Source organism: Rhinolophus hipposideros (assembly GCF_964194185.1).
Source record: "Rhinolophus hipposideros genome assembly, chromosome: 16".
Taxonomy (NCBI): Eukaryota; Metazoa; Chordata; class Mammalia; order Chiroptera; family Rhinolophidae; genus Rhinolophus; species Rhinolophus hipposideros.
Genome location: NC_138062.1, coordinates 4,871,871 through 5,160,228, shown reverse-complemented (window position 1 = coordinate 5,160,228; position 288,358 = coordinate 4,871,871). Strand labels below are relative to the sequence as shown.

Here is a 288,358-nt window from a genome sequence, read left to right as displayed (position 1 = left end):
GTACTCATTCTCTAAAATGCTGTATTTTCTTTATTCTGTTCTCCTTAATCCTTAAAGGGCTAACTCATACACTTCTAAGAAAACCACCCAGCTCAGGCGTCTTTACCTTCTCTAAAATCCTCGGTCACAACAATTTATTACTGTTTCTCATTGTTTCAAGCATTTCCTTTATCTTATTGGCTACTTTTAAGGCATAGACTTCCCTCTGTATCGCCCACATGGTACAGAGTGGATATTAGACAAATCAGAGAGCACCGGAATTCTTCTTGGCTTCTGTGGCTACTTGCTCTAACCGCCTACAGTGATACACTCATTTATTTACCAAACATGAATTTTTCTCCAGTTTCAATGAAGTTATAATTGACAAATAAAAATCACGTATATGAGTATTTAAGGTGAACGTGATGTTTTCACATGCATAATTAGGAATGATCAAGCTAATTTACATACTCATCACTTCACATAGATACAATTGTTTGCCAGTGTGAACTGACCCTTTATTTTGTACGAGTCATTATGTGTAAGAATTTTGCTCTAATATATTTGAAGGTGTTACTGGTCTTGCCTGAACATTTGTCATGACAAAAAGCTTAGTTCTTTACAAGGAGGTTTATCTTTATTTTTGGACAACTGTGCAAGTTTTTCTTTATGACGATCTGAAATCTGTTTTTCTGATCTTAGTTGTCCTTCTGAAACAATGTAGAATGAATCCAGTACCTCTTCACGGTAACAGCACTTTGAAGTTCATCTCATTCTATTTTTTATGGTTCTATCCCCAGCTGACATTAAAATCCTTGCCTTCTGTTCCCCTTCTCTGTGCAGCCTCTTCTACAACTTCCTGCTTTCCAGACCCTTCCTGATCCTACTTGTCTTCTTCTGAACATGCTCGAGTTTGCCACAGTCCTGGAAACTGAATGTGAAAGTATCTGCTGATTAACGAGGGCACGTGAACAGTTTAGCCTGGAGACCAGTCTCAAGCGCACGCAGGTAAGTCTGAGGTACCTAGAGCACCAGTCAGTCTTGGCTGTCGTCCTAAAGTCAAGCTGGGTGACAACAATCAGATTCAAACTAGTCTATTATTATCAAAACAAAAAACAGATGACTAGCAAAAATGCATTGCAGTTGCTCTTTGGAACACGTGGAAATCAGTATGTAGCAGAACCCACTGTGTTCCTAGCATGGTGCCAGGTGCCAGGTGTACATATGGTAGCGAACAGAGATGGCCTTTGCTATCAAAGAGAATTCAGTGTTTCTAGAAAGAAAAAACAAATAATAAAAAGGAAACAAACAAATAAATCAATGGAATTGCTAGAAAAGAAACAAACAGGACAAAGAAACGGAGTAAAAATGGTGGGCCCACTTAGCTAGGGTGGTGAGTGAGGGAAGGCGTCCTGGTTTCCTGTGATGCTGACACAAGCTGAGATCTAAAGAGGAGAAAGAGACCGCCACACCAAGTGAGAGGGCGGTCTTCCAGGAAGAGGAAGCCAGCTGTGCACCAGCCTTAGGGAGGGAGACTTTGGTTCGGTTTTACAATAAAACGGAGGCCAGAGGGCGGGAGCAAGAGTAAGACAAGAGCGGAGAGGTAGGCTCCTGTGGGGTCTGCTAGGTCATGGGAGGTTCTGAGCAGGACAGAACTCAGAAGTGTCTTTGGATTTAAAAGTTTTCTGGCTGCTAGAAACCAAGCTAGGTGGCCAGTGCAGTGGTCCAGGCAAGAGAGGATAGTGAGTGGCTTGGACCTGGGTAGCTGCACGGGGGCTGAACACAAGCTGACAAATCTAAGATATACTATCGAGGTACTAACAATAGTTTGCTGATATATCATCTACCAAAAAAAATGCATATATTGATGAATTTTTACAAACTAAAAAGAGGTATTTTCATGCTAACCATAGGCACATCAAATAAATGGACTTTTTTGTTATCTTAAAAAAATACCCAGAAAACAATACGCAGCAGAGTTTCTATTGCACTGGCAGGAAGTGGCTGTTCCTATTCCAGATTTGAAACATTTGGCATTATCTATTCTGAACACATGAATGAAAAGGGAGATAATCTCATCCCTGAGGCTATCCTCCTTGGAGCAGAACAGTGGGTCCCAGGCGCATTCTGGGGTCACATTATCAAACACTAGTTGGTTTAGCCTTGGATTGGTGGGTTGATAGTCTAGGAAAACATATTTCTGCTCATTGGATAAAAGAACTTTCCCATAACTGTCTTTTGAGGAGGTAAGCGTCAGGACAAATTCTCTGTCAGAACACCTGTCTTCCCCACTTCTTGCCCGGTGGCCATTTAACTGGCCTAAGGTATCCGGAGAATGACCTGCTTTGCTTTTAGGGTCTTTAGAAATAAAAGATGGATGTAGTGGTTCTCAGGAAGGAAATCAACACAAAATGCAAGAATCTGAGGCTTAAACTGTGCCCATGAAATAAAGACTCAAAGAAGAAGGTGAAGACATTTTAATCCTATTGCGAACAGAGACTGATGGTGGTCTTGGACAAGATTCTTGATTACAAATAGTCTGTGACTTGGTTTACCTAAATGTTCAATAGTCATAAAAGTCAATGATTCCCTCTCCCCCTGTGACTTACTCACAAATTAAAATCTGAAAAATCCCCAAAACCGAAAAGGAGAAGTGAGAGAAAGTACCTAATAGTCAAAAAAGGAAAGAGGGAATTATTCAAGACCCTGGCAGCATTAAACAATCATGACTCAATGAGCCGAGAAAATCCATGAGTCAAAAATGAAGAGTTTCTCACCAGAGAAAGTCTTTTCTCTGCTCTGTGAGCCTTGCTGTTTCACTAATTTCTAATCCTCTGAAAGGTTGGATATCAGCACACAGTGAAGGTACAATGTCACAGAGACATTGTGACCCCATCCTCATCTTACCTATTGACCTATATCCTAAGGTGCCTTCGAAAGAGGGTGAGAGCTTGGCATCTGTCCTTTGAAATGCGGCCTCTGGATTGATTTCATGAGTGGCTTTTCTGAAAAAGACCTTTAGTGTTGTTGGGGGCATCTCTTCTGAGCAAGTCTCTTACCCTCTCTACACCTCAATGTTTTCATCTGTAAAATGAGAATAATAGCACCAAGAGTATTCCAGTTGCAATGTTTAAGTGGTAAGATAGGCTTAAATGATGGGACAAAAATTCTTGAAACTATGTTTCATATTAGTGTCATATTATTATAATATTAGTTATAACACATCCTAGCTATTATTAATTACACATCCTCATCCATGGTCAGTTTCAGCTTCCGTGTAAATGCCGGTACTTCCAGGTCACTGATCGGCCTTATTATCCGACTCTGCAGCCATGCACTCCTGTACCTCGCCCCCCAAAGTACTCAGACCACAACTGTCACCCTCTGTCATGCTTCAATGTGCAGCCCTGCATGTTCCCATAACCCTGCCCGGGCCACGTCCCTTCCTCTCTGTCCCCACTCACAACCACTCTCCACTCCACCAACATCTGCCGTGAAGTACAATGACACACATGTCTGTGTCTCTGTTCATGCCTTTTTCCACACCTGGAATGCCCTTTTCTCCACACAAACAAATCCTTTGCGTTTTCAAGGCCGTCAGTTCCATCCCCCTTACAACTTCATTTTCTTGAGCTAAAATATATCTCATCTATATTAATTTGGTACTTAATTATAGCATCCTTATTTGTGTTTCCGTTTGTTTGCTGAATGAAAATCTAATTTTCCAAATGAAATTGGAGACTTCCTGTGCGTACCAACTGTCTAATGCCTCCCGCAGATCTCCTACAGAGTCCATCACCACTGAATCACACAAACTGGGGACCCATTGGCAATACTGGATATTAATGGAATCTCCATTGCAGTCAGTTCTTTCTGAAACAATCTTAGGATATGCTATGAAGGTGGCTACAGGAGTAGTACAGACCATATCTGTCATTCACTAAACATCTCATAATAACTACCACTTAATCACGTATGCCATGTGCCAGACCCCTTACAAGGCCAAAATATAATTAACGCTGCCTGAAACCTGTTACTGTATCTGTTTTACAGATGAGAAAACAGAGAGGTTAAGTGATTTCCTCAGGAGTTAGAGCTGGAAGGTTATTACCCTCAACAGGTATTAGCTTACTGCAAAAGTAATTGTGGTTTTTGCAATTATTTTTAACCTTTTAAACCACAACTACTTTTGCACCAACCTAATAGTCATACACTTTCCCTGTTGAATAGCACTGCCTGGTACTCCTTTTATCCAGCAGCAGTGCAACAGAAACAGTCTGGTCTTATTTAATTTCTTATGTGGAATCTTTGTAACTAGAAGTTACAAACTGGCAGTCCATGGCCGAATCTGGCCACCAGGTTTGTTTTATTTGGCTCACACATTAAAATATATATATATATATATATATATATATATATATATATATATACACATGTATATATATATATATATTTATAAGTATATATATGTATATATATGTGTGTGTGTATATATATATATTTAAAAGCAGACATTTTAAAGCAGATGATTTTACATGAAAACTTGTATACCTCGCTAAATTTGAATGAATTCAAGTTTTGAAATAGATCAAATAATTGAGTGAGAAAAAAATAAAGTACTAGAAGAAAACACTGGTACTTGAAAGGCCTTTCTAATAAATATATGAAGTTCAAAGGCCATAAAAACGTTTTGACATTAAAATCAAAAACATCTATATAGCAGAGAGAAGGAGAGGGAGGGGGAGAAGAAAAGAAGGAAGGGGAAAATATGAGAAGTCAAAAGACAAATGAGGAAACAACATTTGTAATATGTAAGGAGACAAATGCCAAACTATCCCTAATATAAAAGAAAGTCATCGAAATCAATAAGAAAGTGATTATACTCCCAATTCAAAATGAAGAGAGAATTAGGAATTCACAGAAGGAAAATACAAGTGGTCAAATATATAAAAAGATGCTGTAACTTAATAATAATGAAAGAAATTCCAATCAAAATAAAATACAATTTTCACCCATCACACTGGCAAACATTAAAAAGATAACTATAGCAATATCCAGTATTGGCAAAAGTGTAGGGGCATAGCGCTGTCATACTGATGGTGGAAATTTTTTGTAATGGGGGGTTTTAAAAAATTAAATTATTGGGGTGACATTGGTTAATACAATTAATTATACAGGTTTCAAATCTACATTTCTATAATACATCATCTATGTACTGCATTGTGTGTTCACCACCCAGAGCCAGCTTAATGTTTCTTCACTTCAGTTACCTTGTTCATAAAAGTTATAATAATATCTAATTATTAGAGTGGCTGTAGGGATCAAATGAGAATAAAATGCCATCATAAGATAAGTACCTGCTAAGAGGTAGTTGTCAGTACCATCACTAATTGTCATCAACTGTGCCCTTGAGGGGGAGGATTCTGCCTCTGGAATCACGGCACGTTTTACTCAGTTCAGTTTTACATATAAATAGGCATCAAATAAATATTACTCGATAGTTATGGCCACATGATTCCTGTTCATATGAAGTTGAATGAATAGTGAGTCTTGTTCCATTGTTTCAGTTTAGAGACTCTGCTTTTTACTGGCTAATCCTAAGAAATGTTGACCTTGTTCATTTAATCGAAGACTTTATATGTGAAATGCTAGAATTGCCCAGGACTGAGTAGCAGTGCTCTGAGATTGAAGGGGTGGAATACACAAATGCAATGGTAAATCTCTCTGCAGGCAAAGCAGGGCAGAAAGGTAGAGAAGAAGAAACTGTGTTTGCATAAACCCCAACCCAATCTTCCTTTCAGTTTACTCATCGTGATTCTACTACAGATAAAAAGCAGACCTGTCTACTAACCACCCTCCTTAAAAAAAAAAAAAAAAAAAAAAATTTAAACACAATCTTTTCAGGTTTGAAATCTTAGAAAGTTTTTGTAGTTTGACAATTCTTGTCAAAACAACCTCAAAGGAAAATACAAGCAGTCCTAACTTAACGAGTCTCTTAAGAATTTGATTATAAAAATCTCTTCCTGACTGTGAGCATGAGATACACGTTGTGTGACGAAAAAGATCTTTTACAGGGAAAAGAGATTCTTTTTGAGAATGGGCAGAGGATTCCTGATATGTCCAACCATCAGACCATGTTTTCTCCGGTTTGTGATTTCAGAAGGAATTTCATTTCCTCCACAGTAAGTTTCCTCGCCTTTGTTGATTGCTTTTAATTCTTTTTTTATTGCCTTTAATCTTAATGCCATTAAAACTTGAGCTTTTAAAAACTATAACTTCTGAATGTGGAAAAACAAATTGCTTGCTCATTCTCATTTTCAGTGATGGAAGGTATGAGTGCAGTCTGAGGTGCACACACCTCCCTGCCTTTCAGTTTTTCCCTTGTTAAGATGTGGAAAGTAATAAAGACAGTAATTTGAATAAAGGTGGGAAGACCAAGCCTTGGTCAAATTTCTCCATTGTTTTTACTTAGATTACCAAGTTGATGTGAATAAAAACTCCAGATTTTTAAGGTAAAATTAATGCCAGGATTTCAGCATTTTTTTTTCCGTTATATCAACTCTCTAATCAACTTCCATCTTTCCCTCTTCTAAAGGGGAAATACGTACCAATGTTTGATACAATGGTTTGTAATTTGTTGAAGTTTTACATTGTTTTCAAGGGTTTATCTTTTTAAAAAGTCCTCATCACTATGACCCTGTCAAAAACTGAGAGCTGTGAATGTACTATATATACTCCAGGGCAGAAGTTCATATTTGATTGGAAAGAAATGCTTGTTTGTTTTTTCGTTTCTTTAGTTTTGTTTTTGTATGTGCATCTCAGTTATTACAAACCATCAGAAAACACTGTTTGTTCCTTAATTCATTAGGCACAGTAGGACCATCTAATTGAGTCCCCACATTTCACAGGTGAAGCAGCAGAGTGTGAAAGAGACACATGGCCTCTTGTTGGAATGAATCCTGGCCTCTATTTCCCGGGGTTTCCCTGAGCTGCAAGGAGGCAGCTCAGGAGTGGGAGCTGAGGGCAGGAGGAAGTGGGCATCTGCCAAAGGCCTGGCTGGACAAAGAGAAAATCCCTGCCCACCTAGAAAATCTAGCCCAGAAGAGACTATCAGCCCAGGAGGGCTGGGCAGACTGGGAGAGCTGAGGTCTGGAGATGGACTCAAATCAAAAAACCAGGAATCACAGGGCAAGAACTGGGGAGTGGCACCAGCCAGAGAGGGGGCATCTGGATTAATTCCAATGCCTATGTGCTCAGGTCCAGCTTACTAACTAGATCAGGGGAAAACAAACAGTCATAGTAACTTCTACTTTTACAACCTAGAGTCATGGACTATTTTGGAAATTAAAGTTAAAAGTATAAATCGGCAGCCTCATTTGAGCCCTAAATTACAGTGGACAATCACCTTAAAACTAACAAAAGGTGAGTGAGCTCTTTTTCTTCTGTTCATGTAACCCAAATGGCTGGCTTTAGCAGTGTAGAGGCTCAAAAGCAGTCACGGTGCTCTCATGTTAGCAGTTAACTGGTTTAGCCTCAACAAGTCAGGTGTCTCAATCCCCTCTCACTCCCTCAGTCCCCAACCCACATGGATTGTCAGGAAAGCCAGATGCGACTCAGCCCATCTTAGTTCTAAGCACCAGATGAAGACACCTTGCTTTGGTCGCTGCCGTGGGTCCCCCACAGGCCAAAGGACATTATCTCCCAGTGAACAGGTTCTTGCTGCTCCAGACCATACCCAGGCCTGGGCATTGCCCCACTAGGCTTTCGGGAGACAGCAGCCAGTCCACATATTCATAAGTTGAGCACCAGGCCAGAGCCGCTTGCTGGGGAGGCCCTCCAGCCTCAGCCCCAGACACCACCCCCTCCACCCCCAGCAGACCAGGCTCCTCAGGCCTCCTTGTGCCACCGCTCTCCTCTGGGCCCTGTCAGCCTTTCGCACTGCGGGAAAGTCTCGGTCACAACCATCCACATCCATCAGAAAAGGTTCGAATAAATGGAACTGTAGCCTTCCACCATGCCCTTTTCTTCTAGGAGGCTGCTTGGCATCTATGCCAATTAACTCCCTCCGGTCCAGCAACAACCATGCACACTGAGGGCTCTTGAAGAGGTCTTCCGGTCAAGCCATGTCACGATTCTGTTTCACCCTTCGTTTCTTGGGGCACTGTGTTATACCTGGAACCCCGAATCTAAAGTCATGGAAAGCAGAGTGGTTTGGTACCTTACCCCACATTCATCTTGGAATTCAGACATATCTGAGCGTGCCCAGAAGGCCAGCAGGAAGGCACACAACGGGCTTCTTTGCCTAAAGGACTTCCAAGCCTTCTGGGAAGAGAGCGCTCATCCAAACATACACGAGAGTCCAGATCCTCAAGTCTGGTCCAAGAATGAGGACTAGACTGGGTTTGGGGAGGGAGACAGAGCAGGGAGGGAGCAGACCAAAGTGCTCACTGCTCAGACTGTCTGTCGGGCTAAAGCCACAGACTTAACTCCTGTGTGCAAGGTGGAAGGGGGACAGGAAAGTGTGCGTAAAATCTAAAGGAGCTTTTCACTAACAGCATCTGTACACCTTAAGAAACCCCCGGCAGTGCTTTCCGGAGGAGAACCAAGAGAGAGTTTTCCAGCTTTGGACAGACTGGAGTTTGTGGAGAAGACTACAGGGCCTGACAGCATTGGCAACCTCAGGATGTCACACAGTGAGGAGCTGGGAAGAGAGCAGGAACGGAAAGTGCTACGTGGGAGTGTGGGAGCCCCAGTGAGTGAGCAAACACAAGGGACCTCCCACTGGGCCTTTCAGAATTAGCTGGGAGGAATTTCTGCAAAGCAGGAAGAAGCACAGCAAGAGAAACACTGTTTTGTAACTGTCTCTCTGACTCCTTTGTCCCCATTCTGGTCTAGGGACATATGCATCTGAATGTAGTGGAAGCTCAGATGCTTCTGCATGCCATCGGTGTTCCCTAGATAAAAAGATTCCAAGAACTACATGACAGGAGTCCTTATAAACGGTAGCAGAGGCTTGGGGGCTACAGGGAGGAGAAATCCATCTGGGCAATGGGTCTATCCTGCTGGGTGAAAATCAGCCGTCAGGAACCGAACTGTGAACGAAGATCGCTTTGTCTTGCCCACGGTAACCTGTGTCCAGCCTGAGCCTCGAGGTTCTAACAGGTGCTCTGTGCCCCAGAGTTCCTTACCCCAAGGAAACCTCAACAGCTGGAATGCTGCTTGCAAATTTCTCTTGAAAAGAGTCTGTCTATCAAATCCTGAGCTTATATGTTTTCATAGCTTATAATTTAAACCTGTTTCTTTGTGAAGATTTGACCAATATTATAGTTTCCTTTTTTTAAGAGTTGTTTGCTTTGATTTTTTTTTTTTTGGCCGTTTTATTGAATAATCTTTTAGGAGATTCTCTCCTTTTTCTTTATCTTATTTCTCTTGTTTTTCTTTTGTAAGTGCAGAAGAGCAAGAAGAAACAGAAGAGTTTCACATATGAAGACAACCCAAGGCCTGTAAGGGGATGGCTTCACTGTTTTTCTCTCCTAAAGAGAGTAGTCTTGTTATTATTATTATAAAGGTAATGCTGCTTATGTCAGAAAATTTTTAAAAATATATAGAAAAATATAAAGGAAAAGTAAAAATAATTCCCAAATTCCACTATTCAGAAGATAATTACTATTAATTCCTAGTAGACACTTCCATGTCTCTCCATGTACATACACACACCTGCCTACATACCTACCTACCTACATACATACACACATACCTACATACCTACCTACATACCTGCCTACATACGTTCCTGCCTACATACATACATGCCTCCCTACCTATATACCTACCTACATACATACACATATACCTACATACCTGCCTACATAGTACCTGCCTACCTACCTATCTACCTACATACATACATACATACTTACACACATACCTACATATCTACCTACCTACATACATATTTACATACATGCATGCATGCATGCATAAATACCTACATGCATACCTACCTACCTACATATCTACATACATAAAGAGAGGGAGAGAGAGCCTTTGTAGATCCTTCGAGAAAAGCTGGTACTACCCCTTGAACCAGTGCCTAAACATTGTCACCAAGGGAAGACACAGATAAGCAAACCCTGTGTTTCAAAATTACCCATAACGCAGCAACTCCTCAGATCAAATTAACCACACAGGACAGCCCTACAGATCGCTCAGGAAAATTGCTAGACCCACACTGTTATCTTGTTTCCAGAACAATTCAGAACATCAGTGAGGAAACTCAAACTCTAAAGCACTATCTTTGACGTACAGTCATCTGATAGGGGCCACAGCTCCTGAGTGGCTTGAAATACCACAGACGTGGGTGGGGAGCAGTCCCCCCAGGGAGAGTCCTCTGGCTCATTTCCCTGGTGACATCACACAGCATCCCAGTGCTGTTGGGTTACCCCAGGGTTTGCAGAAGGCCCCAGAAGGACGCTAACAAAACTTCTGGAACCCGTTATAGCTGGTCTGCATTGAGGATAAACTGACTGACTTTCCATCAAGGCAGGAATTGAAAAAAAAACCCATAAAGTGAAACAGAACCAAACCCTCTGCTAAGGGGGAGGATCAGCCCCTAATACGACTCTCCGTGTAGGAGTGCTGTTTTCTCTTGGTGGCAGATAGGGGGTATGGACGCTGGGGTCACACACCACTCACTCAGGATGTGTAAGTAGATCCCATGCAACTTTTGAGACACATTTACACCAAAGAAGTATGTGTTGTTTTTACCTGGGCGTCCTGATTTTATGTGATAAACCCTGTATCCCTATGCTCCTTCGGCGTGTGACCACACACGGGTACTTTCTTCTCAGACGCCCAGCCCTGCGTGTGTGAGGTGCGGGTAACAGTACCTAACCCTTAGGTCACTGAGAAGCACCTGGGCTTTGTTCAATAGACACTTACTGATGCCTGCTGCGCAGACAGGGAAATAGAGCCTGTCCTCCTGACAACTACATTAAACAGTTAACCACACAACTGGTTACTGCCCCTGTACTGTGGTTAGCACAACAGAGAAGTATAGCATGTTATGAGTTGGGCCTATACCCTGTAACTGGTCAGAGAAGCTTTCTTTGCAGAAATGACATTTGAACTTTGAGGTATGTATCCAAATGTGTGTACCCGGAGTACCTGAAACTCAAAATGTCTAAAATTGAACTCAGTACCTCTCATCTCCTCCCCCAAAACCTATCCTAAGTCCTTCAACTTAGGTTAAAGGGACACCACTCCTAGGTTGCCCAGGCCAGAAACCTGAGGCTCATTCTGAACTCACTGCTGATACGCACTCTCTGTATCAATTCAATTATTGAGTGTTAGCTTTCAGACATTACTCACATCTGTACCCTGGTCTCTACCTGCACCACCACTGCCCTCACTGTCTCTTGCACCGATATTTAATAGCTTCCTAACCAGTGAATATGCTGCTAGGTCTGCTCCCTTTCAACCTATATTTTGCAGTTAAACTAAAAAAAGCTATTATATGTCCCTGCTTAAAACATTTCAGTGACTTCCTCTTACCAAAACTCCAAGCTCTGTAACTTGGCAAATAGGGTTTTCATACAGTGGTTCCGACGCAGACTACACCATCTTGCCACAACACTTATATTCTGGCAACACTGCATGACTTGTAGTTTCCTGCACGTAGCACAATGTTTCATGTGTCTATGCCCTTACTCTGTCTATAACCTCTGCTGGGATTCTCTTCCCTCCTTATTTAACCCCTTTTATCCTCTAAAGCTCTATTCCATTGTCATCTCTTCCAGGAAGTCTTCTCCTGGCAGAGCTGCGTGCTGCAAATGGACAGACCATGCCATTGCTAGTTGCAGTGACCCTTAGGAAAGCCTCAGAGTGTCTGGTACCCATTCTGAGAGAGGCTTCTTGGCCAGAGAGGCCACATTTATTAACGTGGTCATAGTTGATTACACCAAGGACAGCCAGCAGATCAGACAGTCATCAACAGACTGGCCCTTACCCATGAGGCCTGTCACAAGAGCTCTGCTTTACCTAGTACTGGGCGCAGAGCGATGAGGATGGGCCAGTCTAGTCTGAACCCCCCTCTTGGGGAGTTTGAAGTCAGAACACTCAGCATCAGAACCAGCAACAAGAGCATGGATGGAAGCCACGAGACATCCAGTGGGCAAACAGAAGCCATAGTAGAGAAGGCAAGACTATACAGAAGCTGTAAGGATATTAAGGTCTGTTAATTGTGAGCAACAGGAAGCAGACAAGAAACAGCCTACTAGGTGGAGCTTAGTCTCCTACACAGCAGCCGACACCGGCTACTGAAAGCAAAATAAACTTGCCGGATACTGGAGCAAGCACTGTGCTGAGTGAGCTTCCCAGACCTGTTCTCCGGGTTGGACTGAACAACTGCAGCTGCTTTCAGAACGATGTGCAAGCTGTTGTTACACTGCTATGCCCAATACTCCTGATCTGCTGCATGCCCCTCGGAAGAGTCCCTTACCCCCTGAGGTAACCTACACACGTTCCTTGCAACCTGTAAGGACTAGAGTAACGCAACGCCCTTCGGCTGGCCGTCCAGGCACTCTGAATATAAAGAGCCTCTACAAGAACACTCTCAACAGTGCCGGTCCCAGCCAAAGAGACTTACTTGAGAGAAAGGGCGTCATCACAACATGATAAGAGAGTCAAGTCATCAGGAAGCTGTACAGGCATATCTGGTTTTCTTGCCCTTCGCTCCACTGCACTTCGCAGATACCGCACTTTTGACACATTGAAGGTCTGTGGCAACCCTGCACTGAGCAAGTCTATCCGTGCCGTTTTTTCAACAGCATTTGCTACTTTGTGTCTCTGTGTCACATTTTGGTAATTCAAACTTTTTCATTATTATTACGTTTGTTATGGCGATTGAAATTAATAACCTGACAATGGCCTCTAAGAGAAAGCAAGAGTCAGTAGCACATCTTTCACTTCAAATCAAAAGCTAGAAATGATTAAGCTTAGTGAGGAAGGCGTGTCGAAAGCCGCGACAGGCCGAAAGCCAGGCTTCTTGCACCACAGTTAGCTAAGTTGTGAATGCAAAGGAACAGTTCTTGAAAGAAATTAAAAGTGCTACTCCAGTGAATGCACGAATGATAGAAGGCAAAGCAGCCTTATTCTGATATGAAGAAAGTTTTACTTGTCTGGACAGAACAGCAAACCAGCCGCAACATCCCCTTAAGCCAAAGCCTCATCCAGAGCAAGACCCCAACTCTCTTCAATTCTATGAAGGCTGAGAGAGGTGAGGAAGCTGCAGAAGAAAACTCTGAAGCTGGCAGAGGTTGTTTCATGAGGTTTAAGGAAAGAGGCCATCTCCGTAACAGAAGTACAAGGCAAAGCAGCAAGTGCAGATGGAGAAGCTGCAGCAAGTCATCCAGAAGTACTAAGATCATTATTGAAGGTGGCTACATTAAACCACAGGTATTCAATGTAGATGAAACAGCCTTCTGTTGGAAGAAGATGCCATCTAGAACTTTCATAGCTAGAGAGAAGTCAGTGCCTGGCCTCAAAGTTTCAAAGGACAGGCTGACTCTCTTGTTAGGAGCTAATGCAGATGGTGACTTTAAGTTAAAACCAACGCTCATTGTACTATTCTGAAAATCCTAGGGCTCTTAGGAATTATGCTAAATTACTCTGCCTGTGCTCTGTAAATAGAGCTACAAAGCCTGGCTGACAGTACATCTGCTCATAATGTGGTTTACCAAATATTTTAAGTCCACTGTTGAGATTTATTGCTCAGAAAAAAAGATTCCTTTCAAAATATTACTGCTTGTTGACAATGCACCTGGTCACCAAAAAGCTCTGACGGAGCTGGACGACAAGTTTAATGTTGTTTTCAGGACTGCCAACACAACATCTGTTCTGCAGCCCATGGATGAGTAATTTTGACTTTCAAGTCTTATTACTTAAGAAACACAGTTAGTAAGGCTTTAGCTGCCATAGACAGTGATTCCTCTGATGGATATGAGCAAAGCAAATTGAAAACCTTTTGGAAAGATTTACCATTCTAGATGACCTGAAGAACATTAATAATTCATGAGAAGAGGTCAAAATACCAGCATTAACAGGACTTTGGAAGAAATTGCTTCCAACCCTCATGGATGACTTTGGAGGAAGTCACTGCAGATGTAGTGGAAATAGCAAGAGAAGTAGAACTAGAAGTGGGGTCTGAAGATGTCACTGAATTTCTGCATTCTCATGATCAAATTTGAACCGATGAGGAGTTGCTTCTTACAGATGTGCAAAGAAAGTGGTTTCTTGAGATGGGGTGCAATGATGAATATGGAGATTGATGATGTCAGGGGACGTAGGGGTTCCTTGGTGAACAGTTTGATGGCGTCAGCAATTGGTTGGAGAAGTCCGTATGGGCCTACAACGTTTAGTCCTTTGCGGAATTGTATATAGCCTAGTACTCTTTGTTCAATGAGAGTTAGAAATGCTACAGCTAACAGGATGGGGACGATCAGTAGTAGGAGGTTAATTATAAACATATTGTTAGAGAGAGGAGTTGAACCTCTGGCTATAAAAGTTTAAGTTTTATGCAATTACCGGGCTCTGCCACTCTAACGGGCCCTGTTTCTTGGGCAGGGTTATTTGTAGTTATTAGATTAAGATTAAATCATCTATTAGCTAAAAGGCGCTTTGGTGAAGTGGGCCTTGCTTCTCTTGTGCTTTTGTACTGGTAAAGGCTTAGAACAGATAGAAACCGACCTGGATTACTCCAGTCTGAACTCAGATCACGTAGGACTTTAATCATGGAACAAACGAACTGTTAATAGCTGTTGCACCATTGGGATGTCCTGATCCAACATCGAGGTCGTAAACCCTAATTGTCGATATGGACTCTTAAATAGGATTGCGCTGTTATCCCTAGGGTAACTTGTTCCGTTGATCAAATTTTTAGATCAATGAGTGATGTTATGTTTTGACTGGTTAGTCTAGATTTTTATCACTTGGAGGGTTTTTTGTGCTCCGAGGTCACCCCAATCAAAATTGCTAACCCATATAAAGGGGAGTTGGGCCCTGGATGGGTAATGGTTCATTTTTATTGGGCTAGTTAATTAAAGCTCCATAGGGTCTTCTCATCTTGTTAAAATATTCCCGCCTCTTCACGGGAAGGTCAATTTCACTGATTGGAAGTAAGACAGTAAAATCCTCGTGTGGCCATTCCTACAAGTCCCTATTTAGGGAACAAGTGATTATGCTACCTTTGCACAGTCAGGATACCGCGGCCGTTGAACAGATGTCACCGGGCAGGCAGTGCCTCTAATACTTAAGATGCTAGAGGTGATGTTTTTGGTAAACAGGCAGGATTTGTGTTTTCCGAGTTCCTTTTACTTCTTTTAATCTTTCCTTATTGCACTCCTGTGTTGGGTTAACAACTTATTTTATGGCTTGGTCTTGGCTTTGGGCTGTGCGTGTGTCTGTTGTTAGCTATCAGTGGGGCATCCGTTCTGATACAGACTTGTGCTGGGACAACTAGTTCTTGTTCCTCATATTAACAGTGTTGCTTCTATTTGACAATAGAATAGTCCGGTTGTGTATATTAGGAGTTAGTTTATTATTTTAGGAATTAAGGTTGTGGGCTTGTTGAGCTTTAACGCTTTTTTTTTTTTTTTAGTTTTATTTTATTTTATTTTTACATCCCTCACACCGTGAACCCCCCTCCCCCCATCCACCACCACCCCGACCTCACACCGAGCCATCACATTATACACATAAAATTATAGTTGGCATTCATTAATGTCCAGCCTCTGGTGTACAATGCCATGACCAGGCATCCACAGCATCCCTGAGGTGGTCTCCCAAACAGGACACATGTCCATCGGACACCCAACAAAATCCCCAAACACTATTGAATAAGTTCCCCAAAGTAATTCTCAAAAAACCCTGAGGCCATCCTGTGGTCACCAGCCGCCCCCCAATCCCTTCACCCTTCCCCCTATCTCCAACCCCCTCCCCCCAACCCATCTAACAACTCTCGGTTTTTTGTGGTGGCTGCTTTTAGGCCAACTATGGTGTTGGTTACGACTTACTCTCTAATAAAGGTGTATCCTGTGTCTAGAGGGCTGTACCCCTTCAGACTATTATTTAAACTTGCATTGGAATTGATGGTTTTTCAGGCAAGATTTAAATTTGAACTAAGATTCTGTTCTGGACAACCAGCTATCACCAGGCTCGGTAGGCTTCTCACCTCTAACTACAAATCTTCCCACTATTTTGCCACATAGATGGGTTTGCTCTGTGAAGCTGTTCGTAGGTAGCTCGTCTGGTTTCGGGGTAATTAACTTAAGGTCTCTTTGCTAGTTTGTTCTAGTTAAATCATTATGCAAAAGGTAAAAGGGGTAAGCTTTGCTGTTTTATACTTTTAGCTATCTTTCATCATTCCCTTACAGTACTCTCCCTACAGCGCCAAGTGAGTTTTCTATCTCCTATACTTTCATGGAAGTAAATGTTTTGATTTAGTTGATTGTGTGGATTGAATTGAGTTGTGGTTGGGCTAGCGCTTGTTCAAAGTGTTCATTGTACGTGAAGTCTCCCGGGTGTAAGCCAGGTGCTTTGGCTTAAGCTACACTTTGGTATATCCAAGCGCACTTTCCAGTAGGCTTACCTTGTTACGAATGATCTCCTCTCATGTTGCAGGTATGTGGTAATAGGTTTGGGTAGTACCCTTATATTTGGGGAGGGTGACGGACGGTGTGTGCGTGCTTCTTGGCCTGGTTCAATCAAGCTCTTTGTTCTTGGTTTACTGCTCAATCCACCTTCCGCTCCTTATTTCATGGGAGTTTCTGTATATAATTTTGAATGTTCTTTGAGAAGAAAATGTAGCCCATCTCTTCCCAGCTCACAGGCTACACCTTGACCTAACATTTTTATGTCTTATGTTTGTGCTTACTACAGTTCCCTTTTAGGGTTTGCTGAGGCTGGCGGTATATAAGCTGAGTTGGCAGGAGCTGGTGAGGTTTATCGATTATAGGACAGGCTCCTCTAGGGGGGTGTAAAGCACCGCCCAGTCCTGTGAGTTTTAAGCTGTTGCTAGTAGTTCTCTGGCAAATAATGTTGTTGGGTTGATTGTTTAGGTTTAGGGCTAAGCATAGTGGGATATTTAATCCCAGTTTGGGTCTTAGCTATCGTGTATTCAGAATTTGTAAAGTCACTTTCGTGGTTTATTTTTGTTTTCGCTATGGCTTTTTACGGCTTAGCTAGAATTTAACTTTATTTTTTGTACTCTTAAGCACGCTTTACACCGTATTTCTGTTGATTTGGGTTAATCGTGTGACCGCAGTGGCTGGCACGAAATTTAACAACCCTGAGGAATACGTATAACTTAGTCAAACTTTTGTTCATGGCTTAATTCTTATCACTGCTATTTCCCGTGGTGGTGTGGTTAAGCAAGGTGTTATGAGCCACTTTGTAGTGTGCTTGATGCCCGCTCCTTTTAATTAGGTGTGATTTAGAGGGCATTCTCACTGGGTGCGGATACTTGCATGTGTAGTTTTACCTAGAACCAACAAGTAATGAAGTTAATTGCCCCTAAGATAGAAGACACCCCTGCTAAATGAAGGGAGAAGATGGCTAGGTCTACAGAAGCCCCTGCGTGGGCCAGGTTTCCTGCTAGAGGGGGTAGACGGTTCAGCCGGTTCCGGCGCCAGCTTCAACTATAGATGAGGCCAATAGAAGTAGGAAGGAGGGGGGCAAGAGTCAGAAGCTTATGTTGTTTATACGTGGGAATGCTATGTCAGGTGCTATGTCGCTGAGGGCTCAGTTGATGGTTAGCATTTTTAACAATAAAGTATTTTTAATTAAGATATGTGTATTGTTTTTCCAGACATAATACTATTGCACACTTAACACACTACAGTAGAGTGTAAATGTAACTTTTGTATGCACTGGGAAACCAGAAAATTCACATGAAGTCATTTGTGTGATATTCACTTTACTGCAATATTTACTTCATTGTGGTGGTCTGGCACTAAAACCACAATATCTCCAAGGCATGCCTCTAACTATTTTAAGAATACAAGACACATGAAAGAAACCTCAACCCCTACTGGCATATTTCAAATGCAGGCCTTTTATAATACAGTGTGACAGTGTCTATCAGGAATAGCCAGATACCCTGCAATGGGTTGCACTGTCCCTAAAACGACATGTTGAAATCCTAACCTCTGGTACCTGTCAATGTGATCTTATTTGGAAACAGGGTCTTTGAAGATGGAATTATTTAAGACAAGGTCATACTGGATTAGGGTGGGCCCCAAATGCAATGACTGTTGTCCTATAAAAAGGACATGGACGGTACAAAGAAAGCACCACGTGAATACAGAGACACAGACTGCAGTGATATATCCATAAGCCAAGGAATGCCAAAACTTGCCAACCACTACCAGAAGCGAGGAGAGAGGAAAGGAAAAGATTCTTCCTCAGACCCAATTCCACTGAAATCTTGATTCTAGATTCCAGAACTGTGAGATGATAAATTTTGTTTTAAGTCAGACAGTGGGTAGTATGTTCTTACAGCAGCCCTAGGAAATTGAACACACCACCCAACTCTCAAACAAATACAGCTGGGGGAGCTATTCCAAAGGTATAGTTTGAAATAGGGAAATATTCATATCATGAACATGTCCACCATGGTGTTATTTGTAAGTAGAAAAAAATAGAAAACAATAAAAAATACAGTAATCTGAAATGGCTACATAAATTATGCTCACGAAGACTATCTATCATGAAAAATGCTTCTGATGGTTAGTTTTATGTGTCCACTTGACTGGGTCGTGGGGTGCCCAAATATGTGGTCCAGCATTATTCTGGGTGTGTTTGAGAGGGTGTTTCTGGATGAAATTAATATTTGAATTGTAGACTGAGTTATACAGTTTGCCGTGCCTAATGTGAATGGGGCTTATCCAATCAACTGAAGACCTAAATAGAACAAAAAAGGCTGAGGAAAATGTTCCCCTCATCCTGCCTGACCGCCTGAGTGGAACATTGGTGTCTGGACCATAACATTGGTCCTTCTTGAGTCTGAAGCCTGTAGCTTTCAGACTGGAACGACACATTGGTCTCTGAGGTCTCCTGCTTGCTGTCCACACATCTTGGGACTTCACAGCCTCCATAGTTAGGTAAAAATATATATGCTGGTGATTCAGTGATTTGTGAAAATAATTCAAGGACAATTTTCTCTGTAAGGTATGATTACCAGTATGTAAAATATGGCAATCTAAACGGCTGGAAAGCTATATAAATGTTATTAGTAGTTAGGTCAGGTCGAGGCCTTAGGAAGAATTTTCTTTCTTTTTCAAAATCTTAGTAATGTGTTCATATTTCTTAGATAATTAAAAAATTGAAACATTTAAAAATGGTCAACTGTATTATCAAAGGAGTAGCTAGGATAATTAATATGCATGTGGACTTTCATAAAGAACGTGCTAAACATTCCTATTGCTCGACTCTCTAAGCTTTGTCTTCTCTATTTCAAATCCTACATTGATGGACTAAAATTTTTAAACGTATGCTGAATTCTGTGACTTAACATAGTGTCCATGGTTTCTTTTGAGAACCTACAGGAGATGAAGACGTGTAGAAGACCTCTGAATTTTCCACTGATGATACCATCACTCAGAGCTAGAAGAAATTTTGTCTCTCTTTACGAAATCTAGGTTCTGTGAGAACACATGTATTTTGTTCATCATTGTTTCCCAGCCCCTAACTCCGTGCCTGGCACATGGGAAATGCTCGATAGATACCCGTGGTCTGAAAGAAGAAATGAATAACTAAAGGAATGGACTTGAGCTAAGAAAGCTGTGTACCTCTCAGCCCATGCAGGAGTTTTTCTTAGGTTAGCTTTTCTGGTTTCATTGGTATCGTTCTCCTTTCTTCCTATACCCTTGATCATTTGGCACCTAGGTTTTCTTTCAGTTTTTTCTATTATGGTAAGTTGTCTCATATGGTTTTGTAAAGTAGAAGAAATGGAAAATGAATCATATTTTAAAATAATTAAATGTAAGTACTAGTTAATTTAAATTATAAGCTATATGTTTTAAGTATTAAACTATATGGTTTTGGTTGTTTTTTTAAAAACCCACCATAACAAATCTGAAATCTCTTTGAGATCAGAGAATTAACTGGCCTTACAATTTTTATATGCTTTATATCATTTAGCACAGGTCACTGAACATTTCATATGTTTAATTAATTCTTAATTGATTTTATTTTAATATAGCTGCTATATGAAAAAGCTATAAATACTGTTAAAATTTGCTCAGAAAAGATGATTATGATCAAAAGATGACTAAATAAAATACGGTGCCTTCATTTGATGAGATATTATAATTTTTAAAGATGCTTTTAAAAAATATTTATTTGCCTGAGTAGTCCAGATAAAATCTTAGGTGAAAAAAGAAGAATACAAAATCACGTATATGGTAAATACCCCAATTTTGGAAGAGCATGAACACACATAAATTGAAAAAGACAGAGCAAGCAAGAAAGAAATGTATCAAGTTGTTAGGGGTGATTACACAGGACATATGGGACTATAGATATATTTTGTGTTCTTTGTACTTTTTATACGTTTCAAAATCTCTACAACGAACTTGCAGTTATTTTTTAATGAAGGAAAAAACCCACATCACCTGAAAAACGAAAGCTCTGGACCCTACTGCTGGATACATGGGATCCAGTCAGAGGTCCATTTGTGTGCAAAGATCTGGGTCAGGCTCCTTCAGGCGACGGGACAATAAACGACTTTCAAGATTGCCTTCCCTTTTCCCTTAGTAGCATCTTTAAGATTCACTACTGAGCAGCCAATAACCTATTCAGGAAATCAGAGATTGTTTTAAAACCAAGGACACTCCGTAGCTCCCAACAATACGCAGCACAGAGAGACTACCAGCACGCCAATAGCTGCTGAAGGATCTAGAAAACACAGGACTGCCTTCGAGTAAAACAAACAGCAACATGCCCAGCACTGGGATGAACAGAAAAACGCTTATAAAATTCTGCCCTTCCAAACAGTCCATGCCTATTGTAAACGTAAGCCTATTGCCCAAATCTGAAGTGTCTGGAGAACAAGAACACGGAGAGCTGGATACGAGTAAAAGGCTGTCATCACGTAGCTTCTTTGGATCTGGACACTTCCTGCTACCTCATCCTCACTGCATTGGAAGCTACATCTGTGCATAAGAGCTATGTGTGGATTTAGGGTGTTGACTTCCTACTTCTCTGTATGAATGTCCGGTTTCCAGCAAAAAATGAAAATACATACCATTTTCCCTCCAACTCCAATTGTGCAAAACCATTAGGCAGTTCCTTAAGACTCTGGAATCTAGAGTAACTGTCTCCTTCTCTTGGCCTCAGAACAGAACCACTAGCGCGTGCAAGGTGGGGTTCTGGGGGGCTGATCCATGGCGGGATTTTAGAAGCAGGCTCAGAGGGAAATGCACGTAGAAGAGAGGGGCAGCCCTGTTCTGACGGAGAAGAGAATGGGAACTGAGGGCAACAGGAGACAATTACCTCCAATTTGCTGCCTTGGTTCTGAGTAGCTCTGAGAGCCCAAGGAGGTTGGACTATTTTTGAGTCATCGGGACGGCTTCAGGCTTTTCTCTGTTCAGAGCAGGCCTAGCCTGGGAAGAGTGGAGGTGTGGGAAGTAGATCCTCTCGTCTTGCCCTCTTCTGCACCCAGCTCCTAGATGCTATGGGAACAAAGCAGGCTTAGTGCATGCTGAAGTAAAGGCCCCTTTGCTGTAGCCCTTTCTCCTTCTACTGCAGCCTCTTCACACCCACTGTCCAGTGAGCTGTTCAGATGACAAGAGAGAAGATAAGGGAGTTGAAGCAAAGAAGGGGACAGCTCTTGAGGCTCAGGCAAGGAGGTAATGTTCTCTCCATCGTTTGTCAGAGTCTGCCAACCCTAAAACAACGAAAGCCAATTTTAGGGACAGAGGAGGAAAAGGACTCAGGAATCTCTTATTCCTCACACAGACAGGGGTTATTAGAATCAGACCGTGTAGGCTGTGTGGAGTAACAAGAAATCAGGCCAACCACAGCTTCCTGTGGCCTCAATGGCAACTCAGTTCTCCAAACCAAGTGGACACTCTGCACAGGAAATCAAGACATTATCTGAAAACCACAAGACAGCAGGTAGCCCTGGGTAGCATACAATCTCCCAAGTCCAGGAGAGCTGTCACAAGTAGGCACCCAAACCACTCCTACAGGATGGGGCATTTGGATTGGGCATATCTAGATTCTAATGCCTATCGCCACCTATAAATTCATTTCCAGCTTCTGGAAGAAGGTGAATTATTCTGCACTGAACTGCATGTGCTCACATACTGTATCCGGTTTGCAGTGTGCAGTAGACATTGTGTTTGGTTTACCCAGACTCCTTCTCCACAGTCACCTACCAGCTAGGGTGGCCATGGGTCATGGACGATAAATCCATGCTTGAAATATGAACTTGATGTCTGGAATTGCAGCAGTCATTTTGTCACCATGAGATGACAGACATATGTATACATAAGGCTGAGAATCACAGACATGAGCCTTGACATTGCAAAGCCACTAAACCAACATAAGCAAGCACATATGGCCAGCTTTCTTATGTGACACAAATAAAACCTTATATTAGGCTTGTTACTGTCAACCTTAAAGCTTTCCTAAAGGATGCAGGGGATCCAGTTAGCTTTACTGAATTATTACAGGGTAGGCTGACAAGGTCTTAAACCAAAAGTGAAATAATAAATGCATCGCTTGGTCAAATAGTTTCTTCTGCCAACATCAACTCATGCATGTAATAGAGTCCTCACTCTGAAGATGTATGTGTAGGAGAGCACAGGGAAAAACTTAGCTAGTGTTGAGAGAAGAGGTAGTATTAGGAAGTCGTGACCCTCATTTGCATATGACAGCACAATGGAATAGGATTGGCTACCGAGGAGATCGGAGCTAATGCGCCAACATCCATTCTAGTTCAGACCAGTGTAAACTGATCATGACAAGGCTGTCCCCCTTGGAACTGGTTAATTAGGGGATGTGCAGTAGTTAAGGACCTACTTAAATTTCTGGGGAAAGAAGCTAGTTTCACTCTCCCCTGTTGGCTATGAACAAGGAAGTACATTTTCTGTAGTTGCTGCTGGCAACCATATTATGACCACGACAGTAACCAGTCTTAGCAGGAAACCAACTCTGCAGCAGCAGAGAAAATGTCCTTGATGATGTCTCAAAGCTGCCGAATCAATTGGCTCTGGAATCTACCCTACTTCTAGATTTCCTAATATATGAAATAAATGCTCTTGGTGTTCAGGCCAATTCAAAGCTGGGCTTCCGTCTCTCATGGCTGGGGGATATGGTATTTGATACATAGTTTGGTACCTGAAACTTAAATGCTGCAAGTCTCAGACCCTAACACATAATGTGAAATTTATTGAGTGAAAAAGTAGAACCAATGGCATTGGATACTCTGCTATTATTCCTGGTTGAAAGGTTCTAGAAACTTGCTTGGGAAACAGTTGGTAAAACTGTTTTACCTTGGGGTACAGACATATGCCTACTAAAGCTGTAGTATTCTGGGAAATAATAGAAAAAACTAGGGGTATTAGAATAGATCAGCTGCTTCTTGCTACCTTAGTAAAAGTTTACAAGACAGAGAGCCTCAAAATGGTCAACCTGATAGCAGAGAAGGAAGAAAATATAGATTTTTTCCAACAGAGGTCATTTCTTTCTATGGCCTATAATCTAAGTTTGGTGAGAGTCCAATAATTTTGAGCTTTGCAGGTTGGAAACAAACAGACAAACCAAAACAGAGGAAAACAGAGAAATGGAGTGTGCACGTGCATAGATAAGATTCAAGAGGCTCCGAGAAACTCTAGCCAGGATGACAGGTGAGGAGCTTTCCTTGTCGAAGCCCATCCGTAAAGAGTAGGAGAGCTGGCTCTAGAGACTACCCCATTTTGAGATTTCCTAATATATGAAATAAATGCCCTTGGTGTTCAGGCCAATTCAAAGCAGGGCTTCTGTTACTTATGACTGGGGATATACAGTTGATACAAAATCTGTATCTTCAAATTTCTTTCTATGATCCAGCAATTTATGGGTATATCTTGCAGAGATTATCTGCATTCCCATGTTCACTGCAGCACTACTCACAATAGCTAAGATATGGAAACAACCTAAACAACCATCAACAGATGAATGGATAAAGAAAACGTGGTATATACTCATACATAATGTAATATTATTCAGCCTTTAAAAAGAAGGAAATCCTGCCATATGCTTTGGATGAAACCTGAAGGACATTATGCTAAGTGAAATAACCAGTCACAGAGGGATAAATACCACATTATTCCATTTATATGAGGTATCAAAAATACTCAAACTCATAGAAACAGAGAGGAGAACGGTGCCAGGGGCTGGGGGGAGGAGGAAATGGGAAGTTGTTCAATAGGTATAAAATTTCATTTGTGGGAGACAAGTTCTAGAACTCTCCTGTACAACACAATGTCTATTGTCAGCAATACTGTATTGTGTGCTTAAAACATTTGCTAACAGAGTAGATCTCATGTTAAGTGTTATTACACAAAAAAGGGGGTATAGATATGGTTATTAGCTTGATTATGGTGATGGTTTCATGGGAAAGTGTTTGTCCAAACTCATCAATTTGTATACATTAAAAATGTGCAGGTTTTGTGTATCAATTATACCTCAATAAAGCTGTGAGAAAAAAAAAAGTAATGCCAGAAAGCATCTGTATTCTTAGAAATTAGGTTCAGATAGAGTTGAACTATCTCTTTACTGTGGTCAATAATAAAATGTAAAATAAATTTTCCTATTTAATAAAGTATCCATGAAACATCATCACTAGTGATGGAAAATTTTTGAGTCGCACACATATTGTAGACAGAATTAAAAGATAATGCCTATTTCTATGACTGCTCATTCATGGAATATCTAAGCCTCTCTTGTATGCTATTAATTTGTGGTTTCATCACTGTTTTTTGTGTTTTTTTTTATCCCCCATCTTAGATCTCGTACTAACTTAAAAATTGGGGAAAGAGTTCCTTTTTCTCAGAAAGCGAATCTCTCTGAGGATGAACACTGGAGAAGGAGGAAATGGGTTTACTTCCAAGCTCACTAATGCCCATTTCCCCCAAACCCTCCTGCTGTCTATCTGGAGAAACAAAAGAAATGTCATGTTGGATAATTTGGATTGAATAGTAAACTAAATTTTGAGATAGTGGGAGGTTAACCATTTTTCACTAACTTAATAAATTTACTGTTTTACCTTCTCTGTTTTCTGGTTACTGACTTCTGTTTTGGATAAAAATTTTAAGCTTAATATATATAGCCAAGCAACATTAAAATCCCACTGACAAGAACAGAGAAGACCATGGAACCATCTTTTTCTGAAGCCATTTCCACATTTCTATAGTATTTGTTAGTACAATTATTTATCTTAAAATATATTTTTCAAACATTCAAAAATGGCAGGATGCCATTTTCATTTACTACTTGGAGAAAAAGCATTACCACTTCTTCAATGTTTGGGACTTAATTAGGTGATGACAATAAGAACAATGATTGAATGTCATGTGGTATCTTAAAATTTAACGATAAAGACAATTATAAATTTTAATTCATTTAGCTCATTCTTCCTATTTGTAATAATACAGTTGTTTTATACATGCTGGTTATATACACAACTCTTAGAGATAAATATGGGGTCATTACTTATTTCAGTATTGCCACAAACCAAAAGCACACTGTGTATGTTTCAACCACAACTGTGAAGCTAGCAAAAAAATTTCAACAGCTTTGAGATTTATATGTACGTGTGTAATTTAGTGGTTTTCAGTATATTCACCAAGCTGTGCTACCATCATCACCATCTTATTTTAGAACGTTTGCATCACCCCAATAAGAAACCCCAGGCACATGAGCGGTCCTTCTCCTTTCTCCCTTATCCCAGCCCCTGGAAACCACTAGTCTACATTCTGCGATGATAGATTTTCTTTTCTTAACATTTCATAAATAGAATCAAACAATATTTGGCCTTTTGTAACCAAGTTCTTTTTTTTTTTTTAAAGATTTTATTGGGGAAGGGGAACAGGACTTTATTGGGGAACAGTGTGTACTTCCAGGCCTTTTTTCCAAGTCAAGTTGTCCTTTCAATCTTAGTGGTGGAGGGTGCCGTTCAGCTTCAAGTTGTTGTCCTTTCAGCCTTAGTTGTGGAGGGCACAGCTCAGCTCCAGGTCCAGTTGCCGTTGCTAGTTGCAGGGGGCGCAGCCCACCATCCCTTGGAGGGAGTCGAACCGGCAACCTTGCGGTTGAGAGGACACGCTCCAACCAACTGAGCCATCTGGTAGCTCAGTGGCAGCTCAGCTCAAGGTGCCGTGTTCAGTCTTAGTTGCAGGGGGCGCAGCCCACCATCCATTGCAGGACTTGAGTTGAACTGACAACCTTGTGGTTGAGAGCCCACTGGCCCATGTGGGAATCGAACCGGCAGCCTTCGGAGTTCGGAGCACGGAGCTCTAACTGCCTGAGCCACCGGGCCAGCCTGTAACCAAATTCTTGAAATTAGTTTGTTTACAAGGTTCATCTGTGTCGTAAAAATATCTGCGCTTCAGTATTTTTATTGCCAAATAACATGGCCTTAAATGGATATGCCGTATTTCATTGATCCAGGCGTCAGTTGATGAGCATTTGGGTTGCTTCCACTTTTTGCCTATTTTGATTAATCAATTAATGCTACTATGAACATTTGTGTACCAGTTTTTGTGTGGCTATGTTTTCATTTCTCTTGGGTATACACCTAGGAGTGGAATTGCTGGGTCATATGGGACTCAAATGTTAAGATTATTAAAACTGCCAAACTTTTCCAAAGCATCTGTACTATTATTTTACATTCCCATCAGCAATGCATCGTGGTTCCAATTTCTTCACATCCTGACCAATACTTGTTATTGCCTTTTTCATTTTAGTTATCCTACTGGGTATGAAGAGGCATCTCATTGTGGGTTTGGTTCACTTTTCCCTAATGATTAATGATAATGAGCATCTTTTTTATGTGCTTTTTGATCATATGCACATCTTTTTTGAAGAAATGTCTATTCAAATCATTTGGCCATTTTTAAGTTGGGTCATTTGTCCTTTTATTGTTGAGTTGCAAGTGTTCTTCATACATTTTGGATACAAATCACTTACAAGATACATGATTTGCAAATATTCTTTCCCATTCTGTGGGTTATCTTTTCACTTTCTTTATGAAGTCTCTCAAAGCATATAAATTTTAAATTCTGATGAAGTCTAATTTTTTCTTTTTGTTATTTCACTTTTAGTGACATACTTAAGAAACCATTGCCTAACTCAAAGTAAAAGGATATTTACTCCTTTGTTTTATTCTAAGTCATGTAATTTTAGCTCAAAAATTTATGTCTATGATCCATTTTGAGTTAACGTTTATATGTTGTATGAAGGCTTAACTTCATTTTTTTAAAAAGACTTTTTTTTTATTGGGGAAGAGGAACAGGACTTTATTGGGGAACAGTGTGTGCTTCCAGGACTGTTTTCCAAGTCAAGTTGTTGTCCTTTCAATCTTAGCTGTGGAGGGTGCCGTTCAGCTTCAAGTTGTCCTTTCAGTCTTAGTTGTGCAGGGAGCAGCTCAGCTCCAGGTCCAGTTGTTGTTTTCTAGTTGCAGGGGGCGCAGCCCACCATCCCTTGCAGGAGTCAAACCGGCAACCTTGTGGTTGAGAGGACGCGCTCCAACCAACTGAGCCATCCAGGAGGCAGCTCAGCTCAAGGGGCCGTGTTCAATCTTAGTTGCAGGGGGCGCTGCCCACCATCCCTTGCGGGACTCGAGGAGTTGAACCTGCAACAATGTGGTTGAGAGCCCACTGGCCCATGTGGGAATCGAACCGGCAGCCTTCGGAGTTAGGAGCACGGAGCTCCAACTGCCTGAGTCACCGGGCCGGCCCCAACTTCATTCTTTTACATGTAGATATCCAATTGTCTCAGCATCAACTGTTGAAAAGAATATTCTTACTCCACTGAGGTGTCTTGGTGCCCTTGTCAAAAACCTATTGACTACACATAAATGTAAGGGTCTATATCTGGACTCTGAATTTTATTCCATTGATCTGTATGTCTATACTTATTGCAACAGAAGCTAGCAAACTCTACCCTTAGCAAATTAACTGCCTACCATCCCCCTTGCAGTCACTGTCTTATATTAAAGCATGCCTATGCATGTCTGTTTTACAGATCAAGATAGGTCAGTTCTGATGTGAAGTATAGCAGAATATACCACCTCAAAATATGCCTCTTTGACACAAGGATTATATTATTCAGTTGATTATTTTGAAAAATTGTCAACACAGGAGAAATTCTGAAAACAGAATAGAAGTTAACCCTTTTATAAGGGAAACCTACATTTATAAAGGACATTTACACTGAAAACGGGGTCTGTACCAGGAAGAGAACTAGCACCAGAGATAACTTTGTCACCTGAGAGACTTATCTACAGGGCAAGACAACCTTCGTTTACCAAACTTGTCAACCTCTCACCTTCCCACAATTGCCTTTCCTGTTTGGAAGGCCCAGACAGACCCCTATCCTTTTCTTTAGCTCCAGGATAACGTATAAGCCTCAAGTCTGGCTGCCTTTTAAATCTCACATCTTTGTGGGGCTCCCATAGGTACATATATAGGTATTTAAAGTTGTTTCTTTATTCTCCTATTGATCTTTTATTACAGTGGGGGCAGAGGGTTAGTCTCAGATAAGCACCTAGAAGGGTAGAGGGAAAACGACGTTTCCTGCCCTACAATGGACAGGGATCCTGTTAGATAGGGCCGATATATTATGGAATGATACCGCTGTTCTACCTTACATCTGGTAACCACATAGAAGGATTAAAATTATTTGATTAATTAATTAGATTTTCTCTGAGTTGAATCTGGCCAACGCTGGCGTGGTAAAATTTTCCACCTGCCTCCTACTCAACTCTCAGATTAGGACACATTGGTAAGCCTGGATGATATCAAGGAATTATGTAAAGCAAATGCCACCACTTAAAAAATATATATATTATAGAAAAGGGGGAGGGTGCTGCATATCAGAAACAGGTTATGGGATCACTCATTCATTCAAAACAGATTAGTGTTGTGTGCTTTAATTTATGCTTAAATTATTTCATAAGAGTCTTATTTCATAAGAGTCCAGGGAGATCCATATTGTCATTTCAGAAATAAACAGGCTCAGGGAGGATAAGTAATTTTGTTCAAAGTCACACAGCCAGTGAGTGATAAATAGGACTCGGACCCAGTTCTGAATGACTCCCAATTCCAAACGTGGACCTGGGTGTCTTAGTATAACTGCCACACGACAGTTATACTAAGACATACATTTCACCTTTCCCTCTTGCCCCTTTCTTATTTATTAGGTTGGTGCAAAAGTAATTGCAGTTTTTGCAATTATTTAACCTTTTAAACCTCAATTACTTTTGTACCAATTTAATAGTAATTTGGAAACTGTGTAGGTGGTATAGAAAAATAGGCTCATGCCACCGATAAGGAGTGTAAAGCTGTTATAAAATTTCTGAATAAGCATCAAAAACCTTAAAATGTTCATGTTCTTTGACCCAGTGATTCCATTCCTAGGATTTTACCCTAAGAGGATAATCAGAAACTTGCACCAATATTTATATGCAACAGATTTTAGTGAATCACAGCACTATTCATAATTGTGAATGATGAGAATTCATGTAAATTCCAATAAAAGAGTACAGTCACACAACAGACTTCCATTAAAACTAATGTTTTAGAAGATTACTTAATATATGAGATATTTATAACATATTATTAAGGGGAAAAAAGCATGTAAAATTGTACCACACTAAAAGTACTAGATAGGCATATGGGATAACAATAGTTATCTCTACCCCGTAAGACTACAGTTGATTTTCATTTAATTCTTTTTTTAGCCACTTTGTATTTTCCAAATTTTCTATAATGAATATGTATTATTTTATAATTAGATAATGTTACAATTTTTAAACAGAAAATAAGGCTATATTCTTTAAAAATATATACCGGTGTAAAAACAAGACAACAGGCCCAAAATGGAGTCAGTTAGGCTAAGCCCCACATCAATAATTAGTGCCTTAATTACAGTTGTGGCTCTCCCAGAAATGGAATCTTACACCAGTTAATCAGGAAAATGTCAAATTATTATATTGTACACCTGAAACAAATATAACCAATATAAGACTATATACCAACTATACTTACATAAATTTACATATAAAAGAATCACTTGATCAGCACGAGGGAGATCACCTGCTATCCCCTAAAGACAGTTACCGTGCAGGAACCAACCTGCTTTTTTCGCCCAGTCTAACTTCCTTGTCCCTGCTCCCTTCTGCCTATAAAAGTCTTTCATTCTGTACAGCTCCTCAGAGCTCCCTTTTATCTGCTAGATTGGGTGCTGCCCTATTACAATCCATTTTTGCCCAAATAAACTCTTAAAATTTTTAACATGGTTCAACTTATCTTTTACCATTCAGAGTGATGGAAGAGTGGAATGTCAATACATCCAAAGCTGGTGTGCAAGAGGAAAGAACGGAGGGTTAACAGGACTTAACAAAGTAAGGCAGGAAAAGCAATTAGGGAATGATAAGAGTAAGTGTAAATAACTTTATCTTCACAAGACTTGAATGAGGCATTTGACCTGGCAGAGAAAGCTAGTATTTATCTTGTAAGTTGCATAGCTTAATTCTTAAAGTATGAAGAAGATAAAATTTTGTCATGAAATACCTCCAATAAGAAAACTTGTTTCTTTAACTATTTTGCCATAAAACGAGATAAACTGGTGTGAAAGTGCTTTATGAACTTGAAGTGCTTTGCCAATCTACCGCTATTGCTGTCAAAAGATGATCACATTCTACCTCTACTCACTGCTGTGCGACTCGTCACGGGGGTTTTATATTGACGCAAAAAGTACATTTACACAGGTTTGAAGGTATCCCCACTCTCTTCACGCAAGTAGCAAGGTATCTCTTGGTTGCCAAATGCAGACAACTGTCTAGTGCAATGGCCCCATGTCGGCCCTCACAACACTGTACTCCTCAAAGTATGATACAGCTTTGATCCACATGGATACAGCCATTCCCTTACTTGAGAGCGGGGAGAAGTGTTAGGAAACATCAAGTGACTCCAGAGAGACAGATCCAAACCCTGAGCCAAAGGCCACCTTGGCAGCTGCTGTGTGAAGCCAGCTGCTCTAAGGTCTTGGAAATCTTAAAGCTGCCCAGACAAAGTGTGGGCGAGGGGAAGGTGGGCGGTGCTGACACAGTGAAGTGACATGGGACAGCAGGCACAATCGACTCCAGCCTTCTCGAAGGCGCATGATGGGCCTAGACTTCGGGCATCGCTATTTTTCCCAGGAAATCCATGAGGTCACCAGGGGCCAGGAAGTCTTGGGGTTTTGCTCTAACGTCCTCTAATTTAAGAGTATAATCTTGGGCAAGTAACTCAAGCTCTACAAACATCAAGTTTCTTATCAGTAAAATGTGACTCAATGAGAGAATGAATTTGAAAACACTTGCAAAATTACAAGTATCAAGGAAACAATTCTTCTATCCCAAAAGGTTGGGAACATCCTTCAAATTTACCCCAAAGAAGAAGAGCCCACACGAGCGCGACCTCACTGCGATCCACGGAGATTTACCCCCGTGGGATCACGTGACAGAGGAAGGGCTGAGGAAGACATTCACAGGGCACCTATGCCTGAGGAAATTCAGATTGTCATGGGAAACAGAGCTCCGAGCTGAATTCTCTCTGGCGCTAAGGGGATTACCCAACAATGCGTCCTAATGTTGAAGGCAGAGGACTGTGTTTTGAGAAGAGACCTTCAGAGAAACTGATAAGAGATACATTGATACAGCCGTCAAGATCCAGAGCAAATTAAAGTTTTACAAAGCTGTGAAAGAGGGTCGGGAGGAAGGAAGTCCTGCAGGAGGCAGAGGCCTGGAAAGTCAGCTTTGATGGATGGACGAAGTGTGCAACTCACTGATCAGCCCCTTGCTCTGCAGCTCCAGAGACTGGGGCTTCCCTTTTTATAGTACAGGGGCTTCTTCAGTCTAAGAGGCTGAGTCACAAACAATGCTAATAAGCAACAGAAAAATGTTATTTTCAAAGGGGAAGCAGGGGATGTGACACATGTGGTAGTAAGCAGTCTACTACTGACTTTTATCACCGCTGGAGCCAGAAAAGCCAGCTGATGTGTCAGACATGTTAAAAAGTGAAAGTATGCCACTGCGTATGGGAGCTTTCTCCCCAAGCATTTCAAGAAAGAAATGATAGGGCCAGTTTCCATAATGGTGCCTGTTATGCAATAGTATTTCTATGGGGTCCCCAAACAGGAGCCATACACTGACCTATTCTCTAACGGAAATAGCCGGAGAAATAGAAATATCAAGACTACAGCAACATGAAAGGCCTCATGGGAAAAGCCCCCACACGGAGAAATGCGTGGGCCTGAATCCTTCCACTCTGGAAGGGTACAGGCCTGAGCCGATGATGCTGGGATGAGACACTGAAGTCTTCAGAGAAGAGAAACGAGATCACTAAATAGCCTTTCCCTTAGAACTAATGCTCTTTGTGGTTTTGACTTGAAAGGGACAGATAACTGTTTTGCATTTTGCAGTAATAAAAAGATCACAATCGTTTGTCTCTATCCTGTCCCTACTCTTTTCTAAAAGAAAAGATTATCTGTCTCTATTCTGGCTTTTCCTTCATTTTTTTGCCATCTGAAAAACTATAATGCTAACTTTTACATTTTATTAAGATGATTAGTCTTCTTCAGAATGTTGCCTAATGCACAGATAAATAGCACCTAATCATTTTCCTGTTTTCCAAGTACACATATTGAATGTTCCTTAGAACACTTAACCTTGCCTGCCTACCCACCCTCCTCCTGATCCTAACATTGCGTATCTACAGTTCAACCATGTTGTCAAAATCCAGCTTAAAGGCTGTTCCTTCTTCAATATTCCTTATAACCCCCTCTCTCCGGGCTGCCATCACCTTTTGCCTCAGATTACCCTTGTCTGAGTACGTGTCTTCCCTGCCACTCGTCCAGTTGTTTGGGAAAGAATACAATGGTGAGAGACCAGACTCTGGAGTCAGAACATTCTGGCTTGAAATTATCGTTCTGCCCTTCCTGGAAGTAAGGGCTGAGACACCTAGAACAAATTACCTAACTCTCGGAGCTTCAGTTTTCTAATCTGCACATTGGGAAGCATGACTTCACAGGTTCCTTGTGAGGCTCAAACCAGATGGGGTGCCTACGCATTGTGCTTTTCTCTCCCTTTTTACATGCTCGTGGACATTACAGGGACTACATAAACATCTGTTCAAAGACTAGAAAAGAAATGAATTAGGTAGTAAAAATGGAGGAGTTACAAGCAATCTCTGTGAGAAAGGATTTCCCCAATTGTCCAAGGTTTAAATTAGAAGTATGTGCCTATTCCATCATTCAGGCAGTTAGTATATTACTCGGAGGACAAGTTTGTACACATCTAAATGCGCTCTCTAGTCTACCGACTAAAACAAAGTAGTGATCGTATTTCATAGCTATTATTGTTACATTCATAGTGGCCCAGGTGCTTTAGAGGATAAATGTAAATCTACTAAAGAGGTGAAGAGATAAAAACTGGAAACCTATAGACTGGTTTATATACGACACATATAATTATAAAACTAGCATCAACACCCTTGAATGCAAACCCTTCTCTGAGTATTTGTTTGTCACAAGCTGCTTGTCACACTTTATTCATTTGTTCATGCAGGCGCTCAAGGAGAGGTAACAGACATAACTCCTAGGAGCTTCTGTATTACGTTCTGGCTTCTGTATTGTAAGTGTCATCTTGGAATAAAGGAGCCCAGGTACCCCCGCTCTAGGACTGCTCTCACTCCACACACACACCCCTCCCCGGGGCCCACCATTTCCTTCTGGGCTACTTCCTACCATGCCTTGCTCACCCCCCACCACACTAATTGGGTCCTTTTGGGGCTATCACCTGCTGGCCAGAGGACACCTTTCTCCTAAAGAATGTACAAATGGTATCCAGAAATTCTGGTTAGTAAGCTTCCTACAGACAGACAGACAGACTTTGGGATACCTATTGTTATGCTTGTTTTTTGCCTTATATTTAAAGGAACATAGGCAATCTGTTCAATAGGCAGAAAAATGAAATGTACGTGGAGGTGGGGGATCTAATCGCTCAGCTGGTCCCTGAGAAACCAAGAGTAAGAAAAGCATCTTTGGGTCTGGCGACATTTCAGCTCTCATGATGTCCCCTTTGATGCTCACCCAAAATAACCAGAGCAAAAGTAAATTTGTCACACACACACACACACACACACACACACACACACACACACACACACTAGCATCAGGACCCTTAGATGCAAAAGCTTTTCTGAGCATTTGTTTGTTAAATAAACACCATACCTTTTTTTAAAAAGCACAACAGACACTGATGTAAACAAAGACAAGAAACATGTTAAAATTAAAACACTGCCTGAAGCTCAACGAACATTTTATGCATTCTGATCTTAGTATTTCTCTGGCTCATTATGTAAGAAGTGATCTATCATGTTGCATGCATTCGCTCAGTCATTGTGTAGAGAAAAAGATAAACGCATCCTGAAACAGGAAACCAATATTCTTCCTGTTTAATCAACAAATCTAAAAATTTATTCTTTTCAACTCTTTACGTTGGCTCTGGTCCAGCAGAGGAGGGTACTCCACACGTTTAGCATAGTTTTATGACAAAGAGAAAATTTTCATGAGCCACTTCTGTATCCCCACCCCCTTAAAGAAAGACGGAGGAAAAACTGTTTCATACAGAAGGCGTTGGGCGTATGAATTGGAACCGTCACCTAAGTGTGGGCTAAAGTAACCCAGAGGGATTTCACCTACATCCATTCAGGCAGCTTCTGGGGGTTTAAAGAAATTCCAAAGAGTCATCAGAAGAGGAAAAATAAAGGTAATGCTTTTTGCCACACAGGTACAATCTTTGAAAATATGTGTAATATGTAAAACATTTTGACACCCCCATAATATTTTTCCAGAATTAAGGGTATAAATTGCTTCTCTTGCTCAAGAGCTTCTATCAGCCTCTCTAATCACTACTCCCAGTAAGCTCAGCACCTACCACGATGTACAAGATGCATTTCTTGTCTTGCATTGCACTAACTCTTGCACTCGTCGCAGACAGTGCACCTATTTCAAGCTCTAGGAAGGAAACACAGCAGCAGCTGGTGCATTTACTGAAGGATTTAGAGCTGCTTTTGAAGAGAGTTAACGTAAGTATGGCCCCCTTCTACTGAAAGCATTCTATTTAAGTTTTCTAACTCAAGTGCGCTTTTTAATAATAATGCATTATGCTTTCTCAGAATTACGAGAACTCCAAACTCTCCATGATGCTCACATTTAAATTTTACATGCCCAAGAAGGTAAGTACAACTTTCTAAGTTCCATTTTATATTTTCATATTTGGTGCTAATATGAAAAATTGCACACTGATTGTAATAATGGCATCTCATCTGAGAAAAAGAATTAGTAACTTGAATATGTTTTTTTCTAAAACCCAAGTTTGATAATGGGGCTTTTGTAAAATGGCTTTGCCTACATATATTTTTATATGTGCTTGTCTGTGTTTGGGGCGAGAGGGAGTGGAAAGAATAACATTCTCACTTTATTGCTGGGACAGTTTAAAGCAAGATTATGTTGAGTTACTGTTGTACCTGAAAATGTAAAACTCTAGACATATTTGATTACTTTTACCATGCAAATTGTCACATTTCAGAGGAACCCACTTTTAAAAACTCCTGTTTTCAGGCAAGATTCCTACGGGTCTGTTTTTGAGGCAGCACAGCACTTGTCCCAGCACAGACCTAGGGTTAGACTGTCTGAACTGAGAGCTCTGCCATGTCCTATCTAGCTTTTGTGAACTTGGGCAAGTTACCCATCTCTCTCTGACTGTTTCTTACCTACCTCTGTGAATAACTGTATATACTTCAGATAGTTCTGTGAGGATTAATGAGTAAACGTGAAGTACTCATAACAATACCTGGCATGTGACAAACACCGTGTAAGCATTAGCTATTAGTAGTAAAGATAAAATTCTGCCTGGGGAAGCTCAAGTAAAGTTTGGGACTTCCACATCTTTCATGTCAATAGACCTATAGGCATGCCATAGGACTTATTTTTCAAGTTTAAAAGCTCAAATTGTTTGTTTTGGGATTCTGATAGTTAGATAAGCTTCGATCATCCAAGCTCCTAAATCTATGCTAGGGGTACATTTCCTAGTAGTTGTACCAGTCAACTGACAATGGACAAAATTTTGGTGCTAGAAAGAACTTGTTTCCTGGTGAATCCAAGCCCAGGGGGGAAAAAGGGATTTAAAGGGTCATAGGTGCAGTTCTGTTGATCTATGTCTTATTTTTTCAAGGAAGTTATGCTTCAAACTACCCTTTTGAAAAATGAAAGGAAATAGAAATGCTCTTCTAGTTTAATCAGAGCCACAAATTCTTACCTCCAGCAACTTAGACAATAGACTGTTTTCTGAGGGAAATAGCTCAACTTGCTCATGCCAAAAAATTAAGCCCTGAACTTGTAGAACTTGCAGTAGCAAGCTGAGAGGCCAGTAAATGAAAATGTCATGAGGTGTGTATGGTGCAGTCCTACCTGTCCCTCTAAACATTGTTAGAAAGATAACATAAGATTATATGCATAATTTAGAGGGTGGTAGATTCTTTGAAATCTCAGTTTCTAAATGACAACTCAAAATCTATTTGAAACCAAAAGTAATGTGATAAACTCCACTCATTTGCTCATTTTACCACCATTCCGTGTTTCTAAAAGATTGAAGAAAACTATTTAATAGAAAGGATGCTATGTTAGTGCAATGAAGAAAAAGAACTGAAATTTAACCTTGACTCCACCTAGTTATGTGACCTTAGGGAAAACACTTACATTCTGAAATTTAATTTCCTTATTTATAAAATGGAGATCGCAAAAGGTGGCTGTGAGACTTCAATGGCTTTGTTTTGGAGAAAACACTTTGAAATTATAATGTACCATGTAAATTTGAAATACTATTGTGTGTGTGTGTGTGTGTGTGTGTGTGTGTGTAAATCAGGAGGCCCATCCAACAGTCCTTCAAATATTGTAACGTTTTACTTGGTTGGGACAATTTTTTAACGTGCACCTTACTGTACTTATCGAATGGTAAAAAATGAAGATGCAGCTATGTGACGTGGCATACTGAGGCATTACTATACAGTTACAATTGCCTAATCTGTGAGATGTTGGGACTGTGGCAGATGGCATCCAAAAGCTCCTTCTGTCCCGATCATTCTATGATTGTCAACTCTTAAATCATTAAACATTAGAATCACAGAATGTGATCCCATAATGCCACATTCTGACTAGCGTGGTTCTAATAATTTCTACGCAGACTGGGAAAGAATTCAGCCTGTTACCTGTGATTCGTAATTGGGTGTACAAATACTGACTTTTTACAAAGCCAAATTAAGCTGAAATTAATGGCTTATTTGTTAACTAACAGTTAATGCTCATGATGAGTAGATGAACTCCAGTTTTTCCAGTCTTATAATGTACACTGTATAGGTCCATCATTACAGTAATGCTGAGAACAGGGACAATGGTAGAAACCAGATTCTGTTACTCTTAATAAAAAAAAAATTTGAGATGACTGATTCTGATCTTTAGTCAGGACAAGCTGACCTCGTAATTATTTTGATTCTTCAAGGCCACAAAACTTCAACATCTGCAGTGCCTAGAAGAAGAACTCAAACCCCTGAAGGAAGTGCTGCCTTTAGCTCAAAGCAAAAACTTTCCTTTGAATGAAATCGAGGACTTAATGATCAATATCAACGTAACAGTTCAGGTACTAAAGGTAAGGCATGACTTCATTTGCTCTTCTGGCAATATAATCAATGGAGGCGCATTTTAATGTGGTAAAACATTGTTGGTATTTGTGAAGGACCCCAGCACTTTAAGTGCACTGTGAACATGAATGATTTTTATGTTAGATGATACATTGTGGAGTTGGGAAGTTTGAGGTCTTAGAGTGGGACGGTTTCCACCTTCCATGCACTCAGGGACAAGTCCCGACCTCTGCATGTCACGGCTCACATTAACACAAAACTGGGAGTAGGAAAAGACACTAGTTGAATTTCACAGAAAGCAGCCAGGTTTTATTACATTATTTTTAATTCCTTCAGATCATTTTGCAGAATAGCCAATACTGATTACCTTAAAGACCCTTTAAATGGTAGGTTTCCCTATCATTTGTGGAAGGACTAAGAGATTTTTCTAAATCTCTTAAACATTCAAATGGCAATGGACAGGTTTATGTTTCAAATCTGGAAAGCCTTCTCTTTTATCTCACTATGTATCAAAGTATTTTCTTCTTGTCAGCTAGAGGCAGAGTTGAAATAGCCCCTATGAGCAAAGGAGGTTAATTTTCAGTAAGCCAGTCCACAGAACAAAATTTCTAATGTTTAGACTTCCAAAAGTTGGTGTTTGATTGACACTGAGGTGGGGTGGAGTGGATATGAGCATGAATGTGTTCTTCACACAAATTTCACCCAAACAAAAACTTGTCCTAACTTACTGTTGGCTAGTTCTATCTTGTTTGGGGGAAAATATGAAGAGATTCATGCAAGTAGGATAACAGGAGGCTTAAGGTTTAGAAAAGCAAGTGTAATGGACATATCACTGCATACACGTAACCTATGCAGATAAATAACAGATACCGTGTTTCCCCCAAAATAAGACCTAGCCGGACCATCAGCTCTAACGTGTCTTTTGGAGCAAACATTAATATAAGACCGGGTCGTATAGTGAAATAGAGCAAAAGAGGGCTAACTTTATTTTGCATGCATAATTTAATGAAATATTTGTAGAGAACTGGTTTTTTGTGTTTTTTTTTTAATGTTCACTTGCATATAATTTCGGGTAAAAAATCTTGTGTTCATTGAGATCGACAGAATAACAAATGAGGAAGACCTCAGCTTATGTTACCATCACTTGGGATCAGAACAATTACAGCACATCATTTCAATCATTTCAAGAAAATGTGATTAATATGTGTAGCCTACTAGAAAATAAAGGCCATAAGCCTGTAATACGTACTTCGATTGAGAATAATTACATGTAAGGTATAAGCTACACTGAACTAAAAAGAATTTAAAATTTTCTTTTATAGGGACCTGAAACAAGATTCCCATGTGAATATGATGATGAGACAGCAACCATTGTAGAATTTCTGAACCAATGGATTACCTTTTGTCAAAACATCTTCTCAACACTGACTTAACTGCCTCCCATTTAAAATGTATCAGGCTTTCTATTTATTTAAATATTTAAAAATTATATTTATTTTTTGATGTACGGTTTACTATCTTTTGTAACTATTATTATTTGTCTTTAGATGATAAATATGGATCTTTTAAGATTCTTTTTGTAAGCCCTAGGGGCTCTAAAAATGTACGTAAATTATTTATCCCAAAGTATTTATTTTTATATTGAATTGTTAAATATAATGTATATGTAGATCAATTAATAAAATTATTTAACAAAGTTGATGAACAACAAGCCCAGATATTTGTTATTCTGAGAATAGTACAGAGCCATCACTGAAATATTTCCAAATTACTCATATGAGCTCACAAGATGGTGAAGATGCTTACGAAAGTCGCTCTTTTCCTGGAGAGGTATGTGAAGTAGGGAAATGGGCTTCTCATAGCTCTTGCTTTCTCCTTCTACAAGCTGATCAGTTCCTTAGTTCTAGTCTGAGAAAACCTCATCAAATTATACTATTTTCCTTCTCCAGGTCAAGCCTTAAATTTAAACAAGATGCCAGACACAAACATTCTTGAAACTCCTCACATTAACTGGCGTGCCTCTCTATTCATTCACCAACATCTTACAGCTTGATGTCTGCCCTCGGGAGGCTCACCTCGGGGGCCTCCATCAAAGGCCCACTCTGCTCGGGCTTCCCAGTGGGTCATGCCACAAGGGAGCCCTGGGAGGCCTGAGGGGTCGAGGAGATTCCTGACTACACAGCCTCTGATGGCTGTGCCTCTCAACCAAGGTGGCTCCCGAGAGACTGTTCCTTCTGGGTTCTGCTACCTTCTCCTTCCACTCCTCCCTTCAAGCCAGGGATGATAACACTTCTGTTAACAGCCCCAGGGTACTCTATCGCTTACAGTTTCCCTCCATGCTGACCAGAGCCTTATAATTCATCTCTTTATTAGGTCTTCCGTGAATTATTCTGAGTATGCCATCTGTTTCCTGATTCAGACACAGTCATTGTACCAGAAATAGCACCAAGGAATAGACTTTCAAATAGGATCCTGGGACTGGGTTGTCATATATTCAAGGAAGACAGACAATAGGCCATGAAACATCTATGGGATGTAGTAGTATCCTGATTAAATTATCATCAGTGATAGCACAGGATGAAATGCAGATGGAGGGCAAGTTGTTGTGAGATCAAAGGCCGGGACATTTAATTGCTACAGAAACAATTATAAAAATTGTGATTATCACCTAGACTCTTCTGATGGTCCCAGACAGAGAACAAAGGGAAGAAATAAAGTGATGAATATACAATTAAAAACGTGCATGGAAGTCCATCCTCACTGGTAATTTTGAAATAGTCCATCTCTGTCTGTAGTCAGAGGGCACGCATAGCAGAGACAAAGCCCAGAGCCTGAGGTAAGGTCAGCGAAGACGTAGTGCCAATGAAACGTTTAAGCCTCTAGGTCTCTTACACTAAAGATGGGGAAGGAGTGGGACCAAGACGTGAAATGTGGACAGAGGCTGAGAACATCCACCGGTCCTGTTGCCAGAGGCAGCCCCTTTTCTCTAGCAGCGTCCCTCCTGAGGAAAAACTACTCCTCTACTTAAAAACTTTCCAATGACTCAAGCTGAGGGCAATTTTCCTCAGAACTCACTTATACCACCTTTCATTACCGTTTCTCCAAAAATAAAACCTAGCCGGACAATCAGTTCTAATGCGTCTTTTGGAGCAAAAATTAATATAAGATCAGGTCTTATTTTACTATAATATAAGACCGGGTCTTTTCTTAATTTTTGCTCCAAAAGATGCATTAGAGCTAGGTCTAATATTCAGGAAAACACGGTACCTCCAGGCCTAAAATGGGAGTTAAGACCGCAACATCACTGGGGCAGTGATATATGAAGGGTTGAGACCAAGGAGGTGAAAAATAAGTCAAGTTTGGGTTGATTTAATCAAGATGATTGCAACTTCCTGGAATTCAGAATTTAATGTGAACTTGCAAATGGCATTAATAGTTGGTTGAGTAAATGCTTGGATTCCATGTGGCCTCTTTTTAAGCATGCTGAAGCACCAGAGATTCCCCACAGAAGAACAAGTCCAAAGGACCAGGGGAAGGGAAGTGCTGGGATGTGTGTATCATGCGCGGTCTTCTCACCTGGTGCAGGAAGACACTAAGAAAAGCACAGGTCAGGGGATGCTGGCATCCCACAGAGTTCTGGGTTTCCTTCATTAGACAGAAATGAGATGGCGCTCCTTTGGTCCTACTAAAACTATAAACTAAACAAAAGCAAATATATTTGACGTCTATTACAACACAAGAAGTGACAGAGTAGTAAGTAACATTATAAGTCAACTTAATTTATAAGATGTATCAGGATCAAAAGACTTCTAAAGAGGAAATTTTCACACTTCCTGTTTACTTAACAATAATCTTTCTCCTTTCTCACATCAAAGAACAATTCCCTTTATCTAGGAACTATCAATTTCAGCTCATTTTCAAAGAAAATAAACTTGCATTTGAAAGTCACAGTGAACCTTCATTAACTAAAGTTATGAAGCTCGACAACATTCACATCCAGTCACTACCAACATTTTCTAAGAATTTGTACATATTTCATGTACACATTATACATAATGCTTACTTCGTGTGCAAAATGAAATATAATGATCTAAAATTACCTCCCAATCTTGTGGTTACTGACTGTGCTTTCTAATCCCCTCACCTTTCCCCTTATTTTCACCCCCCTTCCATCTAGCAACCGTCAGTTTTTCCTCTATGTCTCTGAGACTGTTTCTGATTAGTTCATTCATTTATTGTTTTCTTCAGATTCCACATATAAGTGAGATCATATGCTATTTGTCTTTCTCTGTCTGACTTACTTCACTTAACATAATGTTCTCTAGGCCCATCCATGTTGTTGCAAATGGTGAGATTTCATTCTTCTTTATGGCTACGTAATACTCCATTGTATAAATGTACCTCTAAAGCTGAAACTGAACAATAATGAATGTCAACTACAATTTTATATACATATATATAGTTACAAGAAGCAGAGTACAGCATTAGGAATAGAGACAGTGGAAATGCAATGGCTGTATGCAATGTCAGAGGGATAGTGGATGGTGGAGGGGGTTGTCACTGTGTGAGGGGTATAAATGATAAACATCTAAGTATTACATTGTTTTGTGCACCTGAAACTAATAAAAAAATGTTAAAATAAAGTAAAATAACCTCCCAACTAAAAACTCCTAAGTTTCTGTAATGGATATAATTAAAGGTCTATCGTACCCCATATAGACACTACCTTAATACATGATGCACACGTTTTTTTTTATTGAAATGTTTAGAATACTGCTCTCTAACCCTTTTTATACTATGGCACACATTAAAAAAATGGGTCACTGAACATGGGGGTAAAAACAGACCACCTCACCCCAGAGTTACTGTCCAGGGCTCCAGCTGTCCCTAGTCCACAGAGTCCCATCAAAGGCTGAGGGGACTGAACACTAAATCCTCGTTCATAAGCTATCCTTTACGCCAATAGTTTAATATTGTATTATTTCTAATAACTGAGCTAGACTGAGAATGAGGGAAGCATGATAAAATATAGGCTGGGGTTAAATCTCTAAGAATTCACATTTTGGAAATACCCTGAACACAATCTCCTGTTCTCCTATCTGCCCCTTTCTCAATGCAACTGCTTCCACTCTATTATTTTCTTTCCTCGTACTGTGTTTCCCTGAAAATAAGACCTAGCCAGACAACCAGCTCTAATGCATCTTTTAGAGCAAAATTATTAATATAAGACCCAGTCTTGTTTTTTTTTTTTAATTTATTGGGGTGACAATTGTTAGTGAAATTACATCATTTCAGGGGTACAATTCTGTATTACATCATCTATAAATCCCATTGTGTGTTCTCCACCCAGAGTCAGTTCTCCTTCCATCACCATATATTTGATCCCCCTTACCCTCATCTCCCTCCCCCCACCTCCTTACCCTCTGGTAACCACTAAACTATTGTCTGTGTCTATGACAGTCTTCTTTTACTATAAGACCTGGTATAATATATATAATATAATGTAATATAATATAACATAACATAATATCAGGTCTTATTTTACTATAAGACCTAATATTATGTTATGTTACATTATTCTTATATAATACTTATTATATTATAATTATATAAGACCAGGTCTTATATTAAATTTTGCTCCAAAAGACGCCTTAGATCTGATTGCCTTAGGTCTTATTTTCGGGGAAACCGGGTAGTTGATTTCCCCCATTTTGGCTTTAGCCATTTCAGTAATGCGTTCACATCGCCTAAGACTCCATAAGCAGAGCTGACTCAGTAGCAGTTGGGCCAATTCTCTAAACATCCAGGATCCCCCAAACAAGTCACACACATCACATTAGGTGGCTCCGCTATGAAGTCATGCACGTGGATGAAATCGCCCCACTCTTACAACAAACAAACGTAACCACAGCCATATTGTTCTCACCATCAAGACACTAGAAAGAACACGGTTCACTCTTTGCCCCCATATCCTCATCTCTCATGCACACCTTAACCATGGCCAATTTTACTTCTACCAACACCAGCTTTTTATTATTGTGTATGGTGGTATTTTTCAAAGGGTGGATGAAGTCCTCCTACCTGCCTCAAATCATCTGTAGTAACTTGTTAAAATGCAGATTTGGGGCCTTTCCCAGATCTGCCTAATCAGAATATCTGGGACTGGTGCCTCTCCTCAGCAGCAGGTTGGGGAACCAGTTTCTGTCACCAAAGGGCTCCTGGGTGCCAAATCCAGTGGTATTTCTGGGGCCTCCTTCGCCTTGGCCTCTGTGCAGCACTTGAGAATGCTCATCCTATGCTTCTTGGAATTCCGCTTTCTGCTACCCTCACTCTTCAGCTACCTGCCAAACACGTCCATGCTTCCTCTTATTTTTCCAGATTCAAAATGTTAAGTGTTCCTTGATGTTCTAGTCCTAATGTTCTTCTTTTTATGCTCTGAGATGAGGCAAACACCTTTTCTCACAATTTGATTAACTCTCTGCAAGTGATTCCTGATTTTTTACCTTTACTGCAAAATTTTCGAAGTCTCTATCACTGTATTTCCAACTGCTGAATGTCTCCACTTGACAATCTTGTTACCACCTTAAATATTTATGTCAAAACTTCAAATCTTTGCAGCCAAATCAGATTCCGTGCTTCACTTCCCTGCGTCCGTTTACAGCACCCTCAGTTACCCGACTCTCACCATGGGGTCATCTCTGCCTGTCCATCCCCTTGGTCTCAAATAGTCTGCTTGCAGGTCTTATCTCCCGACTCGTGCATGAATTTATCTTCTTAATAATTGGTCACAACCCTGGTATGGGTCACTATTTCCTCTTACTCAGGCTGTATTGTAACCTCCTGACTTTCAAGTCTCTTCTCTAAACAGCCTAAAAAATAAAAAAAATAAAAACCCAAAAACAACAACTGCTGCTAAAAACCACTTATAATAGCAACCAAAATGTTTATCCATATGTGCCTTTCTGTGTGCATGGTTACATTAAAATACTGAAAGGATAAATAAAAACCTAAATGATAGTTTTCTATACATATCGGTACTACATATTTATTTGTGTTGTGTGTGTGTGTGTGCGCGCACGCATGTGTGTAAAGAAAAGAAAGAGTGCACATACACACACACTCTTGGGATAGAACAGAGATAAAAGATAGACTTCCCTGCATTCACCATGTATTATAGCTTTGTTGTAATTTTACATAATTTAAAATCTCAGTTTCTAAATATCAAGAGCCAAATTAATCTTAACTTTGTGTTGAGTTGGAGGTCTAACTCACAGAGAAAAGTTATTTTAAGTTACTTTAAAACCCATTAATTTGATTGTACCTATGTGATAGGATATGTCCTAAGGATGAAAACAATTTGTTTTCAGTAATCGATTACTGATATGATGGCACTGTTATTCTGAGAGCACTATGTGTATTGTGGAAAAAAGTAAGTAAGAAATTATGTTGGTATCAATAGGAGAGCAGGTTTTTGGTGTGAGAGAAAGGAGATACAAATGTAAGATTTAAGAGGTTAACTAAAAACCCTGTGGACCTGAATTTGAAATGAAAGTATCAATATAAACTAAATATATTATTTCATCTTAAATTAATATACGTATTTCCAAGCTCTCTTCTCTGAAAAGACCTATGGAAAAATAACCAATCCAGTATTAACAGGTATCCTTAGCATCCAGACTATGGTTTCTAAATACAACTTTCCATGAAAAGGAACTGAAGCCATTTAGGTAAAGGGCCAATTCCAAGTGCGGGGCAACAAATGCACAAGACAAGGCAGAAACATTCTGTTGTAAGAAATGAAGGTAATGAAGACACAGGCACCAACATGACAAGGTCCCCATATGAGACCAGGACACCACTCACTATGATTCGCATTGTGCTGGGAAGTTGTAGCCAGTGGAAAAAAATAAAAAGAAATTAGAAGAGTGGAACGGAAGAACTAAGCCTCCCATTATTCACATATGACATGACTGTATGAAGAAAACCCAAAAAGCTCTACAGATAAACTATTAGAATTAATTTAGCAAGGTCACCAGATATAACGCCAACATAAAAAAATCAGTTGTATGTCTACATACCAGCAACAAGCAGAAAATAGACAAAATGATATCATTTAAAATAACATCAGAAACATCAACTAGAACAAAAATACTAAGAGATGCTTAGCAAAGACTCCTATTGAAAGAAAAAAGAGAACCTGGATATAAATTGTAATGACTAAAATAAGTATGTTTAAATTTTAGTAATATTTTTAAAAGTCTCATTGATCAGTGACATCACAGGAATGGGGGCAGCGATGCGGACATTTTGAGTTCTCCTCTGGATCTTATCACAAACAGGACATCTATAACCCATTAAAGGACTCTGCAAATCACACTGAACAGCTAAGAGACTCGTGGCAAGGATTACTTGAAGGTGGGCAAATTGGGCGAGCAGGGGAGAAGGTGGGCAAATTGGGCGAGCAGGGGAATCTGGAAGGAAGCGGAGTGGAGACACAGCCTCATTCACAGCTGTGAATGCAGCCGGCATCCACAGCTACAAAGACGCAGGGGATTCCAGGATGGAACACAGAACACAAAAGCCAGGAGGTGGGCTCTTTCCTTGTGTCCCACAGCTGACCTCTCCCGCCGAGGGGGCAGTATATCTAGCATTTGAGGCAGTAACCTTAGCTGAGACCTCCAGTTGGACCCTAGGTCAGACAAAGGACACAAACTCCATACTTGGGCCCCTCCCCGCCCTTCCAATCCTGCCCCCACCCTTCCAGGCCCCTGAACTGAAGAGTAGTGTCAGATTAGAGGAGCTGTAGTGCTCAGGCTCTGGGAAGACTGGCAGGCAGCTCTGACCCAGGGAAGAGACTAGAAGAGTGTGATTTTTGCTGGGCTGGGAGAGAAGACTCCTCCACCCTCAGCCAGCACCTTTTCTGGTCTGTGGGAAGAGTGTGACACGGCTGGGCTGGGAGACAGAAGACCCCTCCATCCTCAGCCCCCACCCTTTCTGGCCTGCCTAGGGGGGGGCAATTACAACTGCGGAGGCACTCCCAGGGATCAGCAGTAAGCGGCAGACGCAGCTCCGGGCTTTCAGCAGCTCAGAAATCTCCTTCCCGCCACACACACACACACAGAAGAAGTGCCCTAAGACTCAGGAGAACTGGGCACAGGGCTGGTGGTGCTACTTGCAGTGCGTATATGTGCAGGCAAGGGCAGAAACTGCACTGACTTTGTAGAAACTACCATCCAGACCCCTCAGCCCCACTCATCTAAATATGCAGTCCCAAGGTCACTCTGGGCACCAGGTGACCGGCTCGGCTTGCACAATACACACAGGACTCTTTGGTACCGCAAAGGACGACCTGGAGATTACTTGGTGGGCTTAAGCCAAGACTGGCACTGCTATTTTTTGTTTTGTTTTTATATTTTTGGTATCTTTGCCTGTGTTAAGTGTGGGTTATCGGTTGTTTATACATGTGAATGTATTTGTTTTTTCTTTGTTGTTGTTGTTGTGCTTGGTGATTTGCTTTGTTCTGAAATTGCCCTACCAGGGCCAGCTTAAGAGACACAAGATTCAACATACCCAGAGGCCAACTCCGGACCAAACCAGAGTACTACCCAGTTTGACCTACAAGTGACACACCCAGAGGGAATTCTCTACAGGCACAAGAGCCCATAGAGGCCAAACCTCATTTAAGCGGTCAACCCTCATGCAGCAAAACATCCTGCTGTGGGCAGAACCAAGTCTCACAACTAGTCAGCCTAGGAGTCAACCTCACCTACTCATAAGCCAAAAGCAATTAAAGATCAACTTTAACAGGACAATATACACAACACAAGAGTCAACTTTGGAGCACACGCAGAGGAGAAGAAGGAAGTGGTGCAAGTCAAATATAAAGGACACATACTACATAAGATAACCCAGCAAGAACTAAGAACTCTAGGGGATCTACCTAATACATCGAAGCAAACACATAGAGTCAGCCAGAATGGGGAAACAAAGAAACATGTCCCAAATAAAAGAACAGGAGAAACCTCCAGAATTGGAACCAAATGAAATAGAGGTAACCAACTTATCAGAGACAGAGTTCAGAACACTGGTGATAAGAATGTTTAAGGAGCTTAGAGACGACATAAAGAAGGATGTAGAAATCATAACGAACAACCAGTTAGAACTAAAGAACACAATTACCGAAATTAAGAACTCACTTGAAGGAAATAACAGCAGGTTAGATGAAGCAGAGGATCGAATCAGCGACTTAGAAGACAAGTTAGCAGAGATCACCCAAACAGAACAACAGAAAGAAAAAAGAATAAAAAACAATGAAGATGGTATAAGAGACCTCTGGGATAACATCAAGTGCAAAAACATGCGCATCATAGGAATACCAGAAGGTGAAGAGAGGAAGCAAGGGTTGAGAATATATTTGAAGTAATAATGTCCGAAAACTTCCCTAACCTGGTGAAGGAAACCAACATACAAGCCCAGGAAGTGCAGAGAATTCCAACCAGAATAAACCCAAACAGATCCACACCAAGATATATTATAGTTAAAATGGCAAAGGTTAAAGACAAAGAGAGAATCCTAAAAACAGCAAGAGAAAGATAGAGGGTTACATACAAGGGAACTCCTGTAAGACTATCAAATAACTTTTCTACAGAAATATTGCAGGCCAGGAGGAAGTGGCAGGAGATACTCAAAGTGATAGAAAACAAAGGCCTATAAGCTGGATTGCTTTATCCAGCAAAGCTATCATTTAAAATTGAAGGAGAGATAAAGAGCTTTCCAGAAAATAAGCTAAAGAAATTTGTTACCACCAAACCAGCATTGCAGGAAATATTAAAAGGACTTCTGTAAACAGAAGAAAGATGAAAACTGTCTAACTAAAAATTTTAAAAATGGCAATAACTATGTACCTATCAATAATCTCTTTAAATGCAAATGGATTGAATTCTCCAATCAAGAGACATAGGGTGGCTGACTGGACAAGAAAGCAAGACCCTTCCATATGCTGTATACAAGAGACTCACCTCAAATCAAGATATACACAGGCTGAAAGTGAAGGGTTGGAGTAAGATATTTCATGCAAATGGAAATGAGAAAAAAGCTGGAGTTGCAATACTTATATCTGACAAAATAGACTTTAAAATGAAGAACATATTAAAAGACAAAGATGGGCACTATATAATAATAAAGGGATTGATCCGACAAGAGGACATAACCCTACTAAACATCTACGCACCCAACATAGGAGCACCTAAATATTTGAAACAGATATTGACTGACATAAAGACAGAGATCAACAGTAACACTATCATAGTAGGGGACTTCAACACACCTCTGACAAGGGACAGGTCTTCCAGACAGAAAATCAATATGGAAACGGCCTTAAATGACATATTGCACCACTTGGATTTAATCGATATTTTCAGAGCATTTCAGCCCAAAGCTGCAGAATACACGTTCTTCTCAAGCGCACATAGAACATTTTCCAAGGTAGACCACATGTTAGGCCATAAAACAAGTCTTGATAAATTTAAGAAAATTGAAATCATACCAATTGTCTTCTCTGACCACAGTGCTATGAAATTAGAAATCAACTACAGGAAAAAAACTAGAAGACACACCAACTCATGGAGGCTGAATAACATGTTACTAAATAATGAATGGGTCAACCATGAGATCAAGGAATAAATCAAAAAGATATCTCGAGACAAATGAAAATGAAAACACGATGACCCAAAATCTATGGGATGCCATGAAAGCAGTCCTAAGAGGGAAATTCATAGCACTGCAGGCCTTCCTAAAGAAACAAGAAACATCACTAATCAACGGTTTATCTTCACACTTAAGGGATCTGAAAAAAGAACAGCAAAATAAGCCCAAAGGGAATACAAGGCAGGAGATGATAAAGATCAGAGCGGAAATAAATGAAATAGAAACCAGAAAAACAATACAAAAGATCAATGAATCCAAGAGTTGGTTTTTAGAGAACATAAACAAAATCGACAAACCTTTAACCAGACTAATTAAAAAAAAAAGAGAGAACCCAAATCAATAAAATCAGAAATGAAAGAGGAGAAGTGACAACAGATACCACAGAAATACAAAAAAAGTTAAGAAATTACTATAAGCAACTATATGCCAACAAATTTGACAATCTGGAAGAAATGGACAATTTTCTAGAAGCATACAACCTTCCAAGGCTAACTCAAGAAGAAATAAAAAACCTGAATAGACTGATTACCACCAAGGAAGTTGAATCAGTACTCAACTATCTCCCAACAAACAAAAGCCCTGGACCAGATGGCTTTACAGGTGAATTTTATAAAACATTCAAAAAAGAATTATCACCTATTCTCCTCAAGCTCTTCCAAAAAATCCAGAACGAGGGAAGACTCCCAAACACTTTTTACGAGGCGACAATCACTCTGATCCCAAAATCAGACAATGACACCACAAAAAATGAAAACTACAGGCTGCTATCTCTAATGAACATAGACGCAAAAATCCTCAACAAAATATTAGCAAACAGAATTCAGCAATACATTAAAAAGATCATACACCATGATCAAGTGGGATTCATTCCTGGTATGCAAGGGTGGTTCAACATCTGCAAATCAATTAATGTGATACACCACATTAACAAAATGAAAAATAAAAAATCACATGATCAGATCAATAGATGCAGAAAAAGCATTTGACAAAATCCAGCAGCCATTTATGATAAACACCCTTAAGAAAGTGGGAATAGAGGGATCATATCTCAATATAATAAAGGCCATATATGATAAACCCACAGCTAACATCATACTCAATGGGAAAAAGCTAAAACCCTGAAGATCAGGAATAAGGCAAGGTTGCCCACTTTCTCCACTTCTATTCAACATAGTGCTGGAAGTTCTAGCCACAGCAATCAGACAAGAAAAAGAAATAAAGGCATCCAAATTGGTAAGAAGGAAGTAAAATTGTCATTACGTGTAGAGGACATGATACCACATATAGAGAACCTTAAAGACTCCACCAAGAAACTATTAGAGCTGATAGATGAATTTAGTAAAGTAGCAGGATACTAAATTAATATTCAGAAATCAGTTGCAATTGTACATACCAATAATAAAACATCAGAAGGAGAAATTGAAAAAACAATCCCATTTACAATTGCTTCAAAGACTATAAAATACCTGGGAATAAATTTAACCAAAGAAGTAAAAGATCTGTACTCAGAAAATTATAAGACACTGAAGAAAGAAATGAAAGAAGATACAAATAGATGGAAACACATAACATATTCATGGATAGGAAGAATTAATATCATTAAAATGTCCATACTGCCTAAGGCAATATACATATTCAACGCAATTCCTATCAAACTACCAGCGACGTTTCTCACAGAAATAGAATATATAATCCTAACATTTATATGGAACCATAAAACACCCCGGATAACCTCAGCAATCTTGAGAAATAAGAACACAGTGGGAAGTATAATGATACCTGACATCAAATTATACTACAAGGCTACAGTAATCAAAACAGCACGGTACTGGCATAAAAACAGACACATAGATCAATGGAAAAGAACAGAGAGTCCAGAAATAAATCCATGCCTATATGGCCAATCTACGACAATGGAAGCAAGAATTTACAGTGGGGTAAAGACAGTCTATTCAATAAATGATGCCGGGAAACCTGCAAAAAAATGAAGCTGGACCACCTCCTTACATCATATACAAAAATAAATTCAAAATGGCTTAAAGACTTAAATGAAGATCTGAAACCATAAAATTCCTAGAAGAAAATATAGGAAGAAACTTTACAGACATTACCCAGAGTAAGATTTTTACTGATATATCCCCTCATGCAAGGGAAGCAGGAGAAAAAATAAACGTGGGATTTCATCAAAGTAAAACGTTTTTTCACAGCAAAGGAAAACATCAATAAAACAAAAAGGGATCCCAATGAATGGGAAAAGATATTTGCCAATGACATATCTGATAAGGGGTTAATGTCACAAATTTATAAAAACTCACTCAACTCCAAAAGAACAAACAATCCAATTAAAAAATGGGCAGAGGACATGAAGAGATATTTTTCTAAAAAGGACATACAGATGACAAGCAGACATATGAAAAAATGCTCAACCCCACTAACCTTCAGAGAAATGCAAATAAAAACCACAATGAGATACCACCTCACCCCAGTCAAAATGGCTATCATCAATAAAACAACAAACAACAAGTGCTGGTGAGAATGTGGAGAAAAGGGAACCCTTGTGCACTGTTGGTGGGATTGCAAATTGGTGCAGCCACTATGGAAAACAGTATAGAGGTATCTCAAAAATCTGAAAATGGAACTACCTTATGATCTAGCAATTCCACTCCTAGGTATCTATCTGGAGAAATACAAAACTCTAATTCAAAAAAATTTATGCACTCCTATGCTTATTGCAGCACTATACACAATAGCCAAGACATGGAAACAACCGAAATGCCCATCGGTAGACAACTGGATTAAGAAACTGTGGTTCATTTACACAACGGAGTATTACGCAGCCATAAAGAAGAAAGAAATCTTTCCATTTGCAAGAACACGAATGGACCTAGAGAATATTATGTTAAGTGAAATAAGTCAGACAGAGAAAGACAAATACCATATAATCTCGCTTATATGTGGAATCTAAAGAAAAGAATAAGTGAATGAACTAATCAGAAACAGTTTCGGAGACATAGAGGAAAAACCGAGGGTTGCTAGATGGGAGGGGGTTGGGAATAAGGGGGAAGGTGAGGGGATTAGAAAGCACTCAGTAACCACAAGATTGCCACGGGTTACGAAAGTTCATTTGGGGAATGTAATCAAAAATGTTGAAAAGATTTTGTAGGGTATCCGATGGACACTTGTCTCATTAGGGAGACCACCTCAGGGATGATGTAGATGCCTGATCACTGCACTGTACACCTGAAGCTGAAGCTGAACAATAATGAATGTCAACTACAAGTTCACATATATAGTTACAAGAAGCGGAGTACAGCATTAGGAACAGAGACAGTGGAAATGTATTGGCTGTGTTCGATGTCAGAGTGACAGTGGATGGGGGAGGGGGGTTGACACAGTGTGAGGGATATAAATGATAAACATCTATTACTTTGGTGCACTTAAAATAAAATTAAAAAAAGAAAAGAAATATAAATTTTAAAAAATCTCATTGGTCAACTTGAAAAGATGACAGGGAACCAACTACTTTTTTCAAAAACGTAAGAAACAATCCAGACTTTTCTGTCACCAGCTATATCCCAGTTATCAAATAATATGTAAGTGGATATTCTTTTAATGGGAGCATTCCAGATGAGAAAATCTGAGTATGACCTGCAACCCCAAATCAAATCATGGATTTAGGTGATGATTATAAATGACTACTAACATTACAAAAAGACAGACAACCTAGCCATTGTGTCTTCCGATAAAAGTAGACATATTGCCTATGATGTATTCTTGCTAAAAAAAATAAAAATAAAAATAACGAACCTGAATCTGACAGCCTTTAGATTTTTAGATTTAATTGTTTGTTTCAGGAAATACAGAGGACAGAGGAACATGTTACATGACATCATGGAGCTGTAAGCAACAAAATGAGTTTGTGGGAAATGGCAAATAAGGGACCCAGTTTTTTTCAATAAAAGAATAAAACAGAGATGAAATCTATAGATTAAGAGATAATTAACATATAAATTCCAATATATGACATCATTTTGATCTTGGGTCGAATAATCTATATAACATTTATTAGATAAGGGGAGAACTATTAATTTTCAAGTTGTGCTGACTAAATTGTGGTTATGTGTGTTCATGTGTGTGTATATGAGTCCTCATATTTTACAGATACATATCAATGTATTTTCAGATGAAGTAACATCTGATATTTGCTTTAACATAACCCAGTTTGGGGAGATACATGTCAACAAGATTGCTATGTTTTCATAATTCTTGAAGCTCAGTGATGGGTACATGGGGATTCATCTACTATTTTCTGTTTTTGTATGTTTGCAAATTTCCCTAGTAAGTAAATAAAAAAGTTGTGGAACGGTGTTTCAATGTCAGTCAGTCACCTCCCTACACAAAACCCTTCCAGAGCTCCCCTGTGCGCCCAAACTGAGAACGTCTGCTAGACTCAACACTCAGCATTTCCATCAAGAGCTCCAGAGCCTCAAACACTGTGATGTGTGCCCTCTAATCTGTTTTATCACTTCCAGTTGAAATGGAGTCTCTCTCCCATTGTTGCATTCTAAATTTCACACAGCCTTCAGTGCTTGCCTCATGTAACAGAACCTTAGAGCTGAAAGAGGGCTTAGATGCAATTAGTTTAGTGGTTTTCGAACAATTTTACAAGTTTAGAAGTCTATATTTAGAAGTTTACTTTGCTTCAAGAAAAGTATCTTGTACAACCCAATACATAATAAATAAAAGAAAATAAGCATTGCTGCTTTTGACAAAGGGTAGCCTGGAGCCCTTTCTATCAGGCTCCATCCCTGAAAAAGAATGACAACCACTAGTATCAATTTCATCCTTGCAAAGATAAAAAACTGAGTTGAGAGATTAAATAACTTATAACGGTCATCAAGGTCAATACTGGGTTTCACGGCCATCCCCCCATCTATAAATGCCTTACTCCTTTATCCTTCACTTATTGTCTCGATAGCCCGCTCTAGATACCCTCTCTCTCTACACCAAAACACTACATATAATTGACATAACATAGAGAAAAACTCAGTGATGTTGAATAAACACATTGCACTTACTAGATTCTGTCTGTAAAACAGTTGGTATATTTGCTTTACCTTACCATTAAAACTGTAAATTTCTTGAGAATATAAATAGTCTTTTACTGATTCTCATGGAAGTGTCTAACACAAGGGCCTTCACCAGTTAGGCAAAACTTTCAGAGGCAAATATTAGGCAGTTGGTGCTCTGCCTAGTATTAAGCGTTAGTCCAAAGCAAAGCACCCACAAATGTAAAGAGCCAAGAGCAGGTGAAAGATCTTGCATTTTCAAAGGCAAATACACTATCAAAAAAATAATAGAAATATAAGCTGGAAAAATCAGCTGTGGAAGGAAACAATATAGGAAAGAGACTACAAACTTTTAACAAAGAAACACCAGTTTGGAGAAATAAGCAATAAATATTTACTTGATGAAAATAGAACTTAATAATAGAATATTTATGCTGATTCCTATGAAAGTGCTCATATTGGACCCTTTTAACCAACCCCCCAAAAAAAGGCAATTTCACCTGGTTCAACCTGGTATTAGTAAGTGTAGAGTCTAGTCCACTCAAAGACAGGCATGTCTTTCTAGGATGACCCCGATATTCAAGTAAACTCTGCCATACTTTGAGAACAGACAAACAAAAACCCTGCCTCAACCTCATCAGAGATTACAATGGTTCATGTGGGGTAGCATGAAACTAATAAATTTAACAAAGAGCCAAGCTAAGCGGGACAAAGTCTGAGAAGCAATAATGTCTAATTCACTGTGACTGGAGCTAAGACACAGGTTGAAGATGCTCAAGTAGGGAACAAACTCACAATTTCACTAAAGATGCACATCCCTTTTTAATCATGGTATAAACAAATAATACAGCTAAACAATCCTTTATAATCCAAGTTATAAAGGATTAACATTTGGCTGGATCTTAAAGGACACTTGAAAATGGGCAACCTTAAAGCACTTATGATATTCATCAATTAATCAGAATAACTCACTTATCAAATCGTTCCCTAACATGGTTAACACTTTTCTGCATTTGCATGTGCATTCAGGAACTTCTCTGGCAAGAGAAATCACATGTTTAGTCACTGCTTTTTACTATATTATGTAGCATGGTGATTGCAAATATTAGGCACTCGAATGTCTGTTGAATTAATCAACAAATGATTAAGAATTATTATTTGTATTCTTGGATTTTAATTTTTAACAAAAATAAATGGGTGAGATACTAGGACACAATGTTGAATATCTTTGCTATATGGATAGCTTTAAAACAACATCTTAAAAGAATAAATTTTCTTTTAAACTCCAAAAGGGTAGTGGCTTTATAACGTCTGTAAAAATAAATATAAAATGGCTAATGAATAAGGTAATTATTTTTCCAAAAAATAAAATTTCAAAACCCTAATGTTTCAATGAAATTTGACATGGATATTTCCAAATTTTCAGCAATCTCTGGACACTGCTGTTGCAAGATTCTGATTTTGAAAGCTGAAAACCACCAATATTAAAAATAAAATTTACTAGTCAAAACACACCAAAAAATAAAAGATTTTTAATGTGACAATAGATTGCCTAACTCACATACTAAATTGCTCTATACAGGGAGATTTCACAATCCAGGAGCCATAGCCATGTTGCTTTAAGTAGGATTTCAACAAAGTTTTAGCTTCTTGATAGGATCCAGACATACACTATAGAAAGAAAAAAAAATTGAATTATAGAGTATAGGCAGAATTTGGCTTATGAAAAGTGTGTAGCCCTAATCTTGTTTCTTTAGCTTGACATCTTAAAAATTAATGAAAAAATTTTTGAATTGCTATTTTTTTCTCACCACTATTTTTGAAACTAAATTTTCTTTCCCAACACTCCTAAAAGAATTTCTTCTTTTTTAACATTTTTAATTAAGAGTAATCATACTCATTATAGAAAACTTGAAAAATAGAGGAAACATAGAGAAGGAAATAAAAAATCACCTGTAATCCCCAAACTACAGACAACCACTATTCATATTTTGGTTTATTTCACTTTTTTAATAAATGAACACACAGATGAACTAAAAATAAAGCTTTATTGAGGTATAATTTATATACCATAAATTCCCCACTGTAAGTACACAGTTGGATTTTTTCCCCAGTAAATTATACAGATATGCTACCACAGTCCAGTTTTAAAACAATTCCATCATCTGCAAAGAGTTCATTTTCAGTCGGTATTCCTGGCCCTAGCCCCAGGCAACCACGAAGCTACTTACTTTCTCTAGAGTTTTGGTTTTTCTAGAAATTTCACAAAAAATGACGACCACAGGACGGAGTCTATTGTGTCAGGCATCTTTCAGCAAGCACGTTTTCCGATTCCTTCGTGTTGTTTCATGTCTCAGTAGTTTGATCCCTTTTATTGCTGACTAGTGCTCCACTGCATGGGTACATCCCACAGCTCGTGCGTTCACCAGCTGCTGAACATCTGAACTGTTTCCAGTTTGGGGCTACTATGAATAACGCTGCTGGAAACATGTATGAATGCGTCTTGGGGGGATATGAGTTTATGCTTCTCCCGTGAAAGTGCTGGGTCACATGGTAAGGATATGTTTACCGCTGTAAGTAACTGCCCAACTGTTTTCCAGAGTGATGGCATCATTTGACACTCCTGTCAACAGTGCAAGAGCTTTCCAGTTCTTCCGCCACGACACCTGGATAGTCACTCTTCTGGGTTGTAATGCGTGTGCGGCAGTATCTCACTGTGGTTTGATTTTGCATTTCCCTAACAACTAATGAGGCTGAACACCATTTATACGTATGTTTGCCATTTGTATATAGTCTTTGCCCCCTTTAGAGACTGGCTTGTTTGCCCTCTTGAGTTTTAAGAATTCATAGTATGTTCTAGATTCAAGACCTTTACCAGATGTATGATTTGCGAGTATTTTTTTTTCCAGTCTGTGGCTTGTATTTTCATTTTCTTAATGATGACTTTTGAAATCAAGTTTTAAATTCTGGAGTCTAAATGGCCAATGTTTTCTTTTATGGATTGTGCTTTTGGTGTCATATCTAAGAAAATTTCCCCTAACCTAAGAATATAAATATTTTCTCATGTTTTCTTTGGAAGTTTAATAGTGTAGCTCTTTAGATCTACAATTCGTTTTTTTTTTTTTTTTTTTTGCATGACTGATACGTCAAATTAATTTTTTGTTTTGCCCACAGATCTCCAACTGTCCCAGTGCCATTTGTCGAAAAGACTATTCTTTCTCCCATTAAATTACCTTGGCACCTTTGTATAAAATCAATTGACTATAACCATGTGGGTTTATTACTCTTCCATTGATCTATATGGCTAGCATTACATCAATACACTGACTCGATAACTGTGCCTTTATGACAGATTTGTAACTGGGTAGATGAGTCTACCAATTTTACTCTTTCTAAAAATGTTTTAGTTCTTCTATGTCTTTTGGATTTATATACCAATTTTAGAATCAGCTTGCCAATTTCTATACAAAAGTTTCCTGTGATTTTGATGGAGTTTGCATTGAATCCACACATTAATTTGGACAGAACTGACATTCTAACAATACTAAGTTTTCCAATCCCTGAAATGGTACATCTCTCCATGTATTTAGGTCTTCTTTAATTTCTCTCAGCAATGTTTCATTATTTTCAGTATGTAGGTTTTGCACTTATTTTTATTCCTAAGTATTTTTCTTAGTCTTTTTACAAATACATTTTAGTACAGAGGACCTGGAATATACATAGTATTCAACATTTGGACCCATTCAGCACCAGTGTCTAGTGATTGTTAAGGCATTACACTACTGTTTTTTACATATCCCATTATTTTTGTTTGAAACTTGTTTCAGTAACATATTGCAGCAACTCTGTAGACTGTTTTATTGTTTAAAGGTTTTACATTTTTAAAATTGTATAAATTGTTCGATTCTAGCTTGTTTAAATTGTGAGGTCTGTTTTCCGCATGGTGTGCAGCTGCTGTTGTCTCTTCCATGTTTTGTTTTCTTATTTTTATGTCTTAGCCTTGCCTGCTAGTGGTTACCCTGTATCTGCATAGCGTATTGATAGGCAGATGATTTCAGCAGACATTGTACTCAAACACCTTAAACCCGTGAGGCCTGCACCTTCTTCTGATCCATTTGTGAGTGAGTGTGTGTGTATGTGTGTGGGGGGGGATTTCACGTTGTAGCCAGTTCTGTTTCAGTTTCTTTACTGGGTTCTCTTGGGTCTACCAGCACCTGAGTGTAGTTTCTCATTCTCAGTCAGCCAGGGTATAGAGATACCCAAGGAAAGGGTATAGAGATCACCTCAGGCCTTCTATGGCTCTCTCATTACCAAAATCCACCCAAGTTACTAGTTGGTCCACCATTTGCCCCAACCAGGACCAGCAAAGTAACCTTGGGCCAGCAAAGTAACTGATTTTCCCCATTTGTTTCCTACCAGGTTTGGCGCTTTTCACTGACAAAGCCACAGAGTTGGGTCACCCCCTACCCCAAATCAAGTCTACCCCCTCTAGCAGCAAGCCTACTGCTTTTGGTGGCATTCTCACCGGTAAAACTACATTCAAACTAGAAGAGAGGAAGAGAACAGGAATAGCCTTGAGCAAAGGCGACACAAACTCCTACTGCTCTTATCCAAAGTTCTAGCAATTTTTCAAGAACATACACTTTTCAATATGTTTTCTGTCTTTAGTCAATTTCCAAGGATGTGAAAACTGTTTTTTTGGCCTAGTTTTATACTTGTTTTTATAGAGATGATCTGCAACCTCTTTATGCCGCCAAAACCAGAAACTGACAAAACTTTTATACTTAAAAATATATGTGTACATATACACAAACCTGTAGTTATTAATATAAATGCACTAAAGATTGGGCTTATACAGTTTGAGCACTAAGGTATTGGTGAAATGAAGAGCCTTTCACATATACTATCTCATTACTGACACTGATATTAGATATCAGAAACAGTTTATATATGCACATATGTACAGTTAATAACTTGGTAACACAGGTAAGTTATATTATGAGCATGTCTCATATCATTTGATGTTGAATGAAAAACGCAGATTAGAAAGATCATTATCCACTATGACCTCAATATTTTAAGATCATACACAAAAATATGTGTCATGACAAGAAAGTAAAATAAAATGCTTACAAGTTAAGAGTATCATGTTTGAATACTTGATGGTATTACAAGTAATATTTTTTCCTCTGTGCCTTGAAAAAAACTGCAGAATTCTCTACTCAAACATGCATTATGTATGTTAATACTAAAAAAAGAATAAATATTTTTAAAGAGAGAAAATGACTATCTACATCGCCTACTGAGGCCCAAATCACATGCGGAAATTACAGTTGTTTCACAACTTTAAGATAGGAAAACTAATTTATTTGGATATCTTAATGTATTATTTTAGAATACTTAACTTGTATGGTTAGCACAGTTAATATATATAGAACAAATGTGATTATCATTTTGTTTCTCTGGATATGACAGGTTTTGAGCAATACTGTCAAAGCACATACCATACTGAGGTCGCTATTTTAAGTGGCAACACATATCCAATTTCTAGCATGTTCATTTAAAAATTAATTTTACCACTACATGGTAATACCTTATATTCAATAACTATATTCAGTCAAGCTTTGCTACTATCATCACCCCAAAGTCACCACTCTGTTGCTGTCTTCAATTACATTTCTATGATTAACTGCATTTCTTTAAGGACTTACCTTAGCTGCGTGGTATGTACTAGCTTCAAGTACATCGTCTTTCTTAGCTTCACTGGCAAGCAGGTTAAATCGACTTAACATTGCAGCCTTACAAAGCCGACTTGCCATGGACACACCACTTTTAAATGGGGAACTAAGAAAGGAACAAAATAATCACAGTCAGTATTCAACGATTTATGCTGGCAATTGTAGGGATTAAAATCAACATAGAGTAAACAGATATTTATCTTAATTATGTGCAATGCATATAGTGAAATTTTTTACATATTCTGAATACTTACTTTATGAAGTTAATTTAATTAAATTACAATTTAAGTTATATAGTGTTGCATTAAAATTAAAGCAGGAGATGGCTATTTGGAACCTTTCTATTGTTTCAAGCAAAATTAATCTACAGTGATCCAAATTAAAACAGTGGGTCTACCAGGGACGACTGGAAGAGGGCACAGAAATATTTCCCAGGATGATAAAAATGTCCTGCATTTTGAGTACGGTGATTGTTACACAGAGATACACAACACATACATCAAAACTCACGAAACTGTACAGTGCCTGTCAGTGTATGTAAACTTTAACTCAGCAAAAAAGGTAGAATGCACACGCGCATTTCACAATCCTCCAGATATATGTGTGCCTGTATGCACATACAGGTATAGATTTTGTCTATGTTTTTAATAAAAGTGATTCCACACATCATGAACTTTTTGGCTAGTGTCACTCTTTCCCTTCACATCTTCTCATTAGTTGCTCTTGTGATAGATTACAAAAATTACACAAATCCTTCATTCCTCTCTCCACACATTTTACAACACGATTTTTCAAAATCTCCCATCAATAAGCTGTGTTTGATTTCCTCTCCCCTTGAATTTGGGCTCACTTTGTGACTTGTTTTAGTGAACAGAAGAGATGATGTTCCAAGCCTGGGCCTCAGGAGGCTTTGTCCTCATTCTCTTGGGACTGCTCTCTGGCCATGTAAGCCATCTGGGACTAGTCTCCCAGAGTGGGAGGGAACACAGGGCCAGTAGCCCAGCTGTCCCTCTAAGATCAGCCAAGTTGACCTTCAATTAACTTAGAGCTGACCCTAGGTGCATGGGACGGCCCAACCAAATCAGCTCCGTTGACTTAAGGATTTGTGAGCAGTAATAAATGGTGATTGTTTTAATCCACAAAGTTTTGAGGTAGTTTATATTCAACAGTAGCTAACATATGCTCCTGTGTATTAAATCTATTGATCTCTATACATTAATTTTCCACCATGATACTTTGTGTTGTGGTAGGTTTCCAGATGGTTCCCGTGGGCTTTTAAAGTAGAAAGATACCATATGCAAAGAGCAGTAATTTTACCTTCTCCTTTCCAGTATTTTATATCTTATTTCTTTTCATGTCCAAATACATTAAGTAAAATGTTAAATTAATAGCAATAACAGTAAACAGTCAAGTTTGTTCTGGATGTTAGTGAAAAATGCCTCTGAGTTTTCCTTATCAATTGTGATACTTTTGGACTAATACATTTTATCCTTAACAAAATTATCTATTCCTTTTTTTATTGAGTATCTTTTTCTAATTATTCTGCAGTTTCATTTTATATTTCCTCTTTGAGATAAAAGTTACAGAACTTCTTTCTCACCAAAAGGAGTTTCTAGTATTATGATTTTGTCATTTATAGTTTTATTACATCACAGTCAGAGAATATTATCTACTGACTGCTTCTACGTTTTAGAATTTGAGATTTTCTTTGTGGCCTAACATACGGCCAATTTTTGTCAGTGTTCTGTAGGTTCTTAAATGTGTATTTTGTATTTTTATGGTGTTTTTAAATAAGTTAATGAAATCGACCTTGTTCTTTAAAACTACTATATCTTTGCTTAGTGTTTCGTCAACTTGATCTACCACAAACTAAAAGAAGTTAATTATTGTCTCAACTAGTAGTGTGTTTCCATTTTTCTTCTCCCATAATTTCTGCATTTATAAATGTTGATATTATGCTATTGGCTGCATAGATATTCATAACTGTCTGCCTTCCCTGTAAATTAACTTTATATTATTAAAATGTCCTTGGCTTTATGTAATGCTTTGGTGCTGAATTACACTGTCTAATATTTAGATCACATCTGCTTTATTTGTGTTTGTAATCACCGGGCAAGCATTTAACCATAATAAACGAGTTAAGTTCATTTTACGTTTATTAATTTCATCTCTATTATGCTATTAGAGGCGGGATCAAAAACTGTGGTGAATGCTGCACCAAGTGCCATCCAACAAAACGCAGGGATCTTCAATAAGGGAAGTGACGTGTTGAATCTTAGTAACAGTGTGTGACATGTTTCAATTTGTTCGGTGCAGTCAGTCGGGTGTGAGCTATAGTTGAGAGAAGGTGTGTTTTAAAGTGTGCTGTAAACCATCCTCCATCATGACAGAGCTCTGTGTCATACATCGCTTCTGGTATGGCAATTTCTGTCAAATAAAAACATTACTGTGTGTCTTCATCCACTTTATTCACTGGATCTGGTACTGTGGACTCTGGTTCTTCCCCAAAGTCAAAATAATTCAGGACATCGAGGCAGCCATGATAGCACAAAAGACACTCATGAAAATTCTTCCAGAACTGCTTCAGAAAGTGGCAAGAATGATGGGATAAGTGTGTTCGAAGTGAGGGGGAGTATTTTGAGAGGGAATTAATGGCAATGTGTCTTTTACTGTAATAAGTTTTTTATTTAAACATTCACTGTATTTTCTGATCACACGTCACATATGTTTGTAGTTTTTTAAACTTTCATAAAAGACCTGTTTTGTTTGCATGTGTGTAGTTTGTTATTAACGGTCATACACTTCTTTATGCTGATTCAAAGCATAAATAGCATAATTCATTCAAGCTGAAATAATCAATAGTGTGCTTGAGTTTGTACCAAGAAACATTTGTATGTGGTCGCAATATGTCTTTCACAAAGAAAGCAAATTTAGGCACTTAAACTTTTAACATTATTCACTACCTCACACTAAAAGAAGGGTTTAGGTTTTACTTCATAATCAACGGTAGGAGTATCACAAAGAAATGTCTAAAACACAGTGTATCACGTGTAAGAACAAAGGCTTTGGAAATAGAATGTCCAGATCAGATTCCCAGTTATGTCACTTACTACTTGGGTGACTTTAAGCAAGATATTTAACCTAGCTTGAATCTCAGTGTCTTTAACTGTAAAAGAACAACAATACACCTAATCGACAGGGTTATTACAAGAAGGCAGTATACCACAGTACAACAGTTCTCACACTTAACTGCACACAAGTAATACTTGGGAGCGCATGTCAAAAATACCGTTTCCTGAGCCCTAAATCCAGAAATTCAGATTCAGAAGGAGAAATTTTAAAGCAAATAGATCGTATGGTTCTAATGCAAATGGTCACAAAATGATACTTGGAGAATATTAGGTTCTGGAAACTGATTCTGAATTCTGGCTCTATAACTTACTTAGGAACTTCAGTAAATTATGTAACTTCTCCAGGCCTGTCTTCTCATCAGAAAAAAAAATTTGAATTGTACAATGCCTGCAACATAGTCACGCTCAATTAATGAAACTATTATTACTGTTATTGAGAATTTTTTAAAAATGTATCAAAAAAAGTTAGAATAAAAATTGTATTAAATGTGGTCTTTCACTTAAGTAACATGTGATTTTCCAAGGAAGTCGTTGTGCTAACCTTTCAGTGATCTTCCCACTTCGGCCATCCACAATCTCCAAAGACTTGTCCCCTTGTGCCCAATTCAGACTCAACGATCTATATTCCACATTTGTTTGGAGGAGATATGCAGAAGGTACTAAAACTATTTGAGGTCGGTTGACCAAGTAAAATATTGGAAGTTTGGAAGTGAGTGCATCATCAACACGTTGTTTGATAGCAATTTCTAAGCCTCTGGTATCACTGCAATTCGCATCTCCTACAAAGCAAAAACAGGACACAACCACATCAATATCAAAGACTATACAGGAAAAAATAACAGGAAAGACTTTGAAGTCTATTTTGTTATCCTTCGTGTTGTGACCTTCCCTTTCCTACTTTCACTCTTAGCAGCTACTTCTCTACTCTTTACCAGAACCAGGACATGGTGACAGCAGTCAGAATGTCCATTCAAAAAAGACTCTTCTACAGAAAATGATGAACGAACATTCCACTGAATAAAAGCAAAGGGCCACAACTGACTCAGAAAGAACATGGCACGTTTTCCAGGCTCTGCCGGAAAGAACAGGCTCATTCTGTCTTGAGTGCTCAGATCACAGCATAAAATCAGCACATAATGCAGTGGATAAATATGGCTGAGAAAAAGTGGGTGAAAGTCAGCCATTTTTCCATATGTAAGCGCCACAAGTTACAACCGTCATAGTATCACAATGTTCTCGTTTCCCAACACACAGTTTTTTACACACTGACCATTTCTGGTTAAAACTGTGGGCAATACCATGCAAAAGCTTGGAGTTCTCAAGTTAAAATAATTGTTGAAGAAGAGACCTCAAGCAGATGCAATGTTATTAGTATAAAATAGTGTGATGCCTCAAATTTAGAACAGAAGTTAGGGAACAGCCATTCCTATTTAAGTTAGTGATTCTGAAGCAGACCTCCCTCCTTCTTTTTGTGTCCACATCATTGAAATTGTTGAGATAGCTACTGGACTTACATTATTATGACTATTTAGGAACTAGAAGATCTAGAACTAGAAGATGTAAAAAGAATATGAGTTGCTTTTGACACCTTTTTTCTAAGCACTCCTCTGAATGTTCCAAAGCAAGAGATACTGACAAATGAAAGCTAACAATATGCTTGTGCACAGAAAAAACATTGGGAAGAAATAAGGTCTGCGGAATAGTTTCCATTATCTATAATGAAGACATGAGTTCAAAAGAAAATGTTATATATTTATTACACACTGTCCTCCAGACTAAATGTGTCCCCACAAAGTTCATACCCTGCAACCTAACCCCCAATGTGATGGTATTTGGAGGTGGGGCTTTGGGAGGTGATTAGGTCATGAGGGTGGGGCCGTCACAAATGCGATGGGCACCCTGATACAAGAGGCCCTTCCCCTTCTACCATATGAGGACACAGTGAGAAGACGGCCATCTGTGAACCAGGGAGTGGGCCTTCACCACACACTGCACCTGACAGCGCCTTGATCTAGGACTTCCCAGCCTCCACAACTGTGAGAAACAAATGTTTGCTGCTTAAGCCACCGAACCATGGCATTTCTTTGTAGCATCCCAAACAGACTAAGGCATACTATAATGTGATGATGACACTGGTTGTGTCTAAAATAGCAAGATGTGTTTGGAAAAAGAAAAAAAATTCTACAAGTCAAACTCTGTGTTAAGCCTACTTAAACATCAAATTGTTTCACCTAGATGTTTTAGTGGGGTGGGATAAAAGCTAATTTAATAGAACAAAATCAAGGATATTAATATTTTATTAGAAATTTTACTTTTCCCTTCTACATGTAACTTTTATCATGAACTACATCTGAGGTATGAGTTTGGTTATATCTTGAGACCAAGTCTTGTTTCTGAAAAAATGTGTCTCTAAAATTACATCCCTTAATTGGAAAATTTGTATTTCATGCACATGAAATGATCTGAAATAACAACATGAAACTCAGGTTAAAATCAAGGGTAAATCTTTTAAAGACTATGGCAGACCTGACCTGACAGCTTTCACGCAGAGAATGTCTCAGGAGCTTAGTCTACCCTAAGTAAAGCCAACAGAAATGGCTGCTGAAACAGCTAATACAAACTGAAGCTGCGTTAATTAGAACACAGGTTTAGAACACAACACAACATCACTAAAGAACGATGCCCTGGTCATACCACATCTGGAACAGCATATTTAGTCTGAGGCATTACATTGTAACACGGTCACTCATGTATTACAGAACATCTGGAGAAGACAAACCATGTTCCTGTGAAACACAAACGATGTCTGGATAGGTGAAGACAGAAAGGCTGGAAGCCTTGTCTTTGTATTTCTAATGCTCATCTGTATTTTATGTGGATGGTGCCCCGAGAAGGGTCGGCAGGTGTGCACAGCACCTAGCACGTAGTAGGTGGCTCAATAAATGGCACCTGAGAAAGGAGTATAAGAGGTTAAGGCACAGAGAGCAGGGCTCATCAACCCTGGATGCACGTCAGAATCACTGGGGACGAGGACAGTACTGCACTGCCTGTCGCCTACTGTAAAAGCTTCCCGGAGAGCCTGAAGGGCAGCAAGAAGAGTAAAAAGTGACAGATCAAATTTACTTTTCAAGTGTTCCAGGCAGCAGAGTTAGCATTAAGTAGAAAAATAAAAGCTCTTTCAAAAATAAAACCGGCTGACTCAAAGCATGTATTCCTGAAATGTTTCCTGACCTCCTAATATATTCCAGGCCAAGGTCAGTGTGGCACAGCACCTGCATTCAAGAGCGTCAGGCTTAGCAGAACAGGAGTGAGATTCCAGGTACTGGCTACGCTCAGATATGGCTGTCAGAGCTGAACCTAATCCCAAAAGCTCAGGCTCTGCTCACTAGCAAACTGAATGATTCAAATATTTTAGGAACATTCTGGACTGCATATTACTGATCTGACAAAGAGACAAGAATCCACACCAGAACCTCTAAGGTTATCAAATACTTCTTAAAAGTCCATGAACTGTGTTTAAAACAGACTCCTTCACTAGGAGGGAATCAGCACTTAGTATTCTCTACAATTCAATTGTACAATTCAAATCAACACATGAAAAGGACTCCTGGGTGGAAATAATGTCAGGACACACATTCTTGAAGTCTTTAGACAGATGATCTTATCTTAATAGGATATCGAAGGCAAAATATACCTTTAAAAGCTGGAAAAATATAAATCCAACTATTTTTAAATATCTAAGCAAAGTGATTTTTTCCATATTACTATGAAATTATTTTCTGTTGAATTAATAGTAAATGCCTTTTTAAATGCAAGCCTAAGATTTTTTCTTAAAAAAGAAAAATATTACCATAAAATGACAAAAGGAACATCTGCAACATAAAATATATTGCTGCCAACTTTTTGAAAAGTTAAATGAAGTCTTAAAATATAATACTCTCTCCATTTGTAAATGATCCATTAAATTAGGTTTCTAAGAATCAAAATGAAGAACTGCAAAGGAATTTGTACAGCTTCAGAGAAAAGAGGACAAGGTATTATAAAAACAGATTCAATCTATATTGTCACTTGGTACAGAATGAAGGGGAAGCAAATTTCAATTCTAAATAAGAAGGAATTTTGTTTTAAACAATTGGAGCTATTTAATTAATGGAGTAGACTGATTAAATCCCACATCCAACATTACCGGATGCTTTTAAACCAGGGTTAGATGATCCTGTACCAGGAATGGCATAAAAAGAGTTCACAGTGAGAAGCTGTACCAGATGACTAACAAAGTTCAATGAACTCTTAAGGTTCTTTTAGTTATCCAAATCACACTGTTTGGGTGTACTCATACTTTAAATGCATATTTTTCAAAGCGAGCCATCACACCCTCTGAATCAAAATCATGGCAGTGCTTTTACAATGTATATTCTTTAGCCTTGAAACTCCTCCCCCTCCCCAACCCCCACATAGAGATAAGAGGTTCAGAAATCTGCATTTTTTACAAACAATTGAAAAACACTAAAATCATTTACATTACAATAGACAGAACAACAACAAATTAGTTTTCAATGTGTCCCACAATATGCCAAGAAAGAAGGAAGAAGCAATTTTACAGACTTCGAGTGTTTTTACAGCTACCTGGTGACAGTCAAAATAACGAGATCTAATTGTTAATAAGTCCACGTTCCAAACTATTAATACTAAATAATTTTTCAAAGAATCTGTATCCACCCTTTTAAAAAACAAAATAAGCAGAGTTACATCATACCAATAACAAATTCTAAAAGATTTTTCTTCACAAAAGTCAAAGAAAGCCTTAAAAGCTAAATCTGTGATTCTAGACAAATCACAGACATTTCTTGGATAATTTAGAGATATTTATCAAGAAAAAGAGTCTTTCCTAAAAGTTGACACAAGTTTGAAGTGCCTGAGAAAGTATGCAGAGGGTGCCAAAACAATGTATACACATTTTAAGAAAGGGAAAAAAACTGTATTAAAATTGTAATACTCAATATATAGCAATAACAAAAGATGAATACAAGTCAGTGTATACATTGTTTAGGCAGCCCCGTTATGAATTGACTAAAAGAAAACATGGTAAAGACGAACTTTAGCAACCAAATTAAATCTAAGAAAAAAAGCAATTAGAGAAAACCACTTTTAAGGGTGTGAATAAACAGGCACTCTCATGTAAAACTGCCAGTAGGAATGTGATCTGGAGGGTAACTTGGTAACATTTTCTAAAATTGCATACATTTTTGACCTGCAATTCTTCCAGGAATTCACCTTACAAATATACTTTAAAATGTGTAAAAAAGCAATGTAAAAAGGTCATTCACTATAGCACTTTGGTAGCTGTAAAAGACCAGAGACAATCTAACATTCCATCAAGCTACAACTGGTTAAATAAATGGTACACTTATGGTACACTTATACAAAGAAATACCATACAGCAAGCCATGAATAATAATGAGGGAATTCTTTACTCATAGGGAAAACTTTCCAAGATATATTGTTAAATGAACAAAGATGGAGAAGAGTATTAAATTGCATGATCCCATTCACGTAAAATAAAATAAAAAATTGTGCACTTCTTCTATAAGCATAGACTATATTTGGAAAGAAAAGCAACAAACTATGTTGTAATCACGGATGCCACAAAGGTAAAATGGGTGCCTGGGCACTGCAATGGGAGGGAGGCTTTTCACTGAATACCCTTTTGAATCTATTGAATTATGAACCAAGCAATGTATTTCCTATACAAAGAAAATAAGTTTAATATTAGAAAACTAAACAAACAATAACCATTTTCCTACTTAAAACTCATTAAAGCCAAACCAAACAATAGTGGCAAGAAAACACAACAGTCTGTACACTCGTACATACTCAACTGAAAAAGTATTACCTACAAGAAAAATTCCTTTAAAAATGGGTATAAATAGACACACACACACACACACACACACACACACACACACACACACACAGGAACAGAAACAGCACCACCTATAAACAAAGACATTAGCCATGTGAGGATCTAAAGCTTGCATGTGTAACTGCTACCAAAATATAAGCAAAAAAGAGCCACATGACGGTAGTATTCGTTTCACCAGAGTAACTAAAACTTTGAAATACCTAGGGCTTCATGAAAACTACAGAAAATGAGCCCCAGAATTGTTTGTCAATGAGATAATGTCTGGAAAACCACTCAAATATAAATACTGCATTCTGTAATATCCCCCATCAAAGTAAGAGATAATTTACTAATTCACATTATTTATTTTTGTATTCTAGTTACTTCCTACTCAGACGGATTGAGATCATAAAGAAATGCATGAAAACACATAAGGGTAGGAAAGAATCAAAATGGGTATTTAGTATCTTTCTTATTTCGGGGATAACTAAATATTAGCTATTATATTTGAGAAGTTCAAGGAAACATCTTCTAAAAGAAAGGGGAAAAACTGAATATTGTGCAAACTAAAGTTTAAGACAGAATACATATAACTGGCTAATGTAAAAATATTAATTCTTGGCCTCCTGATCAGATGACAAAAGTCACATTATATACTAAGTGTGATTACAAGTTACCATAAAATGAGAAGCTCAACAAAACAGTGAATCTGGTTTTTTACCTTAAAGCGTCCCATATGCAAACACTGACTTTTTACTGATTAAAAAAATACAGCGTGTTTATGCGTAAAAGAGCCAGGAGGTCCTGGAAGCCCACTCACCAACAAGTATGCTGCTGATATAAACTGGCTGTATAAAGTGACTCAGCAACGCTCCCTGTACACCAAGCACTTCCCACTTTGTCAGTTTGTCACTAGAGGACATACTGCTTACTCTATTAACAACATCTTCAGGACAGTAGACAGTCAGATAAATTTTGCCTTCAACAGCCACATGGAGACTCAGTTCTTCATTGGCTTCAAACGCAGATATGGAATGTGGGTTAAGACGCCTAGAGAAAGAAGAGAAAGTTTCTTCCTTTAAAAAACAAAGCTGACAAAGTAAAATCTATTAATATATCCACCGAAAAACTGTTCTCAAACATGCTTAATTTACAATTCCAGTAACAGAGACAGATGTAAACCCGAAGCAAGGTTAAGATGAATGTCAAACAGAAAGTAACCAGATTTAGCCCTTCCAACAAAGATAAATTTCATATTATTGCCATTCTTTATGTCCCTTAAAAGCAAACAAAACTCTAATTGTTCTCCCTACCATAGTTTGTGAGTTATTTTCTCTGTATGAAAATTTTTAAAAACTGCAAAATGAGGGAATGAAAAAAAGTGACAATTTGCATTCAAGATTCATCTTCAATAAAATATGTTAAAACAATAAAATCTAAAATTATTTTTCTTGAAGTTTCTCTCCAGGAACTCTCATTGGTCTCATTTTCAAAGGTGTTACTGGAAGGATTTTTAATAAAATATTACCCACCATTATCTCTAGATGGTCAGACTTGAAGTGAATTTTACTTTATCCTTTGTGCTTGTCTGTATTGAAATTTCATGCTGAATCTACCCATTCATCAAGATAATGAAGTTATGGCCATACACTGACCAGAAAAACAAACTATATTCCTTAACTCCTGTATGAATATGTGAACAGTGCATAAATCCACTCTTTCCTAAAGTTTAAACTAGAAGTCTTAAAGCTAGAAAGGAAATCTGCAATAGCAATGGAAAGTAAGTGCAAAAGTATATGGAATATTTAAGTAGTAGTAACAGGTAAGACTGAGGGAGAGGGAGGGGGAAAGAATTTGTGGCCTCCTGTAGTCTACAAATAACATATCAAAGTTGGAGGGAGATGATGGATACGATGGATACGTATAAATTTACTTGCCAAAGGGATAGAGAATGCCTGATAAATGGCCACCGCGTTGCTTTTAAAAACAACTTCCATAATACTTACAACTGTGACTTAATCTGGGCTGATCCTTTAGGCAGCTGGTTCATATAGAAGTAAATGTGGACGTTCTGTTTGAGAGTGAGTAAATTAGAGGCTGGTTCTGTGCAAAATATTGATTTGTCCATCATAGCAGGATTTTTGCTGTAGAAGAGTAGAAGTTGTCTATAAAAGTACCTAAAATAAATAGGTTATTTAAAAATATATTAATTTAAAAATATATCTTAATGAGCATCATATTCCTAGGTGTCATGAGCAATGTGCCTGTTCTGTCAGAAGTTCTGATACTGACAAGAACTCCTAAAATACTCTGAGCCTTCTTTAATGAAGTCCCTTTGAGGCGTCCTCAGGCTCACGGAGCCCCATCTGCCCCGTGACTTGCCTGAAATCACCAGTTCTTGACCACTCCACTCCCATCTCACATTTGAGTCCTCAACTCTCATCTCCTGCAAAAGATGTGCTTCCCTACTCATTCTTCCCTTTTCTTTCTCAGACAATCCTCCTCCCACCCTGCCTCCTGGTAAAGTGTCAGTTGGCTGCCTCACTTCTGTTTCCCCTTCCCTGCCAAGACAGACAGACAGACAGACAACAGCCGTTCCTGCTCCTTAGCGGTTCTGAAGACAAAACCACAAGAGCACAGAAAGGATACGGTGACGATCGTTGGCTGCATTAAGAACTACAGCAGACCTCCTGAAAGGCACTACTAATCAAATCAGGGACAAATACTATTTTGCTTATTAAAAAAAAATCATGATGCTTTTAATCCTATCATCAGAAATATGTACATCATAAAAAATGTAAGCACCAGTCTACAACAGTGCCAAGCACGGGAAGAAATAAACCTACAAGAGGTTATCTTTAAAGAGGTCAAATAATTGAATAAGCACCAAGGAGGACAGTAGGACAATGAGTTGCATTAGCTTCATGGACTTGTCCCAAACCTCCCTTCTAAGGTTATAGGATTCTTTCCTTATTATTACAGATACATACTTAAGTTTTTCAGGTAAAGTAGTATGTCTAAATTTGTTTTAAAATACTCCAGCCAAGAAAACACCACCAACAAAAAGTGAGGGTGCATAGATTAGATAAGAACGGAAGAATGTTCATAACTAGATATGCTGATAATGGATATTGGTATCAGAATGGCATCAGAATGCTGATAACTGAGTGACAAAATTCATTATCCTATTCACTCACAAGTGACAACTTATGACAACTTGTGAGTATGTGAAAATTTCCACTAAAAGTTTTATAAAAAGTAAGTTCAATGGGGTAAGAGAACCAAAAACTGGGATACTGAGGGAGGTAGCACCCATTTCCCACGTCTCATGTTTTCATGGGAAGGGCCTTGCAGAGTAACATTCCCAACTGTTCTCTCCATCTGCTGTTCAATCCCGCATGGAGCAAAGCGACAGATGAGTTTGGATAAAGAGAAACTAGGTAGGCTCACCTCAGCCTTTTCCTTCTCTTTGAGATCTGCCAGCATGAAAGTCACCTTATGTGCACTGGGCTACATGGTAAACTTCGCACAGACCTCATGGGTGGAAACCCATCGGTTTCTGGTGCTGCCTTTGGACAAACATGGCTAATTCAGGGAGAAGTATTACCTAGCCTATCTGGTGCAGAGCTGAAGCTATGCTCTCCAATTACTTTCATCGGTAATAAAGATGGTAATTTTATCTAAAAAAGGTTGTAGGACTCTTAAAACCTGATTCGTAAGATATTGATAATAAATCCACTAAAATCCAGACTACACACTGCAGTTCCTACGGTAAGGTTTCCAAAAGTGACATGGAAATAACAGATGGCCTGGATACGTAAGAGACTGTCACATCGTTGGCTCCAAGATCAGTAAAACTGCATTTGTAAATAAAGGCACGTATATGTAGTTCCTCTGAGCTGAGAGCATTAATAATCGGTGGCATTAAACAGACGTGTGGCCTTACCTAAGGAGAGATCTTCTTGCTGTGACGGCGGCGTGCGCGTCGTGCAACACCCTGCCATCCGGCTTAATGCCCTGGCTGTAATTGTATTCCCCTGTGCCGATGGCTACGACTTCGTACCGTCCAGCTGAAAAGAAAGTTAATAGTAGCAGCTTATTCTGACCCCTTCCCTATGGTCAACCATTTTAAAGTTAGTAAAATATACTGACCAAAAAGATGGAAAAATAATTCTACAATTTCATCAAATAAGAGTTTGATTCTAAGAAGCAAAAATTCTTAAATACTTCAGGAATATCTCAATTAAAAAGGCAGATGTTTACACTTATGATACTTCATTTATATTTTTACTACAAGTAGAATCACCAGATAGACTTGGTTTTCAAATATGCATTTGATTTCTTTACATCTTCATTTATTTGGCTGCTAAGAGCCTTCATTTGCCATTTTACTTCTGTACGGAAAAAATTATATATAATGCCTCTAATTTTTCTTAATCCAAACTCTCCACAAACCAAATTATAGTTTCTTCCTTTGTACTACTGTAACTGCTTTTTTGAAGAAACTAGCACCTTACGTTTTTTCCAATAGTTTTCTCCATTTACTTATCACTATGTCCTATTTGAGATTTCCTTGAAACTACACTCGGAAGAGAAACAATTTTCTCCTTTCACCTCCTAACTATGCGGTCTTTCTACAGCCTAATCACTAGCTCACTGCACTTTTTCTGTAAATATTCTCCTCTGAATATCTTGCTCATTCTTTTATTTCACTGTTGACGAGTTCATAAAATTTTTAGTCTTAGTCTTTCAAAGTTCAGCTTCACATTTGCAACAACCTAAAGGACTTTCATTAACTCAACAAAAATTATTGAGGTCCCACAAGTACCCGGCAGACACTAGGAGTGAAATGTTAAGCAGGCACGCTCCCATGATGCTTCTGATAGGAGAGGCACAAAAAAGACTAAACAAACCACAAACTGTGATAAGGCCTTGAAGGAAAAACTATGGCGCTAATGGAAAGCATAAGGGGGGTCGGGGGGGTTTCCTCATGCAGACTAGTTGCAGAATCCCTACGAAACTGCAATTTAAGTTTCAGGATGAGGACAAAGCGGCACAAGTTGTGAGGTAAAGGGTATTTCAGTGAAAAGAAATAGCTTGTGTGGACCCTGGTTTGAGATCAGTATAGGTGCTTCAGAAAGAGGCGGGGGGCTTGGGATGAAGGGAATGAATTACGACGAGGTTAGAGAAAGAGGCATCAGAAACCACACTAAGAAGCTGTGGCTTTTACCCAGGAACTGTGGCAAAGCTACTAAAGGTAGGGAGAAGGCACACTGGGTTACCTTTTAGGATCACTTCTCTACGGGGGAATGTCGTACATGGGTCCAAGGAGCTGAGTTAGGGGCCCATTAGTCCAGGTAAGAGATGATGAGTGAAGTCTCAAATGATGGTTAAATGGAAAAGCATGATCAGAGAGTTTGGGGACGTAATCAAAAGGACTTAGACATAAATTGTAGGGTATTAGGGAAAAGGATAAATCATGGATGATTTAAGATTTTTAGTCTGTCTGAGCCACTGGGTGAATGCCATTTACTGAGATGGAAAAAGCTAGAGGAGTAGATGGGAAAAATAAAGTTCCATTATCTCTAGTGCAGCTGCTTCAGCAAGGGTGGGAGTGGGGGTGGTAAGAGGGAATTATAGTGTCAATGTAAGTTCTGACTTACAAAGGACAATGGTGTAGCTAATTCAGCTTCTTCCTCAACTTTGTAACTTGACCTCCAAAGTCTCATGAAGATTTTAAAGTCTGATAATGCAGGAAAAAGGGGATAACCAAAAGAAGGAATTCACTGAGCTGGGAGAAGGAATGGAAATCAAAATGTAAGTGGACGGGCTAGTCTTTAGGAGAGAGCCTTCCTCCACTTTTACTGCAGAGAAGATGGACACAAGTGCAGGAAAGCACAGAGATTTGGTGGCAGAGGACAGAAGGAAGTTAGGATTTGTCAAACTTCTTACCCAATTAAAATGATGAGGCAAGGCCATTCATTGACAGCAAGGATGGGAGAGAGTTGTGGGAGGTTTAAGAACCAAGGAAAAGTACGAAATGGCCACCCCAGGGACTGTGTGACTAACCTTACTGGAGACAGGCTGGTTGGGCAGTACCCATCAGGGGTTTCTCATAATCCATCTGACGTGTGTATCGATTGTGTGAGTTACTCCAGGAATGTGTACTTGATTTTACTCAGGCTTTCCCCACCCCATTCACAAGCATGTTTCTAAAGCCAGATTTATTATTCTCACCCATGCCCTTCTCCACACAACTTCACATCAGCTTCCAGATTCCCGTATGTATGGAAACACCATTTTCCTATGAAACTGTGACATGATGTTATTTTCTAAACGTATTTTCTCTCTTCCTTTTCATGGCTATCTCAGCTCTAACGTTGGTACTCCAACACAGCCATCTTAGCTGTGAGTTCCTAATTCAGATTCCATGCCTGTAATATTTTTAAAATTGTTTGTTGTCCATTATTGCTTAACCGTCAATTATCCTAATCATCACAAATATAAATTAAGCTCTTACTAAACACCAAGTACTATGCAAAATACTTTACATAATCATATTGAATCCTAACAACTCTATGAAGTAGAGGTTATTATTGCCATTTTTCAGAAACGAGAAGAAAATTGAAGCAGGGAGAGAAGTATTTAACTTGCCCAAAGTGATTTAAGGAGGAGAGCTGAGTCTGACGCTAATGTTTCCGACAAGGATGGTACATTATCAATCCCTGTTCAAAAATCTCTCACTGCTTAGTATCAACCTCACTAAATCCATCGTTTGACTGGTTGTATAATCCATAATCTGGTAATATTTTATCAACATAATTACATTTTGTATTCCTCCCGATTATATACTTTTCTACACTACAAAGTTCTCTCTCTCCCATAAACAATTTTCTCACTGCTGCTCTCTTCCCTTAGGTCTTTCTCTAAGACTGTCTTCTTTTCCTCTATTTATCCAAACCTCACTAACCCTTCAAGTTCCATCCTCTATTTATCCAAACCTCACTAACCCTTCAAGTTCCATCCAGCTTAAGTCTCATCTGTTACCAGATTTTAACCCTATAGGTTCTCTCCAATCTATGAACTCTCATGCATTTTTGGATTACAGAAAACAATTTTTAACTTGTATCTTAGACTTTCAACAGTATCTTCTCTTCCCACCTAGATCTTAAAACTCCTTAAGAATAGGAACCAAATCTCATATTGTTTTTATATAATCTTTAATATCTTATTCAGAGATGAACATGAAATTCAAGTTCTTTTAAGTAGTGATCAATCTAGATTATTAAAGAGTAAATAGAAAATAAACCGTAGTTGGAATCACAATATCCAGTAGAAAAATCAAAGGTTCATGATTTTTCCTATTTTAATCTTTTCTTACTTGAAAATGAAAAAAATATGTTACTTTTTATAGAGTACTTCTCAATGTTTGCTATAATGGGGATTCGATTTCAGGTTGGTAGTGGTTCCAACAGAGTTATTATTGAAAATGTTAGGCGTTTTGCCATTCTGTAGTTCTCTATTGGTTCTTGGTCGGTATACTTTATCCCTACCTTTGAGAACCTTTGTGTTTAATGACCCGTACCTAGTAGAAAAGGCCACTTCAAATTAATCAAACAACATTATCAACAGGGGCAAAGATAGTTAATTAAAATACTACTATACAGTACGGTTAAGATCATTAAGATATTTAATAGTTTTTCTACAAACTAACACATCCCAAATATTTGGACTTACCTCTTTCAATTATAAAAGCAGCCAGTGAATTGCTACATTTCAGATATTCTGAATGATTACAAATTAGTTGATTAAATGTTTCTTTAACAATCTGTGAAATCTTTGCATACTGTGTGTGTCTCCCTTCTAGAAAAAACAAATGCATTAGGAATTTGAACATTGTGCTTTCTCCCAGGGGCCTGCATTATTTCTATTATAATCTCACAATTGAATGAGTTAATAATTTATCAAGATATGTAAGCAAGTTTATAACTTTGCCATGATTGGGATTTTAAAGTATTCAATTCTAAACACAAGTTATTGAGCTTTAAAGATAACTTCTTGTAAAAAATACTACATATTACAAAATTACTGACTTAAATTTGATGAAATATCCTGAATTCATAAAGAACACTAAACAATTCTGCATTGTACAGGAGTGTCCCACACTGCCAGACAACCGACACCTCATTGAATGCCAGCAGTCTTCCCCAATCACTGTGATAATCAGTAAAACTCACTCGTCCCTAGACACCTGACATAGTTCCAAGTCCCCACTAAAAATGTTCCAAACTTTGAAAGGGTTAAAGATAGTTTTAAGTAACTAGGGTTACTATAGAACACTTTATAAGGACGGATATACATCAGAAGTCACCCACTGATTTTTACACAAACATGACAGAGTTTGAAGTGTGGGGCAGGCCGTGGCCACCTGCTGCGCTGCACACAGATGCTGTGGATCCCTGGTGAAGAGCCACTGTTCCAGAGACGGAGTGGTTGCAGCATCACTTAACAGCGCATTTCTGGACATTCTGCTGTGAACCACAGCTAGTTCCTGAGGTTTCAAGTGGTTCACAGGCTATGCAACTTTTTCAGAGCAGAAAAGCGATGAAACCGTTTTGCTCTCACGCAGCGGATATATATGAAATATGTAATTCATCATCATTGTCACAGAAGTTCTTTATATCTGCTTCATAATTACTACATTAAAAGGCGCACAATCAATAGAAGTCCGATGTTAGCACCTCAGCTAATAGTCTGCACACAACTCAGTTCACGCAATCCATTTACATGTTTTGTTAATATTTGTTAAACTTGCAACTTTTCTTTGTTAATATTGTCAATGCTGTCTTCTTGGCAAAACCAGATAAAGTCACATTATCAAAGAGTGAAAGGACAGTCCCAAAGTCAACGACAACATGAAGCTCTGGGGGAAAACATGATGACCTACTGGCTACGTTCTCTTATGTAATCATAAAGCATAAAATGTGGAGGTGGAGATTATTATTACAACTGCACGTTAGCACATGCTTCCTCAAATCGGTCAAAGCATCATAAGTGGTGTATAAATTAGTTTTGGTCCTTCTGTAGTAAAAATACGAATGAGGAGTACTCAGTAACTTGGCTCCTCTTAGCACCCTAAACTCATGATATAAGAGAAGCAGTATTCAATTTAGTGGTATCTTAAATCCTTTTTTTTCTTTTTTTTACTGAAACAGCAATACAAGAGATATATATTCAGAAGTCTCCCTTTCCAAATGCAACCACTATTACCAGTTTCTTATGAATATTTTTGAAAAACAATCTATAAGTATTTGTCAATTTAAGAAATAAAAGCTGGGGAATGCTAAAACCCACTTTTTGCATTTTCTTGGTATTGGACATCATTCAAGGGTAGGTATTAGTGCTACCTCATTCTTCTTAATGGTTCTGTAGAATAAATGTACTCTACTACAATTTATTTAATCCTGTCCTATACAGTTATTTTGTTATGAGATAGAATAGAAAAATATGCTGCAATTAGTACTGACAGAACAAGAATTATGTGTTTGGCAAGAGAATGTTTCACTGTATATTAAAAAGATTCGATATCAAAGAACGTTATTTAACGATGTACCAAAATATCTCTTGATCTTAACTGAGTGTTGAAAGAACTAATCAATATTGTGAAAATAATCAAATCTTAGTTACTAACTGTATTTTTTATTAGCATGTGTGTGAATGAAAAGGAGCAAGTGAAATATTGTCCCCGCAAATGTGTGCTGGCTACTGAGGAAATAAAATGTTCTTACAAATTATTGGAAATGAAGGATGAGATAAACACATGACATACATAAAGCCAATTAACACAATTCTTTGATTTTGAGTTGCTAATTTCAAGTGATCTTCAGTGTCATGAGTAACTTGAATCTACCTTCAGAGCCAAAATATCATTTTTTAATGAAGATACAGTCCAGTTAGAAATATGGCAAAGTAGACAAGCTGGGAAACAGTGACACCCTCTATAACTGGCCCGACAGGAGCTGTTCAGATTTTTGTGGGTGTGAATCTCTTTTCTTCAAAGGCAGTAACATCCAACGCCTGTGTTTACACATAAGCTTGAAGGACGATGTTTGTCCTCCCTTTTCCGACTGACACCTGCCTCCTGCCCTCACCCAGCAAACTGACGCGACTCCCTAAGAGTACTGTTAACCACACATTCTTCCTCCCTCACAGATTCATCTGGTTTCTCAGGGCAACAGTAATCAGCACTATTTGCCAATCACTGACCTGGGATTCTATCTAACTATTCAATGAAAATGTCCACAGAACCTGAAAAGAAAGACTGAAGCTCCTTCCCATATTAAGAGATCACTGCTGCTGGATTGATCCCTCACTGCCCTTCTGTTAATCAATTCTTCTGACTGTTAGGTCAAGTACATAATTAATTATTGGGAGATTTCACCTTTTGAATGTGCTTATTTTCTCTGGTCTGGTCCTTTTACTCCAAGCAAGCACACGAATGTGCAAAGCCTTTATCTGCTTTAGAAAAACAGTAGAAAACCAAGCTTGAATAGGCATAAAAGGTCTCAAATCCTAATCTCCAGATCAAGAAAAGACTTTTCCGTTTTCGTTTCAGTTCTACAAATACTCTCAACATTAAAGTTTGAAGTATTTCTACTATGTAGACAATGTAGAAATTAAGACTAATTTCCTGCCTTTCAGGGGATTTATAATCTAAGGAGAAAAGTATACAATAACCACCATATAATGTTGAATATGATAAAAGTGCTTTAATAAAATAATAGTAGTTACTACCAAGAGTAAACACATACAGTGAGCCAGGCACTGATCTAAGTATTTGATGAGTACACAGATAAATTCATTTAATCCTCATAATAACCCCATGAGGTAACTATTGTTATGGCCATTTTGCAAAAGAAGAAATTAGGTGCATAGAGAAATAACTGGTCCTAGGTCACACAACTAATAAATGCAGTTGTAGTTTTCTTGGACTTGAGTGACAAATAACTAACATTAAAAAAAAAAAGTGAACAGATTATTTGACATGACTGTCCCAGCCATCAAGCACCAGAAAGCCACCGGTTTTCGTTAACGACAAGTCCACCAAGGCAAAGAGTACTCAAAAAAAGCAGTTACCTAAAATTGAGAAAAAAGCCATTTCTTTTTCTCCATTCCTTACTCTAATTTTTAGCAGAGTATGGAAGGAAACTCTTCTCTTTGTAGATGTGTGACAGATTCGAATGATAAAATATTAATGCATGTTTTCATACCTATGCATATTTTTAACTATACATTGTTATAATTTTAATGGGGCTAACTCTCCTAAAAAAGAATACCATAAAGGACTTATCTACCATAATGTACTTTGGAAACATATGCTGGTTCAGATGAAGCAATAGGCTCTGCAGGGATAGGAGGAGGACCTGTAAATAAAACAAAAATAGAAGGAAACATAAACTTCATTGTTACAAAGAGCAGTTACCTTACTATTACATAATGAAACAGCAATCCAAGAATGATTATTTTCTGTATACTTCTGCCAACTCTAGGCCATCAAACATCCATTAGCTAAGTCTTGATAAATGTCTTTGCTATATTGAAACCAATATACAAACACATTTGTGGGTTTCCTAATCTTACGCTACTACAGAGCTTGCTTCGTAATAGATGCACCATTCTGAGAAGCCGTTAAAATGGAACCCTGTTTTAGATGCTCATGAACCATTTTCTATTTACAGTAATACTATACAAAACATTTAAAATTAATATTCTATCAAAATTTAGTAAGTAAAAATTATCATTTTGAATGCTAACATATTAAGAGTGTTTTCTGAGGGAATACTACATTCGAAGTTTTCAAAGCTTTTAGTCCTATTCTTTGCAATGGCTTTGCAAGTTGGTTCCAAAGTTAGGGACTCCAGGAAAAACAAGAAAAGGACAAGATACTAAACCGATGGAACAAAAAAGATCAGGAAAGCTTAAATAAAGAGAAGACAGGAGCAAAAGTTCAACTAAAGTAGGCAGCATCTCTCAAGAGTCATTCACAAAGACAAAGGAAACAGAGAACTGCTACTGCGCACTTCATTTTAAGCAAGATGAGAAACTGGCTGAATATACAGAAATTAGTGAGGAAAGACTGGCAATGTCACGCTGGGGCTCATATTAGGTAAGTATATACTGGCTATTGTTAGATATATGCATTCTGGATTTTAGAGAAGCTGAACTTTAAAAACTCAGAGAAAGATGGATTTTTTTCGCATTTACTCACATGAGTAGGGCTCAATTGGAACAAAAACTAAAGTTACTAAATCCTATTTATCAAGCACAAATAATTTCAATAAATAAAGAAAATGTAACTGTATGAGTTGGTCTACATTTTAAAACACCATATACAAATAGGCAAAATAATCTTGAAAAAGGAAAACAAAGTTGGAAGACTCCCAGTTCCTAAGTTCAAAACTTAATACAAAGCAACAGCAATTAAAACAGTATGGTAATGGACTACAGACAAGAGACACACCTATGGGGTAGAACAGAGAGCCCAGGAAGAGATCCTCACATGTGTACGCAAATGATTCCCCACAAGAAGGCCAAGACCATCCAGCGCAGGAAAGGATAGTCTTTTCAAAAAATGCTAGAAAAACTGGATATTTACATGCAAAAGACTGAAGTTGGGCCCTTACCTAACACTATATACAAAAATCAACTTGATTTGGATCAAAGACCCAAACGTAAGAGCTAAAACTACCAAATTCTTAGAAGAAAACATAGGTGAACTGATTCTGGGTGGTGAACACACAGTGCAATATACAGATGACATATTATAGAAATGTACACTCGAAACCTATGTAATTTTACTAACCAATGTCACCCCAAGAAACTTAATGAAATTTTTTTTAAAGCGTAGGTGAATGCCCTCATACTCTTAGAAGCTCTAGAACAGAAGGGAGCCCTTGATGAAATCCTGCGCACCTGCCAATGAGGCATGGTAAGCAGTTCAACCCATCACAACCTTAGGGTGGGCAGGTGGAAGAAAGCGAATTCAAAAGGAAACCAAAGCAATTAATCTGATATGTCCACTCAACCAAATAATTATAGTGGTACCTCGGTTTTCTAACGTCTCCATTGACGAACATTTTGGATTACGAACGCCGTAAACCCGTAAGTAAATGCTTCGGTTTTCGAACATGACTCAGAAGGCAAACATGTCATACAGCTTCTGCTGAGTGCCAGATCCTGAGGCGTAGCGTCGGCTGTTTTCGAACGTTTCAGAACTCGTGGACTACATTCGAAAACTGAGGTACCACTGTAACCTGAATGGCCACTCATCCAAACTGCCTGGAAGGATTACCTTTATATAATTACTTTTACTAGTGTTCGTATCTGCCAGGTAAAAAATGAAATGTTTTTCTTTTTCAAAGTCGCCTCGTTTATAGGTAACCCAAAATGTAACCTAACATGAAATGAATATTGACAGAAAATACTTACTATGCTAGCATACATAACATGTTAACATATTCCACAAACCAATTAATATCTAATAAGAACTACTATTATTTGATAATGTATTATTCACAAGACACTGCTTAAATGCTTTGCATGCATTACTTATTTAATCCTAACATAATTAGGAGATAGTTACTATCATTGCCACCCCCCCTTTAAATGATGAAACTTAGGCTTAGAGGGGAAGTAACTTGTCTGTACAGGGTCAGTATTTCAAGCTGAGCAATCAAATTCTGGAGTTTACACTCTTAGCATACTCGTATTTGCTATGCTACCTTAGGCCATTATTTTCTCAAGTAACTCTAACATTCCTGAATTTAACATAGGGAAAACAACAAAATTGCATTAAAAACATCTAAGTAATAAATACACAGTGTTACGTGCATAATTAAGAATCCAGTAAATTACAGAGAAAACCAAGTTTCAGGACTGGAACCCACTAACAATCTGAAAAGTTACCAGACAGTTCGGCAATATGTTTCTCTCTTTTGGGGGCAGAAATATACAAGAGCAATTTTAAATACTACCAAATACATCAGCAATCAGACAGCAATGGAAGGAAATTATCGCAATTCTGCTACTTCTAACTTGTAGCTGCCATGTAACTCTTCATTAACATAATTTTTTGAGGCAATTCTTTCTTAAAAATGCTACATTTTACAAATACTTTATAAACAAGAGTATTTACCTGATGTTTCTAAATTTCTTGGTTCAGGCTCATCCAATTGTAGAAGCTCATCAAGAGCTAATTTTGCTGCATTGGATCTAGACTCCTTTTTATTTTGTCCCAGGCCCGTCTTGTACTGAACACCATCCACCACAGCACAAAATGCAAAATACGGTCCCATGACATTACCTAGAAAAAGAACTCAGAGTGAATGCTGCAGGACTTCCCAGTATAATCCTGCCAGAGCTATCTGTTACATAGGAAACCATCCCAGGACAAAAACTGTGGAAAACTCGCTCTCTCAGCCTCTCAGGTTTTTTGTAAGGCCAACACAGGTTACCAGTAAAGCTGGGTGGGCCCCGGACTCGTTCTGAGGAGCCCTTCAAGCAGGCAGGCCGGCTTCAGAGTCAGCATGAGCAGCAGGACCAACTTGAGAGTACAGGCAAAACATGGAGTGATAGAGTCGTGTATAACGCGTGACAATGACAAGCACCCAAAAAGCTATCCAACAACTGAGAGAAAAATGTGGAGCCTGTGGCAACATCTCTCTTCTTTGAAACTTCCATCCCAATGAAGTTGAATTTCTGACCCCTCTAAGTGCCCTGATACTCCTAGAAGCTCCGGAACAGAAGGGAGCCCTTGGTGAAATCCTGCGCACCTGCCAGGGACTCATGCTAAGCAGTTCAACCCATCAAGCCTTAGGGTGGGCAGGTGGAAGAAGGCGAAGTCACAAGAAAACCAAAGCATAAACAAAATAATTAACCTGAATGGCCAGTCATCCAAACTTCCTGGAAGGATTACCTTTACACAATTACTTTTACTAGTGTTCCTATTTGCCTGGTAAAAAATGAAATGGAATCATTTCTTAAATTCACAGGCCAAAGAGTTTTCCAGTTCCAGTTTTACTTATTGGTATTTGGACTTTAGGACACCTCTAGGAAGCTGAAGTGTCCACTCTGGTTATTGATGGCTCCACATAAGCCTCATTATTATTATCTTATCTTCTCACATATTACATTAACTGCTGGTTTGTTGTTGTTGTTTTTGTTTTTTTAAGATGCACATCAAGGTTTTAGAAGCAACTCCTGTTTGCATCTGGGAAAACTGCTTTCCTCCCACCATGTATGACCTCAGTTTCCCAAGTCTTTCCTTCACACTACCTGGGTTCCATTCCCAATTTACTTAACCTGAGAATATTTTGTATGTTTAAGAAGTGGCCCAGACGATTCTTATGTGTGAGATATTACTCATCAAACCTGTTAATAGGTGCTCTGTGTCAGAGTGCCGAGCATTTAAGCTTCATTGTTTATAGCCCAGGTTCTCAAACTTTAGTTTGGATTAAAATCACCTGTAGAGCTCGTTAAACATACTGATACTCTGATATTACCACCAAATCTACTAAATCAGATTTTTCAACTAGTACTATGAACATAAAATGAACACCATTAACAATTGATGGGTTGTTTTTGAGTAGTTTTTGCTCAGATCGATAAAGATCTGCCCTGATCAATTTTTTTTCTTACTGTAACCAGCTGTTTATATTTTCCAATGGCAGTTACACAGATATTAAGCCCAGAGTATTGATCACATGAAGTAATCCAACCTACAGCAACAGGGAAATTCCCTTCTACAGTAAGACCCTAATTCTATCACCTGTTAGTTATTTTTATCCAGAACAACAGACTGGAAACTTGACTTCACTATGACAATCCACTAAAATCTCAAAAGCTTTAATTCTTTGGCAAAAATTCTAACTTTGAGACCCATATTAGCAAAAGTTAGTTATCAGGAAGAGAACATGAAAGAAACCAAACTACTTGAAAATGTGTGTCTGTGTGTGTGTACAGCACATACGTACACACATGTATGTACACACATAAAGATTTTTTTTTAAAGATTGTGATTCTTTGACTCTCATTTTAGGCCTGTCAATGCCTCTTGAGAGCATTTATTCTCTTATCCCTCCACTTTCCTAAAGTTCTTCCTAGTCACTGGTCACAAAATGACTAGGTTCAGAGAACGGAGAAAATAGTCACAGGTCTGCAGACTAGTATTAATCATGTACTGTCTTCATGTCTGATCCTTGAATTTCAGAAGTCAAATTTGACCATAATTTTTGTTAGGCATCAAAATCACAGAATCCTTCTCACAATGTTATGAGGTAATCACAATCCAAATATTTAACATCTCTAAGAAGCATCATTATTCTACAAGTATTTACATCTGACAATAATCCACCAGGCTGATAAGATTTCTGTTGAACTAGCCATATGCAAAAAATTGAAATCCAATAATTATAAAAATTTTGTATATGAGTTGTTTGCAGAGGCTCAAAAGGCTAAATATTAATATAAAAACTTCTGAAGCACACTTGTCAAAAATAGTAGTTATCTAACCCCAACATTACATGAAAGTAGGAAATAATCAAATATAGTACCACTTATATGCTCTGTTTTTAACAGGAAAATATTTTCCAATACTGCAATAACCAGATGCAACTTCGCACTTGCCTGTTGTTACTGTTTCCTTGAGGTCAAGCTGAACCCGCTGCATTTGTGCAAACTGGTGCAAAGCTGACACAGGATTTATCTCTCCACGTTTGTATTTCATTATAAATTCCTTAGGTATTTTTTTTGGAGGAAGGACAGGATTTGAAATAAATGAAAGACCTTTGGAAAACAACGGTTCTGGAAAATTACCTAAAAATAAATGTTTACATTTGTCAATTTGATAACATAAAGAAAATAAGACGAGCAAAACCACTAAATCCTCCCCTAAAATGTAAGATTATCCCTGACACACTTAGTCATACACGTTTCCATTATATACAAGTTCCTACTAAACAGTTTTGGAACAAATGACAAGTGCGCTTTGTCACTGTACGTGTCTTTTGGAGCACTAGGACTATTTTGCAAAGAAGGACTATCACATGCCATTAAGTGGTATCACATAATCCCAGAATTTTAGTGACGTCAAGGTCTTCAGAGGCTCTCTAAGCCATTTTCCCGCACCATGTCACTAAGGCCTAGAACGGAGTGAGACACAGACGCGGGTCTAGAACCTAGTTTCTTGCTTCCCATTGACTATTTTATATTTCCTCTCCTGTGAATTCAACTGAATTTGTAAAGTGTGTTTGTCGCTGCTTCACACTCAACATTGGTCTAAGTGACACGTGGACTACAAACCAGCATCCATCCAATCTCCTCCCTGAAAAGGCAACACAGCCTCTCCTCAAAGTAACAAGACGCACTTAAAAGGGTTGAACAGTGAACGGTAAAAAGGAACCAAGTGACCGGTAAAGGGAAGAACTTGTACCGGCTCCCTCTCCTGTTGGGCGTCCGGTCGGAGGTGCAGGGGAGACGCAGCCACAGATAAATGAACACGCGCCCCAGGCGTCCTTTAAACCGGACATTCCAGAGACCTTCCTGGCCGTCCCAACGTCGTCAAGGACGGAGGTGTTACTGCAAGAGGAGACAGTCGTACCTGTCACCTGGGTCACCTTGGAGGCCATACTCGACACGGTGTGACTCTCTGCGGAATGTGCGGCGGGTGCAGTTACCGTCTGCGCGGGTGGCTGAACCGGCAAGTTCTTCTTCAACATCTGAGCAAAGCTAGGGACGCGGGAGCTCTGACACCAGTCGTTGGCAGGCACCTTCTCCGCTACAAAGCGTAAGAAAATGGGCGGACACTGAGGAAGTGCTAGCTTAACTAAAACCACTCTGAAATAAAAGACAGCCACCTTTTCATAAATGTTCACACACACACACACTCGGGCTAAAACTCCTTTTAACCGATGTCATCACAGCTTTGTGACTCGTTTCCAAAGACACGGGACCCACTTCCGCCCAATCCCTTCCCTACGCACTGCTACAAGAAGGGAAACAAGGGCCAAAGCGGCCCGCCTGTGGGGAAAGCCCTTCGGGGTCGGGGGACTCGACGAGAAGAACTAGTAACAGGAGGCCGGTCGAGGCCCGTTGGCGGCCTCCCGCGGCCGCCCCACTCCCACCCACCAACATCGTCCTTCCTGCCCTGTCCGCTGGCCGCCGTGGGCGGGAAGCTCAGGCCCGGCCGCAGGCCCGGCCTCAGGCCGCGGGGCTCGCTGGGAGACGCCATTGCTTTCTCCTGCCGGCCTCAACCTCTCACTCCGGGCCGCGGTGCGTGAGCGCCACGAGGCCGGCGCTGCGCCTTTCAAAAGCGGCGTCGCGGCAGCTCTGCGAGACCCAGACGCCGCCGCGCACGGCCTCGTCCAATCACCAACCGTCTCCGCGCCGGCGCGCCCGCCCCCGCAGCTGCGCCTGCGTCACTGAGCGTGAGGCGCCTGCGAGCGTTGCGCGTGGTCGGTGGACTGGTGCTCTGAGCCGGGGCGTCCGCTGCCACCCCTGCCCGCTGGCGTGGGTCGGCCGCCACGCTCGCTCTCTTGCCGGACGCCCGCGCAGTGTCTCCCCGCCGTCCTCACAGAGTCCTGGATCGGGGCCTCCCCGCCCAGACCGCCGGGAGGCAGGCCTCGGGGTACCCGTGTGTGGGTGGGTGGCTCCCAGGAAGCGCTTTGTTGTATCCCCGGTCGTGCACTGACGGGCGAGGCTTGGCTTCCGTGGTGTCACAGGCGGGGCCAGACACTGAGTCATGAAAACCGGTGGCGCGTTGAGAGCGAAGACCTCTAATAATCTATTGGACAAACCCAATGTGACGCCTTCGAGTCTTTGCTCTCATGAAAGTTGAAGGCGGCCATGATGGAGGTAGTAGCTGATAGATTGTTGAAAACAATTTTAATAGGGAATTACTGAATGCGTTTTGGCATATGGAACCCAGAAAGAACTGAAGGAATTGAGTGGCACTGTTTATAACAACATTTAAATGTCCTTTTAAGGGCTATTTTTAAAAATATGGACGAGGTTTCTGAAGAGTTAAATTACTTTAACCAAAAAGGAAAGAAAAGATAACAGTAGAATTGATGATATTCTGCCTCATTTAGCAAGAAGTATAATCCACCCACAAATACATGGGATAATTGGGAGGGGGAAAAACACACAAAAAGCCGCCTCATTCCTCTCATTAAGCAATACGTTTCAGTAATAGCTTATGTTTCTTCAGTGATTATCAAAATGTGATTATGTTGCTTTGATCAAGTGCCCATGAATGACTATAGTGATGACTCAACGCAGCATTTTACTTCTTTACATTTAGAAGCTTTTGCTTACAAAAAATTTTTTAAAATTCAACCGTTGTTACCAAGAAGTAGGATGAGGATGATGAATAAAACTAAGTACAAAAATATATAATTATATTAGGATCAAATTTCAGGAGGGACATGGAATGGAAATAGAAGCTCAAGAAGTAAAAGAAATGGGAAAAATATACAATGGGGAAACATTAGTTTCTTCAATAGTGTTGGGAAAACTGGACAGCCACATGCAAAAAAACTGGATCACTATTTTACACTATACACAAAAAATGAACAAAATGAATTCATAACGTGAACATAAGACCTGAAACCATAAAATTCCTAGAAGAAAACATAATTTAATTAAAGGTAAAATAACTGACCACACACGTGTGATTTGGGTTTCTCATTTCTTTGGTTTGTCTATTTAAGAGTTTGTCAATTATTTTTATCTTTCCGAAGAACTGACTCTTAGTTTTTTAGTCTTTCTGTTACCTATTTTTTGTTATAACTCAATGCAGAACTTTAGAGTTGTAAGTGAATTATGCACTATTGCCATATTGCAGAATCTAACTATGACTATATATTTACCATTTCCAGTGAGATTTATACTTCCTTTCCATGTTTCTGTGATGTTAAAATTTTTTTCTTTTTTTCTTTTTTTTAACTTCCAATGAACTCTCCTTAGCATTTCTTATAAGGCAGGTCTGGTGGTAATGAACTCTTTCACATTTTGTTTGGGGAAGTCTTGATCCTTCCTTCATTTCTGAAGGCCCACTTCTCTGGGTATAGAATTCTTGGTTGACAGTTTTTTTTTCTCATTATTTTGAACACGTCATCCCATTCTCTCCTGGCCAGAAGAGTTTCTTTTGAGAATTCTGTCTATAGTCTTATGTGGTTCCCTTGTGTGTAACTTTTTTTTCTGTTGGGGCTGTTAAAATTCTTTGTCTTTGGCTTTTGACAATTATGTGTCTTGATGTAACCCTATTCTGGTTCAACCTGTTTGGGATCCTTTGGGCCTCATGGATTTGGATGTCTATTTCTCTCCCCAGATTTGGGAAGTGCTCAGCCATTATTGCTTTCAATGTACTTTCTGTCCCTTTCTCTTCTCTTTCTGGAATTCCCATAATGTTCCAATTTACATTCCCCCCAGCAATGCACAAACATGGTTTTCTCATAGCCTTGTCTAACAGAGCCACAGATATCATAAGTGGTTGCAACTTTAGTTCAAATTGCCCTTTTCTTGTTATACCATTATCACAGTAAATGTCAGAAATAAAATTTATACTTATGTTTTGTAATCTCATATGTCAGTACTATTTAAAGCCATGGGAAATTTTTAACATTAAGAACTTACTGGCATAACTGTTTCTTTGAAGCAGAGAATTAATTATCTGAAGGACGCAAGTAAGGAACTGGTTTCTTTAATTTTCAGTTACTTTGTTTTATGAAGTAACTTTCTGGCAGTATTATCTTAGACACTAGATCCAAAGTAGGCATAGAATTTGCTTTTGTGGTAATTTTGAATAGTAGACATAATAATGTTCCTAAAGCCCCCAACTTTAGGGGGGATTAAGGGGGATACATAGATGAGGCAAACAATAGATAAGATGGTCTAGCAGAAAGAATACAAAATATGACTCTAGCACCAGGGTTTTGGTTTTAGTTGTACTAGGTTTGTGTGACAATAGAGAACAATTCTTTATTCCCCTATTAACTATCTAGATCTATCTCTTTAGGTATATAAATTCCCCTACTAATCATACACACACACACTTATGGTATATATGAGTTTGGCTGGCTAAGTATCTTGGTTCTTTTGGAGGTTTTAAACATGTTTAAAAATCTATCAGAGAGGTGGTCTCCCAAAAAAAAAAAAAAATCTATCAGAGAGAATACTGTCTTACGTACCTATGTGCAAGAGTTTGCAGCAGAGGCTTTCTTGAGGTGTTTTCTAGCTCTAGGTGCTTCAGTTCTATTGCTTACCCAACCTTTAAGCTGGCTGTACTGACCTGGCTGATTTCAAACCTGAGTTGTGATTAACAGCATTATAGCTACTTTTGAGTATTATTTTAGATTTTGCTATTTTTTAAAAATCTTTTTATTATGCTAATGCATGTACATTAGACATATACCTTCATAAGCACGATATATGTACATTATACATCTACCTTGATATGTACAAAATACATATAAACATAGAGTATAATAGAAACAAACAGCTGTATTCACCACTAGCTTCAGAAATAAAACAATACCTAATATTTCTGAAGTCTCTGCTGTGCCTCTCCCTGATTGTATCCTCCTTCAGCTAATTTTCATTTATTTTTATAAGTATTATCTTCTATGAAAACATTTAATAACTAACACAGGGTGGGCGTCTGTTAATTATAACAATAAGCTACAAAAGGAAGAAAAGACTCAAAAACAACTACAGACTGAAACCAATTTTGTGATTTTATTACAACAGTTACAAATGATATTTTAGTAGTATTTAATCATATCACAATTACTCAAACTATATACAAATAGATATTTATACAAGTCTACATTTTAAAAAAAGAAAAAGCAATTAATTACCAAAAAAAAAAAATCACATTATCAACAAGATATTTTCTAAAAGTTATGGCCAATAACAGGAAATTCACAGTTATTCTGAAAATACTTTAAGATGCAGGCATCATATTGCACATAATACAATTATAAACCCTATTGAGTAGATGTATATGTTTTAACGTAGTTTTTCACAAAATTTACATTACCATGCAATACTTCACAGTATACAGAACAGTGGAACTGGAACAAACAGGTTAACTTACAAACATTTAATATAATGGCCACAAAATTTAGAATAATTTTAAAGTTATATTTAAAACAATTTTAATATACAAAAAAAACACTCCAGTGTAATAAAACTTAATGGACATAATCATAGTTTGTTCACAAATCAAGTTTCTTTTTAGTGTTCATCTTTGTCTTTTCCTTTCTTTTCCTTTTCATCCTGTAGTGCAGTACCAAGTTTTTTGATAAGAACGGACAGAACCTTGTCCAATGGGTCCATGACTCCTCTTTGAAGCCATTTCGGAATAGTAGTCCTGGCATGATGAAAGCCCAGTTTTTGTAGAATATAATCAACGCCTACTGGATCAATCTTTCTTCCAGTCCAAGAAATCAATCTAAAATAATTATAAATAATAATTAGGAGTACAGCGCCCTAACATGGTCCTGAAGGTAAGTTCAAGAGAATCACTAAGCCTCTATAATACGCTCAAGACAAAATATTTTCAGTAGGTGCATCTGAATAATCTGACCTATAGTTCCTGGATTCACTGTAATAGCATTCATAAAATGTGTGATTTTAAGTATCCTTGATAAGCCTACACACAGTAATGGAGTTTAGTGATTTCATCCTGATTCATTTATTTTAGACCACAAGTTACAAAGTCATCTTAAACATTTAAAGAACTTATGGTTCGGTCTAAAACATGTTAATTAACTTGATGGAGGAATCCTTTCACAATGTGTACATATATGAAATCATGACATTATACACTTAAAACAGCTTTCTACTTTGTTAACTGCACCTCGTAAAGCTGAAAAAAAATAAGAGTTCAACAAGTATGAGGCATAATGGTAATGAAAAAGGCTGCATTATCCTGCGTGTCTGCTGTGTGCTACACATGTTCGAAGGAAGAAGCATTTTCTTCCTGTTCTTGGTATTTCTTTCCATATAGAGGAACAGCCACTTGTGAAACACCCGTGCCCTTTCTCTGCCCCCTTACTGATGATTTATCTGACTGGCAAATTAATGCAGGAACTGAGTAGTGTAGTTGAGTACCCTCCTCCCTACCTTCTCATAGGAGCCATTCATTTTGGTGTTCCTTTATGCCACAGGTTTTTCAAGGACAGGCCCCCAAATAGGTGACCCAAGACCCTTCATGGCTGCCTGTGGCCAGGTAAGTACACAGGGCTTCTGACTGCCCGACTCCAGCCCACCAACCTCCACAGTGCTGCATCGAGAGCCTGCAGGTAAGTCCGATCCCGGCTCCGTGGCAGACAGCCATAGTTGCCAGACATCCAAACCACATTCTCGGTACCAGCTTTATCAGTATTAAAACTAACTTTTGGTTTCTAGCTGCCTCTCTCCCACTATTTCAATTGGGGAAAAGGGGGCAGGTATTAAGTACTGATCTGTTAAACTCTTAATAGTCATAAGCATTTTGCATTAATTAACTTATTTAACCATTGTAACAACCCTACAAGGTAGGTAATACCATTTTCTAAATTTGTCTTATGAGGCAACTGAGGCAGAGAGAGGCTATTAGGTCCTTTGGGCAATGTCACTCGGCTACAAAGCCACTGCTCTTAACCACGCTTCCATCACTACTATACTGTATTACTTAACTGGTCTCATGGTAGTTTGCTAAAAAAAGGAATATATTTATGGCAAATTTAACTATTTCTATACTTATTTTAAAAGATACAACAGGTCCTCTGTTTCATTATAATAATATTTTATTATAACAATGGAGGAACTTCATTCTTGTATCAATTAGGCTATGGTAAAATTGGTTTCATTATATGTTGTTTCCCTTAAAATCATAGAACCAACCTATCAACAACATCAAGTGATGTTTTACCTAGTCAATTTCATTATATTTATTTAGATTTACAAATATAAAGCAGATTTTCCTTTTTTCTGCCTCTCAGTTTTATTTATTTTATTAAATTTATCAGGGTGACATTGATTAATAAGATTATATAGGTTTCAAGTACACAATTCTCTAATACATCATCTGTACACTGCATTGTGTGTTCACCACCTGCAGTCACACAGCAGCCTAGCCGACTGTCCGCCGTGTCTTTCCTCGAGGAAAGAAAAGTCTGTGAGACTGTGCCTTTTTGGGACTTTGCTTATCTCTGTTTTACACCGTATGTCTCTCTGTCTGGTCCCCAAAAGATGGTTTGCAGCCAATGACGGGTAAGATTCCCCACAGGGGGAACAACTCAAGCCAGGCGGAACCGAGTGGGGACCCCCAAGGAGCTGCCTTGGAAGATCAAAAAGGAACTTTGCCTCCCCTTCCCCCTGCCTGGGAAAAGCCACTGCTGACTCTGGCTTTCCTCTCTCACCTGATTGAGAGAGAAGTCGTGAGGGTGATAAAGATCAGCTCTCTCCACTTATCTCAACAGAACTGTTACTACATGAGAGACTTGTCCCTGGGAGGGTACATATCGTAGTTAAGACATCATGGGACTTTATGCTTCGGCTGTTAACAGACAAAGGGTGATTGAAATAAACATTTGTCTGCTATGATGTATGAGTCTCACAGACGGTGTAAGAAACAATGTTACTTTCTTGTATTTGTATGAGTGTCAATGAAAGTCACCAGTCGGCCCGATTAGGGGCTCATCTCAGGTGACTGTGAGACCCCCCTGGCCTTCTGAGATTTAACTGCATTAAGTCTCTGTTTCTTTCTTTCTTAAAACTTAACCCAAAGCCGCCCCTTCTCATTCCCTCACTGTCCGTGTGGCGCTGGATGCAACAACCACCCAGTCAAGTCTCCTTCTGTCGTCATATATTTGACCCTTTTTACTCTTTCCTATGTACCCTTCAACCCCTTCCCTTTTAGTAACTACCATACTGTTGTGGGTACGAGGTTTTGCAAAACAGACTTTCTAAATAGTTTTCTGCATTAGGACCTCTGCAGTATTTTAATATTGTACCTATTGACACTGTTAATTTTCCTCATGTGTTTATTCTGTACTATGAATTAACACACAAGTGTTTTATCAGTTTTGTTACAACGAATTTCATTGAATACAAGTGACTAACACAAAGTCATTACTTTCTGCTTACACAGAAGTCCACTGTATAATTGTGGACTTATTTTGTTAGTGTGGGATTATTTTGGTATAAATATGTGTGAATAATAACCTCATCTGAATGAAATCTGTATCACTCTGCAGAATGTTGTGAAGTGTGATGGATGTTTTTTGATTCTGTTATTCCATGATTCAGATAGTTATAATTTGATTAACAAAGCAGAAGAGAGGAAAGGGAAACATAATAGGATGTTGTATTAATCACAAGTGAGGACATACAGAAGTACTGCTAGTTATAGCAGCATTATAAACATAATTAAAATTAGAAAACACTTTTGAAATTCTGATATGAAAACAAGTTGATTAGCTGGGATCATGATTGTGGACAAACTGGACTCAGTACAGCATTAAATTCCACATTTCAGAGTCATGAATGGATCCTATGCAGACAAAAAGACACTGACACTGTAAGTGCTGTTACACTGTCATGGCACATGTGAGAAATTGTACTGGCTCCTTAATAATGATGTCTGACTTCTACTACATCCCCCCAAACTAAGTTACAAAGCAGTTTATGGTAGCTAACTCAAGAACCTGAAAACAATGTGCTGGTGAGATGGTGAAAAAATAACAGCAACTAGGGAAGAAGAGTTATTCTCATATTTTAGTGATTATCTGACAGAATGTCATACAGTGGACAGCTAATCAGCACTGAGATATTCTGTGTTTGTGCTTCTCCTGTTGAGAACATTTACAAAAGCAGAAAGGAGCAGCAAAAATAGCAGTCAGACGTTTACAGGTTACAACTGACTAATTTCTAAAAATATTTTTTGGTGAAAAGTATTTAATCTGACACACAATTTAAAACCTTTTTCTCATAATAATCCCATAGGATATAGGTAAATATATACATCTTCTTACCGAAGAGTGGGCTCTAGATGCCACGTGTTACACATAAAATCTCTCCAGTCTACAGTGGTATAAGTGATGCCATCTTCTCTGTCTTTCTCAGAGGAATTGTCATCATGTATAATAATTGGACTTTTCTGTCCTGGTCGAGTGGATAAAATCCGAGGTGGAAAAATGGCTATAATGAAAACGATAAATTAATATTGCAAGTCTATATCTTATACATTTATTTTAAATCACTACACAAATCGAACAATTGGCTCTATTTATCATTTTATTTATGAACTGGTCAAAACTTCATTTAATTGCATTTATTACAAAACAATATTTTAAATAAGCCATAAATAAATGCCAATTATTGGTATTACTTGAAGACAATATCAAAGTTATTTTATTATCTTACAATTAGAAATAACATGTCATTGTTTATTTTTGAGTATAGTATATGTTTTATATATGTATTTGTGTGTCTAAAACTAACGGTAAAGAATGCTGAGATTTATCTGATAACAGGCATAGAGCACATTCTTGTTGGTTTCCTAAAGAATGGTTGTAGGTGGATGACATTTTATTTTAACAACTTTATTGATACAATTCACCCGTTTAATGTGTACAACTCAGTTATAGTACTGCAACCACCACCAATAATAAGCAAAAGCAGAGCAACTGAGCAGACACCTGTATTCTTATGTTGGGGACAACAGTTTCATTCCCAGTCAGTGATGTCCCACTGCTAACTCCCAAAGAAGTTATAACCAGAGTGAGGCGTGCACAATTTATCTCAATGTTCTAGAAATATTGTTGATTCTGGTCTAGTTTTATATGCTGTTACGAATATTCCCAGGCCTGTTTATGTTTATTTTGACCAAAAGTAATTGGTTTTAGTTTTTAATATGCTTATAGTTATTAAAACATTTTTTATAACTGAAATCCCCATATAGATAATAAAACTTTGTTACTGTAAGTATTATATATGTCCAATAATCAAGTCCCTGTTCCCTGTTTTCCCATTGAAATAATGTTTTACAACACTTTATATAAAGAAAACAATTTTTTTCCTTCGGAAATACAAGTTCATGGCAGGCCAAGACCAATACAAAAAATGACGATTTCACATAATACCTGAGAGAAAGAAATCTGGAAGACTTTCATAGCTAGGTAGATTAGAAAAGAACTCTGAACTTCATAGGTTTATCTAGAATGTTTTTCTCCACATTAAGTTTTAATATTAAGGCAGAGAGAAAAAAAGAGGATTGCCAGTGACTGGCATGATTGGTGCTATATGTGAAAATTGCGTCTACTTGTAGTATCTATAACATTTCCTATTATATAGTTTCATGATTTTACTTGGGGAGTTTTCATAGATTTCTCCCAGCCATCATTACTGATTTTACTCACTCTGAATTTTCGGCATATCTAGATTGAATAGTACCAGAACAGCAGTTCAATCTATGCTATGCAACCTTTGCACTCTTTCAACATGGTCTTTTGATTACCTGTCTTTCTGTTTTCTTCATTCAGACATTTATTATGAGGCTATTTTGAAATATCTGTAAGACAATTTTTATATTTCTTTCTTCATGAGAAGCAAATTATAGTGTAACCTGAACAAACGATAGGCATACCTCGGTTTATTGCGTTTCACAGATGTGGGTGTTTTTTTTTTTTTTTTTTTTTTTGCAAATTGAAGGCAAGACCCTCCACCAACAAAAAGGTTCTGACCGCTTTATTATGATGCTCTCCTTATTGTGTGGGGTCTGGACCCGAACCTGCAGTATCTCCCAGGTGCCTGTACATCTATTCCAAGCAGTTTTTAAAAATCACATCTGTTGTTTTACCATTACCACGTTTCCCCAAAAAGAAGACCTACCCGGACAATCAGCTCTAATGCGTCTTTTGGAGCAAAAATTAATATAAGACCCGGTATTATTTTTATAAGACCAGCTAGGTCTTCTTTTCGGGGAAACACGGTATGTATGCATGCGGTTGTACAGTAAATATTGAATCAATAAAGACCATGTACTTGGAGAGCATTCCATATCATTGCATTTCAAATTACTTTATTTTAAATAATTCCATGGTATGGACACATCGTAATATATTCAACCAATTCCATACGGATATTAGAGTCACCATGTTTCTTAATGGGCAAACATTTAAGTTTCCAGTGAGTAAACCAATGTTAGCTAGCTCATAAAGACAAACACCACTGAGGTCTAAATATTTATAAAAAGAAAATGTTCTCTGCATTCTAAACAGATTTATTTCATTTAATTTAATTTTCCCAATTATGTGTACAACTCCTGCTGCTTTATTATGTAGTTGTTCCTTCAGTCATTTCACTTTGACTGGCAACATTTCTTCAAAGAGGATTTCTTTTCTTTGCCTACTTTGTGAGAATCTCCTACAAGGCCGGATAATGTACATTGGTATATGGAAACATTTTGGAAAGCATCAAACATCATGCAGTGTGGAGTGTGGTAATAAAGAGTACTGTGTACCTAGCAGATACTCAGAAAGCCTGCGAAAGTCTTACTAATATATTATTTATAGGTATTTCATTAGAATTCATAGAGGAAGGGGACACATTGTACTCGTTTTGTCATAAGACCATAAAAATCCATATAAATGACAGACAACTGCCTTTCTTGAAGCTCAAAAAACAGAAACAGAAAAAACAAACCTCCCCAAACAAGAATATGCTACCTACCTTTTTCTTTTTCTTTAAGATAAGCCGACACTAAATCGTGGAGAAACATGATGAGCTCAGCGTCCATAGTCACACAGATGTGGTCAGTGAACTCTGTCACCACACTACATTCTACCTTTGGCTTCAGGCTGGGATCTGCAAGGGCAAAGTTCCTTCATAGCAGAGATTTCACGAATGAGTCCCTTTCTCACCCATTAATAAGGGCTTTACATGGGTTTGTGTAAAGGCATCCACTTAAATGCAACAACAGAGAAATGAGTAGTTTCTGTATTTACAGAGTGATGATTTACAGAATGATGACAGTCGACTGAGCACTTTTCAAGAATATGCAATTATTCCTCATAAAAATTCCACGAATGAGGTCCTATTATTAGCCTCCATTTTACTCAGGAGAAAGGTGCAAACGGATTAAATCATTTGCCAGAGATCATATGGCTGGCATGAAAATCAATCAATTTGACCCAGGAAATCAATTTTATCAGATTATATTAATATTACAAAAACAACCTGTGGGAAAACAGCAGTAGTTTGAAGTTCCTTTAGTATTTTCCTCGGAACTTTAGAAACTAAAGATGGTTTTCCCACATACCTTGTAATGAAGGTTCCTGTGGTTCTTGAACATGAATGGATTTAAAGTCGAGCTGCATCCTTGGTAATGCAAAGATAGTCTCTGTTTCATGATTGTAGCTGGAACCTCCTCGGAAGCCACTCAGCAAACTGGAATTCTTCACCATAGTGCTATTCTCGGTGTTATTAGCATCAACATTACGAAGTAGGTTTAGCTCTACATACATAATAATAAAGATAGTAAGAATCGAATTAAACCAGTAGGCATTGTAAGCCTATAGCTTTCATGACACCATGATACACAGAACTTCTATCATTTCAGAAGTTAGAAAATAAAGACATTTTTAAAAATAGTCATGTAGAAGCTGTGGTCTTGAGAATAGTTATATATCTCTCTATATGTAGATGAGGTACAGATATATTTATAAATATAGTGATGTTAATATGTATGTAGCGATTTGTACTTATATGTACATATATACACACATATATCACTATTCTCAAGACTGAAGCTTTATAACATGATTTCGGATAAATCCAATAATCCAATCCATTTTTTGTTTCTTGAACTTTAAAATGAATATTATTCTCAACTGAATTCAAGTCTGAATTTAAGAGTTTCATTAATCTCAAAGTTCTCCATACATTGAATACTTTACAGAATTTACGATTAAATGACCCTGACCTTGAAATCAGGTAGAAGTCTTGATATTCCCCAACATATGTGCTATGATTTCATTATGGTTGTCTTATAAAAATTAGCATTTTTCTAAGCACACAGGTAGCAGTTCAACATGCTAATAGTCCCTCCATAGTATCCCACCCAAGAAGGATCCTTTCCTCCCAAATCTCTACTTAGAAAGTAGAATAGTCAATACATGCATAATCTAATTTGCTTCTTTATCCTCTTTTGTTCTCAGAACATTTCTAACAGTCTCTAATCTCTGGGGTTGCCTAATCCATAGTAACTATTTTCCATAGGGCCCAAGTCATCTTTTCCATTTTGAAAAGTCATTTTTAAGTGAAACATTCAAGTCTTAACACGTCTCAATCTAGTCAGCTTTACAATACAAATGAAATGTATTGGTAGAAGCACTACTGTAAACTTGAATACAAAAACAACCCCAAAATAAAAATTTTCATAACCACAATAGTATAAGACTGATAAATCTAATCAAATGAAAACGCTCATCAGAACCGCTCTCTTTAAACTTCTGACTTCATAGGAATAAAATTATTTGATTTCATTTTAGTCCATCCATCCCGAACCTTAAGTTTGTGGTATTCTATTACTTAGTTTGTGTAATAACTCTCCAAATCTCCAATGTTTAGCATTAGTATGAAAATATTTTTCCAATTATCATAAAGTAAACTTAACTTCTAATTTATTTAAGCCAAGTTTATTTTGAATGTTTTCAGTTACAGCTAAAATAATTCTACTCTATGAGGTGTTGCATTACCAGCGTGGTGCAATCATATACAGTATTATTGCTACTTATGTCAGCAGGAGTAAAATGAAACTTTTTTAATTGAAGAAATGAAAACTCTCCCTCCACTTAAATTCCAAACATAGTCAAAAGAGCTCAAACTAGAAAAAACAAAACAAATTTCTCCAAAAAAACAAACTTTGAACCTTCATTCCTCGTGGCTGTAACATAATTGAACCATTCTTTCACACTTGCGACTCCGTGGGGTGGGTTTTCATGGCGGCGCCTCGTTATCTTGGTTATCGTGGCCATGGGACTTTCCAAAGCTCCACATGGTTTGGTAACCATGGTATTATGGCCCAGGTGAAAATCCAATGTTTGTACAATATATGTAGAATGATCACTAGCGCCTAGAGGGAAGAAAAAGTTTCTTAATGTAACGAACTATATTTAGATGTAACAGTTGTGGCCTTAGAGCAACAGATGTAGTAAGTCATACACAGATAAGGAGGGTTGTGAAATTGGAGTAAATCAATGAAGGGGGAAAAAAAAAACACACAAATAATTTTTTCTTCTTTTAGTTATAATGGGATTTATCCCCAGTAAGGGGAAGAGCATCAAATATTTTTTCAATCATCATTAAGAAACATCTGAGTAGGAATTAAAGCTAAAACGAACTGGGTTTATCCTTGTAAATAGAGGTAAAAGCACACCCTTGCCCATAAAAATTATGATCTTGACTGGCAAATAATTTCCTTATGCTACCACTTTGTCTTCTATTCATGTTTTCATAAGAAATATTTACAATAACTATTATTATTATGACTATGACCAGCCCCAGCAGCAGAAACTTCAATTGCTTAAGTAAGAAGCAGAGTAGATGGCAAGTTCAGAAATGAGTCCTTTAACACGTCCCAAACTTTATATAGATACAAAGTGAACTTGACCTGTTAGGTACATGACAACACATAGAGATAGACTTCAGAAATATTGTAAGAAAAAAAGACAAAGATGTGAGAAAGGAAAACTGCTTTGCCATATGTTATCATATCAGAAGACAGCAAAGAATAAAAGCTTAAAAGCTGTCAGTTTACCATCTTCCCAGATTTTCTGAGCTTCAGTCCAAAAGGCAATATTTGGTTCTTCTAAGTGAAAGAGGGCCCAGGATTTTGAACGGAAATTTGGACCATGAAAACAAGCTAGTGTCATATGATTTCCATGTAAGCTCATTGATCCTCCAAACTGCATTCCATCTTCTGGTAATGGGGTCTGAAACAAGGATATGTGGCATCCTGACACCACCTTCAACACTCCAGGCCAATGCCGATGGTGGGCTGCGTCAAGTACTGCAAGAAAACCAGAAACCACTCAGCCGGGAGGGCCTCAGGCACATCCTGAATGGGGGCTGGGGGGGGGGAACGGGAGGTGGCTGCATTGTATCGCCGAAGTGACTCAGTTAAGGGATGAAAACAACAATCCAACTGCTGCTTAACGTTGAGCAGAAGCTCATAAAGATACAGCCCGGAAAAGACGCTTCATAGGGATGGAATGAACTAAAGAAAGTAATAACTTGCTAATAACAATTATAACTTACACTGCTGCAATGATTCATGATTTGCTAAGTGCATGAAATTTTATATGGTCTCATAGTAACTGTAAACTAGGCACTTCATCTAGACCTTTTCAAGTGAAGCAGAAGAGGGGTTAGACAAACCAGTGACTAGAAGACCTAGAAATCAAATGCAGATCCCCTGAAAGTACTCTTTTTTTACTCTTTTAAACCCTTGCTACTCAAAAGTGAGGTCTGAGGACCATCAGCATCACCCCAAAACTTGTTAGAAATGCAGGCTCTTACGTCCATGCCGAGCCTAACTGGAGCAGAATCTCCAGGTGTTTCAGACACACACTGAAGTTTGGGAAGCACTAATGAGTATTTCCCACTTATTCCAGGACTGCCCTTTTTGGCCGCTTTCCACAGCTCTCATTCTAGATCCAACCAGGGATCATGTGTTGCATTTAGTTGGCATGTAGCTTTAGAGTCCTTTAACCTGAAACAGTTCCCTGAAGATTATGTGTTTGTTTTCCATGACAAGGGCTTTTTAAAAGAATCCGGGCCAGGTGTCTTGGGAAACTTTCCTCTATTTGTATATGCCTGATACCATTTCTAGTTTAAAAAACAAAAACAAAACAAAACAAAAAACAAAAACAGGCTAAAGGAACAAGATAAGTGAAACCACAAGGAAGCAAATGGAAAATACCTCAAAAGCACGGTAGGACATTCTGCAGGACAACTGGCCAGGTCCCTTCACCAAGTCAGGTCATTAAAAAGAGGACCATGCTGAATTAAGAAGAGAGTGAAGGAAGACAACCAGATGTTTTAATCTGTGATCTTGAATTGGATATACTCGTTTGGACAAACGAGTTGTAAGGATAATTTTAGGTCAATTATGGAATGTGGTCAGAGGCTAGAGGAGATAAATTGGCAAAATGGAAAGTTGGAGATTGAGTGGAAAAGGTTACAGAACAGTATGAACGCTATTTTGGTAAAAAGTACACACATGTATGTAGGTGCACAGAAAAGTATCTGAAAGTTTATGCTCTTAAGTGTTCAGAGGTGATTTGTGGGTGGAATGGGATGTTTTGATTTTTTGTGTGTATGTATTTTCTAGTTTTTTCTCAATGCACATGTACTGGTTCTGTGAGAATGTTATTAACCATTGTCCTGATTTTGACAACTTTGCACCACTTTTACCTCTATCACTAGTTAAAGCCACCACTGGTGGCCTGGCCTCCTGCCTGGCCTCCTTCCTATGGTAAGGTAACTATGGTAACAGTGGTAACGGTAATTGCAGTACATGGTCTCCTTACTTCCATTCTCAACCACCTCATGTACTCTGTGCTCCACATAGCAGCCAGAGTGGTATTTTAAGAAAAGGTAAATCAAATAATATCAAATCTGTTCAGAAGTCTCCAATAGCCACCTACCATATTGAAAATCTTAACTGTGGCCCATCTCCCTGAGTTCATGTCCAGCATTCTCCTGCTTGCTCCCTCTGGCCCTGCAGTGACCACCTTCATGATCCTCTAACCAAGTTTCTTCCTGTTGGAGGAGCTTTGCGCCCTTCTGGTACCTCCCATGCCCATGGGAGGTCTCTCACTTCAGAAACGGCTTCTGAAACCATTATCCCCGCACACTGCCACGCCCCACTGCCTCCCCTGCTTTCTTCTTTTTCTCAGCACTTCTCTCCCCCTACAGGTATCTGGCATTTACATTACTTCATAAGGACGGGAACTTCGTCCACCATCGGGGCCTGACCTGGAACAGTGCTCAACATGGTCATGCTCACCACACATTTGCTGATTGAGCTGCTGCGTGAACAGAATTATCTGCCTAACGTGACACGTTAACCAAACCGAACCACAACTCATGCTCTCCAGCAGAATGTGGTGTGGTCACACTTGGTGTGCAGGGGCAGGAGTGCGTGTGGTTGCAGATGAGGGTGGCGGGGGAGGTGACACTGAACGATGACCTCTCCAGTGTGGCCTCTGCTTCCACTGTTGGGTGGGAAATCAGGTTTTCTGCTGAGTGACCAGGATGAGAGTGAGTGAATCACTTTGTAAAGCGTGGAATACAGACATTGTTACTTTAAATGAAGACTGTAACATATTTAGTGAAAGACAGGGCACATAGAGAGGCATAGCTCTAATTCTTACGTTGTTCTTGTGAACTTTTCTCTAGATTATTCGTCATTGTCTTAGGTGGGAGATAAGGAACTGGTCCCCAGGTCGACAGAGCTCGTTTGCTGGTGTCAAACTGTTGTGTGAAAAATTCCTGGAGCTTCATTCCTATTTTTATCAGGTCTGGTGTGGTTGACCGTGATATCATTACTTGGAAAATATCCCACTTCAAATCTCCATGGACAAAAATTTCACTAGAACATAAAACAGAGACCTTACATCGTACGGAAGGAAAACAGTCTAAAGGTACAAGAATAATTCTCTTCCCCACCCAGCTCTTTCGGTCACATTAACTGCATAATATAAAATCATTTCGCAAGAAAAATGAATTGGTTGTGCTTTCTCACTGGATGACAGAATATGTTAAGAGCAGTCATGTACAGTGTCCAAAACGTGTTTCTGACTAGATACCTTTTATCGCTTATGCTCGACTCCAGTGTGTTGTAGAGATTGACTTTCCACTCGTCCTGAAGCTTGAGGTCAGCATTACTGAAGATGCCCATGAGGATACTTGAGCCCATGTAATCCACACGGGCTTCTGTCGAACCCATAGTAATCTGGATTTTGTGGCTGGGCTGCTGATTGGGATGTTCAGAAATATGAGCTGGAAGAGAAATAATAATACCTTGTCACAGAAATGCCCAATCGGAAAAACTCATCAAAGCCAATTTTTAAACGTTTTTTTTCAATCTATGTTTCAGCTGTAAAATTTCAACATACCAACCATCTCCAGCGCATTGACATCTATGGTCCCTCCGACGACCCCTCCTTTAGAATCTAACTGTGATCTTCCCAGCCCAACAGACATGCTGATCTCGCGATCTCGGTTACTGCCTACCGACAGCCGGCCCTGGCTCTTCAGCCCACTGGTTGTCCAGCTGAAAGAGAGAAAGAGGTTATGAACTAGACCTATGGCTTCCAGGGTCACGAATTTAAACAAGAGTTAGATGATATCACAGTAAAGTACATCTCTTATAAAAACTGTGGTAAATGTTTGAATATTAACATTGATGAGGCTTTTTTCTTAACTAGAAAATTATGCTATTTTCCTTAAAATTTTGTCTCTTTTTAGAACACATATTTCATGTTATTCTATATTATAGTATCTTTAGATTAAGTCATTTTTCAGGATAAAGAAATTTTATGTCTTTAATCTACTGTTTTTACTGTCTCAAACATTCCAGCATTAAAAACAAGGGTTTTGACTTGCTTTTCGACAATATGGGAAAAATTAAAACTAATGATTCATTATATTTTCTTTGTATCTGAATAACTTACGTCGTATTTCCCATTACATTACTCATATTCATTTGAACATTTAATTGCTTCAGGTTGATAGCAAACACGACAAGTGTTTCCCATGGGGTCCCTTGTTGACTTGCTGCTTTGTTTGATTTGTTAAAAGGAGTTGATGTCTTTGAAAGTGAATCTAAAAACAGAAAAATCAAATGCACATTTATTCAAATAGATGTTCAGGGATTACAAAGCAAAAGCTACTCATCACTATAATCCAAAAACATAAAAATACGATAGTCTTGTATTAAGGCCTAACATTAAATAGCTGTCATATTGCCCGTAAAGCAGTTACCATTTACTGAATGTTTAGAAAGACCTTGAAAGCAATGTGTGACCTCCATTGTATATGCAGGGATTCTGGGGTGTCGGGGGTACAGCAGCACAGATCAATCCCCACTTGGGGTTTTCTTAATGAAGGAGGGCATCCTAGTTGCTGCTGCCAAATGGAGGATGTGAGGTAGGGACTGTTCTGACAGCAGAGGCCGCTGCGTGCCTGTCTTCTGTGTCTTACGGACTCAGGTACGTCTTGAACCCTGCATTTGTTCATCATACTCTAATCTTACCTTGTGACCTGAACTAGAGCACTCATGTTTATGTATTCAAACACAAGTTGAGTGCTGAGCACATCAAACAGTTCAAAAAACACTGGGTGAATAAAAGAATGACTGAATGAATTCAAAGACGAACTTTCAATACCAAACATCTTTTACAACACTGTAGGTTTGTTTTACTTCTAAAACTGACTGTACTGCATTGATCACCCTAACAACACCTCTCTTCCTATCTCTTTTCAAACTACTAGACATCAAGCTGTTTCTTCTGTTGGCAAATACTTAGAGGGTTTTGTTTGGTTTGGGGTATTACCCCGGCCCATCCACCATCTTCCATAAAAACCTGCAAGAGTGTATCTCCCTGCAGTTGGGACAGAAGTCTGGGAGTCACAAATTATAATTTTTATCTTGGGGGCATGGGAGGGCAACTGAAACAAAGAGAGCAGTGTTACCTCTTTGGGGAACTGAAGAATCAGACACGCTCCTGGATCTTATGGAAGCTGGGGATTTCAGGCTCTGCGCTGCTGTGCCTGGTGACATGGTGCTGTTTGTCACATGCTCATTGAACACATTGGGTGACTGAGGCATGTGGGTGAAGGAGGCCGACTGACTGGGCTGCTCCCAGGTCCTGCAGTAAGCTTTTCTTGATGATTCGGGGGAAAGATGTTGGCTTACCCCTTCAATGGAATCAGGGGTCCCTGGGCCAGATGCTAATAGAAAAGTGGCAACAAAAACAGAATTAAGGGGGTAAAACCACCATGTTATAAAATAGTAAGTTTCACCACTCTGCCATTTCTGATCACTTTATATAGTCCTTCTAATTCTCTTTTTGACAACTGTACAGAAGTTTACAGTTTGCAGAGTACATTCCAGCATGTTATTTAATTCTCACAGAAATCCTAAGACAGGGCTGGAGAGGTACTCTGTTCCCATTTACATATGAGGGAACAAACCTAGATCAGATTTCTAATATTTCTATTGTATCATGCTAACTCTACATTTTACTCGTACAATATAATCCTACAACGATATTAAAGTCCAAGAGAAAAAATGCAGGCAATATGATAGCATGTCCCCACCATTTTCTGTTTTCCATGTTTCACTAACAGTGATTAACTCAGACGGTATTTCTGCGTTTCCAGATTTTACAAAGATTACGTAGTAATCGTTATAGAATAAGTCAGCTGAATGTCATCTCTGAGAGGGCAAGCTTTTTGTGACCCACAAAATGTGCTTAGCACATTAGAGAGGTGCAGACATTTGTTGAACGAGGGAATGAACTGCATGGTACAACCTACCAAGTAAGACGAAGTTTGTGTTACTAACTGTGGGTCTTGGTACCATTGTAACCAAAGTGAAAAACAACCAAGTATAAACTGCACTCGTGTAACAGGCTTACTTGGCAAATTTATAGTTTGGTCTCCCAGGAACAGGCGTCTGGCAATACTTCTCCTATACCAGGCTCTCGGAAATGCCAGAATTTCACTGAGTCGGCGCATATCATATTTAAAGGAAGCAGACCCTATGTCACAAACAGCTGATACATAAATAAATAAAATTTGTTAGAACAAATTTCTAAAACCTTCATTATTTTTACACAGTAGGTATAATATGAAATGGTACTACAGAACTGAATTATAATGTTACAATTCATGAAATATCAAAATAAACTGCATGGTATGATTAATGAGTGATAATATGTTCCTTTCACCAATGAGAAAAATAGCACATTCTAACACTATTAGTTCCATTCCTTTTTTGAGATGACAGCAAGTTGGAATTCTACTATCACTTTACAAGGAAATTCTCAGAGAGGTTCTAAAGATCAGTCTCATAGAAAGTTTCAACTTAAACAAAGGGCTATCCTCAAATACGACAAATGAATCGTTGGGACGAGCTGGGCTACAAACTTCCTCAAAAGTCGCTGCAAACTAAAAGAGCTGTGTGGCAAGAATGACTCCTTTCCCCTTAGACAAAGAGCAGTGACTTGGCAGTGTGAATGCGTCCGGTGGCCGTGTCCCGGGTGCTGTCTGAGCAGTCTGCTGCTTGGTGTGTGTCCTCATCTATTCCTCCACGCGGCTTCTGTAGGGTTTACACACCACCGTCTCCCACATCAAAGGTCTCTTTCAGCCTGAGCCCATCAGCCAATTGTTTACCTGATCCTTCCACCTGAATACCCTAGAGGCACTGCGTCTACTGCACTACTGCTCCTCACACAATTTGTCCTCAAGCTTGTGGATTCTCTCTTATTTCTCTTGAAACCATTCCATCTTCTGTTTTACTGTCACAATTCAGGCCTTCATCCCCTTGGTCTATTTCAACAGCCTCAAGCACCTTTCCTGTCCCATTTTTCATACTACTATCAACTCTTCCTAAAACACCATTCTGAACCATCATCCCCTTTTTACAAAAGTACATAATCAGATGTTAATTACATAATCCATATACAATTTTGCCTTATTTTTTGTGCTCAGAACACTTAGCATGAGATCTATCCTCTTAACAGATTTTTAAGTGTATAATTCAATATTGTTATCTTTGGGGGTGATGTTGTCATCCCATTTCTTAAAACCTCTAATGACTTCTCACAGCCCACAGGACCAGAATCCTATCTGTCGCCTGGCATCTGAATCCCCCCGCCCCCAATCTGGCCCTGGTCTGCTTTACCAGCTCTACATCTAGCTGACTCCTCTCCCCCTCCGGCCCCACCTACTTTGTACAACCAATCAAATGCTCTCGCATACGCAGGCTTCAGCCTCAGTGAACCAAAGTATAATTCAAAGGTATACTTTTCGATGCTTCTGTGCCATTAAATACCATGTTGCCATAGCCAAGAATATTCCCATATAATTTTGAAGATCTGGCCCAAATATTTCCTTTGTGAAGCCATCTCTCATCTCTCATATTAAACAAAATTTATTGTTTCCTTCTCTTTACATGAACCTGTATTATAGCATTTATCACACTGGACTGTCATTTATCTGTGTACTCCTCAGACACTGCCTTATGCATGCCTGCACCTCAATCACCCAGCAGAGTGCCTGCCACAAGCTCACCGTAAAATACAGGCTGTTTGTTGAATGAATACTGGGTTGAGTGTACTTACTGTGTTTGTTTGACAATTTTAAAAGCTCACTCTCATAGTACTTTAAATTCTTTCAAATGTTCCACATGCATTTAATTTTAAATACTCCAAAAGTTCTTTGCCCATAGTTATATAGCTGGTTACAAAGCTAGCAATATACAGGCATACAAATCAGGACTTTGACACTCAGCAAATTATTTTTAACTCATCCTTCTTCAGTGTTTTAAGAATTTTACACTTAGAAAATCAAATAAAGTCAGAAATTGTACCAGTTCATGGTAGAGAAGTGAAGAAGCAGTTCTCAGTGATTTAATTAGGCATGTTTTAGCCCTCAGGTGACATTTCTGTTTATTTATCTAATACTGATTACGTGGACTGAGAGAGTACATGAGGCTGGGCTGTTACTGTTCTCTTTTATATTAATTCATTACTAAAAGCTCAATATTACATTTAATATTTAAACACATAAATAATATTTATAATTAAATTTACTAATGTTTATTCATAAATTTAATATTAAATAAATTTATTTAATAAGTAAATCATAAATTTAATATTTAAACACTTAAAAAGGAGGCCTTTTTTAATTCTGGAAAACAATATTTTAATTAAAACACTATAAAATTGAATACCAGATATATTTATCAGCGTGGTGTCCATTTTGCTTGGAGACTTGTTTACAGACTGAGTTTCAAAAAATGAGGCACCTCCTGAACGCCTTATCCGAGACAAACTCACTTTTACAAACTCAAGGTTTATACTCAGTGAGTCTTTTCGACCAGTGACTGAAGTGGGTTCTTCATCCACATTCCCTTTAAAAAGAACATACACACACATACATGTATCCATATACATGCATACGCACACGAAATACTGAAAACACTGGAACATGCCATCAATTTAAATCACCTAAGTGAGGGAAATAGCAGAATGATCTAATGAGCATTTTTAGTGGTAAAATCTGCACTTTAAAATGTCAGTGAAATTTAAGGTGTCTAATAGCGATAATAACAATAAAAGTCTCATTTTAAATTAACAAGCATCAGCACACACTTGAAAATCTTACTATTTGTAGGCTATCATTTCTTATACAAATAGACGTCAGATCCAAAGATATTACTGTGCTGTGTTTATCAATTATAAAATATTCTGAGTTTTAAAATTTTTGTATAATTCATTTACTTGGCTTATGTTTTTCATATTTCTACTTATTTGTAGAGACAGAACAGAGGGGGAAAATTTTAGTTTCTGATCTTGTTTCTTCATATCCATTACTAAAGGTATCATGATTTCTGAAAAGACAGTAGGTTTGAAGAAGACGCAAACAGCTGAGCATACCTAGTCCTCCTGATGCAGGCGTGAGGCCAGAGACGGCGGTTTTTTGCTTGCCTGCTCCGTAAGGATGAAATACATAAAGGGAGAAGTCGGACATGCATGCAGTGAAGCTCAGACCGGACGAGCTGCTGCTGGGAGTGGTGAGATCGGACTGACTGCTGCTGTGCCGACTCCTGCCTAGGGGACTGCCCAGTCCTGACGAGCCTACAGGGAACACAGGAGACCCCAAATATTTGTAAGCCACAGAAAACAAAAGAAGCCTATCACTAATGTCGTCTCGAGTACCACACATGACTTGAAAATAAAATAGAAATTCTCAAACATTAAGTCATCAATAGATTTAAATCCTTGAAAGCACAATGAGGGCTTAGATGTACTTTCCAGTTAATTTACTCCGTAAACCAGGGTCGAATACCCTGTTCATCTCTGAAACAATTATATATATGTGTGAGTGGTCAACTCCATGGCTTCCTGTTTCTTCTCTCTGCACTACGGGAAGCCTGCTGTGGATTAGGTACAACATAATTGGGGTTTAAGCAAAGGGGGACACCAAATTAAAGAAACCAAAATCATACAGTTGGAGTCCACATTTCAGTAGGAAACAGTGGAAACAGCAAAGCACACACAGGCTGAAAGTGAAAGCTCTCTTTGTCTTACAGAACCAAGTGTCCTCAGTGGCAACATTACCATGGGCGGACAGACTAATTCCAAATATGCTTTAAACTTCAAAACATGAGGACATGTGAATAGAGCATTATATGATTTTGGTGATGACTCCAAAATATATGTGTCCAGCTCGGACCTCCTTTGCACATATGTATGTGTTGCAGCCAGTTACCTGACATCCTATGAGAATGGGTCACAGGCATTCAGCGCTTATCATGTCTGAAACTGAACTCTTCTTGATCTTTTCCCACAATCTCCTTTTCTTCAATGTTTCCCATCTCCACTAAGTGACATTTCCATGCAAACAGCTCAACCTGAACCCTGGGGGTTATCTGTCATCCTTCCCACTTTTAACTCCCTTTCGTACAATTTATCACCATATCATTTCTATGTCTATCAATTTCTGTGTCCAACATGTATGTATCAAGCCAGTCTATTTCCCTCCGTCTCACTACTGCTATTCTAGCCTAAGGAATGATCAGTGTGGACAGCTGACCCGGCCCACCGCTCTCCTCCTGGAGAGCGCTGTCACACTGCAAGGGGACTAGTGATCGAAAAGTGGGACCCAGAATCACACCCGCATCCCTGCTCAATCACTAGTGGCCCCCTCGCACGATCGTTCTCTGCCAGTCCACCCCTTGTTCACCATGGTCCACTTGGACTACTCCTATTCTATTCTTCCAAGTTACCAAACTCTTTCCTGCTTCATGCATTTTTTTATCTCTACCTGGAGTGTTCCTTCTCCTAACTCTGCCGAGCTAACTCATACCCACCTACTTCGCATTTCCACTCATAATGTGCTTGTTTGCTTATTATCTGTTTCTCCAAATTCAGTTTTAAGTTCTACACTACAGGGACAGTGCGTGGTAGCTGAGTTCATTACTTTATGTTCAAACCCCAGCACTGACTCAGACGGACCCCAGAACGTTCCACAAAGATCCTTCGAAAAAATGGTTACTGTCATAACCTATACTTTTTATACATTTATTCTCATCATCATTCCTTCTTGCAAGTTTTATGATAAAATGAGCAGTGCTATTTCCTTTTTTTCCTGAAGTATCAAAATGTGGGCATGAAAAATAGTTGCTCATTTCATATTCGTTTTGGTATACATTTCGAGCATAGTATGTATATACTGCTATAATACTTTAAGCGTTAATAATTTGTTTTGTCATTAAGAAAAAAAATGAATGTTTCAACAGAGAAATGGGCATGGATATATTTCCCCCCCTTCAAATAGCCAATGAAGTAACACAATATAAATTAGAAGAATAAAATCCCACTGTAGTCCATCACATTAACAATGACTAAAAATAAACTTAAAGCACAATGTTGGGAAGGATACAGTGAACATGGCATCCACACACACCGCAGTTGGATGCAGAAATCTTACAGTCTCAATGGAGAGGAAAATGTATCAAATACTTTAAAAATGTTCACACGCTCTGATTCAGGGATTCCACTATTCAGAATTTATCCTAAGCCTGTTTATAAATATTTATATACAAAGATATTCATCTCAGCACTATTTACCAAATAAAAACAAAAAGTCCGGGGAGTCTTAATATGTGATCAAGATGATGGCATATATCATGCTGTCATTAAAGTTACTTTAGAGATAAATATTTAGAAATGTACACTTGAAATCTTTATTATTTTCTCACCAATGTCACCCCAATAAGTTTAATAAAATATAAATAAAACAAAAAATATGTATATATATACTTGATATAATTTTAATTCCGTGTGATAAGACATCCTTGCCAGATAACACTGCCTCTCTTACTTTCCATTGCAAAACTGTGAAAACAGCATAAAACAAAACATGAAAAAGGACTTGAGCTTATCATTATATGAGTTACTTCAGAAGGCTGGCAATGCGTACATTCAAGCCAACTACAAAATGCTACCCAACTGCCATCCACTTGTGACAAAATATACTCAGAACTTTGATCTACTGTAGATTTTTTTCTATAAATACTCTAATTCTCAAATATTCTCCCTTCTGAACAAATTTATTTAGAAGTATATACTAATTACTATTAAAAATACTTTTAAAAATAGCCTTTGGCTCTATGCCAGTGGCCTAGAAAGAAAGCCATCTGTGTACCTGGAGTCCCGGTTTTGCTGGCACAGGCCTTTGTCCCACTCTGAGAAGTGCTGCCTCCAGGGGATAAAGTCTCTGCAGGGTACACGGTCCCTAACGTCTCCAGTTCTCCCCGGTTTGAAGAAAACACCAAGTCCAGGGATGGAAGCTTTAGCATGCATTCCACTCTGGATACTGGTAAACAGCTAAACTTAATCTGTGAGGGCTAAAGAAAAAAAAAAAGGTTAGGAATGAGGTGGTTAAAAAAGTTTCACACCGTATTCCAAACATTATATTGCCGTTTCAGCCCCCACACACTGTATTTAGTGACACGTAAAGGGATTTTGTGTCTAATGTACTTGCTTTCTTAGACACACGAGCCATGAACCAATGTGGTAGAGAAGTGCTATCATTTCAAAAAATCTAAATATGTGAGGAGCTATCTTTGATAAATATTTAGACATTTAGATAATTCAGAACATTAAAGATGTTTATGTTCACATAATACTTGTTCATAATCTTTAAAGGAAGATAATACTGTTCATAATCTTTAAAGTCTTTTAAAGGAAGTGATTTCCCTTACACTAAAATTTAAAAAGACTGTTGTATTCATAAAAGTGTTATAAACTCTCAAGCCCTCACCCATTACAGGTTTTCAGCAGATCTTGAAGAAAGCTAGTTCAGAACACCAGAAGGAAGCTCTTTGGCCAAACTGCTGAATAGAAGATGGTTTGACCCTTAGCGTTTCTTTTATTCTTGAGATTGATTGTAAGATTTTAATGGAGGGTAAAGTAAATAAACCCTGCCGGTTAGATACAAGTGGTTTTTAAATCCTCCTTAATTAATGGACTCATTCAGATGCTAATACATACTCCCAAAGGCCTACTGATAGGACTGCAGTCTAGAACAAAATATACAAAACTCACCTAATTCTTAGGAAAAATCTAACAAAGGTATTATTGTGACTTTATATCTCAATTACACTTTGTATCTGCTCAAAAAGAACCATGGTGGCAAATACAGTGCCATAATAAAAAAGGCATAAATGCAAAAAAAGTGTTTTAACATATATTTTCATTTTTGCCCCAAAAGTATGAGATCTAAACTTTGAAAACCCACGGCTCTGTGCAGCTTCTGAGCAGAAAAGTAAATACACATACAAGTGCACATGAACTTCCCAGACGTTCTGGAAACCTCAGCCATGAGAGGAAGCAATGTGGGAGGATTCAAACTTAAGAAAAACAGCTTTCTCTCCAACATGGAAGAGTGAGTGCACACCTGAACTCGCACATACACCACCACATCCACAGGGAAGGAGGAGTAGGCAGACGTGGAAGACGACACCAACGACGTCGTCGACTCTTCCATGGGGTCTGGTATTTCAAAGTGTCCCATGTCTTCGTCTTGGGAGCTGACAGCTGTGGAAATATTTAGTTTTAAGTTTGATCACTAGGGCATGTGCTGAGAGACCCTCTTCCCCTCTGCAAGCCAGTGCTGAGACCGGGGGAGAGCACACAGCACATGCCTCACAGCCGCTCGTGCTGCACACCTGCCCAGGCAACCCCGACCCCTGCTGCTACAGCCAACGCATACAAAGAACCGGGAATGACACCTCTGCCCTCAAGGACTTTCCAGCCCGAGACACATCTGGGACCTAAGGATGTCATTTTGTCATTAACTCGCTGTGGCCGTGGGAAAATCATCCAACCTTACCAGTACTTAGTTTCTCTATTTTAAACGGGAACTAGGTGATCTCATGTTCTTTTTCAGGTTTATGATTCTTTTATATTATCATTGAATATATTATGGAATAACATATAATACCTTACAAAATCCTTCTAAGAACAAGGGTTCCCAAATTTTGTGATGGGGAGGTAAATCTACAAGGAAGATACTCACTTGTATAATTCCTTTCAATTGGTGTAATTGGGATAGTTTCCAAAGCCTTTTCCAGAAAGTCTAACAGGCAGGGACTAATAACCATTTCTTCTGGCAATGACTGAAGTGCTACCCAGGCATATAACTTGGCTGTTTTTACTCCTCCACTTCCTTTTCCTTTGGCTAGAACAATGATAAATGTGAAGAGAATTTAAGTTCCCATAAAACATAGGATCATTTTGTGAGAAATTAGAATTATATGACAGTTTAATCAGGTGAAGCACCTTATACTTGAAACCATACAAGAGTGTAATAAAAATGGCAGGTTGACAGAAATGACATATCAATGTTAGAATACAGAGATGACTAATGATGTTTATATAACACAATAGTTATTCCTACTTGCTCTAGCTCACGAACTTTGGTTCAGTTTTTCAAGCTGATACTTTGCTAAGTTTCTCGTTAGCATTATTTTGTGTACTTAAGAAGATACAGAGAACTCTGACAAACAATGTTTTGTGACAAGCGAGGAAAAATGTCACTGTTTTCAGGCTTTCCTATGTCCTGCTGTTCTTTGCCTGTACATGTGGCATGAACGCTTCCCTACGTGGGCTGCTATCTCACTCCTATTCCACATCAGACTTAGCTAACTTTGGCTTAGGTTTCCAACTCCAACATATATTAGTTTTGTAAACCTAGGACAGAAACTCAACATCCATGAACCTTAACTTTCCTCATTTATAAAATGGGGATAATTCCTGTCCTACACTTAATGGACATAGATGTGCCTTGACAATTGAAAAATGATATAAAATAGTTAGGCATTGTTATCATGATTACTGGCTCTTTTAAAAGATTTATATATCAAGTTCCATCTCCCAAATGACACCTTTTCAAATAATTCCTGTCCAGTCTGATACTCCCTTTTTTGGGAAATTGTATATATAAGCTAGTACGCATGTGGTGTGGTAGCCAGATTCCAAAGTAGCTTCCAGTGGCCCTTTCCTCCTGGTAGTCACGCCTTGCGTAGCTCCGTCCCACATGGGGCAGGCCTCAGCTGTACGGTCACTAAGATACTGTGGGCGTGAGTGCCAGTACGTGACTTCCGAGGCTGAGCCGGGAAAGGCACCGCGGCTTCAGCCATCTTCTCTTTTGGATCGCTTCTTCTGAGGAAGTCAGCTGCCCTGTCACGAGAACATTCAAGAAGCCCGGGAGGGAGCCTGAAGCATCCACTGGCAGCCATGTGGTGTGGACAGGACTTGCTGGGAGCAGATGTTCCAGACCCAGTTGAGCCTTCGGATGACAGCAGCCCTAGTCAACAGTTTGTCTGCAACTTCACAAGTGAGTGTGAGGTTAGATTCACCCGCTAAACTGCTCCTAAAACTCGGATCCACAGAAACTGAGGTTATAAGCCACCAAGTTTGGGGTGGTTTGTTATGCAATGCTAATTAATAAATGCGGTCATTTATTAATTAAATAAACCACTGTACTCTGTCTTGTATAAGTTTGATGTGTAAGTTTTTGTATGGATTTCCATCTACATCACAAGCTCCAAAATTGGAACTACACAAAACTTTTTCTAAAACACACATAGATCTAAAAATATTAAATAAATATTTAGTACATTAAGTTGATTTTAGCAATGGATATTCAAAGGTAATTACCAACTCGGAAACGAGCCAAAGCAGTTGGCCCAGATTTCCATCTGTGAACCTTGTAGTCAGTATTGCATCCATGTCCTTTTATCTTAAACGTGTGAATTTGCAAGAACGTCTCACTAGAGCAAGTAGGTGATGAGTAAAAATTAAGTTATGAAAAACATGAAAAACAGAGTAGAGTTTCCTTAAATACCTGAGGGGATAGGTGGGGGCTGGGGAGGAAGTAAGGTGTTAGTCTTGCTCTGGACAGTGCAGGGTAAAGGAGGAGAAGGAGGACACGTGGCACTGTCTCTCATACCATACAGCTTGGACTCTTTCGAGAGGGTTCTGGGCAAGGAGGATCCTCTGGAAGCATTCGGTGATTCGGTCTTTAGCGTCTTGGAATTGTAATGCAACTGGATTGAAGGAAATAAACTTTCACAATTAAAAGCATGCAGAGGAGGAAAACCAAGAAGTGTAGAAAAATGTGGTAGAAAGAACACTGGTCAGGAGTCAGAAGACCCACTTCCAGTTTGTACAAGTCAACTTTGTGATCCTAGCAAGTTTCTTAGCTTTTTTCATTTTTAAAATTCAAAGGGTGTCCCAACTAATATTTAAAATTCTTTCTAGCTTAACATTCTAGGATTTGTTAATTCTAGAATCTAAAAAAAATAGTTTAATGAAGTTGCACTAGGCAAGGTGTGGCAAATTTGTTACGATTATGAATGTATGAAAAATAAATAACTTATTTCTGCCAAAATTTCATGGAAAAAGCTGTATGAAAGAAGTGGCGACCTTCAATTTGCTGTTGTTATGTTCAAAATTTGGTGATGTTAGAGAAAAACGTTGGAAAGTCTCATTTTAACATACTGGAGAAGGAAGAACATTCATGATAGAAAATAAACAATAATACTAATAATCTAATCCCATACCCTAGACATTTAGGTTTTACCTTTACGTCAACTCCAGGAATGTAAAATACCGTGGTCTCTAAGTCACTAGGCTTTGTCTGGAGAGACGATGGCACTTTCTTGCCACTCATTAAATGGGTAGTAGAAGCATAATTAGTTTGAAACTTCTTCTTTTTTGAAGGAGAATCTTGATCTAAACTCCTGGAACTTCTATCGTAACTCCTATAAATAGAAAAATGTACCTTTTTAAAAAAAGGACACTTATTTCTTTCCTTTTGTTTAAATTCAAACTGCTATTTATACAGTAAATAAAATGTGATTGTTCATTAACTGAAGTTGAAAAGCTAAAGCTTCTCAGTGTCTCCAGCTAAACTGGCTTACACCTGGCACAGAGGACGTTTCTGTTGTATGTTCCATAATTCACAGTGCAGTTACCTTTAATCTTTGCTAAGGTCACAATTGTTTCACATGCATATAATAGGTTGAAGCAAATGAGATTGTTGCATTTATTATGATTTATTAGGGTTCAATCAAAAACAAACAGTCATCTTTTTATCATCACTACCACATTTGTAAGAATTTAACTGTTTAAAGTGCCTTTTTGTCTTCTCATTTTATAAAAGCATCCTTTGACAAATAGGCCATTTAAAAATCTTTTATTACAGAAAAAGTCCAACACTTTAAGAGAATAGAAAGAACTGTCTATTCAATTCTTTCTCCTTACCCATGGACCCATCCCCACCTTCAAAGACTGCCAGCACCCCGCACTCCTTGTTTCACCTGTGTCTCCATCCCCTCCCCACCCACCCACCCAGTTAGTTCTGTTTCCTTAGAATTCTTGTTTAGATTAGGAAAGAAAAGCAAAACAAAAATCTGAAGAAAAAATAACTAACGTTAAGACTGTGTACAGCACGATTTATTTAATGATGGTGACAACGGCAAGCCGCAGTGACAGGCTGGAGAGAGGCCTCTGGTGCAGCTGATTCCCAGTTGTTCTTGTTTCTTTATGGAGTCATCAAAACTCCCGATAACCAAGATATATCTGAGTACTGCACTGTTCTTTCAAGTACAAGTGTGCACAATATGAGGCAGAGCTTAATCGAGAAATTCATGCTTGTTTAAAGGAGAATTCTAGAGATACAACTATTTTAGTCAACACATTTTCTAGACTCTAAATCAGACATCCATTGCTAGTCACCAGAAAGTATTATACACTTGTTTAAAGAAATAATAGGTTATGCAAATAACCACTCAACCATTACGACTATGATTAAATCTTCTCTTTAAATCTGTATTTTGGAATGTGAGGGGGAAAGTTTATTGTAATTCAGTGACTCATAAATAGTATTTCTAACAAACGAAATTACATGTACCCTTTTCTGATCAATTTACCTTCTCAAACTTATATCATCATGTTCTTGTAGGAGGGTAGTTGGGTGGAGCACACATTTTCCACTATCAATTTCAACCCGTATGTCAAGTTCAAAGTCGATATTTCTCTCCGTAGCTGTGCCACTAAGACTTCGGTTAACTGGTGCTGTCGGCCAGCGTTCTGTGAACAGCTGATGAACAGCAGCAAAGCCTGTTGCTTTTTTACGAGAAGTATGTCTACAGAAAGAACAACTGGTCATTACATTGTAATAAAACAAGGGAGCATTTTTAATGAACTATTTTCCAACATGGTACGTGTGAGCAACAGTCTGTAAATAAATTTTACTATTTTATAAATTCACACATATACTCAACTAGCTCACGCTAACTGAAGTTTTTCCTAAGTGTAACTGAGTCACATTTCATTCAGCTGCTCTGTACCGAGAGCTGTGATGTCCCAGGCAGCGTTCTGGGGGCTGAGTACACAGGCCCCGCTGACTGCTATGACGGAGGCTGATGGCAGTGTATGCAGCACATTCTACAACTTGGGAGATTTCATTTCTGCACATGAAATTTTGCAAATTTTACAAATCTTCCCAGATTTTATTAAAATACAGAAGAACAGGAAAAGAAAAAAATAATGCCATATGGAGCCAAATTACATTAGTAAGCCATTAGTCTCACTCTGGCTACCCACATTAAGATTTTCTTCCTGTGAAAATCAGCAGTTATATATAATGTTTTAAGCTCAGTTCTAGACTCTACAATCCTATGTAAGGATCTTCAAACAAAAAGGCTACTCACGAAGGTTTCCTGTAAATATAAAACCTTTCCCTCTCGTGGTCTTCATCCTTCTCGTCCTTCTCGGAGTCCTCACTGGTAGAAGACAAACTGTCCTCTCGGCGGCCCTCTTCAGGTTGGAAAGCAACGCCTGGTGGAAAGGCTACTGGAGTTTTGGGAGAACTGAACACGGAGCACGGCCCCTCGCTAGGTGATGAGTAATGGGGCGGACCTTCAACGGTTACCGACAAAAGGTCCAGTTCGGTCTCCTCTGGAAACTGATTGTCAAAAGAGCAAACAGGAATCAGGTTCCAATAATGAATCTCTTCTCAATTAAAAGAAGAGCAAACATATGTTTAAACATTTAAAAATTCTCTCAGAGTTGAATTTCCTCACTCTGAACTGAAAGAAAGGTCAGATTAAGAACATAGGAAATGGCACACCAAGGAAGGAAGCAGGTCAAACCACAGAAAGCCACACCGCCGACATTCTGTGCATTAGAGTGAAATTTGACTTTATATAAGCAGGTATCATATTAATTTGCACATACTGTAATTATTTCAAGCACAAATTAAACATGCTGTGGAGACAAAGGAAACAATGTGATCCACCATCAATACGAAGGCCAGAGAGCAGTTAGTGATGGAAGAGCATGCAGATGTCTGTCCACAATGACACGTGCTTGTAGGGGACTTTTGTGGACATGTCTTTTAAAAGTGAGTCCCTAACGGGTTGAAGAAGCAAACAGTTTTGTAATCCAACATATCACTCAATCGAGCTTAAGATGCTATGTATTAAGGTGAATAATTTGTATAAACACCAGGTCACTAACTGAAGACTGCCCCTGGAGGCTACTGTACTTAAGGAGGTCAAAGAAACAACAAAATTTCCCATGACCTATTTTCGATTCCCAATTCTGAGAGTTGCTTGAATATCCTTTGACAACGTGATAAGCCTTTGTAAAGCGTAATGTGCAAGGTGACACAATTTATTGATGCTACTATTAGATAGTGAGTGAAATTCTAATTTCCTAGTTCAAAATTTCAAACATTTGCAGAATTCAGCGTTGCTTCAATTTTTATAATATACATGCTATTTAGCAAATAAGTAAACCAGATTTTATCAGAACATCTTCAATTTTTAAAACTGTGGTAAGAGTTCATGCAGATAGGTATCCCTTTGTTTTATATTTATTCTATATTTAACAATGCCTTAATGATCTATTTTGTAATTTGTGATTTTTATATACTATTTTTTATAAACAGTGTATGCTGCTATTTAAAAATAGGACTTGAATCAATTCAAATATTAATGTATTTAAAAATTACTTAATCATCTCCCAATATATACACATACTGAATCATTAGTCTGTATACCTGAAATTAACATAATGTTATATGTCAATTATATCAATTTTTTAAATGTTGGGCAGGAGAAAAAAAAGAATCAACTTAATTAGTACAATACATTCAATTCACTGTAAATGATTTATTTCCAAGTTTACTTTTAGGAAAAAAAGGACATGTTTATCAAACTCACTATATTATAATCTAATAGTTCGAAAACAAAATTCAGTTTAACTAAATTCAGTGGAACTATAGGATATATACTGAGACTCTAGCTTAGGGAGAAGGGAAACAAAATATATGTGGACTAAACATCAGTTTTTAAATGGAACTTGCCAGAAAGTTTCCGGACAAAAGTTTATATAACTGGTATGTAGATACATTTTTAAAATTCAGTTTTACTTGGCATGACTTATATTTAGGGAAAATATTTGGCTCATAAAAACATTAATTCACTTTATAAATGACTGTTGCACATTTTCCACACTGTTTTGAACATGACAATAATTTTTTAAGTGGATTGTTTTTATACAATTTTTTATACCAGTGACTCATAAGAAATAACATTCAATGACTGATTTGTTGTTGTGAGCTAGGTTTGATTTTAGTTCAAACTAGTTAACTAATTTCTTTTTTTAAGAAAAGATTATTCATTTTGTAGTTGAATGTGGGGAAAAGAGATTCATTTAGGGATATGCTAATAACTATAATAAAGTCCATTTTCTGGTTTATAATTTGGTTGAGTTAATTTGGTAAACTGATTTAGTTTTTCAATTTTGGACATTAAATACTTAATATTAAACTATAAAGAAGTATAGAACTAAAATATATTGATGCAAGAGCTTATGTAACTCAACCAATCTTAACTCTTTATGTGAAATATTTTTGAGGTCTGAGTTTAGTATGAAATGAGAGGAAGACATTTTGAAAGTAGATTTTCAAGGTGGTTAATTAGTTTTAAAGAAGAATTTGTGTTGTTCTTAATAAGTACCTGAAAATACCCTTCCCCAGGACAGCTGGATTGTGGTGTGCTTCCCCATACTGTTTTTTTCAACTTAATTAAAATAATAAAAAAAATTATAAAAACTTATAAAAACAAAACAATGGTTTAAAAGTACATAAATATACAAAAACCAATACAAACATTTTTAGTGTGCTATAAAATTAGAATACAACTTTGAAGCTGACCTTCTTGCTTCTGGTTTCTGTTATTATCTCTACACATTCTACATTAAAGTACATAAGCAAAAAAATATGTATAAACCTTCCACATTTACATTTGTGTATAAGGCCTCATTTAATGGGGATTCCCAATTGAAAGAAAAATTATTCAACAAAACATTTCTACGTAAGAGCAAGCAGCTGGGATTTTATTCTACACATGAAACACTAACCCGCGGGCAGTGCCCTGCTGCTACTTGGTAACGAACAGACATCAACCATCACAGTCCAAACTTTCACTGTAGGTAGGAGTTAGTTTTTTGAAATGGTACAGCTATTACAATTCTGGAATTACTAAATGTTATTTAGCACTGTGTATCTCTAATAAATAATCACTCTCTTACTGTATCTTGGATATTGAAAGTTACTCTAGGCCCAGGAGATGCTGCATCCACGCGGATTTCCGGGAGCTCCTCAGTTTCTCCTACTCGAGAACTGTAAGTAACATAAAAAGTTATAAAACATTAACATTCTTGTTGGAATAAACCCCTGGACTTTACAAAAGTCTGATTCATGACATTAATGTTCTATTTCTAAATATTTACCTTACCCGAGGATTGAACTTTTGGTATCCTATTTCTTAACCGTTGGTATCCCATTAGAAAAATGTATTCAATGTTTTAATAAAAAATTTCCTAAAACTAAGCCATATAAAAAAGAATTTATAATTTTTACTTTATAGTGCTCATTTACTAGTGACAGTATTATTCTTCAATAGTATGTAAAATTTCCCATTTTTTTCATATGCTAAATATGTGTATAATCGTGCCTTTTCTAAAATGACTAACTTAGAGCTGCAGCTATTAATATGCACACTTTCATTTCTTTGGAGAGTCTAGAAGTTTACACAAAAACTTGTCTAAACAGCAATGTACTTCATGACTAAAAAGCACACAATGATTATGGTATAAATATGATGGAGGAATTCTTCAAATAAACTTCTTAGAGTGACAGCATCCACTATTAAGGGTATTTGACTAATAAGGTCCATATTTACTATCATCGTTTTATAATTTCCCCAAGTAGAGCACAATAAATAAGTGGTGGGCCTTGGTAAAGGAGTCAGACATTATTACTTGGCTCATTGGTTGGGTTATATTACCTTGCCCTTTCCATTCGCTTAAGAGGCGGTCTTCCAGAAGCAGAAATGGTTTTCGACCGGTTGTAGCTTGGTTTATAACCCAAACCCCACTTATCCTTTAGGGAAGCAGCCTAACGAAACGGGAGAGAAAAAGAGTGACTTAAGGCAGTTGTTTACTGTTGTAATATCTGATTTCAGATAAAATATTCTGCTATAAACATGTTAGCTCATTTCCCCCAGGTCAATAGCAAGTTACTTTAAAAGTCACTTTATCCAGGTGGATCAAAGGAGAGCATGAATCAGCTACTCTTTAATCCTCATGTCAATCAGGAGAGCTGTACAATGGAAATGTGAGCCACCACCAGCTAGCGTGAGAGAAGAGAAAAAAGATTGAGGGGGGTGAGGGGTAGAAATAAGAGGAAAAGAAAGGAAATGATTAGAACCGAAAGCAAAGAGGAAGGAAATGAGAATTACAAAAAAAGAGGAAAAGAAGTAGGGGGGAGTGACCCTCAATCCTCTCATGTACCCCCTACGGGCACTCCTGCAACAGAACTCTTCACCACAGGAAAGGAAGTGGTGATCTGAACTCTCTCCTGTCTCCAGATCCCTCTTCTGCAAAGGTGACTGGCTGCAACAAGGGCTCAAACACAGGGAAGACTTACAACGCAGGACTGAACGGCAATCAAGGGGAGGCTCCAAAGGACACCAATGCTAAGAACCCAGGTGTAGCTTCACTGATTTCCTTAATCCACTCTACCTAGCTTTATTCTCAGCAGTCAGTTACCAAGTATAAACTACCTTATAGACAGTATACGAACAGTATCTTAATTACAATGTATGATCATGAGGTACGTAGCTGCAAAAATTTTAAATACAGAATTATGCATTATAGGTCACTATCCATTTATTAGTATCAAAAGCCAGTGATAACTCAAATTGGATTTTAACTGTAATTTAACTAAATAATTTAGAACAGTATTGAAACTAGGCTGTCTGGGACTTTGGGGCGATCAAGGAAAGAAAGTTCAAGCCAATAAACACTGGATCCCTGTACCTTCCCCCCCTTCTTCTGACCCAGCAGCTCTGATTGAATCTGTTTCTATGTATTGGCGTGCCAACCAAAATTCTTTTTCTAGTGAAAAATGGAGGACTCTGCTAATTATTAAAAAGAAGGTTAAGAACCCATTTATCTTTTTTTAAAAAATAGCTTTTCTACTAACAAGACCACCCTGACCCAAAGCAACCTATCTCCATTTGAGTAAGTTTTAGAATTATTTTCTACTATGTGATTATGGTATATCTGCATATTTATTTCAATTGTTCAACCACTGGACTCAACCCCAGAAAATGTGGTAGCAGTGGGGGTCAGAGAGAAAGAACTTCTCCTTTCAGAGACTCAAACTCTAGTAAGGGCGACTAGACTTGCAAATAGTAAAGATAAGAATGAGGTGCTGAGAACACACAGTGGCTGAGAGGTAACAGTTGAGGGAATGGGATGGGGGAAGAGACGACATCTCAAAAGACTTCACATTTCAGTTAGAGACTAAAAAGAAAGTCTGACTTCATGAAAGGCAGATAAAACACAGTGGCTAAGGGTCCCACTGTTTGGAATTGACTCTTGGTTCCATTGGGACTACTGGCTGTATAACCTTGGTCACATTACTTGACTTCTCTGTGTCTCAGTTTCCTCATCTTTAAAATGAGGAAAATAATACAAGCTACTCCACAGGGTTCTTGTAAGGAGCTCATGGGTTATTGAAAGTCAAGTGCTTTAAACAGTGTCTGGTATATCACAGATACAAGATGCACAAACCAGGTGGTATTATCACCAGCAATAGAGGAAATAAGGAAACAAACATAAGTATCATCATAAAGTTTCATGAAATAAAAAATAAAAATAGTCAACTTTAATAAAATTCTTTGTCAATGTTGACTCACTCGCATACTGGACCTCCGTAATTTTTTCCGAACATCTCGTCGAATGTCATTCACAGCAACAGACTCTAACTGTTGGTAACGTTGAATTTCTTGATTTATGGTTCCTTCACTTGCACCTAATTTTCTGGATGCAAACAGATATGGCAATTAAATGTAAAAAGGTAATACATTTAAACAGTGTAAAACTGTTTTAAAGTAAAACTGATTTTCACTTGATCTTTTTTAACTGTTGCAGTTTTCAGAATATCCAAGATTATGTGAGGACAAGCCAAACTCCTCCATGGCAAACTGTTAAAAAGCCCACTCTTATGTTTTAGGAATGGTTCTTACCCATTTTTGCATCAAGAGTCCCTACGACAAGCTCATGAAAGTTACCCACTCTGCAGAAGAATGTCTGTAAGTAAAATTCTACATATAACTTAAGCTTCAACTAAGGTTTTAGAGGAGGAAATATATTTTGCTTCAAGTCATTTTTTTTCCCCGAGAACAAAACTCAAACTGTAATGTAAGTAAACAGGAGAATGTGAATCACCATATCATAATTAATTTACAGGTAAGTTTTTAGGTATTACCTTTCATTATATAGAACGCATATATTTGTGCAAAGTTCTTGAACGCAAAAAACCCCCACAGGTACAGAGGTGTATGAAGATTAGAAAAGATGAGGCATGACGATCGCCTTTTGAGTGATTTTTTTAAAAACAAAAACTTCAAAGTTTGGCCAGAAGAGCAGTTAATCTTATAGATCACTTAGTTCTCTATCCAGCAGGCAACAGATAAAGAAAAATAAATTTCTACCACCTACTTCCCCTCCTGACTCACCCAATGCCCCCTGCAGTCCTGCAGGACCGCTAATACAGGCAGGTGAAACAAAGCAAGCAGTTTGAACTCAGGCACACACAAGTGCAAATTCTAATTCTTTAACTCCTCCTAGCCAGTTTTCCCAACTATAAAGTCTGGATAATGCCATCTGACCTCACAGAAATGGAGATTCAACTGAGATAACATGTCAAATGAAAAATAGGTCCTTAATAAATGCTGAATTTGTTTGCCCTCTTAAAAATGTGAATTCCAGAAATACTGTGAGCAAAAGACTAATACATACATTGCATACTCACGTGAAGATGCGTGTAAGCGTACAGACACATGCAGGGACACACATATGTGATATATCATCAGTAATAAACCGCTCAGAAATGGGGACTTGTGATAATGCACTAGACAGGACCTCAGGGAAATTCCCAAACTTCTCTGGACCTCGGTCATGTCACTGATAAACGACTTAAAGCCCTGTGATCCTATTATTAGGGAACACTGTAGAAAGAATCCTGTCGCATACTTGAGGTCATCGATGACCTTGGCCTGCTCGTTCAGCTCTCTGATATCCACTATGCGCTTCATCGTTTTTCTTCCTCTCAGTTCTCCTGGCTGGCTGCAAGACGCTCCTTGTCTCCGATACTCGGCAGCTTCCTGAAAAATCCAAGCATGCCTGTCAGTACTGCCCTTGGGTCACACAGCAAATCTACACGATCACAAACACGACACTTGAATCAAAGGGGAGCATGCAAGAATCAAAGCCATCTACTCAAGTACGGTGATTGGAGTCCAGTGATTCGAATCCCTTCGTTTTCATAAGGAATCTAGTTGCTACCTACGTTTCCCCATGAGTGGGCTCTGCATACTTTCAAATGGGACTGGCTAGACTGAGGGGAGACCCCCATCTCTGGGTCGCACAGATACTCTGCAGGAACAGAATAGCGCTGATGTGGGGGCGTCAGGCCTAGCAGGTGATTTACAAGTCGCTGCCCAAAGGTGAGCTTGTGGCCATCTCCACTTACTGAACTTCCATCTGAACTCTAAATGTAAACAGTGACAGTAAGTTTCAAAAGGATGTCTTTCGAAGATCGAAACTATTTCATGACACAACAGTAAAAACATATTTTTAAAAACGTGTAATACCAGACTGAAAGCAGAGAGTAACTATCAAGTAATCTACAAAATGTACACTATAAATGGAAATACATATTTTTAAAATGTATACTGCATTCTGTGTGCGTGCACTTTGCTTGAGTTTCACTTTGTAACATCTTTAGAAACAACTTACAAGCGATAAAATTCACCCATTTAAAATGTGCAATCTAGTGTCCTTTACGACATTCACAGAGCTGCGCAACCAGCACCGCAATCTGGTCTGAACATTCTTCACCAGTCCCCACACAAAACCTGACAACTCAGCAGTCGGTCCCATCCCCACCCTGACCGCCCGACTCGCCGGCCCTAGGCGAGCACTGCTCTACTTTCTGCCCCCACAGATGTGCCTGTACTTCATGTTAGCACGTTACCTGTAGGTCAGGGCACAGGTTGGTTGATAGCCATTAAGAAACAAGGGACACCGTTAAAAGACAGTATTATGAAATTAAAAACAATATTAGGACACATAGGCACAGGAACCACTACTCCCTACCTTCCTCCCTAGCGAGCAACTACAGTATAATAAATTCCACTGGGTTAATAATACCCGTGTCTCAGGGTAAAAGCCAGTCAGGAAACGTCCAACAGTGAGAGGACTTACAGTGTGGACGGTGGGAGACATAGTGTCCACCTCGTCCTCATCGGACAGGTCACCTATGTTCACGGAATTCAGGTCAGCGATGTCGTCCACGTCCTCCTCTCCCGTCAGCGTGGTCAGGGTGTTGCCCAGAGCATTGAGTCTTTTGCCGATATTTGGGTCCATGTGGACGTCGATCCCACACATCTTCCACAGCACATTGAGCGTCCAGGTGCCAGCACTACTGCTTTCTGTTGAAATGAAGAAGTGGCATTTCGGGTCAGTCTGGAGTGTAGATATTTAAGTCCTTCTATGTTTAAGGAATAAAATGGATGATGGCCCTTCCCTGTGGCACACATAACCCATGTCTCTCACAGCTACGGCTGTCAGGACCTGGGACCATGGGACTGATTTCCCGACTGCTTCCTCTGGCAGCACCCTTTCTCCTACGTATGAACTAGTGGAGGCGCTCCTCTCCCACCCCAAGCTCATCTCCCTTCCCATGGCGACAGCAGGGATTGCCATGACCCTTGCTCACTAGCAAGAATTAATTAGGTTATGAGTCTGGGTGAGGGTCAACGTTGGAAAACTAAGAATCCTTCCCAGACCTGAGAGACTGGTCCTTCTCTAGTGATGGGGCAGTCAGCTCCTGAGCTGTTGGCAGCCACGTTTGCCACCATGTGTTAGGGGGAGGTGAGCAGAGAGACACCGTGAAGCTCCCCGAGGAGAAAGACAAGAGCTGGAGAGAGTCTTGCTGACAGCGGGACTTGTTCAGGAGTTCCTGAGGGCCCCTCAACTGACCCGGTTCCTTCTAGTCACTGAGACACACATTCCCAAGTTTCACTGTGGTCTGATAACTAATGTCCTTTGAGTAAGTTCCCCTTTCGGTTAAGTGACTTGGAGGTGCTTGTTATCACTTTTAAACCAGAGTCCTGACAAAAACTTTGATGTGACCGTACTCCCAACCCGTATGTTTTCGTCGGTTATCACGTTCCTTCTACTTTTACAGCAGGGAATTTCCTAACCTTGTGGGTCCCCTGTCAGTGGGGACGTCACCCTTGCTGCTGTCTGGGACAATTTACTCAGAATGAGCACTGAGACTGCGCTTGGGAAGGATGAGAGGGAACAGCAGGGAGAGAAAGGCAATCTACGAACCTTAAGCTGCTTCTACCCTTCTCAACATTTTAAGAGCCCTTAAAGAAATATCTACCTTTAGCTTCTGTTCATTTTATACCAAGCAAGACAATAAAAATGTATACTGTGCTATCTTATTACTTCTATAGTAATCTCCTAACTGGTTTTCTAGGGTTTCCCCCTCTCTAATCCTTGAAAGTGTCCCTTTGATACTGTCACCATCTACTTTCTTGCTCAAAAAAATTCAATGGCTTTCCTACTGTCCACCAACTCAAATTCAAACTTCTCATTGTGGGGTTTAAGATTTTTTTCCCCCATCTTATTTCTCACATAACTTTGTTCCAATGAATTTGGACAACTCTAACTAGACATCTTTTTTTGCCGTCATGACTGATACCTCCCAGTTTTTGTTTAAGAAACAACTTTATCCATCTTTCAAGTCCCCTTTTAAATGTTCATTCTTCCGTAAAGCTTTCTCTGATCTAGTATCCTTCCAAATTTGGAAATTTTCTCTCCCGCCTGTAATTTTCAAAAGCAGCTGGAGCTTTATGATAATTGTATTTACCATGTGTTACAGTTTAATTATGCTGCAGAGTCTTGACTACAATTACAATTTGAATTTATGTAGTAGAAAGTATATCTTATTCATGTTTGTCTTCCCCAAACACTTTACAGTGTATCTTATACATAGGTGTCTAATAACTGTTAAATAAATAAAAATGTTAATAATATCACAAAATGTTTTTAAAATTTTGTAAACACCACAATAAGTTTAGTTAAAAGATTCCCTCACTATTGCTATAAAGGCAGAGAAAACTGCATATATAAAGGCGAATTCTACCTGACATATGGAGCAAAGCAATACCAAATGCGAACCTACCAGCTGATGCTTGGCCTGTAGTCCTGGAACATACTTCATAGGTACCATCTGGAACTACACCTGCACGGAAAGCACCCCAAAAACAGTTTTCAATAGAATTATGCTTGTGATTAAATATTATCTGACAGTATTTCACCCAAAGATTATTATCTAAATAGAAATAGGATCACTCACTTCTCTAGGTTTCAGATTCTAGTCTGTAGTACGGAAGTGCTGCCGTAGATGACTTATTAACATCTATTTCAGCTCTCACAGTATTTTATTCTATGATTTTAAGAATTCACCCACAGTTTTATCTTCACATTCTGCATGTGCTTTCCTCATCTGAGTGACAACACCTGCCTAACTCTGAAACGTTAGTTCCTGGATGCTATAACAATTTACGCCATGATGAGTGAATGGCACTTTGAGAATGGAAATGGTTTAAATGATAACTAAGAACCATCGCATTAGATCACAGACATGATTCATCAGCCTTGTCGTTTCCTTTGACAAGGAACATCTTATGAGAAAAAAATGACTGGCTGCCATGATGTCAATCTCATAAGGTCCCCCAGACATCTGACTTTAACTTTGAAAACATTTACTACCACTTAGCTTTAATCTGAATGTCAGCTTCAAAACAGAGACATTAATAAAATCAAATTTCAAACAGTAAAGGACATAACATTCTTGAAACAACATTTAAACAAAGTAAAATCTAAAGACAGAATTAAGACTCTTTTGCAGTAATCCTTAATGGAAATCAAATTTCAATCTAAACCTGACAGTACATACATCTTAAATGAAATGTCCTTTTGCAATTCACTCTGTATCTTAATTGGTCTTCCCAAATGTTACCCGAATGTTACCCGAATCTGCGTTGTAGAAAAACCACATCTTATTTTGGGAGAAAGGGTATATGTGTTAAGTGACAATTTCTATTATGTGGTTTTCGTTTTAAGGTAGTGCCAATGACTTTACAATCGAAATTGTGTTTTTGAGCCATATGGTAGCTGTGCCTCACACACAATTATACAATAAGAAAGAACTAGTCATGGCTATAATTCAGAGTAAAAGAAACCTAGACTACCCTTGCAAATCTAAGAATTCTAGAATGAAAAGAAAACCCTTTGAAATTTGAGTTAACATAATTGAGGCCAAGCGAAAGGAAGAACTAGTAAATAAAAAAACGGTAAAAAACTTTTGGGATATCCAACCCCAAGAAGTGTCAAAGAATTGTTTTCTAAATTAGGTTTTAAAAATAATTATGTAAATTCATAGGATACAGAACCGTGATAAATTAATAAGGAAAATTAAGATTTTCAGGAGCAGATCCAAACCCTGAAAGTGAGGAGAAGGAAACCAGCTAAATAGGCTCTTCCCCAGGGTACCATGGTCCGTGCATCAGACACAATGCTGGGTTGGACCAACCACTACTCTGAATCCAGGGTGGTAATTCCTTGCTCTCATGACTGAATGCTACCCAGATGTTAACAGAGAGCTTGGAGTCTTTCAAACTTCTTATGTCATTTTGGCTTACGTCATTTTTTCTAAATACAAGTTCATGAAAAGAGTTTAATCTTTGCTATTTACTTACATGGCCCTTTGAACTCTTCTTACAGATTGGCTGTTCTAATTTTTACGGCATTATCACCAAAAAAGCATTATCACCTAGAGAGGAAATTTGACTGGGCCATCTTATTCTAGAGCATGATTTTACAATGATTAGTAAAAAAAAAATCATAAGGCATAGTCCTACTGTTCCTTATTTCTCTGCCTTATACTCAACTCTTCTTTTTCAAAAATACTAAATGCTTGTTATATCCAAGTATAATTTACTACTAATAAAAGTGACTAGTAAAAGTAAACTAACTTGCCCATTTTAAAATTTGGAATTGTAATTATATCGATGAAACAACTACTCCACTCACGCCATGCCTCCCTCCCAAGACACCAAACGACAAGCATGTTACAAAATCAAGTCATTTAATTCCCTCTAAAACCCAAATAAATTATGACTATCACAATTATCAGCACGTCACTGTCCTACTTTGTTGGGATAATATACATCAAGTTATTGTTTATATTTTTTATTATGATTTTGATTTTTGAGTCAGAGGCATATATCTCATGCATTTTCCCTTTAAGGAAATGGTGTATTCCAAATATATTCTAGCATTTTAATGACTATAATGGTTGCAAAGATGTGATCTTAATAAAAATCAGGTTTAAATTTATTTTGTTTTAAGAAAAAAAACAAAAGACAGTTATAGTGACTATAAAAACATATATATATAACAACTATATAAAAAGATTATTTGTGAAGATTTCTGATGAAAGCTATTTTCAGTCTTTTGGATACTAGGTATAAATACTGTAATACCAAGTTTTCTTAGTACCCTGAAGTATTTCAAAGAAACCCTAGTATTTTATCTATGAATTATCTAAATGCAAAGTATCCAAAACCAAGAATTTCACCTATAATTTTATCTAAGTTTTAGTCAACATTGAATGCCAAAACTTCAATTTTTGATATAAAAGTAATGGAAAGTTTTCCTATTCCACAAAGAAAATCCAGAACTAAAAAAAAGATTGTCTTCCAGTAAAGAGGGGGAAAAATTGGGGCCGTCCCGGTGGCGCAGGCGGTTAGAGCTCCATGCTCCTAACTCCGAAGGCTGCCAGTTCGATTCCCACATGGGCCAGTAGGCTCTCAACAACCAAAAAAAAAAAAAAAAAAAAAAAAAAAAAAGGGGGGGGGGCAGGAAATTGCATCAACTTTGGCTTACAAGATTGGCTGAGGAATTTTAGTTCACAACCATTCATTCTTCAAATATAATTTTCTTCATTAAGAGTAACGATACTTAATATTAAAATGGATAAACATAATCCCCTATACTTCAAAACAGCATATAAACACAGCTTTAGTTATTCCCAACCTTGAAAATTATGGAATCAGATGGATTCATACAAGTTAAACTCTTATCCTACAAACTTGGACATGTGGATTTATTCATGTCAGTATCAATTAAAGCTGGCTTCTTGCTCCTGGTCATCGAAAACTATTCTGTGTCATATGATGAACTGGATCTTACACATTTATCATTTTCCTTTAAGATCCCCACAGAACAAAGATGCTTTATCTGGTCGTGTATGAATCAATTATAGTAAAAATCAGGGAGTCATCAAACCTTCAAATGTTATACTATCAAAAGAATGGCTGGTTGATTTACTTACCAACACTACTGAAAGCTGCAGTTTTTCACAAATATGTTCTGGTATCTTTAAAGAGCTCTTATTTCACAAAGTCCAATATCCTGTATCTGAACATCCTTTACTTTTAAAAATGAAGACATTGGGTTGTTTTTGTTTTTAATTTTAAAAATTCTACACCTCATACAGAAATAAGACACTCACAGGCATTCATCACCAGATCCCCACGAATTTCTGGCTTCCAGTCATCCCACGACGTCTCAAAGCCATCAGCAAAACGGATACAGAAGTTTTTGAAGTGCCCTTTACTAACCAGAGACTCTGAGGAGCAAGCAGTAATGAGGGTACTTTCAATGGTCAATACTAAGGCGGAGCCAGTGTCAAGGTCACCAGTGTGATTAGACTGCAAAATACATTAAGAAGAAATAAGACAAAAGGTGACAATTTTAAAAATTAGGATTCATAGGAACAAAAATCCAAAAAGGGTCAAGCCCAGAAAGCTTCATTAAAAAGCAGCTTAGAAAGACATCTACTTTTAAAAATTATATAGCTCAAGTGAAATGCATTTGCCATGCATTTCCTTTTTGCACTAAACTTGCAGAAGGCTAATTATCTACTTTACTCTCTCAAGCTGCTATTTTAGCTGTGGGGAGCATTGTCATTGTGACAACCACCCTTGGTGTGTGCAGCCTTCCTGAGCTCTGTTCATCAGGTTGTTAAAAAATGACCATTCATCTCCCGACACACAAACATACCACGTGTTGTACATCCTCAAGCCAGAGTTTTTCTTAACACTGTCTTCCAAACAAAATGCTAAACGCTATATATAAAAATGCTAAATGCTATAACTGCTTATAGACTATTTAAGGTAAATTATAACAGTAAAATACGGGCTTCGGTATTTGTTATAACTGCAAATTCTTGGCCTGACAGGTGTCCACAACTTTTTCTCATGCACATGCGTGTGCAAACGTATTTGAGAATCGGTCCCAAATGAAGAGAAAGTTCTTGCTTTATTCAGTTGTACACATAACTTGCAAGTTTCATTACCATTCAATATTAAAAGCGTTTTGAAATTCCCTATTTTAAATGTGGTTTTAAACATTATTGAATAGCATTCTTACATGTTCTTTTGTTTCTATTTTATTAACAAGTGGATGCCAAAGACTTCTTTGCTAAAAAAACAAGAACAATAAAAAGATTCTGAAAATTAAGCTGCTTATTTGTCAAGGTAAACATCAAGTTATCAGATGGGTGTCAATCTCATCACCATTCTGAAAGTCTCAAGAGATTCGCATTTAATCTTTGAAGATGAAAAATGGTTGAAGGAGCTCAATCTTATGTGCTGTTTACCAAACTCAAGTTATAAATCATTCTGAAAAACATGTTATATTCTAGCTACACAGAAATGGTTAGTAGAAATGTCTGGCTCTTGAACTTGCACTAGGGTTTGAGTTTTCATACCTGTACAGTATTTGTGATGGGCAGGCAAATGCCCAGATCATTCACAGTGAGCTGCAGGAAGAGTGTCCCAAAGGCCTGGGCGGATGTTTGCTGGATACCGGGCAGCATATCTACCACTTCCTTTGTAGCCATATGAATATCCTTATGTAAAGCCATCCGTTGTTCATTCCAATTGTCATAAGCAGCCTTGTAATTCAGCCAAAACAGTACAGCTTTTGATAATTAAGGGAGGGCAGAAAAAAAATTTAAATCAAAACCATAAAGCTATATGGCAAGTAAACTTCAATAGCTACAAATTTCCAATGATCTATAAAAATTACTCCCAGAAAATTGTAGCATTAGAATTAGAAAGGATCTAAGGACATACAGTCAATGTGATAAATGAAAAAAAGCAGAAAGCCGACAATTGTGAGCAAAAGGAAGAAGAAAATCCAGGTCCATTCATTCATTTAACAAATTGTTTGTGAAATGCCTAGCATATGCTAGGTGCTGGGATGGAATAATAAATGAAAACAGAATTGGTCCCTGACCTTGCAGAGCTTACTGTTTGTTTCAGTGCTAAAAATTCGTGGAGGAGAAATACATAATAGTAGGAAAGGTACATAATACATTAAAAAGATGAGGTTTAGAGAGATCTCAAAGCATTGGAGTTTGTAACAAGAATGAAATCTTATGGAAAACCTTCATGTAGTGCCCTGTATAGAAGAAGGAGCCTCAAGAGGAGATAAAGATGGAAGGGCTAGAGAAGTAGCAGGAAAAACAAGTGTATGTCACAGACACAAGAGTAGAAGGTACTTTAAGGAGTTGTTGAAAGCTGATGAGAGATTGACACTGGATTTAGCAAACTTACCGACAACAATGACAAAAGGGCAGTTTCCCACCAAACTGATCATGTTGGCAGCCAAAGCCTGCCGTCCATTTAAATCCTAAATGGCTTACTAATTGGTTCTTCATTACTTCTAAAACACAATTCCAAAGTATTTACCCAAAATACATTAATCAGACCCTCTCTATCCGTTCAGCCTTATTTCCCAATATTTTCTTTTATGAAAGCTGTTGCTATATTTTCTTAAGCCTCTCTGCTCATACGTATTCTTTCACACTCTCTGTCGTTTGGTAAATATTTATTTAGTGCTTATGATATATTCTAGGGACTGTTCTAGGCCTTCAGATACAAACACAGTTTTTTTTTCCTTGTCTCCCTGGTGAACTAACTCCAAGTCAAATCTGGAGAATTAGTTTCTCCTCTAAGCAGCACGCGTAAAGGCAGACTCCGAGATCCCAGAACATAGATCGCTAACTCCATTCTTCCCACCGGACTGAGTTCTAGGAGGGCAGGTAACTGTTCCCATATTCCCAGATTCCACGTCTGTACAGCACACAATAAATGTTTACAGAGTAAGTGAATAAAGACAACGCCAAGTAAGTGGTACATTAGTTACCCAAACCAAAAACTTGGCATTATAATCCACATAGAAAGCAAACAACTTTAAAAAGAAACTTTTGGGACGCTCACGTTTCAGGTGTCAGGGACAGCCAGCCATCAAGCATTTACACCGTAAACTACAGGTGGTCACCCAGCGATACTACAGCAATTCTAAACCAACAAGAAGCCCTGCTGGACTTATCTCACCTCTGTCAAAGGCCACAGGCTGTGCGTACACAATTGGTCTATTCAAGGTAATAAGCACAGCCTCCCGATCTGAAGAACCACTGATTTCTTCTCGAAGGGCATTTCTCAATCCAATTCTGGTTTTGAAATAGGCAACTTGATGAAAATCAGAACCAGCTTCCTCATAAACCTAAAACAAAATGAAATGCTCCATAACATCAAATAATGGAAAATGTCTTAATGAAAAACCTACAGTTTTAACACTATTAATGGTATTGTGCACCAAAATAACTATGGCACATTTTTCTAAATTTCATTCATTGATGATATATATATATATATATATTACTTATACTCCATACCATAGACACTTGAAATTAATATACAATATGAATGGGTGTATAAGAAGTGAATATAAAGTCAAACAAGAAGTTCATACAAAGGCTAGATCATGACATCCCATGGTCTGAATGGCAATGGATTCACTGTTTCGAGATACTTAGACCCTCACTCCTCTCAAAATGTGTTTCCACTTGAACAAATTACTGTTTTTCTAGAGATGACAGAAATTTTTGTTCATTTGTTCCCCCCACCTAGTCTTTAATATAGGCATTCAATTTCGAAAGTGTGACGTATTCTTTTAATCAGTTCTTCAAATCAAAGAAGGAAAAAAGGTTAAAATCTACAATAATCTTTAGCAAAATACAAACAAAAAGCCCCTATGAGCTGTGAATGTTAATTTTTATAGTCTGTGTGTGTACGTGTAAATATCTATATATACACATATACACACACAGTTACATATATGTAATTTTATATGTTTAACATTATGGTATGCAAAACTTGCCAATATTATACGGTACAGCTATGAAACTTAGTAACATTTTAAAAACTCACCAATATTAGCACAAAATCAATATTTAACAAAATAAAGAGAAATTATAAGCAAATATTTATGAAGACACTGGATTAAGTTCCATGTGATTGCATTTGTGTTAAACTATAACAAACCACCAAAATACTCAATGAAATACCAACATAAAATTGTAAAGGCCTTAAATTTTCATTAGAATTTATAATCAGAAATCTTAGGAAATTAACCTAAGTATTTTTGTAAGTATAGTAATACTTGAAGTAGTTCAAACTGATGTGCAAAATTTAAAAGCCTCAGTTCTAACGTCCACATATTCTACACTCACCTGGTGTTTGACAATTTGTCCTAATGCCAGATTTAAATCCACTTGGCATTTACCGAAGAGTTTCAGATAGCTGCTACTTCCTGGTGAAGCTTTGGTTTGAAGTCGGTTCGAAAGTTCCAGTTCAATCAACCCAGTTTCAAATCGCACAGCTCTCATTGATGGAGTTGTAGCTGTTACTTGAATACCCTAGCAGATTACACGTTAGTAGGAAAACAAATCTTAAATCAACTCTGTCCACCCACTCAAATGAAATCTTTCAATATCGGTAAATAAAATGGAATGTTTTAAAACATATACAAGATATCTAATGAACTGACAAAACTGGCAATTCTTTTCACTTCTCCTTAGTGGAAATTTTTTAGCTATTAAATTTCATTTCAGTATTTTATTTAAAATATACTGTTCATAGGTTAAAAACAATTTAACAATTATTTGGTAAGAATGATTTTTAAGAAGACTAATATCTTAAATATTGAAAACATTAAGGTTTCTATTAAGGTGTTACTATTAATTGGACAAGTGGATAAAGTATTTCTTACAGAGTAATTTATAGCAGCAATAATCAGAAAAAAAAATCAAATAAATTGTTCCAAATGTATAGAGCAGCTGGTTCAAGAGAAAACTGATCTAAAATGTTCTGCATGGAAAGGCATCGAAGGCTTTTTAAAATGTAGAAATGTATGCATATTTAAAAACAGAAATAAAATCCTACAGGATATTCAAACAATTGTTAAAGCTTTGTCTTTGAGTGGATATATTTCATTTTTATTTTCTATTTGGTATATTTATGCATCATATGCATTTTCTATAATAAGCATGCATTAATTAGAAAAATTCTTCTAAGTAGCATTATTATTTATAGGTCACCTTAAACTGCAAGTTCAGGGAATAGAGTAGAATTTTAGGCTTATCTCCATCTGTTGTTCCCTCGTGTTCATTCCAGAGAGGAATCGGCTGCTCTCCACCTAAAGGAGGTAAATATAATAACTGAGGGTTTGGGACAATTTCTTTAAAAGGAAAAGAACGATTTTGCACATTAAAACAAAAACAAAAATATAAAATAGTTATTTTCTTTTCACTGATCATTAACCCAATCTTTAACAGGTTACATTTCACTGAGGCAGACTTTTATAAGATAGGGATAATACTGCAAACATAGACATTTGTTAACAACAATTTATAAGGACTGAATTAAAACATTTACATATAATTAAACCAAACGATTCTACAGCTCAGAAAACATATTTGAGGGGAAAAAGTAAACTGGACTAATTTCTTCAATCAAAAATGTGAACTTTGTTTTTATGTTTAGATATGAAACAAATAAAAAAGAACAAAAGAAAAAATAAAGGTGAGAAATAAAATATAAGGTAACATATATTAATAACAAAGAATGTGACAGCAAAAAGGTGTTCTGTAATTTTTTTTTTAATTTATTGGGGTGACAATTGTTAGTGAAGTTACATAGATTTCAGGTGTACGGGGGATGAAATCTATGGTGATGGAAGGAGAACTGACTGAGTGGTGAGCACACAATGGGATTTATAGATGATATAATACAGATGATGAATACAGAGGATGTAATTGTACACTTGTAAATCTTTTTTTAAATGGGGGTAGGAGAACCTGGGGTAAAGTTTCTATTAACAGACCATTTGTGGCCCAGGCAATGTGGCATTCAGGAATAATGTTCTAATATTTTAATGTATAACTTCTATAACTTTCCCTTGTCAGAAAAACTTTTCTGCATGCTTATTTTTCAAACATTCTATTTTAAAATGATCCATGCTCTTGTATGTGTGTTGAGTTCAGCTTCAGCCCAGGGAACACACAGGTGGGATGGCAAAGTTTTCCCACTAGGAACAGCAGATGTATCAAAAAAACTCAGAACCAAACAGATAAAAAGCAGGTCTTGGTTGTGTGAGAGAGAAATTAATCTTTTATGGGCATTCAAAATTTAAACGAGGGGTCAAAATCTATCCTACTACCATGATAAAAATGTACTTTAGTTTTCTACTAGAACATAAAAGTAAAAAAAAAAAAAAAAAAAAAAAAGTTGGAGGAAAGACATAGAGGCAGAGATGGGACAGAAGGTATATCCAAGGTAAGAAAGAGAAGGTAGACAAAGGCACACACTTGACCCAAGGAAAGAAAAAGAAAAAGAAAAAGATGTATCTATTTTGAATACACACACAGGAAAGAGAAAAAATGATATGGATGGATAGACAGGGAGCAAAGTATTCAAGATTTGTGGGTCAATAACACAGGACATAGTACTTACAATAAAACATGTGTCACTGGAAGAGGTAGACTACGTGTCTGTGGCTCAGAGCCTGCCCTTATGCCAGCATCGTCCCTCTGAATTATTCTACTCTAACATTTATAGCACAGTACACTGGTTACCTTTTCTTCCAACTTATAACTAAGTACTTCCTCTCTCCATCTTTATTGCAAGTCCACAGTCATCTCTCTTATCCCAGCCTCATCACTGGTGACCCTACCTACAGCCATATATATGGGATTTTTTCCAGCTATCACCTACCCATCCTACTCTTATTGTCTCTATGTTCCATCTACCACCAATCTTTGTTTTAGAGTACCTTTTCATTTCTGATTCCCTAACCTCTTTTAATTGTGGCTTTTTCTGTTGTCCCATCATTTTTAAGTCTCACATTCATTCACTCCTTTGACCTAGTGGATAGTGGTTGGCTTACTTTTCACTGTTTTTTCTAAAACATTTAACCAATTAAACTATCACTCCCTCTACTTTTGATCATTTGAATTATAAACCACATCCCTCTTGTTTCACTGTTCCATAAACTTACTTTCCTAAAATACCTTTGTCCCCACACTCATATTCCATTCTTATTCATTTCCTATCTTCTCAATCAAGCTAACCTCCACCTAATGATAGTGAGTGCTTACTATGTGCCAAATGCTCTTCTAAGTCCTTTATCACATACTTATTCAAATCCCTCCCTATGTACCACTATCAGAATTTAGCCATTTCTTTCTCCATGATGTGTGCCATAAAATACCCATCTCTGCTCTATTATTTACCTGCATCTCTATCTCCCCGATTAGACTGAATCCGAAGGGCAGCTACCATGTATCTTCAGCTCCCAGCACACAGCACCTTAGCAGACCCTCAGGCAGTGTTAGGCTGAAGGCCATCAGGCATCTATGCTGGCTGGCGACCTTCTGGCATTTCTCAAACACACTCCTCACAACTACCGCAAGTCTTCATACGTTTCCTGACCCCACAATTCCTATCTCATTTTCGGTAAATATTAGGTTGGTGCAAAAGTAATTGCAGTTTAAAAGGTTAAAAATAATTGCAAAAACCACAACTACTTTTGCTCCAACCTAACAGATAATGCTGTGTGAACATAAGTTCATAAATTGTAACAAATGCACCACTCTGGTGGGGGCAATGACAATGAGGGAGGCTGTGTATGTCGGGGGCAGTGGTATTTGGGAAATCTCTGTACCTTCCCCTCAATTCTGCTGTGAACCTAAAAATGTTCTAAAAAACAAAGCTTATTAATCTGAAGAAAAAGAAATTACCGGGGGGAGGGAGATGAGGATAAGGGGGATCAAATATATGGTGATGGAAGGAGAACTGACTCTGGGTGGTGAGCACACAGTATGATATATAGATGATGTAATACAGAATTGTACACCTGAAATCTATGTAATTTCATTAACAATTGTCACCCCAATAAATACATTTAAAAAAAAAAAGAAATTACCAGTTAGAAAAGATACATACATCCCTGTGTTGACTGCAGCATTATTTAAAATAGCCCAAATATGGAAACAACCTGTGTCTATCAATGGATGGATGAAAATGTGATATGTACACATATATACAGTGGAATGCTATTTAGCCATAAAAACGAAGGAACTCTTGCCACTTGTGACAACACAGACAGACTGGGAGGGTATTTTGCTAAGTGAAGTAAGTCAAAGAAAGATAAATACCATATGATCTCATTTATATGTAGAATCCAAAAAAACAGAACAAATGAGCAAACAAAACAAAACACAGATACAGAGATACAGATACAGAGACACAGATACAGAGATACAGAGAGCAGACTGGTGGTCCCTAGAAGGAAAGGGATTGGGGCTGTGGCGTGGGCAAAATCAGTGAAGGGGGTCAAGAGGTAAAACTTCCAGATACAAAGTAAGTCCTGGGGATGTCATGTACAGCCTGGTGACTATAATCAGTGATGCTGTATTGCATATTTGAAAGTTGCCAAGAGAGTAAATCTTAAAAGTTCTCATCACAAGAACAAAAAAACTTATAACTTTCTATGGTGATGGATGGTAACTAGACTTATTGTGGTGATCACTTCACAGTGTATACAAATATCGAATTATTATGTTGTACTCCTGAAACTAATATATGTGAATTTTACCTATAAATAAATCTATTTGTAAACACACACACACACACACACACACACACACACACGAACCCTATTTGGTTTGTGTTGATCTATTCACTGCCTTGAATATCTTTTATCTAGTTTCAGGAGGAAAATTTCTTAAAATTTAAAAGCAAAAGCTCTACCTCTTATAAAATGTATTACACAATCACTTTAGTTTATAGAAATATCAGATACACTACTATATTAGTCACATCGAAGCCACAGTTTGTTACCTATTATGAATTATTTTATAGATGTGGCGTAACTGTTATTTTAACTTGATTATATTATATATATTCAGCCTCAAGAATTGTTATACAGAGTCAACTTGTTTTCTACCCTAATTCCTCTTAATACTTTATCTTGTGAATTAAAAGCCAATTAAATATTTTTAAATCAAACATATATTTCTTGTTAAAATGTATGATTAAGAAGCTCAATTGTAATCTACACTTGAGGGACAGCAAAAATATAAGGGTCACTATAAACAATTCAGCATGTACCAGCATATAGTCACCATCTGGTATAAAATAAGGTGGATATCTTCATATTGATCTAAATTGTGTTCTCAGATGAGTCAGATTAGTTTGGTTAATAGACATACCCTAAGTTCTTTCTCTTTCTCTCTTTTTTTTTGGAAAGAAAGCATAAAGGAGCTTTGTGAAGTTTATAATCCACAAATGTATATATTATACATGACAAAGGTAATAAGCAAAAGAGTCTGTGGGTGGGAAAACCAGACAAGGAAAAAATCATTTTCAGGAGATCACTCAAAAATTACACCCAAATGACACGATCGTTATTCATGCCACAGATCCGGGGAACATCATGTAGCCATGGGAATAAAAACCTGTATCTGTTCTACACTATAAGGTACCGCACCAGCTTACCAGAGACTTTCTGTATTACTTCATTCACTTCCTTCATGAACACTTTCTGTACAAACACCAAGTGGTTTAGAAGATCAGTTGTGAGATTATGTTCAAAAGAACCAACCTGCCAAACAAAATCAGAGTCTTAGGTTAATACTACTGACTGTATTAGTCTTAAATACATCTTTTGCTCACATAAGTCATCCCAAACTCTATGAACAATTATCTACATATTATTTGAAATCAATATACTGAAAAAGGGTTAAATATATTCAGATGTCCCAAAACTTTATCTGCCTGAGATTATTATGGACCATTCCCCCGTCCCCATTGTTTTTAAGTAACAGTAGCCAATAAGGCATGCAGAACCTTTTGAAAACAAATGAAAATTATACTTTATGTAACCTCCTAATTTCAAACTTGAAATTTTGTCTAGAGTAATATTTATTTTTAATGACCACCGTTGTAGTGGTAGAACTATGGGCAAATACCATTGTAAGGGAAATTTATCTACTCATTCAAATATTTCTTGACCGCCTGCTCTGTGTACTGCATTAGTTGCTAGTACAGCTGTGAATAGAAACACCACAATTACAGCTCTCCTGAGACTGACATTTGTGTAAACCAGCAAATCAGATATACTCAGTTTTAATATAAGACATGCCCTGTGTGAGTATAAGGCACAAAACGTCTGGCAAGACTTAGTTAACAAACAGATCAGGTCGAAAGCAGGCTCTAATTGAAGGCATTAGCGTAAGCTAGACTGGAAACACCGTGATGAATAAGGCAAAGCTTCAACATTTGCCACGTTGATAGCTTTCACATTTTAATCAAAAATTAAAAGAGCAAACTGGCTTGGCAGTCTTCCCACAAGTGAGAAGTCATGTAAAGTCTAAACTGCACCGGGCACTTTTATTTGTACACAGTAGTACAATTTAGGCACAGGATTGCGTCACGTGTCTATTTCAGGCCATAGCAAAATAGGTAACTCTGAGGGAGCTGCAATTTTAGATTCTTTCAAACGTTTACTGAATTCTTGGTAAATTTTGGATTGTGTTCCACCCCCGTTACAAACTTTATACATTCCTAATAGCTACTACTAATAAGAAACTGCAATATACTGCATTAGACTTATTTTCTGTCAAAGGAAGTATTAATAATAATGTTGCTAACTAGAGTCTGGGGCACTCATTTTTCAGAGTTGAAAGCACAAATGAAATAGGCTTTACAATCTATCTTTTAAATGAATATTTGCCTCCCACAATGCTGTACACTACTATTTGGTACACTGTTCTTCACATACGAGTATGGAAATCCCAACACTTAAAAAAGTACTAAGGCAAACAGGGTCTAAAGAAAGTAAGTCCGACTTAAATATGTCCCCAGAGCTGTGGGGACAGTTAATGATGGAATCAGGTATGCCATCTGGCAAAGTACACAAAGAGCATTCTTACAAATGCTTCAGATTCTAGGGAATAGAATTCATACAACGAAGAGTTAGCAAATTGCTTTTGACACGGTAGCGACTGTTTCTGACAGACCGACAGAGGAAGCTGTGAGACAGTACTGCGTGACTCCTGCATAGCTCACCCGACGGCAGGGAGATTTAGGCAAAGTCCTGTCATCGCAGCTTCAATTTTCTATGGAATCAAATTAGGACAGTAATAGATTCCCTGCTTACCTAAACAAATCGAATGAAAAACATGCATGCAAATACTGTTTCAACTTGTGACAGCTGTAGAGATATAAAGTGAGACACTAATGATGGAGTGACGTATGCCAGCTTTCAAGTTTCCTTGGAAGAGAAATGAGTCTGCGAATCTGGCTGTACAGATTTTATCTCCCTCGATGGCCTGTAGATTGTTCCTAACAATTACGTGTGCTCGGATGAATTGTTAACCGCTCTAAGGGCTCGGTTTCTTCACTTATAAAATGAGAATAAATATATGTCCCTCACAGGATTGACGTAAGCACTATATGAGCAATGTGTCAGTGAGTTACCTTGACAAATGGGAGATACTATTAGCTTTTCATAATAAAAGGAACCATGAAAATACCGCAGAGATGGATGTGAAACCCAAAGGAAGAAATATGAATTCAAAGATGACTAGTAAAAAAAGGGTGTTTAAATAAAACTATAGGGAGACAGAAACATACATGTGTACATGTGCACATGCACACACACACACACACATACACACACCCGATTCGGTACATAGAATTCTGTAGGAATAAGTGATCTAATAATTTGCCTTGAAAGTTTGGATCACTACATATTTTGGTATACCTAAGGCTTGAACACTTGTAATTACGAGTAAGAAAAGTAAAAAGAAAACCTACCTCTGCCACACAACGCAGATAATTTCCCTGTAAATAGTACCCCTGTTTGGAAGGCAGTTCATCTAGGCTCCACACCTGGTCCGAATAACTGTCATGCTCTTCCATGATGTATTTCCCTGACATGGTAACAGGAGGGAGGTTAAGACTGGCAGAAGGAGGAATGGTTGACATGTCTGTGGCAGAAACTTTGGAAGTAAAACGCAGTCTGTGATTTGGCAGCTCAAATGTGAACCTGGTCTGTGCTCCTGTAAGAAATAAGAGAAGTTACTATTTGTTTGTTCAGGGGCTCATTCACACATTCATTCCTTACTTTGTTCAAAAATGGTGTCTAAGAAAAATGTGTATATATCCCAGAACTTGTACGGAAAGATATGTAAAAGATTTTACATTTGCTCGTATTTCCTATCTTTAAATAGATGTATGGTTACTATGAATAGTCAGGCAGTAAGTACTGTTGAGCCAGCAAGAATTATTTATTAAGCCTACTGGGTGCCCAGCACTGTGTTAGGTGCTAAACACGTATATCACAGAAGGTGGAACAGAAAGAAATAGTCCTAATTACAGAAGAGTTGTAACAAATAAGTCTAAAAAAATAAGGCATTATGGAGCAACAGACGTTTTAGCAAAACCAAGATCTATTACTGCCCATCACACATCCTACGCAATGCATATGCGCACGCTCCTTTCCAACCAACGAAATCTGATATCATTCTGTACACGATCAATTCTCTCCACTCAAACATCACTAACTAGCCTATTTTGCCTACATATACAGGTATATGATATAAAAATGTTATATGTGTTCTTAGTGTTCTCAATTGTGCCAGAAATTATTCATTTTCAAAATACTAATTAAAGATCACCTGCTTTATGTCACATTCACTGTATTCACTCACGATGCAGTAATGTTTATACTTGGAATGAACTAGCCATAAGCAGAAAAACTCTCTCACCAACCGGCGCACTTCATACATACCACCATCAAACAGTTTAGAAAACGCTATTTTTCAAAATATATCATTTGTAATAACTACCGTGTTTCCCCCAAAATAAGACCTAGACGAACAATCAGCTCTAATGCGTCTTTTGGAGCAGAAATTAATATATGATCCGGTCTTATATAACATAAGGCCAGGTCTTGTATTAATTTTTGCTCCAAAAGACGCATTAGAGCTGATTGTCCGGCTAGGTCTTATTTTCGGGGAAATAGGGACCCACAACAACATAACGTACCTAGATATATAAGTAAATTAATATATCTTACAAAAGATGCATGAAAACCTTAAGCAGAAAACTTATAAATTTTGTAAAAAAAACAAAGAAGACCTAAGGAGACAGAAAAATAGACACATTCAGGAACAGGAGCGCTAAATATTGTATCAATTTTCATTATCATCAATTCTCTCCAAGTAAATCTATAGATTCAATTAAATTCCTATAAAAATCCAAACAAGCTTTTTCAGAGAACTTGACAAACTGATTATAAAATGTTTACTAATTAAAGGTCACCTGCAGGAACAAAGAACCAAAAGGAACAAAGGAACAAAGAACCAAAAATAACCACGACAACTTCTACAAAAGAAAAAGTCAAGTAGCAATATGACACTGGTGCAAACAGGCCACTAAAGTGTAACAGAGATCTCGGAAACAGCTCCAACAAACATAAACACTTAACAGATGACAGAAGCGGACTATGTATCACTGAAAAAAAGAAGAGATTAGTCAATATCTGATGCTGAGATAAATGGTTATGCATACTACTCCACAACAAATTCAAGAAAAAAATCAATTCCATATAGATTAAAAACTTAAATATGGAAAAAAAAAACTTCAAAACATTTAACAGAAAATATAAGAATATTTTCGTGATCCTGGAAGAGAAGAATTTCTTTTCTTTAAGACATAAAAATACACACAATATAGGAAAACACTGGTAAATTCAATTACATTAAAATTAATATCTGTTGACCAAAAGACAACTCAAATGAAATGATAAGCCTCTGACTGGGTGACAAAATATGTTAAACATACAACATCAAAAGTTTAAAATACAAAATATATAAAGAATTCTTGTCAACCAAGAAAAACAAACGACTCAATGGTAAAATCTGCAAGAAACAAAGAAAACCCACCAACAGGCATTTCATTTAAGGAAACATATAAGGGGGCTCTTGATCATATAAAAAACTCAGCTTTATCAGTAATTATAGAAATATAAATTAAAGCCACAATGAGGTAACACTGTACATTTACGAGACAAGCAAACATTTAAAGTCAGGTGGTATCACGTGTCCACAAGGGAGTGGAAAGAAGGGAAGTGCATCTAATGTGCCAGGGGAGTAAATATTGGTGGCACAAGTACTTTGGAAAATGGTTTTACATTTCCTAGTAAAGCTGGCGATGGATTTACCCTAGTCTAGCTATGCCACTGCTACATAAACACCCTTTGGAAACTCTTACAAATGTACACCAGGAGATGTATGTAAGAATGACTGTAAAAGCCTGAAAGTAAAATGGGTCAAAGATCCATCAATAGCAGAAAGGATAAATTGTGATATAATCACTTAATGGATTACTGCTTTTCAGTGAAAAATGAATGAACCACAGAGACACAGATGAACATAGATGAATCTCAAACAAAGTGTAAGCAAAAATATTCCAAGTTAAAAAATGTGTTAGTGGGATTCCATACAAATAAAGTTCAAAACAGGCAACAGTAACTTTAAGTCATTTAGGAGTATTTATATATGTGGTAAGACTATAAAGCAAAACAAAGGGACAGGGACACAAAATTCATGCTCGTGGTTACTCCCCGGGCAGCCATGGGGAATATTATCTGGTAACAATGCTATTCCTTGAGGGAGCCTTCAAAGTACTGGTGATGTCCTAATTCTTAGGTTTGGTAATGAGTTGAAGAGTTCTTTATTATTCTTCACTAGTATATGATTTACACTTGTACACATGATACATTTCAGAATAAAACTACAAAAGCAAAGAATTTTTGGATAGGATACATAAGGATCACAAAGCCTTATAGAACTGGCTATTTTAAAGATCAAATTTCCTCTGATTTGAGCTAAATGCACCCCCTGTGAAAATAAACCAAGTTACTCAGGCTACAGAAATCTGACAGATGTAGAAAGGTATTCAACCTAAGTTTAAATGGGAGAAATGGCTTCAATAGTTGAGTAACTCTAAAGAGTTCAAATGAAAGTGGGGTCCGTGCTGGTCATTAAAGGAGGTGCACTGATAGTTTCACCTGACCGAGGAACATCATTAATGAAATCTAAAAGTGTATGATGAAAATTCTTTACATTTTCATATAATATCTATAAAATCAAGTTTACCTTTACATCAAACTATTACTAATTTCTCCAATAATGAATTTAAAGAGACTGGATTCAAAATTCAGAGTCACCTGTCATGCCATGACTCCGCATTCTCCCCATCTTGTATTCCGCTTTCAGAGACGGGAGAAGCGCTGCTCCGATGGCTATCCCATCCAACATGGCACTGAACTTGAGAACAATGGGCTTCTTCTCCAAACCTTCCGGTAGCTGAGGAAATTCATTGGTTTCAATAGGAGTTTGATTGATACTTGTAGGGGTTTTTTCAGAAGGTAGGGGGGTTGCAATATCTTCTTTTACAGGCTGTGGGCTACAAAGAAAAATAATTTAAAATGACACAATTAGAGCAGTTACCACTTTATTGTATAAAATTATTAGAGTCCTCAATGAAAAATTTACTGTACACAGATGTTTCTTTCTAATATCAGATCATATTAAGACTTCCTAAAAACAGCCATGGAAAAAGGATGATACAGAAAAGGAAGCAAAAACAAGTAATAACAATATAACTGGAATGTTGTAATGCCAGGCTATTCGCATCATCAACGTGAATGTGGAGTTTAAACTCTGGTTTGTCTGATCCCAAATTCCATGATTTAAGCACCATGTACTCTACTGCTGATTGTAATATGACGATCTTGCCACGACTTTCACGACCGCTGTTAACATCAACACCAACAATAACAACAATTATGTGAATGCTTCCTCTCTGTGCCAGGTACTATTCCTAGTGCTTTGTGTGTTTTATATCATTTATCTCACAAAGCCCTTTGAGTAGATACTATTATCTCCACTTTGTAAATGAGGAAGCATAGCTAGAAAGTGGTGAAACCAGGATTGAACTCAGTGAGTCCGACTCCAGAGTCTGATTTTTTTAACTACCACACTTCACTGGTAATACATTATAGTAAGAAAAAACTCCTTCGAGTGTTTTCAAATTAGGCTCATGTATGTACACATTCTGCATTCCACATTCCATTGACAGGAGAAACATTTAAATTATTACCGTACTACTTAGGCAACTTCAGACATGAATTGATATTATACCAGAATTAAGGGTTCAGAGAGAACAACTAGAAAAAATCATGGCTTTAGGACACTGTCAAATGACACGCTATTTTTTTTTCCTTATAAAATAGAAAAAGGAAACATAAGAAGACGTTTGTTACCTTTTACTTACCACATTTTTATTACTTATTCATTAGTTATAGATTTGCAGACCAGTAATGAAGCTCAGCAATGCAGACCCATGAGCTACAGATATGAGCTGTAAAGCTTTATACAGGGAATAAAGGTTAATGAGCTAAGGTCTAGTTAACTGCCCTTTAAAGCATGTATGTGGCACATACCATCACTTCATGTAAAGGACAGCACAAAACCATGCATGGGACATAAATGGCCAGTGACATTTTTTAAACCTATGCAGTCATAAATTTCAATGAGTTCAAAGTAAACAAGGATTGATACAGTCCTAGAATTTGTTCATTTTTTATCAGTACCTCTTATGATGCCCATAAATGTCTAGGGTCTCTTAAGCTTTATTGATACAATATGGAACACGAACATTTGCACTTGTGATGTAGTACTTGAATAATATCCAGTATTATCCATGATCATGTCTGGCTACTTTCCACCTGTCCTGTCCCCAATGGTCAGTTCTTAGCTGTAACCCTCCATCTTCCTCCAAACTACTGCTAACACAGCAAAGAATGACTGAGGTATTGACAGAATCACAGGACTCGGCGGAGTGACTTACAGGGTAGACGGCTGCCGGATGAGGTCTGAGATCTGCTTGGACAGCTGGTGAGAACTCCGAACCATCATGCTATGTAAGGTGGCGGGGTGCTGGGGAATGTTGATGCTGATGGCTCCAACCTTGAACACGGCGGCATTGTTAGTCTTCAAGCCTCGCTGGGCGCTGTAGAGGGCTTGGGACTTGGCGATGCTGCATTTCACTACAGTTCTAGGAACAGAGGAGGAGGGCTATTCAATATGGGCAAATACACAGAAATTGTGAAAAAGCATTTTGAGAGCAAGACAAATGCTTTTAAATTATTCATTGAACTAAACAACTTAAGATTTGTCATGCATTTAAATAATATATTGAAGAAATAAGTTTTCTAAAACTATTGAAGTACATTTACTTTACACTGTTTGCCTAGAGACACCAAATATTAGTCTACTTTAATAAAGAATTACCGAAGAAACATGTATGTGCTCGCTTGTAAGGAAAAGCATGAACACTAACACATTATATACATGCAACATACAAAATTCCATTTTTATTTTTTCCTCTGCTCAGAATTCCTCTTTTCTCCTCCAACTTATTTTCGGGAATCTGTACAACCACTAAAAAAGCATAGACACTGAATATGAAAAGATGAAAATATTCATTATACTTCTTAAACTCTAATCAAAGAAATTATTAATCATCATTTACTATGTTAAAACATACTAAAAGAAATTAACAGGAAGGAAGAAATTACACTTGGATTTTCTATTTTCAATGAGTGACAAAGAAATGATAGAATTCATAATGAGAAAGCATTAAAATCGGTAAGCTTTACACACACAGAGCAGATACTCTCTTCCTTGATTGCTTGTTCTCTTTCCAGTGCCTAGAGAGCACCCGAGCATGACAGGCACTCACTGATATTTGTGAAATGAATGAGCATAAAGAAGTACAGCAGAAGCATGACTGTCAACACTGCAACTGTGGGATGCCGCAGAAAGCATGTGACAGGTCACATGTGCGGAAGCCACGAGGAAGCCATCTTTGACACACAATGAAAAGGGTCCTGTCAATGAACTGAACCCATGAAGACCAGAGAGTAAGAGGATGGCTTCCAACATAAATGTCCTCTCTCAAATGAGCAAAGGATTCTTGAAAATAAATAATTTAGCAAAACATGCAAAATGCAAATTTCATATTAACTATGTGTCGGTTCCTACACTTTTATCTCTACTAAGGCTGCAGAGGATTCACCCCGAATTTATTTACAGTCTCAAGGCTCTAAAGAATCAACCCATCACATTAAACTTCTGTTAGAATAACAGAATAATAGATCTTGATTATTTCCAAATAGTGACATCCAACACAGTGCACAGGCCATAATGTGTAACCGAATAATTGTTGAGTGGATGAAAATGTCATCATCAGCCATTTAAAAGCATGCTCTCTAAAGTCAGATAGTACTGATTACTTTTACAATAACATGTCCAGAGAACTCAGTGCTAAAAAGGAAAGATTCAATAAATCTTTTCTATCTGCTTTGACTACTAAAGTGGAATGAGATTTTTTTCAATATCTATTAAGATGACACGAATATGAGTGATTTCTAGTAGAAAAGCATTCTCTAATTTAATATTAGTACATTTATTCTGTCCTAGTTTTAATTGGCTGGTAAAGTGATATAGAGCACAACAAAGGGCTGGTAACTGATATTTTGTCTATGGCCTGTTATCAATATGCAATGAAACAAATCTCTCATGAGTAATAATCTTATCAGCATGGAACATAATATACAAATTCAGATTTTTATTAATCATATTCAAATTTTATAGAAAATGTCCAAAGAAATAACCACTGCTAAGTAACATATTAATCTGTCATGGTGATGACTCATGTGATGAATATTTAAATATAGCATAGCATTCAGTATGTAGTTCACTACCACAAATTATCAGATATACATGGATCAAATCAAGCCATTCAAAATATAAAAATACCTATCGTAAAAGCCATACATAAAATCTGTTAACAGAGCAGTAAACTCTCCCCATTTTAAAAACAGAATTATAAGATTGAGATGTGTGTATATTTTCATGTTAGTGTTTTAATAGTTATTTTTGCAGTTAGCGAAAACTCTTGTTTAGTTTCTATTATCACATCAAACATTAAGAAGGATTTGTGATAACATACGTTTTAACAGCAATATGTCTCAAAAAAGCACAAGCAACACACAACTACAGTGTTATAATCTTTCAACAACAAAACAAGCTATGAGTTACCAAAAAGGTAGCCCTTACCTGTGTGCTTTCCTTGAAAAACAGGAAGCTTTAATCTACAAAAGGGTCTACATTAAAGCTACCGAATAACTAAGCACACACATTCACAGCCATGCAGATTATCTTAATATTTAACTTTAAAACTATTCAATACTATGTTAATCACAAAGCCCATTGAAAAAGAATAATATGACATACAGAAATTCTTGTTTGGCTGTGCTTGTAGGAGATGTAGGAAAATCCTCCAGTCTACAGATGAAGATTCAAGAGAAAGCAGGAAAACAAAAAGGAAGCAGATAAACATTCTTGCATAAATTAGTTACAATGTGACTGATCATCTGGAAAGCTTTTCTTATTTTCCCCTTTTTAAAATTTTCTTTAAAGAATTTTTCTATTATTATTATTTTATTTTAAGTTCCGTTTCCTTCTAGTTGAAATCGGAAATGAAAAGCCAAAGAATAAATCCAGAAAGATTTAACACTACTAGAATTTGGCAGTGAATTACTTTTATTTTTCAAATAAAAAAGTTAAGGGATCTTTGCTTAGGGCCAACAATGATCAACTATTTAATACTCTTAAAAATCTGTTTTATAAATAAAGTTTAGAGATTACTTATGCCCTTCTCTTAAGAGGTAATAGATACTGGAGATAAGAGGTCCAAGAAGACTTAGTAAGTAAAACACATGAGACATCTAAAGAAATTTGTTTTACTTTTTGAATAGGTTAAGGTGAGCATGGTACTAGCAATTTAGACTCAACAAAGGACTCAGGGAACCCGCGTTCTGTGAAGACTTTCTGCAGACACATCAGGGCTGGGTGGAAGGAGAAGAGATCCAGGCCTGTTTTAGGTAAAAACTTTGATCTTTCTGAATCTCAATGTATTGTTCTTTCTGTAAGTTCACAGAACTGTAGTGAGGATTAAATGAAATAATCTACACGGATGTGAAGCTCCTGGCCCACAAGAGACACTGCGTAAGATTACAATTACTATGTAACACCGCCTTCTCCACAATGAAATTTCAGGAAAGACCTTGTCTCTCTCAACAATTGGAATTTCCTAGTCTATTGAGAGATTGTGGAAGAAATGCAAACTCGACTATTTAGGCAGCTATAATAAAGTATATTTTCTTTGGTTCTATACTTATAAGTCCAAATTACCCCAGAAAGACCTAAACATCCATTTCAGGAAATGTTCCCCAAGACAGCCGTCACATTATCCATGTTCAAAGTGTTATGAATAGAGCTATAACTAGTCAGTCTATGACTAATATTTAATTTTTATAATGTTGAATCAGATCCTCTATTTAGTCAGTATTTGGCATGACAGGTAGCTCTCTAGGATGATAGCAGGACAACATTAATTAGTTACAATATTAGGAACAAATTCTCAGAATGTGACTTAAACACTTTATAATTACAACTTAAGATTGCTCCATTAAAAGGAAGTCAGGAATGAAGGTATATAATGCTGAGTTGTATGAACAAAGTCAGTGGTTTAATGTACTGATAATAGATTAGTTATCTGAGTATCATGCATAAAGTTAATCATTAGCAGAGCAATTCTGAACATATCCAGGTATAGAACTTACAGGGAAAAGGTAAGAGCAGAGAAGCAAAAGAAAAGTGACATAGTTGGCCTACTTTTAAAAAAGCTGACCTATACTATTCGAAGGGTCTCACAGTCTTTATCGTTAAATTGTTTAAATGCAAAAAGGGCAAGAGGAAGTTTTGAAACCCAGCATGAATATGGGTAACGATTACTTAATATAAAATCAATCATCTATATTCTTTTACTATAATTTCGTTTTACTTAATTATTTGAATAGTGTGAGCTTTTACATCTTGTAAGTTTAACTAAAATTCACATGGCAATCATCTTCTTATTACACAATCTTAAAATATCCTGGGTGTCAGTTAATTTTGAGGGGAGGGCGGTAGTAAACCTGTTTTAGAAAGGAAAAAAATCATTTTTCTGAAAACATTTCATTTGGTGATATTCTTAATGACAGTATCATAGTATCTGGAAATTATAGATATATATATACATATATCAAAACTCAGCAGGTGTGGGATTTATCCCATGAATTTGAAGTTTCCTATACAACTGTAACAAACAAGTTTTAAGACAATAATAAAAATCAGCACACTTACTGTATATTTGGTGTAATTCCTTCAAGCAGCACGATGTTAACCCCACCAATGTGAGCGGTGGCACACGTCTCAGTCATCTTTTGATGTAAAACATCTTAAATGGGAGAAAACATAAGTATAAGTCTCAGAAGTAATATGCAGAGCAGAAAACTTGGAAAATTAAAAAAAAATTGGGAAAAGCATCTATAAAAACGAAAAATGAGCACTCCCGATCTGTGTTGATGGGCAGTTCCATTTGCCAAAGCAAACCTGCCGAGCAGGCATTTCAGAGCCGGGCCGCTGGCCGCTGGCTGCTGTCCATGGCCGGAAGAGCAGCACGGCGGCACTAGACGGAGGCCGTACCTTTCATCTTCTCCTTCAGGGTGAAGCTGCCGTGGATCCTCTTGAGCTCCGACTCCATCGTCAGCCCGCCGATGTCTGCCTCCAGGTGTGTCCGGTTCACCATGCCGATCCCGAACACGATCAGGGTGACATGCTGAGGCTCCGCGGTCACCAGGCTGCGCTTTCTCTGCGTCTTCGTCACGCTGTTATTGTCCTGTTCGTTCTCAAACACCACTTTGCACGTTGGCTCCGTGGGGCTCCGAACTCCTTCAGGAGGAAATGGAAATGTTGGGGTCAGACAGGAAACGTGCGGAATAAAAGGACACCCCAAACATCGTCTTACTTTTCTTTCCTTCACATTCCAGACCGGCCCTCTTCCTCCTCTTCCCCACCAAAATGATTTTGTGAATGTTTCAACATTTTGCCTTGGTCATATTGAAAGCAAACAGTAGAGTCAGACATTTGAAAGCAGGCCTGTCTGCACTCTGTCAGAGCACAGTGTGTGAGGGTCAAGGTTAGGGATGGGAAATGGCGGGGCAGAATGTCGGACTGCCATTACTATTTTCTCTCCTGCGGTGACTACCCATTTCTCTGCATTTCAATTATCCACTTAGAACGTGAAGAAAACATGATGAACAACCGACTGTCTGTTTTAGCATTATTGCAATTCAAAACAGAAATTTTACAAATAGAAAAATATCTATTACCTGCTGGTCCAAATGTTTCTGAGGATTTTTCCAATATTCCTGTTGGGTCAGAGATAAGCGAATAGAAGTTGAGCAGTTTATACATGTTCTGCCAGCACTCAGCGGAAGGCTCGCTCTGCTCCGACACGGTGATGGAGTCCGAGTCATCCATGTGGAGAGTCATGTGATCCACCACGTCTTTGGAGCCCTTCCTGGACACCTTGGAAGTTCTTCTTTCAGATCTTCCGACTGAGTTTTTGTTTCGAGATTCCTTTTTGTTATTCTCATTGTTGGTCCGTTTGTTCTTGGCATTATTTACTCTGTTGCCACCATTAAGACTTCCTCTGGAACTGCGGCTGAAGTCAGATGAGCGAAAATCCCTGTGCTTTCTGGTTTTGAAGGTAGGTGTGGGGGAAGCGGACCCAGCTGTGTATCTGCTCAGCTTAATGTCAGTCTGAGTCGCTTTGATGTCATCTATCATTGTACTGAACTGATGAATAAGACGGACCAAAGCCATGTCTACATGCTGGCTTATTGACTGGCAGGAAATGGTAAAGTTGCAGTGGAAGGTGTTGTAATAACGCTTGTTGAGATCATGAAAAGAAAGCGCGCTGGTGGAGTTCTGCTGGCATACTGACTTTTCCATGACAACAGCACTTATGCTAAAGGTTTCCAACATCAATGCTGGTTTGAACTCAAGTGGAGGAAGGTGCACATGGCCTTGCCTAAAAATGTGTGAAAAAGGGGGAAATGACAAGGTTATACTTCCTTTTTTCTAGAACCGTACAATATTTATTAATATATTAGCAAAATAATCTCTGAGGCAATATACATAAGACATTTAAATAATTTTAAGCAAGAGATCAAATAGAATATACTTTTCCACTATAAGTTGGAAATTGGGCCTTAAATTTATCTTCTTGATCTACTCTATAACTGACTAGTCAAAACCAGACTTAAGTCAATGATTTCAGTGAAGTGATAAAACAATTTTTCATGCCATCAATGGTACTCCCCGATGGTATTAGAATTTGGAGTCAACTGTAGGTCAATTCGGATACCTCCCTTAACCATCCTCTCCCCCTTTGTTATATAGATGGTTTATATATACCATTTCATCACATTTTATATAATTTGATTGCTATTTGAAATGAAACCCTGCCAGCATACTTTGCAAAGTTGAAAGTGGTGAGGAAAGCAACTGAAACAAAAATGAGACACGCACACAAAAAAGCTTAGAACCTTTATAAAAATTATTTTTGGAAATTCTCCTGCTTATCTAAAAATTTTCATGTAGGAATATTATAGTCAATTTTAAGATTAAAGAGACCCAAATCCCAGATTTCCATAAACCAACAACCAGTAACAGTAGATCTCAAGCACCGAAATTATAAAGGATATTTGTTTCCCTTTTCTTCCGTGTACAATATGAATGGGTCACATTTAACATGGGACTTTATTCTATTGGGGAAAATAAAAAACCAGAAGCTACCTTGACTGTCTCAACTGGACTTAAAAAATGTATAACGAGAGAACAATAATTCCTTAAAGAACACTAGCATTCCTTATTTTATAAGAAAAATCCACTTTGTAGTATAATATACTTCATAAAAAAGTACAAATTCACAGTAAGCTTGTGGTCAGAAGATAAAACCGGATTTTGAAAATTAGAACAGATAAAAGAAAAAGAAGACTGGAAACAGATTAAAATAATCCACAACTTCAAAAACAAGAATTAAAAACATGAAAGGGAGGCCAGAAAGTCTTAAAGAAAGGAGATTCAAGCAAAAGGGGGAGAAAAATCTGCGTATGTAATGAAGCGGTCATTTAAGGCAAAAGCAGCCTGACAGAGTCAAAGTCAAAATTCAAATCTAAAAATATTAAGTCACTAATATGTTCAACTATCTTGGCTGGAGACAGCAAAGGCATAAGGAAACTAATATTTATGAGGACTTACTACTCATAAATGAATGATTTAATAACTATGCTGGCTTTAACGTCTAGGAGAGTTACATGTATTTATATACAAGAAAGTATAACCCAGTAGTAATGTATGATAATTAGCAGAATGAACAATGTGCTACAAAAAAAGCCCAGGCAAAGACTGAAATTAATGAAACGTGTACTGTGACAGAGGTCTCCAAATAAATAAGAGTTTAAGGTGAAATTACAGTAAACCTGAGAAATTAAAGCGAACAGCGGGCTAGCGATAAGAAGGCAGAGCACTCAGAGCTGGTGTGACAGTAGAAAAATGTAAAGGAATATTAAGTTTGGCTAGACCCAAGGCAGCAAGTTCAAAGTCACTCAGGAAAGTATGGTCAGATGAAGGGCTAGTCTGTGGCAGTATTGCATGTCATTTAATAGGCTAGTAAGTATGCTTTAACTGTTATCTGATGTATATGAGTATACACACGTATAATCATATATCCGAGTATACAGATACATATAATCATATATACAAACATATACATATATAAAATATAATTATGTATAATCTAATTATATAAGGCAATACATAAACCATATGTGTGTGTATATATACATATTTTAGATATATATTTATATGAAAGACAGCTACTACAAAAGAAATACAAGTTTAACTCAGAGCTTTTACCTCTAATCAGGGAATATGAGCAGGTATATTTTGGTGTCAGGATTTGATGATTCCAGTGTGAATGGATTTCAGTTATATATGGTTTAGTTATAACACCAGTCCCCCAACAACATGCTTCCAATTTTTAACTAAAATTTACTGTGAAAAGCCGCATAAAGCACAAACCTGCTGCTAGCACTTCTAGTCCACACCTCACCGCTGACCAATCACATCACTTGTCAAAGTCTCTGATTGGCCAATACATTCTTTTCACACCCAGGCAGTGAAGCCTGTAGCTGTGTTGCCTCCTTGTGATAAACCCACATGATATTTACAAAACTGGATAATCAAAAGAGGCAACAGGACAGCATATGAAAAGGCAGCAACAAAACTTAAAAACAGTACACTGGTAGTGAAATTCAATTAAACATAAATGGAGTTATAGAAGAAACAGCTAATCATGGAAATGTTGACTCTTCTGCTGTTCTAGAAATTAGATATGCAGCCAGAGGAACTCAGTGAAGGCAGATTTGTTGGCATAAAGAGGAAATTGGTTATGACAAAAAGGGTAAATATCCAAGAGGAAGTGATGCTGGCAAAACACTTCATAGTAAAAGGAACTTGCAAAGATACTTCATGACACTGAAAATGCAGAGGATAAAATGTTGGAAGCCAATCAATACTTAGAACAAAATGTGACATGTGCCAAGGCACAGAAAAGATGCTCATTCTGTATTGTAAGTTACATGATAAGACAAGGACTCTTTAGACTACACTTTGATGAGATTTTTAGAAAGAAATAAAACACTTTATTTCCCAATGTTTCTAATGATTGAAGTTACAATGTACTAAATACTAGTTTTACTATATTTTTCATTTCCCTATATATTATAATAAACCAGAAAAGAATTTAAAATTTTTTGACAAACATTTTTCACGGTCACAAAACAAAAGTAATAATTGTCCCCACTAATCCTAATAATCATTAAGATCACTTTGCAGTGTTTCAGCCTGTATGGTTATTGTTATGGTACCACACAATTGTGAAAAGCAAGGACTGCCTTATATTTAATAGAAAAGACAACGCTATTTCCATGTTCCCATGTCATTAGAAAATCCTCAGATATTTAGACCCGAAACAAAATTTAAGAAAGATGTATTTTTCAATACATAATTGCCATAAAATTTTTAAAAGTGATTGTGTTAAATAATTTAATATTTTAGATAGAATATTTCAAATGAAAAATATATTTCACTTGGCTATATGTTGGATACATGTGCATTTTACTTTTAATTTACCACCCTGCAAAAGCACAAACTGGATGAAACCAAGAATGTTACAAAAACCTCTTGGCATAAATGCCACCTGTGTCTGTCCATGTTCTATTATTCCTCCCAGACTAAAACTCCAATTTCATAGATGAGTCAGATCTTATTAGCAGGCACATTATTTCCTAGGCAGGCAGTAAAGACCCTGAAGAACCATCCATGACGATAAAGAATGACAGTAAGAGACAGTTCCTAACAAGCACGTGCCACATTTAGCACCTGTGTCCGTTTCTGACGGTTTTCCTCGGCTTCTACTCGGTTCCTATCTGCCCAAGCCAGCTCAGAGAGGAGGTGAGGAGGAAATTCCACGTATGATGCATACAACTGCACAGATAATAACAATTCCACGACTGCAACAGTAATAAATCCTAGGTGCATATGTCACACCTGTACCATATGTACTTTGGCCAGCCCTCAGGTGCATGCTAACCTGGTACAAAAACAGGCCCAGAAATAGGCCTCATAACCTGCCGATGTGGTTATCATGTTTGTTAAATGGGAATGATCTTCTCACTAAGATATTAAAATTGCTTTCTCATTAGCATTAGAAGAAAGCAAACTTAAAAAGCACACAGGTGTTATAACCTTTGTACAAAATTTAACATAAAAACGACGACAACGCGAGGCACCTTCTGGCTCTTTTGCCTTTCCTCTCCTTGGCGGTGTCTGAATCCACGATGTCCGCTCTGAGGCAGTCCAAAGTGCCGGAAAACGAGAGGTGTTCTCCGAAGTACATCCGGTAGCACAGCGGCATGGCGTCCTGCGACTGGATCCCTGTATGGCTCAGGAGAGGTTTGAAAACCACCTACAAGACACAACGCATTTGTATTGGCTCAACTTACAATTCATCATTTACCGTGGCTTGTTTCCTTATCCTACCTCAGTACATATGACTGCAGTATGAAACAAAAATAAAAGGTCTTGCATAATAAATACAGCTCTAATTTTACAAAACTTCACAATATTTTTGAGCACCTATTATGTGCCTTTCATCTTAAAATTAATTATAAGGACAAAGATTCCTTGATACTGCCTAAGTGAAAATACAAGAAAAATAAAATTTTGAATTAGTTTAAATCATTCTGCTTCTTGCTTTTAAAAAAAGGCACAAATACCTGCATTTCCATAAAAAGCCAGTATATTAACTTCACAAAATAGGTTATCGACGTCCTCTGCTAATATAAAAACATTTCATACATAATGAATACTTCACCTATTTTTAAATGGTATCACTGAGTCCTAATTGCCATTTGACATTTACTTTCTGACAGAGAACGTCCTTCATATTGTAAGTATCATAACTGCTATGGAAACACATCACTCTGATTAAATCTCAAGTTAGCTGAATTTTGTAGTCACCGAGAGCTAACTCAGACTTTGAGACAAATGACGATATGCCACTCTTCTGTTTAATGAACAGCTATAGGGGCTTAATTTGCACTGATAATGAATCCATGTCCTTTTGGGAAGGCTCCTCCATTTTGCACGAAGGCTTTAGGCAGACGACACAGAAAAAGGCTTTCACTGGAACTCCAGGGTGTACATCCCAAGATGCCCCGCTGGCGCGCACTGCCAGGTGAGGGTCACCACGTTCAGGGACACATAGACTGGCTCACCTGTGCGTCAGCCAGCTGAACAGCAGGAAAGCCCTGGTTGGCTTCTTCTACACCTGCCACATCATCCTGACTCGTGCTATGCTGCGAGTGTGTCCCATCCAAAGTATTCTGGTCACTAGACAAGACGGTGTTGAAATCTGACGCCGAGGGTATTGTAGGAAGGTTGGGTGCAACACCTAACAGGGTAAATGTTCAAGAATGAAATCAACACTATCAGGAAATAAAAAATATAAGGGCACAGCAAAGCAAACTTATGAAGCCTGTATGTAGCAGTATTACCAGACTGTATCAATGGTAAAGAAAAAAAATAGCACTGTTAGGTTACTTTACAGACATAATTTATTAATGAAAAGCGAAGTTAAACTAATTTTCAGAAAATACCAGTCATTGTCACACATGAAGTCAGTCAATCAAAAATATAAGATTTCATGGCTGGAAAAGCACTTGCTACCCCATCAGCTTTCCCTGAGGAACAGATGACAGATGACAGCCGCAGGGCTACAAAAAGCAGCTGTAGGAGATGAAGCCATAGGTGACCCAGAACCACACAGGCAAACTTCCCCCCGGGAGAAACAAAAATGAATGGCACTGTTTCTTTCCTCTTACTCCCTCTACCCAGGCAAAGGACCCGTGATAGACAAGAAATGTCCCTTCTCGTTTTTACACTGTGTGACACTGTGTGACAGTGAATCTGGGACCAGAAAAGTGCTGACAGCTGGGAAAGCACCCTCTTTCCATCTCCTTCAACCAAGGGCCAGTGCTAAGGACTCACACGCACTTAGAATTAGGAGCCGGTCCAGATGAAAAAGCGCGCCATACACCAGCTAGAAAAAGACCAGTCACACGCTACCCACTTTGCATAATTTCGTATTTTCTGTCTGAACAGAACTTCCTAGCGACCCAAATAGCTGTTACACTGACTTCAGTAGTGTAATTTTAGCTGACTTCAGTAACTAGAATCAAAGGCTACTTCATATGTTCTTTTTTAAAAAAATATTATTTACGAAAAATACATATATGTAAATTTGGGAAAATACGACACAATAGAAAAGACAGGGCTTCACCTAAGTTTTCGAAGACAGTCACTGAAGCTTCTTTGTGAATACCCTGCAGGTCTCCTGTTGCTTACAGTCTTCTACAATTAATAAATGCTCTCATTTGTTTCCCTCCTACAGGGTAAGAATCTTACTTTATTCCTCTAGTTATCCCTCATGTTTAATAAAATATTTAAGTAACCACAAAGAGTATAAGCTAGTTACTATGTCTCAGAGGAATGTGGATAAACTGAAAATATTTTCTGTGTTGTAGGTAATTGATGTGATTATACTTTGCATTTTTATCTTCCTTTTTCTGGTGTTTTGAAAATTAAACCAGCCACATTAACTGGAAGTTTTAACTCTGTAAATTACAATCTCACATTTGACATGATTGCTTTTCCATAAGCTCACTGAGTGACTGCTTCTGCCTCCCTCAATGGTCATATTATCAAAGATGTTTCATAAGTGGGCCAATTTCAATTAAATAGTACTTAAATGTTTGAGATTTTTTTAACCCTTCTCTCAAAAATAGGATTTTGCTATAACTTCAGAGGTGCCCCATAGACAGTTAGGCAAAATAATGTGACAAATCAATCAATACCTGTGGGAAGGCTATTCTGTCCGGACTTTGTCACAGGAGATTCCTGTACCACACTGCCTCGGTTACCCACAGCATTGGACATCCAGTTGTAGAAGCTCACAGATGATGGCTCAGATAGCAAGGGGTGTTCCGACAACATATCAGTGGTCATTGTGTTTCCTGAAAATAAAATATTCCTTAGTATTACTAATGTACTAAGGAGCAGACAATGTGATTTATATATTTTTTTTGAGAAGTGTTAAAATATTTGTCTTTGCAGATGTTTTCAGATTTACTGTATGACATCGAGATTTGGATATTAAGGCATTAATAAATAACTTATTATTATACTGGGGGAATTCCTTGTTGGCTGGTCTAGACAGCACCCCGCACCACACCTCATTTCACAGCAGTGTCAAATGCTGCAATTGAAAATGCAAACCAAGGACACGAAGACACACCAAGTTACAAACAGAAGTTTCCAAACTACCTTCTCAGAGATAAGGGAAGGTTAGTGATGCATTCAAAGTATACATCTATTAATAAATAACTGTAAGTCGGTTTTGTTTTTGTACTTGTCCCATGGAAGTGACCCTGTGATTGTCAAAAGGGAGGCTGTACCTGTTCGCGTCAGGGAGCTGCTTTTCACCGCTGTGCTGCTTCTTTGAGGAGTCCCTTCCAGGAGGTTGTGCAAGCTCGGGAAGCTTCCCGTCAGGTAGCTGAGCAAGCTCTCCTTCCTGGGACTCTCCTTCACTGGCATCCCAGCACGACCCGTGTGCACGGGGGAGTCCGTGGCAGTGTCCCCGCTGGTGTAGCTCAGAGAATGATAGGGATGGATGCCCTGCAGAGGGAGCAGCTCTTCCTTATGTGTAAACATGACTGCCGCCACCACAAAGGCTATTAGCTTTGTATTTCCGCTCGTTACCGCTCACACTGACACCAAATAGACCGTGTCTCCCAAAACCGTGGGGAACCTCACAGGTTTTATAACTCCAAATACTGCCCAAAAGACAGCCTGGATTATCATTCACTGATTTTAACAATGGATTCTTAGCTCTCTGTGCAACCTGGCGCCAAGACTTCTATCCAGAAATTCTTACTATGGCCCTTCTTCGTATCCTGATCTTGTAAACCTCTGTGTTAAGACTGGATTCTCTGTAAAGCTCTACTAGGCCAAAATGAATTTCCAGCAATTGTGAGGAAAAACAGAAAAGTCCAAAGCTACAGAATTGTCTAATCTCTACTTGTTCTGTCATGTCTAAGAACAGAATTTCAGATCAGTTTAAAACATAAAAACAAAAAAATGTTTAAAACAAAAAAAATGACTAAATAGACAGAAAGACCCTGAGAAAGGAGAGTTGAAACAAAGCATTTGTATTTTCAATTCTTTGGAGGACTTTTATGATCCCTAAGCAAAGGAACGTTCAAAAAAATGTACGAAACCACCCCCTACTATGATCAGAAGGTTTGGAAAAGCCATCACTCAGGAAAAAAAATCTGAGACAGATTAAGGAGTTAAAAATTGTAAGTGTCCAGGCCTTCTATACCGGAGAAACAGAATAAGCCTAATAGTCCAAACATTTAAAAATGTATTATCAAACTATTAGCGAATGTTTTAATTAAAAGAGCTGTACTAATACAGAATTAAAACTTCAAAAGCACGAAAGACTATTAAATGACAAGTAAGTATCCCCCGAGTTCCAGTCTACGAGTAGACTCTTCCCGCAGAGGTGCTCTTAACTGGTTCTTACCTAGTCTTCCATAAATGGTTATGATGATATAAGCACATACACATACTATCCTTTTCTTAACACACAAATACATATTGTCCCACACTTTGGTTTTACTTTAAGTAGTGTACTTTGCTGATCACACCTTAACCACTTACAGATCTGCTCCATCTTTTCAAAGTCTCTGTAGGAAGCATGTGTATCAGGATACACTCTTAGACCTCAAAGGGTTAGTCGTATACGGTGTTTCCATTATTTTCCTATTATAAATGTCTTGGACATGTGTCTTTGAGCATTTGTTTAAAATGAGCTCCTGGACATGGACATACTGGGTGAAAGGGTATTACATTTTAATTTTGGTACAAACTGCCAAATTGTTCTTCAAAGAGGTTGTGCCAATTTACACTCCCACCAGTACCGTATGAGAATGTCCGTTCTTCACTTCTTTACCAACAACATACACTACCAAATGTTTCATTTTTTAAAATCTGATCAGTTAAAATGGAAATCTCATTTTAATTTACATTTCTTTAATTATAATAAACTATATTTTCACATGTGTATGTGTATGTCTCTGTGAACTGACTTGAACCACTTTTCAATTTGGTGGTGCCCTTTTTCTTAGTGATCAGGAAGAAGTTTTTATGTATTAGGAAATTAGCCCTTTGTCTTATGTCTGTTTACAATAAACTATTTTTTCTGCATAGAAATTTAATATTTTAATGTAGTCAAAATTATCAATCATTTACATTATGGATGCTGGATGTAAGTCAAGACCCTGACTTTCAAAGAAAGTTAAAATATTAACTTTTTCTGAGCTGTTTCCAGTGCTCAGAAAAGCAAGCTACCAAGAGAAAAATAACCCAAGAACGTTCCTAGTGTATCCCCATCTCACAGATGAGGAAACTCACACAGTTCGCAAAGCAACTGAGAGGCAGAGGCGGGACTGAAAGCAGGGCTCTCGGGGGAGTCAGCCACTTTGCTCTACATGCACCTTATCAAGCACGGGTTAATCTCTTAAAACAAAACAACGCAATTAAAATCATAAAGTAGCCTAACTCAAGCCACACACCGATCATGTACAACATTCTCATTGTGTTTTATTGAAGGCAAGATTCAATAAATTGAAAAGAGCCCCAAGGCTTGGTAGTTAAAGGAGTCCTATTCATATTAACTACTGATTAATATAATGATGTAAGTTTCAAAGAAATGTGTACAATGAAGTTACTAATCTTAATTTCAACATAAAAATTATTTTTACTAGATTTAAATATTTAGGGTGAATGCCTAATACTTCAACTTGAGACAGCAAAAGTTTAGGTATTCTCTGCAAGTTTAGATAACACTAACCAAAAATAGCAATAATGTACCTTTATTTTTAATGCGGAGTCACTGTGGGTGTGAGTCTTAGAAAGTTTCCTCATTATCTCAGCGCCAGTGACAGGTCCAGAGCCACCAGGGGGAGGCCGGTTTGCTATTCCTTCCAGCAGCATTGTGTGTTCACTGACAGTAGCTGAAACAGTTCAAGAGTAAGTGGGCTGCAGATTATCAGACATTTTCTTGAAACATCACCTCCAATGTTCCTAGCGGTGTAACTACTCTCAACCTTATATATTCCTTGACAAATACACTGTGGAATCTGCTTTAATAGTCATACATTCCCTTATTTTACTCTCCCAGCTACAATCTTCTCATTCAGTTTCAAGAAAGGAACAAACAGCTTTTACTGAACCTCACCTATGCCACTCAAATAGTATGGAGATCCAAAACCACTTCAGGTGAGCTCAAAAAGCACAGAATTGTCACAGATTAACAGGCATTTGCAGACAATCAATTAGAAGGGATATTGACTACACTGTTCTTTCAACTTTTGTGTAGATTTGAAAATTTTCCAAATAAATAGGAAACAAAATCCAGCCTATTTCTCATAACACATTCATTTATTAAATATAATTTTAAAACTTCTTGAAAAAAACTGAAGTATTATACATTAATGTTCTGAAAGCTCTAATTTTAACACTACTGTCCTTTCTCATGGTACTTTTAATTTTTTTTCAACCTATCATAAGATGAATTGCAGTGACTACTACATTTCACGATAATAAAAATTACCCCTTGTAAAGGCATTAAGTATGGATGTACATTTCTGCAATGCATATCTGTGGCCTGTGATGTGGCGCAGCCATTAGGCTGACAGAATTAGTGGCTGAGTGCAGGCCCCCAAACATTACACAGTCAAACAAGCACCAGGTCAAATTCAAATATTCCCTTAAAACTGAGGGGGCGGTGATAAGAAGACCAATGTAAAGTTTAGAAGGAGGTTAATGTCTGTCACTCCATTCTACTTCTACAAAGGTGTCCGTTGTTTGTACTAGATAGATTAGGATAAGTCTACTGTATTTCATAAATTAAACTTAAAAATCAAGTCAGTATCAAGACTCCAACATTATTATCATTTATTTGGACTCATGCAAATCATACTTACAGAGCTAAGCCATGACAAAGTCAAATTTCAAATTTGGGACCCAAATTATTAAAATTATCACATGCACTAGGTTACCAAGTCCAAAATCACTAGCTAAAATCTTTACAAAATTACCTGCGTCAAATTCAAATTCCGCCCCCTCAGCGCTGGTGTCACTTTGAAGACCAGCCCCGTTGTCAAGCCCAAGTGCATCCTCGTGTTCGTGCTCCACAGCTGCTTGGGGTTTCAGGGGCTGAGCTGGTCGATGTAAGCTCACTCCTTTAAAGGCCGGTGTCACCACAATGAACTTCATCCATTGCCTTGCCAGTGCAACTAAACCTTTCTTTAAGGTTACCAAAGCAGGAAGCCCGTCACTCTGCAACAACAGCGAAGTGGTTAGACTAACCTTACTGTGTAACAGTTGCCACTTAAGTGTTTTGCATACATTTCATTTAAATCTCATAATCCATTTAGAAATGAAGAAACTAGAATTTATATTGTAAGTCATTTGTCCACCGTTACGCAGAGAGTCAGTATCTCAAGCTGACTGCAGAACTCATTCTAAACACAAGGTTCCGTCACAAACACAGCAGCTCCAGGTGAGTAACAGACTAAGTGTAGGGTACAAAACTGGGATTCTTCTTAAGAAGCATTCAATCCACTTTACCTTTTATGCCCAACTGAAGATGCAAATGTATTTTGAATGACCTGGAATATTCATTGAGCAAAGAAGGAATGAAATTACTCCCTTGAAAGATTAGATAACCACCACTATTTTTAACATTAAAAAAATACAGTACTATAATTAAATGCTGGACATAGATGGATTTGTAACTGCTTTGAAAATTAAATGTATTATCAATTATCAAGTAACAATTACATAATTTAGAACACACTTTGTTCCACATGGTGATGGTTCTAAGAGAAAATTTGGCTGTTTTTCCTGTTGGAGCCTTAGCCTGAGAAGAAAATACCTGACTTCTCTCCATCCCCTTTCCCACAATTCCTTGCGTTAGGAGAAATGGCTTTGGTTGAAGAGAGTTATTTACTAAACGGCAGGAATGACCTCATTTACTCTCTGAGAAACATCAGGTCCCTTAGCCTGCCCTTTCACTCCCAGAATCAAGTAAGGAGGTTCATCCTGTGATTCTTCCTCTTACAAGGAAAGCACAAGCCTATCAGGGCAGGGCGCCCTCCCACGGGAAAAGCCTGTCATTCTCTCTGTTCTGCTTCCTCTGCCTGTGGCTGGACGGGCAGATGAGCCTTACACTGTGGACCTCTGAGTCCTCAATTCTCAGGGTGGGAGTGGAGAGCACAACACCAACCTCAGGTCAAGTACTTTTACAAATCCATCATTTCCTAGAGAGTCTTTCATGGCAGTTTTATCAGGAGCTTGATTGGCCATCGGTAGTATGGATACACTGACGCCTAATTTGGGATCCCTAAAATTCTTGTGTATTCCCTACTGACCAGAAGCTTAGAGAGCAGAAAGGAGATCCTCAGGCTCTAAACCCCTAATCACGATGTTTTACCTTCTAGAATGCTTGTCTAGGGGCAGAGGTGTACTGTATTAATTTTGTACAATTATATATTCTTCCCCTCAATCATTAACTGTTTCTGTGAAATCTGACTCTGGTGATTACTCTCTTGCTTGAAACTCATTATCCCTTTGGCTTCCAAGACATTCTTTCCCGGTTCTCCTACTTTTCTTTCCCTTCCTTAGCACTCTGTGTACCTCTATCTGCCCTTCCTACCCCGTTTCATAGTGGTATTCTTCAGGGATCCATCCCAGACCACTTTCTCCCACACACCATCCCTAGACGCCTCGTACATATCCACAGCTTCTAGCACCTTTATCTACCAACTCCCAGGTCAGTAATCTGAGCCCGCTGTTGTCTAGAAGCCTGTATTTCATATTTGTCCTCTGGAGTTCCCACATGCATCTCACACTCCGTGGGTCAATGGTTTCTTTAGAGCTGACAAATGGCTCCAATAACTCACCATCGTAGCGTCATCAATGATGGAGTAATTCGCCTGGTGCAGGTAGTGGTGGAGTATATTGCACAGTAGACATGAAGGGTTTTCTTGGAGAAAGCGGGCAAGTTTTGTGAGTCTGTTGTACTTACTTCTTAGGGGGAAATGTACACTTTTATTCTGAAACAAAACAAAAATCACAGGTTTAAAATGGTGTCTCAAAAATAGTACAAATAAAAGATATACAGTAATTAAGAACTTGCAGGTCTGTTTTCCAACAATGGTGAATAATAGGGATTGTTTTCAATGATAAACTATGTGTAATCCCTTGTATTATTGGAAGACTTACCTCCAATGCCTCCGTCATTATGCAGCCCATAACGGCACAGATTCTCAGCGTACCCTCAGTTTCCAGTTTGTTTAAGGACGACTTGAGTTGATCAATGGGGACGAGCCATGCACCAACAGCTGGAGTCGCAGTGCTTAAAAGGTTCAGCTGCCTTTAAAAATTTGTTTTTAATTATAAAAACAAGTGTCAAGATTTGTATTTCAAACAATCCTCCCTATCTACTGGACTTAGTGGCTATTTTATTTAGGCAAAATTACTTTTCCTTTTGATCACCAGACAAATTATGAAGCTGTACCTAGGATATGCAAAGAATAGGTAATAGAAAAGAAAAAATATATACAAGCTTATTGGAAGTAAAAAGAATAAAAAGCTTATGGCAGGGTAATATGTGAAATAAAACTAAAGCCCTAGAAAAGAAAAAGGGTCAAACAAGCTGAGAATAACATCTACAGAAAATATGAAGTAGCAAAGATGGGGAAAAGGTGGCAACCCTAACACTGGAGATATCAGAAAAATAATTTAAAAAACAGAAAAACATATGAAACAGAACTGGATGCTATTTAACATAAAGAAACACCAAGTGGCGGTATTGAGCTTGTAAAGCCCTTTACCTGGAAAACGCATGTGTAGGCGACCGCACGTTGGTGGGCGCTGCAAAGCTAAACCAGATCTCCTGGATAGTGAGCTTCATGCTGCAGGAATCTGGGGGCGGAGGCAGGAGGGGCAGATCTTTTTTCAAATCATCAGATTCTACTCCTTCATCCTACATAAAAGAGAACACCAACAACTTTCTGTTTAGGGGTGTTAAGTGTGATATTTTTCCAGATGAAGAAAGTAAGAGGGAGATGTTTTGTCACTTGCCAGAGGTTACCCAGCTACGCAGTGGGGGAATGAATGAGGCATGAAGGGCTTCTGTCTCACATTGCCATCTGGTTCCCTTTCCATTTTAACAGAATATTTCAAACTGCCAACTAAAGTGCCATAATAAGTAGCCCACATTCAAATAAATAACACTGTACAAAAAATTCTTAGTTACCTCATATGCTAGAAATCTAACTCTGTATTGAAAAGGAGGAATGATAGTTTTAACATGTAGAATCACTACTCCAGAATGCAGCGGGATAAGATGCACAATGTCAAAGAAACAAAAAGGCCCACTGCCTGTTACATCTGCTTCAGGTCTCCAGTTCACCTTTAGATATCGTGGTCACGACAACGAACAGATTGGCACTTTCTTGTGGGTGATTAAGGAATGAAGAATACACACAAAATAGCTGTGAATCCTAAGTGTTACAAACAGTGCGAACTACAGCCCCTAACAAAGTCAGCACTAAATATAAGTCCACCTCCCTTATCTGCAATTCTAAAATCCACATTCTGAAAATCTAAATCTCTTTCTCTACATGTGGCATCAAAATCTGATTTGAACTGATGAGGAGCTATTTATCCCACCTGGTGTTTGTCTTACAGTTGTGCTGTAGAAAGTTAAATAGTTCAAGATGAGTGCTGCCTCCGACGCCCCGGGAGTTTATGTAACACACAGTACACACCATGTAACCTTTCTTTTAAAAGAAGGAAATCTGAATTCTCAAATACATCTGGCCTGCGGGTTTCAGACAGGGGCTGCGAGCCAGGCACTGAGTATACAAAGACACAGAAGACAGTCCTGAGGAAGCTGAAATTTTAAAAAAAGGAAGGGGACTTGTAGACAATAAGCAACTAACTGTAAGAGCATGTGAAGCAAAGAATAATCAGCTGGATTTTAGATTGACTGACTTCTTGGTGCCAATGCACGTGTCAAGGAGGCATCAGAAAGGCCACTGGACACAACCCTGGAGCTCAGGTGAAGGCGTGGTGCTAAGGGCATAACCGAGGGCAAGGAGCAGTGTCAGCAAGTGATGGAGCTTGATGAGGAACGAAGTAAGTCAGGGAGTGGACAAACAGCAGGAAGACGAGAGCAGCTGAGCACGGGACACAGGGGAGAACACCATAGTTAAGAAGGTCAAGGCACTGCCTCCGGAAATGGACCCAGAAAAGTCAGAGAACCCAAAGAAAGCAATGATACAAAATGGGGGACTTTCAGCAAGGACAGCAGGATCAGAGAGAGCTCGAGGAAGACAGCTGTGTTTCCACCAGGGATTTTAGTAGGTGAAAGGGAAGGAAAGAACGGGCCGGCTCCTTCCAGCTCTTCTGTCCAGAGAGCAGCTCCTACACATTTAATTTCCTTAAACTGCTAATCCCCACTCACCACTCAAACACTTCCAAAGACCTCACAAGAAAACTGATTAAACTCTCAAACTACCCATCAAGTCAAAATAAAGATCTCAAACGAAATTCCTAGAAACCTGGGGTTCACAGTATGCCAAAGAATACTGGATAACAATGACACTTTTCTGAATTAAAAGGTGCCTTCTTTCTTCTTCAATTGGTCTAATTTTCCAATGACCAGAAGTATACGTGTGTGTGTGTGTGTGTGTGTGTGTGTGTGTGTGTGTTTAAGCCCAACATTTCCCAAGTTCTTACTACAGGGAGACACTGAGTTAAGCCTTTCATAGGTAGTGTCTCCTTCAATCTTCACTCTAGAACGTCAACATCATTACAATACTGTTGTTACAGATGAAACTTAGGAGAGGGTAAATGACTTGCCCAAGGTCACCAGTCACTTAGGGGTACAACCCTTCTGTACTCTAGAATTCTAAGTATTTTCATTATTGCTGCCTATATTCATCACTATGAAATTCTCCATAATAAAAATAACAAATGAGTTGCATATCAGGTGTTTTTCAGGAGTCTAATTGAAATAGGCAGACACTGATAGAAATACTTAGAACTTACATGAAATTCTACCAGCAACAAAACAAAGCCTGCTTTTTTGAAATTCTATGAACTCATTAATTCAATAAATATTAAGTGACTAATGCACACAGTGCTATGCTAGGTACTATGACAGATTATAAATATGTCTAGGATGCAGTGCCCACAGAAATTATATTCTAGTAAAAGTAGAATCACCAAAATGCCTTGACAACCATTTAAGCAAAATCCAAAATATAGAAGACAAGCAAATATACTCCAGAAATTAATTCTGAATTGGGTATGTCGTTTTCCATGTTATTTTTCCAAAGCATGATTGTAAGAAATCCACCAACCTGTTCATCTGAAACAGAATTTCCATTTAAATCTGAAGAAGGGCTTGTTCGGTCACAAGGAAGATTATCCTCAGAGACATCAGTGTTATAGCCGCTGCCCGTGGGAGAATCAGAAGAATTATTGGATGTTAGCACTCCACCTCTTTCTGTGACACTAGCTTTACCTATCGTTCCAAAAGTATTATATAAAACAGCACCAGACTGTCTTCCTCCTATAAAAATGAAAGAATTTATTAAAAACAGTGGGTATCTCAATGATGTATTCCACAATATCCATAAAGATACAAATAAAAAACCACATAACTATCTTTTTTCTCTCACCCAAACTTTGCCCCTATCTATAAGAGGGACACGTAAGATTAGATTGTAGGTAAGGAATTGTAGGCACATACAACTACTATAATATATGACTAAACCTAAAAGTCTTATCCACAGTCCAGCCTTCCCATTTTAATGTATTATTCAATAAAGTAAAAGAAAATAGGTATAATTGTAAGTTGGCCTATCTTGCCGAACAAAAGATTTACAGTATTTTCATCCTACACGTCAAAGCTATGCAAATCAAAGAACCAGTTCCGAAAGTGCAAGCTTTCAAAAGTTGGGGGACTCTGTTCTGAATCACAGACTGTTTTGTTCAGGCACTGAGGTTTTGCATGTCTAGACGCTCTGCTAGTTCCGGAAGGAACTAGCAATGGAGGGAATGGGATGGGGCACCCAACCCTGGTAAACAATCCCAGGTACCACATTTTCTCCCCAGATACGCCGATTCCATGCACGTTACTCAAAGTTATGAGTGCTCAAAACATCTCAGCCATGTGGGGCCTATTTGTCCCCTCCTGAAGCAGAATTTATAAAAACAAAAATACCTACCTTTTATGGTTAAATTTTCCAGTCCACATTCAAACATTATCCAGCCCCATTTTTCTTGGCTGGGACCTATTCGAGTTACATCTGGAATAGCTTGCTGATCAGTTTCATCCACAAATGTAAACTCATCTAACTCTTCAAGAGTAAACAAAACTTTGGACTTCTCAAAGGGAATAGCAGTGATGGCACAAGTACCAATATCTGTGATCAAAAGAAAACAAAATCACCATTCTTACAGACAGAGGTTTGCATACATTTTTTTAAAACACCAAGCAATGTAAACATTTTGCACAGTGGTTGTGTTTAAAAGATACCTTAGCAGTCTGTCAAAAAGGAAAATAAACAAATGAACCAACCAACTTCCAAAATAATGCTATGTAAGGTAGTACCACTTGAAAAGTTCCAGAATCATGTTGAAGAGGAAGGAAAAAAGATTCCACAGTAACAAATAATTACCCAAAGGCAGAAGGAATTCATTTCTGAAAGATTACAGGGCACTCTAAAAATCTAAAGTTAAAATGCTCCTGAATAATTCAGTTTCACAGTAAGCAATTTTTAAATACTTTCTCACCATGTTACAAAATAAAAAATTATTTTAATTATCCAGCCTTGGGGAAAGCATTATATTCTAGAAAAATTACAGCTTTTACTAAAAGATTGCTTCATGCTAATATATTTTGTGTAACTACAATTTATCACACATGTCTTCATATCCCACTGCTTACGATATGCAATATGAAAATTAACATCCCGAAGAACTGGCAGAGGTTTTCGTTTTATCTTACTTTTTAAAATGTCTTTCTCTGATTACAGCTAATAAATGCAGAAAAGCAAGAAGATGAAAACAGACACATAAATTTACCACCCAAAGAGAAGTGCATTTGAAGTAAGTTATCTCCTAGCTCTTTAGAGATCATTTTACAAACCTAGCTTTAGCTCCCAATTTTCATGCAACAGTAAGCTAAGCCATGATTAATTTCCTCAGGTCATTAAAAATTCTTCCAAGATATTATTTTAACAGCTATATAATATTCCATTATGAAAATAAAATACTATACATTTACGATTAGAGTCTTTCCTAACCAGAAAGTAAAAATTAACCTACATTTTCTATAGTTTCCTCATTATTTATAATAATTTTTTTATATTTCTCTTTAATTTCATTAACTTATTCTGATGCATGGTATAACAGGAGGATTTAAGTTGTATTTTATTTAAATGTTTTGACGAAGTAATACACTCACATAGATCAAAGTTCCAAAAACTACAAAAGGGTGTACAATGCGAGCCCCTGACACCATACCTAGAAATCTCCTTCCCCTTCCTACAGGTAACAAATGTCCTGAGATTACTGAGTATCTATTCACAGATACCGTATGTACATATAAGCAAAGACATTAATTTCCTTTTTCCCCCCTATATTTTTATGCAATGGCCACCTTGGAATTTCTTCGGGAGTTTTGTCTTTGATGAGTTTTTTCTGGACTATGTATGTGCGTTTTAAAATCATATGTGATTATTGACTGTGGTCTGTATAACACCCAGGGGATTACCAGTGCAAACTACAGAGCTGAGCTCGGCACGTCTTTCTGTAACTCAGGCCACTGTGAGGTGTACCCGCATTAAGACCACAGAGCTCAGGGAGTCACAAACGATCTCTTCCTGTGGACTCCTCCAGTGAAACGTTTTGGCCTCAAACACAAGGACAGTGAAATAAGCCTTGAGAAAAGCCACAGCCTTATACGGGCCCAGAGCACAGACAGGAATCATGGAACCTTCAGAGCCTACAGAATGCAGGGGGCAAATTCAAGGAAATCATTTGTTCATTCAGGACTGGTCACTTGTCCCATATGGAGATTTTTAGCATAGCAATCATCTCAAATAAGACTAATAAACCTCAGTTTTTTCCTGGATTGAATCTTTGACAATCTAAGATCATTTAAGCCTCCTCATGAGCATATGCACTGAGTTGAGTCAAAAATGTTGAAATGGTGGGTGTCGTCTCTAGTTTTCTCTTTAAGAGGCACAGCCATGTCTATCACTTTTTATGGCTGCTGTATTTTGCAGACTTGACTATCTACTGTTGGTATGACGATTAATTATTTTCAATCAAATTGTGCCAACATAAAGTTTAATAAAGGGAGAAAGTCTATAAAGCTCACACTCTCCCTGTTCTACAACGAGCAAGCAGACAGATGGGTTCCTAATTTGGGGCCATACCACTTACATTCCTACCAAAGTTTCCCTTCCATTCTGTATGAAATGTGAATAATAAATAGTTTAATAATACCATGTGTTCAAAATGTGCAGAAATACCTTTCTTATGAAATATTCAAGTGACAGCAACATTTAGAGGAAAAAATAATGTTTCCTCTTGCAAAATCCTCTTGTATTTATACATGTCAAAGAAAAATATTTGTAGAATCCTACCTGTTGTATCTAGACCCCTGAGTTGCCCATGAACGCGATGAATGTTTAACTTGGCAGCAATTTCTTTGCCTTTCTCTGCTCCCGCATTCGATCTGAGAGATCCAGATGACTGAGGCTGCATTTTAGTGGTGTGGACGTACCTATCAAAATGGGATGTTCTGCTGGGCTCGGCATTATTTGAAGACTCTTCAACCACACCTCTTGATGGAAAAGAAAAACAGTGTGATGGTTAACATTTAAATAACACAGTTCCAGAAACACATTTAACTAATAAGTGTTTTTAAATTTTTTTTTAATTCCACTGCTTTACACAAACCAATATTAATAATAAATTCTTCAGTGTTCACCGAAAAATAGTATGAATAAAAACAGAACAAACTTCTAAAAACATACTAAGTGAGATTTGAAATTCCAATACCAGTTTATAATTTTTGAAAATGTATTAAGATGATGACAGAGGCTTGCTTTTACATCCAGGAAGATAATCGTAGCTCGAATTAATGAAATCTTTCTTACCTGTTCATACGAACTTGTGTAGCGATTCTGTCAAAACACAATGCAACTAGGGACACATGACTCACACTTCTGCTAGGAGCTGTACTTGGAGATTCTTCCACTGAGGCTTGCAACAAACATAAGTTTACCTAACACACAAAATGAAATAAATGATAGAGTTGAAAAGGTGAAAACTGTCAAACGTAAGATATACAGAAAAATGAAAAAATTATTGTTAGGAATAGCATATCAATGTGTCTGACAGGGATGAAGATGAAGTTTATAAATATCGACTCATAAAATCATCACAATTAAATTCTTACTGGATGGATGTGGAATATTTTAGTATATCTTACCCAATATTCTGCCTAAGTAAACTTACTTACATTACCTTCCTATATCAGATAATCAGGAAATAAAATATATACTTTTGATATTACAATCTATTCCACTACCATTCAGTTTAGTGAATACAAAGGATAAAACCACCAAAGTGCTCTCCTCTTTCAGGAAAATTTTCAAAACTACTAATTTTTACCTTGGGTATGCTAACATTAGCCTGAAGACCTTTAATTGTTACATTATCTTGCTTCGTTATAAGATTTGTTTGTGCTTGTCCTTGGTTAGTGGTTCCCAGAGGAGGGTGCTCAGTTTTTGTTGCTCTGACATCTTGTTTGGAAGACAACTAAAAAGAGTGAGAGAGGAATTACTATTTCGCAGACATTTCATGATTCCCAATCCTCCACACAGCAACTTGCTCATCCACTAGGCTCTTTCATGCCCAGCTATGTACCAGCTGCCGTCTGGTTTAGACCCCAGTTTTAAAGTCCAAACCTTAGCAAATAGGATTGAGAGAAGTGATCCACAATACAATGAAATCGGCCTACAGGGAACCAGACACAAATAACAATAATAGGTACTTTTTTAGGATCACTAAATTCTACCTACTTGAGAGCAGATTTAGTTTCTCATAACTGGCTCCTTGTTGGCCAAGAAATTTTTCAAATTTCTTTTGATTTGTATTCTTCTACCCTAATTACCAATATATTTTGAATAACTGAATCACTAGAACCGCCACCCTCACTTTCTCCTTATCTCTAGTCCCTAGTCCAAATATGACCCAGATCAATTTGAAAGTCAAATGCAGAATCGCCAGAAAAACACCAGGAGATGACTGCTAAGAAAGTAGCTTCATGGACTGGACGATAGCATAAGTTGAATATCACACACGAGGAAGCAATGATGTGATTCACTGAGGTGAACAAAAAAATCTCCAAAATATTGTAAGACAAGTTATCTAATCATATAGGGAAACCAAAATAATATGTAGCTCAATTTCTTAGAAAATGAACATAGCAGTCCTAAAGAATGCTCATTCACTTAGGAACAAAGCTCTTCAGGAAAGGATTAGAATTAAGCTACTTCTGAAATTAAAATAAATAAAATAAAGCTATATTTTAACAGGCGACTACTATTTAACCCATAGTATAGTTATATATCCTGTCTCTTATGGAGCCAATGACATAAAAACTATTCAGAAATGTCCATGAATTCCAGTTTAAAAAGCTAATATAATGTTAATAAATTCAAATTTTTCAAGTTTGGATATTATGTACCCATAAAGAATACTCAATTTGCCACACTCTCCTGAATAAAAAGGTCTCACATTTTCTGAGAAGGTGGTCTTGCTGTTCTGGACAGCTTCCCTGAGGACTTGGGCATGAAGATTGTCTACGATGGCAGCTGGATGTCGCGTGCTGGCAAGATGAACCATTGCTTCAATGTATCTGAGGGAAGAGAAACAGTAAATGCAAAACGTGAGTGTCACTTAACATGATGATCTACTTTATTGAAACTGCTCCATTTATGTTCCATTCTAGATTTCAGTCATGTTAGTTTTATCTCCTTGGATAAACTACAAGCTTCTTACAGGACAGAGAACCTATTATTTCCCCTTTATCCCTCCATGAACTAGACAATAGTAAGAATATCAAACATAATAATTAGTTACTGGGAATTGGGTCATTTTATGCTCATCGACACAAAAGCAAAAAAAGGAAAATATAATGCAATATAATTTTACAATATTGCAATATAATGATTTAAGCTGACAAAATAACAAATGATAACTGAAACAGAGAGCTTTCTAAACATATTTTCATTTTTGTTCAGTCAAAACAGCTATTATCAACATTCGTCTTTATGAACATATATCACATAAACTACTCATATCACATATATTTACTATTCATATCACATATATCATATCACATATATTTACTATTTTATAAAATAATAGATATAGTTATAGACAAAATCCATACCTGTCTAACGCTTCAGCCACCAGGGGAGTCAGAACAATATCAACGGTCCCTTTTACTTCAACGATGGCTGTTGTCCTGGTCTGAGACATTGGTTGCTCCAGGGTCCACTCTTCTGTTAATGTTTCGTCGTCTGTATTTTCAACAGTTTTCCTTTCCAGGGGAGTATATGGTGTACTGTACAATTTAACAACAAAGTAGAGATTACAAAGACCATGAAAAAAGAAGTTGGAGCTTCCTTAAGATGAGTGACCACTTAAATCTACATTTATTTTAACTAAAAATTTCACAGAATCGGACTAGTTTATGTCCCAAATACTTCTCAAACAGGACAAACGAGGTACTAAAATGCAAATGGATCAAAGATAGTTAATGTATCAAATGTGGAAAACATTTTTGACATATTTATTTTGATGGGCTTTTCCAAAATATGAACACTACAATTGTGAATTCTTGTTAGTTCCCAGTTTTGATACACCGAGTGATGGCTTGAGTAGTACGCGAGTATGCTACTAGAAATGCTATCGACTGCTGATAAACGCAGGCAAAGCCATGACACACAACAGAATTGAATTATTTAGGATAATTTATTCATAAAATAAAATCTACAGTCAAGTAAAGAATGTTATTTCTCAGAACAAACTCTGCATCTCCCATAATCAAGAAAAGACAAAGACTTTAAATGTGAAAAGTATGTAATTTTTACTTACTTTGAAGTTGATCCTGAAAGTTGCATTCCTCTGTCTAGTAAAGAATTAGCTGTGAGTCCCTGTTTGATGACCTAGAATCATGTAAAACATTACTTAGTCTAGAATTTTAATTTAATTATTCTCTAATTTTATGCTATAGACTGATTATTTGTGAATATCCAGATTACCCTGTTAATATGATTTTGACACACAATATAAATATTTGATAAATTGAGAAAAATCAAAGAAAATATTCATTTGGCAATTTCATTTTCTGTTTATTCAGATGACAAGGCAGGGCTGTAAGGCCTCAGCACTGAGTAAACGGCTGTAAGACAAAGCTTAAAAGCAAGTGCTTCAAATGTATTTCTTCCAGAGTTCCTTTTAAATTGAGCTTTTAAGATAATTTTCAAGTCTTTTCCTAGCACAATCAGCTTTTAAGTGGTGAAGAATCCCATAGAAACATTACATTATAGAAAAAGCTAGACTGTATTTTAAATTCGTAAAAGATAAACAATCCAAATAATGCACTTCAATGATCAAGCTGAACCCTTTTAAACACCAGCCATTTATTTAGATTTAATGGAGAAAAATAACTTCTTTTTCTTCCGATGGTATCAAAAGATATGAATTCCTTGACTTACTTTTCTAGATATTTGATGGCCTAATCAAACTAGAAGGATTTATTGATAATACCAAAATAACTCTAATCTCTCAGGTAATATTGCGCACAAGTACCATTTGATTTCAAAATGGAAAATCCAGACACTGACACTTTCACATGGACTAAAGAGTACATGTGAAATCGTAGCAGAAGCAGCTTGTCTTGGGCCAAGAAGAGAAATGGACACAAACCAAAACTTTGTAAATGTCACTAAAGTGTCTTCCTCCTTTAATACACATTTATATACATCTATATGCATATCTGTAAGGATACTGAACTGCATTTATCCCATTTCCATCTTAGACCACGGCCGTCATGCTGTCACTGACTGCTGCCAGAGCCTCCTAAGTGATCATCTCACTTCCTCTCTGGCCTAGTAACAATTAAATTCCACTTAGTAGCCAAAGTACGAGATCACATCCCATTTCCTTGAAGCTCTCACCAATTTCCCAATGAAATTAAAATAAAATTCTCATTGCTGATCCCCTGGTCTGTAACCCTTGCTCAGGCCTCCGGCTCACCTGCAGCAGGTGCCTGAACTCACGTCTCACGCACACTGACTTCCTTCCCACCTCAGACCTTCACTGAGGCTGATGCCGGCACCCTGATTGCAGTCCCCAGGTCTTCCCATCCTCACCGCCCTCATCCTCTAAGTTTCGGTCTAAGTATTTCCTCAGATAGACCTTTCATGGAAATTCAACCATTAGATCACCCCCATTATTCTCTGTCCCAGTATCCTTTGATTATCTTCATAAGACTTCTCAATATGTGATCATATACTTATCCATCTGTCTCCCACCCCGAAACTATAAGCTCCATGGCCATTTCCCTCATCAGTGCACAACAAATGCCGGACACACAGTGGTACATAATAAATCTCTGAATTAAGAATGAATACATTAACATTTAGACACTTTAAATAAGTGCATGCATATATATATATATATATATATATATATATATATATATATATATATATATATATATATAAAATGTAGGAAAACGTATACTTATATATATGTAAGTATGTACCACATAAGATTCCTGAACATTGTTAATTAGTTCCATAACATTTTACAGCCTTAAATTTGGTCTTTAAAATCACAAAAATTTCTCTTATAAATGTATACTTTTATAAAATGGTTTTCATATTGGCCATCATCACTACATTTATTCACTTATTTTTAACTTTCCTAGAAAAAGCTATTTACAGAAGTGGACAATAACCAATTGATACTAAATTATAAGACCTCAAATGTCAAATGAGTGGAAGTAGATTTGCACAGAAGCAGTTACAGAGTAGTAGAAAGAATACTGACTACCAAAAACAATTTCAAAATTTATTTTTAAGATGCAGAAAATATGAATTCAGAGACTTGATCCTAATCTATAATGTAGAGACTATATGTTAATTGATTAACATTGTGACAATCAAGTCTCAAACTACTCCTGATATACTCGAATTTATAATACTCAACAGTATTATAAACTGAAACCTGCTCTCATACATGAAGCCATGACTTCATAAATTCTGTCTTTCAGATAGGTAGCTAAAGTGGCTGAGAGAGGAATTTTGAAAATAATATCTTCAAAATCGATTTATCTGTATAAATATGTCAGCGACGATTTGGTTTATACCTTAAAAGTTGGAACAGACAGCTGCTCCAATGATGATGAACTTTCTTCACTGGTCGGTGTGTCCAGGTCGAGGGGACGATGCAATGAGGACTTGGAGGTCCTTTTGTGGGTTGGGTGCTTCACTGACCAATTAACTACCTGGAACTGAGTGAGGTAAGTCTGGTAACAGCTCATCACCGGTTGCTGAGAAGTAATCTGTTCGCTCTCTCCTGTCTTCTCGCCTTCTACAACATACAAATGTTCGATAACGTCATCCTCTCCACCTAAGGCAGACACAAAGGAGGCCTGCGAAGGATGAGTTCTGAACGGCAGAGTTCGGGGATCGTGAATGCTTTCGCCATGGCCGGTAAGTGGTCCTTCTACACTGTGATATATGGAACCCCTACTGTAGTCAATCTGCTGGGTTTGCTTTTTCTTCTTTTTTCTACCTGGGTAAGTTCCAGGGCCTTCATCACTGCTAATGGGCTCAAATTCTTCAGCTGCAGAAAAGTAGGCTTCACTATCAGCCATTGACATGCTGGAATCCATGGATCGATACTGATGAAATGAGTTAGAGTCTGCTGATGGGGTGTAAGGAAATGAACCAAAACTTCTTCTCTGCTTTGGTGAGTCTAGTACATTCTCATCACTTCTGGAGACATCACTACTAAACTGGACGCCAACTGTCACAGGCTGCTTGTCCCCATAAAAAGCAGCAGTAAGGCTCTTGGTACTTCCCAGGCGGGTGGAACATACAGAGGCCTGTCGTTTCAAGGGAGACCTCAGGGGAGACTGACCTGCTGACTTGTCCTGAGTGTTAGGAGACACAGGGCTGTTTCCTGAAATTTCTGGAGGAATACTAAAACAGAAAGCAAAGCCGTTACCAGTTACTGCACGTCATACAGTTTGCTTTAAGTATAAATAGAAGTACTTATCAATTCCATTTAGTAATTTTAATCATTTATCTTACAATAAAGGAAAATCTAAAATTTTACAATAAAATAGCCATACAAAGTAACAAAACAGCACCATATGTGTTCATACCCCATCCAATTCCCCAAAAAAGTGGAGGCAGCTTAAAACAACAGACACTTAAAGAAACCTTGAGTATAATCTTTTATCTATAATCCATGAACATTAATGCATTTATATAAGGTTTTCTTTCTCATATCTTTAAAAAGTTTGTCCAACAAAATATACCAGGGGCCTTTGATTAAATGAGAGAAACCGAAGGAGAGGAAGAAGTCACAGGTACCCGCAATATTTCTGACTTTGGCAGCTGAAGGCGTAGTGCCATTTACTGAGGCAGAACAAATTGATCATGACAGGCAAAAGGTCATTTTTCATGTGTCAAGTTTGAGGTCTTCATGAAACATCCATGTAGATCAATCAAGAAGGGAACTGGGTTTATAGGGACAAAGGTTTTGGCTGGAGTTTAAAGATGTTAGCTACAACCCACAGTAGAAGCCAAAAAGTTATTGAGACTGTCCGGGAAAAGAGTATAGGATGTGTGGAGAAAAGGGTACAGAACAAGAGTCCTAAAGGATAGCACCATTTACAAATGACCGACTGGAAGAGGAAGAGAAAGAAAAAAGGGAGGAAAAAAATGGAGGACGTGAAAATAGAGACTGAGGAGGAATAGCCAGGAAGTGGGAGGAAAATCTGAAATGTGCCGTCAAATCAAGAGGAGAGTGTGTGTCAAGAAAAGAGTAATCAACTGTTATAAAATGAGGAGGACCAAAAAATATTCACCAAATGTTAACAGTGGTTCACTCTCAGTGGTGGGATGACAGGAAATATTTATCTTTGTTACACTTTTCTGTATTTTCCTAATATCTGGAATGAATATATATGTCTTGCTGTTACCATCAGAAAGGCAATGGCAAGTGGACATTTAAAAACATGGACAGGAGGCAGAAGGAGAAAAACAATTTCTACAGTGGGTGACCTGAGAGGAAAGAGGGTTTTCTGGCCCACGGGGAGGAGCAATTATGATCCTGCTGTGACCAGGTCCCCAGCTCGCAGGAGCACCCACCTCACTTGGCCCTCATCTCGCTCAGCACCACGTGAGAATTCTTTCTGCAGCAAATGGTCATCGGCGCCAGAGGAGGGGCTTTCCTTGTCTGCGGCCAGCAGAGGCTGGGCAGCGCTGGAGCTGCTGTTCTCCTCAGAGGACGAGGAGGAGCTGTGCGAGCGCAGAGGCACTTGCAGGCTGAGGTGCTGCACTTTCCTCTCGGCTTCCATCCCTGCCGACTTGTTTTCCCACTCTTTCCTCTTCACGCCATTCACATTACCTAAGCCAACAAGCAAAAAAGCAGTTAACGTGAACAATTCAAAAGACGTCAATTCAAAAGCAATTTATGAAAAATATGACAACTTAATTCAATTCCCTGGTTTTAAGGGTAACTGTTTTTAAAAAGCACAAGCATCTAATTTCACATAGCAACATATCCATATTAAGCATGGACTCCAAGTTCATGGACAGTGAATTTCTTTTCTATTTTTCAATCTTGTATTTGAAAATTATCAAGCTTACGGAAAACTTTGAAAAACAGTACAAAGCCACCATACCTTTTACTTGTAAGTACCTATTTTAAAAATTTTGTCCCATTTGCTCTATTTATATGTAACATACATAATAATTTTTGAACCATCTGAGAGTAACTTGCCGATACTGTGGCCTTTTACCCTAGACACGTGTCTATTTCCTAACACTAATACGTAATGACTATAGTTAGTTATCAACTTGATAAACATAGTACTTATGCAGTACTCATCTAACTTCCATATGTGCTTTCCAATTTTCTCAATTGGCCCAGTAATGTCCTTGAGAGCACTTCTGCCCCCTTCAGTACATGATCAAATCCACAATCATATATTATGGCATTTGGTTTCATGTCTTCTTTAATCTGGAACATTTCGTGATGTTATGTAATTGGAGTTGGGAGGGAGGGGAGATGGCCCTGATACTATTTTCTGCTCAGCTATATATTTGGCTGTATGACCATGCAACTCAGTCTCAGTGATGAACCTTCATTTATTCACTACAAACAGGGAAAGTATACAACTCACATGGTAGCATGGAGATGAAATGAGAAAATACCTGTGAAAATCTTTAAAAACAAACATTATTCAAATCTAAGGACGTAATATTATAAGAAGACACCAAAGTTAAATTGTACTTAGTATCTTTTTTATCCTTTACATGTGAAGAAATTTTAGTGTTTGTTAATTTCATAAAATAATCTGCTCTTATTATTGCAAAACCACTGAAATCAAACAACCTTAAAAACGTGTACACATTTATATATTAAATACAGTAAAAAATCACTTAAATAGGATTTGGCATGTGTAGTCTAGCTCTTTCTGGTAAGAGCTCCCTATACATGGGAAATCAATGCAACAATAACTAAAACTATTTTTTTTCCTATCTTTGTTTGATACTGACAAAAGGCATTGCTAAGTTAATGTTTTTGAGTGGTCTAAGGAAAAAAGGCTAAATATTGGTGCAATATCAAGACTTTTGTACGTTTCTCTTGTTAACAGCACGGCTACTTAAGCAGTAAATACTGCACTTAACTGTAGGAACCCAGATCTAAGAAACCCAAGAGAAAATCCATTTCTGAAGTCTTTAGAGAACAGATACTAAAAGATTTAAATCTCATACCTGGGGAATATGCCATTCACTGCTCATGCCAAACACACATATTTATAAAGTTATCCTACAGGCTCTAAAGAAAGACTACATTTCTCTTCTTAACATGTTCAATTTTAGTGATGAGAAGAGTATTTTGCAAAAGTAGTTGATAACATAGGGCCCAATGGTATAAATATTACTACTGATAAGTTTTCCTATTAAGTAAACTGATAAAACTATTAGCTTATTCTTATTTCTAAGTATATCTCTGGAAGCTGGGTTCTAGGAAAATGACAATAAAAAAAGAAAGATTTAGAATAAGCTTGGCTAGGAAAATCTACCATGTCAACAATAGATCTGAATAATGGACCTACTTTTGCCTTGTGTAACTCTGAGAAACTCACTAGTCTTACCTGGCTTTAGTTAAATCACCTGTAAAAGAAAGGCAGACTATACTGAACCGTTAAGACTGCTCAAAACACTAAGTTCGGCAATGTAACTCTGAACTTCTCTCAGAATGGCATAGGGACAAAGAGAAGATTAGCACAAGTGACAATATAACTCATTTTATTACCTTCCACAATTTTGGGAATTTCTTTAGAGATAATCCATTCTCCAGGCTGCAGCAGAGACTGTCCATAATACATATCAGACTCTGCACTCGTGCTTGAAAATGCAGAGCTACTGGAAGGTGTCAACTCTTCAAGTCTGAAGAAATCTAGGCCAGTTACTGTGCCACCAAAGAACCTGCAGCCACCGAGACAGCCACACTTGTTCCTACACCTCTTATTCTTCAGGGTGTCATCTGGCCACAGAAACCACAGCCTAAGCAGAACCCAAAACAAAAGTAAACAAAAAGCAACAACATAACAAAAACTCATTAAGAAAAACTTTTTGACAGATAATTAGTTAAATATGAGTTAATTGGTGGTATTTTTAAAAGACAAGGTAAGCACAAAAGTTTACTTTTACTGTGGCATTCTTTTTAATCATTTTGCTGTTCTAAAAAACAAATAAGCAAAGGAAATAAGTAGGAACAATATAATATACATTATATAACATACATTTAAAAAAAGCCAAAGAGCTAAATATAAAAATCATTTCAATCCAGTTTAAAAGCTGCAGTAAATATTCTCAAGAGGACTAAAAATTTTAAACAATCTAAAAAATGGCCGAATTATTAAAATAGACTATGTTTAATTCAAAATTCATTACCTTTAGCGTTTCAGAGCTATTTCACATGGCAAATTTAATACACCAAAACACTATAAATGTGAGACAAGAAATTATTTCTTAATAAAACCAAAATAATGCACTATTCTATATTTTAGAGAAAAAAATTATAGTAATTTTGTACTAAGCACTCTAAACAAAGTATTAAGAATTGAGACAAGAAAATGTATTCAAAATTCTTCAGGCTCTCTAAGTGACACACACACAAATCTGTCAGTATTTATTAATTCCCCTCCTTTCTTAAAAAATATTATGTAATACAATCTGAGAGTTACATCTTTATTCCTTTTTACACATGCATTATCTCATTGGATCCTCAGGGCCCTCACAGGAAGACAGAACCGGAATCATCATTTTCATTTTGCATTCACTCATGTATATTTCTTGAACATATCTACTATGTACCTAATTCTGTACTAGGCAAAGAAAATGGGGAATTTTTCAAAAAGTCATGTTTGAGAGGTAAAAGATGACCTGGAACAAATATATCAAGTTAGAAGCAGTCCAGAGAAGACAGAAGGAAAAAAACGTGAGAAAGTGTTAGGATGAGGGAGAATTGAAGGAATTCTTTCAATGAGATGTTATCAATTTCAAATCACTTCTCTATTTTAGCACTTTAAGAGTCGGTCATTCAGCAAAAATATTTTAAAGCACTATCAAAATAAAAGACCTTATATGTCCCATAGACTTTTTTACTTCATTGATGCAGCAAAAGCTTAGTAGAATGCATGGCTTCGTGGTCATCTACACGTGGCTTCAAATTCTAGCTGTGCCACTTAATAACTCTAGGACCTTGGATAAGTCAGTTATCATTTGAGCCTCAGTGTCTTCGCCTGTAAAACTATGGTCTGATACACCTAATGAGATTCTTGTGAGGATTAAATGGTGTCACGTATGCAAAGCACCTGATGCCGAAAGTGGACACAGAGGGGGCACCAAGATGGGAGCTCCCCTCCTCTACCTTCATACAACACAGTGCACTCGTCCTCAAACTTCAGCTTACATGAGAATCACCTGGACAGCTATTGAAATATGGACGGCTGGGCTCCAGCCCTACAGTTTCTGACTGAGGTCTGGGAAGGCCTGATTATATAAATGTCTAACAAGTTCCAAGGAGATACTGGTGCTAGTGGTTTGGAAACTATACTTTTCAGAAACACTAATCTAATAAAACTAATGGCCTATGTGTTCAGTAACTTTTCCAGTTATATCATAAATGAATATACCTACTACAAAAACTCTTGTAAATACAAAACCCCCAAAGGCACCCAAAGCTGAAGATCAGTGAGTTACCACGTAGGGACACAATCACATTAAGTCTTTATTTAAAATGCTATTCCATTCCTAACAGTAGACTTTCCTCTAATTAGCTAGTAATTTTCATCTGAACATGAGACTATTACCAGTCTTAGATTCCACTTACCTCTTAGTTCGGGCATCATGAGTTTCTAGGAAATGTCTTTGGGCCTCATGTTTAGAATGATGATCAGCGGCCAGTGCGATATCCACAGTGATAAGTCCTAAGCTGGCCGACCCAGCCTCAAGCCAGCAGGCCCTCCGCAGGATGGTAGGCTGGAGTCCCACTCTGGAATTGCTCAACTGTTCAATGTACTGTCTCACTTGGAAATCCTGAATGGCAGCGCTTATCCCTTCCCCAACCGACTGATTGTGGAGATTACAGTTTGCAACCCGAATAGCACCCATCTAAAGTCGAATGAAAGAAATGAAACAACAGTCTAGTTTTTGTACTTTTTTAGCAACTTAGAATAAACTACAGAATAGGTACTTATTTCAAAATGCATGAAAGACAGACCGAAGAAAACAAATGGAAAGTGGGAAAAAGGGGAAGAGAAATAGAAAAGATAAATGCAACAGAATAAAAACAGACATTCAATTTTTTAAAAAGATAAAAGGATAAAAACATAATTAAAAAAAACAATACAAGAAGGAGAAATGAAAAGGGAGTAAGTAATGAAATCACAGAATCTTAACAAGGTTTGATTTTAAACAGTAACCCATAAAACAAAGGTGGCAAACAAATGTTTTCAGGAGCCAGGAAGGCACTCAATGTATAAAACCTAAAGGCATTCAAAATCAAAGCTTTGAAAAATCTCACCAATTTATTACCCTGCGATAACACAATGCTATAATAATTGAGTTAGAGTAAAAAAGTAGTGAAAATACACCTTAAAAACGAATACTGGAAGAGAATGTGGGTGAGGAAAAAACAGAAAGCTAACTCCTAGAACTTTGCAGTATTTGTTACAGTGGCAAACTATAAATGTGTGCTGTATTTCAAGAAATGGAAGTTTGGTTTGGTCAAAAGGCAAAAGAAATACACTGGCCAAGAAACAGATAAACATGTACCTTTACATTTGTAGCACAGCCATGCTCCACGATATAAACATCAGCTCCATCTACTGCTAAACGAGTCATAGTGTATTTCAAATCATCTGAAGCTGGACAAGGCCCAGGAATACAACTCAACTAAAATGAAAAATGATCAAATATTTAATTCTGCACCGTCAATTCATTATGTTGATACTTCAGTCTCCTTATTTAAGCAAACAAACAAAATTCTGGTTATATGTGCATTAAAAAAAAAAATCAGTCGGTTCAAGTTTACTGTCTTATAATGAATGATAAATGAAATAATCAGCATTTAAAGTCTTACCAATTAGAAAACTAATCTTAAGTAACCATGTGCCTTTTCCATTCAAAAGGAGCAAGCAGCAAGTCTAAATTGACACAATTTATATATAACTTGGTTTTGAAACTCAAAAACAATAGTCCAGGTTAACTGACAAGTAAACAATGTCATACGTTTATAAGAACTGTATAGGAGTTTAAAGTTGTAAGATTTTCTCATGAGCACTTCATTGATTCACACATGCATCAACTGTAAATTTTATGATGATATCTAGGACAATCCACACAGATTTAATTTTGTTTGACATCTAAAACATAGACTCGGTCATGGTTAGGTCTGACAGAAACATACATATCACCTACTTCCATGAACTTTTGGGGGGAAATGACAGCCCTGGGAAAAGCATGTTCATTAGTGGCAGGGTGCTCTGTACAAATATATTTCCTCCACACAAAATTGACCTTAAAAAACTTATCTAAGATGACAGAAAGTATACCATTGGTTGCATGGGACAGCAGCCAACTGCAAAGGGATACAAAGGAAATTTCTAAGGTGATAGAAATGTCCCAGATCTTCACTGGTAGAAATGGTTACACTGGTATATATCACATTTGTCAAAACTCAAACTCTACAACTTAAAAAGGGTGAATTGATTGTATGTAAATTTTTAAATAAAGTTGATTTAAAAAATGTTTCACGTAACATAAAAGCTTTGCGTCTTAAAAAAAGGAAAAGAAAAGAAAGGAAGAAATGTCCACAAGCACATGTGAATTATCCATAAGAAACTCGCTGTCTGACACATGAATAAGGAACTCATTCCCTGGGGCCCAGCAATGTGTTCATAACCAGAAAAAAGCAATTTTATCATCAATTATAGCAGTTTTCCTGTATTGTTGGTAAATAAGCATGGGTTACAAATTTGTTGGACATAAAATTAAAAGTAGGATGAATTATGTTCAATTTACATTAATATAATAACAAATATAGTTTGCATAGCAAAAGAAAAAGAAAGGAAAGACATATATAAAAACTAGAAAGAAAAACTAAACTTAACAATGGTTATCTCTGTGTTATAGAATTGGGGAAAGTTTTCTTTTTTGAAACTGCCATGTTTTCCAGATTTTCTGCAATGAGCATATTTCAAAAAAAAAGAAAAAAAAAATGCTCCCATCCCCAAATTCATAAGGAACAGTATTTACTGCAACATAACACTCTGCATGTCATTGAACTGCATATAGTTTTAGGGCTTACGGTCTACTTTACAAGTCTCCTAAAAGCACTGTAATGACCCTGAGTCAAGGTACTGCAATGCTGTGGAAAGAGCGTAAGATTTGGAGTCAGGAAACCTGGCAAACACCCAACACTGCTAATCATATTGCAGGAAAACAGATGTGTTCCAGAGAAGTCTGCTAGCAAAGTCATGAAGGAATCTAAACTTCCTCTTGCTTCAATTTCTAAATCTTCTGCATAAATAATACAGCCATATCCCAAAGAGTATAATAATGCATTAAGATCTAAGAGTTAACAATAAAAATGTAAGAGACAAGATATAATTTTCATAATACCTCCATTTATTTGTGAATGCATGTTATAATTACCTCATATTTTAGACACAACTAAATAACAAATAGCTATAAACTCAGCAAAATAATTTTCTTAACTGAAAAAATTGATCTGCAATGTTTATTTCATGGCTATGTGCACTTGATTTAAAGCTGATATCTCCATCTTTAATTTTAAAAAATCCATTAATCTGCTAACATATTTGTTAAGGTACCTTGGATTCGCAGAACCGACGATCAATCCCGTGCTGACATATTATTACTGATTTGGGTCTTTCCAGTTCATACTCCCGGCACACCACATGAAACACAAATGTCTGCCCCCACTCCAAGAGACAAGCCAGCTACAAATAAGCAGTGACAGGTTGACAACACTGTTAACACCCTAAACATGTGTTCAAAGCTCAAAGGCTAATCAAGAATATTAACACAACTTAAAAGAATCCAACCAGTCTTAAACCTGCCACTACCTAATCTACTTGTTAGCCAATATAGTGATTTTTCTACTTTGACATAATTTATAAGCTTGTGTTACTTTTCATTTGTGAATGACCAAATATACTGCCAAAATGAATACTCATTTCAAGTGATAAACTGAGTTTCTAAAGCAAGTACTTTTCTTTAAGGTTGTATCTTTCTTCTTATACGACTAAGTGGAATCCTCGGCCTAGAAAGCAGCTAATAATCAACCAAGCTTGGATGTGAAATTTTTGAGTATTATCATTTTGAACTACAATTTTAGGAAATCAGGCATTTTAGGATTGTATTTATGTAAATAGAGACTGAAGTAACCATACAGCAACTCTTCATCCAACCTTTAGTTTAAAAACCCTTCATTTTATAATCGATTAGACTTGTTAAGAAACACGCTGAGACACGGGACACATGATATTATCCCCTTAAAACGTACATAATTTAAACTCCGGGAAAACATAAATTTCACTTGTAAAATATACAAAGAATGGCCTAAGCATTAAAAGCGCCCATGGAATCATGAATCTCACAGGAAATAAACAGTGATGCCAAGATTCCAGTGCAGAAGAAAATGTTTTCTCTTCTAATAAGTGCAGTTTATAAACATTTGAGTCTAGCGATCCTGAGATTAAAAGAGTTGTGTCTAGTCTCGTGGGGTGAGTATGGCTTTACTTCATGCTTATCAGAGAAAAGCTGCTTTGTCATATGCTTCAATTTTGACTTGTATGTGTAGAGACAGGAAATGGTGGACAATAAGGAGAGGATAGTTACGAGGCCAATGAGCACTGAATACTACTTTTCATCCATTTTTATACATTCCGTTATACATTTTTCATCCTTTTTTTTTTTTACATAAAATATCCTTTTGCAATTCCATTCATTATCCTACTATTTCTAGAATCTTAATTTTTGCTGCCTTCCAACAATTTCAGATATACAAGATATTTAGATTCTTTATTCACCTTCTTATTGCTACTACCTATCTCTAAATGATATGTTTTCATAGCCATTCTGTAACTTTTTATTAAAATTGAGCATATGCATTTCTGCCACATTACAGTATTTTGAAATGCCAAGATAAACATGCATATTGTCATAAATATATGGCTCAACAGCTGAAATGTTACGAAGTAAAATGGCTATTCAACTAAAGTCAGTGGTCCATTTCTAAACTAATCCCAATGCCTCTGAGTCTTCTAAAGACAAAGCAGGATGGTGAAGACGAGGGGGAATTTATCCAAAGGATCACAACTGGCACCCTAGACCAGGTTTACTTACAAGTAAATCCATTTTTATTTTTTTAACCAGTATCTATCTGCAACACTAATAGCAGGTAAAATGACATTACCTTCCTTTGGGATGTGACAAGTAAAGCACTAGGCTACCTAATCCTTAATACCATAAATGCTATTTTCAAATCCTATTTAAGAACTATACAAAAAAAGCAAAGTTCTTAGAAAATTATTCTATCTACTAGGAAAAGAAGATTGTTTCAACAGTGGACAACCAACTAATACAATTTTAATAATATATGTGTTCTCTCTATAATATATATGTAACACATATATGTAACACATATATCTCACCCTAAGGTTTTCCCAAAAAAAATCTCAAATTCTTTAAAGTACTGTGCAGAACTATAAAACATTACACCCATCAGTTTCATGTGACTCAGAAAAGTGAAACTTGTCTCCGACTCATCTATTGCTAAGAAAACTGAATGTCAAGAACAACATCCATCCAAAAAGCAAATGGCTGTTGTCTGGCCATCAGAACGCCATTAGTGGTAATGCGATGAACATTCAAATGGGCCTACAGCTCACTCTTGGGGCAGTAGGTGAGTAAAGGAAAAAGAAGTCATGAGAGAGTACTCTGAGAATCATACCTGTGGTGCAGTAACCTTGGCTGTAAGGCTCCCCGCCTGCACATCAATTAGCCAGGCGTATTCTAAAGAATCACTTCCCAAAGGAAGACCTTCTGCTGAGAACATAGCGTGTGCTCTCAGCTGGAGACCAGACAAACTGATGTGACCTTCCCTAAGTACTTCATCCACAGGGGGTCGCTGCTGAAAACAATAACAACAGACTGTAAGAGCACAAGAAAATCGCATTACAATTTCTAGTTGCGTTTTTCCCCAGAGACTAACATGCTATCTGGAAAATAAGGCTCTGGGATGGATCCCCAAGCTCCTCACACCACCCTGTACCCATAAAAGCAGTCTGCATGAAGCTTCTGTAGTGACAATGCCCACAAGAGCCCAGCTGCAAAGCACAGCAGCATTGTCCTCAGAAGAATGCAGGTCTGATTGGTAAAGGAGTAAAGCCTTGAGGAGTAAAGAGGAACTAATACTCTGACCGGGAATGTAACAGGCCACTCTTCTGAGGGAAGGAGGAATCATAAGATTCAAATATTAAAAAGCAGACAATAACAGGGAACTATAAGCACCAACAAGACCATAAAATGAAGACCTAGGGAAGGAGGTCATCTCCCACACAGATTTTGAGAACTGCGTAAATATAAAAAGGATAGATTTATCTTAGAGAATAATTATATACTCACTACTAAAAAGCAGCCAATATTTCAAAGAGACAATTTCTAAGACTTACTCTCATTCAGAAAGCTAAAGAATAAATGCTGAAATCAGGTATTCCGTGGAACACCACAAAATACTGTTAGGAATACAGAATTCAACCAGCTTGGCCATGCCCTAATATCAGTCACCAGTTCCTGTGCCATCTACCTGCCAGTCTCTCACACACTCACTGACTTTCTTCCATCTTCATTGCTATCATCCTCGTCCAAATAAGACCTCATGCCAGGACATCGGCAAAGCCTCCCAGCACTCACTTTTCTCTCTCTCTGCTCCATATTCTACAAAACGACCAGAGATCTTTTCAAAGGACAGATTTTATCATGTTCTTGTATCAAGACCATTACATGCCACCAAAGCACCTCATACCGCTCTGTGAAATTATTTATCTCAATTGTAATTCCCTCAAAATGTATCTTCTCCATTGGGTTGATGAGGGTAAAGACCATTTCTGTCTTGTTCACCACAGATCCAGGGCACCTAACATAACAGAGTCACCACAAACAGTAGACACTGCTGACCGAGCGACTACACAGATGCCTTCACAGCACGTCTTCTCAGAGGCTTGAACATGCTATTACACACTGAGACAGCCCACAGATATTCCCCAAGCTGATTTCAGTACGGTAGTCTTTTTAGTGTGTGCATGCTGGCCATCTCACAGGGTTAGTGTTCCTTGTTTCGACACATTTTGGGAAACACGTTCTTACAATTTTTTTAAGAATGAGGGCTAAATATAATTCATAAGGACTTCTTAAAAGCAAACTTCAAATTGTGACTATAATGTAGTTCTAGAAGCTCTTCTGATGCAGGTTTTCTTGTCTTTTCTTTTTTTTCTTAATTAAATGTATTGGGATGACAATGGTTAGTACGATCACATAAGTTTCCAGTGTACAATTCTATAATACATCATCTATCACATTTTTATAACGTTTTCATCTAAGTTGTGTGACAGTATATAAAATTGCCTAACTTCTCCAGGCATCAGTTCCCTTAGGTTTTATCTGAGGAGTTGGGAAGGATGGTCAGTAGATTTCTTCTGACATAAGATTCCATAATTCTCATAATAAATTTTGGTTTTTTAGTTCAAAAATACATGTGGCTTGTCCTAAAGGTATAGCCTGCCTTTATTGGGGGGCACCAATAAAGATTAAATGCTGAATTGTATTATGGCTTGCTCCGTGTTGTGGGGTACATGGTGTCCCCCAAAAAGAGACGTTCAAGTCCTGAGCCCAGGTTCCTGTGAATGTGACCTTATTTGGACATGGGTCTTGACAGATGCGGTCAAGTTAAAGTGCGGTCACGCTGGATTAGGGTGGCCCTAATCTAATGACTGGTGTCCCTGTAAGAGGAGAACTGGGACACAGACACACAGATGGATGTCACGTAAAGGTAGAGGCCGAGATTTGAGTGATGAGTCCATAAGACAAGAAAGGCCAAGATTTGTCAGCAGCCACCAAAAGCTAGGAAAGGCAAAGCAGAATCTTCTCCAACAGCCTATAGAGAGAGCACGGCCCCACCGAACCCTGATTTCAAACTTCTAGGCTACAGAACTGGGAGAGAATAAATGTGCTGTTTCTAGCCATCCAGGGTGGGCTCCTTTCCAGGAGCCCTAGGAAACTAATACACATCATAAGATGATCATGCAGTAATATGTGTGGTTTCCTAAGTCAAACACAATAATCCATCACTTTAGATCCTTAACCTCGAAGCCCTGAGTTACGACTAATGCCATCAGGAATAAACACCTACAGTGAGTGACCCGAGACTGACCCTGGGGGACAGTCACAGTGTGAAGCCTCCCAACATGAAACAATAGTAGACAGTGCAGAGACCAAAGAAGAGACGATTTCCTGGGAACAGTCCCGCCAGCACTACCAAATGTAAGCGAGGTAAGTAGGTAAGAGATTCCAAGAGAATACATCGAGTCCGCTATCTTCAGGGCTAACATCTAGGAAAGCAGGTATCACCAGTGCTTCTACGACCACGGTGATACCTCCACTCTGTATTTTCCTTCTCTAATCATCAAATGAATCAGACTTTATACTTCAGTCTGTACAAATCTGCCAATAGCTCAATGATATAGTCCATGTGAACTCTCTTAATGAGCTCAATAAAATGTTTTTATAACTGGTACAGTCTTCCGAGAATGCAGTGATTAAAATAAACTGTCACCAGGTACTCATAAGAAATCAGATATTCATCTAAGAGTCTCAGAACTCCGCCAGAAGGAGATATATTTCCCTTTCACCTTTATTAATTTCCTCAATAGATTAAAAAAAGAAGATGGGCTTCCTCTCCACACACTCGCCTCCCAGAATAAAGAACAACAAATTCTAATGACCCACTTATCAGAGAGAGGAGGACAGCAGTTATTTCTAAGGTTTCTATGGCAAGTTAAAATACAAGTGTTACGCACTTGTGAGATCTTTGCGAGAGAACAGTCCTACATCGTGATTTCAGTGGCAGTAACGTGGTAAAATGACACAGAACCCGGCACACATAGTGCACCACTGTCAACTTCCTGGTTTGGATACTATAATTATGTAAAAGACCAACATGGGGGAAACTGGGTGAAGGGGACACAGGCCCACTCTATATAACTTTGCAACTTCCCATGAATCTACTATTATTTTGAAATAAAAGTTTAAAAAAGAAAACATTTTGCAGCTAAACAGCATATATTAAGTGTTAAGTTTTAGCTATAATGATCTCAGTTATGTGAAATGTGTGTGTGTGTGTGTGTGTGTGTGTGTGCCATATATTAGGTTGCTGCAAAAGTAACTGTGTTTTAAAAGGTTAAAAATAATTGCAAAAACCACAATTACTTTTGCACCAACCTAATATATACATATTTAAAAAAGAGTAAGTTAAAATAAATGTTAAAAGTATATGTAGAAAAATACAATCAGTTATGGCAAAAGAGTGAAAAGGGGGTGTGCTATTTTAAGTAGGGTACGCAATTACGGCATAGAATCCACAGTAAGTTACCATCCATTGACGATTTGAGGGTATCAGACTCACCCCATTTATAATTTTGCTTTGTATTAAAATCCATTTTTATTTCTAAAGCACATGATTTGCCTAAAGTAGGGAAGAGCCCTAGAGCAGTGGTAGATGCTATGAGAAGCCATTTGGCATTGAAAACTAATAATAAAGTGATAATCTACTTAGGAATGTGAATTAGTCCCATTTGATGAATATCGTTGGTTCTCTTCCAAAAGGGCCTCAGGGATACCTTGAAAGAATTAACAAAGTATCTTGTATGTATGTTAGACCATGTAGATATGCATATTTTGAAAATTTATGACTCTGGTTAGTATTAATACTTAGGTTGTGATTTTTAGCAGAATCTACCAACATTTTATACATTCTTCCCTTCCATAAATAAATGGGAAAGTTATAGAGAATTTCTATTTCTAAAAACAGTAAGATAGAAAATGTAATTGTCTCGGATCACATAAGTGGGGAACAGCAGAAAAAAAAAGAAAACTGAGATTCCTGAAAAACTGTCATACATAAACACGCATACAAAACTTCTTAGTATGGTTAAATGAAGAGTCTCTAGTTTAAAGAGACTAGTTTTATATTCCATGCACAGAAACAAACACACTGTTTTGTCACAAAGAGTCTCTCGCATAACTCACTTTTACATTACCTGATAGTTATCACTGACAAACACATTCAGGGGCGACAGGACGAGTTGCAGCATGGTCTCCCTAAATCCTTTTTTCATTTCAAAACACAATCTTTCCAAGAAAGCTGTGGGACACTCAGGACCATCAGTAGTGCCGTGCTAAAGTCAAACAAAATACCGTAATCAAGACATGGAAAAAATGAAGAGCAAGGATGTAAAGGAAAATAAACATTACATTTGTATAATTAGGAGATGTTTAAAAAGGAGAAACAGTGCTTACTGACAAACAGAACTATTCTGTACCCCAGTAAGGATAGTAGGTCTACCAGGCACCGGAGGTGACTTGTCTGCTGTGCAAACCTCGGTCCACGACATGATGGAGCCAGCGTGCCACAGAAAGTTCAGGCCTACCCACTCCCTATTTGGCCCTGGGTTCTTTGGGAATACAATCTCGTTCCAAGTCAGCCCCACAGGCCCAACGGTCATCTTTAGAGTGGACCAGGATTCTGTGCAAACTTGTGACAAATTTCAATCTCTGACACACCAAGCTTGATCTTGATATTGCAGTAGGTCCACCATAAGGCCCCAAACTGGTCTGGAGTTGGAGATAAAGGCTAGGAAAATGTACAGTCCCAGAATATCCATCGGTCTGCCTGTAAACTAAACAACTTAATGCCATGACAAAATGGTCTAAAGTTACACTAATAGTAGCAAAGAAGCTAAAGTGAAAGGAGAAAAACAGAAAATAAAATTATCAATGATCAAGTAATCACATTATAAAGAAATAAACTAGCTTTATAGAGATAAAAAAGGATAATTTAAAAGTTTTCAAATGTGATTTTTGTTTTAAGTGTGTGCTTGCGTGTGTACACACAAACACACAGAGTTTTCTATGCTGGGTGAATTTCACAAAATATAGACTATTTTGATATGGAAGCACTTACAACAGGAAGACGCCCATGAACTTTGTACAAATTCACAAGTACAGTGATATCCCAAGGACGCAAGGTAAGCGGATGAACTGACTTGGCTGCACTTTCATTTTCCTTTCTATCATTTTCCATTCCGACAGCAGTCCACCCAGAACTGGATGACGTTGACAGTGACAGAACAGGACTTGAAATAACCTCTTCAAAATCCATATACATGTCATCTTCCCCAAAGTAGTTTTCCTATAAATATTAAGAACAAACTGCTATCAAAAGAGGTATGTAACAAAAACTCACCATGGATCTCAAAATTCGTAAACTAAGCATGTCCCTAATTAACCTGTTTTATGTAATTAAAGCATCAGGTCTGTTTCCTTAAAATGGATAAAAGATACATACATTTAAGACATACATACACTTATTTGGCTGTTTAGCAAATAAATATTCTGTGGCATAAAACACAGAAAGTTATAGAAGTTTATAGTAAAGCTTCAGGTTAAAACCACCTCCAATTACAGCCAAAACTTGCAATCAAGGTCCCGGAAGAAACCATGGAGGATTTGTAAGGGTCAGTGGTTTTCAATCTGTGCTTCCCAGAGAGCTGAGGCAGAGACATCTTTTGGGGGAAGCAGATCAATTCAGTTTCACTAAATCCAATTAGTTAAATACTATAATTCATATACCCAATTGGAATACTTATTAGGAATACTTAATAAGAATGTCCAATTTGGGTTATTGACGACAAAAACATATGCTATAAACAGTTAACTAAAACTTCTTTTCACCTAGCTCATCCTGGTGTCCTATGCGTTAGTGTCTCAACTACTAATATTCTAGTTTCCTTGCATCAGAATTTATTTTTAATTGAAATACGTTTTTCCCATTGATTCTGAATTTAAATTTTGCTTATTTGATCTGTCAGTAGTAATCAAAAGTTATTAAAATATTCCTATTAACACTGTTAGTTGGATTTGTTCAATATTAGAACCAAGTCAGTATTTTGGTAAATTCTGCACTGTGGTTATTGACACATTTTCTAGCTAGGATTCTGGATGTCAGATCAATTACTACCTTTTCATAGGAAAGGGTGTTAAAAGACTTAAGGCCATTCAGTGGCAGGGCTATTAAAGTCACAGCTCTACTGACTCACAAAACTGGTGCTTTTTTCCTCTCTTCTCTACTCTTACGTGCCTTAATACAGGTACTACTTAACACACGTATGACATCTTGATAATTGTCCTTATTATATAACTCTGAAGCATGGACAAAGGTGAATAAACATTGGTCTTTATCCTAAATTCCAATATTAAATCTTTAAAACTAAAAATAAATGTCTAATTGATTTCAATCAACATTAAAAACCTTGAGGTATTTGGAACAATTCTCCTTGAGATCATGTGTTCCCAATCCACCTGCCGGCCAGTCCCAGTGACAGGTGCAGGGCGTCTGGAGCTGACACAGGTGGGATAGTTGCATTGTGATTTTATCTGCAAATCGCCACCAGGCCCCATCGTCTCTGCCCCACCCCCATCCACACAACCCATCTGTGTATCAAGGTACCTGGTTCATGTTATTAGCTTTCAGCATTCTAAAAGTTAACCAATGAATCATTAGAAATAAGTGATACTTACTTTAGCCGATTTTTAATAATCCTACCTTACTAATTTCTTATTTTTAAAATACTCCCTTGTAGTCTCTTACAGTCCCTTACAATTTTAAATCTTTTTTAAAAATGAGATTCCTGTAGATTATTACAATTCAAAGAAAAATATCCTTTTGGGCCCAATGTTTAATTTGCTACTAAAGCAATCTCCACTTAATTAATGATCTGAAACAGAAATAATTTATAACAAATTCTTTAGGGAAGACTGAATCCCAAAAATAGTAGAGGACATTTGCTAATTATTATTAAATGTGTCAATGACTGTTTTTAAGGAGTTATAAAACATTAGGAGCCTTTTATGAGTTAACACTTTTGTACTTGTTGAATATTATCAGCAAAATGTACTTCTAAATTATTAACCCCTTTAAAAAAACTAGCCTAACGTTAAATGTTTAATGTTGGGTGTCTGATTTAAGTTTTTTTAATATATAAATTCCTTCTGTAACGGCTAATTTCTTAAGGATTCACTAAAAAATAAAAATAAAAAATTACCAGAGCATTGACCAAAGTGTAAGGCAAGCAGAAATGTATTATGGCAAATTTTTAAGGTATTTTAAGATTAATAAATGTACACAAATATTTACAAACACAAATAAAATTTCCATTTTATGGTGTGGCACACAAAATTAAACTGTCTTTAAAAAAAATTCCAAACAACCCTAGGAGAAGGCCAAGGAGGAAGAGGAAAAGAAAGCAGAGAGAGAGGAGAAAAAGGAGAGAAGAAAACAAAGAAACTTAAAGAATTACATACATTCCTAATAAAAGGAAGCATAGGAAAACAAAGAAGAAGCAGAGAGTTCATCAGTGTAGAACACTGTTTTGCATGTCATGCTTTAGATGTATAATTTATAACATATGTCAAAACTTAAGTAGACACTTGTGCGGACAGAGCCAGCAGTTCAGTTTCCAGGCTCTCGGCCTCACATAGAAAGGTGCTGGCTCAGGTAGTAAATGGCCATCAACTGTGATTGGATGGCCATCAGCTGTGGCTAATTGACCGTCAGCTGTAACCAGTGAGCCATTGGCCACTAATATAACTGCTGTGGCTACAGTAGCAGAAAACGGGGGGCTAGCAAGAAGATGGTGGCTGAGCTAGCAAGCGCGAATTGTAGTTAGCAGGGTGGATTGCAGCTAGCAAGTGAGGTTGGTTTGCAGAGAGAAGTGGACGGCAGGTAGCAGATAGTGTGGCTCCTGCTTCCTGTGTCTCCAACCCAGCCGCCAGCGAGAATATAGTGGTGTGACTCCCCTACCTATGGCTCCCCGGGTGTTCCTTTTTGGCCTAGCCATATCCTGCATTCTTATGTGGGGAGCGGGAGCAGAGATCTCACATGACACCCCGCGTGACAACACTTTATAGAAAGTTCTGAGTTAATCTGATGAATGCAAATACTAATACAATCTTTAGTGCAACAAACTTTTGACACCACTAAAACACTGTTGTAAAAGCCTTAATGCACAGAAAAGTCTGCATCAAAACATGATAAACTGTCAACAGAGGTTACATCTATGAAGCAGAATTTATTTTAAAAAGTCTAAAATATAGGCATATACTTCTTTCTCTGTATTCTTTGTTACCGTCCTATTTTTGATGAATATGTATTGCTATGGAATTTTTAAAATAAAAAAATTGAGGTCTGATGTATATATAATGCAAAATCCAGAGTTAATACCTCAATAGTAGTATTCAAAATTGATATTATACGCACATAACCACCCTTACTTGTTAACTTAGCCATTACTTGTATTTATATTAAAATATAAAGTTGATCCTTGAACAACATGAGGGGTTAGGGGGTGCTGACCCGTGCACAGTCACAATTCCACGTAGAATTTTTCACACCCCAAAATCTTAACGATAGTCATTTCAGTATTTCGGGGACTGAGTCTTAGACAGCCCCCACACCCTGTAGGCACCATAATTCCTGGAAGCACAAGTCCCTTATATAAAATGGCACAGAGCAATGCATACAGTCAGCCCTGAATCTATAGGTTCCCAACCGTCAATCAAAAATACTGTTTTCGATCCGTGGTCAAACTGAATCTGTGGATGCGGAAACCTACGGATATAGAGGGCCAACTGCGTATTTATTGAAAAAAATCCACATAAGTGCACCTGCACTGTTCAAACCCATGTTATTCAACGACCAACAGTAATTCAGCCTCTACAGGGAAATTACAAGTTGAAAAATGCATTTTAGATCCTTTATAGTTATTCACATACAATCCCAAGAAAATTAGATATTAAAAGAAATATTTGAGGAATATTTTAGGTCAAACAATCTCCCAGCCCTCCCCCACCAAAAAAGAAACGTGTGTATGAGTTTGTTTCCTCTCTTGAATCTGAAGAATCACTTTTTCAGGCATCTCTCCTAAAATCAAACAGAAACTGTAGATTTCCACAAATATTAAACACATTTTTCCTTGCATCTTTTATCTAGCATGACATCATCTGATGCTTTATGTAGCTCTTATTACATAGACTACAGTAACTCCCATGCTGAGATTTTAGGTACCTCCCAAACCCATGAACCTAGCACTTCTTCAGAGTCTTTGCTAGCAAACCTTGATTGTCCTTCCCTGACCAACACTGACTACCTGAGACCCTGCCCAGAATTCATCACTCCTGTCACTGAAAAATCACAGGATTCCTTGGTAGCTAAGCATGCGATATCCAAACATCTGCAGGTGTGAAAATGCTAAAGGAAGTGCATAAGTAAACATTGAAGGAATTAGATTCACACAAGTAACTCAACTGCTGTGACTTTCAACAGTTCAATGAAAATCTAAAGCAAAGTGAATTTGCAAAATCCTGGAAAAATGCAAAATTTCATGGAGTTGCTGAAAGTGACAAATCACAGGCAAAGCTCTTAGGGAGAAGTGAGGATCTGGAAGGCTTAGAGCAGGTTCCTACAGAGAAGAGTAAGTCAGTAAGAATACCAATGACTCGCTGGGGACTTTTTAAAAGTATCAGTTGAATATCAAAAGAATAAGAGTGACGTCTAGAAAACTGACGAAACTCTCAAACACTGTCCTTAAAATAGCCTCTCTTCATACTCAGGCTACAGACATCAGCCTTTAAGTGCTCTCATGCTGTCAGTGGGGAAATTATACCAATGAATCAACACTTGATTCAGTCCTTGCTCAAAGTAGTGCCTATTTCTTTAGAACCTAAATTTGTCATATTTTGAAATACACTTTTCATATATTTGCTTCAATTTTTAAGATAGAGCTTCAAACAAATCTTTGATTATTTACCATACAGCTGCCCGTTTTTAATGGATTCACTTGAAGAAGACTTCTCCTGGCACCAATTACCCTCAGACAACAAGGTTCTCTTGTACTTCTATTGCTGCATCGATTACAATGTGCTCAAGTTTGTCCACATATGTCTATCCTGCTTTATCCCTCTAGTTTATCTCCCTGAGAACAGATGCTATTATCATCTCTACCTCCAGCAACTAGCATAATTTCTAGAATATACTAAATGCTAAAAAAAAAAAAGCTAAACTGCAGAGTACACTACTTTTTTAAATTAAATTCATTGGGGTGACAATGGTTAGTAAAATTACATAGGTTTCAAGTATACAAAGGAATACACTGTTTTTAATAAATAACTTTGTAATTGAGTCTGGTAGTATTAATATAAGTCTAATGAACATTTTAAATCATCCAACTGGCTACTGCAAATGGTCTCAATTTCTTTTTTTTTTTTTTTAATTAATTAATTTATTTATTAGTTTCAGGTGTACAAAACAAGGTAATACTTAGACGTTCATCATTTATATCCCTCATACTGTGAACCCCCCTCCCCCCATCCACTATCCCTCCGACCTCACACTGAACCATCACATCTCAATTTCAATTAGATATTCAGTGCTTTGCCTATGTTTAAAAATATGTAAGTTCTTTTTAAAATCATACCTTTATACACAAAAAGGCATTTAACAGTGGTCCATAGAGAGTTATTTGAGAATCTGGGGAAAGTTCCATTTCCACATGAAGTTTATCAGGGGGAAGCTCAGAGGGATCGATAGGCGGCCGTGAAGAAGTAGAGGGTGAAGAAGCAACTCTGTCTGCTGTTTTCTGGGATGGTCTTAACACAGATAGCATTGTCTCTTCCATTTCTGACACTGGAATAAATTAAGGAAAAAATATTTGGTGAGGTAGGAAAGTACCTCTTAGAAGTTCTTTTTCTTTTTGAGTGGTTAGTTTTGACAACCTAACTTCCATGACCAGTCAATTTTATTATTTTCATATCAAATGCAAATTATTTTTTTAAAAAATAGCTACAGCAAATAAAAAAGACAAAATTCTTGAAAACAAGAGTACTGAATATCAGAAAGGATTTATAGAATGTGAAATCTCATCATCCAAAGCAGTTGACTCTTCTCTTCCTTTTTATCAAATACTTGGCTAAAAGTTCTTCAAGGAACTATTTACTAAGAAATTCCATTTTGCAAAGATGAAAGTAACTGATCTTGATATAACACCTATAGTATATAATAAAAAAAACTGAAAGACTAATGATTAAGAATGCAAAATAGAAGAGACTTCATTGAAATATGTGTAGAAATACATAAATCATACTGCACAGAATCAGGGAAAAGTTCCTGTTAACACAGGCAACATTCTCATCAAGTCCTTGCAATACAAATTTGGGTCACAATGCGACTTAACTGTACTTGGGCATTAAAGTATAGTTAGTTTCATATAAATAGCTATTCAAATACAGTGTAATATTATCAAGCTTCATACATACCAAGAATTATACAACCTATTCTTTAAAACTTAACTCACTGGAAAAATATACAGAAAATATCACTTGACTCTAATTCCATTTGGACCCTGTAATAAGGCACATAATCTTCAGGGTAACTATGACATCATAGTTGTCAAATGCATTAAAAAAAACTAACATTTCACAAAATCAAGTGATTTAAATATATAGACTCACATACATCTTGTTTGATATTCCATCTCCGATGCTTCTAGCTTGGAAGGCTTGAGAAAATTATATAATTCCTTTCTCTGCGCTTATTTCCTCAACCCCACAGTGATGATAATAATGAAAATATCTATTTCACAGAGTTATTGTAAGGACTGAATGAGATAATGTGAGCCAGGAAACAGCTTGGCCTAGTATTTGATACATAGGTAAATGCTCAATAAAAGTTAGCTATAATTATACCAAAATTCTTAAAAGATTTTATATGTATACAATCATATCAAAAGAATACATGCATTTCCAAAGTTTTTAAATTTCTGTCTTGTGTCTTTAATGATTACCAATCATAACATCAGGTGTTTCAAAGTACAAATTATAAAAAAATACTTACATGATTGTTTTAGCTGTTCATCTGCTTTTTGTGGATAAATTGGATGCCATGTATAATCAATTGTAAGCATGACACTTGGGACAGTCCAGCATTCAACCCAACCAGCTCTTTGAAGAGTGAAAAAATAAAGTTTCTAGTCAGTTACTTATTCCTTTAATTATATACAAACACCCAGTACAGATAATCAAATTTATTATTATTCTTTGAAAGAATAGTTTCTCCACATATAAACAAAATACTTAGCTCACTAATTTTATGCACTCACTTTTCTTGAGTAATGTTCCGCCATTTTGGTTTCACTGTTTTCTGGCTACTTTGACACTCAGCAGGAACACCAGTATCATGAGTCATTTTATTTGGGTGGCAATTCTTTACCAGCATAAATAATGAATATTTACTAGGGTGGCAATCTGGTAGAAATAGATGAAGATCAACATCTTCTCCCTAAAAATAACCCAAAGTAATAAAATAAGTATGTAAACATGTTAGGTTACTATTACAGCCAAGCCTCTCTATAATAATCTTGAGAATCGATTCAAAAGAAATAAAACAGAAATTCCAAAGAGCAGATTTTACATTGAACAGTGAAGTAGATAACTAGAATAAGATTTTGCATCAACTAAAACTAAATTCTGATTAGAAAGACCAGGAAAAAAAAAATCAGGGAAATAAACAAAACAGTGAAAAGATTATCGCCCATGGGTATCCATGGATATTTCACATGTAACTCAGTAAAAAAAAAAATAAACTAAAAAAAAAAAATCATCTCATATAAGCTCACGTGGAATTTGTTCTGTATTTTTATGACTTAAAAATATGATCATCTCTTGACCTAGTAAGTCTTGGTTCCTCAACTGGCTTTTAAGAATTCTGAATTAACATATCACAGGATCTTCATTCAGCCTAACTGCTTTCCTTGTAGGTCTCCTAATCTTTGTCAGCCCCATGCCTGCTTTCTTAACAGGCAGCAAGCACAGCAGAGTGGGTAAAAGAGCAGAGAGCTCCAAGTGTACTGCCTGGGTTCAAATTCCAAGTCATTACTAGACTCAGCTTCCCGTTCCATAAATGTAGACAACCAGCTCAAGAAGGTCGTTCTGGGAATTAAATGAGGGACTGCACACAAAGCACTGGGAATAGTGGCACACATACAAAATGCTTAACAGGTGTTAGTTGCTCTTATTATTGTCGTTGCTATTTTTTTCCACCATAACTTCCATCAATACTACAACTACCACTGGCTGCCCACATCCTAAAATTAGGTGTTGCACAAGATTTGGAACTCCTAACAGCGGGCTTTCAGATGAAAGGAAGAAAGGTATTTGTGGTTATTCCTTGAATTCATGGTGACAATTAGGAATGAAATATAGGGACATGTAAAATCTAGTTCATAGACACAGTAAATATTAGAGCTAGAGGGGGTTCTGAAAAAAACATAGATACAGAAATTAGATATGAATACTAAGAAAATAATCAGTTCAGGGCATTGTTTTATTGCCCAACTTCTTAGGTGAACTTGGAGAACTCAGGGAATTGCACAACGTTGCAGTTATCTAAAAACAGAAATAACAGCACTTCTGTGACACTAAAGTTAGTGAACAATGGAGGAAGGCAAATATACTTCACAGTGGCAATGGGATGGGGCAGGGGGAGTAAAGCGAAGCTTCGGGAAATCCCGTGGAATAAACAAAGCATCCAATTATACTTACTCTTAGGGTGAACTTGGTATTACACGTAGCTGGAACAAAGTCCGTAAAAGGCAAAGAGAAATCAATATTTAGTGTTTCCCCACAGGCTGCCAGATACACTACAAAAAAAGAAGAAAAAAGGAAATTTACTTTTAACTTCAATAAAATCTTAAATAAAAATTGCCTTAAATACACACCTAAGCAAAACTGAATTTAAGATTATAAGCTCGTCTAATACAAACTCTGAAATAGTTCTCTGGGAGTCTCACAAGATAATGGAAAAAAGATCAATTACAGTACATACTAAAACTATAATATCAATACCAATTTTCTTTATTGGTATTTGTCTTAATGAACAGAATGCTTAACCTAATTTTTAAAGTTCTTACCATTTTCCTGTTGTTTAGTGGAACAATCAATCCAGTTGTGTTGATTAGCAGCCCAAATCATTTCAAATTGATGAAACATGATTTTAAAATTCCATGTATACGGAACAAATGAAAAAATGTCTGGAGCACTATCACTAGACCAGTCTTGAATTAAATCTAAAATTATTGGGGTGGGAGACAGAAATTCAAATGAACTGAAATTCAGAAAACAAAATGTAAAGATTTAACACCAGTCAAAAACAAATTTTTCTTTTATAACTAAAAAGAACTTTTATACCAAAACATTAAAAGGTGACTAAGATATAGCTAAATGATTTAACAGCAAACAGATGTTTACTTACTAATCACAGTTCCAAATAAGAAAAAAATTATGCATTTCATGAAAACAACCAAAGTGTCCTCCGATAGATGACTGGATAAAGAAGATGTGGTATATATACACAATGGAATATTACTAGGCCATAAAGAAGATGAAATACTGCCATTTGCGACAACATGGATGGATCTTGAGATCATCACGCTAAGTGAAGTAAGTCAGACAGAACAAGTCAAGAACCATATGACTTCACTCACATGTGGGATATAAAATTGAAAGCAACAAAGGAAAAAAACAAACAATGTCTTTCAATAGTTGTCTCCTAGAGGTGCTCATCACGCTCACCTGTGTATACTCATAGTCCAGAAACAGTACTATGAATGAATAATTAGAACTTTGCATGTGTTAGAGAAAGGAACAACTGAAAGCAGTATTGCCCAGCACAGATTTGGACACCGCACAGGCCTGGGTTTAAATTCTGGCTTTATCATTTTACTAGCTATGGAATCTTGAACAAAACTTAAATGCTACTGGTTTTCTCTTTTACAAAATGGGGACTTCACAGATTTCTTGTGACATTTGAAACGATATATGTGAAGTTTTAGCTCAGTAACTCCCATAGGTGGGCACTCCGCACATAGTAGCATTTATCATTAAAGATATTCTAAGGAAAATAATAAATAAAAATAATTAAACATTTAAAGTAGTCTCTGAATTTTAAAGAAAAACTTTATACTGAAGATACTAGATTCAATAATGAAATCAGAAGTCAAATCTTACATTATATATGAATTCATTTAAAATTCAGCTGCAATGTACAGAAGCTTGTGCAACAGATTAGAGAGAAATTCCTCTTAATAAAATGGCAAAATGATACATTTACTATCAAACGTCATAATTTAAATTAACATTAAGAAGATGGAGAGTTTTCCTATCTCAACAACAAAAGGCATATGGCTATTAACCTGTTCTATGAATAGAGAAAGGAAAAGTCTGCTTATTAATTTTATTTTAAGTATGTTTTTATTTCATTTAACAAGCAGTCACAGTAGCTCCCCACACCTTACAGTATCTACACTTCTTCTAACCCTGTGCCTCTGCACACCACCCTACCGAACCAACCAGCAACACTCCCAACTTGTGAACTTGATTCTTTAGCACAACGTCTAGCCCTTGGGAGTTGCCCCAAAGTCATCTCTAAAATTAACCAACTCCACAATGCAAATTCATCCTTCATCAAGCTGATTTCTCACTCTCTCATAAACATTTTTGGTCCTGCACTTTTACTCAAACTATTCATCCTACACTGTTAGGTGTCCTCTCTGCTGAAGGAAAACGACCATCTTTAACAATGACATAACTCTAGGACAGCATGGGGTCTACAGTCAAAACCCTGCTTTTAAATGTCTCTTCCACTTCCTAGTTCCCTGACTCTGCCCAAGTCAAGGAATGTATCTGTGCTTCAATTTCCTCCTTGTTCACTCAGGGAGAACGTAACAGCGATCCCTTTTCGGAGTTGTTGTGAAGGTACATACGTGAACACGCTTTGGAATGTTCTGTGGAAAAACACTACGCAAATCTTAGTATTACTCAGTCATTTACAAAGACCATTTCAGATCGTAATGTCCTTTCCTGATTTCTCTGATCACCTTCAGAACCTAGCGACTGCCTCTGTATTTGTGTCTTACACACATACATTTGTTATCTTCACAATCCATGCTTGCACGCAAATCTATCATCTAAACTGTTTGTACTGCTTCATTTGTCTAAGCCTAATGCACGAGCCGATGTACTTGAGACTGATAAATAACATAAAACAAAAAATGCCCACAGAAGCGGTAAGTTCTCTGAAGGCTGTGATCAGTGTGTAGAGTTGTTTTGAATCATTATTCATGAGGGACTTTCAACTTACACTGATTGTATTTATCTGCTTTACACTGCTACTAAATTAAAAGATTGAGATACAATTGCTAGTAAACACAAATTCAAATAATCTACTAATCATCTAAGGAAACAAATGTCATTTTATAAAATTATTAGCCAATTTCTTTTTTAATAAGTCTTAGTTTTTTCTTCACTATCTTATCTGAAATTTCAACATATTCTGCAGTAAGTTTTCCACCAGCTTATACAATATCTTTTCCAATAAATACTAAAAATCATGATAACAAAAATATTTTTACTAGGAGCCTCAACAACGATTTCTAATATGGATTTCTCTTTAAGCCAAAAGCTGTTCTCATTACCAGACGGTCTTATCAAATAATCTGATTGGCAAAAGGAAGCACGTTCTTGATGACTGCCTTACTCTTTCTCAGACAACAAATTTTAAAAGTTATTAAGATGGCAATCTAAAAGTTAGCTTGGAAAAATAACCATCTGCAGCTCACTTTATAATTCACTTGTTAGCAAACGCCTTCCAAAATGCCAATCATTTGGTGCCAGGGCTTTGCTATACTGTTACACTATTTCCTCCTCCCTCTTATCAGCGTAAATCTAAATCAACTTCATTATCCCCAGGACACACTTCGTGTCTGCCTTTAGTTTACATTTTTCATTCCTGAGACTCTATATTATATTTATCAAGAAGCTATCTTTGTCCCACATTGAAATCTCTTAGCAATGATTTTTATCTCACTAATAATTGACATGAGATTGGCTACTGAGGAATACTGGGCATTCCCTCATACCAGTTCGATAACTTATGTTCTGCAGAATTTGGTCAATAAAGATAAAATTGAGAAAAGAGAAAAGCAATTCAAATACTATGGCCAAGTATGCTTGCTCCAAAGCTAAACTAATATTGCTCTTGAATAATCATCCTTTTTAATGAATAAGTAAGTTTTTAAAGGGCTCCAGAAAGAAATAGAAATAATATGACTAAATGTTATAGCTGTTATATCTGGAAGATGAGAAGTTTTGTATCTATGTTTTTTAAATGTCTCCAAATAAATTTTAGAAAAAAATACATAGCCAAAAAAGTGAATTTCAATTAGGTATAAGCATAAAGATTAGAGTCAGAGAAAGAAAATAATTTAGGGAAAAACAGCGTTGTGATTAGGAAATATGTATTTGGTTGTTTTAAAGTAACTAATGCAATACGCAGTCTAAATGAAAGTGCTACTACAAAATAAATTTTTTTAAATCCTGAGAAATTTATCTTAGACTCCAACTATTCTTAGCACTGCTAGAGTCTGAGGATGTGACATGTCTGGAGGAAAAACAATATGAAGGATTAAATGCTTGAAAATAGGAATGAATTTTAATTCATTTAATTTTAAAAGATTAGCAAAGTTAAAAAATATAATATCTTAAGTGAGAGGGAAAAGGGTACTGTCGAAGAAGCTTCTTTGTAAGAGATTCTTGAGCCAGACTACTTAGGTTAAAATCCTAGCTTGACCAACTTGTTGGTCATGTGACCCAGGACAAACGCTTGACCACTCTAACTCACTTTCCTTATCTGTAAAATAAGGTCATGATAATAATATTGATCTCAAAGAATTATGATGAGGATTCAATGATTGAATATGTGCAAACTGCTTAGAACAGAGACAAACACATAATACACACTGCAAGTTTTAGCTATTGTTTTTTAATAAATCTGAATTGAGTAGTACTTATTCAGTGCTTAGCTTCACAGACAAAAGATTAACTTACTGGGGAATCTGTCACAATTTCTACTACTGGGACCCAGATTCAAGCCTTGGAGAATTCTGTAATTCCAAGAAAACAGAAGCTGTCTCGCCAGTCCCCAACATAAGGCTCTCAAAGCAGAAAACACATATAAAAGAAGTATGATTGAACATACTGTAGTAATGACAGTGTAAAAGGCCAAAACTCTAGCAACAGCAAAATTAGGGTAGAAGTTGTTCTCCCTACTTCACAGATAAGGAAACTGAAGCTTAAACAATTAGGTACTTTGGCCAACATCAGACTGCTAGGAAGTAATGTAGGGACAGGACTCTCTATGAAGACCTTACTCTCCACTATACCGAGGTTATCTAATGGTACGCAGCATAGACCAGATGCTTGTCAACAGCTGGTGAGTGGCTGGATGGACGGATGGACGGATGGACAGATGGATGGATGGACAGATGGATGGATGGATGGACAGATGGATGGATGGACGGATGGACAGACAGATAAATGTAGCAATCAGTCAAGCAAACATAAGGTGCTCTGGGGTAGCCATTGACCCTGGCAAATCAGACCCTGTTTATCTAAACCTTTTCACTAGAAGGCTCAATAAATGCTACTTATTCTTATGTAGTAATATTTATGTTATTCAGAGACTAAGACCACATGTTCCCATTATCAAGAAATATAAGTAGCTATTATAATAAAGGAAGTTTTCCAACATAGGATAGCATCAACTCAATTATCCATGCCAATGTAAAGGACTAAGTAGAAGCTCAAAATACGAAAATGACATATTTGACTGTTTGAATATACTGTTTAATTACAATAATTAAAATAATGAAGCCATGCTGATGCCTAATCCAGGAAGAGAAAGAAACTGATTCACCTTCCTTATCGTACTCCCCACCAGACTGAAACAAAGCACCAGCCTAAGATGGTTTCTTTTCATTTCTTCTAAGCTCAATTTTAGGTTCACATTTTCATTTTTTGGGTTAGAATAGAGCACAAAACATCTATATCTAAATTTTCCCTTTGACATTCTTAGCCCAAAAAGTGTGAAAGAAAGTCTGAACTGCGTCATCAAATCCCGATGTTGAATTACAAGCAAAACTCGCTGAAAAGAAACAAGTTCATGGTGCTAAATCTCACTGCATTTACATTTATTAGAAAGTTACCTGTGAAAAAGTTCTTCTGTGCAAAGATGAAGTGGTAGGTAGCTTTATACACCTCTAGTTCACACTGCCATGTCTGCGGCATGTTCCATATCCGGGGGTAGCTGGCATTGATGTGGAACTGCAGACCAAATTCAGTGAAAATGTGAGGGCTTAACGTGGCACACGTGTGAGCAGCATTAGAAATGAATTCACACACACCAGTGAGTAATGAAAACTCATTTTCCTCCTGAGCCGAACAGAAGGTCACTTCAAGATTTTAATATCGCTATGGCTAAAGGTCAGTATCCATGGTTACATTCAGTTCCTTGAAATAGAAGCCATGATGTGGTCAAAACCTTTAGGAACGACAACTCAGGCTGCACTTTTGATATTGTACTCTGGCTAACCCAACGGAGTACCAGCCAACAATCTGAATTCCTCTGTAAGCCTAACCTGTGCAGTGAGTATCTCGGGTCAGGGAGGGTGGAGGACAATGCACATTGTCCCACCCTCGTCTGGCCCCCAGCGCCTCCCGGGTTCCCACCTGACAGCACGGCAACTGCAGACCTGACGCGGTGCTTTCTGGTGCATTCCACCTGCCAAAGCTGTGCAGTTCTACAATGGCAAGAGCTGCCTGAGCAGGAACAGCATTGCTGCACAGCACTAGTTGTCAGCAATAGCTCAGGAGTCATTCAAATGCTGCATATGCCAGTTTAGTATATGTCTATGGTATTCAACGTATTCTTGGTGAACGTAAGTTTTTCCTCTTAATTTACTTATATATCGTGTGTAAATATGCTTGTTTAGACAAGCAATTAAGGCCCTAATGGTACCATCTTATATAAAAGAACCCTCTCTGAGTATCAGCCATTCCACAAAGTGGCTTTTCTTGTTATTGTTACTGTTGTCCCTGATAAAAAATAATAATCTGCCTGATTAATGAGTCCCCAACCTAGAATTTTAGTCATAAGCATTCCCATAGTTTTTTCTGTTCTTAATATGGAGCAATCCAGATATCAAGAGTCTCCTCCTTTTACCTCATTCATCAAGTAAAAAGCACAATGAATTATTAAGCCCTGAGAAAGAATCCAATGGGGTCAGAAACATACAGTAAAAAACAATCTTATTTACAACATTGGACAAAGTTAGCCCAGCCATACTATCAAGTTTAAAAACAATATTATGACAACTTTTCCCATTTTTAAAAGCCAAAATCCCTATCTCGTTGCCTTATCTTCAGAGATGCCAGGAGGCCCGCAGCCCTGGGAGTCTCCTCCTCTGACCAAAATAGGGCCAAGGGCACCTGGGGCTTCTTCAACGAGGGCTTCCTGGTCATTAGAATTTTGATTTTACGCACATACATATATCATCATGTACTCTCGACTTACTGCTAACATTTCTGCTTCTAAAAGGGTCCGGTATTGCATGCTGGTGGTGGCATCGACATGTAAGAGTTGTCCTTTAATTGCAGGAGTGTAGCCTAGTAAGTGAAAACATAAAAATTAAGAACCTAAAAAAAGAGTGTATGTATGTATGTGTATAATATTAAAAATTTTGGCTGGAAACAACTCCCACCACAACCCAAAGAAGAAATCCCTGAAAAACTGTGATCAGTCACTATTTAAGTATATCCCAATCATGGGGAGCCTGCTGCCTAATAGGGGAGCCTTCTCATCTGAACAGCTGTGAAGGAAGAAAGTTCCATCTTCACATAATGTCTAACATGATTTTACTTTCCAGGGAAAAACTACAGTCTAGTCCATAAATACCAGTTTTCAACTACTTAAGAGCCCCAACTCCTCTCTTCTCCCTCTGACTCCAGGGTACATGTCTTCATTATTTTCATACTCCTTATGCAGTGGCAGTTACCAAACCACACAGCCCATTCTGAGCAAACGAAGAAAAGTTCAGAGTAGTTCACTTCCTTTCTTTATGGGCTGCCTTTCTAGAAACACTACCTCACTGGTGATTATTATATGGCTACTTCAACACGCATCCTACTCTGGGCATTTATTTTTCAAACACCTGAATCTCTGACAACTGTTTTAAATGTATCTGATACCTAGCTTGTTATTGTCTAACAGTTACCTGAGCCTGTTTTCCCCTCAGATAGTCATCTTAAAAGCCACCTAACCTTTACCAAGAACCTGACTGTACTTTCCTTAGGCCATAACTCACTCCAGAGCTCCACACCCCGTGTTCTGTGGCACTTCCCAAGAATGCATCATAGGTATGCTCAAGACAGCGAGCCCCACAGCCCCCAAGTGGCCCTTTTCTCCCAGGGCACTGACAACTATACAAAAAAATTGTGCAAATATTATTTCCTATGTGCATAATTAGTACAAGCATGGTGGCAGCACTCCCTCAATTGAACCATTCTCCATTTTGTGCAGCCCCCAACAGGCTCTTTCCCCACTTCATGTCTGTAACAACGGCTGTGCTAAGAGATGCTTCTTTCCAATTGACTAAGCTGAATCAATGAGTCCCAGAGAACGGCAAGCAGCTGCTTCAAGACTCAGTAGGATTGTTCCTTTAAAACTAGCTAAAAGAAGGTTAGTTCTTCACTGAACAGCCACAGAGTTACAGGGAAAATATACATTCTGCCATTCTCAGTCAGTTTTTCAATTGATTATCTATGCAAGTAAACCCAACTGCTACCTTTTTCTTTTTAAGGGAGCTTATGAATCTAGTCAGCCCTCTGCCTGCTTTCTTCTTATACAAGCAACAAAGTAAGTGACAGAAACTATTGCTATCAGGGCATTATTTAATATTTTAAATATGACGTGTTTTCCTTTCTTAAAGTTATACTGTTCAAAGTAGCCAGCTTACTGCCTGAAAAAACCTAATATAACTTAAACCAAATTTATTAGTCACTCTGTCAATTACTGCCCACGCACCACGTGCCACGTTCTGGGTTCAGCATCAGGTATACAGCCGTGAAAAGATGGACACAGCATCTGCTCTCATGGAGCAACAGGAAAAACTAACAGGAAATACACGCTAAACAAATTATGCTCATTCTTGCAAAAGAGGAATTAGGACAAAATGAACAGATAGAATTATAAGACTTAAATTGATTTTTCAAATTTTCCCCTCTCTCCAAGTGCACAAATAATTTAATTATGTAATATTTACTTTATGCAATATTTGATATAACTATAGGTATATCAAAATACAACAAGCTGAAAAAGAAAACCCATTAATTAATGTTAATTTAAATGGAATAACATAGTATTATTTATATATTATTTCCCTACTAATCATTTTTTAGTTTTTTTAATTTTTCAATTACAGTTAAGATTCAGTATTATATTAGTTTCGGGCATACAGTATAGTGGTTAGACAACTTACGAAGTGATCCCACCGATAAGTCTAGTACCCACCTGGCACCATACATAGTTATTACCATATTATTGACTATATTCCCTATGCTGTATTTTTACATCCTCGTGACTATTTTCTAACTGCTGATCTTAATCCCCCCCTCCGTTTCCCACACAGCCCTTAAGCCCCCTCCCACCTGATTAGTTTGTTCCTACTAATCATTTCAAACGGAAATGCATTCATTGCAGCTTACCATTTTCCTCAACTGTCATTGGAATATTAATTTCTAAATAAGAGCCGGCTCCTACATTTACATGTATAGCATTTGTTTCCTACAAAAGAAAAAAATTTAATTCATATAAAACATATATTATAATTATACTCCCATCTTTATTTTTCAACTATTATCACATACAAAATAAAATCATCAATGATATTAAATAGGTATTAAAAGTTCCTAAGAACAAAAATTCAAATTTACACAAGTAGACTAAAATAATTTGGCCATATACAAGAGAGAAAATGAAGCAGACTATAGTGTAAAAGTGTATTATTATTAACTTCTTTCTACTATTTGACACTTAATGAAAGTAACACATATATATTTATTGGGGGGTGGGGTAGCAGGAAGTCCAGAGAAATGAATCTAAGTATGTAGGACCAGTCACCAGAAAAATACTCTGTAAAATCATGTTCAGATTTTAAACACGTTTTCTATGATATTATTCCAATAATTACCCTATTTTTGGTAAACAGCAAGTCAATTGTAGCATCTGCAATAATATTCATTCGCAGTTCAAAAGCAAGGATCTGCCGTGGTTTCCCAGGCTGTGCAATTTCAGAAACTTTCAGAACTTGATAATCAGGTGGGAAAAAAAACTTCCATAAACAATCTCTATATAAGGAGGTAGAAAGAATAATGATGTTATTCCAACAAAATTATCTCTGACAAGGGACCAAAATCTGTATTCTAATTTACTATTATCATTGCTATCTCATTTATCAATTACACATGAAATATTAAAAACATGAAGCCACAAAACACCTACTATAATTTCCCTTCAGTAAAACAAGACTGTTGGCTCCAATGTTTTATACTGCCAGACATCAATGAGCTCTGAGCACTTAAGAAATATACGATTATCAAATGAGACATAGGTAAAACCAATCTGAGCTGTTCAAGCCCAGTGTGAGAAATGGAAGACTTTCTACAGGTGTATATCAATGGTCCAAACGGCACAGTTGCTGAACTAACTTTAAGTAAGGTCTATTTACATAAAAATTTAGATGTGTCCTCAGAACTACTGGTAAATGTTCTCTCCTTTGTTTAAAAGGCTTCAATAAATGGAAAAATGTTCATAATATGTAAGAGTTATTTCAAAACGAATAGAATGACTAAAAACTAAAAGACCTTTCAAACACTCTCCGTGACCTCCAGTATAAAATCTGTGTTTCTTAAATACCTCCACCTCCAAAACTGTGAGAGTCCTGAAGTTTAAGTCACACAGCCTGTGGTACTCTGTTATGGCAGCCTTAGCAAACCAAAACAGTACCTTTCTAAATTGCTCATCAAGACTTTTTGCTTACCTCTGTTACAGCACGTTAACGAACCTCTTTGGTTTTCTTTCCTCTACTAACACTAAACAGTAAGTGTCTTTTACCTCTGAATCTTCATAGACCCCCAAATCACTGGCATGGATGTTAATCAAATACAAAAGAGAAAAACGAAGGAACCAATGAATGTGCTGCACACAACACCATTTTTCTAATGAACGTACTCCTCCTCTGGAACTTGCTCACCCCAATTTCTCTACAAACAAGTAATTATTCGGTTGAAAACGTCTGGGGATATTGTACCCTGCCACAATAACACACCTTAGAAAACTGTTAAGCTAGTTTTGATAAAAATTACAGTATTAGCTCTATGCATTTGAAAGACTCATCAGAAACATAATTTACTCAAGTACCTCTGCCTATCGGCCCACGGCCCGTAGTTGAAATCTGTTCCTTTGCCACAAACTATATCCAGTCCCCAACATGGAGGCAAATCTTGTAATTTGCAATCCTCACTGCTGATTTCTCCTTCAATATTTTCTTCTGTTTCTTCTGGAACAAGACCTACATTGCAGAATATACAATATAAAGGCAGTTACTTAAAATAACCATTAGCAAGTTTCTTTAGATCATAACCTCTAAAAACTTTTTGATCTCAGGAATACTTTAGACTCTTAAAAATTATTGAGGACCCCAAAGTAGGTATTTTTGTATTATCTCTATCAAACTTTACATTATTCAAATTTCAAGTTGAGCAGTTTTTTAAAATTTTATTTTTACAATAATAATCAACTCATTATATGTTCACATAATGAAATGTTTAATAAAATGTAATGAAAATAATATGGAAAATAACTATTTTAATAAAAATTTAGTAAAATTTTAATTCCACTTTAATGAAAATATTTTTTAAAAAAAATAACCATATTTTCTAAAACAATTTAGTGAGAAGTATTGGCATTGTTTTTATCTTGGCAAATCTTGCTAATGTCCAGCTTAATAGAAAACAGGTGAATTCTCATAATTGCTTCTACATTTAGTCTGTTGTTCAAGGATTTGAAGAAAATCTAGCTTCCTACAAATAGGCGGATAGAAAAGGGAGTATTTTAATAGCTTTTTCTGACAATTCTGGACATTCTTCTTTGACACTACACCAAAATTCAACAAGTGGTAGTTTCATAAAGGTTAGCTGAAATGTGAAATTTGAAACCATATTGTTGAACTTTTCATACCCTGATACGTTAAAATGTACTGAATCTCTCTTGTGCTTTGAATAAATCTACCCATGGCATGATCTTGTACATCACACATTAGTCAAGTGGAAAATACTGGCTCACTGAGACATGCATATTTTCTAAATATTGATACATTTCATTATTAAACATTTTAAAAATCACATTTGTTAATATCACTGGTAGTCTCATCCGAAAAGTCATCAAATGCACAGTGGCAGACGCAGAATTTTCCAAAATTCTAATTTTCACATGAAAGCTCAATATCAGTTGTTTCTAGTTGTTCTTTCAAGTAAAACTGGTGTTCCAAGCAAAGAGCAAATAGTTCGGCTTGAAACTCAATGACACAGGCGCTTTTCTTGAAAACATGAGTGTCTTGCAGTACACAGAAGTGCATTATGTATGCTTGCCACTTTATCACAATGAGTACTTAAGATCTTCCTTAGGGGTCAGGAGTTGATAAAAATAATTTTTATTGCTTAATCAAAGACATTAAAGTAATGCCAGCGTTTGCTGTTTTACTGCGAACATGTGGCAGGGAGTCCTGTAGTTTGCAACCACTGTCTAGAGCAGGGATGTCCAAACTTTTTTAAACGGTTTTCACCAAGGGCCATATGCGGTAAAATACACAAACAGCCGGGCCACTCACTAGAGGTGAAGTACGTATTGCCTCACCTGGTTTATTAAGTAAACTAAATATATTTTTGGAATTTGATGCAGGCCATTTAACAATGGATTGCGAGCCACAATTGGCCAGCGGGCCGCAGTTTGGACACCCCTGGTCTAGAGTCTTGCTAAAGCACCAGCAGTTTCACCACCGTTTCTTTGGCATCACCAGTGCAAATGTCAACATGGTGAAAAAGGCAAATAACATCCTAGTTTTATTTTTAAAATACTCTGACCTCATAAGCCCCCTGGAAGGTATAAAAGATCAGAAATAGGAACAAAGGCACCAAAAATCCAATGTTTAGCTACTTTTATAAGACTGAAGACACCCGTTAATCATCATAGTTGGATTTTAATCCTGAAACGTGAAGCCTCCAATCTAACATACTGTGATTTTTTTTCCCCTAAACTGACAGGAACTACCTTAACCATCACCACATTCCCAGAGGTTTTTCCTCAAGGTCATTTGTATTCACAATTTTTGAGGCATATTTGTGAAAATGGAATTTGAAGGACAGATTACTATATTGTGTTCTTTAGGTCTGAAATACTAAAGTAATATTCAAGTTTTGACAATAACACAGATATTTTTTAGGTGGACACACTTATATCTACATTTACCATTTGTTGATTCTTATTTACATCCTAAATAAGGAAACTTAATTAGACATCCCATTTCACAGAAGAAACGGAATTGTAGCTGTGAACCACACTTTCAAGAAGCCTTACCTGGCTCATCCATGTAGTAGTAGATGTCGACATCATTTGACTGCAGCACCACAAAGCCTTCTCCCATCAGTCTCGGTGGTCTGGGGAGGGGCAGGGGGGTAAAGTAAGTACATCGCCAGAATACAAAATATTTGTGCTGTAATTAATGGTGCTAACAGGTGAAAACAAAAAGGAAAAAAAAAACACTAAAAAAGCAATCAAATGTAGCATCTTGAAAAGGGAAAACATCTTTCATGTAGACAATAAATTGTTCCATAGTTGTATCCTATACTAACTAATAAAATGGTACTGAAAACTTTGTAATCAGTACATTAGTCCAAGGAGAAAACAAACAAACCAAAAAATTGTTTTGCATTATTCACTGTCAATTTTGAATGTCAAAAATCAATTTAAAGTGAAGTTCAATTAAATACAATGGAAGAACAATGATAAGAATAAAATAATTATATTCTGCACTTGCAACAATAAATTCAAAATTAAACTTAAAATTCAACCTTTGTATGTTAACACTACAAAGCTGAATAAAAAATGTTTTATATATCTGTATAATCTTTCAGAAACATTAAATAAGAAAAAATATTGTTTTTATTAACTTTATACTACCTATTTCCAAGAATATTTAGTTGATCAACTTGAAACAAATTTAAAGCAAACATCTCAAATTCAAATTCTGGAATGAATGTTTCTCTACAATTTCCCACAAACTGTTACTCTTTACTTGCTTTGATTTACCAATCTTTTTCTTCGTCATATACCACAGTATCTTCCTTCCATATCAAAATTAACTTCTCAATCATTAGATAATATACACAAATCCAGCAACCTTCTTCTAAATATGTATTAAATCACAAAGGATACTGTTTAATCTCATCATTTAATCTTCACATTTAGTTTTGAAGAGTGAAAAATATAATTGTAAATCTTTTAACACAAATTAACAGCAGGATACTTTTTTATCTTACTTTCTAGTAATTTTTACAACAGCCAGATTAATTTATTCAGTATCATAACTTTTACCCATAAATATAGCATAGTGTGCATAACCCACATTCCAGAAGATGCTCTGCAAAGTCCGTGATTCTGAAGAGTGAGACCAGGTAAACCCACAGCTGCACACGTACCCCTCTATCATTTTAGCCAATACCCAGAAAATCTAATAGCAAGAAGTGGGGACTAACGAAAAGGGAATAATCAGGCTTCTCATGACCTCAGAGACTTTATGTTGCCTACACACAAAGAGAAAAGCTGGGACACAGTGGAAGCTCATCAGATGAATACCAAATTACACAAATTCAACCACAGAGTCTCCTTCACAAAAAGAATAGAAATTGAGAATAACAAAGATGACGATCCCTCATCCCTCTGGGCGTGTGGCCGAGTCGGATGGGAGTTACGTGTCTGCTGTTCGCCCAGGGTCCCAGTCCCTCCTATGGAAGCATACCAACACAATGAGGGTGACCCCCATGTGTATCCCTGATACACTCTGTCTCCTGAATGCAAGCAGCAACTTCACAGGAGGAAAACAAAGCTGGAAATTCAGGTGGAAAACTGACTGGGACTTAAATGTCAAGCAAGTTCCACAACTGTGCCACCCTAACTTTACCAAGCGTCCAAGAGTAATTTCAATTCAATTTTCAACTTTTCATTAATTCAAAATGATACTCCACTATTTGTTGCCTTTACTATTTATCCATTCCTTCCAGAAATAAAACGTACCTGTATCTTGTATTTTCAAACATCAAACATCAAAGCTTAATTGCCCAAAATAAATTTTCCAAAGACAGGAAGAAGGAAAAAAGGGTAAAAAAATTATAGTTATAATCTTACAGAAAAATATTTCAAATTAGAGTTTACCAATGGATACCATTGCTACTTATCTTATGAAGCAGGACTACATTGTTAATTGATTTAATAGACAGAAATCTACCTAATTATTGCCCAACTTGCAACAAAGGATGCTGAAGGTCTGATTGATATCTATATTAGACATAAAGTTATTTGTTATTTGTATGAGACTTTCTTACTCATCATTTTGAAGACCAACATATCTTGGACTAGGAACAAGCATGACTCGAACATTTTCTAGCTTTCCTTTCACAATATGCATGAACTGGTCAAGATGACTGGAAGGTGGTTTTGTGGTATAAGTCAAGAAAGCATCGTCAAAGTTGATGCACAGAGTCTGAGGTTGGTAATGATTTCCAAAGGCCAAGCGTCCCTAAAAAAACAGATAACAGATATATGACAGATAAACTATTCAGGCCATATATTTTCCCTCAGCTGACCTAATAACAAGCATTTTCAAGGAACAACTAAATGATGCCACTTTAGAACTATATATATTTAAATTACTCCACTGATCAACTTAGACCTATGTTTAAAGAGATTTAAGTACTTGTGAATAAATAGCCTTTCAGGTTTACCACATTTGTGCTAAACTTGGTGTTAAAATAATTCTTTCACCTTTATAAAAATTGGAACCAAAAAAACTACAAAATCACTTTCTTTTCTTAAGTGAAAATTACAGTTGCAAAAATGAAAGGTTCTGTTATTAACCCACCAAATATTAATTGTAGCAGAATTTACTTACTGTGCTCACATTGACCTTTATGACTGGAATAAGTGATCTCCATGAAGATGTGGGGTCCTGAGATTCTGTTTTTACTTTAACTCTGAGAAGAAAAAATAAAAACTGACATATATGAGAAAAACTTAAAATACCTGAAGATACAGTTGACTTCCTCACAATACACATTATTAATACCAGCTGTACCTTTCCAAATACATCTCATGACTGCTCCAGGGAAAAAAACAGTGACCATCTAAAGCAGGGGTGTCCAAACTGCAGCCAGCGAGCCAACTGCAGCCCGCAATCCATTTTTTATTGGCCCGCAGCAAATTCCAAAAATATATTTAATTCACTTAAATAAACCAGGTGAGATAATACGTACTTCACCTCAAGTGAGTGGCCCGACTGTTTGTGTATTTTACCGAATACACACTTGGTGAAAAACGTTGAAAAAAGTTTGGTGAAAAACGTTGAAAAAAGTTTGGACACCCCTGATCTAAAGAAATACTAAGATCCCTAAAATGTCTGTTGGAATGCATTCTTTCATGTGACAATTTTTAGGTTGACAAACCAGAATAGCAAAAGTATGATTTTAGAATGACAAGCTTTAATATCAAAAATATAAATTATGATATGCAGTCATTACATCTACCATTATGCCCATTATACCACAATGTGACATTTTACAAGGCAGCCAAAACTATTATTAAAACAACAAATGACCAACGTGTAAGTCACTTTGATGTTCCCTGCTGTTTTAAGCACTTCTGACAACTCAACTGATCCTTTTCCTTCTTTATTCCCACCACTTTATGCCAAAATAATGTCCTCTCAATAAAATGAAAATGACAGGCCAAGAGTAAGAAAAAAGAAATTACACAAAATTATACAAAGTACACAAAATTTAAGAAATAAAAATGTCACAGCAATTCACTAAAGATTTCAGATGAAAACGCAAGACTTATTATTTCTTCAATACCCGCTAACGCCTAAGTCACACTTCTGAGGCCATCTCCACTAAGGTGGCCTTCAGTGCTTAAAACAAAATTCAAAACTGACCTCACTGCCTCTCCTAAACTCCACTTTCTCTAAGGCTCCCTGGACTAAGCATGACCACTACTTAAATTAGAAATTTGGATTCACTGTTGACTCATCCTTCTTACTCATTCTCCACATCTAATCTACCACTATCTTATGGATTCATTTGCCTAAGTATATCTCGAATCCATCCATTTTTCTATCTTCCCCTTTTTACCAACCCAGTTGATGAACGTCTCTTCCCTAAATTGTTACAATATCCTTCTATCTGGTCTCCCCACTTTCAGTCTTATCTCCCTCCAATCACACCACGGCATTACTGACCTAAAGTAAAGCCAAATATCTAACACGTGGACCCTCAAAATCATTGTAGTCTTATTTATCTCCATCTCAAATAGTCCACTGCAGCCTCAGTAAATAACTTCTCTATTGCATATGATGTTTCTTCTCTATGGATGACTCTTCACTGCCTTCTTTGCCTAACTCAGTTACCCTTCAGGTCCCAACCCTCCCGGATCCTTCTATGTGTGCCCACAGAATACTATTCTTATCCCTATGGTAACACTTCTTGCACTAAAATTTCCTATTAACTGTCTAACTCCCATACTAGGCTATAAACTTCCTCCAGACACAACAGTTGTCATAATCACAGTATCCCCAGTACCTCAGATCAATGCCTGGGACATAATATCTATTAAATATTTAACTGATAATAAATGTTCTCATCATGTACTTAAAAAAAAAAACCTATCAGGTATGTAAGGCTCTTCAACATTCAAAAATCAATTAACATTAACCAAAAAATGAAAAAAATCAATCATATCAATACATTTAGGAAAAAGCATTTGACAAAATCCAACACCTATTCATGATTAGAAATCTCTCAGTAAACTAGGAATAGTGGGTAAGGAATATCTACCAAAAAAAAAAAAAACCTAAAAAAAAACACAACTATAGTAACATCATACTTAATGGTGAAAAACTATTAATAGAAGCTTTCCCATTAAGATCAGCTACCAAGCAAGGATGTCCTCTCTCCTTTTCAACTTTGTATTGGAAGTTCTAACTAATGCAATAAGACAAGAAAAAGAAGTTAAAGGTATACAGATTAGGAAGGAAGAAATAAGACTTTCTTTGCGGAAGACACATCGTCTATGCACAAAGTCTGAAAGAACTGACCAAAAAAATTATTAGAATTAGTAAGTGATTATAGCAAGGTTGCAGAATAAAAGATTTTTTTACAAAAGTCAATCACTCTCCTATATGCTAGCAATAAACAAGCAAAATTTGAAATTAAAGACAGTAACATTTACATTAGCACCACAAAAAATAAAATAGGTATAAATTTAACAGTATATGTACAATATCTACATGAGAAAAACTACAAAACTCTGATGAAAGATATCAAAGATCTAAATAAATGGAGAGATAGTCCATGTTCATGAAAAGGAAGACTCAATATTGTCAAGATGTTTTTCCAAATCTGATTTATAGATTCAATGTACTCCGAATCGAAATCCCAGCAAATTATTTTGTTGCTGGGAGAAGACTAAATTGAAAGACTGACACTACCTGACTTCTAAACTTACTGTAAAACTACAGTAATCAAGACAGTGTGGTATTGGTTAAAGAGACAAACAAATCAGTGGAATAGAATAGAGAGCCCAGAAACAGACAAAACAAAACCATATTTGTGTAGAGACTGTAAGTATGTATATTTATGTACATACATTCAAAAGGATAAAAACAAATTGACAACAGCAGTCATCAACATGGAGGGAAGTAGGACTGGTAAGCAGAGCAGGACCTTTTTTACATTAATAATTCTGTATTATATGAATTTTTTTAAAAATTATATAATTATGTGAATAAAAGTTTTAGTTAACCTACAACAAAAGATTAAGCTGTGTTTAGATGAACAGTATCAATGATATTGTAATAAAAGTAAATGTTTTAATGTTGGCGACTAATAAAATTCAAGGGTGACAGCGAACCTTTTGATTTTGGACTGGGTTCTTGTTCTTCCATTTTCTCGGGTTTTATCATCCTCTTTCTTGGGTGGAATTATTGTTGGCTCCAAACCAAACAATTCTTGAAGGCGTCCATAAAGATCCGAACGATTGTAGACATGAAATTCAAAGTCATTAATTGTGATGTATAATCTGGTTTCTGCCTTTGGATCTAAAGATACCAAAAAAAAAAAAAGTTCTTAGTCAACTTTTTAAAAACTTTAGTCACAGTTTTTTTCAAATCTTTTTCACAGCTAAAGTAACGCAAATTATTTATTTTAAAACACAACTCTACAATAAAGAGAATCATATTTAAGATATATATAAAATGCTAGCAAAAGAAAGAAAAAAGCTGATGTCACTACAGTATTTTAATAGCATTTTAGAAACACCCTGAATTTCTAGATTCTGGTTGTATAATGCCAATATTTAAAGATTTTATACTAAGAATACAAAAGTGCCATTTACAAAGTAAAAGTAAAACTTTACCTTCATAGAGCCATAAATTTAAACTAAAATATGTATAGTAACATCTTCAAAGTATGAGTCATTTAAACATCACATTAGTATTTGAACTTACGCACCACAGAAAGGACTTTTCATAAATATTAGTTTGTTTATAAAAACTACCCAATGCTGAAACACAGATTTTATGAACTGTAGACTGCAAACAATATCAAATAAAAAACATAATTACATTAAATATATGTTAACAGTAATTAATAAATCCATATATAAAGTGACAGATGGGGTACTTTCCTCAGTAGTGAGGAAATAATCTAAGACAGAGTATAACATGTCAATCAACCAAAGAGGGTGAGAGGAAGGTACCATAGTCAGTGCTTTCTTTTGTTATGAATCATACATGTGTTTTTAGAGACTTCTGTTTAAACTTTTATCCATTGTTACCCCTATAGAACCAATTCAATGGAAAGACAATTAAAATTGGATATGACCAGTTAGAAGTTTAATTTTTAAAAATGGGTAAAGAGAACTGTTATTAACTTTCATTTTATTAGCTTAAGCTGTGGTTTAAATCTGAAGTACATATTCATACCTGTGGTAAAGTACCAAATTTCACCAAAATTAAATTCTCCTCAAGTTATTAGCAAAAAAGCACATGAAATGTCAAACACCCTAAATAAATATAAATTTTAGTTTAAAGTAACAAATGAAAAATACACCTAAAGTAACAAATGAAAAATACACCGCCACTCATATTTCAAAAGTAAGCTAAGGAAAATAAATCAACACATTCATTTATCACATAGTAGTAATGCTTTTAGTTCTACTCCAATCTTGGTTTTTTTCCTCATTACTTACTTCCTAAGACAACTGATTTTAAAAAAAGAGAGATTGGCGGAAAAACAGACACATAGACCAATGGAATAGAATTGAGAACCCAGAAATAAAACCACATAAATATGGACAGATAATTTTTGACAAAGAAGCTAAAAACATACAATGGAGGAAAGACAGCCTCTTCAATAAATGGTGCTGGCAGAATTGGATAGCTACGTGCAAAAGAATGAAACTGGACTGCTATCTGTCACCATGTACCAAAATTAATTCAAAATGGATCAAAGACTTAAGCATAAGACCTGACACAATAAACTGCATTGAAGAAAACATAGGTACTAAACTTATGGACCTTGGGTTCAAAGAGCATTTTATGAATTTGACTCCAAAGGCAATGGAAGTAAAAACTAAAATAAACAAATGGGATTATATGAAACTGAAAAGCTTCTGCACAGCAAAAGAAACGATTGACAAAATAATGAGGCAACCAACTGAATGGGAGAAGATTTTCGCAAACAGTTCCTCTGATAAGGGGCTAATATCCAAAATATACAAGGAACTCATGAAACTCAACAACAAAAAAACAAACAACCCAATTGAAAAATGGACAGAGGACCTGAAGAGACATTTCTCCAAAGAGGATATACAAATGGCAAATAGACATATGAAAAAATGCTCAACATCGCTAATCATCAGAGAAATGCAAATGAAAACCACAATGAGATATCACCTCACCCCAGTCAGAATGGCTTTCATCAACAAAACAAATAGTAACAAGTGTTGGAGAGGCTGTGGAGAAAAAGGAACCCTCATACACTGTTGGTGGGAATGCAGACTGGTGCAGCTGCTATGGAAGGCAGTGTGGAGGTTCCTCAAGAAATTACGAATAGAATTACCATATGACCCAGCAATCGCTCTCCTGGGTATATACCCCAAAAATATAAAAGAATTTCTCTATAGAGACACGTGTACGCCAATGTTCATTGCAGCTTTGTTTACGGTGGCCAAGACATGGAAACAACCAAAATGTCCTTCGATAGATGAATGGATAAAGAAGTTGTGGTACATATACACAATGGAATACTATTCGGCGTTAAGGAAAGATGATATAGGAGCATTTGTGACAACATGGATGGATCTCGAGAGAATAATGCTAAGTGAAACAAGTCAGACAGAAAAAGCAGAGAACCCTATGATTTCACTGATATGTGGTATATAAACCAAAAAGAACAAGACAAACAAATGAGAAACAAAAACTCATAGACACAGACAATAATTTAGTGGTTACCAGAGGGTAAGGGGGTGGGGGGTGGGAGATGAGGGTAAGGGGGATCAAATATATGGTGATGGAAGGAGAACTGACTCTCGGTGGTGAACACACAATGGGATTTATAGATGATGCAATACAGAATTGTACACCTGAAATCTATGTAAATTTACTAACAATTGTCACCCCAATAAAATTAATTAAAAAAAAAATCTTAAAAAAAAAAAAAAAGAAAGAATTTGTGTTTCAAAAAAAAAAAAAAAGAGAGAGAGAGAGAGAGAAACCTAATCCTTCAAAAAACCAATACTTGGGAGCTGTAACTTTTCTGGTAGTTTTAAAAATATCTCTTGACCTATGTTCCCTCCTATTTCTTCAGATTTATCACCTGACTAAAAGCAAAGACAATCCCCTAAACTATCATGTTAAGAGTTTTGCCTCTTTTTCTTGCTGCAGATCAAATTCTTTTAATAAAAGGAACAGAAAACACACTAGTTTTTAATACCTATGAATACAGAGAATACATACCATGTTTCACCGAAAATAAGACCTAGCCAGACCATCAGCTCTAATGCGTCTTTTGGAGCAAAAATTAATATAAGACCTGCTCTTGTAGTAAAATAAGACCGTGTATAATATAATATAATGTAATACCAGGTCTTATATTAATTTGGGGGGAAACACGGTATGTATTCTAAGACTTGATAATAAACATAATTTGCCATTTTTAAGTAAGTAAATCAAACTCTAGCTCTCATTAGATTTCAACCTTGCCTCAGTAATCATCCACAACCTTGCCCCAAAATGCCCGGGCAAATGTCCAGCAGCCTACTAAAATATCTCCAGAGTGAGGCCGAGTAAACATGCCACACTCGACATATCCAACCAAACACCTGATTTTCCCACCCAAACCTTTTCTGCAACATTCCCCATCCTCTCAATAGCCAGTTAATCTTTTTAATTGCTCAGGCCAAAAAATTTGACTGCTCTCTCTTTTTCATGTCCCAGGTATTATCAGCAAATCCTGGCAGCTTTTCTTCCAACATGGATCCAGAATCCAACCACTTGTCACCATCCTGGCCCAAGTCACCATCAACTTGAACTTCCTGATGCAACACAACTCAACAGCCTCCTGCCTAGTCTCCCTGCTTCTGCCTGATTCCCCTCTGACTGTGCTTTACACGTTGGCTAGACCTTAGAAAAACCTAGCTGAAGGCATGCCAGTCTTCTGTTCCACAGTTTTCTAATGGCTTCCCCTCTCACTCAGATTAATACCAAGGTCCTGTAAGCCACCTATAAAATCCTACAGGATCTGTACTCTTCTCTCCTCCTAATCCTCACAAGTAAACCGGCCTCCGTTTTTGGTATCGGAACTCAGACACAACCAGGAAATGTTCCTGCCCCGATATTCACTTCCTTACTTGCCTGGTGTTTCTGTTTAACTATCCTCCAAAGGGTTCTCCCTATTTACTGAGCCTGCTTTTGTCCTCCTAGGTGCCGCATTTCCCTTACTCGTTCCTCAGTGCTGTATAGATTTATTGGCGAATTATCTAAACCCCTTCCATTCAATTGCTTGAATGAAGCCAGCTCTGTAAAAAGGACTTGTTTTATTGACTGTTGTATCCGTGGTGCTTAGAACAATTCTTAGTACGTAGAAGGGCTCATTTGTATGAAAGAACAACACAGCATCTTACTACAAGTCTATTCCTAGTAACACAAAAATATCCAAAGGGATCTGAGACTTCTGACAACCCAACATGTAGATGCATAATAAATGTAAAGCAGAACATGTTTCTATTACCACACTGATCTACACAACTAGGAATCAATTATTATACCATTCTTGAAGGTCATAAACAACTCAATCACAATTTGCCCCAAAGCTCCTTTAGGTCATCTGTATTCAAATTTACTTCCAGAACAGTTCAGCACGATCCCTGAATATCTGTAAATCCCCTGCTCATTAGGAATACGCGATAAAGACTGGTGGATGAGCTGCACAGCAGCCATGGGGAAAATTAAGTCTGGACTAGCCCCGAATTAGATCAGCAGTGACTGATAAACAAATGGGGACTATAGAAAAATGGAAACAAGATTACTCTCAATTTCATCTCTACTTGCTGGATGTACACACCGATTCTCTTCTTTCAATATAACTAAAACGATAAGAATATGGCTACACTAACTTACTAAAGACACCAACGCACAAAGATAAAAAGGATTTTTGACAACATTGACAAATACCAAATACTTAATACTAAAACACTGCAAGATCCCCTCAACAATTCCTTCCCTATATTCCCAAACTTTTTTTTTTTTTTTTGCATTGTTATTGGTTGTCACCTCCCTCCAGGAGAATGTAAACTCCATTAGAGAAGTGTTTTCCTGTTGTGCTCACTGTTATAACCCTGGTGCCTAAAACAGTGCCTGGTATATAGGAGGCACTCAACAAATACACAAAAGCATTAAACAGAAACGTGGGGTTTTTAAAAATCAGGTTGAACAAAATGTCTAGACAACTCTTTTCCTTCCAAAAGATGACTTTAAAAAATAATGAACAAATACTGAATCCATAAGCATTTTAAAAGCACCTATTGGTTTCATATTTTAAAAGAGAAAGATTTAGCAGAGTTCACATCCCCCTTTTTAAATCTGTTCCATTATTTTCATTTGTTTCACCTGCATTAACAACATTCCCGCCAGCAAGCTATGTGATCAAACAGTAAATCAGACCCCCAGCCTGGCTGTTGGCCAGGCTTCCACGGCTGTACTCCTTCAGGGCCTCCGCCCAGGACCCCTCAGGTCAGTGACCCCAGCTCTCCAGCCTCTCCAGGAGTTCTCTATACAGCAGCGCCCTCTCCATGCCATGCGGCATCCCCACACACACAGGTGCGGAGGACTAGCACACTCCCCACGTCACCGTCACACAGGTAGGTCCATGCAGAGCCGCCCCACACACGGTGTGCCCTGCTGATCTAGAAGGTCTCCTCAGAAACAAATACCTCCCCTAAGAGACCGATGAGCACCTTCCCAAAAGAGACACCTTTTCCAAAGGCATGTATCTCCCACATACAGACATGCGCGTGAGCATGTGTGCGCGTGCATACACACAACTTAAAAATAAAAAGTTGGGGACTCTTGCATTGGATTCTCCAGGAACTGGAAAAAAGTGGTAAACAAACAGTAGTAAGGTTAGAAGACTGGATCCCTGTACCATCATTTACTAATGTGACCTAAGATAACTACATTAACCCCTCTAAGTCTCATGTTTCTCATCTATAAAATAAGAATACTTCTACCTTCCTGCACAACTGTTGTACACAATAAATACTATCAATAGTTTCCTTGTCTTTGCAGGTCAAATTCTTACTAGTCACATAACCATATTTTGCCGTGTATAATGTGTTCCTGTGTATAATGTGCCCCACATTATTGGCCCAAACTTTCAGGGAAAAAAATCTTCCATTTTTTTAATTCAAATGTTTATTTGTTTACATTTAGGTACTTGCTCTTTTGTATTATAAAGGAATTTTAGCATTTACTTTTTAACATATCAGGGTAGGAGAAATTTTATGTAACAAATAATTACAAAACACAAGAACAGATACACGGTACAAGAAATCGTATGTACCAGTAACAAATTCACCATATTTACCCATCATGGAAGGCCTACAACTCTTCATCATTTCAAGTTCATCGTAAGTTCAACAAAAGCGATTATCATATTCCAGGGGGTATTATTTTGCATGTAGATATTGTTACTGATTTCTAGAGTTACACTTTTAACTCATAAGCATAAATAAAAGAATTTAAAACATTTATATAAACACAGAGTTAGTACTATCCATGCATAATGTGCATTCTTATTTTTCCCTCACAATTTTGGGCAAAAAAGTGTGCATTATACATGGCAAGATATGGTAAATTATGTAGTATTCACAAAGTCATGAATGACAATGTAAAATGAGATGTGGAATCATTTTTCTGTTGCAAACACTGGCACACAAACAATATAAAAGAACAATCAGGATGAAATAATTTAAATATTCTTAAATATTAAAAACATAAAATATCCCCAAATCATGATATTTCTGTCCACATTACAGGCAACTAGAGAGAGAGAGCAGAGACAAAGAAATACGTTAACATAAAGAATGACAAAAAGAGGTGAAAACACAAAGAATTGGCAGGGAAGCACCTCAAGGAAGGACCAATATCTGAGCTATTAATATTCATCAGAAGTATATGCATCTGAGGTAAGTAGTGATTACATTTTGCTTTTAGCCTTTGAAATGACCTAAGTTCATGTGATTTCCCCCTAAACCCCGCCCAAAAACGTTTAATGGCTGATGCTGCCTTCATAACACAGCTCCCCAGTCACCCCCTATTACTTCTTTTCAATTACTACCTAATGGAGTTATTTGCTAATTCCTAAACACACCTGTTTTCCAACCTGAATGCCATTGGTGAAACCAGTCAACCCATCTGAGCTACTCTCTCCTTCCCACTCCATCTCTGCAGAATCCTACTCGCCGTCATCACCATGCTGCTTTTTACGATGGGACTTTCATAGCAGCCCCCATCTACCTCTCTGCCTCCTGACACATGGATAGAATGCTAAACATCATCAAACCATGACCCTGCTGGGACCACACCAAGGGCTCCATACTACAGCTGGTAATGTTGAGGACAGTTCTCAGTATTTTTCCTCAAAACACACTAACTGCTCCCTCTCTTCTTAAATTATGATTGTTTATATGCATGTCTCTCCTAAATAGATTCAGGTAACACCCACTCCTCTTTCCTTCTTTTAAATCCACCCCCGCTCCGGTTTAACACGATCAGAAAAATGAATGCAAAGCAAACACCTGTTAAATAAGGTAAAGAGTCTTATCAAAAGCTATCTCTTTCATGAAGGACTTGGGTCAGTTACTCTTGATCTCATTCATGAATTCTGGTGCAGAGCAATCCACTTTAAGGAGAGGAAATGTTTCATGACAAAATGAAGTACAGTGGTACCTCGGTTTTCGAATGTCTCCATTGACTAACATTTTGGTTTATGAATGCTGTTAACCCGGAAATAAACGCTTGGTTTTCGAACACGACTCAGAAGTCGAAAATGTCACACGACTTCCGCTGAGTGCAAGATCCTGAGGCCTAGCTGTGGGCTGTTTTCGAATGTTTCAGACCTCATGGACTACGTTCAAAAACCGAGGTACCACTGTATATGTTTTCTTCAAAAAGCAGCTATAAACAATTTAAGATAGTATTCCATGTGTCTGAGAAACTTCTAAAGTGAGCGATCCCATGAGGTTTCTTTAAAGCGTGCAGCTGCCTCTTCAGGCTGCAAATGCTCTCATTCCTCCCACAAGCTGCAATCAGCGCAACACGTACCTACCTGGGCCACATTTGACAAGCCTGTTTTGTAACATCAGGAACACCAGACTGAAAGTTAGCAGGTCTGGGTTTTGTTCTGGCATTACCAGTTATACTCCCAGGAAATTCTTTCATTTGCATAATGAGGGTTTTCCAAACTGATAAGGGATTTTGAGAAAAATGAGTTGTTTCCTTGGGTCCTGGTAAAGACCATGGGTGTGTGTATGGGAGAAGTGGGTTGGTCCTTAGGTCAAATGTGCCTCTTCAACCCACAGCTTTATTGGTTCACATGATAAGCTTAAAACAGTAAAATTAATTCAGAATAAATATTTTCATATAAATATACAAAAAGGTATTTTTTAATTCACAAACTAGTTATATAAACAAGGAGAACTTTTGTTTCAGTTCCATTGCAATCTTGTTAACAATAAAGCTTATGTTCACTAAACATGGTAAAAAACAAAAAGATGGAGTCAAAAGAGCAACTCATCTAACCAACGAACTGACATGCAGGAGAAAATACACTCCTAACATATGAGATGCAAATGTATCTCTAAGGGACGAGCCAGGTGCACTTTACAAACAAAACCAGAGGCAGCAATACCGGCCCTGCTCACAGTTGAGTGAATGTGTCAAAAGCTGGGACCGAACTCAAAAGCACGTGGCTCTGAGGGCTGGGCTTTGGTCCTCCTGAGGTACAAGCGTGATACCTTTATTCAAGTGCCACCTTAAGGCTTACAGCCAAGTAAAAGATAAACAGTAATCAAGAGTATTCTCTCCACAAAGTTTAACGTCAATAATAGTGTAGGAAAGTGACTCAAGAGTTTGAATTTATTCATATTTTATCAAAAGTCAAAACTTATAAGATTCCCAGTACACTAACACACTGACTATCTAAAGAACACTTTTTTTCCTGTGAGAATGTTTGTAGCAACTGCTAAGAAAAGAGGTGAAAAGGCTGATTGGACAACTGATATTATAAAATCAGAGGCCAGAGGCTGCTAATAACGCACAGCCATTCTAGATCAGACATGAGAGACTGCAGAGGCCTATTACAGACTCCCACAGAATACTCCCAGCGTCTGAAGTCAGCCCACGGCTGTTCAAAATTACTTAATAACAACTCTAAGTTTTAGAAAACGTTTTCCACACATGGAATCTGCCTATTACCTTTTCCAGTCATTCTGACTTCATTAATTCTACAGATGCCAAATTCTAATCAGTGTATACCAGCCTTTTCAAGGAAGAGTACATCATGTATTATAGATAAGGGAAGAAATTAGGTGGGAGCAAGGAAATGATAGTAAAGAGAAAAAAAGATTAAATAATAGTGAAGTAACAGTGAAATCTAAAGTAATTTAGGCTAGCTCAAACTGAGAAATATAATAACTTTTGGAACTTTAAATCAATTTTCCAACAGAAACAAAGTTATAAATGACAGTAAGATTCCTAGGTGAACCCACATACCGACAAAACCCCCCACCATTTCAGAATTGCAATGTAGGGCACCAGAAACACAGATGGTCCTGATAGCTGAGAAAAGGTGCAAGAGTTTCATCCTCTTCTGACCTTTCTCTCCCAGAACCCAACGAAAATCTTCTAGAACAGTACAGTTACATTTGGCCCTTGAACGACAAGGTTTGAAATCCATGGGTCCACTTATACGTGGATTTTTTTTCAATAAATACAGTAAATGTATTTTCTCTTATGAGTTTCTTAACATTTTCTTTTCTCTAGCTTACTTTATTGTACGAATACAGTATATAATACATATAACATACAAAAAACTTTTCAATAGACTGTTTATGTTATTGGTAAGGCTTCTGGTCAACAGTAGGCTATTAGTAGTTAAGTTTTTGGGGAGTGAAAAGTTATATACGGATTTATGACTGCACAGGAAGGGGGGCTGGTCAGTGCCCCTAACCCCTGCATAGTTCAAGGGTCAACTACAGTTATCAAAGTATGGTCCGGGGACCTGTGGGGTGTTCCCAAGGCCCTTCCCAGAGAACCAAAAGGTCAAAACTATTCTAATAGGATTATTATATTAAGATGTTTGATTATTTTATCAATCACTCTCCTATGAATAGACAGAGGAGATTTTTAAAGGCTACTTGATGTATGATATTTCAACAGATTGAATACAAAAGACAGGAGAGAATCCACTCATCTTCCATTGAGCCAGACATTAAAAAGATTTGAAAAATACAAAATAATGACTCTCTTCTCACTATTTTGTTTTCTTGCTTTGAAAAAGTTCTTTTTCATAAAGTATGTTATTTATTGTAATGTGTAATGGATTCACTATGATTATTTTTAATGAAATAAAAATGTTTCAGTAATTATCCGGCTTAATTTCAAATGTAATAAATATCGGTATGTTATGTAAATGAAAGCTCTTTGGAATCCTCAATAATGCAGAAGAATGTCAAGACTCCTGAGATTAAACAGTGTGAGAATTGTTCTTCGAGAGAGTCAAGATCGGGTCTCCTCTTCCTTGAAGCCACAGGTACTGTTAGTGTCGAGTATACTTGTCCGGCCCACAGAGCAGAGCCTTACAGAGCCGTGAAATAAAGATCTGGGAAGGAAATTCTGACATGGCACAATTCTGATGCTGAAAGCAGAACCAGAAGACAGTCTAGAGCCTGTTTCCTCTTTTCTATTCATCCTACCTTACAAGATAAGTGAGAACTAGGAGCAGCATCAGGTAGAAGAATGAATAGAAGCATGGAAGCTGAAAAGAAAATGACTTAGCAGATGAATGGAGAGCACTGGGAAGGCCATTTAACCACAGCAGTGGTTAGGTCCACAGATATAGGTCCACCGGGGGTGGGGCTAGAAATCTGGGCAAGGGTCATGTTGAACATGACCTTGAATAAATAATTAGCTAAGTAACCAAATTTAAACAAGCAAGAGGAAAGCTGCTAAAGGATGTTCAGCCAACTGGTGATAAAATCAAAGTTTTGTAGACTCCAAAGTTTTAAAAGTAATTTTATCTATTATAAAATGTGAAACGTGTCAATATCCATAGTTGAAAACTCAGATTATATGATTGAAGATTTCAAACACATGAATAAGTGAAAACTCACCATGTTGCTTCTGCTTTGGGTTATACATTTTCCACCACCGAAAAATTATAAATCCATCTTGAATTCTAAGCAAGATAAATTACAGAAATAAAAACTTAAGTAACAATTTACTTAACTCACTTCTTAATTAGTTATTATAAAAGGCAAGCAATTGATAATAAATAAGGAAATACAAAAAATTCTCAACAGAACACTGGCATACCTAAATGTTCCATAATCTTCCAGTTAAAAAAGGAAAAGAAGATTTGCATAAGTCTAAAGATTCTTCTATCCAGGTAAAATGTAAAACCAGATTATATTCAACAGGAAAATGAATTGTTACCAGAAAACCTTTTTCTTTTATAAATATTTTTTAATGGTGTAAAAACTACATAAGCAAAAAAGCCAAATCTTGAAAGGGGGACGTTAGCACACTAAGAGAAACTTTTAAAGATATTCCTTCATTTCTGTAATGATATATCACCTCATGCTCCAAAAGGATGAACTTCGAGCATCTTAAGTTTTAATTTTTACTTTTAACTTGGAAGTAATTTTAGATTCAACAAAGAAGTTGCCTCTACTATTTTAAGTCAAGTGTATGTGTTGCCAGAAACCAGCACCTCTCAACTAATTCAAGTTCTAAGTAACAAATTTCAAGAAAATCACAAAAATAGAGTAAGCTTTTCTTTCAAGGCTTACAAAAGAGAGAACATAGCAAACATACTAATTGTAATTTCTTATTACATTCAGATTTGTGTCTCCTTCTTAAAGTAAAATTAGAGTTGTTAACAGATGCAAAATAATTCTAAAAACGTATTACCCAATAAGGACCTAAAGGATGAGAGTTATTGGCATCTCTTATCCTTATTTTATATAACAAATGACCACCATGAATTCTACAACAGAAATGACCAGGTAACTTAATGGATCAATTTTTCATCTTAGAATGAAGTGAGATTATTCATTTCCATAAGCTGCTATTTGGTAAACTGTTTGCCAGTCTAAACTTTAGCTAAATTAATCTACTGACAGAAACATTTTAAAACATCAACTCATCAGCTATGATTTACTGAAAACAATGATTTTTGCTTTATGGTTTTATTTGAAGAAGTCACATTAAATAATCAGAAAAATTTTTACAATATTTCAAGTTTAAAATAGTTTTCTAAATTCATCGTTTTGTTTACCTAATAGACATGTCTTCTGTAATGTAATAGATTTCACGAACCATGACTTTCCCAGAAAGAACAGAGAAAGAGAAGGAGCCTGTTATAGGAAAAAAAAACAGTGATTAATGTAATTGTTTTGATATTAGAGCCCTTAAAACTTAAAATAGTGCTAACATTCAATTTATTCAATAATTAAATGTTCTCTGACTCCCTTCCTGATATCCTTACAGCCTTACTAATTTCAATCATTCTTTCTTCAAACAGTACCCCAAGTTCATCACAGTGGACAGAGCTGCTAAATAACCATATGAGGACATTAAATACCTGCTTCATATGACTAATTCCTTTAATTATGTACAGTCATTAAACAAACCCAAAGCAGTTACTAATTCACCATTTTCCTCCATTAATTCAGGTGATTCCAGGAACCAGTCATTGCCTCAAATTCATGAAAGACTATAGATGTCTGAGAGAAGTTTATGTTCACTAAGAGATACTCATCTCTAAGGAAGATTAGAATGGTCCGAATTCAGTGTCTCCTCTCCCCTTCCCCCACTGGTTTAGGGCTTTCCAAAGCATACAGTTTCCTAATACACCCTCCAATCTATCTGCAAATCTTCCAGTTACAAGTAGTCAGAAACTAAATTAATAAAGCACGCCACAAAAAGAAATATACAAGATGATTCCAACTTACAGATTTTTAAAGTATAGCTTACTTTAAAAAGGAAAAAAACAGCAAAAACTTCATCGAGCATTAGAAACTTTCATGTATTTTTCAAATTATTTTAATGAGCATCTTTTATAAGCAAAAAAAGTGAAATAGTAACTATAGAAACATTTTCAAGAAATAAGAATGAGGTAATGTACAAAACCTGTCAGACTGCTGCATGAAAGTCCAGTTAAAGGAGTCTAACCTTAAGAAACAAAGGTAAATTTCTAATGCTATGACCTGCTTATAAAATGTAAATTTGTAACCCCTACCTCAAGATTGCACAGAAGAAATAAATGCAGTATTACTCAAACTTACCAATATGGATATAGCCATGTTTGTATAATCTGTTAAGAACCAATGTTAAAATAAGACCAACATTCCGAGAATTGTAGTATGTGAGATAAATAATCCATCCACAGGACAAAATGGTAGCTGTTAGGAGAAAAAAGTGCAAAAGGATATCTTTCAATCACCGTAATATCTTAGTAAAAATTTGTTAGCAAAAGATCATTTACCACATTCAGAAATCATAGGAATTTCTTCCATATGGTAACATGTCCTCTTACAATTTAACTTGGAGTTTTAAAGTTAGAGGTTGATTCTACTTTATCCAATTTTCCTCATTCTCTTTTAGTCATTGACCGGAAAAGCATAGATTCTATTTAGATCAATTAAAGTAATCGTTCCTTTGTTTCTGTTTCCTTTTATTGTTTTAGTTATTAAACATATGTTAAGATGTTCTGGGACAAGAACACCCATATTTCTGAATATTCTGAAAAACACCCACTTTTATTAGGCAGGCTTAAACTATTTCCTAAAGGCTCAAGTTACTTAAAAAGAAAAAAAATTGATGTATGTATTTTTTTTATCAGAGAAAAGTCACTAAATCAACCGACTCTTCTTTTTAAAAAGCAATGGAAATAAGTGGGGATTTTAGCGACTTAAAAGGCACATCCACATTAAATAGGACACCTTTTACTATTTGACTGTAATTGATAAGAGGCTAACCTACTTGTACTGACTTTGCTACAGTAAATGATATTCCAAATTTGACCATTTTTCATGAAGTTGATAGTCATACTTATAAATTTATATTTCCAAAAAAACTAGTTCATGAATATACAAAAAGTAAAACATAAGAAAACATTTTCTGATTTTTTTAACTCATCCATTTAAAACGTGTAACAATTTTCTAAGTTACAACAAAGTAATGTAAAGCAATTTAACATGCGTAAGTTTTCAGCAACATCAAATCAAGATCTTAACTTTTTTAAAAAATTATTTAATACACCGTGTTTCCCTGAAAATAAGACATAGCCGGACCATCAGCTCTGATGCATCTTTTGGAGCAAAAATTTATATGAGATCCAGTCTTATATTACATTATATTATATAAGACTCGGTCTTATATTATAGTAAAATAAGACCGGGTCTTATATTAATTTTTGCTCCAAAAGACACATCAGAGCTGATGGTCCGGCTTGGTCTTATTTTCAGGGAAGCACAGTAAATAAAACAAAGCAGTAACTGAGAGTTAAAATACAACATCTCTCAGGGTAGCTTAGATTGATGGTAACAGCTTGGATGTAGAAGTGCTATGATCTGTCATAAAAATTAGTTCTAAAACAATTCTTTTGAATATTATTTTGATGCTGTATCATTATGTTTTAAGTTTAAAGTTATTTTGTATTTTTTTTTAACTGTAAATCATTGTGTTAACAGTACATGGTTGTGGGCCATTCAGAAAGGCAAGAGGTATTTGCTAAGAAAGTATGCTTCTAGTATTAAACAGCCTAGGGACTGTGGCCTTTTCATTGTATCACGTCCCCCACCCCCTCTACAATATCATAAGACCACTAGTAAAACAGTGAGATTAAACAATCCAGTGTTTTTCTGGTTGTTGGTGCTGTGTTTTCCTTAAAGACGTGAATTGTATACAACAGAAAACAGCCAGAGAAATTCTAGGTGATAGGAGAAGGGATAGGAAAGAAGGCAGAATTCTGCCCTTAATTAAACTAAAAGGTCATTTTCAACGCTGCTTTTTATGAAGTCCCATTTCATACTAATGTTTTGCATTTTATTTTAATTTTTTTGGTTTTCATTCATGATAATTTACGACAGTTCACTTTCATCAATTAAAAAAAACAGAACTCAAAGTTTAAACGGTCACCTAATGCTACCTACAACTCATGAGTCATTACATTCCTTCTATGTACACTTCATCTCTGCCTGTGTCCCTACTACACGTCCTGTGGTGCCACGAGAGAAGCACAAGCGTATACTCAGAAAAAAACAGCCATGCAAAGTGTGTAAGTTATTTGATCCTCATGGGCCTCGATTCCCAAACACGTTTAAAGGAAAAGAAGAGCGCCTACCTTCCTAAGCACGCCGAGCAGTCAGAGACAATATGGGAAAATGCCTGTGGTATGCACACACAAGATGCTCAAAAAGCAGCACTACGCTCCCTTTCCTCTCTTACCCCATCTGACCCGTCCTAGTTTGCTCTCTGCCTTTTACTGTCTACCTAAAATTCAAATCAAATACTGCTGCTCCACAAAAGCTTCCTGGGTAATAGCCTATACTAATCTCTCCCTTCCTTGATATGTTTTTGCAATTTCTCCCTCTTATTTGTTCATATTCATTCACTGGTATTCCGTCCCTCTCTTTGCCATTTAATTATACTCTGTTTTGTGTTATTTGTATGTACCTAGAAAACTTTTGGAATATCACACAAAAAATTATTACTAATAGAGCCCACTGCCAAGTGCATAAGGGGTGAGGACAGAAATGAGATTAATTAGGTGTACACATTTTATTTTACTCTAAACATGCATTTACCATGAGGATTTATCACTTTTATAACAAAGCAAACAAAAGTTTGTGTGTGTGTTGGAACAGGGGTGGAGGAGTGGACCTGAAACAGGAAAGAGAAGTGAAGTGCAATGTCTTTCCTCTCCTCCCATCTCCCCTAAGTCAGACAAGCAGGCGGCCTCAGGAAAAGATCAGTTCCCAGAACAAGCATTCAGAGAAACACACTGGAAGAATTCCAACTTCAGCCAACCACCACTTAAAACTTGGCAGTTATTAATCCCTACATAAAAAGTAAAAAGTACTAATGTATAAGAAAATACATTCTACTTACCAACAAGGAGCCAAACCACATTGGAATTGTGTTCTGTCAGAAAATCCTCTAACTGAGTGATACTAGGGACAATACTGTCATTCTTCCTTTGATCCATGACTGACGTTTTTCCACAGCAGCATCTAAAAGAGTTCAAAGGTTAAAATTAGAATCAGAGATGTATTAACCTGCAAGGAAACTTATGTAAGGGAGAAAAGGTGAATTTAATAAATATGAAAGTTTATTAAATCACATTCTGCTTTCTTTAATGATAAAACTGCAAAAATGCAACAAACAAAAAAAATGTCCTCATTTCTATATAAAATAGAAGATTTTTCATGACTGGATTTCACCATACTAAGTATGAGTAGAGACTCGGGTTCAGTTACTACACTCTGGTTACTATACTTCAGTTACTATACTCAGAACATCATAATTCTGAAACCTAGCCAAAGGTATTTATCTCAACAATAAGAAGGGACTAAGTACTGTGAGAATTAATAAAGGGAAACCTCAGTTAAAATGGAGTCAGGAGGCCAAAGGGGGAGCCTGCTCACTCTATTACTTAATGTCAATTACAGACCCCAACAAAAAGGCATCAATTACAGACCCCATCAGGAAGAGACTCCCCTTGCAAGTTATACTACTTTACTACTCCAGCAGGTGGAAGGAAGATAATATTTGGATGAAATAAATGCCTCATTATTAAAGTACATAATTACGAACTATCGCTAAAGATAAGGAAGTATTTCAAATGTACTCAGGGCTAAAGAGACTCCTAAGTGATCCTTTTTATCCTCAAGAAAATGCAACGTTCTATGTCAGTATATCTCAATAAAACTGGGGTGAAAAAATGCTCTCATATTTTCAAAGCTTTGAAAAATCCATCAACCAGCAACTTAAAATTCAGGGGGTAACTTTACAACATGAGCTTTCTTTCTTCCTTTTTTACTTTTCTAAATTAAAGAATAAAATAAAATTTTTAAAAGGGAGAAAGCACTTGGAAAAGACCTATAATCTAAAACCACACAGTCACATAAAATAGTTTACATGTTATAAAATAACACCTGTACTTATTTCACACTTATTTTCACCATTTCACACATGTATCACCACTATAGCACTGAGCGCGAAAAGATCACCTACTGAATTCTGGGGATATTCCATGAGGGATGTGTCCCAACATTCAATTTTCCACATAAAAAGAGTATCTGTTTTGAACCAAATCGAAGGGGAAGTGATCTGTCCACCAAAAGGATCAACAGTTCCCATCCCCAATCATCAGCAGCCACCAGTGTAACCACCCCCAGCCACAGGGAATTAGGAAGAGTGGTCCAGGCTGCAGAGACAGAAAACTGCAGTGTCACAGTTCTCACCAACATGTTTCCAATTATGAGTTAATGCAAAACCTTTACGTGAAATCAACAGATAAAGGCTCGCTCGTTAAAAGAACACAATTTGAGCAAGCACACAAGAAAAGGCCAGGAATTAATGAAGGCCCTCATGTAAGAAGTGGACATTCTGGTGCAAAGGAAGTCAGAGCAAGGAGGGCCGCAGAGAACCAGACAGCAGTAGCCACACGCTTAGCGCCACTGCGCAAGTGCCACGCCACCAGCTCCATCGCAGAGAGGACTGCAGGCTGATAAAAGCAGCTACTGTGTAATCTTCATGGAGCAAATGACAGAATTAAACCCAACTGGTTGTTTCCTCTTCCTTTCCCTTCCTGAAGCGTTCAGTCTCAAAGCCAGTGAAGCAGTAAGGCCGCCATCTGCATATGGGGAAAGGAGGGACAGCAGTGCCGTGGCCCAGAGTGGATGTCAGAGCCCCAGGAGGGTAAATTAACTATCCAATTGTGCCAAGAAGAGGCGAGTAGAAGAGCAGCCGCATTTCAGGGTGTTAAAGCCACTGCAGCATGAGGCCACACCTGCAAGAAGACGTGAGGCACTTCCTCACAGGAGAAGGAAGAGGGCATCCATGGTGGGGGACCGGCAGGAGAAGCAGTCCAGCTCAGGTGCTGGGGCTGAACAGTGATAAGCGCACCTGCACAGGGAAGTGGCCTGCTGCAGGGTGTCAGCCCAGGAGGACGACCTCCGACCCCCGAGAGATAAGGAGGGCGACCGTACAGGGGGCCATCTGATATAGGGTGCTGATGCGGGAGAAGGAGGGTGAACACCTGGGAGAGAGTCCAGGCCAGGTATGGGGGCGGGGATTAATCAAGGAGGTAAATGTATTAGATAATGGGAACCTAGTTTCTAACTGTGGAGGATATATAAAGGAAGAAAATGAGAATTAACCCTGAGGTGTTAGATAAGAGCTGGAGGTATAGTTTTCAATATAAATGTATATAGAAATAATATAACTGTAAATGTATGTTATGTGTGTAGGGACTGAATCCCAGAGAGCAGTTTCCAGGCTCTCGACCTCACCTGGAAAGGTGCTGGCTCGGGTAGTAAATGGCCATCAGCTGTGATCAGATGGCCGTTAGCTGTAACCAGTTAGCCATTAGTCACTAATATAACTGTCGTGGATACGCTAGCAAGCATGGATTGCGGCTACCAAGTGTGGTTACCAAGCACAGATTGCGGATGGTGCAGATCCTACTTCCTCTGTCTCGCCCGGCCTCCAGTGAGAACATAGTGGTATGAACCCCCTATCCATGGCTCCATTGTTGTTCCTTTTTGGCCTCGCCATATCCTGTGTTCACCTGCCAGGAGCGGGAGCTGAGTCCCTGCATTACAATGTGTATACATATATTCATTCACAGGTCCTGCGAGCAAAATACCCCAATAAACATGAGCAGAGAACTTGGCTTCTAAAAACCATTTTCTACTAAGAGGAAAAGGGCTCCTTGAAGAAATGACTGATTCCACAACTAGGGCAAGGAAAGTCGAGGTTGAGCCCTGTTTCCAGTAAGGAAAGTGGTGCTCGAAGAATGATGGGAACATGTCAAAAGGACACAGAAACCAGCATGAAGAGGCTCCCACTGGCAAAATCTGGGACAAGTTAAGCATCAAAATAAAAAATAATAATAGATTACAACCCATTTAATAAAAAAGGAATCTTTGAGTCCATATGAATAGAAATAATTAAATTTTAACAAGCAATAGGATATTCATATCATCTCAAATAACTCCCCCCCAAAATTATTAATAATCAAGGGGGAAAGGGGAACTGTGGGAAAGCCAGCACTTAAAATGAAGTGATTGTGAACCACATCAGTATTAGGATCTAAGTCAAAATGGTGCGCTCCTTAGAGAAGAACACAGCCTCACTTCTAAGGTATGCCTGACAAAGACGCATAACCCCCATCTCCCGTCTCCCCTCTCTCCTGACCCATTACTACCAAAAGGGATTGTTATATTCATGTTTGTATCCACAACGCCAGAGACAGCACCTGGAACACAGCCACTGTTTTCAAATATCGTTTTCAGTAGTATTGTTATCTATTACATAAGAAAACAACACTAATCTACGTGTTTGAAGACATGCTCTCAGTATTTTCATGATTCATCTATATTCTCTTCATTCTTTCTGAAATCCATGGTATTCATTTCAAAACTGCTGTTCACATTAGAAAAAAAATGTGGTAATTATTATTTTAGTGACATACAAAAGAAAAGCATGAAAATGTGAAAGTTTAATCAAACAGCATAAACCAGAAATTTATCACAGTTCCTAATTTAACACCACCACTGCTACCACCATTTGAAGAAATATCTTTCCAAGAAAGATTACTTTCCAAGATGAATTACCTGTCAAATCTTTTCAAATACTACATTCAAGTGATTTCATTTCTCTCCCACTGGCATAAAAGAAATAAAGTCATCTTATATCTAATACCTGCATCAGGAGACTTTTAGAGACAGACTTTCAAGTCTTTATTTTAATCCTCCAAAAATGGAGATCATCCTACAAATCAATACAAAAAATATAAATAACTTGATAGAAAAATGAGTGAAATATATAAATAGGCAATTCAGAGAAAGACAGTATCACTAGCAATTAGGGACAATCACCACTTATCACTCACTAGTCATCTAAGTGACAATTAGAAAGACTGCAAACTATTAGGTTGGTGTAAAAGTAATTGCGATTTTCGCAATTATTTTTAACTCTTTAAACTGCAATTACTTTTGCACCAACCTAATATATTGGCAAAAGTATGGGAACACGGCATGACTCATACACTGCTGAAGGGCGTAAATCTCTTTGAGAAGAACGATTTATCAGATACTGTGAAAATGTATATGCGTTGACTTGGACATCAGGTCTAGACTCTTTCTCAGAAATACTCGAGCATAAAGATTTTTTTTTTAAGGAAAGTCACTGTATCATTATATATCATACTGAAAAACTGGAAAAAATGTCAAGTATTCGAAAAAAGTTGAATTATAGTATACTCTTACTATGAAATAATATGCAGCCTTCCTAAAAAAAGCAGAGCTCTATAAAGGCTGACGCAGAAATGTCCAGGTTATATGTGATGTTAGCAGGATAAAGCAGGTTGAGAAGCAAGACGTGTAGCATTCTCACGTTAAAACAGAGTCTCCATTATTGCATATACACACCACCTATGCCTACAGGAGCACATATGTGGTGTGTGTACATGTATACTTTTTTTAATCTGCCAAAACATTAGCAAAGCCATGAGTGGTTACCTCCAGAGACAGCAGTGGGAGGAGACATGGGGAAAGAAGAAGAAATCGCAGGACTTTCACTTACACTGCTCTTGATACTTAGGTATTATTTAAATGTTTTACAATTGGCATATAATACTTCCATAATTTAAAAAGAAAAAAGGGAGAGTGGTGGCTGGCAGACAGGACATGACATGTGGGAAGCAGGCTGGCTTTGACAAAGGGAACACTTCCTTTATCTGAACAGGAAGAACAGAGAAAAGGATGGACCCAGATTCAAGAAGATTCGGGAATGGAAAGATGAGAGAATCTGACGGCTTTTCTCATGTTCTCTATGTTTGTAAATTACAAGTTAAGTTTATATCTATTAAAACCTCTTCTATTTCATTCTCCTTTTTTGTTGGTTCCCATTACAGGTCCTTTACTCCTCTTTTCTTTTTTCACTTTTTAATTTGTGTTTATAACAGCGGGCAGAAGGACGGCCCTAGCTGAGGGTGGTAGTTGAAAGGAAATATGGATGAGAGGGCCTTCATGCCTGAGAAGGGGAATAGAAGGAAGTAGATGGTCTGCACACCTGCCCACAGGTCCCCAAGGAAACCTCACTGCACTGCTCATCCCCTCCCAGGCTGCCACTGCTCCTTCAAAAGGAGCACATCAACCCATAATGTGACACAGCGTTTCAGAAATAAGGTTTTCCTAGAACAGGCTTAAACTTGACTGTGTCTATATAATATTACCTATGACTGGAGAAGACCGCGCTGTGACGAGCCACAGCTTCCCCTGCCATGGTCATGGGAAAGTAGCTACTTGAGCTTGATTATTTGAGCACATAGTAAGACAGTGCATGACAACATAGAGGTACTTTTGTGTTTATTCATCCAATATATATTTATGAAGATTAAGCATCCAACTGCACAGCTGAGGAATTCTGAGTATTAGGTGTAAGACTTGGGACATTTACAACAATCTTTGCAGGATGCCTGACAATGCAGAAAACGCTACACAGAGGCCGTCTGAATGACGGCCTGTATCTCGGCAGTCATCACGTCACAATGTGATTCTCCGTCTACAAGTCTGTCTCTTTAAGGACGGTTTGTCCTCATCATCGGAGTGTGCAATAGCCAACAAAGTTCGCGGTATACAGTAGGCTCTCGATAAACACTGGTTTCATAATGAATGAAATAAACGCATCATAAAAAGTACATAACTATGAGCTATTGTCAAAGAGAAGCAAGTATTTCTAATGCATTTAGGGCCAAAGAGACTCCTAAGTGATCTTTTCACCCTGCAGAAAATTTGTTTTCATTTGCTTGTGTTTAAGAAGTAAAGAGGATATTCAACAATTTAATAACCCAATTTCAAATATAACAAAAACAAGAGAAAAAGAATTATTCTCAAACTCCTCATGCAACAGTGAAGTCACAATTCTTGCATGAATGGCGTTCACATATCTTTAGAGCATTATATTAAACTTCTCCGCATTTAACCAGTTTCTTTTCATAAGGAAAATTACATGGGTTTTAAAAGTTGGAAAATAAATCAACTTTAAAGATCTCCTTTAAACTCCATCAACATTCATAGCCTCTTCATCATCATATAAGGTTAAAGACTATTAGGACACAGCAGCATTCTGTTTGCCAGAAACTCTGTGAAGCAAGCACTTGGTACAGTTTCTACACTGCACACCCAGAGGCCAAAGTTTACTGATGCACAAAATGTTACAGAACATACACAGCTGAGTACGTGAAAAGTTTGCGGCTACTGTTTGGTTTCTTTTATAAAGTTCCCAATTTCAAAGTCAAATTTGTGTCCTCCTTAACAATGAAGACGCCAGGTGATGGACCCAAATAGCTCAGTAAATACCAACGCCAAGGGCCTGCCTGAATAGACTGTTTATCTTTCCTACGGCATAACGACATCCCAAAACAAAAGTGAAACACAAAGTAGATCACAACAACCTTTTTATCCAATGTGATGTTTGAAGAACATGTAATTCATTTGAACAGTTTCTGCAATGGCTCTCGTCTGAGCATCGAGCAAAGGGAGACGGCCGATCATATTATTCCTTAATATGATTCCTTAATATGATTCCTTAATATGATACAGTGCGTGATTCCTTAATACGATCAGCCATACAGTGCGTGACTGACACTCCTGCCATCTCAACGATGCTACATAAGGAAAGTGCACAAAGTAGGAAGCACGTACCCACTGCAACCAACATCTCACATAAAGGAAATACATGAGCTTTTACATGGAACATGGTACTGGAATGTGTGTAATGGTTGCCATTACCCACTGAGTGCAGTGATTTGAAAAATCTCCGCCTAAAAGAATGTACCCATTAGGATACAAGGCCTAAAATTCTACCATCCATTCCTTTAAATAGAGTACTAACCAATATTCTCTCTTAAAATGCAAAGACAGCTTTGGAGTATGTCAACAATAGCTACCACTAATTATTACCATGTGTTATTAGTGTAAATTAATTCATTAGATGACTTTTTTCATTAACAAGCAAGATGCAGAAATACCATAAAGTAAAAAAAAAAAAAAAAAAAAAAAAGAAATACCATAAAGTCCCAAGATTACTGAAGATTGGAAGGAAAAACCTTAAAAAGGAGAGTGTAGGCATCAAAAGCAAACTTAGTTTCCTTAACAATTTTAGTCAGGGTCAGCAGGTTTGTGTGCATAAAGAAAAATTATATAATGTTCTATTTTGTCCATTTAAACAACCAAAATAGACAATTATCCTCTCGGGTCAGAAAAATTAGGTATAATCCTCTCTATGTACAAAGAGTCACTTCAGGTCCTTTTCAGTCCCAGAATTCTATATGCAACAAAAATAATTTCATTATTAATTAATTCTAAAGCCCTACAGAATTAAGTGGTAAAATAACACTCGATCAGACATAACGGAAATCATCTGGTCTCCTGAAAATACAGTAGGCGTTAAAGCCACATTTCAAATGGAAAGCTCATTTTACCCCCTGTCCCTTCCTTGGCTGTGAGATAGCTCCAGGAAGTTACTCAGTCTCTTTGAGCCCGTTGCCAAGTTGTACATGGCCATCTCTTACTTGAAGACACACTACAGGCGTTAAAACAAAAAGTGAACATAAACGTCATAGAGCTCAGAGCTTGACAAGAAACATATTCTAACAGTGGAAGCTAAGTTATTAGTACTAAGGTTCTTTTTAAAACTCAGTTCTACAAAAAAAGGTGAAAGCTGAAAAACTATAAAATGCATGGCAGTAAACAGTGACTTAAGGGTATCTCATTCGTGACAGTATGTAAAAGAAAAAATATATTAACTAAATAACATAAGTTTATAATGAAAAGAAAGTAGTTAGCATAACTTACAAAGTTCATATGAATATAACACAGTTCTACAAATACTAGTGAGCAAGCTTCTCAGAAGCAGATCAAACACCAAAGTACACTAGTAGACAGGCAACCACTGCTGAAGGGCATCAGACACGGACTGATGGATGATTCAGTCACTGTCAGCAAACTAGACAAACGTCAAGTGCTTTTTAGTATTGTAATCTATGCCACAAAAATGCTTCTTCATGTTATACAGGGAAGAATTTTAATATCTAAGAAGTCAGATCATCCAATAAAAATGGTGCCCTTTAGCAAATCTCCTCACTTCTACAGCCAGAAATTTAGGCTACTTCACCTAAATACTTATTTGAAAGAAAGAAAAAAAGTCTTAAAAAGATACAGAAAACTATCTACTAATAGGGTAAAAAGAACTGACTTCAACCTCTGCAAATCTAGAAGAACACATGATATTTAAATATTAGCTACCTTTAATAATCCACCAGAACTAATTACTACTGTCAGCATATTCCTTAATATGACCAGCCATACAGAAAGCAACAGAAATTGCCACCAGTAAAAGCTTTAATCCTCCCACCCCTACATCCCATACATTGATGCATTGTGGGATTCTGTTTTTGCTTTCTGTACTGGCTCGTGAACACACTCTGCAAGTTTGTTTTAAGTCTTTTAATCAAGAGTTCAATATATCACTTCCGTTTTGATTAGATATATACCAGAAAGCACAACACTAAAAAGCAACAGCGAAGTAAAATTCTAAAGAAGGTTTCTTGCAATAAAACTGTTTCCATTTTTGTATCTGGCCCTTAAGCTCCTCTCTTACCTTCTACCTTAAGTCACATCAGGCAGAAAACCGTCCCTCATAGATATTCTAATTACCTACCAACAAAATAGGGTCTTTGGACATGAGGGAGCGAGAGGAAGAAACTGGCCACATGTCTATACCAATACCCTCACTACATCAATTTCAAAGACAATTATTTTTTATAAGCATGATCCTATGCAGACAACCAAACAAATTCATTTAACAGCCAATTCCTGTGAGCTGAGGATATTGCTACAATCGAAACTAAACTTTCATGTACGTATAACCAGAAGAAAGGCTACTTTAGGGAGTCTTATGGGGATATAACCTATACATACTACTGGTGACATCTGACAGTTTTTTAAATGGTTATGGAGCCAGGTAGAAACATACTTTATATATGCATAAAAAGTGACAAAGCACAGTAAGGTCAGTAACTTAAAGTTTAGACTCTATATATTTTGGTCAATGTTATCTTACTCTGAAATGTTCATTCCATGGCATTAGCTCACCATTAAAATAAAATATAACTACCATAACAATGGCTAACATTTATTCACTGCTTGCTATGTGCCAGGCACTGTTCTCAATACTTTATGTGTATTTACTCATCCAATCATCACAAATAACTATCCATTTACAATTGCCCCTTTTACCAGTGAGGAAACTGTGGCAGAAGCTAAGCACAAACACAGCTAAGACATGACCCACCTGGGATCTCAACCTAAACTGTCTCTCTTTAGAGTCTGTGTTATACTGCCTCTCATCCTTTATGTCCGAGAGTCAGTAATTATCTTAGTCCTGTTTCTTTTCTGTGAAAAATGAGTTCCTTCCTCCCAGCTCTAAATTCTAGTGTAGAAGCTAACATGAATGTTACCAAAATTCATATTTGGAATAAGAAATGTACATTTTGCCCACTATGGCATTTTACCTCCTAAAAGGATTCTCCATTAAATCAAAAGTCAGCAGTCACTTTTTCTTTTAATAACCACAGCAGTAACACATCCAGTTATGGAGTCTGATTAGCAGTAAAGAAGACCACATCGCAAAGTGACCCAAATCTGACTGAACCATGCCCCCAGACTTCTGCACCTTCCTCTCACCTGGTCATAAAGGCCATGTCTACATGTTTCTAAAGAGCTTATTTGCCCCTATAGAAAGCGTGTGGTAGTCCTAAAATATGTTCAAAAATTCTTTGATCTTCCTCCCTTCAAGAGGTGGAGCTTAATCAATTCCCCTCCCAGTTGTGGGCTGCCCTAAATGGTATAGTTCGAAAGGAATGTGGCAGAAGCAGTGATGTGTGACTAGGTCACACATGGCATCCCAGCTTCCTCCTTGCTCTCTTGGATCATCTGTTCCAGGAGAAGCCAGCTGCCTCGTTAGGACACTTACAAAACCCCACAGAGGTCCGGCCAAGAGCCATGTGAGTGAGCCACCATGGAAGCAAGTCTTCAGCCCCAATTGAGTCCCCAGATGATTGACGTCCCAGCCAAGTTCTTGGCTGCAACGTCTTGAGAGACCCTAAGTCAGAAGCAACCTGCTTAGTCACTCCCAAATTCCCAACCCACAGAAACTCTACGAAAATGAATGTTTTAAGCCACTGAGTTTCAGAATAATTTGTTATTCAGCAATAGATGAAAAAGGTAATTTTGCAAGATAGCTGCAAAGTATCTCTACCCTGATGGTTCACACCTGCCATCTTAAGCTAAACTACCCTCACTCTCCTCGCCTTCTCCTTACAAAAAACCAGGAGTCAGCAGGCCCACACCAGAAAGGCTACTAACCCCATGAGTGAGCCATTTCCTCTTTCTACCATAAGCGGGTGTCTCTTGCATGGACTTTGTGAAGCAACCTCTACCCTGCCTCCTACCAATTTATCTGGATCCATAATCATTTCCATCTCTTTACCTCCTGTCTCGGTAGACGTCTAGCTAATGTACCCTTGACCTGCATCCTTTTATTCCATCCCTTCCAGCTTGGTCAGTGACCGTGGTTTACCTATTATTCTCCCTTATTCTTCTGTCTTCATAGAAGAGAGAATGGCAGGTCACATTATACAACACCTCCACCTCAACCCCATTTCTTGACCATTTCAGTAGATTAAGACACAATTGAAGAAGAAAATCATAAGATTTCCTTACCTGAGCTTTAAATGGAAATTAGATTTTCTTAACTTAGCCAAAATATTTACCCAAATTGCTTTTTCCAGAGTCTTCAATCTTTTTTCTTCGCCTTATCTTCAGAAGGCCCATCTGCAGTGTTTCATCTTATCGAACCTGAAAAAACAGCATTTCAACCAATTATACAAGATATTCTGGCTTTCTCAGCAGTTTCACCATTTCAGATTAACTGATCTGATTACACCTGCATGCTTGCACACACAAAGCCTTTAATGTTAGTCCAACACCACATTTCGTCTTTAAAGTTTCCAAAGAAGAAATACTCCTAAATCTAGAATAAGACCATAATTTTAAAACTACAGCCTTCCAAATGTTTCAAAACGACTGTATTGGGAAAAACCAATGTTTTTCAAAACCAATGTTTTGGGAAAAGCATGGTTCTAGAGGTCAAATCCTGCCTTTAAAACATATTCGGTGTGGGCTTGAAAACGCTGTTCTGTCAAAATGCTGGGTCTCTGCTGGCAAGAACAGTGCCTCATTCCTCCTACTCCCAGCCCCTGGCACATTTTTACCAAATGAAAATGACCTTGCAAACTCTTAAGATGCTGGGGAGATGGTAAAGCACAGTGACTATGAGGGGCTGTCAAGGGAACCCAGATCACCCGGTTTTCGTCACAGGTCCGACTTTGGACAAGTGGTTTTCAGGGCGGTGCCGTGAGCTTTAGTTCTCTCATCCACAGCATGAGAATAATAGACCTTACAGGACAGGACGGCTACGACGATTAAACGAGATGATGTATGCACAGATGTGCCACCCAGTAAGTACAACTATTGTGGTCAATGCGTTTGTTTTTATACTCCACGCGTCTACACGTGTCACGTTAACTCAGAATCAATCCGCTCCATCGCCACGCAGAGGTAAAGCGGCAACATGAGACCAGCTGAAACGTACACGCTTGGACGGTTTCAAAACCACGATTTCCTTACAGAGGAAATTTACAAGAACGCACTCCCTTTAACCAACGTCCCTAACTTTCCCCTGTCACTCCGAGGGCCCCCGCGGTGGGGGTGCGGTGGAGACCACTCCTACTCCGCAAACGAGAAAGCAACGTCCTCCACCTTCCTTTGCCCAAGAGCCGCCGTTTCCGCCGAAATGTGCTTGTCCAGAGCGCGGGCTCAGCGAGCGTCGATTCAGCCCACGGAGCACACCCCGGCCGGGGAGCAAGGCGGGCGGCCCGCGCCCGGGGCCGAGCGAGGCTGCGGCCGGAGCTCGCAGGGCCCGCTCCTTCCCGCGCGGCGCTCACTCCGCAGGCGGGCGCCGCCCACCCGCCTCCCCGCCGGCCGCAGCGGCCGCTCCGGACCCGCGTGCCCGGCCGTCGGACGACCGTCACGGCCCCTCCCGGCCTTCCCCTGGAGCCCGCTCTGCAGGGAAGGGGCGCCGAAGACGAAGGCACGCAGCGGCGGCGGCGGCGGCGAGGCCGAAGCTCCCCGACTCCCACCCGGCCGAGGTCCAGAGACGCCGCAAAGGCGCTGCCCACCCAGCGTTCTGACCCGGTGCCGTCCCCTCACCTGGTGATCGCCGGGGCGGACTGGAACCGTCTGGCCTCCCATGGGAGGACGCCACGGGCCTTGGGCAGCGACAGCAGCGCCGATCGGACGCGTCCCGCGGAGCTCTGCCGGCGCCCACACCCTCTAGCACCGCCAGCCGGGCCCGCCGCCGGAGGTCCAGCCCCGCCGCCCAAGGTCCCGGCCCGGCTCCGGCCACTGACATAGAAGGGGGCGGAGGAGGACGGGAGGGGTCCGAGCTAGGGGCCGGGCAGCACTGCGGCTGCGTCAACTGGCAGCGTCCTACGTCACGACGCCGGTGCTCGAGGCACGTCACCCGGGCCCCGCCCCGGACTCGGCGGCGCCCCGCCCCTTCGCCCTCTTCCCGGTCTCGGGCCAGAGCCTGGGTGCTGTTATAGGAAAAGGGGGAGAAATTTCAGGCTCCTCAAATCGAAACCTAAACTGAAACTAAATGGCCCTGGAATTAAGGGAAAGAGCGAAGAGCGGGGAGGGGAGAAGGGAAGGGGCTGGTGACATTCCCTGTGGTGCTCACCTAAGCGCTGAGCGGACTGGTGGAATCTTCCAGTTTCTGACTTCTTCCCATCCCGGTGACCAGGAGCCACCTGGCAACGGCAGATCGTGCAGCAGACAGTGTCATCGAGATGAATTGTGCATTTTAAAAGCCTTTCTATCCTAACGGTGTTTGAGGTTGTGAAGATCATGAGAAGCTCCTTCCATCGGACTCGGACTTTCCTGGCCAGGCTGCCCCTCCACCTGCCAGTCTCCCACCCACTTGCACTTCTCTCCAGCGGCCGCGGAGATCAGGGTGCAGAAGTCACTGTCTCCATCCAGAGGCCTCACTAAGAATTGCTCTAACGATGAAAGCCCTCCAATGATATTTTTTCTTTTCTTTTTGCTTTGAAATAATTACAGATTCACAGGAAATTGCAAATAAATAAATAAACTAATTAAATAAATAAATAAATAAATAAATACGGAATGGTCTTGTGTGCTCTTCACCCAATTTCCCCCATCGTTATATCTGACATAATTATTATACAACATGAAAACCTGGAATTTGACATCGGTATAAGGTGTGTATAAAGCTTTATGTCATTTTATGACATGTAAATTCATGTAACTATCACTGCAAACAAGATACAGAATTATTCTACCACCACAGTATTAGAAAGGGTTTAGGGGAACGTACACCCTCTTACTTTCTTGGGGAGCATGTAAATTGAGTTAGCCTCAACAGAGAGCAGTACACCAATATCTTTTTAAAACTTTTAAGTGCACTACCTTTTGACCCAGTATTTCCACTTCTAGAATGAATCATACAGATGTCTTCACACATGACCAAAATGTACCAACTATGCATTGCTACATTGTTCGTAAAAGTAAAACACTGTTAACCTACAAATGTTCAATCCTAAAAATCTAGTTTAAAAATTATGGAACATCTGTAGAGCAGTGGAAAATGTGATAGCTATCAATGCCCTGATATGAGATGATCTTCAGTGTATATTATAGAAAAGGTGAAGGGCAAAAAATGTATGTGTCTGTATAAAAATATTAAGTAAATAGGCCAAAACCAATAACTTGACCTGAAAAACATACTGGTCAAAAGACCAAATTGGACAGAAGTTAAAATTTCCAGTCAACGGCACATAGAGTAAAATAATGTGAGTGTGTGTGTGTGTGTGTGTGTGTGTGTGTGTGTACACACTTTTAGGCGTAGGTTATACATGGGAAAATGCTGGAGGAACTTGTACATTTTCATGGGAAAGAGGAACTAACTGGGTGTCCTGGTCCAGGATGAGTTTGGAGAAAGATTCACTGTATATCATTTTTTATAACATCTGAGTTTTGTAATATGTGCATGTGTTACCAATTCTAAAGTAAAATAAAATATTTCAATGAGATATAACTCTTTTTCTTTGCTCTCCCATCAATTTATGCTTCCTCCAAGATGAGTTTATACTTGTATTAGTTTGCTAAGGCTGCCATAACAAAATCAGAGTTGGTGTTTTAACCAACGAATTTATTTTCTGACTGTTCTGCAGATGTCTGCATGTTCATTTTTTTCTGAGAGTCTCTCCTTGCCGTGCAGATGGCTGCCTTCTCATGTGTCATCACATGGTCCTTTCTCTGTGCAAGCATGATCTTGTCCTTCCATGAATCCCAATCTCTTTTTCTTACAAAGATACCAGTCAGATAGGATTAGAGCTCATCCTAACACCCTAATTTTAACTTAATTGCCTCTTTAAAAGCCCTGTCTCCAAATACAGTGACATTCTGAGTACTGGGATTAAGTCTTCAACATATAAATTTTGAGAGGACACAGTTCAGCTCATAACACTTGACATAACACTTTTCCTAGAAGTAATCTCATTTTTACTCTTCTACAATTCTTTAAATATACACTCCACATACTTTAGTTTAGAACTCTTTATCTTATTTTATTTGTAATCTTGCCATTCATCTTATCAATCTTTTTTTAAAAGTATAAAGTTTAAAAATTTTTTGTAAGTTCCCGTCTCACCTTGTGTGTGTTCCAGAAAAGGCTGGAGGTTGGGGGTTTTTCCCTCATCCCTTTGTAATGGTCACACCTGCTTTGCATGCATCTTAGCCTAAGTGACAGCATCTTAATTCTCTAAGAAATTCTTTCTATTTCCTTTATTGCTACAGTATTTCTGCAATTCATTAATCATGTACCTTAGTACCTCAGTTCCTCCGGTCACAATGTGAAAAATTATTTCGAAAAATTATTTCTTCTTTCATTTGATTTTTCATGCCTCGATTTTCCTTCTTCACTTCAGTCAAGAAATATTTAACATCTGGTATGCCAGACACTGGACTAGGCCCTAGCTATACAGAAATGACCAAGGTGGACATGGTCCCTGCCTGTGAGGAGCTTATAGTCAGTGGTGAATCTAGAGAATAAACCAGAAGTTAAATTCTAATCTATCACTGCAGTCTAATGATTCCTGTTTATAATAGTTTTCTTTCCCCAACTCCCATTAGGTTCAAGTTCTTTTGACCATATGTGCTCTCTAACCATATTAGCTCTCTAACCTAAGTTGGCTAAGTGACGGTGACGTGCTGGCCCTTATAAGCTCTAAACTCTAGAAGTAGAGGCATCAGGCCAAGCTCAAGGCTCCAAGCTGTCCCTATCTCAGAACCTGGCTGGGTTATGTCTCTCAGCAAAGCCACTCACCGTGTTGGCTTCAATCTCATGTTTCTCATGGTAGCAAAACAGTGGCAGAGCTTCAGGTCCTACATCCTCCCCAGTAGATCAAGCAAGAGTCTTTTCTCCAGAAATCTCAGTCAAAGTCTCCTTCAGTCTCACAGACTGTTCTTGGGTTTTCACACTTATCCCTTAGGGCAGTGGGGACTGCAGTCGTGTTGACTCGTGTAGGCTGTGGTCTCCACGCCCAGAATCAGAGCTACTACCAACCTCACACCACCATTACTTCATCAATAAAGACACACCACAATGTTTCCCAATTTTTCTGTTTCTAAATTCCTCTCTGCTCTAGTAGATTGTGAATTATCTGAGGAAGGAACTGTCTTACAGGGCTTTCTACTCAGGCCTAGCATTGTGACTGGCATAAGGTAAATATTCAATAAATGGTTATTAAATAAGTGAAGGAAGAAACAGTTCATTTCAGATAACAGGAAATCTATATAAAAACAAAAATGTGAAAGAGTGTTTAAAAATCAACATGTCACACCATTTATTTATTTATTTATTTATTTATTTATTTATTTATCTATTTTTATTAGTTTCAGGTGCACAAGACAAAGTAATCCTTAGACATTTATCATTTCTATCCCTCACACTGTCAACCCCCTCCCTCCATCCACTATCCCTATGACATCGCACCAAGCCATTACATTTCCACTGTCTCTATTCCTAATGCTGTACTCAGCTTCTTGTAAGTATATACATACATATATATACATATACATATAAAATTATAGTTGGCATTCATTATTGTTCAGCTTCAGGTGTACAGTGCAGTGATCAGGCATCTACATCTTCCCTGAGGTGGTCTCCCAAATGAGACACGTGTCCATCAGGTACCCTACAAAATCTTTACAACATTATTGATTACGTTCCTCAAATTAATTTTCAAAACCCCATGGCCATTTTGTGGTTACCAACTGTTTTCTAATCCCCTCATCTTCCCTCTTATCGCCACCCCCCCCACCCATCTAGCAACACTCAGTTTTTCCTCTATGTCTCCAAAACTGTTTCTGATTAGTTCATTCACTTATTCTCTTCTTTCGATTCCGCATATAAGTGAGATCATATGGTATTTGTCTTTCTCTGTCTGACTTATTTCACTTAACATAATGTTCTCTAGGTCCATCCATGTTGTTGCAAATGGTAAGAATTCTTTCTTCTTTACGGCTGCGTAATACTCCATTGTATAAATGTACCACAGTTTCTTAATCCAGTCGTCTACAAATGGGCATTTCGGTTGTTTCCATGTCTTGGCTATTGTGTATAGTGCTGCAATAAGCATAGGAGTGCATAAAGATTTTTGAATTGGAGTTTTGGATTTCTCCGGATAGATACCTACGAGTAGAATTACTGGATCATAAGGTAGTTCCATTTTCAGGTTTTTGAGATACCTCCATGCTGTTTTCCATAGTGGCTGCACCAATCTGCAATCCCACCAACAGTGCACAAGGGTTCCCTTTTCTCCACATCCTCGCCAGCACTTGTTGTTTGTTGATTTATTGATGATAGCCATTTTGACTGGGGTGAGGTGGTATCTCATTGTGGTTTTTATTTGCATTTCTCTGATGGTTAGTGAGGTTGAGCATTTCTTCCTATGTCTGTTTGCTATCTGTGTGTCCTTTTCACACCCTTCATTTGAATGTGAAATACTGCACACTTTACTTGAATTTCGATTTACATTAGAGCAATAATTTAAAAATAAATTTACCAGTATCTGATGCTTTTGGTTATTGACTATACTTCTCAACTTGAAATATGATGCAATAATCTAACATCTATTATGTTTAAGGGACCTTACGTTTTCTACTCTCAGTATATATGCAATTTGCTGAGTGACATCATTATGTTATGAGCATCATAATTGCAATAGTTAATACATATTAAGCACTCAGCGTGTGTCAATATATTTTTCTAAAGCACTTCCTACATATTAATTCATTTGCGCCTCACAAGAAGATATGGCAACCTAAAATCAAGATAGCATAGAGATGAAAGCAGATGTCTTTCAAACAAACATGTAACTAGAATCCGGTGTTTTTAATATATAATAATTTGTCTGATTTAAAGTAAACCTTTCTGATCTAAAAAGATACAATATAGAAAGCAGTGCAAAACTGACACCTAAATGTGCTATTTACTGTTGAAAACTGGTTTAATCAAGACATTTTCAAATGAAGCCTTAAGCAGAAAGTGTTAACAGTAATACATTCAAGCTCACTATGAAATCCAAAGTGCCGACGATGCACCAAGATTTATTAAAATAAAGATAGAAACAAAAATATCCATCAGTATCCATTGTTGCAGAGACACTGGAGTCTACTTGTAGCAATAAGACTCCAAGCCAGTAAGATACACTGTTTTCAATGCAAAATAGCATAATTACCACGTTTATGTTCCTCAAAATGTTTTTTCTTCCCTATCAGTGTTATTTCTTTGTTGTCTGAAAAAGCAAATTTCTGATGCAGTTTCTGAAAGTAGCTGTGTCCAATTAAAAAGAAGAACTAAAAATTATCTGCCCGAAAAAAATTCTCTTATGGAAGTATGGTATATAGTAGTACTATCTTTATTCTAAGGAACTTTTGTACGTACTGAGGTGTGATCAAACAATACGGTGAATGTTTAAATTTAAAAAATGTATTACAGTAAAAGACACATTTCCATTAATCCCCTTCAAAATACTCCCTCTCACTTTGAACACACTTATCCCATCCTTCTTGCCACTTTTTGAAGCAGTTCTGGAAGTCCTCTTTCATTAGCGTGAAACTTTCTTTAGTTGTACTGTCATAGCTGCCTCAATGTCCTCAATCATTTTGACTTTGGGGAAGAGCCAGAAGTCACACGGTGCCAAACCCAGTGAATAAGGTGGATGAGGACACACCATAATGTTTTTATTTGACAGAAATTGCCGTATACCAGAAGCAATGTGTGACATGGAGCATTGTCATAATGGAGGATGATTTACCGCACACTTTAAAACACACCTGCTCTCAACCATAGGTCACACTGGACAGACTGCACCAAACAAGTTGACACTTGTCACACCCTGTTACTAAGGTTCAACACGTCGCTTCCCGTATTGAGGATCTCTGCCTTTCTGTTGGATGGCACTCGGCAGCAGCATTCACCATATTGTTTGATCACACTGCTCTGTATGTAATCAAATAGACCGACAAAGGATAATGCTATCAACTTGAGAAAAGAATTTTCAAAGTATGAATTACTGTATTTCCTGAATGTCTTCTTGTAGACAAGGAAACTGAAGTTATACATTTTCTTCCCACCATTTGGCATATGACGACCATAAAATGTGGTCATTAGAAGTATTGAATTCTATGATTAAGTTTTCAATTGTCATATAACATTGTGTGAGTTTAAGGATTAATTTTTGGAGTATCAAATGTCATATAACGCTGTGTGAGTGTAAGGCGTACAATGTGTGGATCTGATACATTTACATGTTGCGACACGATGACCACCATAGCTTCAGCTACCGCCTCCACCATGTCACATAATCGTGCTTTTTGTTGGGGAGAACATTTCAGATCTAGTCTTTTAGCAACTTTGAACTATGTAGTACAGTATTGCTCACCATAATCACTATAATGCTCATTAGATCTCTGACTTATTTATACATTATTTGCCTACAATTAATTGTTGTAACATGTTCCTCAACTACTAATATACAAATCAACCATGGTCTTTGGAATTGGACCCCTGCCTACATACACTCACTTACTGAATCAATATTTATTAAGCGATTACAGCGTTTTTGCTTACCAATTATAGCACTCTCACGGTACTGCTTCTACCACGGTCAATAAATTGTTTGCCTTCACGGAACTTACGTCCTGGGAGTAAAGACATATCATCCAAGTAAATAAATCAGATATTTTTAGATAGCGAGTATGATATGAATACAAAGAGGGAACTCAAACAAGGGAATATGGTAGAGAATGGCTGGGTTTAACTTCAAATGGGGTGACCAGAGAAAATAATCTAACAAAAACAGGTCACTGGAATAACATAATGTGGTTCTGTAAGACGCTGTCGATGAGGAAAGTTGGGTGAGGGGTACATACACAGCGCTCTGTGCACTCGTTTTACAACCTATTGAGAATCAAATTATTTCAATATAAACGTTTAAAATGAATAAATAATTTACACCTTGTACTGAAACCTATAAAGGAAAGAATGATGGGAAAGTGTGAGAAGTAGAGACTTCAGAGAAAGTGGTCAGGAAAGGCAGCTCTGAGGAAGTGACATGTGAGCAGAGATCAGAAAGATGAGAATAAGTCAGTTGTGTGGAGGAAAGGAGTAGCATTCCCGGCAACATTCCTGCAGCAGGTTTTGAGGCCCAATTGCTGGAAAAAGTTGGCATGAAAAAGGAATTGGTAGAAGGTCCATTTGGCTTGAGGCACAGCAACGTAGGGTGAGGGTGGGACAGGAGGATATGGTTCATGAGGTAGGAAAAACACGTGGGTGTTTTTTGAGGCCTTGTACTAGCTGGGTTTCACGCTTTATTTTAAGCTTCGAATCAAGCATGTGATGTCTTTTTCTAAGCTAAAATAAACACATAGACCACCCCACATTGTTTAAACTACTCATTTATGATCATGTATACCGGTGCCCCTTATAATTTAATATACAGACAAACCACCTGGGGTTCTTTTGAAAATACAGGTTCTAACTCAAGGTCTGGGATGGGATCTGAGGTTCTGCATTTTCAACAACCCCCCAGGTGACACTGCTGCTGCTGTTTCGTGCACAGGACTTGAGGATGTAATCTGTGATAAGGAGTTTGGAATTCATGCTAAATTCACCCGGAAGCCATTGAAGGACTTTAACAAGAGATGTAATGCAATTTGTTTATTGGTGGGAAAGTACAAGCTTTTTGGAAGACAGACGTTTTAGAGACAGAATTAGGAGAGAGCTTATCTAGACAAAAAAACCTATCACATTGATTCTATTTTTGATGAGTTAAGAAATATGCAAACTTAAATGATAAGTCCCATAAATTTGACTAAAGTTTTCTATCATTTCTCCTTAGCAGAATCAATATTTTGAGTAATAGCCAAAGATGCCCAGCCTTCTTCACTTAAACGGCACAAGAACAATGTATTTCAGTTAGCACACATACCCAATTTTATTATGCTAGAACAAAATTTGTTTTCTCTGTTCCAATCAAGTTTAAATGTTTGACAGCCTACCATTGAATTACTATTCTAAAATTACTAAAACTTCTCAGCAATAGATACAATTCTCAATAGCATTCTTTATGACACATTCTAAATAATGTTAAAGTCACAAATCAAAGTGTCAGCATTTTCATTAGAAAACAATATTGTAATTTGCTTACTTGTTACCAGGCATCAAGGATATAATTCTCTAATGTACACTTTTATCAAACTCTAATCATATTTTCTCTTCCATAAACTCCCATTTCAATAACATGTAATTGAATTATTGCCCCATTCTTAACTGCTATCATAAGCCACTATTTTCCTAAACTATACTGGTAACTTTTACAGAAACCAAGCCATTATTATAATATGATTCATCTCAGTTTATATAAACTAATTGTCTCCCTAGTAGCTGACACAAAAGTTGGTAGATATTGAAATCAGGTTCTGTGCTTTTTCAAATACTTTGAAAGTCCCTCTCTTTTGAGTTAAGAAATGAATCAGACTTGAGAAGAATATGAATGAAAAACTTTTTCAAAGTATTTATATATGACAGTTATATAAGAATTCATACTATTTTAGTTTCTTTAAAGGGCGTGTTTTAATACTGGGAAAAGAAAGCAAGAACGGTGGTCCTCAGCAGAGAAGGAATGAAGAGTAGGAGTGGGTGTGGCGTTTTCCATGGAGGGAAACAGACATGTGCCCAGTGGTTTTAAAATATCTTCAGTTTACCAACAGGAACCTACTACAAAAATCCATTTCTTTTCCAAAGCAGTTTTATTGATTTTTCACAGTGTATAAATACTGCAATATACCTTCCTTAGCCAATTTCAACCAGAAATACAATAGAAAATGGGACACTGTTTTCTGAATATCTAAATCAATTTTAACAAATAGAGGAAAGGGCAGGGGGCATGTCTTACTAGATATTAAGACTAAATCAAAGCATTATTCGTAAAAACAATATGATACTAGAGAAGGAACAAATAAGCCAGTGAAATAGAAGAGCCTGTGTGTGTGTGTGTGTGTGTGTGTGTGTGTGTGTGTGTGTGTAAACTGGTATGTGAAATTCACACTCCAAATCAATGGAGACATAAAAGTGCCTCTTGTCAGGGGTGGTGGGATAATTAATTCATTACCCTGTTGTCCCGAAGTAAGACCTAGCCGGACAATCAGCTCTAATGCGTCTTTTGGAGCAAAAATTAATATAAGACCCGGTCTTATTTTTCTGTAAGACCCGGTCTTATCTAACATAATATAAGACCGGGTCTTATAATAATTTTTGCTCCAAAAGACACATTAGAGCTAATTGTCCAGCTAGGTCTTATTTTCGGGGAAACATGGTATATAAAGAAATATACCTACATAAAGACACGTGTGCTCCAATGTTCATTGCAGCTTTATTTATGGTGGCCAAGACATGGAAACAACCAAAATGTCCTTCGATAGATGAATGGATAAAGAAGTTGTGGTATATATGCACAATGGAATACTATTCGGCGGTAAGAAAAGATGATATAGGAACATTTGTGACAACATGGATAGATCTTGAGAGTATAATGCTAAGTGAAATAAGTCAGAAAAAGCAGAGAACCATATGATGTCACTGATATGTGGTATATAAACCAAAAACAACAAAAGAACAAGACAAATGAGAAACAAAAACTCATAGACACAGACAATAGTTTAGTGGTTACCAGAGGATAAGGGGGTGGGGGTGGGAGATGAGGGTAAGGGGGATCAAATATATGGTGATGGAAGGAGAACTGACTCCTAAAACTAAATAAAAATAAATAAATACTACAAATGTACACATAGACACAGGAATAGTTCATTCTCGTGTATAAGAGTTGCATTGCTCTTATAATAACAAAAGGCAATTTTAAAAAAGGCTGTCCTGTGAGATCTAGGAGGCCTATTATACTAACCAAGCAAGACAATTATTTTGTTTTAAAAAAAGACATTTGACTGTCTGGTTCTGATTCTGTCAATACTATCCTGAGTGGTTCTTCTCAGACTCAGTTTGTTTTCAAAAGAGAATCACAAGTTTCCTGCTCAAGACCTCCAAAAAACAAGTAGTTCCAATACCGATGGCTTTTTAATCCAGTTCTTGACCTCGGTGAGGGTAGACTGTGCGGTTTCATGATCCAGGTAAGGATGACCCTGAGTGACCTCCGAGATTCCTTGTAACTCTAACGTCCTCTGGTCTAGCTTTTCCTCCTCTGCGTTTCAGCCTGCACGCTATTGCTCTATGTTCCAGTGCGGGAAGTAACATATTAAAAAGGAATAACTCAATTGGACGTTGTTTTCTACGTGGAATTAAAATGTATTTGTTTAAAGTCAGACATTCTCTAGACAGCAGTGAAATTACTGTTTTGCTAAAACAGTAATATACATGTGAGAAAAAAGTGGTGAATTTTTTTGTTTGTTTTCAATCCTAAAAACAACTAGAGGAGACCTTATTTTCAAATGTTGTGCCTACCCAATTGTGGCTTATTCTTGTTGAAGAAAAAAGTATGAGTTTTATCAGTTTTGTTTCCCTTTTAATACCTTCACTAGCATTGCAAGTTATGGTTCCATTTAGAACCTAGTATTTCAAGAATGATTACATCTAGAACCGTAGCACAGGATCTGGAAGAAACTCGCCTCACAAGGCTCTGACTCGACTCTCATTAGAAATGAGATGAGGGGGTCGGTGAAATGAGGGGAAGTAGAAAGAAACAAAGCGGAAGCTGAAAATGAGGAAGCACAAATAATGTCACAACCCTGCCAACAGCACGTAAAAGACCTGTGGCTCTATTTCCTCACTTCAGTAAAAAGTCCCGCATTGTTTGTCATGCCAGGTATGAACAGAAACATTAGGGACAGTATCTCAAGACACGGGCTCAGCTAGAACTTGAGATGAAACTCATCAGGGACAAGGAACGCTGAGCTATTGGTATTTGCCCCACGTCCCAGAGGCTGGACCGGTAATGAATCTCTTTTTTCTCTGCAACAGTGGTGAAACCTATCACGCACATGAAAGGAATACAACTCGAAGGACCAGAACCAGTGTGTACCTAAGTAAAAAGTATGTTCCCCAAGGAAAAGCACAGAAAACGAATGTGACTGTTACTCGACTCAAAGTTTTTCATTTTCCTAAGAGAGTCAGTCTCCTCATTATGGAAAACTGACAGTGGAGTTCATGACGGTCCTGGAGCAGGTAAACACACAAGTTCACGTTGCTGACTCCACCTTGATGTGTTGAAAGAGAAGTGTTGATAAGGAGGCAATGTTTATGCAACAGGAAGAAAGTTATATAGCTGCTAAATGTATCAGATTTTCTACCCTATCTGGAGAAAGCTCCATGTGTTCCCTAAATTTAATCCATAATGATAATGGCTTAGGAAATACTGGCTTTTCAATAATTCATCTCCAAAATCCAATTTATGCACTGCTCTTATCTCAGATTTTATCTTCAGGGATCATGAAAGAAGGACCTTGCTACAACTTTAATTAAAAAAAAATGGTGATTTTCCTACTTATCATTTCTATTGCAGCTATTAGCTTGTATTTTTTTGTAGATAAGTTCTTTCCCTTTCTCTCCCACCTACCCCCCCACACACCCTCTCATTTTCTAAAAAGAACTCTATGGACTTATAACTTTTTCTTCAACGTGTTATAATTAATTAGCATTAATTAGCATTATTACTCAGTTTGATGTTCAAACTGTCCCAAGTTTGGCCAGTGGGAACTCCTTCAAGCTCACTCCTGTGAACTTCTCAGCACTTTCTTGCTTTTTTTGGTATGAAAATATGTTCCAGGCTCACCTTATACTTTTCCTATCCCAGATCTGGAATCAACCATTTCTCCAAGGGGCCCCTCTTCCTTTTAATGGAAACTGGTCTTTTAAAAGCCAGGACCTGGGAACTAGATATACTCATTGCTGCTGGAGTATTATTGCTTCTAGGTCATTTCAGTGGTTAGCCATAGGAAGTAAACATTTCATACTGATACTTGTGCCTATCGTGCCAGTATCTAGGTGGGCAGTGACCAAGGCCACCTGACGCCGACTGGCCAAATCATGTTGTGTACTTGGTTGTCTGGCTTAGTGGACACTCTCTCGTGGGTACTAAGATGCGATATAAAAATCTACACACCTGGTGCACACTTGCCTACGTCCATCCACATGCCTCTCTCCCAGACTTCCTCATCACCGATCTTCTTGGCCAAGCCATCACCCAGGAGGCCTCTGCCGTCTGAGATAACTTTCCCTCATCACTGTCGAGGCCACGTCTGAATGAAGCTAACGTGCAGCTGCCTTCCATCTCAGCTGGCACCCACCAATGGAGCTTGTAACCGGGGGCCAACCAAGTCTGGGGTTCGTGTTGCCTGCACCATTCAGGTCATGGTGAGGAGTCTCACTCCCTCCCAACCACCGGCCTGTAACTTCTTAAGTGAAAGGTGTTAAGCAGCCCTGACCTGCCTAGCTAGGAACTTATGATTTATCACAGTGCCCCTTTTGTCATCCACATAGGGGGGTCCTCTGTAGGTCAGGGTTGAGGGAGGAGGCTGTTGCAGAACTTGGATCCCTGATAGAAATGGGGATGATAGAACCTAAAAATAATAGAAGACAGGGGTGGCACTAAAGATGCAGAAGCCAGAGGAAAGCACTTATTGAAATAACCAGAGGTCAGGGTAGAACCACGGAGCTCTGACCCACAAAGCCGCAAGGATTAATAATAGCATACAGCATCCCCAGGGGAAAGTAGGTGGGCAGCCAGCGTGGGAACTATTTAGCTTATACCAGCAGAAGCAATGAAGGACAGATGACCAATGGTGAGCAATAGGACTCTTTGTCCAGTTCTGCACCCAACCAGCTTTCAGGTGAAAATATCGTTGACCAAAGAGGTGGCAGGTCCCTGGGAGGAAGGACCTTGCAACACCATAGCAAGCAAACATGGTGATAATTTCTCCAGTCCCTCCCAAAGAGACTCATGGCCATTTGTCTGAACAGCTGTCCTGAGGAAAAGGAAGTATCCATACGTCCAGTGTCCAGGTGACATAGATACCTGGAGTGCTGAAGCAGCACCATGGTCCCATTAGAGGGGGGATGTTAGGGCCAGGTGGTAGAGTCCTAGGCAAGACCAGGCTAACCCTGGGTTCCCTGAGTCTGTGTTCACATGCACTGGACATTTCCCCAGTGTCTGAATCGAGGCTGACATACTTGGCAGTTGGCATAACCCTCACAACGGCTTCTTGATCTATGGATAAGAGTAGGAAAGACCAAGCAGAAGACTCTAAAGGACCACATCCCGCGACCCCCCGCAGAAGATATGAAACATGGTATTGTTTCTCAAAGATTCTGAAGGATACAGCAGTAGTGGTCCCCACCCCACCCATTTAATTTACTTGTTTGGCCCCTACAGAAACTGGAAGGTCACCTAAACTGCCACATGCCTAACAAATTAGGACCCCCCGATGGCAGCCACTGTGCCAGGTGTGTTATTTTTGCTGGAGGAGACTAATATGGACTCGTGTACACAATATGCAGTCAGTGCTGCAGTGAATGCATTCCTTTCCTTTCTATCCCCATCAGGAAAAAGGGTCCCATAGCTTCTGTTAGCTCTCCTGTCCTCTCTCATCATGTGGCCGGAGAGATCCGGACCATCTGGAAAGGTCGCTGTGATTGTCCAGTGCAGTTGGAGTGCTCGCTATTAACAGGGAGGGTGGGACGTTGCCACAGGCTCAGAAGGTGCCAGGGAGTCTGGGGAGCCACTGTCAGCCCAGACGTCTCCCTTCCCCCAGTCAGTCGCCCAGATTTTCCCCACCAGAGCCATGACCTCAGCATAGCCAGCCTGACACTGTTGTACATGAACTTCCTCTGAAATTCTACGAAGTCCCTAAATTTGATCCTGAACTTTCTCTGCTCTCAAGCAAAGGAGACCTAGTTTATTCGTCTGTAAACGGAGGCCTATAAAGGGCTCTTCTGAATCACCTGTTACTGGTCCTCAGCCCCCCGCAGTCATTCTGGGGGGCACCGATGAAGATTCACTGGATCCTGTTTGGTACCACCTGATCCTGTGAACCTCAGAGCTAGTCCTCCCTCCCTACTTCTCAGACAGGAGATATAGAGCACTTCCGCTCACTGCTCACCCTTCCAACTCCTCCCCAGTGAAAAAATGGACCCTGCCTCATGCCAGGGGCTGCTGTGCTCCATCTGCCACCAGCAGAAGGGTCCTCATTACCTGCCAGGCAGGGAATAATCCAGCTCTTGGCTGCAACTGTTGCAGGCTGGATCTTTATGGAAACAGACGCTGAGAGGGAGCTTGGGGAGCAAGGTGTTAATGAGAGATTAATGCCTCTGAAGAGAAGGGAGAAAGCAGGACTTAGGAAAAGGGAGAAGAGAACTGTGAGGCAGGCTAACCTGGTGGGGAGCTCTGGCCCTCAGGCCCCCCACCTTGCTCAGTCACAGGGTGCCTTGCCCTGCCTGGGAAGGGGTGACTGCAGCTGTGGCAGACCCCAGGGAGCTGACAGCTGGAGGCTGTCTGCTCCCCGTCCAGCAGCTGGGCAGCGAGTTTCCTGAAAAGAGGCAGCACATTTCAGTGTCTACCACAACGTCTTAATTATGTGTTTGGGATTCCTTACAATATTTACATAGCTTAAAAGTCACAACCATGTATGAAGCTATACTTAAAGAAGTCTCATTCCCATCTCTGTCTCTTTCACACCGTAGGAAACTCTTTAATGGAAAAAAACAAAATTTTCCTTCCAATGTAGGGAAAACCCCACTTCTTTGCTACTGTTTTTCACTTCCAAGAGTCTGCTTTATCACTCACACACTCCACTCCACTCTTGGTCACCAAATGTGTGGAGGTTTTACACCCCGCACCAAGCAATACTTGCACACCAGCCAGGTGTCCTACCATTCATCTCAAGTCTGACACTGCGGCCTCAGATCCCACAGGTTAGGGCTCGGTCCCACAGGACCCCCTCTAGAAGCATCAGATCCCACAGGTTAGGGCTCGGTCCCACGGGACGCCCTCTAGAAGCATCAGATCCCACAGGTTAGGGCTCGGTCCCACGGGACGCCCTCTAGAAGCATCAGATCCCACAGGTTAGGGCTCGGTCCCATGAGACACCCTCTTCCCGCCACTTCCTACAGCAGTTGAAGCCCAGGTTGGCACCTGGGTTTCTGATTGATCAGCTATAAATCGGGGGCTCCCATGACCCCTCCTCGGGTTTCATTAATTTGCTAGAGCTGCTCGCAGAAGTCAGATCAACATTTCACTTACGTTTACCAGTGTATAATGAAAGCACCCGCGACAGGGAAAGACGGACGCCCAGATGGAAGAGAGGCACAGGGCCAGAGTGGGAAGGGGTGTGGAGCTCCCACGCCCTCTAGGTACCACTCTCCTAGCGCCTCTGCGTGTCCACCCGCCTGGAAGCTCTCCAAACCCTGGGCTTGGGGGAATTTTACGGAGGCTTCATCACATAGGCATGATCCATCATTAACTCCATTTCCAGCCCCTCTCTCCTCTCTGAAGAATGGAGGATGGAGCTGAAATTCCATGCTTCTAGTCATGGCTCAGCTTCTCCTGTGACCAGCCCCCTCCCAGGAGCCCCCCACGGTCCTCTTCTTAGAAACAAAGTCACTCCCGTCACCCAGGAGAGCACAAGGGGTTTCTGAGCTTGGCGTCAGGAGCCAGGGTCAAAGACGAAAACTAGAACAAGCTCCCAGTGTTCTTAGCACTTAGGAAGTGACAGGGGTTTCAGGAGTGCTGTGCCAGGAACTGGGGACAGAGACCAATGTATATATTTTCTATTAACTCACAGAAACCATTTCCTTAGTTCCTGCCTTTATTTTTTCACCTGCAATTTTTTTTTTTGCAAAAATAAGCAAATACACACACACACACAAACACACACTCTTATTTTCCCTTCCTTCTCATTTAAAAGTTGGCACTCTATCTATACTCATTTGCCCCTTTTAACACAATATTCTAGAGATCATTTCATTTCAGTGCATAGAAATAGCTGCATGGGACTGTCCTGTGTGCATGTACTAGAGTTTATTAACCAGTCTCCTATGCACAGGCATTTAGGTGGCTTCCAATATTTTGCACTTTCAAAAAGTGCTGCAAAGAATAAGCTTTTGTGGTTTTTCATATCTATGGAGATACGTCTTCAAGGTAAGTGCCTTGAACTGGGAACGCTGGATCCAGTGATAAATGCATGCTAGTGTTGTTAGATGTCACCAAATTCCCCTCCTTTACCCTCCCAACAGATGTACTTGAGAGTTAGGTTTTCATACAGCCACACTAACAAAGCGGGTTGTCAGTCTTTGGAGTATTTGCCTGATAGACAAGAAACCTAATTTCATTTTCAGATCTGTAAAAGTTTGATTTCTTTCCTCACTTGACCTGTTGTTTCTCCTCCCTTCTGTGGATTCTTGTTTTGTGGCATCTGCGAGGCCTAAGGTCACCGGGCCACTCGCTGCCTCTCTATCCTCCTCACAGACCATTCCATCCCCCCTCCCTTCCCTGTGCTCCAGTAACACCGGCCTTTTTTCTTTTGTCTGTTCCTCAGACACTCTGCTTAGTCAGTCAGTGTTCTCCAGAGAAACAGAATCAGTTTCAGAATCAATGTACCTCTTGGCAGCAACTGTTGCGGGCTCTTTGAAAGCAGCTGCTGAAATTGAGTGTGTGCGTATGTATGTTTATATGTATATAAAGGTCTGTCTCTCTCTCTCCCCTCTCTCCTTCTCTCTCCCTTTCCCTCTCTCTCTCCCCCCTTCATATATAGTTTAAGGAACTGGCTCCTGCAATTGGGGAGCTGACAAATTGGAAATCCATAGGGCAGGCTGGAAACTAAGCAGGAGTTAACACTGCAGTTTTGAGGCAGAATTCCTTCTTCTCTGGGAAACCTGTTTTTGCTTTCGAGGCCTTACGACTGATGGAAGGCCAGCCATATTATCCAGGGTGATCTCCTTTACTCCAAGCTAGCTGATTTTGTAGATGTTACATCTACCAAATACCTTCACAGTAACACCGAGACAGGTGTTTGATTAAGCAGCTGGATACTACAGCCTAGCCCCGCTGACACACAAAACTAACCCTCCAAAAGTGTTCTGTCTGTCTCCTCAGCCTAAAACCTCTGCTCTCTGATCCTAGGATGAATGGCTTCTTTTCATCATTCAGGTCTGGATTTTAGAAATACTTATCAAATAAATGAAACAGCCAATCCCCCAACCCCAGCATTTCTGGTGCTCTGCCAAGTGGCAGCCCCTGGTACCCGCTGGGACCTCGCAGAGATCCTTTCGTGCCACATAGGAGCTAAACTCATGAGGCCTTTTCTTGGACTCACTGCACCTGCCTACTCACCCTCTCGGTCACCTTTTGTGGAGAAAGCCCTCTTCTATGCTTAGCACGACTTCTGGGAGGTGAGGACAGGGTTTTGGAGTTTGAACGCCTCATTGTTATCAGTCTCTTCTCTTCTGGAAAGCCACTTTGTCCCAGAAGGCAAGTTCTCTTTCCACATTGGTTTGCTGCTGGGTGAATATGGGGCTGGTGTGAAATGAGAACAGGGACTTTGCTTTGTTTCATTGTCGTAGCCCCCGAACCTAGAACGGTACCTGTGGTATTACAGGAGGCGAATATTTGCGGCCTGCCTCTTGACTAGTTTGTTTAATTCATTTCATTAGATATTAGAGACCAGTCTGTGCTGATGCTTTGTTCCACCACTTTATCTCCATAAAACCCCCAGTAATCAGAGAACGTAATTTGTAAGTTTTAGGAATAACTAGTAAAACTAGAATCATTTTTGTGACGAATGCTAAAAATATTTTCAAACTGTCACTTTGCACCTGAAATTATCCCTATCATGATGCGTAAAACGAGAGTGTGCCCACAAGTCTCACCACACCCAGACGAGCTGTAGTGTCTGATGAGGGCCCAGGCATGGGAGGCACTCAGCCGACTAACGCTCAGTGGCCCATTGCATCTGTGTGGCTCTGGGCAGTGTGCACGGCTGGTCTCTCTGATGGCACTTGTGAGCTGTACCCCGGTGCACAATAGCTACCTCCCAGCGTCATTGTGACGATTAAACAGCTGCGTGGTCTTTTACCTTTTGCTGTGTGTGTGCCGTAGAACCTCTGACAATCCAAGCTTATAAACGGCTTCGCAGAATGTTTTGGAAAACATAAAATACATAGAATTTCAAAGGAAATAAATTATAGTAAACATAGTTATCAAAATATATTTTAAAGGACAAATGGATTAGCACACCAAATCTCAAGATTTAGTGACAGGTCTAATAACTGCTGTATTATTTATTAAAGTAAAACATGCATTCTACGGGAATTTTGAAGTGACGATACACATCAACATGTTGAGCTTCTTACAGCAACTGTAACGGGATGTGAAAGCATCTGTGATTTCCATTGGAAACAGTCACATGTACAGCTAATATTTCTGTGGCTTGTCTGTATTCATCATTGAAGAAATTAATAAATTTCACTTAGAGATAGTAAACAAAAAAAATGTACCATTTTCCTACCCAAGTTTACAAATCCCAGATTAAGAATCCCAGTTTACAGAATTGCCTATTTTTATGACATTATGCTTCAGATTGCAGAGTCCCCCACCATTATTATTTTTAGAAAATCTATGAAGTGCATAATTGTACCTGATACTTTGCATGATTGTTTCATATGACAGTTGTACATAGACTCATTCCTTGCTTTCCCCGAACTTAGAATCTAAGACGGTTGGATGTGGACACAGAGCGTAATAAAAGCATTAAACCAATACACAACTCGGTAAGTTGTCAGTTCAAGGACAGGTGCACTTGAAGAGGCTGGAATAAGAGAAGAGCGTGTTAGGGCTAAGGGAGAGTCTCCCATTCAGACCAGGCAGTCGAGGAGGCAGCTGGGGATGAGAACGAGGCCATCAGCCTTAACCAAGAGCAGGGCTATTTCCTTTCTCTGTCAAAATGAACTGACGGTTATTGGCAGCGAGGAAGAGGAGAATACAAAAGCATTGGTCACCCACTGCCCTTTTCTGACACACCTGCATCTCTGAGATTGTCCTTGACTTGCAGTGCTCCCTTTGAGAAGAGGATGGGACTCCACGTGACACATGTAGGGAGGGCCTCCCTCCAGCCCATACCTGATTCCAGTGACCTTCCTTCACTTCCCTTCCCATCACATCTCAGCTTCTATTCCCATCAGAGGTAGCACACACCACCTTTCCTCTTTCCCAGAAGCCATAGTGATTCATTCACTGCGTACCTGGTGCTATTCTAGGCAACCGGGATTCAGCAGCGAACAACCAAAGAGACCTGGATAATGGGTAAGAGATAGATGGAAAGCAGGCGGTAAGGTAGCAGAATGGAGAAAAAGAGAAAAATGGTGAAAACCAAAAAGATACTGTGCTATTCAACAACAGACTAGTGATCACCAGTGACACGCTGTTAAGCAAAGAGAGCCATTGTCCTGCCTCCCAAGGCTGAGTGCCCATGCAAGCGCTCCACTTCACGGTGCAGATCAAGCAGACCCAAACTTCAGGAGCTTCAGACTTGCACTAAATACGGCCATTCCTGTCTCAGCCCCGCACCGAGCACTGAGAATCCTGAGAAAGCACTGATATGCGGCTGGTTTGTATGAATACAGTGAAGGACTGGTAGGAATGTTGAAAGTTGGTAAATGGCTCACATCCCGAGCCTCCAGCATGCCCTCTATCCCTGCCCTGGTCTCCCCTTGGAGCCCTCAGGGTCTCCCCATAGGCCGACAACCAAACGATTAGCTGCCCCGGCACACAGCCCCGCGGCTCCCACTTCTGCAGTATCGCTGGGACTCTGCTAACTGATCAAGACATGTGCCATCTCAGTTATTAAATGTGTTTAGCATCACCTCAAACTAAAATGATCTCCCAGAAGAGGCCGCAAGGAGAAGGACAGGCTGAACTCCAAAGGTGTGTTAAATGAATGGCGGCTTCACTGAGAACGTCCTCTACTCAGGACAAAAGGCGTCCAGAAGGCCTCAAGGGCACGTCGCGGCCTCATCTTTTCAAGCTAGACATGCAGCTTATACACAGCGGGCTGGTACGAGCTATCAGGTGATGGGTGTGCCACGGGCATATTCGCAATGGCCTAGTTGCCCTTCGCGTGTTGACCTGCATGGACGCCTTGGGTAGCGGTGGGAAGCTGGCCTGTGCCCTCAGCCCCTCCGGGAGGCCAGCTCACAGCTCAGAGAAGACTCTCCATGCTATGCAGGAAGGCATAACGTTTTCAAACAGTTCCTCTGTTTTCTTTTAAAAAGTGATTTTATTTGAATTTTAAAAACTCAATTGTAATTTTTAAAGATTTATACACACATGGCTTTAAAAGTTGAGTTGTTCTACACGGCCAACAATGGAAAGCAGCAGATATCCTTTGTTGTTTAAGTCTCCAGTATATTTCGGATCTCTGTTACCACCAAGCCTATTCTTAACTGACATAGTTGTCCGTCTTTTCTTCATGAGCCTCAGAATAAAATCCTGACTGGTCTAAACTCATCACTGGATTATATGTACTTTGTCAGTGATTGGTTGAATAGTAGTCATGTGACCCAGTTCCTGAAAAAGGAATTCGGGAGGCTCCTGGAAAATATTTCCTTCTTTTGGAAAGAGATGCCTGGGACGAGATGCCACGCTATCCATCAGACTTTGATGTCTCTGCACAGGCTGCCTGGAACTTCATAGCCATCTTACACCCTGAGGGGAGCTGGCGGCTAAGCAAAAGCTGACAGATTCTCCGGGTAGTCTGTCCGAAAGAACTTGGCCTGGGACAATGGGATCAAGCCACTTGATGACTTCCCTTCACTCTGGACTATTTGTTATATAAGATAATACATATCTTTAATGCTTGAGCAAGTCGAGATGAACTTTCAATTAATTCCAGCTGAAAGCCTCCTGAGTGACACAAAAATTCCCTATTTATTTCATACTGGACCAGCTGGGGAAGGCCTTTAAATCACTGTACCAAATGTGCAGTCATTGCCCTCCAGGACTTTGCATCTAGCAATCACGATTATAAAACAGCCCGGGTGTCATAAACTTCGCATCAGTTACCCAAAAGGAGATGTTACCCCGTCAGTACCAAAGGGAGCTCTGCGTCACTATCAGACAGATTTATCTATTAAATATGAGTTTTTCAAAAAGTTTGTTTTTTCTCTCCAGAGGAATGTGATCCTTCTGTGAAATAATCCTTTCAGGGCACAAATAATGTTAAATGATGATTATATTTTTATTTTCATCCTTCGTTCAAGTCAGAGAAATCTTGCCTTGAGATGCTGGGGTAGGTTGACATTTGAAAAGTAACATGGTGGGGATGAGGCATGAAAAGTCACAAGTTTGAGGTTTGTTGAAACACTGGTCTAGAAATAAATGCCTTATTTTAGATTAAGGACTGAATCCAGGTGACTCATCCTTCTCATCCACTTTTCCGTAATTCAGTGATTTTGGAATGGACATGGTAACCTCGGCCATGTAGTTCTCGGGGGTTAGTAGAAGTGCGAGGACATCCGGCTGTACAGAGAGGGTTTCTCAGGCTCATGACCTGGGACAAGGCACCACTTCCTTTGCAGTTCACACCTTAAACTTCTGCCACCGATTGGCTCTCCTGACCCCAGACGCTTCTATGCTACTCTCTGCGCATGAGGCATCTGAGACGTCTGTGGGCTGTTTTCAGGTTATTTCTCACAGACACAATTTTCCCTCCAGTGTTTTCATAGCTGCCACATGCTGTGTCCATCAAGCAATTGTTGCTTCAGTCTCTCGCAGTTTGAAGTATTTTGATGTTGTTAGTTCCCTGCCGTGATGTGTTTCTAATTCTCACGGACATCCGTTTCCAGGCTCATCTCTTGAAGTGCATTGGATTCCCCGAGAGATGGAGCGAAATGGAGCGAGACATGGGGGCAAGTGAGGACTCAGCTGCGCACAGCAGCCAGAAACATCACTGCCCACGACGCCGGCCGCTGTCACCACACACACAGACTCATAGACGCAGGGAAAGCTGGCTGTGAGCTGGAGGGGCCTCACAGGCCACGTTGGTTCTGTGCATGCCACAGACTCAGGGGGGTGGAACATCCAATGAGGTCACAAAACAGCAAGAGCACATCCCTGTGACACCTGAGTGGGGAGCACACGCTAAATGGCAGACCCTTCCAAGGCGGCAGGACAGAGTTTCTTTTCCCTTCTCCCTGCGTCCTCATCCCTACCACCCACCCCTATGTAGGGGGAGGGGTCAGGGTATGGCAGAATAGAGACAGAGGCTCTATTGGCAAAACAATGCACCAGAGTTATGCCCTGAGAGCGTATGGACATTAGGAAGAAGAAGGTTTGTCTGTCTTGATGTTGCCTCATTTGGAAGGATTTGAAGGATCTAAACATCTCTGCACTGATTCATAGCTGGAATTTCCTTGGCCTCATGGGGATGGATCCACAAAGGACTCCGAGACGAAGCTGGATCCCCAGGGGGAGGGTGCGGACCGTAAGTGAGACCACTTAACACGGAGTTGGCTCTGGCACTCTATTTCATCTGCTGGTCAGAGGCTACCTGTCAGGTCTGCTACCGGATGTATCCTGAGAAGGTAGGATCGTTTGGGTGGGTGCGTGGGGGTGTGGATTTGCTGTCCACCTACCTGTTTTCAGCACATGTAAATTCAGTTTATGTGAGCCCAAATGAATGGCTTTATACGAGTAGGTTGTATCATCTAGCTTTAACTGGTCTTCATAAAAGGAACAGGTGACCTCAAAAATATTCCTACAAAGAAACCTCAGATCAAAGACAGAAACAATGCCACAAGCATAGTAAATGAAAAGAAAATAGCAGAGATAAGCCTTCTTTTATTCAAAGCACAAGCTTTATTGGGCCACTTTAAGAGGTTAAAATAATTACATCTAATCATACCTGACTGTAGCATTTGCCTAAAAACAATTTTTTTATCCATCTGTGCCACCAAAGAAAAGGTGATGTTTGAAAAAAAAAAATGAACGAGAAAATAGCTCCTTTTTGAAAGAGAACACTGTGGAAACAGATACGAAGAGATGTTGCCATTGTTAAATTATCTTCATAACCAAAAATGATGTAACTGTCTCCTATTAAAAAATTCTTATAAATGCCTACTTAAAAAACTTGAAAACAAAATTTTCTAAACAAAGAATTAAAAGTTTTCCAGACAAACAGTTTCAAGTGAGTTTTGTACCTACTTGTTAAAAACATAAAAATTCAACCCCTGGAAAGTGATCAGAGGAAGGATTCTTAGGACTGTGCTTCTTTGAACCTGACCTCATACGGAGCGTGTACAGGCCACCGTACGGCAATTCCATGGCTCCTTCTTACTCGAAAAGTTGTTCAGCACCTACAAATTACACAGTAGAGCAACTGAGTTCGGAGCAATGAATCTGCAAGTCGAATGCAGAAGCAGAAACATCGTTGAATTGATTCTAAAACAACATCCCCATTAGCTAAGAATGGAAGTCTCTTGGCTCTGCCCCTTGCTCATCCCTTGAAGGATGATGACACAGAGTCAGAACTCAGATTACTCTCCCGACCCAGGAGACTACTGCCTATCCCAGAACTCTTTCTGTCTTTTACATTCATTGTGGTCACTTAGTACTAAAATGGGAAGTGCTCTCTTGTTTACAGCCTCACCTTTCTTAATGGTCTCATTTAAGCAAAATTTCTAATTCTGAAAATTTGGGAATTAGCCAAGTCTAATTTTTGTTTCCAACTGTGTTGAGCCATCACGAGGAAGTTATCTTTACAGGAATAATTGAAGGAAGTACCACTTATTTAAATATTTTATTCACAGAACTTTATGTTCTTAGATTTTTCAATTAGCAACCATGACGGTTAATTGTATGTGTTAACTTGAATGAGCCCTGGGGTGCCCAGATATTTGGTTACTCACTATTTCTGGGTGTGTCTGAGAGGATGTTTCTGGATGAAATTAACGTGTGATCTGTAGACAGTGAAGCAATTGCCCTCCCCAAGGTGGATGGGCCTCATTCAGTCCCATTGAAGGACTGAATAGAAGAAAAAGGTGAGTAAGAAAGAATTCTTTCTCTCTGCCCGTGTGTCTTTGAGCTGTGACATTGGCCTTCTCCTGCCTTTGTATTCAGACTAGGGCTGGAACTTACACCATCAGCTCTGCTGGGTCTCAGTTTGCAGACTGTATATCTGAAATTTCTCAGTCTTCATAATCTTGTGAACAAATTCCTTATAGTAAATCTCTTTTATCTGTCTATGTATCTATGTATCTATGTATCTATGTATCTATGTATCTATGTATCTATCTATCTATCTATCTATCTATCTATCTATCTACCTACCTACCTACCTACCTATCTATCTATCTATCTATCTATCTATCTATCTATCTATCTATCTATCTATCTCCTATTGGTTTCTCTGGAGAACCCAGACCAATAAAGCAACTTTCAAGGTAGAGACATTGATTATGTATTACCTGTAAAGAAGGAACAGGATACTCGGATACATACTAGAGGTAATAAGTTAATGAAGATGACCTGATGACTTTCTTTACTTGGCATAGACAGGAGAAAAATATTTTGACTTCCTGGTTTTCTTGTTTGTCATCCAAAATAACCTTCGATGTCTCAGAAAAATCTCAGCGAACCTGCTTTCATTCATTCAACAAATCCTTATAGAGTGCTTACGATGTTCCAGGCACTTCTAGATGCTGGTGTATATCTTAGCCAGAATGGCTCACAAGCATGTAAGACATTTTTTGGAGGTTAATCCTAAGTTAAGGATGAGCCAGGCCTGTATGGAAGAACAAAAGAGGGATGGATGGAGGCTATGGTCCACATCCCAGGTCATCTCTCCCCTGGTTCTTGTACACAGCCCTTGCTAATCCTTGACCCTCTGCCAAGATTCCTATAATTATGTTACTGGCATTACTGAAAAGTCAACTTTTCCAACCTCAGCTAGTCCTGAATGTTCTAGCCAATCTTTTTATTTATCTATCAGGAAATGGTTTCTGTCATAAACATAAAGTACAAAGCCACCCAAGTCTGATCAGAGAAGCTTTGAAAAGGAGATCCTTATTCCTTCCACAACCATTTGCATCCCCATGAGTGTTCCCTTCCTTTAATGCCTTTTGCCATCACATGAGATGGTCCAGCACCAAGAACAGAAAGAAACAATCGCAAAACTGACACAGGACTGGGACTAGAGGGAGGCAATGAGGAACTCACTCCCCTGTGGTACAATTTTAAGGGGATGCCAAAACCTTAGTAATCCAGATAAATGTTTTAATGCAATACTAAAAAAAAAAAAAAAAAAAAAAAAAATTAGTGCAAAAAAATCCACGATGAACAGAGTCCAAAATTTTCAATAAAGACAGGACCCAGTCCTTGATTTCCACGACCCGCCTCACTCCCCTCACCCTCATTTCAGCCCTGCTGGGAACCCTAGCAATGACTTTGCAAAGGACAGCCATGCAATCTGGAACTTTCCTGGGAAGAAGCAAAGATCTTTACTGAACCCTGGATTCTCTCATCCTAATGTACCACCTCTCATTCCCATGAAATTAGCACAACTATCCGGGCACTTTTGCATGGGTGCTTCATCGCCAACTTCCTGCCTGCCGATCCAAATCTGGTGATGGAGGTCCTCAGAGCCGTGATATGGTGACACGCGGGCACATTGTCTCAGTCCTATTTGCCTCACTTTGCTCAGCAGCTCAAACTCCCACAGCCCCAAGTCCATGCATTAGGTTCAGTTTCCAGCCGCATGTCACAACAGATTAGAGACTGCCAAGCCCTCCCCGGCTAAGCTTCTCAGCTGGGCCCACCTTTGGAGCTTTCATTGGGAATGCTTTCAGATGATTGTCTTTTCCCTTGGGAACTGATCCAGAAAAATAAAGAATTCATCATGTGTTTACTTGACAGTCCCCCACTGCAGAGCCAACTGAGCTAACTCTGGAAGGGCCGCAGGTACACTCCATGCTTCCTGCAGCTGCTCCCAGTGCTGCATGTGGCTCATTTTTGCCAGATGGGAAACTCACTCACCTAACAGGGGACTTTGGCTCAAGGATTTCCCATTGGCTCAACCAAACAGCTTAGAACTGCACTGAAGTCTGAGAGTCTTCCTAGCTAACCATCCTTCCTTCCCCTTCTCCTTCAGAGGCCAGACCTGCACAGTCTGAGGCTCTCCCCACCTTCTGGGACTCCGCTGCTTCCTACCCTCCATATGCATTGCCGCCCAATAAGCCACTTGCACACGTAATCCTGCTTTGACACCTGCTTTCTGACAGAGCCTAACACATTCACAACACACCCACTCATTTGTGTTTCTCTATTCTGATGCACAAAGGATCTGAGGTGTTGATCGATCCTTAACACGGTGTACACACAATCAGATTTTCATACATACAATAATGCCACTGCATTGGCATATTTCATTCCTATGGCCACTGTTCAAAATTATTTCCACTCCTCAAAAATGGCCAAATCCATTCTCTCTCCTTCACTGGACCACAGTGAAAAAATCAGGTTATTTAGCAGGAACATCAGTGTCCCTCAGCAGCCTTCCTTCTCACGTCAAGACTTCTCTATAATTGCATCCATTATTCTCTTCTCTATCTCAGGTAGGATGAGACTTTTTGCTTTCCAAAGGTCAATGCTTGCATTCTTCTTCTTGTCCCCTTTCATGTCCTTTAGACTAAAGCAATGGTTAGGTCTTCCATCCTAAATAAATCCTCTCGCTCCTGCTTCACCCAAGGCATGCTCTATCTTCCTTCCACTGCTGAACACTCTACAATTACAGATCACATTCAGTTTTCACTTCCTCACCTCTCCTTACTCACCTGTAAATTCGTTTCTATCCATAATATTCTACTGAGATAGTTCTCTCAAAGGTGACACTGACTTCCTAATTGTCGACTTTATGGCCTCATCTGACCCATCATTCTACTCAACCTCAGAATTTGGTTCTACCTTTGGGGTGTTTCATCTAGGTTTTGATTAACATATCAAAAGCTCTTGTTGATATTCTTACTTTCTGTCTTTCCCTTATTCCGCCACTGATATTTTCATCACACACATTCCCTAAAATTGGCCCTCCTCACTCCCGCTTTGGCTTTACCCTCCTGCTAAATGAGCTCATTGTTTTCCCAAGCCTCCATCTTTGACAATTCCCCAGTCCCCTCCTTTACCATTATTTCTCTTCTGAGGTCCAGGTCTCTATCTGCAAGGGCTGGACATTCCACATGATGAATCCTGGGAGACCTGAGTTGAGCAAGTCTGAAATTGAACTTGTCTTCATTTGCAACCTTGCTTCTGCTTCTGCGTACCGCCTCTGCTTCTCCCTGCGGCACCACCACCTTCCCAGGCACCCAGACCAACTTCCTTTTCCTATTGATTCTGCCTCCCCGGAGACACTAAAATCCATTGTGTCCTTTCCAAAGCCAATGTTCTCACCTCCCCTGTTCTTCCCTGAAGCACCCTTTACAGTGCTGCCGGAATGATCAGAAATGCTGTTCACATGACCAAACTGCTCACCTCAAAAATTTGTGGTAGGGCTCCCACTAGCCAACACTAGAACAATCTATGCATCAAAATAAACAATGACAGCAATGGCTTATAACTCATCGAGTAAAATAAGAGTCCATGTTTATTCTAAGTAGGTCAATAAATGTGTAAGGAAGGGAAAGCTCTTCCATTAACAAATGTAGAAGAAATGATGGAATTCGAAAATCTCCATAATAATTGTTTCAGGCAAGAAATGGCTGGTTGAAAGTTTGACGAGAAAGAGGTTATTACATAGTGTCAACGTAAATCCACATATGACAAAGGGAAAATGTAGAAAATGCACAGGGGGAAACCCAGGGAGCACTACTGTATTAAGTGTTTAAGGTTAATATTACCTATAACTGGGTGGCTAGACACCAGGTACCTTCTGATATCATGCACTGAGAAAGGGGTCCTGTGGCATTCTGTCCAAAACACATTGTGCGAATCTCATCATGAGGAGATATCAGAATCAACAAATTGATGTTCTCTAAAACAAATGGTCTGGACTCTTCAAAAGTGTCAAGGTCATCAGACTGGAGATTCCAGATTAAAGGCGACTAAAGAGAGAAGAAAATGAAACAACAATCTGTGCTCTCAGACTGACTCTTAAACCAGATTTTCTTTTCTTTCTTACACATGATATCTGGGAAACAATTGGTAAAATCCGAATGAAACTTAATCCCCCAATTTAATTGCCTCCCAGTTCATTTCCTGACTTCATTAACTGTGCTGGGGTTGTGCAGAGAACGCCCCTGTTGTAGGAAATGCACACTGAAGCCTTTTGTGAAACAGCAGCAGCACGTCTGCAAGTCATTCTCAAGTGGTACAAAAGACAGTTATGTCTTCCTATCTCTGGTTCTGAAAAAAATGATAAAGCAAATGTGAAAGGTTAACTTTTGAGGAATCTGGGTGAAGGGTATATGGACATTTTTTGTCTTTGCAGCATTTTTGCTACTTTTCTATAAATCTTAAATCATTTCAAAATAACAACTGTAAAAACAAAACCTGCAGTGGTAAGATAGCTCACAAAATGCATTGTATACATTAAGAGGACTCGGTGACCAGTGCAAATTCTAACTGAGCAATCTCTGCCCTGCTCAGCCCCTCTCCCGCTGATCAATTACTGCCTTGGCAGAGGGTTTCCTGACGGACAGCTTAGCAGAGAGTCAAGCCAATCAATCCTCAATAGGCTTTTACTAGTGATAATGATGATGACATCAACTGCCTTAGAGCTGTCCCCCTTAGATACTTTCTTATTGTAGTATATGTTTTGTCTTTTTTCTTGACCAATTCATTCATAACCATAGTACACATGAGAAATCATAGCACGAGAAGGCCTGATGGATAATCGGTCTTATTACTGCATGTAATATTTAAGAAGGAAATAACACACCATGCTTTCTATGCTGAAGTAGATTGAGTCTTGGCTACGAGTACTCATACAAGGAAGGGAGAACAGGCCTTGTTCCAAATGTTAGGATGCTTCAAAAATTAACTGGATTTTGGAATATGTTTATGTAGTTACATTTGGATGTGGAGGTGATTAATTTTCGGAGAAGTCATAAAGAACAAGAAAATAATGGATACCATGGGCTACCACAGTAATATTTGGGAAACTGCCCACATTGGTCATCTTGCTGCTGTTTAAAATCTCTGGGCACCTTCCTTCCTGTTGGGAACAGCTGGCTGTCTCCCAGGTTATTGGACGCTGACCATGAATAGACCTGCCCCGAAGCAAAAGAGGAAAATAGTTGAGTTTCTAAAGCTTTCTCTGTACATACAGTGAATAGAACAGATACTGTCAGTGAACGTTTTTTAAAAATGTTTTTAAAGGAAAAGCTACCACTAAGGTATGATGTGAGGGCAATATTTCTTTGCTCCATCTGATCGTCTGTTATTTGCATTTTCCTTAGTCACAAGAGCACCGAGGGGTGTCATACTCTTGTTAAGTATTATGGCTGGTGTCGGGCTAAGAATAAGTCTCATCATGCTGCTTTTGGAAGAGATGAGTATCCTGCAGGTGACACACTTCAGCCGTGAGGGTGGTTTGGGACAGAGGCATGGAGCTGTCTGATTACTGGCGAGGCGGGGGTGCTCTCGCCAGCTGCACTTGGGAGGTTGCAGCTGCACATTTTCTACTTCTCATGTTGCCGTAATTGAAGCTTTTTACAACTGAAATGGAAGCGAAGAAGCCTGGCAGTCCCCAGATGGCTCAAAAGCATAAAAATGTTCCTCTTATTTGGTCTACAAAAAACAGAGATATCTAATCAATGAGCCTGTTCCATAAGACCGTCAAGTTTTAGAAGCTCGTCCTACAAAATGTGTGATTTTGGGCAAGTCATTTAACTTTTTAGGGCAGGGCTCAGATAACTTTTTCTGTAAAGGGCCAGTTGGTAAATGTACATTTTCAGCTCTGCAAGACACAGAATCTCTGTTACACCTACCCAGCCGTGCTGTTGCAGTGGGAAAGCAGCCATGGACAGTACTTAACAGATGAGCATATGTCTTCCAATAAAACTTTATTAATGAACACCAGTATTTGAATTTCATATAATTTTCACATCATAAAGTATCATTCTTTTGATTTCCCCCTCAGACATTTATTTGATTTTATTTTTAAACTTTTATTTAAGTGTGTTTTTCCCGGACCCATCAGCTCCAAGTCACATAGTTGTTCCAATCTAGTTGTGGAGGGCGCAGCTCACAGTGGCCCATGTGGGGATCGAACCAGCAACCTTGTTGTTAAGAGCACCGCGCTGTAACCAACTGAGCTAACCGGCCACCCCCCATCTCAGACATTTAAAAATATGAATAGCTCTCAGGCGGCACAAAAACTGGAGGTGGTCTGAAGTTGCCAACCTCTGTCTTAGAACTTCAAAATCCTCATCTATGAATAGAAATTACAATATGTTTTCCTCTTACTTCAGGTGATAATCAAATGAGAAAGTATATGCAAGAGTCCATTTAAAACACTTAAACACTATAAAAGATGTTCACAGGATGCTGTATTTTCATCAAGGTTATTTTTCTCTTTATTTTTAGATTCTACATATAAGAGAAATGACGTGGTATTTGTCTTTCTCTGTGTGACTTATTTCACTGAGTTTATACCCTCTAAGCCCATCCACATCCACGCGATTGCAAATACAAGATTTCCTTCCTTTTTATGGCTGAGTAATATTCCATTGAGCGCATGTCACATTTTCTTTATCCATCTGTATCCACTCATCAATCGATGGACACTTACGTGGTTTCCATATCTGGGCTATTGGTAAAGAGTGCTGCAGTTAACACAGAGATTCACATCTTGTCAAGTTAGTGTTTTCATTTTCTCCGGAAACACACCCGTGAAATCAGGTTAATGATTTGAACATACAGAACAAGGGAATAAAAAACACCAAAGAGACAAGCAGGAGGTGGTGGAGTGCAGGAGTGATGAGGCTGACCTTGAGCTTGAACTGGAACACCCATCAGTGAGACATCCATCCATGCTGTGACACATGGTCTCTGGAAAGCAGTGCAGTGTGACGCTGCAGATTTGGTATTTATCCCGGTGGTTGTGCACTGTGGGGCAAAGGGTACACACTGGTGTCTGCCCAGTAGTCCTAACCCAAAGGCTAACGGTTTTGTTTGACAAAAAATGATGTTTTAAGATTTTGAATTTGAACGCTTTTTTAGACCTCTCTGGTGAGTCCCAGGTCACATAAGTTCCTATTGTCTTATGCTTGGTCCTATTGTACCATTGGCCCCTGAAAGCAAGAGAAGTATAATCAAGAGTTGTGGGTAGGAGAGTGAGCTCTGGTCCCAGATGGCCTGCACTGGAATCCCTGTCCAGTCTCCTGGGAGCAGTGGGACCTCCAGCACTTTATCTAACCTCTAATGGAAGATACTAGGAACGTTGCCCGGGTTAAGGTGAGTGCTCAGTGAGATCTTAGCTGTTCTCGCTGTTAGAGTTTGCTACTCCCAGGAAGAAAGAGAAAAGAACCCAGCATTAAATGCTAGGTGTTTCTTAAGTAGAGGTTGACAAGCAGACAGGAGGCCTGCCAGAAATAGCAAAAAGGAGGGCAAGAGCCAGTGCAGAATGGAGAAGTGTGTTGGTATCTGAGGATGTATGGGGGACATCGAAAAAGTTCATGCTGAATGGCCTGTGCCAGGGAAGGAAAAACAAACAAACAAACAAACAAAATGTTTCTTCTAACCATTTGTGTTCAGTGTTTGAGGGGCCAGCAAATTAAACTGTCAAAAGACAGATTAGTAAAAAGACAAAATTAAAAATATGGAAGTTAATAGGAAAATGTGAATCGAGGGGGTGGTTAGAATTTTGGGCTTACATATCATCCTAACAGAGGAAAGGGATGGGAGAAGAGAAAAACAGGTGCTTTTCAGGAGAGCTAAGTGGGCCCTTAAGAGAACAGATGGGAGCTAATGATGGTTTAGGTGTGGTGTGTGGTTGAGGGTTCTCTCCAGTGATCAGAGTCAGTCTTCCCTGGTTGGGAAACTCTCAGGGAAGGGATTTAAGACAGTTCCGTTCTTTTGGGGAGGCTCTGCTTTTAGACAAATCAGGGAGATCAGAAAAAAGCCTCTTCTCAAATGCCTTGTGCACAAAACAATTTTTAAGCCACAGCCACATATTCTGGACTCCTTCACCTGCATTTTAAGATGAACATTTTTAAAAAAGAACTCTGGATAATGATAAAAAGGGACATGAGATTGAGAGCTCTAGCATTTTCAACAGTGAATATGGGGAATTAACTAGTTACTAGAGGATTCCTACCTTGCATTCTAAAACTACTGCAATTTTATAAATGGCTAGGTTGAACGTGACTTGCCGTGATTCTGCCTTTATTCTGTGAAATTTCCTATGGATGAAAAAGCCAGTAGTAGGCAGAGCACACCTGGTCATGAAGACAGAGATATGAGATGAGATAAAACATCCAAGAGCAAGAGACAGGGGCCCCAAAGAGCTCCAGGAGTCTCAGCCACCAGCTGGGAAACTCCTAAGGAAGCAAAGCCAGACTCAGAAAGCAGTGTTACCAGGAGCAAGGAAACTTCAATGAAGGAGCCAACACAGCTTTCTCAGGAGAAGGAAAAAGATTCGAGAGTTGTCTTTTTGTGACACTTATTCTTTATAACCCTTCTTTACTGCCACTAACTTTTTATCTCAAGGTTTATAGCATCCATCCTGAAATATAATGCGGACGTGTCATTTGAATTGTCATTACACTCTGTAGATTCTGCCTTCTCAGCCAGTTTCTCGACCTTCTGGTCATGGGAGCTATTTTTATAAAATAATCCAGCTAGATCCCCTGCCTCTTCCGCTGTGTCTTGCAAGAGTTCTCCATCCTGTTTTGGTTGCTGATGTCCTCTGCCCATCCATCCTCTGCCGCTCTCTCATGAGACTTCTCAGACACTGCACGCTCCTTTTCACATTCTCCTCCCCCCATTCTTTTGCTGTTCTGCCTACCAGGCAGCAGAGCTCCCCGCTCCTCTCTGTCAGCTCCCTATTTTCATGATGGCAGTTGTCCAAACAGTCCTTTATGACCTGCCCCTTTATTTATACATTTGACTGCAAGCAATCTAAAGAAAGAATTAACTCTGAGGCCACAGTTATCAACACAGTCAGCTTGAGGAATAGGAGAAAGAAATGTAACTTTAGTCTTCGATTCGATTTAAAAGCATCTAGTAAATTATACCTAAGACCAATTCATGCCTTGCAAAGGGGCTTACAGCGGCAGAAGGCTGAATGCAATATTTTAGCCACAGTCAGCATCACTGGACATTGAAGAGATCTGTGAAGCTTAGTTCTTTCCCCCAACTCTGTTGACCTTGGCTGTTTCTCTATGGGCTGCAGGCTTCGTAACCCAGCGATGAGAAGTGGACTCTTGAGAAAAGTAACCAAACACGTTCACAACGGCAGTGATCTCAGCGTGAGCCTTTTCCCCTGGGTGTAACTTTCCAAGCAGTTCACATTTTTCTCATGGTTTTAGGAAACAAACAGACTCAGTCATATTGACTTCCTGGGTAATATTCCAGCATCATGGGAAATGGAAAGTAGGAAATGTATGATTTCGCTCAAGTTGGCTATAACTTTCAGGATAGGAAAAAATAATGAATGAGTTCTTCCTAAGACTGTATTCTACTTTGGTAAGATAGGGGATCTTAAACTGACCTAAGAGGTAATTTTTTTATAGTCTATATTGTTAGGCATATTCTGTGAATAATCTACCTTCTATTTAAGAAATGCTTTAGATGAAAATTTCAAATTTTCAGGCCTTTGGAACAAAATGAATACTCTAATACTTAATATCTGCAAACCAATTCTCTGCTTTCTTCTCTCACTATTATTTCGGATTATCCATCCAGGTCAATCTCTGATATAGTTTTACACAGTAGGAAAAATAAAAGAGATTAATTAATATGTGCTTCATGACATTAGTCAATGTGTTTTTAGACAGCCAATCTCAAGTTAAACAGGAGACCACCGTGAAGAACTCATGACATGAGTCAATATCGAGGTGTGGATAACTGGACGGGTAGAAAATTAGGTGGAAAATGAGTTCAAAGGAGAGGAGAGGTGATGCCAGATG

The 288,358-nt window shown here is 38.2% G+C and overlaps 3 protein-coding genes across 6 annotated transcripts; 1 reads left to right on the top strand and 2 right to left on the bottom strand.

Moving 5' to 3' along the window:
* Positions 1-34,905: 34,905 nt before the first annotated feature.
* Positions 34,906-39,681, top strand: IL2 (interleukin 2). Its single transcript, XM_081076294.1, has 4 exons — positions 34,906-35,369; positions 35,460-35,519; positions 37,841-37,987; positions 39,302-39,681. The coding sequence occupies exons 1-4, from the start codon at positions 35,223-35,225 to the stop codon at positions 39,410-39,412; spliced, it is 465 nt and encodes a 154-aa protein (XP_080932420.1). The 5' UTR covers positions 34,906-35,222; the 3' UTR covers positions 39,413-39,681.
* Positions 39,682-56,311: 16,630 nt separating this feature from the next.
* Positions 56,312-87,335, bottom strand: ADAD1 (adenosine deaminase domain containing 1; the record flags this gene model as incomplete). Of its 2 annotated transcripts, none has more annotated exons than XM_081076290.1 (11): positions 87,182-87,335; positions 86,209-86,397; positions 83,720-83,887; positions 80,880-80,948; positions 77,263-77,388; positions 73,472-73,595; positions 71,532-71,702; positions 70,346-70,575; positions 64,165-64,402; positions 60,466-60,598; positions 56,312-56,425 (listed from the first exon to the last, which is right to left on the bottom strand). In XM_081076290.1, exons 1-11 carry the CDS (start codon positions 87,297-87,299, stop codon positions 56,312-56,314), a joined length of 1,680 nt encoding a protein of 559 aa, XP_080932416.1. In that variant the 5' UTR covers positions 87,300-87,335. The 2 variants fall into 2 exon arrangements, with proteins under 2 accessions (XP_080932416.1, XP_080932417.1); XM_081076291.1 differs by having other exon boundaries at positions 71,532-71,669; positions 87,182-87,323.
* A 3,956-nt stretch (positions 87,336-91,291) lies between these two features.
* On the bottom strand, positions 91,292-254,100 carry BLTP1 (bridge-like lipid transfer protein family member 1). Of its 3 annotated transcripts, XM_081077431.1 has the most exons (88): positions 253,804-254,100; positions 252,306-252,390; positions 241,352-241,473; positions 238,525-238,641; positions 237,516-237,594; positions 236,350-236,414; positions 225,310-225,496; positions 222,299-222,380; positions 221,733-221,926; positions 219,709-219,788; positions 217,495-217,645; positions 216,266-216,422; positions 215,781-215,859; positions 213,592-213,683; positions 212,225-212,342; positions 207,095-207,250; positions 206,727-206,824; positions 205,286-205,464; positions 205,021-205,127; positions 203,606-203,814; positions 198,037-198,264; positions 197,114-197,251; positions 192,751-192,930; positions 190,607-190,735; positions 188,547-188,666; positions 187,603-187,883; positions 185,521-185,771; positions 183,345-183,603; positions 181,331-182,168; positions 179,050-179,120; positions 178,343-178,516; positions 177,685-177,805; positions 176,557-176,703; positions 176,040-176,167; positions 175,524-175,723; positions 173,097-173,294; positions 172,227-172,438; positions 169,689-169,840; positions 169,078-169,228; positions 168,756-168,908; positions 166,890-167,130; positions 165,661-165,803; positions 163,182-163,401; positions 162,582-162,740; positions 160,944-161,119; positions 159,957-160,132; positions 155,427-156,130; positions 154,741-154,986; positions 154,399-154,492; positions 152,446-152,496; positions 149,996-150,202; positions 148,311-148,549; positions 144,893-145,137; positions 142,571-142,676; positions 138,112-138,209; positions 137,245-137,430; positions 136,067-136,235; positions 134,434-134,645; positions 133,174-133,372; positions 129,778-129,837; positions 127,788-128,014; positions 126,871-127,071; positions 126,555-126,685; positions 125,216-125,339; positions 123,299-123,408; positions 122,541-122,631; positions 121,967-122,029; positions 119,654-119,907; positions 118,871-119,086; positions 117,520-117,700; positions 116,782-116,983; positions 114,952-115,113; positions 114,331-114,470; positions 113,077-113,278; positions 110,304-110,504; positions 109,598-109,777; positions 107,280-107,417; positions 106,333-106,590; positions 105,312-105,462; positions 104,754-104,911; positions 104,445-104,637; positions 104,010-104,227; positions 101,390-101,641; positions 100,502-100,705; positions 98,891-99,085; positions 98,302-98,436; positions 95,604-95,769; positions 91,293-92,035 (listed from the first exon to the last, which is right to left on the bottom strand). In XM_081077431.1, the coding sequence occupies exons 3-88, from the start codon at positions 241,446-241,448 to the stop codon at positions 91,819-91,821; spliced, it is 15,279 nt and encodes a 5,092-aa protein (XP_080933557.1). In that variant the 5' UTR covers positions 241,449-241,473; positions 252,306-252,390; positions 253,804-254,100; the 3' UTR covers positions 91,293-91,818. The 3 variants fall into 3 exon arrangements, with proteins under 3 accessions (XP_080933555.1, XP_080933556.1, XP_080933557.1); XM_081077429.1 differs by lacking the exons at positions 121,967-122,029; positions 126,871-127,071 and having other exon boundaries at positions 91,292-92,035; XM_081077430.1 differs by lacking the exons at positions 121,967-122,029; positions 126,871-127,071 and having other exon boundaries at positions 91,292-92,035; positions 116,887-116,983.
* Positions 254,101-288,358: the final 34,258 nt, after the last annotated feature.

Coding starts and splice junctions, on each gene's coding strand:
- IL2 (XM_081076294.1), top strand. CDS start 35,223: ATGTACAAGATGCATTTCTTGTCTTGCATTGCACTAACTCTTGCACTC. Junction 35,520..37,840: donor AATTTTACATGCCCAAGAAG/GTAAGTACAACT, acceptor TGATTCTTCAAG/GCCACAAAACTTCAACATCT. Junction 37,988..39,301: donor TAACAGTTCAGGTACTAAAG/GTAAGGCATGAC, acceptor TTTCTTTTATAG/GGACCTGAAACAAGATTCCC.
- BLTP1 (XM_081077431.1), bottom strand. CDS start 241,448: ATGGATCAAAGGAAGAATGACAGTATTGTCCCTAGTATCACTCAGTTA. Junction 138,210..142,570: donor AGTAATACAGAAAGTCTCTG/GTAAGCTGGTGC, acceptor TACCTCCTTTAG/GTGGAGAGCAGCCGATTCCT. Junction 110,505..113,076: donor CAGCAAAACCGGGACTCCAG/GTACACAGATGG, acceptor TGTTCCCTGTAG/GCTCGTCAGGACTGGGCAGT.